The 288,358-nt window shown below is 38.5% G+C and overlaps 4 protein-coding genes across 6 annotated transcripts in view; all 4 read left to right on the forward strand.

The window, feature by feature from the left end:
• The first annotated feature begins 31,170 nt into the window (after positions 1 to 31,170).
• Positions 31,171 to 151,266, forward strand: VAT1L (vesicle amine transport 1 like). The gene is made up of 9 exons (XM_074203689.1): positions 31,171 to 31,823; positions 48,126 to 48,255; positions 49,787 to 50,002; positions 76,360 to 76,502; positions 83,243 to 83,346; positions 86,772 to 86,827; positions 91,017 to 91,211; positions 139,925 to 140,008; positions 148,264 to 151,266. The coding sequence occupies exons 1-9, from the start codon at positions 31,582 to 31,584 to the stop codon at positions 148,360 to 148,362; spliced, it is 1,269 nt and encodes a 422-aa protein (XP_074059790.1). The 5' UTR covers positions 31,171 to 31,581; the 3' UTR covers positions 148,363 to 151,266.
• A 54,997-nt stretch (positions 151,267 to 206,263) lies between these two features.
• Positions 206,264 to 212,350, forward strand: CLEC3A (C-type lectin domain family 3 member A). Its single transcript, XM_074223888.1, has 3 exons — positions 206,264 to 206,499; positions 209,625 to 209,708; positions 211,269 to 212,350. Exons 1-3 carry the CDS (start codon positions 206,391 to 206,393, stop codon positions 211,658 to 211,660), a joined length of 585 nt encoding a protein of 194 aa, XP_074079989.1. The 5' UTR covers positions 206,264 to 206,390; the 3' UTR covers positions 211,661 to 212,350.
• A 24,405-nt stretch (positions 212,351 to 236,755) lies between these two features.
• On the forward strand, positions 236,756 to 259,788 carry LOC141512576 (uncharacterized). The gene is made up of 3 exons (XM_074221663.1): positions 236,756 to 237,589; positions 256,754 to 256,949; positions 258,740 to 259,788. The coding sequence occupies exons 1-3, from the start codon at positions 236,756 to 236,758 to the stop codon at positions 258,916 to 258,918; spliced, it is 1,209 nt and encodes a 402-aa protein (XP_074077764.1). The 3' UTR covers positions 258,919 to 259,788.
• Positions 259,789 to 271,806: 12,018 nt separating this feature from the next.
• The window catches only part of WWOX (WW domain containing oxidoreductase), a 1,413,871-nt gene continuing 1,397,319 nt past the window's right edge, over positions 271,807 to 288,358 (forward strand). Inside the window, exon 1 of one of the 3 annotated variants that reach the window (XM_074203737.1) lies at positions 271,807 to 272,013. In XM_074203737.1, coding sequence (XP_074059838.1) covers positions 271,907 to 272,013 — 107 coding nt within the window. In that variant the 5' untranslated portion in view covers positions 271,807 to 271,906. The remainder of the gene's footprint in view (positions 272,014 to 288,358) is intronic. The other 2 variants (XM_074203727.1, XM_074203742.1) reach the window with 2 other exon arrangements.

Raw genomic sequence — 288,358 nt, forward strand, 5'->3', positions numbered from 1 at the left:
CTCCAGTCCACAATCTGTTTCCATGGTGATTTAGAGCTCAGAGGCACTGGAGGGTGGTGGTGGTGGGGGGAGGCTGAATAGAAAATGTGCAGCCTTTGTACTGAGGAGTTAAAGAAAGGAGGGAGGCCCCCAATGTGTCCTTCCTTCATTCAAGACCATGAGGTCCAAACCAATCAGCAGTGCCATGGGGCAGGCAAAGATCAACCACACAAATACAAGAGCATGTTGCATAGCCATCCTACGGTTCCCAGGAATGCAGGGCTGATTCAGTATTACAAAAACTATAAGTATAATTGACCATAACAAAAACAACAAAAATCAGGTGATTACAATAGATGCAAAACAAAATAAAACAACCATTCCTATTAGAAACACTGGGAAGCAATGGAATAAATGGGGTCTTTATTAAAATGATAAATAGTATCTATCTAAAACCAAGAGCATGCATTATCTGTAATGCAGATAAACTGGAAGTCTTCCCAATAAGATCAAGGGTGAAACAAGGATGTCCACTATCACCACTATTATTCTATGTTGTTAGCAAATGAGTGCAATGAGACAAGAAAAGAAGTTGGAATAATTAGAATAGACTGTGAAGATACAAAGTATGCTTAGAGAACCCTAGAGAGAATCAGCAAAACTAGTTGAAACAATTAACAACTTTAGCAGAGTTGCAGGATATAAAATAAACCTTCCTAAACCGCTAGGATTTCTAAATATTGCCAGACTGAAGAGTTAGAAAGAGAAATTCCATTGAAAATAACTGTAGGGGCAGCTAGGTGGCGCAGTGGATAAAGCATCGGCCCTGGAGTCAGGAGTACCTGAGTTCAAATCTGAGCTCAGACACTTAATAATTACCTAGCTGTGTGGCCTTGGGCAAGCCACTTAACCCCATTTGCCTTGCAAAAAAAAAAAAAACCTAAAAAGAAAAAAAGCAATAGAGTGGTGGAGCAGTTGAATAGATAACAAGCAGTAGCAAATGCTCGTAGTAATCTAGTATTTGATAAACCCAAAGTTTTGGGGGCAAGAACTTACCATTTGAAAAAAATTGCTGAAAAACTGGAAAGCAGCTTGACAGAAAGTAGGCATAGACCAACAACTCACATTGTAATACCAATGTTATAAAAGGCTCATGAATATTTAGTCCAGAGTGATTAAAATGGTTTTTTATTAAAATAGCTTAACAAAATTGGCATACCTCTTTCAAGGTGGGAGAGAGGGGCAAGGAATCACAGAAAGGAAGGTCTTTTATGCAGTTTGAAAGGCTTTGTTCCTGCCCTTTCATGCCAATCATAGACTGGGGTCACAATCTAATTGATACATTAGTCCCCATACATTTCCCCCACCCTGCTTATTATACTAATGAGCAAGAACAACTATCTCCTTGAGCATGTGCAAAGGAGAAGGTCAAGACCCCAGGTTAATTTAAAATAAGTGGGGCAGACCTGGCCTAATCTTAGTTTTTGATCAGATTGAGGCTACCTGCCCATAAGGCAACTATGGGCAGAGCCCAGTCTTTGTAAATGTAAACTAATGATTCTCCCTTCACATTCTTGTGGAACCCAAACATGCACATATTCCTCACAATTTCCCCTCTTTTCTTTTATAATAAGAATTTAGGGTTCCACACCTTATTAGTGATTTCTTTCTTAAATCACAGTCCTACTGATTTTTTCTTCCTCATTATCACAGACATGGACCAGTCCTATTTGTGTGGAAGCACATGCCAACTTTATGATGTCTTTTACTACTTTCCCATTGTCATCTATTTATAGGCAGCAACTTTATAAATTCAATTTACCACCAACTCCTTTTCCAACCAACAGATTGTCTAATACAAACTCTTTGTTGAATAGCTCTTTTTTGTTTTCATGGCTTAGCCAGCCAGCAAGTTCAGGGCCCTAGTTCTCTAATTGGTAATTGTTTCTACTACAGCTTGGAATCTAATCTGGATATTAAATTAGACTTCCATAGCCCTAACTCCCATCTTATGCCCAAGGAGCAGGCCCTTAAGTCTGGATAACAACTCCCTGACCAACTCTTGGCAAGGTATATGCAGTGATTATTACAATTTCCTTTTCCATAATGGATCCTGACAAGGGATCCAGGCACCATCATTACATGTCACATGAGCCTCAGTTCAACTATCTCTGTAAGTTGTAAAGTCCAGAATATGTGTACCCTACTTCTGGACACAAGTCCCCAGCCATTTCCTACTCCCCAGGAAAATATCTGGGCCAGACTAGTATAAACAATAGTCACCCTGAACTGACTCAGTCATATGCCGTTGGTGTTGCTGTCCTCTGGACCAGAATCCTGTTCCACAGTGAACTTCTGACCAGGAACTGAGAATCTAGGTGGACCCAGGGGGACTGGCACCCAAGGCCAATTCTTAAATTGCTGTGGACCACTGTAAGACCAACAGTTAGCCACACCAAAAGACTGGACAATGGCTTCTGTCAGCTAGATTCTCCTCCCACTATTGCTTATACCCCATTTTCTAAATAAGAGATAGGACTCTTCTTAGATATGAAATACAGACTCATATAGGATATAATCATGCTACCCAATAATCTCCCTCCTTTTCTCTCAATAGAGATTAAAAGTCCCTTGATCTAAAATAGTTGTTTTACCTAATTAGAATGTCCAATGAGTCTAATTCACTAAATTCCAATTATAGTCTTAATGGGGTCCCAATTAATGACTCCCCTACCTAAAGTTCTGAGTATCCTTCCTGGGTCCTTGCTAAAACAGAAATTCTAACTATGACTGACCCTACAGGCCTCATCTCCTACCCCTTATTCAAGGCTTCTGCTCTCAGACCCACATCCCTTTGTCTGAAATCATATCTACTCTATCTCTATATAAAGATGGTGTATCAGATTCCCCTTAACTAGAAAACCCTCCTAGCCTGTTGTATTTTTCAACAAATAAACACCTCCTTTGACCAGGAGATTGCCTATCATCTCCTAAATTCTCACATAACAATTAAGCTAAATATTGTCATAGAAAAATCTCAAATTATCTTTCTTGTGTTTATCTTTCTCATATTACATAGGTTCTTTCACTTCAAAGCAAACAACCACAGCTTTGGAATATATATGTGTGTGTATATATATATATATATATATATATATATATATATATATATATACCCAAAATATTCCCAATTCACATATATAGCTAGAAGCTTCTATATGATAAACTTGTTTAGCTACTAGCCATCCTTAACATAAAAATTTATATTTTTTTGTTTTTTCAAGGCAATAGGGTTAAGCAACTTGCCCTAGGTCACACAGCTAAATAATCATTAAGTGTATAAGGATGGATTTGAACTTGGGTCCTCCTGACTCCAGGACCAGTGCTCAATCCACTGCTCTACCTAGCTGCCCCCAACATACAAATTATTACTTTCAGAAACTTTAAAACAATTAGAACATCTTGGGTGACTTTAAATTTCCAATATGTGCTATTAATTCTAATATAACAAAACTGCAATAAGAAAAACAAATTGCTAGATTGTACAAAACAATCCTTCCATTATTAGAGTAAGCATGAACCCACAGATCTATCCCAAAAGGAGTCATAATTTTTGATATTTCCCTTATTGCCCTTCAAAGCAATCATATGTTAATTCCAAGCTTTAACATTACAGTATTTAAATAGCTTATATATTCACAAGAGATAACCAAATATTGTAAATATAATCTCTTTGAGTACAAAAGAATATGACAAAACTGATAAATGCATCTTAATTTATCAATAAATTATCTTACAATGGGACCACACAATTGCCAAAGTAAAACTAAAATTGTTATTTTTAGGCTTAACATTAAAATGAATTAGAGCTTTTCTCCAAAAGAAATCAATAAATATTCCTAAAATAATTATGTATTTTTCTTCTTAGTAACACAATGCCACTTTCCTTTAACTCAAAGGTGTTACAATAGAGTTTAAAATCCCAATCTAATTTAGCAATCTATGTTATTTAATTCCTCCCACGCTGTACAAATTTTGGCAGAATGTAACAACACTAATATCCCTCTTTTAAAACCCTCAGAGTGATTTTCAAAACTCCAGTAAAGAAAGGGGTCATTTAATCAGCACTTTTGGTCCATGTGGCCAGAGCTGAGACATTTATTAAACATGATTTACTTTCAACAAATGTGTCTCCAATCCCTGGATTTTATATTGTCTTCCTTTCCAATCACATATCATACCTGTGGCAGGTCTCTTTTCCTTTAAGGCTTAAGCACTCTAAGTCTCCTGCCCCCTCTCCTCTCTCCAAGGGTGGCCCACTCCTCAGCTGAACTCAGTTTAGAGTTCAAGTCTTGACAAGATGGCAGATGGGATCAAGACTACCACGTGTCCACCCCCCCACCCCACGGAGAAAACATGGGACAGTCACAAGAATAAGAAATCTTCCCTCTTATAACTTCTCAATCTATCCTTTAAAAGTTCTTAATCTTCTAAACTCTTCCAAACTACAGCTTGTTCTCTTTAAGAGTCCTTCTCCCCTTTCTTCCCAGTGTCCAGTGAGGGAGGGGCTGATCTCCACGAGGGGAACACTACAAACTTACTCCTTCCTCCTCCTCCTCCTCCCCCACCTTCTGAAACTCCTGGGACCAACTCCCAACTCCACAAGGAGTCCCCAGACCAAAAATAACTAACCCAGACCACTTACACAAGATGGGATATAGAACAAACACACCCCCCCATGGGAACATTCAATCTCACTCATACAGCACATTGCATCCAGTTGACTTCCTTCCTTCCATCTCCCTTGGCTTCCAACTACATACCACGTGGCTCCCTCACCCCCCAAGTCTGGAGGAAACCTTCCCCCTTTAGGATTTTGAGGGAATTCCTGGAAAGGGAGCCCAAATTCCCCACCCTCCCTCCTTTTGGGGTACCCTATTATCCTCTGACCTCTTCTTTGGGATAGATCTCCTAACTGGAGAACTTCTCAGCCAGCCAGGGTGGTGCTGGCCACCACCCCATCAACCCTGGAGATTGCTCCTACCTTGGTTCTTACCCCCAGATATTTTAATCACTCTTGGCTCCAAACTGGGGTCAATCTTCCTAGGAATCTCTGAGTTATTTCCCCAGAAAAGAAAATGGTCTTGAAATCAAGCTATTTGCACACTTTACTTTTTTGTGTTCTTCCTGGAAATTACCAGGAAAGATTTACATTAATATCTTTATTGAGCCACCAAATTGTTATAAAATGGCTTGTGAATATTTAGTCCAGAGTGATTAAAATGATTTTTATTAAGATATCTTAACAAAATGGCACACCTCTCTCAAGATGGAAGAGAAGGGTGAGCAATCACAAAAAGGAAGGTCTTTGTATGCAGTTTGAAAGGCTTTGTTCATACCCTTTCATGCCAATCATAGGCTGGTGTCACAATTAATATATTGGTCCTTATACATTTCCCCCACCCTGCTCATTATACTAATGAAGGTTCATGCATAATGTACTAATGAAGAACAGTTATCTCCTTGAGTTTGTGCAAAGAAGAAGGTCAAGGTTAATTTAAAATAGGTGGGGCAGACCTGGCCTAATCTCAGATTGAGGCTACTTGCCCATAAAGCAACTATATAGGCAGAGCCCAGTCTTTGTAATATAAATTTGACAATCCTTCCTTCACTTTCTTGTAGAACCCAAACATCCCCATATTCCTCACACCAAGATAAAGACAAATAGAGTACACAATTTAGATATAAAGAATGATATAAATAAATTAGAGGGACAAAGAAAATTTACCTGTCAGGTCTGTGGAGAAGTGAAGGATTTATGACTAAATGAGAGATAGGGAGGTCTGTGAGAAATAAAATAGATAATTTTGATTACATGAAATTAAAAAGCTTTTGAACAAACAAAACCAGTTTAGCCAAGATAAGAAGGAATGTAGAAAACAGGGGTAGGGAGGAATTTATAGCTGATAAATGTCTCTTTTTTTTCAAATATTATAGGAAACTGAGCCAAATTGATAAAAATAAGAGTCATTCCCTAAATGATAAATGGTCAAAGGATATGCAAAGGTAATCAGAAAGAGAAATCAAAGCTATCAATAATTACATGAAAAAATACTCTAAAACATTATTGATTAGAGAAATACAAATTGAAACAGCTCTGAAGAACCACCTCATATCTATGGGTTTGGCTGGCATGATAGAAAAGAAAAATGACAAATGCTGGAGGGAATCTGGAAAAACTGAGACACTAATGATTGAGCTGTGAATTGATTCAGCTATTCTGGAGAAAATTGTAGAATTATGCCCAAAGGTTTATTAAACTGCATAAATCCTTTGAGTTGGCAATATCACTACTAGGTCTATATCCTAAAGAGATCCATGGAAAAGGAAAATATCATGTACAAAAATGTTTATAGCAGCTCTTTTGTGATGGCAAAGATTGGGCATATCCATCAATTGTGGAATGATTGAATAAGTTGTGCTATGTAATTGTTATGGAATACTATTGTGCTAAGAAATTACAAGCAAGATGATTTTAGAAAAACATGAGAACTTATATGAACTGATGCAAAGTGAAGTAAGCAGAACCAGGAAAACACTACACACAGGAACAGGAACATTGTAAAGATGATCAATTGTGAAAGACTTTGTTGGTTGGTTCTGGTCCTTTGTTATCAAAATGACATCACTATGTTAGAGACAAATTACAGTGTATCTAATTTTGACTGATCAAACCAAAAGGAGTTCAGAATGCTCTACCATAGGTTGGGCACAAATAGTCCATGTGAACACCTAGGGTAGGTACTCTAAACTTATGGATGTCATGTTTCCTTTGAACTGCTTTGATTCTGCCTTGCTTATAGAACACAGCATCTTCACTGATGAGAGCATGCCATGCTTGGGTGGTTCTGTGCCAGTGTCTTCCATGCTGTACAATCAATTCTAAAGTTCTTCAATGAGACCATCAGGGTGTCTTGGTATCATTTCTTCTGACCCTTTTTGAGCATTTGCCCTTTGTGAGTTCTCCATAAAATAGTTTTGTTTTGTTTTGTTATTGGCAAGCATATATATATATGACATTCTAACAAACTGTCCAGCCCATCATAGTTGCATTCTCTGTAGTAATGTTGGAATGCTAGGCAGTTTAGCTCTAGAAAGGATCTCAGGGTCTGGTATCTTCTCCTGCTGGATGATCTTCAGAATCTTTCTAAGACAATTTAAAGGGAAGTCATTCAGTTTCCTGATATGGTGCTGGTAGGCTGTCCAGATTTCACAGGCATATAATAATGAGGTCAGCACAAGGCTCTGTAGAGCCTTAGATTTGTAGTCAGTCTAATATCTCTTCTCTCCCATTCTTTCTTTTTGGAGCCTCCCAAATACTGAGCTCTGGCCATACAAGTGTCAGCCTCATTATCAATGTGAACCTCCCTGGAAAGGACATTGTCAACATAAGTGAAATTGTCCACAGTACTCAAAACTTCTCCATTTGCTGTAATCAATAGTTCCACATATGGATGATGTGGTGCTGGCTGATAGAGCACCTGGGTTTTCTTGGTGTTAATTGTTAGACCAAAATTAGCACAAGCAGCAGAGAATCAATCCATACTTAGTTGCATCTCAGCCTCAGAGGCTGTATTGAGTGTATAATCATTTGCAAAAGAACATCATGCACCAGTACTCCCTCCACTTTGGTCTTGGCTTGTAGCCTTTTCAAGTTGAAGAATTTGCCATCAGCAGTAGCTGACCTTGAGGTCATGTTCATCCTCAATGAAGGCATGTAATAACATGGCTGAAAACATCATGCTAAAAAGTATGAGAGCAAAGACACCTCCTTGTTTTACTCCATTGGTGATTGGGAAATCTCCAGAGCATCATCCCCTATCCAGAACCTGGCATGGAACTTCTTTGGGTTAGCAAATTTTGACATCATTTTCCATAAAACCTCAAGACTAACAGTATCAAAGACCTTGGTCAGATCTACAAATGTTGTATACAGACCTCTGTTCTGTTTCTGGCATTTTCCCTGGAGTTGTTAGGCAGCAAACACCATTTCTGCTATTCCTGGACCCTTTCTGAAGCCTCACTGGCTCTCAGGAAGGTGACCAACTTCCAAGTGAAGGATCAGTCTATTGAGAAGGACTCTGGCAAGAATTTTATCAGCATGGGGCGGCTAGGTGGCGTAGTGGATAAAGCACTGGCCTTGGAGTCAGGAGTACCTGGATTCAAATCCCGTCTCAGACACTTAATAATTACCTAGCCGTGTGGCCTTGGGCACTTAATAATTACCTAGCCGTGTGGCCTTGGGCAAACCACTTAACCCCATTTGCCTTGCAAAAAAAACCTTAAAAAAAAAAAGAATCTTATCAGCAATGACTAAAAAAGAAATATTCCTTTGATTGTCATAGGACAATCTATTCCCTTTACCTTTATAGAGATGAGTAATGGAGACATTCTTGAATTCTTGGGGGATAACCTCTTCATTCCATATTACCTGGAAAATTTCAGTTTTTGGACAAGCAATGGAGCCCCCTATTTTGTAGATCTCAGCTGGAATATGATCAGCACCAGGTACTTTGCCACTTAAAAGGAGCCTAATGGCATTGAAAAACCTTTTCTTCAGTTGGAACTTCAGCTAGGGAACCATTGACTTCAAACTGAGGTGAATGGTCAATGGCTTCTGCAATGATTGATGATGGTCTGTTAAGAACACTAAGCCCATTTCTCTAGGATCATGTCCCTATCATTAATCAATGTGGATCCATCAGCTCTGAGTAGTTGAGATGCACTATATGTCTTTGGCCCATAAATAAGCTTCAGGGCATCATAAAAGCATTTTGGTTTGTTACTGTCTGCATAAAATTGAATTTCATCTGCCTTCTCACTGAGCCAAGAGTCCTGCATCTCTCTAAGCTTCACTTGGACTTTACTTTTAATGGAATTAAATGTTGCCTTCTTGGAAATGGATGAACTATCCTGCTGGTAAATCCTGTGGAGTTCTTGTTTTTCCTTTAACAATTTTTGTATTTCCCCCCATCATTTTCATCAAACCAATCTTGGTGTTTGAGAGTGTTCTGAGCCAAATGAGCAAATGCAGTGCTGTATACCAGATCTCTGAAAGCTGCCCACTCCTTTTCTATTCCACTATGTCTTGGTTAGGTTTTCCCTCTTAGATAGCAACAAACTGTTCCCAATCAGAGAGACACTCTAATCTCTTGACATTAATTCTTCTAGTATTCATTTTGCCTTGGGGTCACCACTTTGGCTGAATATGAATATTTAGCTTAGAGAAGATGAGTCTGTGATCAGTCTGTACCACCCATTGCCTTTATCACTCTCACATCCTGTCCATCTCTCCTCCTTACAATCACATAGTCTAATAGATGCCTATGTTTGCTGCAAGGGTGCATCTAGAAAGTTGTATTGCATTTAGGTAAATGGAAAACAGTGTTTGTGATGAGAAGGTCATGAGATGTACAAGTCTTCACTAGAAGGTGACCATTGCTTTTGCTGTTACCAACTCCATTCCTCCCAAGGACTCCCTGCCAGGTCTGGTAATCTGAGCCTACTCTAGCATTAAAGTCACCCAGAATTATAAGCTTGTCATCTTTTGGTACATGGAGGATAAGGTTCTCCAGCTTTTCATAAAATTTTTAACTTACTCAGTGTTTGCCATGGTGGGAACATAGGCACTGATGATGGTGGTATGACATTTTCTTGGAAGTAGTAATCTCATTGTCATGAGCCTGTCATTCACTCCATTTGGTAGGCATTCAAGAATGTTGACTAGATTAGTTTTGATTGCAAAATCTTTACAGCATTCCCTTTCACTTTGACCACTCCAGAAAAATGTGTATCTAGTTCTGATTTCAGGAAGCTGGCCTTCATTTGCCAGCTTTCACTCAGGGTTGCTATTTAGATACCATACCTACTAGGTTCTCTTGCAACAAGAGCTGTTCATCTTTCAGGTCTATTGGATCTTATATTGTCTATGAGTGCGTGCACATTCCATGAACCAATGGTGGGTGGAATCTTTGAAGAAGGTTTTGTAGATATTTTTTTTTTGTCTCAACTGCACTGTGGAATTTCCCATCTTCCAAGGTAATCAGACCAGCCTTAGGTAAGCAGACAAGCCACAGGGCTTTCAGAAATGGTTATGAGTGATATCTTTTGTTGTGTGCATAAATTGGATTTAAGTAAGGTAAGAGCTGCATGAAATCAAACCTCACTCTCTCTTACAAAGTCATCACAATCTGGCATAGCAAGACAGAGTCAAGACAACTGGTAATGGCTTTAGATACAGTAGATGACCTTAGTGTCTTCAATGTCTAACCAAGCTCTAAGGACTTCACAGCACCTGCATCAGCTGGTTCATGGCCATTGGAATGAATTGTTCTCCCCTACCCATTCCACCAGTGGAAGACTTCACATACTTGGGGTAAACATCCCCCACTACTCACTGAGTTTGAGACTCCCTCAGTTACCTTCAACATGATTTAGCCTACCTGCCAAAAGAGAGACTTAGATACTCTGATCAGTACAATGATCCAGGACAATTCCTGAAAGGCCCATGATGAAAAATGAGATCCACCTCCAGAAAGAGAACTGATGAACTCTGAGTGTAGATTATAGTATTAAGAGTTTTCTTTATTGATTTTTGCAACATAGCCAATATGTAAATTTATTTTGCATGACTTCACATGTAAAATGGGTGTCATATTGCTTGCCTTCTTACTAAGGGAGGATTTGGAGGAAGACAATTTGGAATTCAAATTGAATAGAAATGAATGTTAAGAATAAATCAATAAAATTTTAAAACAAAATTAAAAATACAGTCCTTAGGAGATTACAAATTAATGAAGGGGAAGAAAGAAACAGCACACAAAAGTAGAAAGTAGAGAAGTTGGGACACCAGGAAGTATCCAGAGCAGGGCATCTTATACAATGGAGTTGAAACTAGTCAGAGCAGCAAATATAAAGCAGAGAACATCTCCATTTCTCATTTCTGCCTCTGTAACATGAAGGGCAGTCAATGAAAAGACATAAATTCAGGAAATAGGGTGTTAATTGGGAGGAACAGCAAGCAGGACAGTGTAGCTGATTATAAAGTTCATGGAGGAGAAGAAAGTGAAATAACATTGGAAAGGTAGAAATGAACTATATAATAAAGAACATCAAATGCCAACTTGCACTAAAACTTTTGGGACACCTTATATTTGATTTTGGAGGTAATAGGCAGTCACTAGAGTTTATTGAGTATGGGTGTGACATAGTTAGATCTGCACTATTGGAAAATCACTTTGACAGCCAAATGGAAAATGGCTAAGAGTTAGAAGTTTGAGGAAAGATTTCATGTGTCTTAAACTGAATCTTGAAAGAACCTGGTGAATTCATGAGACAGATAGAGAGGGAATTACAGGCATGGAAGCTGTCCTCCAAATCAGTTTCTATGGTTTGGCTTCAAATTCCATTTCTCATATTTACTAGCTGTGTGACCCTGACTGATTTCTTTATTCTCTTTGAAATTTTTGCTCACTTTACATGGTTATTGTGGAATGACTGAACAAGTTGTGGTGTGTAATTGTTATGGAATACTATTGTGCTAAAAAATTTCAAGCAAGATGGTTTCAGAAAAACCTGAGAACTTTATATAAAGTGATGCAAAGTGAAGTAAGCTGACTTAGGAAAACACTGTACTGCAACATTGAAAAGATGGTCAGTTGTGAAAGACTTAGAACTCTGATCAATACAATCAATGATCCAAGACAATTCCTGAAGGACCTGTGATGAAAAATAATATCCGCCTCCAAAGGTTTGTTTCTAGTTCCTAATTCAGGTCCAAAATGCCAGTCCCCCAACCTTCTATTAGTTTCCAGCACTTTTTCAAAGATCCAATTATCATCGTCACGTCAAGAATTTATCAGCTGCCCTATTTTTGTCAGAGAGAGTCACTAATATGCTCTGCCTCTGTTTTAGATCTGTGATTTATTGCTTAAATACCTACTCTGGTTCCTCCTTTCATTCAGGTGGAATATATCTCATGCCTGTTTCTCACTCAGTGATCCCCACCTAAATGTTCTTTACTATACTTATACTATTCCTAGCTTTCCTCATATACTTTTATCATTTTAATTTACAGTACAGCACCACTATTTTCTCCTTTTGCCTATCCTGTTTCTTCTTAGTCTTGTTCCCCTTGTAAAGTCATATTTGAGATGTAGTCCCCCCTCAATTTTCAATGATAACTGTGAGCTGAAATTTGCTTGTGTTGGGATCACCCTTTTTCTTCTATTTCTTTATGCCTTTGTATATATTATGCATGGACAGTCTTCTTTCCACTCTACTATCTACAGTCTAAATCCTTTTCATCAGATTAGGAGCATAGTTAAAGCTGAAAGTGACCTTCAAGATCAACTAATTCAACCCCCCCTGTTTTCACAGATGAGATAGCTGAAGCCCAGAAAAATAAATTAACTTCTTGAAGTTCATCAAGTAACGTCAGGCAAAGGTAAGATTTGAAGCCAGGTCTTTGGACTCCAAAGTCCATATCCTTTCCAAGGGACCCATGAGCTGCACCCCTGATTTGGAGAAACCTCTTCTGAAGAGGGAAAACAGAGAGAGAACCAATCTTGAGATAGCCAAAGAGAAGCTGGTTGGGCAAATAGACCACAATTTCTGAGAAGAAAAACTAGATGGCATGGTGCATAGGTAGGGATTAGCTGAAGGTAGCAACAGAGTGGCAAGGAACAATCAAGCCAATCCAGGACTCTTAAAAACATAAGCCAGTAGGATTAGAGCAGCAGTATTCATGTAACAGGGCTTGGATAAGTAATGGAGCTCACCTGCTGTCTCTAGGGTTCCCCCCCCTTACTACCCTAGAGGGACCTCCCAGATGTGTAGATGGCCCTTTATTTTCAGTGCATATAAGGTTTAGGGCAGCTTTACCTTCCTTTTCCCCTTAGGGAGGATTACCATGTGCTTTCCCCAAGGGAGAAGGACCAATGATAATATTTGCCCCAGGGTATGTCCTCAAATTCCTGGTACACCTATGTTTTGGCTCCGTCTCCCTCTCTGTCTCTTTCTTTTAAAAGGCAAGTCCAAAGATACAGCTCGGAGATATGACTAGTCAAGACTAGAGTCAATCATCCTCAACTGTGATATTTATGGAAATATTTATATATTTTGCAGATAGACATCTTTCAGTGCCAGAACAAAAACCTTTGCCTTTATCTTTCCCTCAAACCCACCCCCTTCCCAATTTCTCCATTTCTATTCAGAACACCACCATTCTTCCAGACTCCCAAGTTCACAATTGTAGATTCATTTCCAACTCTTTACTCTCTCATTCTCCATATCCAGAGCAGTGGCAAATCTTGATTCTTCCTCAACAACATGTTTTGATTCTGTCCCTTTCTCTCCATTCACACTGTCTTTAATAGCCTTTCCTGGACAACAAAAATGTCTTCCCATTTGGTTTCCTTGCCTCAGTTTCTCCCACCTTCAGTTCATTCTCTAAAGAATTGTCATCATAATATTCTTAGATCACAAGTCTCACCACAACACTCTTCTACTCAAAAAACTCTACTGCTTCCCTGTTATTTCTGGAATAAAGCATTTTCATTTGCCATTTAAAGATCTTCATAATCTGACCCTGGCCTTCCTTTCCATGATTGCACTACATTTCGCTCCTTCATCCATAATTGCTGATGCCAAAGACAAATTCCCATTTCTGCACCTTTGCTCAGACTGTCCCTCCTACTTGGAAGTGCTCCCTCCTATACACACCTCCAAAATTCCTTTCTCTCTCTCCTCAAAACCTAGATCAAGTGCCATCAAGATAAGAGATGTCCTCACCACCTCCAGCCCCATTATTTATGCCTCTATTAATGCTTCTCAAATACTTTGTCTTTACTCTTTATAATACACACCTACAGATCAATCACAAGCCTCACATTTATGCATCATGAAAATATTATTCCAAGGAAGAATCATAAGGTGCTAGAAGTGGAAGGAACTTGAAACGGACTGTATCTTAATAGACAAAAAAAGTAGTTTTCCATGTGGCAGCAGTCTGTGTAAGGTCAGATCACTGACAAGTAGAGCAAGTCAAAACCGCAGCCAATTGAGAGGATAAAGATGGATAAAATATATTGTGGAACATACTGTTGGTTTCTAGTGTCTGAGGATGCCATCCTGATAGCAAGAGGTCTGGAATGATCATGGAGATTGAGATATTATTGCTTTCTTTATATAGTTCACTAAAATAGGACAGAGAAGGTAAATCCTCCTCACAGCCTGGCAGATTCCAAATTTCACATCTGGGCACTCAAGGGCAAGGACGAACTGCATCAAATCCTGGTACTAGACTAATTGTTAAGACAGGGCAGAGCAGATGTTGCTCCCAAACAGTTCTGAAGCCAGGGGTTTCCAAATTCCCTCTCCAAGAGGAGTTTTATCCTGTCTCTGCAAGGACCGGTGATGGAAAGGAGAGAACTAAATACTGATGTGGAAACCTTAATATTCAAAGAGGACACTACCTGCCTGAGGGTCTGGCATTGCTGTGATGAGGTCTCCAGCCAGGGTAGTAGATTGTACATCAAGAACTCTAAAACAAGTTCATTCCATCCTGGGGCTAGTGATTTGAAGTCCAGGGAGAAATACTAATATTAATAACTGAAGTTTATGCAGTGCTTCAAGGGTTGCAAAGTACTTAATATACAATATCCTATTAATGCTATGAGGTAACTATTATCCTCAGGTTACAGATGAAGAAACTGAGACCCCAGGAGATCTAGTGACTTGCCTTTTATCAAACAAGTGGGATTCAAACCCCGGTGTTTACATCTTCAAATGAACCACTTATCTTCTATGCCACTGCCTTGCAATCAGAAATGAATGGAGGGTTTCAAAGTGTTATAGTGAGTTAGTTCAGAATAGCAGTAGATTCCAGATTAGTAGATTTTGGTGGCCCAGAAACCAAGGAGGTTTGAATAACTAAACTTAGTCTATTAAGGTTAGAGGCCAGGAACACCCCACCACCACCACCACCACCACCCCCTCACCAGTCAAGAAATTGTCTTTCTGCTCTGGGATTCTAACTCCATGGTGATGGAAAGTGATAGTGTTAGCTGGGTGGCCTTGGGCAAGCCACTTAACCCTGTTTGCCTTGCAAAAAAACCTAAAAAAAAAGAAAAGAAAGTGATAGTGTTGTCACAGTGACTCAGAGCTGACTAGAATGTTCCTGGGGAAGGAGAGCTTAAAACTAAGTCTCTGGGGGAGGAGCCAATGAATCCACTCTTGCTGCTCATGGAACAGCAGATTTACCCTAGCTCCTAGCTAGGCAACAGCAGATGATGGATAGAAGCCAGAACTATTCATCTCTTATTCTGCTTCTTTTTTTCTCTGCCAAGGAGAATAATCTCTGGACTGTAAAGTACAGAACAAAAAATGACTAATACAGAGATGAAACCCAAGATATAAAAGAAAATAAGAGAATACCTAGCTGCCCTTGATCAGTTCAGTTCTCTAGACTCAGATTAGATCCCAGGGCACTAAAAGAACTAGTGGATGATACTATTAAGTCATTGTCATTGTTCTTTAAAAGATTGTGGAGAATGGGAAAACTATTACAAGACCGGTGAAAGGCAAATTTAAAAAAAAAGAGAGAGTAGAATCAGAAAAGGATTTGCTTTTGCATGACTTCAGTTCCTAGTAACATTCTAGAATGTAGCAAAAGGATATTAGCAAATATTTTGAAAAAGAAATAGTAATCAAAAAGAACCCCAAGATTTCATCAAGAATAGCTCATGCCAAGGTAACCTCATTTTTTTGGACAAGGTTACCTTTCTAATATATTAGAGGAAAGCTGTAAAATGGTTTACTCCTCCCCACCCAGAAATCTCTCTTGTTTTCCATGTGAACAAGTTGGATAGATTTGGGTCAAACAATAATATCATTCATTGAATTTAGAATTGTTTGAATCATAAGGAATAATAACAAGTTAATGTCAACCTAGAGGGAGGTCTCTAGTGGAATACCCCAAGTATGTATGCTTGACTCTAAGCTATATTAGTTTTATTAGTGACTTGGGTAAAGACATAGATGTCATACTTATCAAATTTTCAGATGACATAAATTTGGAAGTGATAAATAATACTCTGGTTGATGTAACTGGAATCTGAAAATACTTCATTAGGCTAGAACACTGGACCTAATCTATTAAAATGTAAAGGTTTACAATTGGATTCAAAAAGTCAACTTCACAGCAAAAGATGTGGTTAGGCTCCCTTCCTCCATCACATTGCCTTTACTTACAATATCAAATATAAGAGGTATGATATCACAGCCATAAATATTAATTTATCATCTATTGTGTGTAGATCATTATACTCAACCCTGGAATTATGGGAATAATATATAGTTATAGATATAGACACAAAGAGACTTTATGTTATGAAAATAACATTAATACTTTGAAAATTTCAAGGTCATGAACTTTAAAGGAAATTAAGGAAAGTTTTCTAGAGGAGATAGCTTTTAAAATGAACTTTAAAGGATGAGTAAGAATTCAACAGAAGTAGGTTTGAATGAGATACCACTTGGGAAAGGTACAAACAAATGTTTGGCAGGTGAGAAATTGCACCAAAACAATCCAAAGAGTTGCATGGTTAAACTGAACCTCAACTTCATGGAATAATATGACATCAGATAAAGATGAAAAAGTCAGGTATCACCAAATGGTAGAGGGTCTTAAATGACAAAGTTTTACCACTAACACATAAGGTCCCACATGGATACATGGCATGATTGAAGCTTTAACTAATAACAGTAATTAGAATGTATATAATACTTTAAAGTTTACAAGGTGTTTTATACATGTTTCCTTATGTGTTGATCACAACTGCATCATGTAGGTGTTCTTGTTATTCCCAGATTGCAGTTCAGGAAAATGAGGTTAAGAGATTTTAAATGATTTCTCCATAGTCACATAACTGTTAAGTGTTTGAGGTAGGACTCAAATTCATTTTTCATTTGCTACATTTTTTCTGATTCTATTAAGCTATACAGTTGCACCCCAATGTAGAGATCCAGTGCTAGAACAACTCTACAAATTCCACTTTGGAAAAAACCAAATTTCCTTTGAACAGATACTGTGATAGTTCCCTATTATTTAAGGCTATTCAAACAAGGGCAGCTAGGTGATACAAAGGATAAAGTGTCAGGCCTAAAGGCAAGAAGACCTGAGTTCAAATTTTACTAGCTATGTGACTCTAGGCAAGTCACTTGACCCTGTTTACTTTAATTTTCTCACCTGTAAAATGGTCTGGAGAAGGAAAGAACAAACCATTCCAATATCTTTACCAGGAAAACCCCAAATGGGGTTACAAAGAGTTGGAAATGACTAAATTGACTCAGTTGCAGCATTTAACCTCTTCCATTAAATCCATCTAGTTGGAAATGAGTTTCCCCTCAGGTCCCAGACTTGACATTTTCATCAGTTTATTTTTGTTCTTTCTGTACTTTCAGGTTATTTCTTGGGTCTTTTCCTACTCTTCTAGTTCAATTGCCACCATCGAGCAAGATTATCACCCTATGCTCCCTATTTTTGAAATGTTCTCTCTTCCCTCAGACTCACAAAATATCAGACTTGCAAGATCCCTTAAAGTTAATACAATCCATCTCTCTTCTTTTACAGAGGCAAAGTATTTAGATATAAAGAACAGAATGTATAAATAGAATTCTTTACTCCAAACTCTCTTTGACCCCTCAGGAGAGGAATGTGCTGGGATGTGAATATAAAACAGTTTCTAGTTTGTAGAAATAAGGAAGTCTCTATGTAGGAGAGTAGGAAGCAGAAATTGGCAAGAGCCCTGTTCAGACCACATCTGAAATATTGTGTTTAATTCTAAGCATCCCTGTTCAGGAAGAACATTAATTATCTCTCTTAAGAATATCCAGAGAAGGGTAATCAGGATAGTTAAATGGTGCAATGGATAGAGCTCAGGAGGACTTGATTTCAAATCCAGCCTCAGACACTTTATAGCTGTGTGACCTTGAGCAAGTCACTTAACCCTGATTGCCTCACATCCAGGACCATCTCCAGTCGTCCTGATTCATATCTAGCCATTGAACTCAAATGGCTCTAGAGGAGAAAGTGAGACCACTGACTTAGCATAGCAACCCCCCACTCAAATTTAATTCACATGCATGCCATAGTATCACTTCCCTAATGTCATAGTCTTCTTTAAGATTGAAGGCACAAACATCATCAACTAGAATAGTGAAGGGCCTTGGATCCATGTTTTTATGAGGATATGTTGAAGAAACCTGGTTATATTTAGCCTAGAGAAGAGAAGGCTTAGGAACAAATATGTCTGATATATTTAAGGATTTGAAAGTTGTGTGGAAGGAAGATAAAACTGGATCCACTTGGTTCCAGAAGGAAGAACCAGGAGCAATGGATGGGAGTTACAGAAAAGCAAACTGAGGATTGCTGTCATGAGAGAAACTCCTAATAATTAGAATTAAAGGAATGGGAAATTGAGGTTGCTTCAGGAAGTAGTGGGTTCTTAATCAGTGGAAGTCTTTGGATATGTTGTAGTGAGGATCCTCACTATGTGCTAGCTGGCCACTGAACTTTCTTCTCTCAAATTCTGTGTAATTTTGTGTCAGTGATCAACTCACTCTTTCTCTGCAAGTCCTACAGAAAAGTCAACATATAGCACCAAAACTTGAGCTTCCCTCATGTCTCAAGACAATCATCTGAGAATTCTTATGACTGAGACCAAAAAGTAAAAAATTACCAAAAATGATTCTAATTTAGAGGCTTCAAGTAATGTCAACATGCAATTATTTTTAAACCATATTTTCTTCCTGTATCTGACTTCTTGTGGGCAAGAAGTACAACTCTATTATTGCTTCTGTTCAGATTACCAGTAGGGCTACAGGAATTCTTTGCATCCTTTAAAATGCAACTCAATAGCCACCTCCTTTGAGAAACTTTCTCTGATCTTTCTTACAGAAATTATTTCCCTTTATTTCCCACATGACACTGGGCTCAAGAAGACCTGAGTTCAAAACAAGTCACTTAACTTCTGTCTCAGTTTTCTCCTATAAAATGAAAATAATAATAGCACCTACTTCCCAGAGTTGTAAGTATAATATGAGATAACATTTGGGTTCTTTTTACTTTATTTATTTATTTTTTCAATTACATGAAAAGGTAGATTTCAGCATTCATCCATTTACACCTTTATGAGTTATACATTTTCTACCACTATCCCTTCCCTCCTCACTCTCCATAACAGTGAACAATCTGGTAAAAGTTGTATATGTACAATTATGTTCAACATATTTTCAGATTATTTATGTTGTGAAAGAGGAATGAGAACTATGGAGGAGGGGCAGCTAGGTGACGCAGAGGTTAGAGCATTGACCCTAGAATCAGGTGGACTTGGGTTTAAATTGGGCCTCAGACATTTAATATTTACTTAGTTATGTGAACCTTAGTCAAGTCACTTAACCCCATTGCTTTGCAAAAATAAAAACAAAATGAAACAAAAAGAACTAAGGGGAAAAAACATGAGAAAGAAAAAATAAAAGAAATTTTTAAATTTTTGTATTATATAAATATTTTATTTGTTTTCCAATTACATTCAGTGGTAGTTTCTACCAATCATTTTTTTTGCAAGGTTTTGAGTTTTACAATTTCCCCCTTCCTCCTTTCCCTTTCCTCTACCTATAACAGAAGGCAATCTGATAAAGGCTTTACATTTGAATTCATGATAAGTATAGATGGAAATTGAACTTGTTGTGAGAGAAGAATCAGATCCAAAAGGAAGAAAGAAAACATTAGAGATAACAAAATTCCATATTACATGAGACAACTTTTAAAAATTGTAGATAATAAGCTTTAGTCTTCATTTAAACTCCACAGTTCCTTCTCTGTATACAGATGGTATTCTCTACCACAAGTCCCCTAAAAATTATCCCTGATTATTGCACTGATGGAGTGAGCAAGTCCATCATGGTTGATCATACCACAATTTGTTTAGCCATTCCCTGACTGATGGGCATTCACTTGATTTCCAATTCTTTGCTACCACAAACGGGAATATTTTTGTACATGTGGGGGTTTTACCCATTTTCATGATCTCTTCAGGATATAGACCTAATAGTGGTATTGCTGGATCTAAGGGTATGCACATTTTTATTGCCCTTTGGATATAATTCCAAATTGCTGCTTTAGTGTCCCAGATTTCCCACATTTCCTCCAAGTTCGATCATTATCCTTTCTGGTCATTTTGGTCAATCTGAGAGGTGTGAGGTGGTACCCCAAGGGTGCTTTAATTTGCATTTCTCTAACCAATAATGATTTAGAGCAATTTTCATATGACTATAGATCTCTTTGATTTATTCATCCAAAAATTGCCTTTGCATATCCTTTGACCATTTATCAATTGGGCAATGACTTGGGTTTTTTTTTAATATAAATTTGACTAAGTTATCTCTATATTTTAGAAATGAATTCTATGTCAGAAATACTAGTGGTAAAAAATTGTTTTTCAATTCATAAAAGAAAATTTTTAAAAGTGAACATAACATGGTTTGCTCTGCATTCAGACTCCATAATGGGTTTTTTTTTCCTGGAAGTGGATGTCATTTCCCATAACAGGTCTTTGATCACTGAATTGATGAGAGGACCTTCATCCATCACAGGTGATTCAATGAGACAATATTTGTAAAGCATTTTGAAAACCTTAAAGCATTATGAAAACCTTTTTAAAGCACTATGCTTAACTGCTAACTATCATTATTATTATTTGCCATTGTTTTGTGTCCATTTCTTATATTCTTATTAGAAGTATGAAGGCAGTAGCTATATCTTATTTAAATTTTGTATCTCCTCCTGTGTCTAGTATAGTGCTATTCACTTAGCAGTCATTTAATAGATGTTTGTCAAATGAGCAAATGAATGAAATATCCCTATCTTATGGAGGAGGAAAATGAAATATAGAAAAAGAAATCAATTACCCAACTGGCTGTGTAGCCTTGAGCAAGGCCCTTCCCTTTGGCATCAATAAAATCAATTTACTTTATAGTCATAACACAACATTTTATGGAGAAAGTAGGGTCCAGGGTGTTATGCTGTAAATTAAACTGACCTTATTGCTGTTTTAGGAACAGTTGAACTAAGAGAACTAAAGGAGGAGAGATGCCTGACAGGTTGAAAAAAGGAGCCAATTGGGACTCGGAGACTTGTGGTTTATTAGGCCTCCCTGTTGCATCTGAGACAAAATATGAAGGTTTCTCTTTGATATTTTAGGACTTTCACAATAAGACTTCAGCCTCTCCTTCCAGGCTAATTAGCCATTTCTTCCCAATCTCAGGGGTCCTTTTTCTAATCCTCATGAACAACATTCAGTCTTCTGTCCCCTCTGCATTCCATACCTGGAATATACTCCCTCCTTACAGGCTTTTTAGGATTTCTGGCTTCTATCAAAACTCTGCTCAAATTCCATCTCCTACGGGAAGCCAACCCTCCGAGGAAATTAATTTGTTTATATTTTGTATTTAATTTTCTTCATCTGTGTTGTTTCCTCCCAAAACAATGTATGCTCCTTAAGGGACAAGGACTGTTTCATCTTTTATCATTGTGCCTAACAGTGTCAAACACAATACTCAGTTTATAATATATATTCAATGAATGTTTATGGAATTGTTGAGTTGAATTTATTTCTGTTAAGAAATGGTATACTCCAAATGCAGAATCTTATATATTCTGTTGCAATAGATTTGTTGAGCAGTTTTGTTTAACTAATTTCCCCACCTTTTTCACAAGGGAGGTTACTATTGGTCAAAGGATTGTTGGAGAATGAATGCTGTATAAAAACAAAAGGCATCAATAAGGATTTTTTTAAAACAGATGATAAGTGTTACTGGATAGTAACACTATCCGGTGTTACTACTACTTTACATATGTGCAATTTGGGATTTATGGAAAACTTTCACTTTTTGTCATGTAATTTTGATTAGAAATGACCTGGTAGGTAGACAGGGTATAGTTATTCTGTTTTTCAAATGAGATATGAGTCTGACTTGGCCAGTTGCACCAAAAATAAGTGACAAAACTAGAATTCAGTCTCTCATAATACTCAAACTTAGCCCATGTTCATCTTTGCTATTCCATTTATAGCTTCATAAATATTAGTAACAGTTCCTCTCTAACTTTATCATTTTTGACGGAAAGAATAACCTCCCTTGCTCAAGCAGTACTGATTAAAGGGGGTGAATGATAGCTTGGGGTAAATCACAACCATTTAATTCCAGAGCTAACATAAGGGTGAACTATTTGATATAAGACTCACGAGAAATGATTAGTACCATAGCAACACAAGTTAAGAACTATTCCAGGATTTAACTTGTTAATCCTCTATAAAGTAAGAGAAGTAGTCTTGTCATTTATTTGTTCTCAAACTTTTACTGGCTCCTTATATAACTAACTAGCTTTATCGGATTTTTTTTCTAATAGTTAAGGCCTACTATAGGTTCAATATTATAATGAAAAGGGCACTGAATTTTGAATTAGAGAATCTCTATTCAAATCTTGGCTGTATCATTTACTCCTGGAATATCTTGGGAAAGTCTCTTCCTCTCTCTGCATCTTAGTTTGCACATTTGTAAAATCAGGATGTTAGTCTAGAGCCCATACTATCTGAAAATCTCATCTCTAAATCTAACTTTTTCCTACTATTGTCATATTGTATACATTAATCACCTCCTCAGATTTTATATTTTAGCCAAATTGAGGACCTGAGTATCAAATAGCAATTTTCTGGGGGCAATGCTTTGAAACAACTTCTTTAAGCTTGGAATTTCTGGGTATTTTTGTTCTTTTTATACCTTTTCAGTAAATATTCCTTAATAACATATATTTAGTTAAATGGTAGTGAAAACATTAATTAGTGACATTGGTCATATTTAGGAGATATCTATCCACCTATCCCCAATCTATCCAACCATTTATCCTTCTGTCTGTTCATTCATCTATCTATCTGTATCATTTCTTTTTTTTAAGGTTTTTTGCAAGGCAAATGGGGTTAAGTGACTTGCCCAAGGCCACACAGCTAGGTAATTATTAAGTGTCTGAGATAGGATTTGAACCCAGGTCCTCCTGACTCCAGGGCCGGTGCTTTATCCACTGCGCCACCTAGCCGCCCCTTATCTGTATCATTTCTGCAAGAAAGATGGAAGTGAGGGTAGAGAATGATGGAGGAATACACAAGTATGACCCAATCAGAGAGACTATTTGGCATGGTGAAAAGAGAATAGGATTTGGAGTCATAGGATCTGGGTTTGAATCCTGGGTCAGCCCTTTATCAATACCAGACCTTTGGCAAGGAACTTAATCTCTCTGGGTCTTAAATCCTTGAATGTAAAACGAGCGGGTTGGATTATAAAACCTTTGAGATTGCTTTTAAAACGAAATCTAGCAATCCTATAAGTTACTGCTAAAAGAAAAGATGACTCAGTCCTAGGAGAAGCCAATAAAGGAGTTCACAGGATTGGCCTTTTATCTTGCATTTAAAGACAAAGGAACTTCATTTTAAGAAATATGTGGTCATTTCCCATAGCAGGGTTTATAATACGGGCATTTGTGAAAAGATCACTATGGAAATAATTGTAGCTTATGGGTCAACATCTTTCACAAAGGTTTAAGACAGAAAAGTTATACAGATGTTCTATAAATTCTTCAAAAATAATACAGATTTGGGGCAGCTAGGTGGCGCAGTGGATAAAGCACCGGCCCTGGAGTCAGGAGGACCTGGGTTCAAATCCTATCTCAGACACTTAATAATTACCTAGCTGTGTGGCCTTGGGCAAGCCACTTAACCCCATCTGCCTTGCAAAAAAAAAACCAACCTAAAAAAAATAATAATACAGATTTGATAAGACTCTCCAAATAAAATCACATGTGTCTTTTTTGAGTTCTCCTGACCACTCCACCAGTTAATATAGAAAGTAAATGGGTCAATGGTTTGCAGGTAAAGATACTTTGTTACATCATAATGTTTGTGCTCAGTGGAAAATATAATATTTCATAAAATGTAACACCTGACCCAGCTTCTTTTCCACTTTAAATGACATTTTATTGTGATATGCTAATCAAGCTCAAAATGAAGATTTCTAGTGATGGTTTTGTGGCTGGATGTTGTTTTATAAGGGGTTCCAAAAACTGGGTTTTATTCCAAATTGGCAGACTGCTTGGAAAACAGAAAATTGCCCTTCCTAGGACCTTTCCAGTATATTTGCCCATCCAAGGCTTCCTAAACTTCTTCCTCTATGGCATTCCCTAGAGGGAATCACTGCAATAATAGTCTTATCTCAAGACATCCCGGAAAAATAGGAGAGAATAGGGAAAGGCAATGCAGGATAATAAAATGAGCACCGGAACCGAAGATCTAGAATGCCACTGCCCAGCAGCCCATTCCACCTGCACCCTTCACCTGAGATTTGTGAACATTCACCTTATCTTGTCTGGGTCCCTTTCTACTATGCCACTTCCCAAATCTCTATACTGACCCAGTGTGGCTCCTATCCTCTTTTCAGGTCTAGCTCTGAATACTGTATTAATTACTACTATTCCTTGAAAGAATGTATCAGTCAATTCCTTGGGACTGCTGCTTTTGTGTCTGGTCTTCCCCTCCTAGAATGTAAACTTTCTAGTGCAGAGACCACCTTGCTTGCTTGCATTTGTATCTACTACTTAACGTAGGATCTGGCCCACAGTAATACCAAATAAATGTTTGTTCATCCTTTATATATGCATATAAGTCATAATCATAGTAAGTATGTAAGCAGCTAGTATAACATAAAAGATAGGAAGAATGTAAAGGAGAACATGGAAATGACTTGCAAAACTGTCTCATAAATTAACTGAAGTTATATCCTAAGACTGTGTATTAAATTAGGAGAAGCAAGCTAGGCCTCAATAGAAGCCCTCAGTCTGTAAGCCTGAAAATCTCCAGGCATGGCTCAATGTTATGTAAATTATATAGTTATTCCTTCTTCATTATGACTTTCCCCATTGTGATTTTGATTTATGTTGTAGGTTAACATAAGAAATTAAATGGGAGGTTTTTTGGGGTGGAGTTTTGTGGAAGCTGCAGATAACAAAAACCAGCAGGCAACAGTTCAGAAATTCATAAATACATAAAATATATGTAGAGGATTATATATTTTATCTTTTAATACCATAATAATTCAGATGGTGGGTGGGGTGGGAGCTGTGCCCCTAACCCCTATATTGTAGAAGGAAGGGATGGCTATGTTTCATAAAAAATTACATAGATAAAATCTTAAGGTGGTGTGGATATAAAAACATGATCCCCAAACTGGGTCTCTTGAGTGCCTCTCTACCTGTTATGGGTCCATGATACCCAAGTCTAATAAGCAGTTTTATAAGTGATTTTTTTTGTTGTTCTTTCTCCCCTGTCTTTACCCCATGTTCCCTGCTTCCCTTGACTATCCCATTCTCAGATTGCATTGTTCCAGAGTAGTCAGCCTTTCTCCACCATCTCTCATTCCCTGCATCCCCCCAGCACTGGCCCTATTAAAGTGTGACTAATACATGTCTTGCTGCTACCAGCAGTGAGTATCTGAAGAATTTGGCATGTTTACCTTCACCCAGGGGGGACCCTTGGTGGTTCTCTTCCTTTAGGAAGGAACCAGGAGCACCAGCACTGAGATTAGTTGTTTGAAGTTGTAGCTACTGTGGATGAATCCTTAGGTAGAGTCCCCTCCCTCTTGGTGAGTCATAATAAAACAACATATTTTAACACTTGGTGACTATAATGCAAATGTACAAATAGAGGAGGAAAAAATAAAATATGATAAAACTCATGGTCTGAAAGTCAGAACATGAAGACTATATATAATTCCCATGTCTACAGAGTGTACTTTTTTTTTTTTTAACGTCAGGAGGCCTTACTTTAAATTATTAGCCAGCATAAGCCCCTTGCTATTACTCCACTGGCATAGCTATGTGCCCTTAAATCATTTCTTTCCTAAGACAAGGCTTTCCCCTCTCTGGTCCTCAGTCCATCAGCATCTTCAGACCTGTGCTTTGGAATGCTATTATTCTTTGATTATAAAAATGAAGAGAAATTTTTCCTAGAGCAAGGCCCTTAGACATAACAAGATAAGTTCTGGTACACCACATTCTAAAAGAGACAGGTGGAAAGGGAAGAGAGAGAACAGGGAGTCGAAAGTGCAGGAAAACAGACAATAGAAGGAGAATTTGAAGGAAAATGTAGGTGTTTAGAGAAGAGAAAACTTAGAACAACTGGTGCAGGTAAGGAAGGAGGAGGAATAGAGGAAGAGACAGAAGACAAGCATATGTTTGGGATTTAACAGGGAGGGACCTTGGTGATTAGTTAGTCAAACTCCCCTCATATATGGGGCAGCTCGGTGGTGAAGAGGGTAGAGCACCACTCTAGAGTAAGGAGAACCCAAGTTCAAATCCAGCCTTGACATTTATTAGCTATTTGACCCTGAACAAGGCATTTAACCATTTGCCTCAGTTCCTCATCTGTAAAGTGATTCTGGAAAGGGTTATCTGGATTGATTTACCTCAGTGGTCTCTTCCATAGGTCCAGAAATTCTAGATGTGAAGCAGGAAGCAACCCCAGAGGTCCTCTAGTCTACACCCTTCTTTCTTACAGAGCAGGAAGTTGGACTGATGATTGCTGAGGTCTCTTCTTGCTCAACAGCTACCAGTGAGAGAAAGTAGCTTGCCTAAGGTCATATATAGTCGTACCAACTGAAAGACAGCAGGGTGTGATGTTAGATCCCTAGGCTAGAGTCGAGAGGGATAGGGACTAGACCTCAAATTTCATTCACTGCACCATCAAAATTCTTGGGGAGGAATCCCTTTACTGAGGCAAATGATCCCCCCTTTTTTATAACTTAAGAGTCTCACAGAGCTGCCTGGGGTACCAAGAGATAAGTGATTTGTCTATAGTCTATAGTCTCATCACCATCTACTATTCTAGTGGATTTCAAAACCTTGAACCCAGGTCTTCCTGGTTCTTAGGTCATATACCTCTCCACATCTTAACAAAGTCCATCAGGAAAACTTGTATTCAAATCTCACCTCAGACATTTATTAGTAGTGTAACATCTAAGCCATCTGAGCCTCAAATTATCTGAAAAAAAAATGAGAATAATAATAATATTTCGGGCGGCTAGGTGGCGCAGTGGATAAAGCACCGTCCCTGGAGTCAGGAGTCCCTGGGTTCAAATCCGATCTCAGACACTTAATAGTTACCTAGCTGTGTGGCCTTGGGCAAGCCACTTAGCGCCATTTGCCTTGCAAAAACTTTAAAAAAAAGAGAGAGAATAATAATATTTCTCCACCTCATATGGTTTCTGTGTGTCTCGAATGAGATGATAGAGGCAAAGTGCTTTGCAAAGTTTAAAGAGCTACATAAATAAGTAGTAGTATTATTGTTATTATTAACTTGAACCCAGGGGACCTACCTATAGGTCCAGGACTCTTTTCTGCTCACACTGAACACCAGAGATAGTATGGAACTTAGGGGCCATTTTGATCTAATCCTCTTGATTCACAAAAGGGGAAACTGTGGCTTAGAGAGGATGAGAGGTTTGCTTCATTATAACACAAGTAAATGGCAGAGTCCTTAACTCAAACCCCAGGTCTCCTGGCCCAGTTTTCATTGACTAAATGTGTTTTTTAGAGCTTCCTAGCATAACCTCTCCAAAAGTGATGTGACTTTCAGAGTTCAGCACTCCTTTCTCCCCCCACCTACTGCATCTCATCTCCCCCACCTCCCCCCAACATCCCACCCCCAATAAGGAAGTAAAGACGACCAGGCCTTTTTAGTCCTGTGGCCTCACTCCTAGACCACCTACTTTCTCTCCCCATCCCTATGCTCCAAGTCTTTCTCAGCTCTGTGCCGTATATAATCAAGTAGAGGACCCTGAGAAGAAGGGACAGGCAAAGAGAGGTCTTAGTGAATGAAAAAGCCTATATTATATGCCACACATTGTTCTAAGTATTAGAATTAGGGATGCAAAACCAAATATTGCTCCTTTCTTCGAGAAATTTATATTCCAATAGAGGAATGTCACACATTTATGATATGAAATAATGCCCCACCCTGTTGCTTGGCAAGATATGGTACATTGTAATACTTCCACATTTTTAATGTATTGATGATTATCTTCTTTTTTCTTTGAAAAATGTTGTTAAAAGGATAGCTCTCTAGTTCGGAGAAAGAATACAATAGGAAATTTAGTCAAAGTAAAACAACTGATAGCAATTTAAAAAATGTTTAAAGGATTACCAAGACCTGAGTCTCCACCTTAAATTCCTCCTAATTTCATCAAGGCGCTGCTAACTTAAACCTGCATTCTGTCTCCTTCAGGCTTCTCTCCCCTCTGATTGGAGGGCTTTGGGGTGGGGGAACAAACTCCTTCAAATATCAGATATTGGACTGGCAGCCCCCTCCACTTAGCATCTGCTGCTCTACCTGATCTCAGTTCCCTGGAACAAGATGTCTCCAAGTCAGTTCCTCCCCAACCCCCCTATACTGCCTCTTTTTGTGTGTGGTCTTCCCCATTAGACTGTGAGCTCCTCGAGGGCAGGAAATGCCTTTCTTATTCTTATTTGTATTCCCAGTGCTTAGTTCCGAGCCTGGCCAGGAAGTGGTAATAAATGTTTATTGAATTAAAAATGTCAGACTCTTGTTTTGACAATTACTATTCCCTCCTTGGTTTGTTTCCAAGACTCTTACTTCTTCAATCATTCTCCACAGAGTCCCAGCTGAATACTTCCAAGTCCCACATAGAATGATAAATTTAGAGCTAAAAGGGACTATAGGCATCATCTATCTAGTAAGCTCTCTGAAGTTATAGATGAAAAAATTGAGGCATGAGGTTACTCAACCATTAAGGGACAGAGTTTGAACTCTGGTCCCACGATTCTAGAAGCAGTACAATATTTTCACTATATTATGCTATCTCACATACTTCTAAAGCATAGGTTTAAGAAAAATATAACACCCAAGAATCTTTCATGACTCTATTAACTGTAGAATAAATTATAATAGATTTATTCTGGCACTGAAGACTATGCAGAAGTTTCTCCAGACTCTCCCTCCCTTTCTAGCCTTTTCACATTACTGCCTTTCAAATACTCCCTATTTCAGTCAAACTGGATAGCTGGTTCTTCCCTATCTCCCGTTTCTGTGTTTTTTGAATATGTGGTTTCTCACATTTGTAAAACTGTCCCTTCTCACCTATGCAGAATCCCTAGTTTCCTTCAAACTACCAGACCCTACTTCTTACAGGATTCTTCCAGTCCCTTTCTCCTGAAATTCATTTGTATATAATTTGTAGCTGACTGGCAGTGAGTGAGACAGCTCTTAATAGAGGATTGGCCTTGCAATCAGAAAAAGCTCAATGCCAGTGCAGGATCTACCTCTCCAAAACTTGAGTAACAGAAAAGTTACCAGAGGAAGTTTCTACACTGAGATCAATGAAATCGCAGGACTGGACCCAGAAACTCTCCAGAGCTGCCCAGTCAAACTCCTCTGTGGAGAACATTCATGTGTACCCATGCTTTACCCCCCCCCCCATCTCTTTCCCAGAAAAACCTAAGCTCCAAGATTCAGCTCAAATATCCCGCCCCCTGCAGAAGGTCCTTCCCAGGCTTCCTGCCCTTTGCTCTGAGATTACCTTCCATTTACTCTGCGTCTATCTTGCATGTATATAGTTATTTACTTGTTGTACCTACCTACCTAAGCTCCTTGAGGGGGAGATCCATGTTACAAATGAAATCACCAAGCATATTTTTATTGGCAGGCACCTGCTGCGTTTAGAGAATCCAAAGAAAAGGTAAAACACGCAGACATTTATGTGCACATGAGAGGTACAGACTACTAGCACTGACATTGCCCTGCCTGCCTGTATTAAAGAAAGAACTATATTGGGGATCGAAATTCAGAATTGACCCTAACCATAGACCATCTCATGATCCATATTTTTAAAGTTGTCAAATCCCATTAACACACCCTTTCCTGTTGCATCTTTTTGGCTCCTTTGCTTCCCCTTGATGTCAGATTTTTCCTGTGATTTATGATAGAATTCCTGTACCATCCAGGAGGGACCAAGCTGGGACGAGCCAACTCCCAGGCTCCCCAGGGCAGGGCTCCGCTTTTACCTAAACTTTGCAGCCTCCCGAGGGGAGGTGTCTGCGCGCCGTAGACTCGGAATGAACTTTGAATGGAATCCGAAGGAATTGAATCTGAATAGGTTGTCAGTCTAAATCAGAGGAGCAAAGGGGCTGCCCAAGCCCAGGGAGTATGGGAACTGGAGTCGCCCCCCACCCAGGCGAATGGGAACTCGGTATCCGTGTATTTGCTGGTGGGTGGGTTGAGAGGTAGTCCGGGTTAGGTGACTTGGCCAGGTTCACGCGGCTTGGAAGCGTCCAGCGTCTGAGGTGTGATTTGAACTTGGGTCCTGCCACCTAGCCGCCTCTGGGTTTTAGGTGGCTACGAGATGTAATGTAACAGGTTTCTTCTAGAATCCTCTTTTGGGAAGGGCCTCCTGGACTTCCCTAGAACACCACAGGGCTCCATGACACCAGGAAGGGGCGGCAGCTCTGAGCCCCCCGTAAGTCTTTGCTTCTTGCGCTGCTCGGTCCCACTGGAACCGCCACGAGATGCCCATGTGTGGAGAGGCGCGGCGCGGGGAGGCTGTGCCACGCTCTGTGCAGCGGGCGCGGCGCGGGGAGGCTGTGCCACGCTCTGTGCAGCGGGCGCGGTGCGCGGGAGGCTGTGCCACGCTCTGTGAAGCGGGCGCGGCGCGGGAGGCTGTGCCACGCTCTGTGCAGCGGGCGCGGCGCGGGGAGGCTGTGCCACGCTCTGTGCAGCGGGCGCGGTGCGCGGGAGGCTGTGCCACGCTCTGTGAAGCGGGCGCGGCGCGGGAAGGCTGTGCCACGCTCTGTGCAGCGGGCGCGGTGCGCGGGAGGCTGTGCCACGCTCTGTGCAGCGGGCGCGGCGCGGGGAGGCTGTGCCACGCTCTGTGCAGCGGGCGCGGTGCGCGGGAGGCTGTGCCACGCTCTGTGCAGCGGGCGCGGTGCGCGGGAGGCTGTGGCACGCTCTGTGCAGCGGGCGCGGTGCGCGGGAGGCCGGGGGCCGCCGGGCGGGCCCGGGGCAGGGTGGCTCCCGGGCGGCCGCGCCTCCCCACTCCACGCCGGCCCCAGGCCCCCCCCCTCCCGGCCTCCCGGATCCTTGGGGCGCCCCGACCCCTCACCGCCCGGCTTCACGCGGGGGCCGGGCTTCGGGGAGGAGCGGCCCGCCCAGCCCGGAGGCTCCGCCCCGCGCCCCCCGCCGAGCCCCGCGGGGAGGAGGAGGAGGACGAGGCTGCGGGGCCGGGCCCCGGCGCCGTGACGCCCCGAGTGGGAGTGGGTGTGGGCGTGGGCTCGGCGCGGCCAGAGCGGCAGAGGCAGCGGCAGCGGCAGCCCGGCCGGGAGGAGGCGGCGGCGCATCCCCAGGGACCCCGCGCCCCGCGCCCCGCGCCATGGCCAAAGAAGGCGCCGAGAGAGCCGAGGAGACCGAGCAGATGATCGCCCAGGAGGCCGGGCCCGAGGCGGCCCGGGGCGCCGGCGGCGGCGGAGGAGCAGGCGGCCCGCGGGCGGCCGACGCCAAGGAGATGCGGGCCGTGCTGCTGGCCGGCTTCGGCGGGCTCAGCAAGCTGAGGGTCGGCCGCAGGCCCATGCCCGAGCCGCAGGAGGCCGAGCTCAAGATCCGCGTCAAAGCCTGGTCCAGTATCGCCCCCCGCCCCGCCCCGCCCCAGCCCGGCCCGGCTCCGCGGGAGCTGTCCCTGGGAAGGGCTGGGGCAGCGTGTGTGTGTGTGTGGGGGGGGGGGTGGAGTGTGTGTGCTGTGTGTGTAGTGTGTTGGGCGGTGTGTGTTGTGTGTGTGGAGCGTGTTGGGCGGTGTGTGTTGTGTGTGTGGAGCGTGTTGGGCGGTGTGTGTTGTGTGTGTGGAGCGTGTTGGGCGGCGTGTGTTGTGTGTGTGGAGCGTGTTGGGCGGCGTGTGTTGTGTGTGTGGAGCGTGTTGGGCGGTGTGTGTTGAGTGGTGTGTGTGCTGAGCGTGTGGGTTGAGGGTGTGGAGTGTGTGGAGTGCTGTGTGTGTGGAGTGGTGCGTGTAGTTTGGATGTGGGTGGAGTGTGCTGAGTGTATATGGAGTGGTGTCTGTGTGTGGAGTGTGTGTGTTGAGAATGTGTGTATGTGCCTGTTGAAAGTATGTGTGTCTGTTGAGAATGTGTGGTGTAGGGAGTGTGGATGTGCATGGTGTGTGTGTGTGGGGGGGTGCCTTGGCTTTCTCATCTGTCTTGAGTGTGTGTGTATTGTTTACCCGGGCTCCAGATCGGCACCAGCAAAAGCATAACCACAGAAAAAAGGAGAGGGAGTGTGTGTGTGTGTGTGTGTGTGTGTGTGTGTGTGTGTGTGTGTGTATGTGTGTGTGTGTATGTGTGTGCGCGTGTGTGCGTGTGCGCGCGCGCGCTGTATGGCAGGGGTGGGGGCACACCGAGAGGGAGCAACCACCTTTGTTTTTAACTTTGAAAGCACCTCTTCCCCCGCCCTTCTCCTGCCCTGGGGGGCGCCCTCCCCATTCGGGTGCCTGGAAGTGTGTGAGAAGATAGTGGGGGAGAGGTGGTGACTCCTCCAGCATTGCTCACCCACAAATCTCCTCGGCACCTCAGCCTTCTAAAAGCCTAGGGAAAGGATGAGAGGCAGAGGACTTGGTTTCAGATCCCGTTTCTGACAGCGGTCCTGTGAAAGTTCCTTCCCTTCTCTGGGTGCATTTCCTCTGCTATACAATGGGCAGAATAAAACTCACCTGGGGCTGAGCCTTGTAGGAGTTTGGGATGGGTTTTGGATTTTGTTAAAGAGGTAGATCCTGGAGAATTGCTGTGATTCTGGGGAGATTATTTAGGAGGGGTCTAAGGGGATTTGCCAAGAGAAACTACTGCCTAGGTCGTTCCGGAACGAAAAGGAGCCTGGTTTGACTGTGTATGTGTGATGTGATCACAGGGGAAGGGCAGAAGGGAGTAGAACCCATTTGTTGGACCTCTGTACTCTCCCGGTTTCCTTTCTGGTATGACCATAGTTGCAGTCCGTTGGGTGCTGTGCTGTAGATAGAGCAGCGAGTGCAAGATTGAGTCCATAGATCTCTATGGGATCTTGAGCAATTCATTTCTTTTGAACCTCAGTTTCTTTCTCTGTGAAATGAAGATAATAATCTGTGAAAGACCTTCCTGACACAGTGGTTGTTTCAAGTGCAATGTTGTAATCATTAAAAGCACTCAAGAAATAAGAGCTGCATTATTAGTTGTGTTGAAGCTTGCCTCCTAGCCAATGTCAGAGGCTCCAGCCTAGGGTCTTCCTCTCCCACTCCCTTGGCCACTCCCTAAAGCTGAAAATTATGGTAGCCCATTTGATAATGGATGAAATGGTCTCTTTTTATGACTTGGATTCTGTATTGATTTTTTTAAACATTTTCTGTTTTAATTACCCAAATGATTAATTTAAACCTTTTCTTCTGCTTTTATCTTTTTTCTCCCAAATTTTGAACCTTAATTTATCCAATTCAAAAAGTGCAGTTTCACCAAATATTTATTAAATATTTACTCTTTATTTACTGTCTTTGTGTTATCAAAATAAATGAATAAAATAGTTAACCCATCTCCATCCAATTGAGAGCCTGTGTGCTCCTCTAGCAAGGGAAGAAGGCTTGGGAAATCAAAGGAATTCAACTGACCAACATTCTGAGAAACTTTCCAGTTAACCAGGTGTCCTCTGCCCTATTATCATGCTTCCTTTAAGAGCCACTGTGATATGGAAGAGAGCATGTTGATCTTGGAGTCCTGACTCTGACACTAACTTGCTATATTTCATTGTACAAGTCATTTCACTTTTCTGAGCCTCAGTTTTCTCAACTATAAAATGGAACTAATAATTACACATTCATTAGTATAGGGGAAGGAAGTGTTTGTTTTAAAGTTGGGAGGACATAGATTAAAAATCTAAAAATCTAAAAATCCCAGCTCTTCCATTTAACCCCTGAGGGATCATAGGGGAGTTACAATATAGAGATACAGATGGGAACAAGAAGGGAAAAGGGGAGTATACATGGGCTTCAATTCTCAAATCATTAAAATGAGGCAGCTGCAGAACATGATCTCTGAGGTCCCTTCCAGCTCTCAAACTATGATTTATTTTGGTTTCTAGGGTCAGGGAGGAAGAATCATCTTACAAACCATAGAGGTATCAGACCATAGGACCCTTGTGTGGAAGGTAGTAAATTCAGGGAGGTTGTGATGGCCCTTAGTCACACAGTGTTAGGGGCAGAGATAAGACTCAAACCTTGATCTAATGATCTCTCTCCTGAGCCACGAATCCTCTTGAGGAGATGCTGTACCAAGCAGTAGGTATTCTAGAGTAAGGAATTGTGTTTATGAAGCTGAGCCCATAGGGTGGGGTGGGAGAGAAGGACGGGTGGGTGGCTTGTTTTCTAACTGCATAAACACTAAAGCCCTCTGCACTGGCAGGAAAAGAGATGTCAAAGCTAAGGACAAAAGATTGATTTTCAAAGCAGCCTATACTTAGACCAAACTACACACATACAGAGAGAAATGCATCTCTCTCTCTCTCTCTCTCTCTCTCTCTCTCTCCCCCCTTCCTCTCTATTATCCTTCCTCCCCTTCTTCCCCCATTCTACCCTGTTCTCCCCCATTTTTCTTTCTTCTTTTCCCCCCCTTCTCTATCTTCCCCCCCTTCCCTTTCTCTTTCCCTCTTCTTCCACTCCCTTTTCCTCTCCTCTCTTTGCTGGTCTCTCTCTCCCACTCCCTCTTTCTTTTTTCTCCCTTCCTGCTTCCTCTCTCTTACATATACACACAGGCCCCTTTATTTTTTTTTATTTTTTTAGGTTTTTGCAAGGCAAGTGGGGTTAAGTGGCTTGCCCAAGGCCACACAGCTAGGTAATTATTTAGTGTCTGAGACTGGATTTGAACCCAGGTACTCCTGACTCTAAGGCCAGTGCTTTATCCACTGTGCCACCTAGCCGCCCCGAGGCCCCTTTATTTTCAGTCCTTACAGGAGGTTATAAAACAGGTCAGGCCCCAGTGAAATAATTTGGGGAACAAAATTAGCGATGGGGACTGATTCTAGGTTTCTTCTGGTAGTAGCCTTGAGCAGTTTCACCCTGTGCAGAAAGCTCTGCCCTTTAGGGTGAGGATGACTCAGATTGGTTTGGTGTCTTTTTTAGCATCCTCTTCATCCCCTCCCAGCTTCCCTGGTTTCCTTAAGTCTCTGCTAAAGTCTTTTCTACAAGAAACCTTTCTGGATCCACGTTAATGCCTGTACCTTCCCTCTCTGATTATCTCCAAATGATCCTGCATATACATATATATATTCTTTGTATATAGTTTTTTGCCTGTTATCTCCTGCAACAGATGGTGAGCTCCTAAAAGTCCAGGGCCATTTTTGCCCTTCTTGATATCTCCAGCTCTTAACAGTGTTGGCATATAGACAGGCACTCCTAATAAATGCTTGTTGACTTTTAACATCTGAATGATCTCTCCTGAGAATGATCTGGATTCCATTATAAATGATCTGAGATCCAGAATAACTCGCTTCCATTAGAGTAGGGCTTTACAATTCTTAGGTTCAGTTCAGCAATTATGAAGCACGTCTTGGTGTAGGCTCTGTGCATAAGTTAAATGTTATATATATATATATATATATATATATGTAAATCTACAAAGTAATTGGTGGGATGTGGGTGGGCACTGCCACCGACATGAAAGGGATCAGGAAAGGCCTCCTGTTGGAAGATACTACTTGAACTGAGCCTTGAAAGAAGCTAAGAATTCCAAGAAGTAGATGTGAGGAAGAAACAAATTCCAAGTATAGGGATCAGTCCATGCAAAATCCCTGAAATTGGCAGTAGAATGGTGTTTATAGGGAACAACCTGTAGTCCAATGTGATTGGCACATAAAATTCATGAAGGGATGTTAACAACCCTGGGAAGATAGGTTGTAACCAAGGAGTTTGCATTTTATCCCAGAAGCAAGAGAGAACACTAGAAGCTGTTTTGAGTGAGGATGGGGACCTGATTAGTCCTGGGCTTTAGGAATATCAATTTTATCTCCATATGAAGGATGGATTAGAGAGATGAGAGACTTGAGGCAATGAGGCTTCAGAAGAGGCAGTTGTAATTGTGCAGGCAAAGGTGACCAAAGCCTTAATTAACTAGGCTTTGAGTGGCAAGAAGGGAGCAGATGGGTGTAGAATTGATAAAACTTGACCAAATGATGAGTGGTAAGAGAGATGGATGACACTAGGGTGGTGAACCTGACTGACTAGAAAAATGCTAGTCCCTGCTACTGAAACAGATGGAAAGAAGGAATACAAAGTTCATTATCTCATTTTGAGATGAGGACACTGAGGTTTCACTGAATTGACTTGTCCAGGGTCTCACAGTCAGCTAGTAAGTTAGAACTGAAATTTTAATTTGGATCTCTTAACTTCAGGTTCAGTGGTCTTTCTAGCAAACCAAAATCGGTGATAATTAACTCCGTAACATTTGGCATAGGATAAAATGGCAGAATAGCTTTCATATCCTACCCAGTTGACCCCCTTTATCTAGAATTTTGTCCATCTTGCACCAAAGTTCTATTACTATGCCACAAAGGGTAGGATTGGATCCTAGCTATTGGTTCAGATGCAGAATTATATTTTAAAATGGGTTCTTCATCTGCTTTTTTTATGGCCCCCTTTGGCAGTCAATCTGGTGGAAACCTCTGAATTCCTTTTCAGAATAAAGTTTTTAAATGTATAGCATAAAACATAATTACAAAGGAAATCAATTTTATAGAAAGGCAATTATTGACATTTTAAAAATGTTCACAGACCCCAGGTTTAGAAGCCCTGTTTTAAATGGTTATTAATGAGCATCATGTGGTTAAAACTGGTTCTTAGGGGCTCTGTTCTTAATTAGAAGTGAGTTTTGGTATTAAGTACAAGCAATAAAATTCTCATGTTACAGCTGACAACAGTAGAGCATCAGTCCTGAGGGATTGTGTCATTTATTTTTCTCCTACTGGTTTTAGTTTGTTGCACACATTAATCTGTTGAAAATAAATCTAGGACCCCCTCCAGCCAATATCTGTCTGTGGATTCTGAGTAATGGATGATATAAGACTTACTCTGAAATTAATATTAAGGCTATGCTAGAAGAACATCAGATTTCTGATGTCTTCATTTTCTGGGATTCAATGGCCCTTCTAGAGGCTAAGGAAGTAAGAGTAGATAAAAGCTGATGGAGATGTTGGTTAGACCTGAGTATTGGAGGACTTTGAATGTCAGGACCAAAAAATTTGATATTTTTATGCTTGCTCAATGGCAGGAAATTACTCTTTGAGAGAATCTAATTTTTGGAAATAATCTGAAATTATTGGGAGCAAAATCATGCAAAAAAAAGAGTTAGGAATCAGGATAGGGCATCTCATTTTTCAGCCTAAGTGAGGATGACCACAGCAATAAGACTCAGGGCTTTTGTTTTTGTACTGGATATAGTATGAAGGCAACCATCCTTATTTGCATATGTAAGTTTTGGTAGGGCTCAGAACTGTAAACAATTTGAGGAAGTTGTAGAGTGAGGATAATGAACACAGGCTACAACTCCCAAGTGTTATCTGAACTAGATTAAAATACAATTGGGAAATGTTGTTAAAAATAAATAAAAATACAATAGAACATAGATAATGTTAATGCATTTTTCTAAGTTAACATGTGACCTTCAGGGGGTTGGAGAACCCTGTCTCTACTTGAATTTGACATCCTTGTTGTAGAAAATTGTATTTTTGCTCAATGTAAGGAAAAATGTCCTAGCCGGTAAATCTGACCAAGAATGGAATGAGTTTCCTTGTTTTGGAGTGGTTTTACTGTCACTATAGATTTCCAGGAATTGAATGAACCTTTATTTGGGGAATAGTAGAGAGAATTCTTGGGTTGAACAGAAAAGATCTCTGAGGTTCAGTGAAGTTTTTTTTCACTTATGTGATCTAGCAATTACCAGTGATTTACTCAGGGTCATTGACTAGATCTCGGACTGGTACCCACTACTTCTGACTCTCAATAGAATGTTGTGTTGTTTTATTTTCCCTAAAACATATCAATTCCTACAATGAATTTGCCTTTCTAATGGTTCCTTGGGCATCCCCAATTCTTTGGATGTGTGGAAGCCCTGGAGGTCTTTTTTGTTTGTTTTTTTTGCATGGCAATAGGGTCAAGTGACTTGCCCACCGTCACACAGGTGTCAGGTTGGATTTGAACTCAGGTCCTCCTGAATCCAGGGCTGGTGCTCTATGTACTGCACCACCTAACCTCCCCAGCCCTAAAGATCTTTAAACAAACACAAGCCTAGTGCCCTAAATGCATTCCTCAACCCCTGCAATAGGCTGAAAAGTGAGATGCCCTATCCTGATTCCTAACTTTTTTTTGCATGGTTTTGCTATCAATAATTTTAGATTATTTCCAAAAACTAGATTCTCTCAAAGAGTAATTTCCTGCCATATGCACAAGAACAAATTCATATTTGAAGACTCCAAAAACACTGGATGATCATTTGTTGGAGATAGCATAGAGGCAATTTCTGTTTAGAAACAGATTGTAAAAGATGCCTCCTGAGGATCCAGCTCTGAGATTTTGGTGATGCGAAGAGGAGGTAGGGTGGGGATTCAATTCAACTCAATTCACTTAACATTTATTAAATACCTAGTAGGTAAAATCTGAGGCTATAAAGACAGAAATAATGGTGTCCTTGCTCTCAAGAATCTTACATTCTACTGGTGGAGCAACATTTACAGAGAAGTGAATACAAAATAAAGTAATACAAAATAAGTAATAAAAAGGTTTTTGTAGGAGGGGACACAACATTTCTGGGAACTAAGGATTTCAAGAAACAGAGGAAAGGTGACAGTGTTGGGGATTGAGGATAATTCTGAGATTATGAATTTGAGATTGGAAGGATTATAATGCCCTTGAAAGAAACAGGAAAGTTAGGAGGAAGGATGGGTTTAGGTGAAAAGATAATGAGTTAGAGTTAGACATGTTGAGTTATCTTACAGGCAGTTGGTAGTATGGGACTGGAGCCCAAGGGACAGATAAGGGGTAGATATATAGATTTGGATGTCCTGTCAAAGAGAATTAAGAAGGAAGTCAGGCAAGGAAGAGGAAAAAAGGAGAATTCTGGGTCTTAAAAATACAAGGAAGAGAGATTATCTAGAAGGTCAACAGTTTAAATCATTGCAGAAAAATAAAGAATGAAGAAGCCTGTGAAAAAGCCAATGGAGTAGCAATTAAAAACTCTTTCAAACTAATGGAGCAAGCAGTCTTAGACAGACTCCATTAAGAAATGGAGGCAACCAATATGAATTTTTTTTTTTTAGGAATTTTATTATGAAATGTAGGAGAGATAGATTCAATCTGGACATATTTTGTGGGGAAAAGGATGTCTGTATGTGTATGTATGTGTGAATATCAACATGAGAACATGATCAAAGGTAAACCCTGAGATAGGATCAAGGGCAGAAATACAAGGGGTTGACCTTGGTTAAAGGAATATAACCATAAATGTAGTTGATTATTTTAGTATTAAATGAAAACTGATACCTAGCATATTGGATGCTAGAATCAAGATACAAAAAAGATCTTAGGTTTAAATGTAAATTCCGTCACTTTAGTTCAAAAAATTTAGCTTCAGGAGTATAGGATTAATGAAAACATGGCTAAATAATAGTTCTTAAGAAAAAGATCTGGAGTTTTTAATGGCCTAGTGGTGTTTGGTTGCATTAATAGAAACATAGTGTCCAAAACAAAAAGATGATACTTCTACTGTTGTCTTGCCCTATCTTCTAGACCTGTAGTATTGGAGTCTATTCTGAATCTCACCTTTTATGAAAGATAGTGTCTAGTTTGGTTCATAGTGAGTTCATATAAGGGCAACATAAGAAAATCAGTAAACTGTTATGGGTTCATGCAATAGAAGCATGGAATAGATCTCAAAGGCTTCTAGTCTGTCCCTGTCTGAACAAGAATTTTCTCTACTGCACTTCTGACTGGTAGTCATCTAGCCTTCTTGGTAGTCTGTTGACATTTTAGACATCTCAAATTATCAAGACCTTTTTCCTTACTTCGCACCCAGTTGTACTTTTTTTTGCAACTTCTGCCCATTGCTTCTAGTTTTCCTTCGGTGACCCAAGCCTATTCTCCCTTCTGTGTGACATCCCTTTCAGTTCTTTAAAACTGTCTCATGTCTATCTTCATCCTCCAGAGTAAATATTCCCAAATCTTTCATCTTAGATTAGTAAAATGACCTTGTCATGATCTCAAGGTCCTTCACCATTTTCAAATTGCCATTCTCTGGCCATTCTCCAGTTTAATAATGAACTTTCTAAAATATTCCCAGAATTGAACACTCTACTCGGGATGTGATCTCACTGGGACAGAATGCTTTGTCACCTTCCTAGGGTAGGACATCATGATTCCCTTCTCTTGCAAATTGAGATTATTCTGAAGGATTATCCTCTTAAAGGATTTTGAACTAAAAGAAACTTTAGCAATCATCTGACTTAACGCTTTTGTTTTACAGATGAAGAAGCTGTTGCCCAAACAGGGGAATTGGTTTCCCTAAGGTCACACAGGCATTTAAAACTTAAAACCCAAAGACCTCTCACTTTAAATCTATTACTGTTTTCAGTGTACCATCTGAAGAAACCCTTAGTTCTGCATTAAATACCTACAGATGAGGTGAAGTCAATAATTTAGTGAACATTTTTTACTTCCCTTCAACTTATGTAGTTAAAACCCAGTGCCCTAGGTGCATTCCTCAACCCCTGTAATAATGCATAAGAAGAAATTCATATCTGAAGTCTCCAAAAACATGGCAGAATCAGGATGGAGTTACTGTCAAGTTTCAGAGTGTTAAGCATTCATTTGATGGATGGGGAGAAAATTATTGCTAAGATAGAGGTTGACTCATATCATAGTCTATTTTGGAAAGGAGGAGTAAGAAAAACTGATGATCAAATTGTCTTATTAATCATTTGTTGCTTGGTAAAAACTCAGTAGTTCATGATTTACTTGGCTTTTAATGACTGGGTCCCTCTCAAGACTCCTAAGGAGAAGAAAGGAAATGGGAGGATTGAGGTTAAGAATAGGGGCTCTTAGGGGCGGCTAGGTGGCACAGTAGATAGAGCACTGACCCTGGAGTCTGGAGTCTCTGAGTTCAAATCCAGCCTCAGACACTTAATAATTACCTAGCTGTGTGGCCTTGGGCAAGCCACTTAACCCCATTTGCCTTGCAAAAACCTAAAAAAAAAGAATAAGGGCCCTCTGGCAGGTTAGTGAAGCCCATGGACCCCTTCTCCGAATAATGTTTTTAAATGTCTTAATAAAACACATAGCTTACAAAGGAAACTAATTATATTGGAGTAGTTTCAAAGGCTATCAAAAGTATATTTTTTAAGGGCAGCTAGGTGGTGTAGTGTTTAGAACACCAGCCCTGGAGTCAGGAGGACCTGAGTTCAAATGTGGCCTCAAACACTTAATTGCCTGGCTGTGTGACCTTGGGCAAGTCACAATTGCCTTAAATTAAAAAAGTATATTTTTTAAAATCAAATTTATACACTCTAGGTTAAGAGCTCCTGAAATCAGGATGGGAAAATGGTTGATCAGCAAAGACATAACCAAAATATTTGAGTCCGAGTCCCAGATCTGATATTAATGAACTATGTGACCTTTGGCAATTCACTTATCCTCTCTAGACCTCGGTTTCTCTTCTATAAATGGAAAAATTACATGCATTCTCTATCTCACACTTGTGTTGAGGAAAGTATTGCATTATAAGAATTATTACTATTATTGGTGAAAGATTCTGTCCCATGGCTCATCAGTGTAATAGGGAGATCCAGTGAGAAAATCATAGAGGAGATTATGGTCAATTTGTGTGCATAGTGGCTAGTTTGATGGATTCACACAATCAGTATTTTCATGAAAGTTATGAAGGATTGTTTTTCATATCTTATATTTGAAAAGAAGCTCTTTTGCTTAACAGTAATACATTGTAACATCTTCTAGTTTGTAAAATGCATTCTTCACAATAGCCCTATTAGACATTAGGTTCAAATATTGTTGTTTCTAACTTCTGAATATGACCCGAGGCTTAGAGAGGAGAGTGAGCACCCAGCTAGACTACCGGGGAAAGTCCCTCTCTTGGTCTTAGTTGAAGAAATGAAGAGATTGGACTACCTGCACTATAAGGTTCATTCCAACTCTAAATTCTTTTTTTTTGTTTTGTTTTGTTTTTAGTTTTGGGGTTTTTTTTTTTGCAAGGCATTGGGGTTAAGTGGTTTGCCCGAGGCCACACAGCTAGGAAATTATTAAGTGTCTGAGGTCGGATTTGAACCCAGGTACTCCTGACTCCAGGGCCGGTGCTCTATCCACTGTGCCACCTAGCTGCCCCACCAACTCTAAATTCTAAATGCATGACTATTAAGTGTTATCAAAGAGACTTTAAACCACTATGCCACTATACTCCTTATTGTCATAATGTCTTGCCCACAGAGCTGATATAATCTGAAAGGTCATTTTCACATCTACAGTGTTGGCTTCTTAAATTCTCTTTTCTCTGGGGACAGCAATGACCCTTTCTGACTTCTTGGCATTTGTCAAAGAACAGAACTATCTGTTTGATTAGAAGCTAGAAAAAAGAAATCCTTAATAGAAGAGTGCATTAGGCATGTATCCTTATATATGTGTTCTCATCTAAAAAAGACATTGAAGCTGATATATTAAAACTGAGATGCAAGAAAAAAATCATGTTTGAAGATTCAGAAGATGAAAACAGACACTAGTAAATGGAAGTGTTACATCAAAGGGAAGTAGGCACTGTTCTAAAACATCGTTCAGCATTTCTTCAAGGGACCTGCCAATCCTGTAAAAAAAAAAAATTAGGAAACATCAGGTTTTTTTTTTCCTGTCTTCAAATACTTCACTTGAAAAAAGGTAATTCATGTCCTTTTTCGTTTAACATTGAGGCCATTACTAGGAAAAGGTCTATGCATAGGGACAAAAGATGCTCGGCTGCCATGTTGGGAGGAGTAGTGAAGGCAAGGATGCTACCACTGTTTATTTTTCAGTTTGGGTTTTTTTTAGGTTTTTGCAAGGCAAATGGGGTTAAGTGGCCACACAGCTAGGTAATTATTAAGTGTCTTGAGACCGGATTTGAACCCAGGTACTCCTGACTCCAATACCAGTGCTTTATCCACTACACCACCTAGTCGCCCCACTACTGTTTATTTTTATGGGACAAAAAGCAGTGTAATTTACAGTGCCAAGGGTGTCAGAAGACAGAATTAATTGGAAAAAAATACTGATATCAGGAGAGTCTGGAAGCAAAGTAGGAAGGCAAACAGGATAAGATGGGAGAGATAGAGTTATAGAAGTGATGAACATGAACTTGAAAAAACTTTGGGAGATTATTAATAGAGCATAAAAAAAGAATTGTATACTATGGTCCATGGGGTCACAAAAAGTCAGACGCCTGAACAACTACAAAAGAATCCATCAATGCTGGTGACTGGTGAAACCATTCACTGTGTTTCTGTGGGAAAAATGAGAAATCATTATCTGGGATTTTATTTTGTGGTCTCAGCCCATGGTGGTATTGGTTTACCATTTGTGTGAGCTATATGCCTCTCTAAAGGTTCTATCCATGGAATTAGAGTGATAGTGAGTGAACTTTGTCAGTGTGTTCCCCAGCAAAATGGTGGAGCCACTGCTCATTTTATCTGCTTGTAGGTTTCAGGAAGTTGCTGCATAAAGTCTCCAAGTTGGTTATAATTACTCAGAAAGATGTCTGTTATGGTAGAGTGGACCCACATTGGACTCTGTAGTTCATACCTAATTCAACACTCCTGAGTCACTGTCAGGGTACACTGTGATGATGCAGTAGTGTCCAGCAGTCCAATTTAAATTATATTTTCTGAGACAGACACCAGTCTGGTCTTTATCATTTAAAATAATCATGTGGCTTCATTCTTCACTTTGAATATATAAACTACCTTGGGCCCCTTTACAATGATCCAGAACTTTCAGTCCTTTAATTCTCTTCCAGTCATGCTTTATCTCATGTTCCTTAGCCTTTGGTTGGGACTGTACAAATTTATTGTGCTTCAAGGGGATCTATGATTTCAGTGATGATTCTCAAGCATTTTTGTCTTATAACCTCTTTATACTTTTAAAAATTATTGAGGGACTTTTAAAGAGCTTTTGCTTGCATAAATTAGGTCTATCAATATTTAAAGTATTAGAAATGAAAACATCTTAGTATTATTTTGAAAATAGCTTTGCACTTCCACACACCCCTAAAAATGGTGCCTCAGACCACACTTTGAGAACCAGTAGTCAAGGGACTTCTTATCAGATCTAGAAGGCACCTTAGAACACAGAATGTCAAAAATGAAAGAGGCATTAGAAAAAAGAACATCAGAGCTAGAAAACCACTTAGAATAGAAAATGTAAAAGCTGAGAAAGATCTTAGAATACATTGTTCATATTGAACAGAATCTTAGATCATAGAGTGTCAGAACTGGGAGGCCAAACCCTTTATTTTTATACATGAAGTGACTTACCTCAGGTCACATATACAGTCATTGACAAAGCTTTCTAATCAGAAATTCTTTTGAACTCTTTAAAAAAAATGATTTCCAGGGGTGGCTAGGTGGCTTAGTGGACAAAGCACCGGCCCTGGAGTCAGGAGTACCTGGGCTCAAATCCGGTCTCAGACACTTAATAATTACCGAGCTGTTTGGCCTTAGGCAAGCCACTTAACCCCATTTGCCTTGCAAAAACCTAAAAAAAAATGATTTCCCAGGTAGTACATGCATGGATCTTAAATTCAGAAGTGTCAAACATGCAGCTCACAAGTGCAGGAACCAAATTAAAAGTAATTCTCAAATATTTAACAAATAAAATTTCCTTACAATATAGAAAATTTTAATATATGATTTTCTAAGGCAATATGTGGTCCATAGGGATCCTTATGCCTGATTCAATGGCTCCATTTTTGTTTGTTTGATACTTCTGCTCAAACAATTATTTATCTTCTTCCTTATTAACAATTAATTGCTGCTGATTGCTGAAGTCTGGAATCCTCAGAATGAATCTTTTGTATAATTGGGACCACAAATTTTATTTACCTTTTGAAGACATGTCTTTGACTCTTTGAACACTGTTGTTGATCCTAACTTTATATCACATTATTCTATAGCCTACCCAGGGAAACTGTCTGTCTCTATCTCTGCCTGTCTCTCTTTGTGTTTCTGACCTTGCCTCCTGTCTCTCTCCCATCGTCTATTCATCACATCTGTGTTTGTGTGTGTGTGTGTGTGTGTGTGTGACTCTCTGGGTCTCTTTCTGTGTGTGTCTCTGTCTCATCTCTGTCCATCTGTCTGTCTCTGTGCATGTGTGTGTCTCTCTGTCTCTTTCTGTGTGTCTGTAACTCTCTCTCTATATGTGTCTCTGTGTGTTTGTGTCTATGTCTCTCTGTCTCTCCTTTTTTGTTGTTGTTCATCTGAGGTCTAAAAACAATTTTATTCAATATGCTAATCAGACAGAATAACTTTGTAATTTCATTCTCTTTACTCTCTGAGTTATTCAACCCATACTCCAACCTGAGATTTGAGATCTTCTCTTGCTATGAAGTTCCTGGCCCTGATGACTTGAATGTTAGATTTTCATCAGTTGGCAGGCTGGTGAAAAGGGCTCCCCAGACTAGGAGTCCAGAGACCTAGCTTTATTTCTACCTCTCCCTCTCATCTGGTTGCCTGGAGCTAGTTACTTTCCCTCTCCTGGCTTCTGCTTATTCATCTGTAAAATAAAAGGGTTGGTGTGATGACCTCTATAGCCATGTCTAGCTGTGAGGAAATGCTATGTTCTCTATATTCTAAGATTCCTGCCAGCTCTGACATTCTTTTACTTTGGTGACATTTATCAGTCACCTCACTCCTGTCCTCACATGGTGGTATCTGCATCTTCCCCTTCATTCAGTGGCCCTAGGAAGGACACTGTCCATAATGCAGAGCAAGGCCAAGGTCATAGCCTTTGGGACTGTTTCATAGGATTTAGCCCCCCAAAAGTTCATTTATTTGCACCTACTTCTGCTAAGGAAGAGGTATAGATATGTACATATAAGAAAGTATTTCTTAGGATGGTTCTCTCCCTCCCCTTCCCCTACTTCATCCTTCCTAGCCCACCAGAAAGTCCCAGATTTACAGAGCCAGAAGAGCTGGGAGGACATCAAGTTCATCTCCCTTATTATACAGATCAGGAGACTGAAATCCAGAAAGAGGTGAAACTACTTTCCTAAGTTTGCATAGAGACAAAGCCAGGCCTCTAGCCCAGGTCTTCAGATTTATAGACCCAACAGACTTTCCATTCCAATACATGCATACATCTTTCTTTCTGGCAAAAAGCTGCCATGGGGAGAGAAGTGCAGTAGCTGCCATGGGGTCTGTCCCTGTACTCTAGAGAGCAAGAGCAATTGGTTACACTTAGCCAGGATACTTAGGAGTATCAAGAATTGGACAGAGCAGGGCAGCTAGGTGACATGTGGATAGAGCATTGATCCCCTGGGGTCAGGAAGACCTGAGTTCAAATCCAGCCTCAGACACTTAATATTTACCTAGCTGTATGACCTTGGGCAAGTCACTTAATCCCATTGCCTTGCAAAAAAACAAAAGAAAACAGAATTGGACAGAGCACTGAGATTGGTGGTAGGTGGTGGATATGCTATCAGCCTTGGGCAGAGTCTATTGGGGCAGCATGCAAGCAATCAGTACCAAAATTGTTGGAAGTTTAGAGCTTAGAATCCCTTATTTAGACCCATTCAGGTCTTTGTGACAGTTTCTCAAAGCAGCAAGTCCATGCATCTTTTTTGTTGTTGCTTTTGTATGTCAGGCAGTACAATCTTTTAATCCCAGAAGACTTGGCTTTGATAGTCACTCACTGAGTGGCTTTGGACAAAGGCTTCCGAGCCTCAGTTTACTCCTTTGTAAAGGAGGGAGTATTGCTTCCTTCATAGGACCATTATGAGGATCAAATAAGATTGTGTGTTGAAAGTGCTTCCTCAACAAGGCGATGCTATGGAAAAGTCAGCTACCATTGTTGTTATTTAGGGTAGAATGAATAATCACTGTTCAGGATACAATTTCAATGTAGCATCATCAATGCTGGAAAGTGATTGAATTCATTCATTCCTTCAGCAAACTTTATATCCATCAACTCCAGAGTCTGGCATATCTTATAATGGCTTTTTAATAGGAATTAGAGTTTTTAAACCTGGGCAGTCAAGATGAAAAGGGTCAGGGCTTCATCAGGCCCTTCGGTTTGGTGTGTTGAGGCCCCATGACTTAGCTGAAGACACCTAAGGAAGCTTAGAGGCAAGGACAGCAGAGGGAGAACCCCCAAAGTCCCTCACAAGGTGCTAGGCCTAACCCCTTGGATCCTGATGGGGATGGAGAGGGAAGCAGGGGAACAGGGATGGTTGCAATCTAGAAAGCTTGATGGACTGAAAGATTTGGACAGGAAAATCACTTTCCTAGGCTACAATCCCTCTGCATGAAATGACCCTATCCTGTTATGCTTTTTGACGCCTTGCATCTGTATTTTTTGTATCTTCCCTTGATCAGGTTTTACCACTGCAAGTGTGTCTGCCTTTAGTCCCCTTCTAATCTGTTATGGACTAATCTAAAATAAGACTAAATCAGTAAAGTGAGGGCTGGGGAGGAATGTGGACTTTGTTGCAGTGGTGATGCCTGCTCTGATGCTATTTCCCATTCTGTCACATTGCTGGTATTCTGTCCAGATGAGACTGTCAAATAAATGCTGTCTTTTGGATGAATGCGTTCCTGTGCACATAAGAGAGCTCTTTTAAAGTTTCTTTTAGTCAGATTCTACCACACTGACTTGCTTTTTTCCTTTTTTACTCTTCACAGTGGTTTAAACTTTATTGATTTGATGGTGAGACAAGGAAATATTGACAACCCTCCCAAGACACCCTTGGTCCCTGGCTTTGAGTGCTCTGGGATTGTGGAAGCCCTTGGAGACAATGTGAAAGGCTATGAGGTAACCACATGGGTGATGGTTTCAAGAGCCTCCATTATCTGGAGTCACCTAATGAGAGGGAGGAGATATCAAAGGGACATGGATGAAAAAATGTGCACCAGGTCATAGGATCAAAGGTTTTAGGACAGGAAGGAAACTTAGAGATTGTCCAGATTAGGGGCTCTTAATCTTGTTTATGTCATGGAACCCTTGGGGGAAGTTTAATACTATTGTGAGTTGTAATCTACATTTATAATTGAAGGAAATGCCAAATTTCAGTTAAAGGTTAGTGAAAATAAACATCTCTTTCTAGTACAAGTTCCCAGATTTCCCCTCCTCCCCTTTCCACATGTGGACCCCAGGTAAGAACCCCCGAGTTAGACCATCCTCAGATTTTATGTATAGGTAAAATGAAGACTCAAGTGATGAAGTGAATTAATTAATTGACCATTAAATCATGATTCCAAATAAAATCTGAATAGTAATGTAAGGTTCTTCCCAGTATAAACTAGGTGTCAGAGTGTGAAATTGTGGGGAAGAGCAGAACGAGGTTCAAATCTTACTTCTGATACTTAGTACCTGTGTGAAGTTTGCTCATTTATAAAATGGGGCATAAGAATATTTGTAAGGCGTACTTCACAGGGTTGTAATGGGAATGGATAGAAGCACTTTTCAACCTAAAAAATTATGCTTATGTGTGTGTCAACACATATTTATACATCTATATATGCTAGCTATTGCCATCTAGCCATTTCAAAATCAATTTAAATACATTTTTGGATCTTGGAACAAGGAGCTAGCTTCCAGTTCCTCTACCTTTTCTATTTCTTCTCTCAGGGTCTCTCTCAGTTTCCCCTCCTATGAAATAAATAATAATAATAATAGATAATATTTATATAGTGCTTTATGATTTGAAAACAGTTTTACATATGTTATCTTGGACAACCTGGAATTCCACCATGGCTCCTGCCTCTTGATATTTGCCTGCTGTGTGACCTGTCCTAGACAGCTCTCATGGGAATGGAACTTGGTTAATCCATTCAGCTTGAGGCCTCTGCCCTGGAGGTGAGCTGTCCTAATTAGATGGTGAATGAAAAACTCACCTAACCCACTCTGCCTAGCTGTCTCCAGACCATACTTCACACCCCAATTCACCTGGGCCAACCACAAGAGAGAACATCTTACCAGTCATACCGGCCCCTTAGCCCCTTCACTGATTTCCAGTTTTTGCTGTGAGAAAAATTATTAGATTAATATTGCCACGTCATTCACATCACTTGTGATAGCCTGAACCAAGACTCTCTTTCTCTCCTATCAATATTATTGGGTAAGTCCTGTTTTTCCAACTTCAACATGAGAGTTGTGTCTTTCCAACTTGAAATCTTGTTCTCATCTATAAAAATTTGAATCCTAGAAGTTTCATGACTGCTATGTGGGGAGTGTCAGATGCCTTAGAACTGTAACAATTATTGTCTTCATTATGCAGCAGGGGAGAGCCAACGGGCCTCTTGGCTCCAGGGAGCCACTTCTTACCCTACATTGTTCCCCACAGATTGGAGACCGAGTCATGGCCTTTGTGAACTACAGTGCATGGGCGGAGGTTGTCTGCACACCAGTAGAGTTTGTCTACAGGATCCCAGATGACATGAGTTTCCCTGAGGCTGCTGCCTTCCCCATGAACTTTGTAACTGCCTACATGATGCTTTTTGAGGTTGCCAACCTGCGGGAAGGAATGTCAGTGCTGGTGCACTCTGCTGGAGGTGGTGTGGTGAGTAGATTTGTCATCTGGCCTCTGGGACTTGTCAGGGGAATCCTGGGGTGCTGGGGCCTTTTAAATCAAGGGGTCTAAGAACTGGATCCAGAGGTGGCCTCTCTGGCGGGGAGGGATTTGAGAGGTGGTTTCTCTCCGGTGTATTTTGGAGGTGGTCTCTTCATGTGAGAGGTTTCAGACTCTTTGGATGTGTGCACATCTCAGAATTTATGTCACTTTTGGTTTTGAATCTCAGTAATGATATCTGGTTCTATGGAAGCTCAGAGATTGTGTTTGAGTCTTAAAGGTAGTTTCTTGCAACAAAATCAATCAATTAATTGAAAACATCTGAAAATATGTGTAATGGTATTTCACTTGTGAACCTTTCATTTCTGTGAGGGAGTGAGATAGGACTGTCTTCTTTTATTCCTTCTTTGGAGCAGTGCTTGCTTTTTTGTGATTTTAAAATATTACCTATTGATTGTTTTGTAGTTTACATTGTTGTAGTCACCATATAATTTTATATATTTGTGTGTGTGTGTGTGTGTGTGCATATGTATGTTGTTTTCTTGGTTCTACTTCACTTTGCATCAGTTCATGTAAATCTTTCCAAATCTCTCTGTATTCATCATGTTCATGTACCACAATTTGTTTAGTCATTCCACAATCTGTGAACAATTATTTTGTCTTCAATTCTTTACCATTGCAAAAATGTGCTACAATCAATATTTTGGTGTATATGGAGACTTTCTTTTTCTCAAGGATCCTCCAGCAGTGGGATCCTAAAGTAAACTTCATGGACATTTTAATTTTCTTTCCATAAATTCAAATTGCTTTCCAAATGTTTGCACTTGTTTACAGCTCTACCAACAAAGCATTAGTATAGCTATTTGCCACCAGTGCCTCCAATATGAAATCTCATATCTATTATTATTTGTCAATTTGACCTCAACCAAACTGCTTCTTTCTTAGAGCAAGGTCTCACTTTCCTTATCTATAAAATTGGAATAGAAGTACTTGTACAAAAATGCTTTGTAAATGTTAAACTGCTCTTGGAACAAGCATTATTACCATTATTATTTCAAATAGGGAGTTAACTTAGAACTCATCTGTTTTTTGACTTGGGGAGGAGGGTTGAGCTAGAATTAGCAACTGTTGAAAAAAAAATGACAATGATGTAGCTCAAGAGATAAGATATATCCTATATGTGGCTGTCTTGAACAAAGTCATTTCCCAATAATGTCATTAATAGAGTATAACCAAAACCCCAGTAAAGCCACAAAACCCCAAGGTAATGCTTTTAAGTCATTACCCATTTATAACCTTGCTCTTGGAATTAAGTGCCTCTTGTAACTTCATTTCACCAATCAATTAACAGCCTATCCTCAGCTGAGGTGTTTCTTATTCCCTCTCCAGACTAGAAACTGAACAAAATCAAAAAATGACCTATTTAACCTAATTAAGACAGAGGATTCTTAATGAAGTTAAAGGAGAGCCTCTGATGTTCAAAGGACACCCAAATTTCTGTCAGGTTCCTGCCTAAGAAGGAGACAAGGGAGACCACTAGAAGAGTTCAATATAATTCTGGAGAAAACTTTAATGTAACTGAAAAGAGAAAAGGATAGGAAAATGTTAAAAGTACTTAACTAGTCATTTTGCATGGTTACACCCTACTAGATACTTAAGTCTTGGTTGTAGAATAGTTAGAATTGGAAGAGATAATAGAGCTTAAGATTGTTAGCTCTCTGGGAGATTTTAAAACAGAATATAGACTTGTCAGAACTGAGACAGAAATTAGGACAGAGATGGTCATACTATATATATAATATAAGTAGAAGATATGTCAGGGATTATGTGGCACAACTATCTTATTTTTCAGTTAAGTGATCTGGGGCCTAGGATTTGAATCTATGTCTTCTGTGAATCTCAATCTACTTTTTAGACATTTTATTTATTTATTTTATTTATCACTTCATGTAAAATTCATATATTTACCCACATGTTCAAATATAGTTCAGAAAATTATAACTAATGGTTGGATTTTTTATTTTAATCTGATTATTCTTTTGTTTGAATTATTTAATATCAATTTTATTTATTAATGACTGCAATGATAACAGTACATGGTACTTTCGAGTTTGCAAAGCATTTTGCACAATTTATCTCTTTTAATCATCACTACAACTTTATAAGGTATAGGTACTTTTGTTATTCCCATTTTATAGATGAGGTTGCCCGGGCTTGCAGAGCCAGTAAATGTCTTAGGGAAGATTTAACCTAAGATCTTCTTGATCCTTCTATTTAAATTACTTTAAAAGTTCCTGGCGGAACTGTATCATTAGTGTTAAACCTTACTTACCCAAACGTGTCTCTATTCTCTATCAGGACTAGAACATCATTCTTAGGTGATGTTTTTATATGTATATTTCAACAATTTTACAAAATCAAAATCTTTTGACTTTGGGATTAGTAAATTTTGAGAGATTAAATTTAAAAACTCGCAAATTTACCAAATTCTCCTTGAAAATAGGTTTTTTGCTTTATTTGTTTTTTTTTCCCCTTGGCCCTCTCCTGATTCACTTCCCTTGCGGTGACTCCTACCTTCACCTTTGGAGCAGAATTTTTTTTTTTTTAGCATTTTGCAAGGCAAATGGGGTTAAGTGGCTTGCCCAAGGCCACACAGCTAGGTAATTATTAAGTGTCTGAGACTGGATTTGAACCCAGGTACTCCTGACTCCAGGGCCGGTGCTTTATCCACTACGCCACCTAGCCGCCCCTTTGGACCAGAATTTAACATGCCCCTTGTGCACCTGTAGCACTGGCAGGAACACAAGCTGCTAAAATAAGATCCTTAGTCTTTTGTTCTTGGTGGTAGCACTCTGGTTTATTCGAATGGGACACCCTGGCACACCGCCTATTAGCTGCACTTATTCCTTTCAGTGGGGGTTCCTGAACAGGTCTTAATTGATTTATGTTGAGCTTCTTTGCTGCCTTTTCTCATGAATTGTCAAACCTTCTCTCCAGCTGCTTTTTGATGGGCAACTAGCACAATCCTGCCAAGCCCTAAAACAAATAGAGGCTGTTCCCAGAATTCAATTGCAAGCAAATTCCTTTCAAATTAATTCTAATTACCTCCTTTTTTTTCCCTTTCAGATATTCTCTGAATATTTCCTTTCTAAACTTGGAAGTTTAAGAAACTTTAGCTTGAAATAAGCAAAGCCTTCTAATAATTAGAACTATCTTAAAATGGAAAAGATTGGCTCTAGAAATGATGAGCTCCCTATCCCAATAGAGTTTCAGGCTTAATGATTGCTTCTTGGGGAAGCTTTATTTTTTGAGCTCTTGTCTAGGTCTTGGTCTCTGTAATTCATCTAGTCTAAGGCATTATTCTAAACTCTAAGGATAAAAAGACAAAAAGAAAGCAGTCTGTGCCCTTGAGAGGTTTACAATCTACTAGGAGACTGCAAGTGCAATTAAAGAGTATATCTAAGGTAATTTCAGGAGGCAGAAATTGCTAGCTCACGAGAGGATCAAAGAAGGCTTCAAACAGCAAGTGGTATCCGAGCTAACTCTTGAGGGAAGAAAGAAATCAGAGGGAGTTCATTCTAGAAAGGAAAGGATAACTTGCTCTGATAAAGTGAAGTGGGGCAGAGTTGGAAATGGAATGCTGTGTTTGGGAAATAATCAATGGTCCAATATGGCTGGATCACATAGATAATGTGAGTTATTTAATTTGAAATTACTTAGACCCCAGGTCTTTTTCCCCTATGAATATTTAATAAATAATGTCTTCCCTATTCGATATTTGTGTTTTCGGGCACACCGAATTAGTCCTAGAAATCTATTCCTGATGAGTATTCCTATGGCTTATAAGAAGTGGTCCATTTTACTGGAGATTCAGAAATGTTAGCATGCTTTCCAGTGCCCCCAGCCAAAGATATCTCTTAGAAGTACCATGTAGACTTGTCCTGGTCCAATATCAATTCTTTTAGCCTAAATCAAAGAGATGATTCCAGGCAGGGTTGAATGAAGAATCTTAGCCCTCCTCAAGCCTGCACACAAAAATGACAGTCCTGTTATGGTTGCTGAAAGGAAGAGATTTGGAAGAAGTTTAAATACCAGGGAGCTGATAGTAGAACTTCAACTCCCCAGCAGCATCTTCAGTACGAGAGATCTTTTGTTTGAAATTAGGACATGTATTTAGATGAATGATACTTGATTATTAAATTCTTTTCATTATGTGTGTTGCCTTTAGCACTGTAGTTCAAACCACTTAGAACTGAAAGCTCATGGAGGTATTCATTAAGATTATGGAAGAACGGGTCTGCTTCTGGGCTGCTTTGTCATCAGATGACTGCTTGATGAATAAACTATCTAAAGATTCACTTCAACCATCACCTCTTCCAAGATACCTCCCCTGGTTCCTGTAACTGCTGGTGCCATTCCCATGAAACGGGACCATGCTGATCAGGGGTTTACAACCAGGGGTGGGGAATTCAGAATGTATTCAGAGCCAGTTTTTAAGTTGAATCTGTATTCATTACATGTGCTCCCTCACTTTCTTCAGTTAACCAGTCGAAAAACATTAATTAAACATCTCTTATGTTCAAGTGCTGAGAATAGAGGAAAGAGTAAAAGACAATCTCTGTCCTCAGGGAGCTCATAGTTTGAAGAGGAAGACAGTGTATAACTATGTACAAACAAATTAGATGGTGGTTTCATTTGAAGCAGCCAACAGAGGAAAGATGCAGTCATCGGAACAATAACTTCAAACCTTAACTTTTAGTATTTGCTAGTTTCTAAAATATACATGCTCACACTGAAAATATAGCAATTAGCCCTCCTGAGTCAGTTGGAGTTGGCTCCAGAGCCTCATTTACTGTATCTGTTTTTATCTTGAATGTTCTGGTATATATGTGTTGTCTTCCCCATTAGAAATTCTGCTTCTGGAGGGCAGGGTCTGGTTTTCCTTTCTTTGGTATTCTGTGTTTGACAGTGCCTGGCTATCATAAGTCTTTTAATAAATACTTGTTGATGGATTTGCACATTATTACAGTAAGAAAACAGCAGTAAAGACCCATCTAAGAGAGAATAATAGAACAAAGCAAGGAGAGAGACCTTACATAGTAGAACTTCAATCCGGAATAGTTAACTGCCTTTGACTTCTCCACCTGGGATGCCCATCATCCTTGCTGTTACTCAAATGTGAGGCTCAGTCACTGCTTTGACCCCAGCCCAGAAACACTTTTTCTCCTTATGTCCACCACTCGGGGTCTTCCCTCTGAGACTGCCTCACTTTAGCCTGTAAATATCTTGTTTTCATGTTGTTTCCCCCAATAGACAGGGAACTCCTTGAAAGTTTTGGTTTTTGGTTTGGTTTTTTTTTGGGGGGGGTTGGGAGGAGTTTATATCCTCAGGGTTTAGTGCAGTGTCTGGCAAATAGTAGGACTTTAAAATGAGAGACCATTGACTAAAACACTATATTTAGTAATGTAGGCATGCATAAACAGCCCCCCCCATATATTTACAGCCTTATACTCGTCCCTAGTATTTATTTCTCTATTTCTGCCTTTCATAATTCCTGTCTTACTTTGGGATTTATAACTCATCGATGACCTTTTCTCTCTTCCAACTATTATGTTCCTTCACTCCTTTGATTTCCTTTTTTTGTTGTTGTTTAGTTGTTTTAGTTATTTCAATGTCTCATGATACCATATGGGATTTTCTTGGCAAAAATACTAGTGTGGTTTGCCTTTTTCCTCTCCAGCTCACTTTGCAGATGAGGAAACTGAAGCAAACAAGATTTAAGTGACTTTTCCCAGGGTCACACTGATAGTAAATGTCCTAAGTCAGATTTGAATTCTAGAAGATCAATCTTTCTGACTCTAAACTTCCCTCCCTTGTTCTTACTTATCTCTATATATTTTATACTCCTCCAGGAATATGTAAGCATTTGAAGTCAGGGACTGCTTTGGTTTTACTTTTTTATGTCTGTGCAGCACAATGCCTAGCATAGAATAGAAATAACTATGGAATTGAATGGAATGACTGAACTGGAAAGATTCTAAGAAAATAGTATGTCCAAGCTGGAAGAGAATTCATCTTACCAAGAAGAAAACTGAGACTCAGAGAGGAAGAAATAACACCTTCCCAGGATCATAAAAAGAGATAGTATATGGATTTGAATATATCAGGTAACCTTCAAATTTTGATGAATTAAATGCAATTAAAATCCATGAAACCATCTGTTTGTAGAGGTATTTGGTTGAAAGAAAAGTACATGATATATAGTTCAAGTGAAGTTAATATTTCTGTGGTGATCTAGAGTGTAATTCTTTAAAGGATTAATATACTGAATCAATCCCAGAAAGCTGTTCCTGATGAGTACTCCCGTGTTTTATAAGAAATGGTCCATTATATTGGTGATTCATGTAAAGTCATTAATACCCCCTAAATTTTATAAAGTTATAGGATTGTGAGATGTTAAGGGGCCTCCGAAGCAATCTAGTCCAATTTGTTCCTGAATAGGAATTTCTTCATTAGCCTGCCAGAGATTCAGTCATCCATTCTCTATTTGAAGATTTCCATTAAAGGGGAACTCACCATCCCATTTCACTTATGGACAGCTCAATAAGCAGAAGTGCTGCTTATATTGAACTGGAATCTTTCTCCTTCCATGTTCCACCCATCATCACTCTTAGTTTTTCCCTCTAGGGTGAAGTAAAACTGTTTGATAGCGCTTTAAATTCATGAAGACAGAGATCCTGTTCACTCTAAATCTTCTCTTCTCCAAGCCACACACCCCCAGTTCCTTCAGCATATCATAGTGTTCCACACTATTGATCTCCTTCTTGCAAGACCAGTTCTGGTCATGTCCTTTACTTGGTCTACTTTTCTTCTATTCATGTCCTCTAGGATTACATTAAAATTTTTGACTGTTGTATGACAGTATTGAGTTATTTAATTTAAAATCACTGAGACCCCAGGTTTTTTCTCAGCCAATAGTCAATAAACAATGTCTTCCCCATTCCATTTTTGAACATTAGATTTTTTAAAAACATTTTAAATCTTTTAAGAATTTTTTTCACCATTTTGCTTCCCAATAATTTCCCACACAAAAATTACACTCCATTATAAAAAAACAAAACAAAACTGAGAGAAGTGAATTGATTTACCCAGGACCACAAAGCTAGTAGGTATCTGAGGTTAGGATTCAAATTCAGATCATCCTAATTCCCAAATCCATCCACTTTCCATCTAGGTGCCTCTCAGAATTACCCCTATTAAAATATGATTGAGATCCTTGCCCACTACTTCTCACTAATCTATCCCATCTCTAGCAAGAAGGAAGTATGTTTCTTCATCCAAATGAGTATCTGTAGCCAAGAGTTGGGCATTGCTTTTAATCTGAATTCCATTGTCTTTTAATGTTTTTGTTATTTGCATTATCATTGTCTGTATTTTCCTTCTAATTCTACTTTCTTTATTCAGTGTCAGTTTACCCAAGTTTTGTATAAAGTACTACCCTTTCTGATGGGTATTTTTCTGTTTACTGAAAGGGGCAGAAAGGTAACATTTATGTGAGAAACACAGAGAAAAGTAGCTTGAGAAGAAATGTCCCCTGTTCTATAAGGACTTAATTGAAAGCATTTCCTCTCTGACAAGAGATACCCCCTGTCCTAGAAGGACTTAATTGAAAGCATTCCCTCTGTGACAGATGACTATAGGGCATTATTTCTCAGTAGGTAACATGGCTTTTTTTTAGGACATGGACATTTGTTGCTAGAAAACTGAATCAAAGAACTGTAGACAACTTGGAGAAATTATATAATGATTATTTCTTTCATATGTGACAAATCTGAATTTGGGATTTATCAACCTATAATGTTTCCCTCCAGGTCACTTAGCTTCCATGGATTTTAATGTCTCCATCTATTAAATAAAGGGCTTAAATTATGTGAACTTTGAAACTCCTTCCAGGTTTAGATCTGTGAAACTGTGGAGGTGGCTAGGTGGCTTAGTGGATAAAGCACTGGCCCTGGAGTCAGGAGTACCTGGGTTCAAATCCAGTCTCAGACACTTATTAATTACCTAGCAGTGTGGCCTTGGGCAAGCCACTTAACCCCTTTTGCCTTGCAAAAAAAAACTAAAAAAAAAAAAGAAACTGTGATCTTTTGATTTATAATTGTAATAATAGTTAGCATTTGTATAGGCTGGGCTTTAAAGTTTTGCAAAGCACTTCATAGATGTTATCTCATTACATCTTCATAATAATCCTGAAAGGTCAGTGCTAGTATTATCCACATTTTTAAAAATGAGGAAACTGAACCTGAGAGAAGTGAATTGACTTACCTGGATCACACAGCTAGTAGATATCTGAGTTGGAATTCAAATTCAGATCATCTTAATTCCAAGTCCATCTACTTTGCTATCTAGGTGCCTCTCAGAATTACCCTTATTAAATGTTTTATTGTTGGCACCTTCTGAGTGAATTTTTTTTTCCTGTTATTCCATGCATTGTCACCAAGCAAAACAGTATAGAGAGAGAAAAGAGAAGAGAGCTCTGAACAGAGCTTTCAGGAGACATTTGTGACTTAGATGAAGATCCTTCTTAAAGGAACTGATAAGTAGGGCAAGAATCAAGAGAGAGTAGAAGAGTGACATGAAGAATAAAAAGAGAGGAGTGAGTATCCAGAAGTGGACAATTAACCCTGGCAAAGGCTGCAGAGAGGACAAGAAATATGAGGATTGAGAAAAAAAACCATTTGATTTGGTGATTAAGAGATCATTTGTAACATTAGAGAGAACTGTTTCTGTTGACTGATGTTAAAAGCCAGACCACAGAGAATTAAGGAAAAGAGTAAAAGGAAAGCAAGTGGAAGAATCCATTGTAGATGCCCTTTTCCAGGAAATCATAGATGAGGAACAATAGTAGGATGAAAGGATCAAGTGAAGGTTTTTACAATAGGGAAGCAACCAGTAGACAAGGAGACATTGAAGGATGAGAGGAGGAATGCTAGCTGGAGAAAACAGGATGAAATGGAATCCTCTTTGCATGTAAAAGCTTTTGTCTTGGCAAGAACCACCTCTTCATGTGAGACGGGAATAAAGAAAGATCTCCAGGGAAGGTGTGTGAGAGGAGCAAGGAAAGAGATAGCAATGGTGGGAGGGGCAGCTTGGTGGCACAGTGGATAGAGCACAGGCCCTGGAGTCAGGAGGATCCCTATTCAAATGTGGCCTCAGACACTTAATAATTGCCTAGCTGTTCGACCTTGGGCAAGTCACTTAATTCCATTCCCTAGAATAAATAAAAAATAAATTTAAAGAAAGAGAGAGAGAGAGAGAGAGAGAGCAATGGAAGGTCTGTGAGGCAGGGGCAAAGAAAGAGATTACAGTGGAAGGTATGTGAGTGGTGTTCCTTGGGGGCAGGAGGGGAGAAGAGAGAACCAAATGTCCCCACTTCTGGCTCATCAGCCTGACCTTACCAAAATGTGCTTACATGAAGCCTGCCTGGTCAGCACCTCCATTCCTGGGCCCAGCAGCTGGGGACTGGAGGAATGAAAACTACTAAAAAATTAAACAGAATGAAACCTCTCTGTCACACCCCTCATTAATAATAGAGGGAACCATACATTAGTGTCATGGATTTAGGGAGATATTTACTGGGCTTGTGATGTAAAGAGTAATGAGCTATGTTTTAGTTGCTGACTGAGAAAATCAGCTCAGTTCCTTTTAAATGTCAGACTTTTCTAAGCATTTTAATTACACTGCTCTCTGCCCCACCCAAGTGACAGACAGACCTGCAGTCAAGTCAACCATTTATTTTTTCATTTTTAAAGACTATGAGAATCATGCTATTCCCTAGGCTTAAGAAAGTTTTCTGGACATATAGGGTATCTATAAAACCTTTATGGAATTTTACCTTGATTTTTCTTTTGTCCAAGGCTTTCAGTAATGATTATCTATAGGTTTACTTTCTTTTCACTTCTTGTTTTCTGTCTTACAGGTTTTTTTCTTTATAGAATGCCTCTCTTCCCCCATTGAAACCCCTTGTAACCAATTGCTAAGCAAAAACCATGAATATGGTAGCCTTCAGTGACATAAGCAACATTCTGCTCCCATAGCTGCCATCAGGAGGGAGGGATCTTTCATTATCTAATCTCCAGAATTATTATTGACTTTCAATTATTCTGCATCTGAATTCCTTTTAGTGATTTAAAAAAAAATTGTAGTTTTGTCTATTATTTTCCTAGTTCTGCTACTTTCCTCATCATCACCTCACAGAAATCTTTCTATGTTTCTTTGAATTCCTCATGGCCATAATTTCTTACTGGATGACAATCTTCTATTAAATTCCTATTCTGCAGTTTATTCCACCATTCTAGAGGTAGCTTGGTAGGAGGGGTAGAGTGCTGAACCTGGAATCAGGATGACTTATCTTCTTGAGTTCAAATCTGACCTCAGACCCTTATTAGCTGTGTGAACCTAGGCAAGTCACTTAATCCTGTTTGTCTCAGTTCCCCATCTGTAAAATGAGTAGGAAAGCAAATGGCAAAATATTTCAGTATCTTTGCCAGAAAAACCCTAATTGGAATCACAAAGAGCCAGACACAACTGAAACAACCCAATTGAGTGTGTGTGTGTGTGTGTGTGTGTGTGTGTACACTTGTATGCTGTAGGGAGAGAATGAGGTGGGGAAAACCATGAAAGACCTCATTTAAGATGTGAGCTTGGTCTGAGCCTTAAAGGAAACCAGGGATTCCAAAAAGTTAAGATGGGAAGGAAAAGAATTCTAGGCATGAGGGACAGTAAATACAAAGTCAACAGAGATGAGAGATGGAGCATCATATATGAGGAACAGCAGGTAAGGCCAGTATAACTGACTCATAAAATATGAGATGAAGGGTAAGATGTCAGAACACTCAAAAGATAGAAAGAGTCCAGGTTATAAAGTGCTTTAAATGCCAATGCTGTTTGTGTTGATTCTAAAAGCAATAGGGAACCATTTAAGTTTATTGAGTTGGGGGATAGCATGGACATACCAGCACTTTAAGAAAATTGGACTTGGGAGATTTTTGAGTCAGGGAAACCAATTTAGAGGCTAGTACAATAGCCCAAGTGAGAACTGATTAAGACCTAAACTCAGAGAGTGGTTGTATGATGGCAGAGAAAAACCCAAGGTGCAAAAGATGTTATGGAAATAGAAATAACAAGATTTGGCAACTGGTTTGATTTGATTTGAGGGCTAAATTGAAGATGACTAGAAACTGGAAGGATTATGATGCCCTAGGACAGAAATTGGGAAGTTTAAAAGTAAGATGGGTTTATTGGGAAATATGAGGGGTTTTTTTACTTGAAAATGCTGCATATATGTCACCTGTTATTAATTCTAAATTGTGCATTATATATTGAGCAACTTTTTTTTTTAGGGTTTTTTTTTTTTTGCAAGGCAAACAGGGTTAAGTGGCTTGCCCAAGGCCACATAGCTAGGTAATTATTAAGTGTCTGAGACTGGATTTGAACCCAGGTACTCCTGACTCCAGGGCCGGTGCTTTATCCACTACGCCACCTAGCTGCCCCTATATTGAGCAACTTTAATAATTTTCTTAGCATGTACTATGGCAGCAGAATGGAGTCTCTGTAGAGAAATTCCAAAGATCCTAGAAAATATTATGTCTGGCTCCAACCTGTTAAGATGACTGCTATAGAGACTGAACTTAGGGAGATGCATTCTACTTTGGCATCTTAATTCTTATGGAGTCTTTATTCAGTTTCTATTATTGACTTGCCTGCCTTCTTCCCACCAGAGGAAGACTTGGATCAATGAGGGGTAGCATAGTGTAGTAGAAAAAGCATTGGATTTGGAGTCAAAAGATTTGACTTGGATTCTCAACTCTACCAACTTGTTTTTTTAAAGAAAGATTTTATTTATTTTGAATTTTATCATTTTCCCTCTAATCTTGCTTTCCTCCCCCCCACCTCCCACAGAAGGCAGTCTGTTAGTCTTTACATTGTTTTCATGTGATACATTGATCTAAGTTGAATGTGATGACAGAGAAATGATATCCTTAAGGAAGAAACATAAAGTATAAGAGATAGCAAAATTACATGATAAGATAAGGTGTTCTTTTTTTAAATTAAAGATAATGGTCTTTGGTCTTTGTTCAAACTCCACAATTCTTTCTCTGGATACAGATGATATTCTCCATTGCAGATACCCCAGAATTGTGCCTGATTGTTGCACTGATGAAATGAGCAAGTCCATTAAGGTTTACCATCACCCTCATGTTACTGTTAGTTGTACAATGTTCTTCTGGTTCTTCTGACACTTTTTTAATCATGTTACCCGTGGGTAAACTAGTTATCTATGGATATCTCCCTTACATTAATGGGAACCCCTTGAGAGCAGCGACTAGTCCTTATTCATATTTTCATATTTGTCAGCTCTGAGCAGAGAATAGATGTTTAACAAATGTTTGTTCAACAGAATTGAACTGTTATAAACAAACTTCTAGTTTCCTTATATTAAAAAATCTTTGAGTTTCCCTTTCTGCATAATGTCATCAACTTTTAGACCCTATCATATTGTAAAGAAGGAATGTATTTATTCATACTTCAGCAAATGATGAGTCCTTTTCATAGACAAATACGATCTATGAATTTGAGATGGAACAGCTTCCTTTAAGCCTTTGAGAATGTAGATTATGCATTGAGTGGCTTAATTAGAGCATAAAATCTTGTTACAATTAAATCACAGAAATTTAGAGCCCCAAAGGACTTCAGAGGACATCTAGCCCAATTTAAGCATATAGTTCCCTCTACGGTAACCCCAGCAAATGATAATCTAACTTCTGCTTAGAGATTTACTGCTTTTTGGGGGGGCAGTCCAATTCACTTTGAAGTATCTCTGGTTATTAGAACTATATCTTTACATTAAGCCCTAATCTGCCTTTCTCCAATTGCTACTCATTGCCCATCAGAGCTAAAGCAGAAAAGTCTAATCCTTCTTCTGCAACAGTCCTTCAGTCTTTGAAGATAGCAGTCATTCCATCCCCAGATCTCCAGTATTCTCTTCTTTTGGCTAAGCCTTTCCAGTTTCTTCAGCTAGTCCTCACAGAGCATAGCAGCCTGTTTAGCTGTTTGAACTTCCTTTGAATGTGCACCATCTTGTACAATGTTTCTTCTGAAAGAGAAATAATCATAGCTCACATCTTTATAATGCTTTAACTTTTATGTTGTTCGGTCATTTTTCAATGTCTGACTCTTGTGACCACATTTGAGGCTTTCTTGACAAAGGTATTAGAGTGGCTTGCTATTTCCTTCTCTGGCTCATTTTACAGATGAGGAAACTGAGGCAAACAGGGTAAGTGGCTTGCTCAGAGTTATACAACTAAGTGTCTGAGAGCAGATTTGAATTCTATCTAGTTGTCTAGCTTACAAAACATTTTCATCAGGGCGGCTAGGTGGTGCAGTGGATGGAGCACCAGCCCTGGAGTCAGGAGTACCTGAGTTCAAGTCTGGCCTCAGACACTTAATAATTACCTAGCTGTGTGGCCTTGGGCAAGCCACTTAACCCCATTGTCTTACAAAAATAAAAAAAAACATTTTCATTATGACAATCCTTTGAGGTATATGATGCAAATATTATCACCATTTTATGGACTGATAGTCAAGGCAACAAGAATTTGTTAAATGTTTGCCATCTACCACACATTGTGCTAGTGTTCAGCACTGGGGGATCATAATAATGTTCTTCATTCTTGAAAAAGACCATGGCATCAGGGAGGCGATGTCATGGCATGCATGTGAATTGGATTTGAGTGAGTGAGGGCTATGCTAAGTCACCAGCCTCACTGTCTCCTCCACAGCCATCTGGGTCCAGTGGCCAAAGATGAATCAAGCCAACTGAAGTTGGTCCTGGATGTGAGGTAATCAGAGTTAAGTGACTTGCCCAAGGTCACACACCTAGTAAATGTCTGAGACTGGATTGGAACTCCCATCTTCCTGCCTCTGAGACCAATGCTCCATCCACTGCACCACCTAGCACTGGGATCACAAAGACAAAAAGCAGCCCCTGCTCTCAAGGAGCTCCCAGTCTAATGAGGGCGGAGAGAATCTTAGTAGGGAGGCACTGGCATTAAGGAAACCAGGAAAAAGCTCGTCTGGGCCCTGAGGGTAGTCCAGGGAAGCCAGACAATAGAAACTTACAGGGATGTAGTGGCCTCCCTAGGGTCACCCAGCAAGGAAAATTAGAATCAGGATTTAAATGCAGATTTTTCCAACTTCCTGGGTTAGACAACTTCTCTGTAGCTCTTACTCACTAGCTGAAGGAAGGAAATAAGCATTGCTCTATGGTCTGTTTTGTGACAGTCATTGTCCTAGTGCTTTTCAGATAGTGTTTCATCTGATCCTCACAAATAGAGAGATGCTATCATTCTCATTTTACATTTTAGGAAACTAAGGCAAATAGTTATGTGACTTATCTAGGGTCACACAATTAGTAAGTATCCAAGGTCTAATTTGAAATTGTGACTCCCTGGCTTATGGTTTAGAAATCTATCTTTCCCACCACCAAGTTATATTCTGTATAAGAAAGAATTTTTAAAAAGGGAGAAAATGTTCAACAGAATAACCAATATACCAACTAAATTTGACATTACAGGTCTTGTTCTACACCCATTTCTCCCACTTGTGCAAATAAGGGAGGAGATAAGTTTTTACAGTTTTTCTTTGGGGCCAAGTTTGGTAGTTAGAATTTTGCAGCATTCAATTTCCATTTATATTGTTGTAGCTAACATGTGTGTTTTCCTGGTTCTGCTTACTTTATTTTGTGGAAATTCTTGAGAACAGGAATTGTGTTTGTCATATCTCCAGTCCTTAAGACAGCATCTGGCACCTAGCAATTGCTCAGTAAATGTGTTTTCATTCATTACATTCACAACTTACTTAGCTATTCCCCAATCACTGGAAATGTATTTTGCTTCCAGATCTTTGCTACTGCAAAAAGTACTGCTCTGAGTATTTTGGTACATTTGGAACAGACAGTTCCTTTTAACATTGACCTTCCCTAAGTCATTTTCATACAAACTGCTTCCTGATCACACAAATAGTCAACAGTAAATAGTTTTAGTAGGAGTGTTGCTCAACAGGCAAACCCAGAAAGGGGAGTCAAAACCCAAGCTAATGTTTTGTACAATTTGGGATCCCCTATCACTGCAGAGATGGGGAACATTTTTTCTGCCAAGGGCCATTTGAGTATTTATAACATCATTCACAAACCACACAAAATTATCAACTTAAAAATTAGCCTGCTATATTTGATCAAACATTTAATTAATTCATCCCTAAAAATTTGACTAAATTTATTGAATTTTGAGTCCCACCTGCAATTACCATGGCAGCACCAGACCAAATGATTTTACAGGCTGTATATAGTCCATGAGCTGGCTGTTCCCTGCCCCTGATTTGGAGGTTTAGCTAGCTTTGTTAAATTAGTGTATTTTTTTTTTCTTGCTGGAGATACTGCAGTTGAAACTCTAACTTGGGGATGGGGAAGCAAAAAGAACAATTGATCATTACAAAACTCTGAAAAGTTCTGATGTGTAATCATCACAATATCCTCTGTAAATAAGAGCATCTGGAAGACCTTGCTCCATAGGAATCGCACTTCCATTTTGACTGTGTTGTACCTTTGCCATGACTTAGCAAGCATACATCTCCTGTTTTATGTTTTTCTTAAGTCATAATCAGAGGGTTAATGAAATAAATATTGCTTTTATGAAATCTTTCAAAGTACCATATTTATTGTTGACATATGTATGAAAAGCAACATGTTGGGAAAACCTGTAAGATTTGTTTTGCTCTAATGAATCACATAATTTTTAGTCATAATTTTATAGTCAAACGCAGAGGGATTTCATATTTTGTAAATACCTTGTAATCAAACCTTGTGTTTGTAAAAGATGTGGTCAACTTTGGAATATTAGATATGAAAGTCTTCCTATGCCTTTCTTATACCATGACCAAAGATATCATAGGTTGTGCTCATAAAATTTTTACTTACATGGGAAAGTAGGTATAAAAGTTAGCCATTAATATTTTCAGTCACATTTTTTGGGTGTAATAAAGCTTAGATTTTTTTCATACTTTTAGATTGTTCTCTTTCAGAAGTCTGGAAAGTACATCTCTCGATGCCTCAAATATTGTGTCACTTCTAGCATGAATTGCCTGTATCTAGTTTGGCTGTTTTCCCCATCTTTGCTTTCATATGTGTCCATTCCCTTACAAATTCTTGCTAACTTGACTCAGCCCATTGGTAACTGTAAAATTAGACTCTAAATTATGATGGGTCCATCATCCTTGATGTTCAAAAGAATTTCTTATAAAAATTTTTGCATATCTTTTTGTTGTTAATACTGCTTCCACTTTCATCTTGAAATGCCCTGGGCATGATTTTACTTACTTAGGTTTCTCAGTAAACTTTTATCAAACTTGTGACTCTACTATTCTATGAGGCAATACTTCCATCATATTTCTTTTATAAATGAGTTTATATTCTAAAACCAGTGTTACTCTTGGTTGCTATTAGCTCACCTTGGCAAGGATAGTATTTACTATTTGAACCATTCCTAGGATCTTTTGAATTCTTCAGTATTGCAACTGATTTGCAGCAGTAATTTAAAAAAAAATTTATAACTAGTATCAATTTCTGACCTCCAGTTAAATCATTTTTTTGTTTCAATAAGTTATTTACATAGGTCATAGTAGAGTTATATATTCTAATTACATAACTACTTCCCCCTTTTAATTTTTATTAATTTTGATCTTTAACAAGCCAGTGATATGATAGTGTATAGATGATTTAGTAATTATCCATACAAAAGTAATGTCATTTCTTGCCAGCTAAAATATAATTAATTTCATTTGTATGATTAGTCTTCACCATGTCTAGTGCCTCTTGAATTCTTTTTCAAAGACAAAAATCTTGATGTATGGACATGAAACATTTCTGTAGTATTTAGTTCTTTGCCTTTTCTCATTTCTGACTCCTAAACTATATTTTCCAACATTTTTTCCCAAACATTTTTATTGTCTCCTGCTCATGCTCATCTTTGCATTGAAATACCTGAGTAGGGGCAGCTAGGTGGTCAGTGCATAGAGCACTGGCCTTGGAGTCAGGAGGACCTGAGTTCAAATCTATCCTCAGACTTATTGCTTACTTAATAGTGTGAACTTGGACAAATCATTTAACCCTGTTGTCTTGCAAAAACCAAAAAAAAAAAAATAACAATATATCAAAGTATATGTTGCTTTAATTTGGAAGGTCTTTCCAAGTTTTTCTTTATTTTTCCTATGGCCTTATTTACTGCAGCTGGTGTTAAGTGTATTAGCTTATATCATCTCCCTTATTTGCCAATCTAAGAAAAACCTGTGATCCCCTTTTCCATTTTGCTCCAACTTATTTTATTTTCTGGTTTTGTTTATAGTGTCAAGTGTAGATCTACTTGTTGGTCCCTGGTCAGGGGTCTCACATTTAGAGTACCAATAACTAAAACAATTTTAAGAAATGGTCTCAAAGCTATGTTATTCTTAGCACCTCTTTTCCCTTTTCTGCCATGCTTCCACTGCTTCTGAAGAAGCAGAAGGGGGACTACAATTGCACCAAGAATTATTTTATATTTTTGTTTCACGTATTGCTATGAATAAGAAATTCATCTCTAAGTGGTCAGGATACTGGCAATGAGCCTCTCTCCATTCTTAGCTGGGCTGCTCCATGGGGAAAAAACACTCTAATTGAGTCAGTATGGTAGAATCTGCCAGAGTTTTCCCTCCCTTGACATAGCCTTTTAGGGTTTCATCTTTATACTATGATGAGGCATCAAAGTGGGACATGGCTAGTTAATAAAGGAATCACAAATGACCGACTGAATTATTGGATGTTCTTTTTTTTTCCAGATTGTCTAGACCCAAGCTCAATCTGTATTTCAGCCAACTGCTCTAATAACCCATATGCTCATGTTTACTTCTCTATGGATCCATATGGTTGTACAAGCTTTAAAAGTATAATATCTGATTCATAGACCATGGGGAATTCCAAATAAGGCAGCCAGTGACAGTGATAAAGAAATAAGATATTCCTCAGAGCCGTTCAAAATAATCCAAAGGATGGAACTTAAGTAAAAGTGGAAGGAGCAAGGGAATGAGGAGTCTGAGTTTCAGTAGAACTCTATCTCATCAGGTCATCCTGACCAAGTCATTTCCCCTCTAAGAGCCTCAGTTTCCTTATCAAATAAATTAAGATGAACGAACTAGGTAGTTTCTTATAGTTCTAATATTCAGTATTCTTTTAGCACCAACATTTTATGCTCTAACTTCCCTTCCAACTTCAATGGCATATGGTCCATTCTAGCTTCCAGTCCTTCCAGCTCTTAGAACTATTAATATATGATTCTTTAATGCATCTGCACACCCCCATGGTCAAGAGAATATGGAGGGAAAGAATGATGAAAGGGTTTTTTCTCCCCACTACTCAATGTAAACTATTCCCATCTCCTGAGCTTCAAATGAACAGTTAATCTCAATTTTTATATCAAAGGCATTTAAAATTTTTCAACAAAGACACCAGTGAGCACAAAGTATTTGCTTTTCAGAAATCAAGCAAAAACTCCAACAAAGAATTCATTAAGAAGACCAAAAATGTTAATATTTTAAGCCAAGACTGTGCTTGTTCTGTTCTGTAAAATTACCACATGGTTAGCAGTATGAATGTTCATTCCTGAGCTTTGTGTTAATAGAATCATACTCTTTAAGTGGGAAAGGACCTCAGGTCATTTCCAGGGTATTAGTTCCCCTCTAACAAGCACAACAGATAGGCTAATTGCCTTATGCTGTTGAATCATTTTCCATGACCTTTCCCTAGAAGGCCATATGGACACCCAGTCCCTTCCTGCTTCATTCATCCCATGATTCTTCTCAGAGAGGGGGGCATTTTTAGCCAACCCTTCTATGTAGGGTATACCCCTTCTTGAGACTTGCTTGTATTCAGATCTTAGTTTCTGACACTTCTTGCTGGCTGACCTTTGGCAAATCATTTGACTTTTACAGGTCTCAGTTTTCTTCTTTGTAAAATGGTGATGGTACTTGTCTTCATAAGATCTTTTTGAGGATCAAGTGAGATGAGGTCTATGTATGTCTGTGATGTGCTTTGCAAAATTTGAAACACTGTGTACCTGAGAACTGTTTTAAAAATTACTATCTTTTGACTCTCTTCACCTCATCTTTCAGTAAGCCCTCTACTATACTTTCCTAATTCAACATCTCCTTTAGGACTAGATGGAGATTTCACTGGCCTTAATAGCTCTTCTGAAATTACCAGCTTTCTATAAACTAGCAGTTCTCAGAGCCACCTCACTGGACCTGTTTTGCCTGGATCAGTCAACAGTGATTTATTAAGAGACTCCTATGTGCCAGGCTCAGTGATGCTTCATAGAAGACTTAGGGAGGGGGTATGATCCTATCTTCAAGTTTTGGGTGTCTGTTATGGGAAAGAATGGTAAACTTTTTCTGCTTACCTCTAGGGAACAAAACTGGAAGCAAGATATAGAAATTCAAGAGGGGCAGATGTAGGCTGTTGATAGAAAGGTCCAGCAACAGAATGAACCAATTTGAGAGGTTATTGGTGGAGTTCTAGGAGAGGTTCAATGACCACTTGTTAATCAGTTGTTTGGGATTCTTGCTTCAGATGAAGGTGGAATGAGATAGTCTCTTATGTTCCCTTGAATTCAGGAGCTATAATTCCATCAGTGATCATTTTTTATTTGTCTTTCTTGAAATTTATTTTTTAATCAGAAATTTTCCCAAGGCACCTCCTGTTTTGTCATACAGGATTTCCCCACTATCCAGTCCCTTCTTCATATCTGCCTTTGAAAATCTTTTCCTTACAGCCTAAGTGATATCAGTTTGTTTCCCAACCTGTAAGTCCAATATTTCTGTCACTTAGGCTCTGCAGTCCTGGGAAGCAATTTTAATAAGCCAAGCCATTTTGCTGCATTAGGAAAACTGTTTCCCATTATGACAAGAGCCATTTGGACAGAAAGAAAATTTGTATAAATAGGACCAAAGGATTTAGAGCTGGAAGGTTGCTTAGAAAGCATTTGGTCCAAAAATTGCCTTTTTTACCAAGGAGGGAACAGATGGTAGAGAAGATAAGATATTTATCTAAGTTTGCTAAGATGTGACATTTGAATCCAGGTCTTCTGAAAGTGAATCTACTTTGCTTTATTTTTTTGCCTTCTATTTGAAAAACAAAATTTTAGAAGTAGTAACCAATGCTAGAATTCTCAAAAATGGAGAAAAATGTGGATAAAGAAATCTAAGAATTCTTTTACACACAGATAGACACACAGACACATAGATGGACAGACAGAAGGAGACAGATAGACAGACTTAGTAGCTAAGAGACTTTAGAGTGCTAAAAACTGATTCCCTCTTAAGCCACATAAGTATTAACCTTGAAGGAAGTGATAGTTCTGTTTTAGTCGGTGGAAATAATGCTATACAAACAAACTTTATGCTGGACAAATTGGGGAGATGGTCAGGACTTATCATAGGAAATAGCAATTTACCTAGAACTTGAAAGAATCTAGGATAAGGCAGAGATTAAGGTGGGGATAGTATTCCAGGCATAAGAAACAATCAGTGAAAATGCTAAATCTGGAGATGGAATATTTGATTTGAGAAACAGCAAGGAAGCCAGTGTCACTAAACCACAGAGCATGCTGGAGGTGGGGAGTTCATAAGGCATAAAAAGACTTGAAAGACAGAAGGCTGTGAATGGTCTTAATTACCAAACAGAATTTTATATTTGATCCTAAAGGTGATAGGGAGCCACTTGAATATATGGAATGAGAAGTGATGTGGCCAGCTCTGTGTTTTAAGAAGATTAGACATTTGAGTAGAAGATAGAATGAAATGAAGAAATATCTGAGAGAAAAACCAACCAGCAGGCTAATGCAATAGGGCTTGTACCAGAGTGGCAGCAGCACCAGAGGAGAGGAGATATGTAGATAAAGATATGAATATTCATATAGATATGGGGGATGAAATGCTTCACAACTTTGCTGTATTTGGCACCAATCAGACACATATTCTTAAATTTTAAGAAAGATACTGAAAAGCAGGAGAATGTCCAGAAGATAGTGAACAGAATGATGAGAAAACTGGGAAACCATGTCTTGGGGGCATTGGTTGAAAGAATTGGGAAAGTTTTGACTAGAAAGGAGTAGAATTAGGTGAGACATGATTTATGTCTCCAAGTATCTTAAGGGTTATAATGTAAAAGAAGGGGTTATAATTGTTTAGTTTTGCCCCCAGAGGGTAAAAAAACTTAGAGCAGTAGATAAGTTTTGTGAAAATAGATTTTGAAATGATAAAAGACATTTGTAGAATTGTCCAATAATGGAGGAGAGCTCTTGAATTCCTATCACCAAAAGTTTTCCAATGGAGATTTTATGAATATTCATTGAAGATGTTTTGAAAAGGGTTCCTGCTTCAGATATGGAATGGGAGACATGCTCTGGAACACCCATTTCCTAGTTAATAATTTTTGACAAACACAAACGCAAAAAAGGCAGTGTGGTGTAGTGGATAGAGTTCAGGAAGATCAGTTTCAAGATCTGCTTTCAAGTCTCATCTCTAATACATACTGTTTGCATGATCTTGCCAGGACACTTAAACTCTCAGAAGCCCAGGTAACCTAAAACAGACTATATATTGCAGAATAGTTGCTGATCTGAATTGTCAAAGGGAGTTTCCTCACCAGAAGTTTCCTGTCCCAATGGAACCATAGTATGAGATTGTTTTAAAAAAAAACACAGAAATTACAATATGAAAGTAACATCAAAAAATCCAAGAGGTAATGTGAAAGATTGAGTAAGGGAGAGATCTTTTTCATCCAAGGCTAAGAGGAAGTTTGGTTTTTTGTTTGTTTGTTTTGTTTTGTTTTTTGCAAGGCAAATGGGGTTAAGTGGCTTGCCCAAGGCCACACAACTAGGTAACTATTAAGTGTCTGAGACTGGATTTGAACCCAGGTACTCCTGACTCCAGGGCCGGTGCTTTATCCACTACGCCACTTAGCCGTCCCCTAAGAGGAAGTTTGAATGAGAGGTGTGGCATTTGAAGTGATACTTTTAAGGAATTATTAAATAATTAAAATACATTTTTACTGATGCTTTTTGCCTTTATTTTATATTTATTTCTCAGTCTGATCCAGACTGAACCCTCCTTTGTGAGTTGTCCTTCAGTCTTGAAGACCATAACATTAGGAAAGTGATAGGAGTGATTAAAGTAAGAGGGTATTGTACAAATACACCATTTTCACTTCCAGTGGCTAGATAGAGTAAGATCAGTATGGACAATAATCAATGGGAGATGTAACCTTTTAGAATCAGGTTTTTAAGTATCCAACATAGAAATCTTATCTGATAATGTACAAAATATTCTATTCTTGTGGTTCCCATTACTCATTTATAAGGGAGGAATTACAATTTATCATCTCATCTCCTGGACTTTCATTGATTTTCTATTATTCAAAAGATCAGTTTCCTTTATATCACGTTCTTTCATTTATGTGCCTGTAGTCATTGTGTATATTTTTCTCTTGGTTCTTCTCATTTTTTGCTTTGCCTCTTTCATACAAATCTTGTATTTTTCTCTAAATTCCTTTTATTGACCATTTCTTTCAGAGTAGTAATATTCCATTTCATTCATGTACCATCATTTTTTTCAGCTATTCCCCAGGTAATGGGCAACTAATTTGTTTTTAGTTGTTACTACTGCAAAGAACTCTTAGGAACATTTTTGATATATATTGGACCTTTGTTTCCACCTTTTTGCATTGTTGAAGGATATATGTCCAGTCATATTGCTGGACCAAAGGTTATTGACAACTCAATCACTTTCCTTGTATTAAATCCAAATTGAAATCATAAACAGTGGAATTTCATCCCACCCATCCAGCTCCATTAGCAGTGTGTCAGCATACTACAGAGTATATTAATCAGAGCCAGGATAAAACTGTACACAATAGCTACAACACAAATGAATAAATAAAAAAGGAGACTGAGCAATGTGTAATCATAATCACAAAACTTGGTCCTGAAGAAGAAGGAAAGAAATGTATCTCCCTCCCTTCTCTGCAAAAGTGTAAGACTGTGATGTAGAATCTTGCTTATACTGCCAGGCTGACTTGCTATGTTGGTTTGTTTTGCTAAACCATCTTTCCTCTCTCTTTGATTCTTTTGGTGCAAGGGGTACTTCAATGAGTCGGAGAAATAGTAGGTATCTCTTTGGAAATGAAGATAACATAGAATAAGAAGGTAGAATAATCATCATTGTACATTTAATATTACAACTTATAGTTGACTGTTCTGTCTTTTTTTCATATTTTCCCAGTCTGTATTATATATGAGGTAAAGTTTGTTAATTATTTTGATTTTCATTTTCCTTACACCTAGTGATTTGGAGCTTGTTTTCATGTGGTCATTTATAGTTTGTAGATCTTCCTTTGAATATTGTTTGTTCATATCCTTTGACCACCATAGGATAATCAACAGCAGGTAGAGACAAGGGGAGCATTGCAGGTAATTGAGCAATAAACTATATACTGAGAACCAGGGGTATAAAAAAAGAGGCAAAAGAAAGTCCCTGCCTTCATGAACTTGTCATCTTTTAGAGAGGACAACATGCAATCAAATATATATACAGAAAAACAGGGAAATTACCTAGATTGGAATGATCAGGATGGAGGCAGGAAACTGTAGGACATGCATAAGAACAGCATGTAGTTCGGTATGGCTGGTGTTCCTTGCAGAAAGTGGGAGATGAGACTTAAAATGTAGGATGACACAAATTCATGTTCATAATTTTTTTATTTTAACTTTCAATTCAAAGTCAGGGGAAGACATATTAATGAAATTTTAATTAAGGGTCAGAAGTATCTCCTTTGCCAGCTTAATGCAGAATGTCAAATTTTGGAGGCAGCTTGGGCTGGTGGAAAGATCAGTGGAGCCATGAGTTTAATTTCCACCTGCATCTGCCTAATTGTATATAGCCTTGGGTGAGTCTTTCCTCAATCCAAGTTTGTTTTCTTAACTGTAAAATGAAAGGGCTGGAGAAAGTTTTACCCTCTGGGAAAAACTGAAAAGTCAAATCTCTTTTTCTTTTTACAACCTTTAAGAAACTTGGGGACAAAGATCACGTCTCATCTAATTCTTCTCCTTTTCAGGCTAAATTGTCCCAGTTCTTTCTAGCTCTGACATTTGGTGTTCAGAAAGCCTTTCCATATCTAACTTCCCTTATTGTATGTTCTAAGGTCCTCTTTCAATTCTAACATTCTGCTTTGATTTTCTAAGATTTTAACAGCAATGAGGAAATTGAATTTCCTATCTGATTTTGTCACTAATATGAAGATCTACAATTAATGCAATAAGCAAGAATTGTTTTCTGCAGTTCACTTTCAATGAAAATATTTCCTCTTTGATGTGACATAAGCTCCTAGACAGAAACAGTGAGAGTGTCGTTAAATGCATATCAGTACTAAGAAATTGAGTTTATAGGAACTTGTTCTTGATCTTACATGTTCTAAGTGTTATGTTTCTCAGGTAATTTAAATTTTTTAAAAATCTCATAATAAACTTTTCTTCATGTGCCTGTATTCCTTAGTAGTAGCTTGAATTCTAGTCACTAAAAACAGGTAATTAATATTAATTTAATTCAATAGATCATTATTAGTTCCTAATATGTGCAGAATATTGTGCTAGGTTTTATGGGAGATAGTTGACTGCAGACATGTTTTTACACAACTCGATCTATTAGGAGGATGTGAAACAGATCCAGATCATTCTAACATTCAGTTAACCCAGAAAAGAAGGACAAGCAAAATGCTGTTAAAAGATCTAGGAAAGGAAAGATAACTTCATCAGGAAAGTCTTCATGAAATCTTGGTGCTGACTTCTGAGCTAGACCTTCAAGGACAGTTAGAATGACAATAGGTAGAAATATGGGGAAGGAATAAATTTTAGTCATAGACATCAGAGTGAACAAAAGCACAGAGATTAAAAAATTAAGGTATGAGTCATGCAGTGACTACAATATTAAAAAAAATAACTGTGAAGACATTAAGAGCACTGATGAGATGATGGACTAGGGGTACAAAATGAGATACGGTCCAGGCATTGCTTTGATTTGCTTGACTATTTGTTATGAGATATGGGGGTGGGGTTCTTTTTTTCAGGGAGAGGTAATTGGGGAATATATGAAAGGATTGTTACAGTGCTATAAAAAAGAAAAGAGCATCAATTAAAATTTTTTACACAAACAGAAATGTATAAATGGCTGTTACAAAGATAAAGGGAGTAGCATTTTACTGTGTTAAATTTAACAAATATTTTTAAAAATATGTACATATGGGAGCAGCTAGGTGACTCAGTGGATAGAGCACTGGCCCTGGAGTCAGGAGGACTTGAGTTCAAATCCATCCTCAGCCACTTAATTGTCTAGCTGTGTGACCTTGGGCAAGTCACTTAACCCCATTGCCTTAAAAAAATAAAAATATGTACATACAGATTCACAAATATTCTTATTTGTCAGACTAGTAATTTTTTTAAAAAATAGGAAGTGTGAAGCATGACAGTAGTTAAGTTTGACTGAAACAGGGTCCTTAACCAGAGACCCACTGAGAAGGCGATTTTCAGACTTTGTTAGATTTCCTAAGGGATCCAAGACACAACAAAGGTGAAAAACTCCTGCAGTAGCATATCCCTTGATTGAAAGGAAAGAGTGTGAGCCAAGTTGGCAAAATACTTTGTAATCTGGTTTGACTAGAGTATGGGACACCTGAAGGTGATAGCTGTAAAATGGGGCTGGGAAAATTATAGATGGCTTTGAATGTCTCATAAGAAGTTTGGTTTTAGGGGCAGCTAGGTAGTACAGTGGATAGAGCACTGACCCTGGAGTCTGGAGTCTCTGAGTTCAAATCCAGCCTCAGACACTTAGTAATTACCTAGCTGTGTGGCCTTGAGCAAGCCACTTAACCCCATTTGCCTTGCAAAAACCTAAAAAAGAAAAAGAAGAAGAAATTTGTTTTTTATACAGAGGGAATTGGGAAGGCATTCAGTGGTTTGGTATCAGACAGTGATATGATCAGACTTGGGAATAAAAGGAAGATAAATACTTGTGGGCTTGATTTTTGTTAGCAAGGCAGTGTGTTAGATAAGCTGAAGGCTGGGAGAGCATGATGGCTCCAAGACCTGTGAAAGGTGGCAGTGGAGGCTGGCACTAACATGTTTCATACCTAATGTAATGTTTATCATTTTCAGGGCCAGGCTGTTGCTCAACTCTGCTCAACCATCCCCAGCGTCACAGTCTTTGGAACTGCTTCTTCCTTCAAGCATGAAGCCATCAAAGATTCAGTCACTCATCTGTTTGATAGAAATGCTGACTATGTTCAGGAGGTTAAAAGGTAGGATGTTAACTCCCAAGGTTGCCTGATGGTATCCATCTGGCCTATCTAATGTAACTATGAACATCACAGGAGATGACTCCAACTCAGGATATTTTGATCTTGTCTTTTAACTGTTTCAGGGATCACCTGCAATACATAATGCTTTGAGACCTCTTCTTGTCACGTCTCTCCTCCCAATCCATTCCACACACCATTGCTCCTTCGTTCTAAAATTCATCATTGGCTCTCCATTCTTGTTGAATAGATCTTCTTTCTGCAAACTGGCACTCAAGGCCTTTCACCATCTGATCCCATCCTGTCTCCCCAGTCTGACCTCACACTGATTACCTTTATATCCTTTAAACTTAGCTAAACAGAATGATTGTCCTTATCATGAACCATGCCCCAGTCTTTTTTATCTCTATGCTTTTGCCTCTACTCTTCCCTTAAGTCTGAAGGTCTTCTTAATTTCTACTCCCCCATATTTTTATCTGTTGTTGCTCCCCTTCTTTTCTTCAAATTCTAAGTTAAGTGCCACTTCTAAGAAGATATCCCTGATCCATTCATCTGTAAACTGGATCTCATAGCATTTTAACTCATGCAGTTATCATATCCTAAATTGGATCTCATAGCACTTTAATTCATGCAGTTATTATATCCTGATATGATTTATAATCACCTCTGTCAGGATATTAGAGGTATGGATGGTATTTCACTTATCTTTGTACTTTCCCTAGCTCTAAGCACAACCCTCAGCATATACTTGAGTATTTCAAAAGATCCTTGATTTTTCTTTGTGTCTGCATCCTTTGCTAGTGAAGATTATAGATAGTACAATCTAGACTCTAGGAGATAGTACTCATGATTTGCTATGATGAAAAATTCATCTTCTGGCCCCCCACTCACTGGTGATGAGTCTTTCTGCTCCTGGCTAGTCTGATCCTTGGACAAGGTGTCTCATTATCAGGACTAATACTCTACTGGTATAACCTTAAAAAAACAGGATCCCTTTCATACTATGAGAAGGAATCATAGGATGATTTTAGTGAAGCTCAATAAATTTTGGGTGAATGAGCCCTTAGGAAATTAACCCCATATTTAATTAGAATCTTCCAAGCTGTAGCTGATTAATGATAACAACTGATCGCATCTTCAGTTTTAAGCAGTGGAATGACATGATGAGGTCAGGGTTTAAGAATGATTAAACAAATATCTGGCAGTTTGTACAGGTTGGATGAAGAGTAGTCTGGGGTTAGGGAGGATTCCTGAAGTGGGGAAGCTCCAGAGAGGAGCCTGTTACAGGGACTTAGGTATGAAGAGATGAGGGCAGGGATCAGGGTGGGGATGGAGAAGAGGAAAAATTTATAAGGCTGGGAATGCCATGAATACAGAAAACAAAATAGAAAAGGGTCAAGATATTTGGGAATTGACTAATTGAATGAATGATAGTCATACTGACAGTCAGGAAAATGAAAGGAGAGCTCATTTGGGGAGGGGGGCAGTATGATGAGGTCAGTTTGGAACATGTTAAGTCTTAAGGAAACAGTGTGAGTTCCTTGCAGAACAAAATGAGATCCTGATTTCTTTGTCTCTGTATCTCTTCTAGACCTAACTAAACACTTTCTATGTTTAGTCTTTATAGGTGAATGAAATGACTATCAGCCTTTGTAGATTGAGGCCTGGAGCTCTGAGGGAGGTTGAGGCTGGAGGCTTCATGTTGGGGTCCCTCACACTAATCATCTTTGGATGATGGAGGAAGCCTTGAGCCTGGATGAGCTCACTGAGCAGAAAACCAGAGACTGAGATAGAGCTGAAAGACATAATGTAATGCAAAGAAATGAATTCCCTAGACAAGGGGCAGGAGTCTATTAGTGACAGTTTTACTGAAGAGTTCTAGAGAAGTTACAATCCGGGGAAATTTATAATAGAGTGTTTTCCAGAAATCTCAAACTAGTGGCAGTAAGACATTATAAAAATAAAAAGGGGAGAAAGGAGAAAGAGACTGAAGAAGAAAGGAGAAGGGAAGGAAAGAAAAAATAGGAAAGGGGGGAAGAGGAGAGAGAGTCTAAAGAAAAGAAGAGGAAAATACAAGACAAGAGGGAGCGGGAGAATAGGGGCAGGCAGAGAACTCTCCAACTTCTCAACATGGCACATCGAGGGTCATGTGTGTTTCACATCAGGGTTTTTGAGTGCCAGGGATCCCACTGCTGTTACATGGCAGAGGATGGATTTGAACCCAGGCCTTCGTGGCTCTGAAACTAGCTCCCTATTCCTATAGCTGCTCAACCAGTCAATGCTGGTGATAGACCAAAAAAAAAAAAAAACCAAAGAAATGTTGCACTTGAGAAACTTTCATTTTCCTGGAGGATACAACATTGATAAAAAAAAAAAATCTACAAAAAAAGATACAGAATGAACACAAAGAAACTTTAGCAGTTACTCAAGAACAGCTTCTTTGAAAAGGTAGCAGATGAGCCAGGAGAAGGACTCCCAAGAGATGAAGGAAGAGGAGATTGGAGAACATTCCAGTAATGGGGACAGGAAAGAAATTGAGCAGAGAGCTGTGTAAAGGCCTGCAAATGGGAGGTAGCTAATCCTATGTGGAGAACAGTGAATAGTCTGTTGCTAGAACCTGTGGGAGGGGAATAATGTGGGATCAACCAAATTGGGGAGAGCTTTAAAGGTCAAAGGGATTTTGTGTAGGGAGCCACTGAAGTCTCAAAAAAACAGTGTTAGGAATATCGATTTGGTAGCTGTGTAGAGGATGAATTGCAGAGAGGAGACCCTGGATGCAGGGAGACTAGCTAAAAGCTATTGCAATAAGCCAGGTGAAAAATGACCAGGGCATAAATTTGGGTGGTGTTTGTGTGAGTGGATACAAAGAGATGGATAAATGCAAACTATGTCGTGGAGGTAGAATCAGCCAGATCTAGCCAATGATTGGATGGGATGGAAGGAGGAATTTTTCTACCTGGAAAAGGATGATATCAGACATCTTCTAGGTCCAGCTGAGTTGGTTACCAAGGGAACATCGATTCTCTGCATTGGCTAAGTGGCTGTTGATATGAGACTGACTCCGTGCTTCCCATTCACAATTAGATGGTGTACAGCTCATGTTGATGAAAAGGTTTTTATCCTGAGAGGAAGGCTTCCAGGTGACTGGGGTGGGGGGCATGGAATACCAGCCAAAGTTGAGCCCACCAAACTCATAGATTAAACCCATCCAACTTGATGCTGAAATCAGACATATTTTGTACCCAAGAAGCTTATAACCTAGGTGAGATCAGTCTGGGGCATGTTAGACATAAACCTGAGGAGATAAGATGATGATAAGGAAGTGTCTGACATAACTATGAGAGAGCAGTGTAAGCAAGATCCTCAAGGAAGGTGCTCTTCTTTTGACTTTGAAGGAGGGGAATGATTTCAATAAAAGGAGAAGGGTGGGTGAGGAGACTATTGTTGGCATGGGGAAGGGTTCAAGCAAAGAGATAAAAAGGAGAGGAGCAAAGGTGAAGAATAGGCCAGTTGAGCTGGAATGTATGCTGTGGGGGCTCAGGGAGGGAGGGATGAGAATAAGACTTAGAGTGGAACCATAGTGTAAGAATAATTTCTCATCAAGGGGCTGCTTTTTCCAGTTGTCCCTATACTTGTCTCATTATTTCTTGAAGTTTGAGAAAGAAAAGACCATGAAATATTTCCCCAGGCTCAGCCACTAGATAATTACATTGTAGGAATGAAGGACACCCAGGTAGTCCTTGATTTGGGGGATTAGGAAATTGGAACTTTGACTGTACAAGGGGTTTCATTTCCAAGAAAGGCCCCCCACTGCTTAACACAACTGCTTAATTAAAGAGAGCTACTGTGTGTTTACAGCTGTGCTATTAGCTGAGATTGGGCATTTGGATATAGGGTGATATTTATAATAGACTCAAACAAATGGAATTTAGTTTTTGCCTTTTCAATAATTAGGCTGTAAGTAGAAGGTCTAATTATTGCTAAATATTTTGCAGCTTTAAAGTTTGTGCCTAAGGAAATACTGCTTTAGTAAAAACAAAAACCTGCCACTCATGGAATAGCAGAATCTCAGAGTTAGAAGGGACCCCAGAAAGCATCTAATCCAGCTCATAGCTGGAGCAGAAATCCCCTCTGAAGTTTTCCCCATATGTGGTTGCCTTGCTTCCATGTGAAGATCTCCAGTGATGGTATGTCCATTGCTTCTGGAGGTAGCCTATTCTATCCTCAGATCCCTTTAATTGCTAGGAAGCCTATTCCCTTGTCCCTTACTTCAAGCACAAAAAAAAAAGAGCACTGATTCTGGAGTCAGAGGACTTGGGTTCAAATTCTGCCTCTGATACACATTACCTGTGTGACCTTGGACAAGTCTCTTAACTTCCCATGGCCTCATTTTCCTCACCTGTAAAATGAAACTTCTGAGGTCTCTTCCATGTCTGGAGCTATGATTTTATGATAATTCTGCCTCTACAGTTTTCCCCTTTTGGCTCTAGATCTGCCTTCTAGACCTCATCTAAACAAGTCATTATGAAAGCTCCTTTGAATACAAGAAGATACCAGACAGAATACCCCATTTTCTTCCTGCTCTTCATTCTACTTCTAAATCTTACCTCCCTCTCTTCCTGTTTCTCCCTCAGCCCTTTCCCTCCATCCCTTCTTTCCCTTTTCCCATGCTCTCTCTCCTCCTCCTTCCACCCTGCCATGCCTGTGAGAAAAATGCAAAGGTGAAACACTGTGCAGGCAGCTGTGGACTCGTGCCATCTAGCTAAGACACTGATCTTGGCTCCCTTGCCCTGAATCAAGATTACAGAGTAGTAAGGGTTTAGAATATACACACACAAGTAGCCACCAAATATAGTAGGCAATCACTATAATACCTACGTATATATCAATGCAGGTACACACAGACCTGAAAAATAAATGAATTTTAAAATTGGAAGGGATGTTGGGGGTCATCTAGTCAGACACTGCTCCACCTCCCCAAATCATCATCCCTGACAAGTGATCATCCAGCCTTTGCTTGAACATCTCCAGTGAAGGAGAACTACTTACCTTGGGAGATAGGCCCTTCCTTTTGGATAGCTGTAATGGTTAGGAAGCTGTCAAGTTTAACTTTTCCTCTTCAATTTTCACCCATCACTCCTCATTCTGCCTTCAAATCAAAACAATTCCAATCCCCCTTAGCATGAAGCCTTCAGATAATTCTAAACAACCATCATGTCCCTCTGGGCAGCTAGATAGCATAGTGGTTAGAGTGATGGGCCTAGAGTCAGGAAGACTCATCTTCCAGGGTTCAAATCTGACCTCAGACATTAATAGTGGGCAAGTTACTTAACTCCCTTTGCTTCAGTTTCCTGATCTATAAAATGAGCTGGGAAGGAAATGGCAAATCACTCCAGTATCTTTGCCAAGAAAACCCCCAATGGGATCATGAAGGGTTGGACATGACTTAAAAATTACTGAACAGTAATCATGTCCTTCCAAGCCTTTTCTCTGTCAAGTTAACTGACTTTAATCCATTCCACCAGACATTATGTGGCATGTATTCAAGACCCTCTGCCATCCTGGACAGTCCTCCAGCTCATCAACTGCCTTCCTCAAATGTAGCATACAGGACAACATCCTATCCCAGTACTGTTTTCCTGAGCAAACTGCTCTCTCTCATTCCTTATTCCTGACCCTTATGTCTTGCCAAATGTTGGCAAAGATTGAATTAGCTTTCTTGACTGGCATATCACATCATTGACCCAAGAAGTTTACAAGTCACTAAAACCACTACCATTTTTCAAATGAAGAACTATCTAGTCAGACCATCCTAATCTCAAGCATGCAAAAACTTGGTTTTGTGTACATTTGCATTTATTGTTTTTGCATTTCTTTTTGGATCATAGAATTAGATCCTGAAGGAACCTTAGAGGCCATTAAGTCCAGCTCACTCATTTTATACGTGAGAAAACCGAGACTAAGAGAAGTTGTCACTCAGGTTTATACAGCTATTAAGTGACTAAGGCAGAATTAGAACTTTACTCTAAATCTAGTGTTCTCCACTGTACCAATTAACTGCCTTAACCATGTCCTCAAACAAAGGTTTATATTATTTCTGGGAGGCATAGACAATTTCACTATCCTGCAGGTCACACATTCCCTGGGTTTTTTCCTTTTTTTTTAGAAACTGGGAAAATATATATATATCCTTCTCAATAAGAAAAAGATTATTATCTACCAAAGAAAGTTGCAGTATACAGAATCATAGAATCAAAGGGTTAGGAGGTCATCTAGTCTAACCTAGAGCTTCAGAGACAAGGAGAGCATGATCTGGGAGAGATGAAAGATGGTGTAATTGTGAATGCAGATATCAGAGAGTAGATTTGTTTGGGGAAGGCGAGGCTCTTTTTTTGGTCTGAGTATAGAGTATATGGGAAATAGTTTGAAATAAGACTGGAAAGGGAAAATAGTGGCAGTTTGTGGAAGGCCTAAATTCCAGACCTTCCACTTTCTAGCTTGTCTAAATTATTCTATTTATTCTAATTATTCTATTTGCAATTGAGTTAGAACCTCAAATCTCCAGTTAGTCAACTAGAGATGACCAGAGAGGCAGCAAAATCAAATGCATGGAACTGGAGGTGGGGACAGCACAGCAAGAATCCTAGAGCTCTGATCTAGTAAAAATAAAAGGGAAGGTAAATGGGGATTATCTTCTCTTCTGTGATGCATATCTGTCTTGCATTTTGTTTCCTGCCATTTAGAATCTCTCCAGAAGGCGTAGATATTGTCTTGGACTGTCTGTGTGGAGAAAACACAGGAAAAGGCCTCAGTCTTCTCAAACCCCTGGGAACATACATTTTATATGGTGAGTAAGAAAGATGTAATGGAACCCATCCATGAGAAAGGGAATTCTGTTTTTTTTCTTTTTTTTTTTTTAGTTTGTGCAAGGCAGTGGGGTTAAGTGGCTTGCCCAAGGCACACAGCTAGGTAATTATTAAGTGTCTGAGGCTGGATTTGAACTCAGGTACTCCTGACTCCAAGGCCGGTGTTCGATCCACTGCGCCACCTAGCCGCCCCTGAAAGGGAATTCTTTATAAAATATCTTGAATAATCCAAGTGCCAAGTTCAGGGTTTAGTTTAATAAGGAGTAGGTACAAAAGGGAAAGAGAAAGGAATCAATAATTCCTTGGGATGCTCCAATTTCAGGTCAAGAAATAACAATGTTATAATTCCTATGACCCTTTAAAGTCAACAAAGTACTTTCCTTCCAACAACCTTGTTCAGTAGATTGGGAAGTTATTATTATCCTCAAACTAGAAAAAGCTTTCACATCTCCCATATGAAGTCCATCCTCTTTCCCACACCACTCTACCATTGTGTAACATATACTTTAAAAGGCGACTTTGCAAGAGGAGTACACAGCAAAACAATACAAAGCAAAAAATTCTTTGTCAGACTATGTGACCTGATTTTACAATAATTATTCACACAAAAAAGGACATCAATAAAACATTTTGTAATATGTAGAAAAAGACTGAAAAATATGGAAAGGGCCACAAAACACCTAACAGTTTTAATAATACCTTATTAAAATCTATGTACATATGTAGATATATATGCATATATGGGCCCTTTAAAAATAAGCTATATATTACAGAAGCCCACAGTTTCTTATGTAGGCTTCCTTGTTTATATGAACATATTTGTATTTCTTGATATTTGCAATAAAAAAAATTTGCAAAAAAAAGTCATGGTTTTCATAGGTGGACTGCTGTTCATATGGACAAATTCTAAGGGCATATAAATATGTTAATTTAACCTATTATTCCTAAAAGTTGACTATAAATAGCTTCAGGATCAAACAGCATGAAATGGTGGGAATGTGGTCTGGGAGGTTTAACAGAATTTCCATCCTGCCTTTGTCACTACATAAATTGTGTGACTGTGGGGGATCACACCCTTTCATCTCTGGGCTTCCCTTTCCTCTTCTCTAGGATCTAGGTTTAGATGAAGTCATCTCTGACACTCTTAATAGTTAATGAGTCTAATTCCCTTCCAGCTCAGACATTCTTTGACTTTACTTTGAGATTCATGTAAGGGAATTATTGGAGTGGAATTCTGAACTCTTAAATCTCATTTTTCAGTCCCCCTATCACCAAGATCCCAGAGATTGAGAAAAGGTGTGACCTCTCTGATGACAGTGACTTTAGATAGATTTGTTCCCCACTCCAAAGTCTGTAAGAGTCCTCAGAGATAGGCATGGCTGTGCCTGTAATACCAGCTACTGAGAAGGCTGTGTTTCTCTTCAGCTCAGGAGTTTTTTGGTGGGTTAAACTTTAGGTCTCTAAGTCCTGCATCAATATGGTGAGCTGTGCAAGAAGGAGTGAACTGGCTCAGGTAGGAAATGAAGCAGATGCCAGTCTGTAGTGGGTGGGACCCATGATTAACCCCTGTACTTCCAACCTGAGCAAGACTTTAAAAAAAAGAACTCATCAGCAGATGAGAGATTAAATGATTTCTGGACCCATATATGCTTTTCTTCTTTGTTCCTGAGTGTGTCACAGAAAAGGATTTCAGTGAGGCAATTAAATTGAAGGGCTTATATAAGTCAGCACAAATCACTTTTCAAAGGACTGTTTTTCAAAAATAACCAAAAAAGTTATGTGAAGTGAGTCACCTTTCATTCCAGGGAGATAATTGAAGAATTTTTTGGTTGTGTGTGTGTGTGTGTGTGTGTGTGTGTGTGTGCGCGCGCACCTGCATCTGCATGTACACCATTAGTCCCTTTGACAGTTTGGTGAACCCTAATTCAGAATCAGGTTTTTTAAAAAGTTGAAGGAAATTATAAATTTCAATGAAAGATCAATGAAAATAAACCAAAAAAAATCTAAAATGAATGTAATAAAATAATAAAGATCAAGCATGACTTGAATGAAAAGACATGAGAAAAAAAGCCTCAATTCACCCTTTTGTTAGAGGTAGGTGGGAGGTTCACAGTTGTTACCACATACATGTTTTTGAACTTTTCAGCATATTGATCAGTTGTACTGATTTTTTTTCCTTTTTTTTTTCTCTTTGTTATATGAATGGTTCTCTGGGAAGGGAAGGTGGAAGGGTGCTAGGGTTAATTATGATAATGTAAGAAACAGAAGACATTAAGTTAAAATAAAACCTTTTTTGGGGGGGCGGCTAGGTGGCATAGTGGATAAAGCACCAGCCCTAGAGTCAGGAGTACCTGGGTCCAAATCCTATCTCAGACACTTAGTAATTACCTAGCTGTATGGCCTTGGGCAAGCTGCTTAACCCCATTTGCCTTACAAAAACCTAAAAAAAATAAAAATAGAATAAAATAAAAATAAATAAAACCTTTTTTTTAAAGAATGCATCCTCCCCCTTTGAAAAAAGGACTAGCAAAAATGCAATCTTTTCCCCATCCAGGTTCATGGATGCACTAAAATCTAACTTTGAGTCAAGTGAAGGATATCTATAGACCCCAGGTTAAGCACTTCTGATCTAGATCATTAGAATTTACTAAGTGTTTTTCTTATTCTAACTCTGTGAGATAGGAAGTCAAGTCAGCAAGTATTTATTAAGCATCTATTGTATGCTATGTACATAAATTGGGAATGGTCTCACTTTAAGGTGGACTGGGAAGGGTTTCTTGCAGAAGGTGGGATTTTAGCTGAGACTTGAAGGAAGCCAGAAAGCCAACAGGTAGAGAAAGAGATTTCTAGGCAGGGTGGGACAACCACTGAAAATGTAGTGTCAAGAGACAGAGTGGCTTTTGTGAGCTATAGAAACTATCCCCATTTTACTGAGAAGCAATGAGAGGACATGAGGAGTGACTCTGCCTCAACCTCAACTAATCAGGATTAGGGCTGGGACCCAGCTAAGGACCCCAGATTGCATTCAGTGCCTTCAATGTGACTTCCAATTACTTCAATTCTTTTGCTTCTCTCAATTACCATCCCTTTTTTTCCCAAGTAACTTAGGAGTTACCCCAAGTTATCTGCCCAATGTAAAATTTTCAAATTCCTTTTAATTCTGAGCCCAAAATGATGACAGTCCTTATATTTAGGGCAAATACCAAAGCTTTTGTTTCCCAAAGAATTTGTTTCCTAGGACCTGAAACTGGAAGGGGTCCTAGAAATCATCCAGGCTGATAGATGAGGAAACTGAGGCAAAGGCAGGAGAAACAAGCTTTTCAGCTCCATATCCAGTATTCTTTTTACCCCATCACCATGCCATCTTTCTTCTCAGTGGCTCATGTCCCTTGTCCTTTCTTCACAGGGTCATCAAATACTGTGACGGGGGAGACCAAGAGTTTCTTCAGCTTTGCAAAATCAGTGAGTATTTGCAAACATCTAACATACAGCCCACTTTCACATATGGAGGTACCTTTCTAGCCATCTGGAGATCTGCAGGCCACAAGAGGAACCAAAGGCCAATTAGCAAAAGGATGGTCAAAAAATACTCTGGTTACAAGGCCATTTACTCTGAAATGTCAGAGAGGAGACTAGGGTATGGGGAGTCTAAGGATGAGCAGAGGACCCTATGTGGAGAAATGCATGCTTGAATCCACATTTGGACGGGCAGAGGGCGGTGATAGGATCAGAAACTGGGAGGGGAATAAAGGCAGCAAACATTTATTAAGTGCTTACAGTGCACTTTACAAATATTCCCTCTTTGGAATCTTCATTTTGTAGATAAGGAAACTAAGGCAGACAGAGCTTAATTGACAGGCACGAGGCCCTTATTACGTGTCTGACTTCTTTAAAGAATAGTAACTAAAAATTATACAGTGCTTATTGTGCCAGATGCTCTGGTAATTGTGTAATGATTGTTATCTCATTTGATCTTCACAATAATTATGGAAGGAAGGAGCTAGTATTACCCCCAATTTATAGATGGAGAAACTGAGGCAAACAGAAGTTAGGTGACTTAGTCAAGGTCACACAGCTGGTCAGTGTCTGAGGCTGGCTTTGAGATCTTTCTGATTCTAGGCTAAGCACAAATTGGCACAGCAAATAGAATGCTAGGAGAAGTCATAGATGTGCTGCTAGAAGGTTGTATAGATGTATATGGGTTGGGTACACTGTCCATTTCTTCTGAAGTTAATTCATTCTAGCAAAGGGTTTGATTCTACCTCCTTGGTAGAATGAGGCCACATTTTTAAAAGCCTGGAGGAACAGAACACGGACCATGAAATTGAATTTGCTAGCACCAGTTTTCTTCTGGTGTGGTAGGTGGGGGAAAAAATGCAAGAAATGTTCAATTTAATTTAAGCAAAGATTGCTTGTGTATTGAGCTTGTTGCTATGTATCAAGAACATTTATAAAATTTGAATATTCTAACTAGAATCTGAAGCCATTTGGTGTCTCAGAGGGCATTTTGTCCAAGCTATATCTGAACCTGGAATCTTTTCTAGAACATTCCCCAGAAGTAGTTATTCAACCTTAGACCTTCTGTGATGGGAATAGCATTACCTCCAAGGCTCATCCCATTGCAGATAGCTGTAATTATTAGCAATTTCTCTTCCTACTGAAATCTGTGACCCTGTAATTTTCACTCACTGCTCCTAGCTCTTATCAGGAGCCAAAATGAAGTAGTCTCATCTGTCAGTAATGCCAGTTTTTCAAACAATAGACAATGGTTAACATATCTCCAGCTAATTCAACAGGCATCTGTTATTAAGTACTTAGGACTATATCCTAGGCAGCTAGGTGGCACAGTGGATAGAATGCTGGGCTTGGAACCAGGTGGACTCTTCATGATTTCAAATCTAGTCTCAGACACATAACTAGTTTGATGTTTCAGTTTCTTCATCTGTAAAATGAGCTGGAGAAGGAAATGACAAATCACCCCAGTATTTTTGCCAAGAAAACCTCAAAATATGGTTACAAAGGGTTGGACTTGAATGAAAAAGAATCAACAACACTACAACATCTAAGGCATTGGGTCTTCCCTTCTGTAGGAAGCTTGGTGGCAGAGTAGATAAAACACTGGACCTGAACTCAGGAAAACAACCTATTTGACTCTGGGAAAGTCACTGGATTTCTGCCTCACTTTCTCCAACTGTAACATGAGGAAAATAATAGCACCTTGCAGGGTTATTATGAGGAACAGATGAGATCACATTTGTAAAGTGCTTAGTAGAAACTTAATAAATGTTGGTACCCTTCTCTAAAACTTCTTCCAAGTTCCTTCCACTGAACCTTTTACCAAGCCACCATCTCCAGTATTCTTTGGATGAGCTCTAGCTCATGTTTCTCTTGTCCTTCAAAGCCAAACAGAATTCTCACCAAAGCAGAATAACAGGACAGTAGTTTTCCTCCTTCCACAGTTCTGCTAGGAGGTTCCTCATTAGGAGCCTTGTTTGTTTGTGTCACTAAAGGTTATTAATTAAATTCATTAAGTAATTGTCCTGTTCAGAAGGATTAGATGGGCTCTGTTTGGCCTTAAGGAGAAGGTAGAAGTCACCATGAGACACCTTTTAGTTCAGTGTGAGGAAGAACTGATCATTAGAGCTGTCCAGTCCTGCCTGCCTGAAGAGGCAATGGGGTTTTGGCACTGGGATGTCTTTAGGAGAGCCTGGGCACTATTCACAGGAGACGTGGTAGAAGAAATTCCATCTTCAGTGCCCCTTAGCTGTCCTCACATTTCTGTCCCCTTTAGGGTTCAGAGATTCTCTATGTGTCAACTGGCTTGATATAGAATATAGTCTAACTGGGGAAGCTAGGTATGCACTGACCCTGGAGTCAGGAGGACCTGAATTCAAATCTGGTCTCAGACACTTAATAATTATATAGCTGCGTGATCTTGGACAAAGTCACTTAATCCCATTGCCTAGCAAAAAATAAAAAAATAAAAGAAATATGGCCTATCCATTGCTGGGAAGGCTGTAATTTTCCTAATGTCATTCCATTATGTCATTTTGCTCAGAAATGCAGTTAGCCTGTAGTTTCAGTAAGTAAGAATCAATTCATATTGACTTGGATGTTTAAACTCAAAGCTTGTCAGAGTCAAGGCTCCCTAGAGAAGAGAGAACATAGGATGTTGTAGCAGAAGGAAGCAAAACATTCTTTGATCTTTCCAACAACACTGGGAGATGTAGGTACTTTGATGATCCACTGTGCCATTAATGCTGGATCTGGAGTCAGGAAGATCTGGATTCAACTCCAGCCTCAGATACTGACTAGTTCTGTTTTCCTGGGCAAGTAGTTAGCACAGACTCTATTTCCTTTCTGATCTGTAAAATGGAGATCACCATAGCAGCTTCCTCCCAGGGCTGTTGTGAGGATCAGCACTAAACAAAGAATGTCAAGATTGGAAGGGAGCCTTAGCGTCTAACTAGTCCAGTGTTCTCCTTTTGTGAAGGAAGAGCCTGGATTCTTCCAGTTCCAAAATTCCATGGGTCTTTGGTACCACCATCTCCTCTGTTCAGTATCTCCTAATTGAAACTGCTTTTTGTAATCTTCTTTGCCCTTCTGAGATAAACATTAAAGCTTCCTTTTCCTTTGAGCTTTAATATCTGGGAGGAGAATTATTTCATTCTAAAAAAAAAAAATCAAAAGACAAGATGCCTCTGTGAGCATTTCTCTTGATGGCTGGTTTCAGAACAAGAATAGCTATTTTTATGTTGCTGTAATTAACTCAATGCTGACAGATTGCTGTGGGTAAGCAAATTGGTCCCAAATTATATTCACTTGTACAAAGTGTTTTCCCTTTTCTCCCCTAAATACAGGCTCCCATAAGCACAATGTTAACACAATAATTGTATTGTGTACATGTTTGACTGAAACATTCAGAAAAACAAGGGCTCCTGTTGAAAACTGCATATGGTGTGAAGACTAGGACTGAGTCCTTTTGGCAGCAGCAGCAGCAGCAGCAGCAGGCTAAATAACCAGCCATGCCAGGGCAGTATGTGCTTCTGGATGGGCTTCAAGCATGATAGAGCGTAGAGAACTCTGGAAGTGAGGGCAGAGAATCAAATCCACTTTCTGCCACTTTCTAGCTCTTGACCTTACGTGACTCATTGATCAATTAGTTTCCACATCTCTAATATGAGTTGGTTTGTTGAATGAATGATTTCTAAAGACTTTCATATCCTATTAATTAAGGGACAGATGAGAGTTCCATAGAGACCTATACTTGAATAAAGGTGCAAGGATGGAATATGGCCTCCCACTGCATCTTAGGGCTAGAAAGGCCTTTAGAATATAGCATGTTAAGTCTAGAAGACAACTTAGAGTTCTTCTTCAATTTGCCCATTTTTCAAAAATGGAAACTGATTCCCAGAAGGGAACATGCTTTGCCTAACATCTCACAGCACTCTATACTCTTTAAAGCAACATATAAATGTCAGTAATATTGTTATCATTATTTTTATTATTGAGGTTATAAAGGATTATATCTCAAGTGGCCAAAGTTCTAGATTCTGGTGGCATGCTCTCTTCCACTCACAAGGTCACAGAGCTTGGACTGGCTTTTTTTCCTCCCCATTTCTTCTAATACTCTTGTCACTTCTATCCCCAGTGGTGGCAGGTGGAGAAGGTGAACCCTATCAAGCTGTATGAGGAGAACAAAGTCATTGCTGGATTTTCGCTCCTCAATCTCCTTTTCAAACAGGGCCGAGGAGGCCTGATTAAAGGCATAATGGACAAACTCATAGCCCTGTACAACGAGAAGAAGATCAAACCCATGGTTGACTCATTATGGGCTCTGGAAGAAGTAAGTCTCTTTAATTTCTGATAATTAACACTGATATTTTAGTATGGTATTTGAAAGAAGACCTGTGATCTCCTTTCCTAGTTTTTTAGGATTCCTTTTAGCCAACAGTACAATATAGTGCAAAGAATCCAGGATTTGGAGTTGGGGGGAATTGGATTCAAATCTCAGGTCTGCCATTTGCTATCTTTATGACCTTAGATAAGTCACTCAGTGTCTTTAACCCTCAGAAAAATGATTAAAATACATAACTATTCTCAGCACATGGTCTGGAGACCTTGATGAGTTCCAAAGACCCTCTCTGAGGTTCTTGGGGTCAAAACTATTTTCATAATAATACCAAGATGTTTTAATTGATAATCTAGTAGATACCTAATAGAGCCCACATAAACAAAAGCTCTGTCCTCAGTCCTTTTTAAGCATATAAAGGAATCCTGATGCCAAAAAAGTTTGAGAATTGCTAAATTATAGATTTCTAAGGTTTCTTCCAGCTCTAAATTGAAATCCTGTGAATTGTTAGTTCTTATATGACAATCAATCCTGTTTTCAAGTCCTGCCTCGATCACTTACTTGGAATGTGATTTTGAGCAAATCTCATCTCTTCAATCCTGTGTCTTCATTTATAAAATGGTGGGCAGGGAAGCTGGATGGAAGGTGGCTAATACTGAATTTACTTTTCTCCTGGCTGTGGGTCGTGGTGAAAGAATTTTGTTACCTGAAAGCACCAAGGGATGTGAGTTCCGAATATCTTTTGGATAAGATAAATATGTGATTTCTATAAAAATGAAAAATCTGCATTCATAGGTTGGCACTGATACAACTTATTAAGAAGAGAAACTTTGGTCACACAAACTATTTACAAATAATGGTCTTTTTTTATTTGGGCCTAATAAATACTGCCGGATAAGAACATTTTGATAGCCAAAGAAGAACAAAAAGAAGATATTCTATGCAACTCCGAATTTCATTATGTCTTGTTTGTTTGTTTGTGTCTATTAAATTGAATATCATAGTACCACAACTGCCCTGCTTGCCTGGGCCCCCTTTGAACTTAAGGAAATAATTTCTAGACATAATTGACCCAATTTTCTTCTCTGTCTCCAACATGTAGCTCGTTGTGTTGATCAATTGTTGAGGTGAGAGACCATCTAGCATAGCTCCCTTCTTTTGTAAAGGAAGAACCTAAAGCTCAGAGATGTCAAAAACTTGCCCAGGGTCACACAACCCATAAGTGGTACAGCCAGGACTGGGACCAGCTCTTCTTTTGATTTCAAGCCCATTGGTTTTTTCTCTACAGCAAAAGTCCTTGACTGTGAATCTTGAAGGAAGAGAAAGGTCTAGGGTCAGTGAGAATGCATAGAGTGAGATCCACTTGAATGAGATAAATATTAAGTTCAGGGCAGGAAGGGGTGGGAAATAAGCCAAAAATGTCATGATTCCACACAGTGGATTGTGGTGGACCCTTGAGACAGGGAGAGGGACAGTCCTGGGCCAGATGTGTCCCAGCTGTATCTTTGACAGAAATGGTGTCACCAAAATGAACCAAACCCACCAGCGTAGTGAACAATGCATTACTGCCAAAGCATAAAAATATCACTGAGCACATGTGTGACTAGAAAGGAAGTATAGGGCATGGCATAATGGGCAGAGGGCTCTGAGCCAGACCTGTAGCCCTCAGGTGCTGGAATGACCAGGGGAAGGCCTCTGTGTGCTGGGGGGCACAAGAAGGTTAAATTAGACACAGCCTCTGCCCCTGGGGAGTTCATAACTAGTGCAGCAAGCCTGGAGTCAGAAGGACCTTAGTCCGATGGCAGCATCAGACATTGGCTAGCCCTGTGACCCTGAGCAAGTCAGGTAACCTCTGGTTTACTCAATTTCCTCTTCTGTAAAATGGAGTAATAACAGCTGATTCTCAGCATTGTTGTGAGGATCAAGTGTAATCACTGTGGAACACATTAGCACAGGGCCTGATCTGTAGTAATAGCTGGTGTTGTTGATCCTTTGTTCTCAAAGAAGACCATGACGTCAGGGAAGTGATGCCATGACATGCATGTGAATTAGATTTGAGTGAGCGGATGCTGTTAAGTCATCAGCCTTACTCTCTCTTCTGGAGCCATCTGGATCCAGTGGTCAGATATGGAGCAGGACGACTGGATACAGCCCTAGATACAGTGGAAGACCTTGGCCTTTTAAAGCTAAGGTCTTTCCCAGGTCACAGTTAGTTTTGAAGATGGTTCCTAGGAAGTAGGCAGTGCTGGGGGCTTATAAAGACCACCAGGGGTTTGTTTGTTAATGAAAACCAAGAACTCTGACCAAGGAGAGTAAGGCATAAACTTTAATCTACCATTTACTGCAAAGGGTTATGAGAAGCAACTAAATAAAGAAGTTGAATGTTTTAAGAAAAATAGTAAAGTTAAGAAAAGAAGGGAAGACAGCTGCAAGGGCATACTTGCACTGTGTTAGTAAGGCAGCCTGGCAGAGAGAATGGGTATAGCTTATAAAGGAGCCTAGCAAGCTGGCCCTACGAGGAGCGGCCAAAGGAGGTACAAAGAGTGACCAGCACCCGAACATGACTAGTGTCAGACACACACCTTGGTGAGGGGAGCTGGGCATGTGGTCTGTCCTAGGAGAAGGGTCAGGGAGGAGTTGGGGGGGGGCAGGAAGGTTGAGGTTGTTCTTATTATTTCAGTGGATTTACATCTCAGAAGGGGCTGAGGTGCTGGATAACAATGGGAAGGAAATCAGAGGCCCACAGGATATGCCAGGTGAGCACTTCTTCTGGGGACATACCAGGGGGTGTCTCTGTTAACAAGGTATACGTGACTGGTGTCAGACCTACAGCTTGGCCCCCCACCAGGGCCCTGCTGAATGGGGGTCTGCAAGGCCAATTCAGAAGGGAAACAATTCTAACAATTCAGACAGAGATGGATTATAACGTTTGTCTGGATTACAATATTAATCACTAATACAGGAAGGGAAAAGATTATGATATTTCTCTCTGCTTCAGATGGAGGCAGCACTCATTTAGTCATTAAGGTTAGGTAAGAGAAAAATGAGGCAAAGAGGCCTAGAATGACCATTCAGCAAAAAAAAGAAGAGGGGGGGGAATAGTTGGGAGGGTAAGATCCTCAGGGTATCTCAGTGATTAAGAGAGGTGAGAAAGAAAAAGAGCCTGGAGCCTCTTTTGCATAATCAAAAAAAAAAATGGATCTGGAAGGGGAAGACCTCAGGGCTTCTGGCTAAAACAGAAATGATTGCTGTTTGAATTCATTCTGAACCAATCAGGACCCAAACGATTGTCAAGTGGTTTAACCTGAGACCCTCTGTTGACCAGTCAAGGACAGCCTGAGTGATTTGGGGCCTGTAAACCCCAAGAAATCTTATTAGGCCTTTGGGCAGAATACCCAGGATCACAAAGCTAAGTATTTTTTAAGCATTTGAATCCAGATCTGAACCTAGATCCTCCTAATTCCACTGCTACCTAACTACCTCTCAAAGCTATTAATTCTTATTATTTTTAATATAGGGACAAAATGTTAAATACTGATGATATGGAATAATTCATCAATGTATCAAAGAACTGCAAGCCCAGTGCCATGTCAAGTCTGAAGGGTATCTTTTTCCTAAACCAGCTGAGAGAAGGGATCATGGGGAGGAATTCTGAAACAGGTAGTAATAGAATTGGGTTGGAAAGAATTGGCAAGAACTCAACAGGTGGCAAGGGGAAGTTGGCATGTTTCAAAAATTTGTAGGCATCCAGTTTTGTCAATGTGTGAAACTTCTGTGTAAGCAATCCTTCTTGATTTAGAGAGTAGCCCTTACAACTTGGGAGATGTTTAACAAAAACCGAGGTTAAGTGGCCTCTCCAGTGACATTGTCAGAGGTTAGATTTGATTAATTAAGCTAATTATCAGAAGGATGTGGCAGCCTGTCTTTCTACCTCTAAGTCTAGGTTCTTATTTCTTACACTTGCAGAGCAAAAGCAGTGATGGAAGATCTTCAGGCAGATTGAGGGAACATGTTGGTCAGAAGGTAGAATATGAGAATGGAATTTTATGGAAAGGGACTGAAAAAAAGTTTCCAGAATGTGGGGGTTCTGGCTACTCAGCAAAGGATTTCAAACTTTATTCAGTAGACAAGAAAGAGCTATTGAATGATTTTGAGTAAAGAAGGCAGAAGCATGTGTACATGCAAGCAGAAAGAAGATGAATTCATCTTTAATGAAAGATGAAAGGGACATTAAGGAATGTGGGGAGGGGAGAGAGAATACATCCTTCATCTGTAGAAGGAATGTCACACAAAGGAAATCCTGAAGCCCCTGGAGGAATAGTACTCTAAAATGATTCACTATTTCCTACTTAATGAAAAAGACTGACCTAAGTCTAAGAATCAGAGGAGATAACATGGTATGGTGGATAGAGAAGAAAATCTGGAATCAGAAAGACCTGGGTTCAAATCCTATTCCAGATACTTACTGTGTGACTTTGGACAAGCCAGTTAATCTCAGCCTCATTTCACTTAGTAAAATAACAGCCATATTAGACCCTCACTGACAAGGTTGCTATAGAAATCAAATGAAATATTGTTTGGAATGTACTTTGAAAATTATAAAATGCTATAAAATGTTGGCTATTATTATTTAAAAGAGAAATTCTTAATTAACAGCAACATTGCAGAAGGATTAGTCTTCCAGCATCAGGGTTAATGGCAGCATCCACACCTTTTTCTGCTAACAGATATTTCTAAAGCCAAATGGCAGTGACCTCTTTATTTTATAGTAATATGGGCAAATATCCATTCAAGGTTGCAGTTGGATCAGACTTAGTAATTTGTTCTGGGCCAGACGCAGTGAGTCATCGAGCCCACATGATTTCCTAGTGCCAGAAGACAGTTTGCAGTACTTAGTACTTGCTTGCTAACTGCTGAAGGAAAATGATAATGATTTTCGCCCTTAAGAAATTGCTTTGGGAGCCAACTTTATAACTTAATGCAAGAAATAGAAATCCCTGAGAGATTGAAAGAAAAACGTCTCTACTTTACTTGGGTTCTAACTAGTTATGATAATAATATCATTCACCATTAGAGATTCTTTTCAGCTATTAATCTCCATGTTTATTATGAATTGTAGGGACTAGTCATGCAAAACACAAATTTTCTGACTCCATATCTGAAGATCCCAACTTGGCTTTCTTGTTTTTTCTTTCATTCACCCCCTCTTCCTAACTAACTATAAACTCCATGAGAGGACACAAATCTTTTTATAACTTTGTGTTTCCCAAGTGCCAAATTTGGAGACAAATAGGACTGTTAAGACTGTACAGTGTTGCATGGCTGGGTGGTGCAGTAGATAAAGCACTGGCCCTGGAGTCAGGAGTACCTGAGTTCAAATCCGGCCTCAGACACTTAATAATTACCTAGCTGTGTGGCCTTGGGCAAGCCACTTAACCCTATTGACTTGCAAAAAAAAAAAAAAAGATTGTACAGTGTACTTACCCAAGTACTTGAAAAAGACATGATAGAGGTCTTCCAAGATCTGAACATACGTCATATAGAGGAAGGCTCACACTTGTTCTCCTTGATCCCAAAAGTTCAGTGTGAAATGGGAGGAGCTTGCTGGTCAGGTGCCCCCCACCCTTTCCAGTGATCCATTTGAGACTTGTGCTAATGATTACTTTTTTCATAATTGAGATGAAGATATAACGGCATACTTTTTAGGTTTGTTAATGACACAAAGCTAGAAGGTCTAACAACTTCTTTGGATGACAGAATCAGAATCTATTAAGTCTAAAAAGACTGGCCTGATCCAATAAGAGATATTAAACATAATTAAATGTAAAGTCCTGTACTTGGGTTTTAAAAAAATCAACTTTATAAATACAAAATGGGGGAGTTCTGTTTAGAACACAGTTCAAATGGAAAGAATATTAGGGATTAGTCAGTCAACCAGTCAGTTGTTCAATGAGGTTTTATTCAGTGATTACTATGAGTTGGAGACCTTGTTTAGTGGATATTGATAATAATAATAATAATAATAATAATAATAATGATAGCTAACATTCATTTAGTACCTCCTATGAGCCAAGCTCTGTGCTAAGTGTTTGCCAACATTATCTCATTTGAGTCTAGCAGCAACCTTGTAAAGGTGTTATAATTATCCCCATTTTTACAGATGAGGAAACTGAGGCAAAGAGAGGTGAAGTGATCTTTTTCCCAGGTTCACACAGCAACTAAGTGTCTGAGACTGGGTTTGAACCCAGAACTTCCTTACTCTAGTCTAGGCATGCTATTTACCCTGCCATCTTGTAGCTCCTATACATTCAGTATGAGTTAACTGTGATTAAAGTACAAAAAAATGGATGTAATCTTAGGACAAAGATACTATGCAGAATATGTGAGGCAATAATCCCTTTGTATTTTTGATTAGTTGAACTCTATCTGGGTGGTTATGCTCATTTTGGTGTGGTATATTTTAGAAATCAGAAAGGTTCCAGTGTAGGATGAGAAGTCTTGAGACCTTGCCATATGCCAATCTGTTGAATCAACTAGGAATACTCACCCTGTAAAATAGATTTGAATGAGGTTTGGGGTGGGAGGAAAAAACATGATAATTATCTTCAATTATTTGAAGGGCTTTCATATGGAACAGGAGTTAAATATGTGCTCCCAAACACTCCTAAGGCAAAATTAGGAGTAAATAATAGAAGCTGCTCAGAGGTAGATTTAGGCTTCATGTGAAGATAAATTGTCTCACAATTAGTTTCCCAAAAGTAGGTAGAAGAGATTGGATCAGATTGGATTGGGAAAATTGTAGAGAGAGCATTTTGTAAGTACTTAGTGGGACCAGATAATCTGAGGTCACTCATGGCTCTAATAATTCTGTGGTTCTTTGATTCAAGTCTAGATGGATCAAGGTAACCATAAATCTCCTAACAGCTAAGAAACTGTTTCAGCTCTGTGTTTAAGAACCTAGCTGTTACTGGATCATAATTAAAATACTCCATTTATTAATCCATTTAATGATATTGGCTGTGATGTTTGGACTTATATGGTCCAGATCGAATCCTGCTACACTTACATGTACTCATCAACACTTTGTAAAATTCTAGTGGGCAAATGATATATGAAAAATTTATCAGTCCATTATCAAGCATTTATTTAGCACCTACTTCAATATTAGGCACTGTATTAGGAATACAAATACAAAAATGAGAAAAATATCTCCTTTCAGAGAATGTATATTCTACTGGGATATATGTCAACAACCATAAGCAAAATAAGTACACAAGACCAATAACTGGAAGCAACTAGCAAGGCCTTTTGAAGGCAGGGTCTTTCAGCTGAGCTTTGAAGGGTACGACGGATTCCTAGGGCTGGAATTGAGGAGGAAGAGCATTCTCAGCCTAGGAACAGTCTGTCCAAATGCCCAGAGACAGGAGATGGGTAGAGCAGGGAGGCCAAGTTGGCTAGAACACAAAGTACATGAGGGGGAGCAATGTGTCATCAGCCTGGATAAGCAGACTGGAGCCAAACTAGGAAGAGCTTTCAATGCCAAACAGGGCAGTTTCTATTTTATTCTAAAGAAAATAAGAAGTCACGGACACTTTTTTAATTAAAGGAGTGACATCAACAGACCTGTACTAAAGTTAATATCAATTTGGCAACTATGGGTAATGTAGATTGGAAGAAGCTAGCTGGAAGAAATCCAAGTGCAAACTTTAATTGTCCAAGTGATTGAGAATGAGGACTTGAACTAGGGAGAAGGGAAGAGATGTTGAGGAGGGTTGATTGATGAGATGTGACAAATGAATAGCTGTGAGGGGGAAGTGAATGAGAGCAAGAGTTGAGGATGATTCCAAGGATTTGCTTCTGGGTGACTGAAGAGCAGCATAGCTCTTTACAGAAATAGGGAAGTTAAAAAGAAGACTAGGTTAGAGGAAAAGATAATGAGTTCTTTTTGTACCTGTTGAGTTTGAGCAACATTTAGGTTGAGGTGAAGGGTACAAACAGAAGAGTTATAGGATCATTTTATCCTCTAAGGAAGAAAAAAGGATGAGAAATGATGCTGAGGAAATTTGAAGGTTAGACTGAAAAGTCTCAGCATCTGATTATTGTTTTCTGTGAATTATGAGGAGAGGTCCTCCAATGAGAGGAAGTCCCTGGGATTAGAATGGTATAGGTGGCTCAAGAAGAAAAGGTTTGGGACAGTCTCTGTGAGATGAAGTGAAGAATAAAAGGTTTGGCTTACAGCAATGAGAGCCCAGGTGAAATCAGGTAAGATAAATTTTCAGCAGATCCAGTCAGCATGGTTGTAGGTCTCTTTCAGTAGAATTTAGTAGCACAAAAACAGCAATGGAGAGAATAGATGGAAAATGATCCAGAGCTGGGACTGAGAAAAGGATGAGTGCCAGCAGTTTTAACTGAACAATGAAGCAAGGGGAAGCAAGGGGTTGAAGAGTTGAGTATCATCCAACTGGCTACTAAAGGACTTTTGAAGAGAAGAAAATGAGATCAAAGCATGTTTGGTGTCCTGGGAAAGCAGAGAGGAATGGAATGTCTTCAGTCAATCAACTTTTATTAATGACCTTCCCTGCTGAGTACTAGAGGTACAAATATGAAAACAGATAGTCTCTTCCTTCAAGATGCTTATACTCTAGTAAGAGAAGGGGGCACAGAAAAGAAAATTAAAAAGCCAGGGACAGGGAAGAAGAAGGTATAGGTTGGTGTGGAGAGGTACATTGTGAAACCAGTCCCAGGAGAAATGAAATGTCTGAACTGAACTCATGGAATTTATAGCATCACCTTCAATCAGAAGGGCAGAGGCTACTCTGTCAGGATGATAAGGTTTGCCCAATACCTGGGACTTGGCAAATTTGTCTGTTAAAAAAGTCTCAAGATCCTTTAACCAGGGGATAACTGATTTGAGGTTGCAATGAAGATGTAGAAAGAAGTTAGAAGGGGTAAGGCATAGAAAAGACATGAGGGTGTAGTCTGAAGAATTTCAAAAATCATAGATTGTGGGGGTAGAACATTTGTGGGTGAGCAATGATAAGATTAAGGATATGGCCATCCCTTTCTGAGACTGAGGTAGAGTAAGGGTTGAAATCAAGTTAAAAAAGGAGGTTGAACCTATCCAGGTTAATTGAAGGGACATTAGCATTTAACTTGGAAGTCCCCACATTTATGTTCCCAGGAGTACCTACTAAATATTCACTAAGCAATCAACTTTCATTAAATAAAACATTAAAATCAAAAACCTTCTGTTTACAGAGAATTATATAAAGTTTATATGGGAATTATATAAAGTTTAGATAAGATCTGGTCCTTCTGTCCAGGCCCTTACTATCTAGTTGGGAAGGTATATCAGAAATGATAATTCAAGTTGGAATATAAGTTTATGAATGCTTTGCTCACAGTAGATATTTCGTATTTGTTAAATGGTTATTTTAAACTAATAAATGAAGAATATAGGCTGCAATGAGAATAGGTGAGAAAGAAGTAACCTCCAGCCTGCCTGGCTGAAAGTTAGATAAAGCTTCTTGAGGAAAATGACATTGGAATTAGGCCTTTATGGATAGGTAGGATCTTAGTATGTGGAGATATTGGGGGGGGGGGGGGAGGCTAACATAAGAAAACTGAGCAAATTTGCTCGACAGGGCAGAATCTAGGACATTTATCAGGTAGTTAAGTGTTTGTGTTTTGGTGGGGGAGGGAGGAGGGATTGGCTTTCATTTTTGTATTTGTTTGTTTGGTTTTGCAGGTTCGAGTTATTTCAAGGGAGCTTCCCAGCCCATTTGAAAGTGTTTTTGCTCCATTGGCCATCAAATTTAACATAGAAATGTTTCCTTGGCTTTTGATTATCAAACCTCAGTGCTTACAGAAGCAATGCCATGCTGCAATGTATTACCCCTGTGATACTTAGTGCTAAATGTCTTCCTGCCATTTACCCCTCTCCACTAATACTGTGAATGAGTCTTGCTCCTTCAGGGCCAGAGTTCTAGACAATTAAGATGACTCTTATATACTGTGTGTCTGAAAGGGCAGATAGATGACTGTTCATCTGTGTATATCTCTTTGTATGGCTGCAAGAATCTGGAGGGAAGTCAATGGTGATTGGTATCCACTGAGAAGAGATGAATTCAAGAAAATACATTAGTTTTTGTTTGAGCATGGGATTGTGATCCCACTTCCCCCTTCTAATTGAATAATTATACCCAGGAAATGATTTGATCACAAATCACAATAAGTTTTGAGACAAGTAGCTAGCAGGATTGATCCTTAGCTTTGTACTGTTGATAAGTTTTGTCAGTGACTTGGATACAGGGATAGATAGTTTGATTTCAATATTTATAGATGATAAGAAAGTAAGAGAGATTTGACTAATTCATTGAACACCATAACTAGGATCCAAAACATCTTTGACCAGATAGAATGAACTGAAGGTATCTAGGTGAGGGATAGGTGAATATTTGTCAGTTATGTTCTAGAAGGATTCTTGGTTGGACTAGACAGCTCTGAGGTCTCACTCAATTCTGAGTCTCTGAATTTAAGATTTGGCATTTTCACCTCCTTAGTCAATTTCTTTTAAACCTTTTTTGGGGGGAGGAGAAGAGGTATGCTTTGATTCCAAGGAGTTTTCAAAAGTCCTAACCTTATGTGGTACTCTGCTCCTGCACTTACCAAGGTAAAAAAGGCCAGGAGGGGTCCAAGGAAAACTCAGTTTTGAAGGAATAATATTATTTCTCCATCTACTATGGTCTCTCTCTCTCTCTCTCTCTCTCTCTCTCTCTCTCTCTCTCTGTGTGTATGTCAAGTCTGTCTCTGTCTCTGTCTCTTTCTCTTTGTCTGTCTCTGTCTCTCTGCCCGTGTCTCTCTGTTTCTGTCTGTCTGTGTCTCTCTCTCTCTTTCTCTCTCTCTCTCTCTCTCTCTCTCTCACACACACACACACACACACACACACACACACACACACATATTATGGGAGCATTTCATTATCTCTCCAAGCATTCAGTGTAAAAGCAGCCCTTGTTCTGGGGAGTCGTGGTCTCTGAGTGGCTCATCAGATTTCCAAAGCAGGTTGATGAGCACTGGGCCAGACAGATTTATTTTTTTCTGCCAAGCACTTCTCTTAGAGAACTGTGAACTGAAGGATGAATGCATGTTCCTGCTGAAGAGAAGGCCCACACTTGTTGTCAAGCCTGTCACTTGGCTGAAAAGAATCCAGAAGCTGGCATTCTTTTCAAGCCAAGTGAGAGGTGGATTGACATTGCTATTTGCCGCATTTTAAATGACATCACAGTGAGCCTAGCTATAATTATTTTCTTCCAAAGTCAAGATGCTAATGCTTGCATAAGTTTGAAGGATTACTTTTTTAAAAACATGGTGTGTGTATGTGATTTGGGCAGGAGACCCAGAGTTAGCCCTCTGCTCCAGCATTAGGAAAAGCCCAGTTCTGAGAGGCAAAGGACCTGGCTTTTCATCCTTGTTCTGCTCCTTGTTCCCTGGGTCATGTAGGACAGGTCACATCACCTCCGGGCTTGTTCTCTCATCTATAAAGCAAGAAAGGCTAGACTGGATAATCTCTTAAGTCTTGTTCCAGTTCTAAAACTATGATTATGTTTTCTGTTGATTTCTCTGACTTCTGGACCACCTCTACCCAGCCCTCCAGGTAAATCAGCAAGTATTTATTGAATTTCAACTGTGCCATTCATTTCTAGAATGTTTGAGCTTGGAAGGGCCTTAAAGAGACCATAGATTCATGAATGGGAAACTGAGACCCAGAAAAAGAAAGTGGTAGGTTTTGTTTTTTCCAAGACAGCATAGTCACTAATAACCTAATAGGTATGTATGGAGCACGGTAATGTTTGCAAAGGGCTCTCCACATATTCTTTTAACTGATCCTTAAAACCCTAGGAGATAGGTTGTTTTTGTTATTATTCCTCTTTTTACAGATGAAGAAACTAAGACCAGAGATGTGGGGTAATAAGTATCAGAGGTGAGAATTAAACCCAACTCCTTAGCTTCTTTACTGTCATTTCTGATTGATCCCCCCTGCCTCGGGTCTTTCCTTAACTCTGCTTTCAAAGTTAGTTTCCTCAGGTTCAGACCTGGTCACATCACTTCACTCCTCAGCAAACTTTAGATGTCCATTGCTGACTCTAGGGGAAAAGATGAAGTGCTGGTTGGGTCCTCTCCTACCTGTCCAGCCTCCTTACACATTATTCCCTTTCTTATACTTTTCAGTGCAGCTGTATGGATAGATCAGCTTGGGAGTGCCATAATGCAGAGTACCAAACTCATCTTTCTCAAGTCAAATCAGACTTGAGACACTTAATAGCTGTGTGAACTTGGGCAAGTCACTTTACTCTATCCTGTAAAAGAAAAAGGAAAAGACAAGTCATTCTATCGTCTTAGGCAGTAAAACCTCAAATGAAGTCACAAAGAGTCAGACCCAATTGAAACAACTGAATAGCAACAGCTATATGGGCCCACTTGCTAACTCCTGCCTCCCTCTTAGCCTGAAATGCTCTGTCTCTTCCCTCCCTCCCCATATCTTCTTTGAAGTCGCAGTTCAAAGACCTCCTTCTCCAGGAGAACTTAATACATCTCTTCTTCCTCCTTGGTTGCTGGTGCCTTCCCTTTCAAGGCTACCTTTCATTTACTCTTTATAGCTTGTATGTTTAGTTTATTTAGTTTCCTTAATCTGAATAGGAGAGCAGGGTCTGTCTATTGCCTTTCTTTGTATTCCTGGCATTTAGTACCAGGTCTAGTATACAGCTGATGCCTAATGAATGCCTGTTGCCTGACTAACTCTTACACAACTAGCCCTGCTACATTAATGCTGATCTTTGGCATTAAATTCTTGCCATACTTTTTCTTTTTTAAAAAATGTATTGTATTTTTAAATTTTTCTGCCAGCCATATGCGAAAGCAAATTTCAACATTTACTTCCAAAACCTTGAGTTCCAAATTTTCTCTCTTCCTCCCACCCTACCCCCCCATATGTTAAAAATGTGTAAGTAAACATAACCCCACAAACACACAAAGAAAAAAAAATCATGAAAAATAATGTGGGGGGAAAAAAAGAATGCTTTAGTCTTATTCAGACATCATTCTTTATCATGAGTCCATCAGAGAAATTGCTTCAATATTTTTTCCACAGTCATTATTACTAGCTGTATTTCCCTCCTTCCTATTCCCTCCACTTATTCTATTCTCTCTCTCTCCTTCCACCCTATCCCTCCTCAAAAGTGTGTTGTATCTAATCTCTCCCACTCTTCTATCACCTACAACCCCTTCCCCTTCTCCTATTCCCTTTCTCCCATCCCTTTCCTCTCCTGTTTTCCCTTAGGGTAAGATAGATTTCTATAACCCTATTCAATGTGTATATTATTCCCTCTCTCAGCCACTTCTGATGAGAGTAAGGCTCACTCACTCCCCCTCATCTTCCCCCTTCTACTCCACTGTAAAAGCTTTTACTTGCTTCTTTTATGTGAAATAACTTATCCCATTTTACCTTTCCTTTCCCTTTCTCTCAACACTTTCCTTCCCTCCCATTAATTCTACCTTTTTAAAATATTATTCCTTCAAATTCAACTCTCTCCTGTGCCATATATATATATATATATATATATATATATATGTATACATACTCATTCTAACTGTCCTAATAAATGAGAAGATTCATATGAGTTATCAGTATTATTTTCCCATATACAAATATAAGCAGTTCAACATCAAGTCCCTCATGATTTGCCTTTCCCATCCACCCTCTCTATGCTTCTCCTAGACCTGTTCATGAAGATCAACCTTTCTGTTCAGCTCTTGTTGTTTCAACAAGAAAATTTGAAAGTCCCCTATTTCATTGAATGTCTGTTTTTTCCCTGAAAGAGTGTTTAGTTTTTCTGAATAGTTAATTCTTGGTTGTAATCCAATCTCTTTTGCCTTCTGGAATATCATATTCCAAGCCTATGAACCCTTAATGTATAAGCTGCTAAATAAATCCTGTGTTCTCCTGACTGTAGCTGCATAATATTTGAATTGTTTCTTTCTGGTTGCTTGTAATATTTTCTCTTTGACTTGGGAGTTCTGGAATTTGTAATATTCCTGGCAGTTTTCATTTTGGTACATCTTTTGGGAGGTGATTGGTGGAATCTTTGAATTTATTTTTTATCCTCTGCTTCTAGGTTATCAGAGCAGTTTTCCTGGAGAAGAAGTTCTTGAAATATAACATCTAGGCTGTTATTTTGGTCATGATTTTCAGGTTCACTAATTATTAAATCATCTCTTCTTTCCAGGTCAGTTGTTTTTCCAATAAAGTATTTCACATTTTCTTTGAGTTTTTCATTCTTTTGGTTTTGTTTTATTGTTTCTTGATTTCTCACAGTCATTAGCTTCCCTCAGCTCCATTCTAAATTCCAAGAAATTATTTTCTTCAGAGAGCTTTTGTATCTCCATCTGGTCAATTCTACTTTTTTAAGGCATTCTTCTCCTCTTCACCTTTTGGACTACTTTTTTCATTTCATCAAACTGGTTTTTAAGATATTATTTTCTTCAGTATTTTTTGGTATCTCCTTCACCAAGTTGTTGACTTGGTTTTTCGTGATTTTCCCAATTCACTTTTCAATTTCTCTTCCCAATTTTTCCTCTTCCTTCCTTGACTTTCAAAATCTTTATTGAGTTCTACCATAGCTTGAGATCAGTTCAGTTTTCTTGAAGGCTTTAGTTGTAGAAACTTTGACTTTATTATCTTATGAGTGTGTATTTTGAGCCTCCATAGGACCAAAGTAATTGTCTATGATCATTTTTTTACTTCTGTTGTTTGCTCATTTCCCAAGTCTGTGACTTGAGTTTAACTCATTGTTAAGATGGGTCCCTGCTTGGAGGGTAGAGGATGCACTGTCCCAGGTTTTGAGGGTTTTTGCAACTGTTTTCAAGGACACCCCCCCCTCAGGGACTTAGAATTTCTCACTTCCTCCAAAGTCTTATGAAAGACTATGACTGCTCTCCTGGCCTATGCTCTGCTATGTGGGCATATCTGTGGGTTTGTTCTGCCCTGGAACCATGAGGAGGATCCTGGCTCTGCCTCAGGCAGTAAGCTGTATTGTGTCTCTGCTCCTTTTATGGGCAAAGTCACAGAGTCCTGCCTGAGGGATAGCAAAGAGACCTCTGCAGTCTCCCCCCAACTCCCTTACCACCTGTGAACTGAGCACTATAGAAGCTGCAGCTGGGTGGCTCCCCAGGCCTGCTCCTGATCCCCTGGAGCCGGATCTGTGCTTAAGCTTGCACCAGACTGGGCTGTACTCTCGCTCTGGTACAACAGAATTTTCCTGCTGAGTTTCCCTCCCAATTATCTTTGGCAATCCCTGGGCTGAGAGGTCCGGAAACCACCCTGCTGCCATGGACCCAGGCACCCCCAGGGATTCAGGAGCCCCCGTGATCTGTTCCTGGATGACTGGAGCTGGTTCACTCCAGTGCTGCACAGCAGGGCCTTTTCTAACAGACCCATCCCGTGGATCTTCCAAGCTGTCTTGGGCTGGACAATTTTTGTGGGTTCTGCCACTCTAGAATTTAGTTAGAAATTATTTAAAGGTATTTGGAATTGTTTGGGGGGAAACTCTGGCCAGGCCCTGCCTTTATTCCACCATCTTGGCTCTAACTCCAGTTCTTGCTGTCCTTAAACCCTAACTGAAATTTTTTACCTCTTTTAGGAAACTTTTCTCATTAACCTTAATTAGCAGCAACCTTTGCTTATCATAACCCTCTCAGATCCTATAATTCATTTGCCTGCAATACTTGGTATTATCCTTAGCTATAACATTCCACCAGATTAAGTTCCAGGAGAGCAAGATTGGTGTCTCATCTAAATGTTGTATCCACACCCCTTCCCCCCAAGATAATACTCAATAAACAGAAATTTGTCTCCATTTCAAAGTGAGGTGATTTGCCTGATGTCTTCCATCTGGTAAATGAACTAAAGCCAGGAGAAAAACTCCGTTTCTCTGATTCCAAATCCACTGTTCTTTCTTCTTTTTCATGTAATCTCCTTGCCTGGCCTATCCAACCCAAACTCCCCCCATAGAATATTAGGGAACAAATAAGGTCCCAGAAATCCCGTCACAGTAAGCGATTCCCTATAGTTATAACAAGACACAGAAAGTCACTAGTCATGTAGTCAAATCACATACTTCACATCAATTAGAAAATACATACACCTGATAATTTGACTGAACTTTTTGCTCTTCAGCCAGTTGTATGGGCATTATGGAGCCTTGGCTGATATGTGGGTCTCAATGTGGAAGGAGGCTGGGCTAATAATGGTCTCTATGCAATGGTCAAAAGAACTCTCCTTTCTCCTCCCAGCTTAAGACTGGAGTTCTTATGTGCCTGCCACTGCACATGGGCAGTGGAAACCTATGATCTTCAGATTGATCTTATTCTAGAAGGAAAGAAAAGCAGTGACTCCTCAGGTTACACAAAGGAAGTTAATGGAACCGGGGTCAGACCTGGGATGTATGTGAGATGTGGTGGTGGTCAGTAGACCCCAGCCTGACCAGTAGGGAGGACTCGGAGAATCCCAGAATTGGAAGGGACTCTCATAGGTTGTCTGATCCAGTTGAAGAGGCTGACCACTTCTACAACAATCCAGCCAAGTGGGAGCTCTCCAGTGAAAGGGAACTCACTACTTGCCCACATAAGCCATTTTACCTTTGGATACCTCTCATCATGAAGCAGTCCTGCCCTAGTTCTGTCCTTTAAGGCCAAGTAAAACAGTGTTCTTCTGCATGACAACCCTTCATCAGGACCTCCAATGGCAACAGAAAGTTTTTTAGGAAAGACTAAAGTGGGCAAGAAAAGGAAGTGGGGTTTGACACAATGCATAGCTAGAGATGATCATGGACTGTGTCAACAGAACCCCTTCCCATTATGACCAAGCTCAAAAATTAACAAGGAGTGAGATTATAAATTACTTGAGGACAAGCCTCTTAACTTAATTCACTTTGTATTTCCCTTCATACTGAGCACCAGGCTCCATAGGTACAGGACTTTTATCACAATGAGAAGCAGACAGGAATGGGAATCCAGAGACCTGGACTCAATGTCTGTCTCTGACCATTTATTATCGATTGACCCTGGGCTGGCATCATGTCACCTCTGTCTGTTCCACCTTCCTCATCTGGAGAAGGGGGGAGTAAAATAATGACCCTACCTACCTTAAAGTATTATTGTAAAGTAATCTCTATGCACTAGAGAAATGTGAGTTTAGAGAATTTCCAAGGGAATTTGAAATAGTTGATGGGATAGTAGATAGAGACTGGACCTGAGCATTTCTTAATTGGGTGACTGAGCAAGTCATTTCACCTCTGTCTGTCTCAGTTTTGCTCCACTGTAAAATGGGGATCATAATAACACCTGCTTTCCAGGGTTGTGAGGATCAAATAAGCTAATATTTATAAAATATTTTGCAAAGCTACAATAGTTTCATATAATAGCTACATAAATGCTAGCTATGATTTTTGTTATTGTCCTTGGTTTTTTTTTTAATTTTATTTAAGGCAATGGGTTTAAGTGACTTGACCAGGGTCATACAGCTAGGCAATTGTTAAGTATCTGAGGTCAGATCTGAACTCAGGTCCTCCTGACTCCAGGGCCGGTGCTCTCTATCCACTCTGCCACCTAGCTACCCTTGTTATTGTCTTTGAATGAATGACTAGGAAAATCAGTGAGCTCAGACAGGTCCACCCAACATTTTTGGTTATAAAAGGTAAATTCTATAAAGCCAGACTCTCAGGCTCCATCATATGACAACCTATTGGAAAAATCCATCTTCAATTTTAGGTCCCTGAGGGAGAATAAAGAGTAGCCATGTTGAGGTCAAGAGAATGAGAAAAATTGGGGGCAGCTAGGTGGTGCAGTGGATAGAGCACTGGCCCTGGAGGTAGGAAGACCTGAGTTCAAATACAGCCTCAGACATTCAATAATTATCTAGTTGTGTGATCTTGGGCAAGTCACTTAATCCCACTGCCTTGCAAAAGAAAGAAGGAAGGAAAGAAAGAGAAAAAAGTTTATTCCTTTTCCCTTGGAATGGAATACTGAAGATTGGAAGTTCAAGTTTAGCTGGGCCACTAATATACTGTGTAATCTGCAAGTCAGCTCTGCCTCTCTAATCCTCTGTCTTTTCACCTTTCAAATGAAGGTGTTGGCCTGGGGCTAGATGGTCTCTAAAGCCTCTTGCCCATCCTGCGACCTGCCATTCCTTCCAGCTCTAGCAGATGGACATTCTCAACCTCCCATGGCTGTTTTCTGGTTCCCTTTGCAGCACATGTGTTTGGGTTTGTACAACTTCTGTTCCCAGAAGGTGTTTCATGAAAACAATGTCTGTAGCTATTAGGGATGTGAGGAAAGCTTGGGCTGTGTGTGTTCTTATCATTCAGTACAGCTGACTTGAAGCATATGCTGGTAATTGCATTTAGCTCAAGTCTCAGCTGTGCCATCTTTCTGTTTGCTAAACTCTCAGCTCTTTTGCAGGAGTGATATTTAAAAGGGCCATGTTTTGTTTTATACATGCAGTGAGCAGCTTGTTGGGGAAGCCAGAGAAGGGACTTGTATTTAGAACCAGAGCCTTGGTTCTTGGTTGAAAAGAGCCTCAAAGGACAACTTGTCTGACAGAGTGGTTATCCCATCTGCAGCATCTATGATGACCTCTCATGCAGACTTCTAGCAGTCAATCAGCAAGCATTGATGGAGCATTGGTGGATGCTAGGAAGTATGGCAAGCCTGGGTGTGACACAGAGGCAGAGAGCCAAGAACCCCTGCCCACTGGGAACTGGCATTCTTTCAGGGGAGACTATGTTCATTAAAAGTATATTCTAGTTGTTTATAAAATAAATTCAAGATAATGTAGAGCTAGGCTCTAGTAACTAAGGGCCCCAGGGAAGAAAGACCCCATGTAGATTGTGGTGGGGCTTTAGTTGAACTTCAAAAGAAATGAAAGATTCTAAGAGGTGAAGATTAGGAGGAGGTCTGAAAGCTTCTACATGTCTCCACATGGAGGGTTATGTTAGCTGGACCAGAGAGTATCTGAAAGAGATGAATGTATAATTAAGTGGTATCCTTTGAAAATAAGTTGGAGCCAGACTGCAAGGAAACAGATTGGATGCATAGGGTAAGGGAAAATGAATTGTCTAAGATGATGTCAAGGCTACTGGTCTTCACTGAAAACCAATAGTAATGGGAATTCATTACTTCTTGAATCAATTTGGGGTTAGTGGACTTTTCAGATTTTTGCAAGGCAAATGGAGTTAAGTGGCTTGCCCAAGGCCACACAGCTAGGTAATTTATTAAGTGTCTGAGGTCGGATTTGAACTCAGGTACTACTGACTCCAGGGTCACCTAGCCACCCCAGTTAGTGGACTTTTGATTGTTGGGAAGTTCTTGCTTATTTTGAGCTAAAATCTGTTCAAACCTTTCTTTCCCCCTCTCCCCACACTTCTTCTACCGCTCTGGTTCTGTTTTGAAATTCAGTAGTGAAGTAGAACAAGACTAACCTTTATCTTCAGGAGAACTGCTCAGATACATGAAGTAGTCATCCTGTTCCTCCTGTTTTTTTTCTTCCTCAGGTTAAATATCCCCAGTTCTGATCCTTATGTGTCAGAACTTGGGGTCTCCTCCCCACTCTGATTATCCTTAGTCCCTTTACCTTGGAGATTAGATGTTAATAGTCTTCCAGTCCAAATCCTTTCTTTTACAAATGCTAGAATGGTTTTTACAAAGGCTAGAAAGGAGAAGGATCTTCCCCAAAGTCAAGAAGCTATTAAATGACAGAGCAGGGACTCAAAGTCAGCCCTTCTGGGTTTGTTGAAGCAACTTAGCGGTTTGGAGAGAGAGAGAGAGAGAGAGAGAGAGAGAGAGAGAGAGAGAGAGAGAGAGAGTGCTGGAGTCAGGAGATCCTGAGTTCAAATCTGGCCTCAGACACTTAGTGGTGAACCCAAGCAAATAACTTAATCTCTTCCTGCCTCAGTTTCCTCTACTGTATAATGAGGATAATAGCACTTACCTTCCAGGGTTGTTGTAAAGATCAAATGAGATACTTTTGTGTAAAGTACTTAGCACAGGACCCAGTGTATAAAAGGTACCATATAAAGGCTTTATTCCCTTCCTTTTCCTCTTCTGGCTCCATTCCATTATGTTCTTTGCATTGCCACACTCTCTATTGACATGATATACAGAATAATAAGTTCTAGGAAAAAAGTCAAAGATTTTCACTTGGCTTTGAGGACCTTAGAGACTGTATATATGAACCCCTGAACCTGTGCCATCTCACTGAGACACTGGCACCAACAAGAAGGCAGAGACAATGGCCCAGATTAAAAATTAAAGGCACTAGGGGTGGCTAGGTGGTGCAGTGGATAGAGCACCAGCCCTGGAGTCAGGAGGACCTGAATTCAATTCTGGCCTCAGTCATTTAATAATTACCTAGATGTGTGGTCTTGAGCAAGTCACTTAACCCCATTGCCTTGCAAAAACCTAAAAAAAAAAAGAAAAGAATTAAAGGCACTGAATCAAAAACCTTTCTGAACAATCTTATTTTGTATATCCCAGAAATAAAATTTTTGACAGATAGAGCTTATCATTGTTTTTCTCAAGGCTGTCTGAGCTTAATGGTTTTGTCTCCAATTTATGTGTTAATTCTTCAGAGTGAGGACCATGGCTTGATTCCCTCTCTTAATCACATTGGCCAGAAGCACGGCAGCAGGAAGGGGACTGACACTGAGTGGGCTTGGAAAAAAGGCATCTCTGCTTCAGTGAATCATTGCTTTCAGAAATTGTACTTGATTATTCATCCCCCAGTCCTTGAAGAAGCATGCTATGGATGAGAAACAGAGAGGAATAATTTCATTCTTCAAGCCATAACCAATTACATTTCAGGACTTCACAATAGCCATGATTTCATCTGTGTGGGCACCCCCTCCACCTACATTTATCCTGGACCCTCTGTACATTCATAGGTTGTTTTTATGAGTTATTTTGCAAAGTCATGAAATGAATCCTCTTGAATAATCTCCCTGTATTGAGAAAGGTTGATCTCAGGTTACACACAGGCTCTTTGGACTTATAGTAGGAACTAGTTCTCCTAAAAGGAACTTATTTTCCTTTGTCATTACCTTCTCTTAAAGGCCAAAGATCAGTCAGGTAACAAATATTTATTAAGCTTTTGTTATGTGCCAGAGACTATGCTAGGTCATGATAATACAAAGTAAGATAAAAACACAATCTTTGTCCTCAAGAAGCTCATACTCTAATAGTGGAGTAATTATCTATAAGACACATACAGTGCAAATGGGAGGTAATCTTGGAAGGAAGGTACCAGGTGGGAGGTGTGTAAAGAGGTAGATTTGGGATGGCCCCTCTGTAGAAGTGGGATTTGAGATAAATCTTGAATCAGGAAAGCCAGGAGACAGAGGCGAAAAGGGAGGAACATTCCATGTACAAGGGTCAACCAGCGAAATGTAGGGAGTTGGGAGATAGAGCATCTTGGGCAAGCAAGTTGACTGGTATCCTTGGATCATGGAGGATATGAAGGTGAGTTAAGTGTCAGAAGACTGGAAAGTAGAAAGGGACTGTATTTAAATGTAAAAGCATTTTATGGTTAATCCTGAAAGTAATAGGGAGTCACTGGATTTTACTGGGATGGAGGGGCAAGAGAGCAACAGTGGCAACAATGATGTGGTCAAACCTATACTTTAGGAAAAAATAATTGGTAGCTAAGTAAAGGATGGATTCAAATGAAGAGAGACCTAAGACAAGTAGACCCATCAGAGACCCAGCTGAACCAGGTTTATGGCTGTGTGAATGAAGAGGAGAATGGAATATGAAAGATGTGAAGGTAGAAAGGCAGCAGATTGGTTATATGGAGTGAGCATGAGAGGGAAGTGGTGTCCTTGAAAGTCATAAGAAAGTTGAAAAGAGAATTCATTCTGTTTTGTAAATGTTGAGTTTGAAATGCCTGTGGAATATCCTGTGATCCAATTCCTTCCTGACAGCCTCTGTTCCTCTGCTGGTTTGGACTCTGGTGATTCCTGACCACTTCTCCAACATCCCATCTAGATCTAGTCCAGCTTATGTTCCATCCTAGAATTTGACAACTGATGTTTAGAATGTCACATCTGTCCAGGCTCCCAAGTTCATCACCTTGGGATTATCCTCAAGTCCTCATTCTTCTTTATGCTACATATACAATGTGACAATTTTTGTCATTTCTACTTCCACATCTCTTATATCTGATCCCTTCTTTCCTCATATAACCAACACCTTAGTTCAGGTATTTATCCCCTTTCATCTGGAGTACCGTGGTAACCTTCTCATTGGTCTCTCTCCTCTTCAGTCCTTCCTCCAGATAACTGACAAGGAGATTTTCCTTAATCACAGATCTCACCATATCATTGAATGGCCTCCAGTATTTTTTTTTTTTTTTTGCTACTTAAAGCCCTTCCTAACCTGGCCTCAGCCTAGTTCCCAGCTTCACTATACATTATTCCCCTTCCTCTACTTTATGGTCCCATTCAACTGAAATTCTTGTTTTCCTCCTGTATAACACTCCATCTTCTGTCTCCATCTCATCCCCCACATCTGGAATTCATTTCCACTTTTCCTTTCCATCTTAGAATCCCTTTCTCCCATCAAGATTCAGTTTGAGGACCACTATGTAAAATTTACTCCCCTCTAGTCCCAGTTGCCTCTCTTCTGCACCTGCTTCATGTTTATTTGGGGCATGTATTCTGTATCTACTTACATTAATAGATATCTTCTTTCCCATTAGAATGTCAGATTCCTTGAGCAGGGATTTTTTCATTTTTTATTTACCTCCCCAGAGCCTGGTACAAACATCTGACACCTGGTTGGCTCTTAATAAATGCTTGTGGATTAATTGGTAGATCCTAGGATTAGAGTTAGAAGAACTGGCCATAGTTTCTTATCTAGGCAGGGAGAGAGAGATCAAGGGATCAGTCAGAAAAGAATCATAGAAAAGAATGCATCCTATGATGAATTCTTTGCATAGAAGGAAATCCTGTCACACTAATCCTATTAGATACAGATAATGATTTCTCTTTTATAAGCAAGATCAATTTGACAGACATTTAATAAGTGCCAGCTACATACGGAGGGCCTGTCTTAGAGTATTTCATTATTTTATATATAATTAGTCTTGTTTGAATCTCACAGTACAAGGTAAAACATAAGGAATTTGGGCATAATCTTCTCTTTGTAGAGGAAGAACCTGAAGCTCAACATGGCAGGTGACTATCAGAATCAAGATTATAAAATCATGAATTATATGTTTCTTGAGAATGGATACTATCTTTATTGTTAATTTGTTTTTGTATTTCCAAAGACTAGCACCGTGTCTGGCACATAGAAGCACTAATGTTTATAAACTGATTGCTCCTAGACAATGTTCTGGGGCATATAGGGAAAGGGTTGGTTCAGATGTACCTACTCTCTCTGGTGTATTCCACTTGTGAACAGAAACTCCAATGCATTCACCCAATAAAAGTCTCTACACCTGCTGCCTCTACCACCACTCCCTTTCCCTCATCCCAAACTTGATGTTCTGATCATTGTCCAAACTTTTAGTTCCCCCATCAGGTTTCTGATTTCCCATATGGCTATTTGGTCCCCTGGCATCCAATAAATAGATTTAATAATCCATTTATCTTTTATATACCTCACCCAGTAACTATAAGTTGCAAACTACCCCCAGTAATTTGTTTCTGTATCTTTCTGGGGATCTTTTCATTTGTTCTATAGGGAAATTCTTCTGAAGGGATTTTTATACATACTCTACTTTCTAACAAGCTCTAGAACCATAAACATCCACTTGTCAGTCTTTATCATGGTCCAACATCCCACTCATAGCTAAGCAGTTAACTAGCATTCATTAAGCACCTACTGTATGCTAGGGATTGTGCATAAAACATCATCTTATGAAGTTGAATCTTACTACTTGGACTTCCATAGATACTTTCTCATTGACCAACTGTATATAAATGCAACTGAAATTGTTCTTGGTCTTATGATCCATTCCTCATACACATTCTTATCCAAGATAGCTTCCTCTTTGCTCTCAAAGCAGCCTATACTTTGTAGGCAAGGCATTATTTTATATTACTTTGTTTTATTAGGGTTTTTGTTGAAGCTAATCAGCTTGACCAAAATGAAAAATGTAGTCTGTCTCTTTTCTCACTGATATTGTGTTTAAAGAATATTTTATTATCAGAAAAACAAAATTGAAGAGTGAGTGATTGGAAAGTATTTGTTTTACATCATTCAATCAGAGATAAATAATAATTCAGAGAGGCTTAAATGGTTTGTATTTTTATATAATAACAGTCTATGTGACAAAGATCTGAAGACTTTAATGAACTCTAAACTTAGTTGAATCAGCTTCGTTGAAAAGTTAATCTCATTTTATCCTGGATTAAAATGGCGACAGAGTCCAGAACTGAGAAAACAACAGTCTCATTGTTCTCTGCTCTGAGCAGATCATAAGTGGGGTGCTCCATTCATTTCTCTTCCATTTCAGGAAGAACATAAACTATCTATCTAGAGTACATTGAGAGGAAGGCAGTCAGGATGATGGGATGACGGACAAGGGAAAGAAGTTGAAGAAATTTGAGCATGCTCAGCCTAGAAAAGAACCAAGGGACATGACAACTAGCTCAAGAGGTGGCCTGTGAATTAGTATTGGACCTTAGAGGATAGGACTAAATCTGGGGTGGAAGTTGCAAAGGAACACATTTACGCTTTCTATCAGAAAAAACTTGCTAAGATTAGAACCTGTCCAATAATAGAATATGCTTTCTTGGTAAATAGAGAGCTGCCCTCACTGAAGGTCTTCAAGTTAAAATTGTATGATCATTAGTGGAGATTATTGTAAGGCAAAGGTTCTTAATCTTTTTTGTGTGATAGATGGATAGTCTGATGAAATCTAAGAAGCCCTTCTTGGGATAATGATTTTAAATGAATAGCACAAATTGCATAGGTTTACAAAGAAACAAAAGATTACTAAAAATTAAACTATAATTTTCTCCCATCCAAGTTCATATCTGAAAGTTATCCATAAGCCTCATGTTACTAATCTCTGATATAAGGAGAATTTTTATTCACATATCGTTTAGACTAATCACCCCTGGGGTTCCTTCCAGTTCTGAGATTTCACAATTTGGAATATCAAAAAATAGTTATGACAATAGCTTTATGATGTTCCAAGATAGCAACAACAATAATATAATATACTAAAATTTATGTAATACTTACTATGTGACAAGCAGTATATATTTAACATATTATGGACATTATTTCACTTGATCTTCACAGCAACCCTGAGAAGTAGGTGCCATTATTATCTCTAGTTTACAAAGAAACTGAGGCAAAGAACAGTTAAGTGACTTGCTCAAGCTCACACAGCAAGTATCTGAGGTGAACTCCAGTCCCAGTGCTCTATCTACTGAACCACCTAGCTGCTCCTAAGAGCTGGAATTTTCCAGCTGAACTGATGTACTCTGAAAATGCTTCCTTTATGTCACTGGTTCTATGGATGGATGACTATGTCGTCTTTTTTATGTGGAGAATTCCATTCTTTCCCCCTGCTTAGTTGATTGAGAGAAAGTTTTCAGTATTTAAATTTGCACAGTTAGGGGTCTTTGTAAGGGAGGGGGAGAAGCAACTTAGTGTAAAAATTGGAAGGGGGTCAGCTGGATGGTGCAGGAAGACTCGTCTTTCTAATTCAAATCCAGACTTCCTAGCTGTGTTACCCTAGGCAAGTCACTAGCTGTGACTCTTATTTCTTCATTTGTAAAATAAGCTGCAGAAGGATATGATAAACTATTCCAGTCTCTACCAAGACAACTCCAGACACAACGGAAATGACTAAACAACAACAACAAAAAATGAGACAAGAGGTTTTCTGTCATTGTGAATAGCCTTGGAAGCACAGATTTGAACCCTACCTCTGACAATTGCTAGCTGTGTATCAACCTCTCAGAGCGCCCTATACCTCTCTAAGTTATAAATCATATATAGTCTGTGTCTGGTAGAGAAAATTCCTGTACTGACTAAATCAGAGGTCTTTAACATAGAGGTAAGAGTTTATGAGCTCCGGTTTTTTTGTTTGTTTGCTTCAGTTTTATATGTTTTGAGGGCATGTTTTAAAAGCTATAAATTATTTTATTCATGGAAATTAGTACTATTGGTATCATTATTAACATTATTGTAAAGGAATCTTTCCCTTGAGCTTATTTTCAGAATTGAGGATTCATATTGTTCTTGGGAGTAATGAGGTTATTGAATAGATCTGGTAAACTGACCTTTAAGTCTCCTGTAAATAGTGGTACTTTAAGCATCTCTGAGACCAGAGATACAGTTCCTTGCTAGAAACAACCTCCAGCTGCTGTAGCATTGGTCACACAAAGCCCCTCTGTCTTAGGAGTTGTGCTGTGGACAAATGAGTCCCTTCATGTTTTGCTTCCCTCCCTTTCCTTCTAAATCAGCATCTACCTTCTGGAATGGCAATATTTGGGGTTGGAGAAGTTGGCTTGGATTCTTGGTTCTGCTGCTTAGAGCCTGGGTGACCTTGGGCAAATTATTCTTCAGATTTCTCACCTGAAAACTGAAAGGAACAGTCTAGATGTGTGAAGTGGTATGGTCCCTTTTGTTGCTTAATCCTATTATCCCACGGATTTTTAGCTGAGCTTTGGGATCTATATAGCACAACAATCTCCTTTTTTAGTAATTGCCACATGTCCCACCTCTTTTGTGTCCTATAATTTCCTGGGCTTATGAATGTCTTGACCATGTACCCCAATAAGTCATGAATCACACCCCTTCTCATCTTTCCCAGGCTTCTGCATCTTCTATATTTTTAAAATTGACAAAAAATAAAATCCCTACAGGCTGCAAGATGACCGATGAAATTTAATAGAGTTAAATATAAAGTCCTACACTTAGGATGGAAAAAATTAACTTCATTATTAAAGACTGAGGGAGGTATGATTTGCTCCTTTTTAGTCATGATTCAGTCATGTCTAACTCTTCAAGATGCCATTTGGGGATTTTCTTGGCAAAGATACTAGAGTGGTTCACCATGTCCTTCTCCAGCTCATCTTACAAATGATGAAACTGAGGTTAACTTGCCCAGGTTCACACAGCTAGTAAGTGTCTGAAGCTGGATTTGAACTCAGATCCGTCTGCCTCTAGTCGTGGCATTCTGAGTCAGTCAGTATACTGACTTCTTATGCTAGATACTGCTTATTCCTGGAAATTAAAAAAAAAAGGGCAAAAATATGGCCCCCACCCTCAAAAGAGGCCACATCACATCTAACGGAGGAGATGACAGGCAAAAATAAATAAATAATGTGTGTACAAGCCCTATACAGTGTAGGTGGAAGACAATGGGAATCACATTTCAGGGAGGATTTTTTCACAAGGGAGAGAATGACCAGAGTAGCGTGCCCAGCTTGGTAAGGAGGCTGAAAACCATAAGATATGAGTCTTGGCTAAAAGAACTGAGGGTATTTTTGGTTTTGTTTTCTGTAGAACATAAGAGAACACAATGACCTTCTTCAAAGTGCAAAGGATTGCCATAGGAAAGGGAAATTGTATTTATTCTGCTTCACCCCCAGAGTGTGTGGAAATTACAGAGGCAGATTTTGATTTAGGGAAAAAAACCCTAACCATGAGCACTTGTAGACAGAGAGGCCTCCAGAGGCAGGTTTTTAAACGAAGATTGGGGAGCCATTTGTCAGGGACAGACTGAATAGATATCCCTGAGGTCCCTTCTGACCTTGAGATTCCAATAGTCTGTGTTCTATTGAAAGTGGAAAATTGCCTTAATGTCTATTGAAAGTGGAAAATTGCCTTAATGTATCAGGGCAATTAATTTCTCTTGAAGCCTGCACTGTTTATCGAGTTTGGGCAGTGTAATGGAGCAAGAAGAACCTGTCCTGGGAGCAGAGTGTAGGAATATGTATTTTTTTCTCAACTTCCTGCTATCAGTATGACCTTGGGAAGCAGCCTTCTCCTTCCATTGCCTCAGTTTGCTCCTCTGCAAAATAAGAGTTGTCCTAAATAATCTTTTAAGGTTCATTCCAGTCCTAAATCCAATGGCATCCTATTTCCAAGCTAGGGATATAACTCCTACTTTGGACATCTGGTATCTACCCTGTGGCCAGGAATGAGAAGAATTGGCCCAGCCTAGTGTGTGGAATTCTTCTGAACCTGGCTTACTAGACAGTTTTGGGTTTTTGGTTTGTTTTTTTTTTTGAAAGGAAACAAGTCAATACTTTGCAGTGGAAATTTTCAGCAATCATCCCTGCTAAGTGACCCTACTTGTGACCTCTTTGAAGACTTTAGCAAAATAACTTTGGATCAACCCCATCCACCTTCATTCTCAGAAGTTTTGCCTCGTAGTGTGGTTCACAAAAACTTCAAACCCCCTTCTGTTGGGTGGCAAACAGAGAACTCCCACTGAGGAACTCAAGGAAATTTGCATTCAGCCAGGAGCCAGAAACTGGCATTTAGAAGGCAATCCTGGAGCACCAGGGGCAGGTGAGCAGGTATATAGTTTAAAAGCCTGGACTTGTAATGTCTGAATCTCTACACATGCATGTGTCACTAAACTATATCACAAGATTCATAACTGGAAAAAATTGTCATATTTGGTTAAACTCCATTTAATAAATAAGGAAACAGATGCAGGAGGTCAAAGCACTTGCCCACAGGCACATAGCCAGTAACAACGGGGATTTGAACCCCAGTCTCTTAACCTCGTAAGTCCAATCATATCACATTGCCTTCTTAAAATGCTCAGAGGTTCAGCTTGGTGGGTTTTTTGGTTTAATTAAATTTCTTTTTATTGGACACTTACTCTATAGAAAGCACTGCTAGAGATACAAAGAGAAAAAGTAAAGACAGCCTCTTCTAATAAAGAAAAACAGCCCAGAGAGGAATCTGCAGCTGCCAGTGGTCCTTAAGTTGCAGAGATAAAGTAATGCATCTTCATTAATGTCATTTCCATTCATTCCCTGTCCTTTTCTGACATCGAACCACTTGACAGTCCCAAAGGCTTTCTTCTCAGGGTCTTCAGTCACAATGGTTGCTGAGGATGCTGGGACTGCAGACCCCACCAAGGCAGTTGCTAGGGGACACGTCCACAAGGGTTCCTTCCCTGAATGCTGTCAGAGCTTTCATGTGCTCTTTCCCAAAAAGAAAACCATATCGTTCATAGGTAAACTAGAGATGCAATACCTCTAGCCATCTGCAGCTAAAGCTGAGGATTCAAAGAAGCCTGCTGCATGAGCATCATCTCTACTCCCAGCTAACAAATAATGTCTTTGTGGAGATGCACTGAGACTCGGAGGGTGCTTCTGTCCTGCCAGTAATCTCCATGAGATGGTGTTTGCTTTGCTGCTTCTTGGGGTACTCCAAAGCCTTCTGCAGAAGCCAGCAGAGGGCATCAGAGTGCTGGTTGAGTGGTCCCACCCTGTGATCAGAAGGCAAGGAGTACAGGTAGCTAGGGTAATGCCAGACCCTCCAGAAAACAAAAGTATCCTCATGTGAATAAAGGAAGGCAAAGAGAAGTTCAAGTAGATATGACCCAATGTCAAGGTAGATGGCATCAGTGTGAATGGCAAGTAAATGGGACATGGAAGGAGATGCCAAGAGGTTAGAGTTGGCATTTATCCCATATATATACCTCAAGGAAGGTAAATTATAGTCACAAAAGTCACCTTGCACTGGTGATCATTGAAAATGCATGCATTGTTTGTAGAGCTATAGGAGTTACTGTATCTTATATGTGTTTGGAATGTTAGTTCCTGAGAGCAGAAACTATCTTGATTTTGTATTTGAATCCCAAGAACTTAACTGTGTTCAGCTAATAGTAAGTAAGCCCTTAATACAGCCTTTCTAATTCATTGATCATAAAGGTAGATTGATTGAATGAATTTCCACTGCAAAGTATGACTTGTTCCCTTTCAAAAATCTGCAGCTGCAGATTCCTCTCTGGGTTGTTTTCTTTATTAGAAGAGGCTGGCTTTACTTTTTCTCTTTGTATCTCTAGCAGTGCTTTCTATAGAGTAAGTGTCTAATAAAAAGAAATTTAATTAAACCAAAGATGGGTTAGAGGGCTTTTACACAGCTTTTGGCCTATAAGAAGTCCTGGATTCTGTTCCTTAACTCACCCAGTGTGTCATTTTTGTGTGGGTATTTGCAAACTCCAGATGTGGGAATCAACCAATCCTATCTGTGTTTTCTGGGAGAGTGGAAATATCTGGATTTTATTTCTCTCTGTCCATCTGTGGGGTACAAATTAACTGAAATGTCTGTGTGGGCCAGTGGAGTCACGAGAATCTTTTGGAAATAGATCAGAGAATTCACTTCAAGAATTTGACATAAGGATAAATAGCTAGATTTTGCAATCTAATTTTTTTAACTGTGAACTCTTCCTCAGGTATATACATACACATAAATATCTCCACCCATATACAAGTGTGTTTATATACGCATACACAAATTTATATGTTTACATGTGTGTTAGATATAGAATAATAGCAAGGAAGAGACCACTATAACTGACATCAAGATCTATCTAAAGGAGAGGGAGGAGGTAGGCAATAAATAGCATAAAATATGAGAGTTTCAGTTGATGTTCCCAGGATCAAGATACTAAAAAGAGTATTATACAGGAAAGACTGTTGGACTGGAAGTAAATAACTCTAGTTCAGATGCTATCTCTGCCTTTAGTAGACAATTCACTCCCTTCTCTGGGTCTCATATTTTTAAATTTGTAAAATGAGGGAGTTTAATAGGTGGTTCTCAAAATCTTGTCAAGGATACTTTCAGGAAATCCTTGAGTTCCAATCTATTTTCACAATACAAAGATTTTTAATTTCTAAGGTAAATATCAGCTGTTATTAAAGCTCTTCGGGGTGTTCTCAATCTTTTTTTTTCCTTTTAAAATTTTTTTATTTTTTTCCAACTACACATAAAAAAATTTAACATGGTTTTTTAAATTTTTGAATTCCAAATTTGCTCCCTTTCTCATCTTCTCTCTTCTACCTCATAGATATAGGCTATACATGTGCAGTCAGGTAAAACATTTCCATATTAGTGTACAAGCCATCCTTTGACTGTTCTTTTCTTTTTCTTCTGGTTGTAAATGTTATTTTATTTTTTCCAGTTACATGCAAAGATAATTTTCAACATTCATCTTTTTTGTAAGGTTTTTAGTTCCACATTTTTCTCCCTCTCTCTTTCCCCCTCCACAACAGTAATTGGATATGGGTTTTACGCTTAAAGTAATGCTTAACATATTTCCATATTAGTCTTGTGTGAAAGAATAATCAGAACTAAAGAACTCAAGGGGGAAAAAAGTCATGAGAAAGGGAAAAACATAAATTTTAAAAAGTGAAGGTAGTATACTTTGATCTGCATTCAGACACTATAGTTTTTTCTATGGCTATGGATGACAATTTCCTTCACAAATCTTTTAAAATTTTCCTTATTGAATTGCTGAGAGAAACTAAGTCCATCATACGGTTCTCAAATCATTTTTCAGAACATTTTTTGAGACCAAGATAATCTCTGCACCAGATGATCTTGGCAATTCCTGCTACCTTTAAGAATACTATTCTGTACTATGATTTGCTCATTTTGCTCAACTACGCACTAGATACAAATTTGAGTCATTGTTGACCACAGGAGCAAATGTGAGAAAGACTTTTAGAAAGGGACCTTCAAGTGGACAGTCCTGCATGAATTGGAGGGAAAGAGGCTGGGAGGTAGGAAGCAAAACTGTTAATCAAGTTGTGTGTTGGGGTTCCTGGAAGAGACTAAAAGGTATCAAGCAACAAATCAATTTAAAAAAAACACTTCTGAACACTTAGAGCTATCCCAAAGTAGACTGGATTCCAGAGAGAGAGAATTCTCCCTCAGTGATATTCTTCAAGCAGAAGTTGGAAAACTAGTTATCAGAGATTTTATAGAGTAAATTCTGCTCAGAAACAGGTTGACCTCTGAGGTCCCTTCCAAACGTGAGTTTCTGGGGTTCAGTAATTGGTCCGAGGCTGGATTTCATAACCTTTCACTTACTTGCATCCTCTTGAGGGAATCTTTTCCCAAGAAGGACAAATGAGACCAGTCAGAGACCTGTGAACAAAACAGCAACCTTAAGGTAAATCAATAAACATTATTAAGTGTCTCCTAGGCACTTGGTATAATATAAGCAAATGAAGGAAATGGTCCCTGCTTCCACAGAAAAGAGCTCCTGACATAGGGTGTTAGAATTTAGAACTGGCAAGGACCTTAATATAGGTGTTCACAGCTTTCTAAGAATGGGGAGAAGAGATACAAAAGGAAATTTAGATGATAAAAAAAACAAAAGGTATCAATGTTTATTTTTTTTTAAATAAAAATAATTTTAAAATAAAAAACTATCTAGTTTGATTCTCTGATTTCAGAAGATGAAATGATGAAGGTCTTGGGAGGTCAAGAGCTTTGTCCAAGGTCACACAGTTAGTAAAGAGCAGAACCGGAACCTTGGCTGGGCTTCTCTGCCTCAACTCAGCACTGTTTCCATTCCTGCAGGACACTGCCAGGGGAATGTGACAGGCAGCAGAAATTGCTGGAAAAATCTTCTTCCTGTCCTTTGACATTTTTTCCTATCTTGAGTCTTTTTTGAATTTTGCTGTCATGGCAACTCATCCTCAAGGGTAATAGATCTTCCTTTGTACTGAAAAACCATTTCCTAGCAGACAGGTAGGCATGCAGGGGGCTTGGGCTAGAGACCAACAGGCAAAGAGAGATTAACTGTTCCTCACTTTGTGCCCAGTTCAGTTCAGCAAACATTTATTATGCATTTATTATATGCAGAGTTTTTTGATAGATAAAAAACCTTAAATAAAACTTAGGTCCTATACTCAGAAATGGATCATTCAATCCTCATGCATCATGAAGTGCTTGCTGTATATCCAGCGTCTATAAGACAATGACAAAAATGAGACAGTGACTTCCCTCAAGGAGATTACATTCTATCAGGGAAAGTATATCTACAAATATAGACACACACATAGATGTGTGTGTGTGTGTGTGTGTGTGTGTGTGTACATAGGGATATAAACATATATAATATGATTAGAGAGATAGATCAAGAGAATGTTCCAAATTAATACAACATAAAAAATTTAAAAAAAAAAACAAATCAAGTACTATATAATTTGGTGGGTTGCTCTACCAACCCAGAGAGTTGGGAAAGACATTTTGTTGGAGCGAACACTTCAACTGAGGCCTGAAGGGGAGAGATGGGTTCTAAGAGGCAAAAACTCTAAACATGGAGGAAAATCTGCACCATGTCATAGGGACAAAAGAGGGAATGGCATGCACATTTTGCATGTGAAGAGGGAGCCACTGAAGTTGCTTGAGCCGGTGAGTTGACTAGATCTTTGCTTTAAGAATATCACTTTTGGGGGCAGCTAGGTGGCATAGTGGATAAAGCACCGGCCCTGGAGTCAGTAGTACCTGAGTTCAAATGTGGCCTCAGACACTTTAATAATCACCTAGCTGTGTGGCCTTGGGCAAGCCACTTAACCCCATTTGCCTTGCAAAATCCTAAAAAAAAAAATCACTTTGGGGGAGCTATATGAAAGATAAAGGGGAGAGGGGCTACTGCCATAAATTAGGCAAAAAGTGATAAAAAATCTGAGCTAGGATATTTGAATCACCAATGACAAGAGGGACTTGTATAAGGGAGATGTTGTGGAAGTAGGATTGACACTAATTATCAACTGATTAAATGTAGGAAATGGTTAGAGGAATGGTGGTCCCTTTACAGAAATAAGGAGTTTAGGATGAAAGATGGGCTTGAATCTAAGATATGCAATGAAATCATCAAAATCAAAAGAGGTTCCAAGACAGAGTCCTAGGATATGCCTTTATGTATGAGAGGTGGAACATGGATGTGACAGTCGGATAAGAGGAAAACTGGCATGGCATGTGAAAATGCAGAGAAGAGAGATTATTCAGAAAGAAGAGGTGTTTGGTAGTATCAAATGATAGAGAGAAATCATTAAGAATTATGACTGAACAATTCAGTGAAAAGAATACTTGGAATCTGGATTCAAATCCTCCATCTCATACTTATTCCCCTTATATGACCTTGGGTGAGTAACCTCCCTGGGTCTCAGATTCTTCATTTCTAAAATTACTGGGTTGGTTTAGATGGCCTTTGGGTTCCTTCCTAACTCTTCATTTATGATCCTATGTTGCTGACCTTGGAGAGAGAAGTTATTAAATAGTTGGGGTAGAAGCCTGGCAAGAGTTGAGAAGTGAGTAAAAGGTATAACAGCTGAGACAACAACTGCAGAAAATATTTCTAGAAGCTTGGTTCTGAAAGGAAGAAAAGATGTAGGATGAAAACTTGAAGGGTTTAACAGTTATAGAAAAATTTTTAAAGGAAAGGGAAGATCTAGGTTTATTTGTAGTTAGAAGAAAAGAAGCCTTTAGACATGAAGACACTGAAAATTAAGGAGAGGGAGGGAATGATAGAAAAAGATCCTGGAGGAGATGGGGTTGGGGGAAAGGAGGATGGAAATCAAGGGACCAGATAGCAGGTGAGTATTGGCAAAAAGGGGACCCCTTCTTCCTCAGAGATTAGTTCAGAGGAAAGAACACTTGGGAACTAGGAAAAGATGGAATTCCCAACAAACTGTCTTGAGATAAAATATTAATAATAACTGAAACCTCGTACTTTCTGGTTTACCAAATGCCTTCCTCTCAACAACCCTCTATTAGGTTGTATGACTCTAAATATCCCTATTTTAGCAATGAGAAATTTCAAGGGTCTTAAGTCCCTTGTCCATGAGGTAGAATCCCAGCCCAGGTGATCTGACCACAAGGTCAGTGCACACAGCTCTACTTCCCTGGATCCACCACTTGTGTTTGCAGGGAGGCCCTTTGTAAGAATCAAAAGACCATTGATCTTTAGTGGCAAAGGACCTTGGTTATCATTCAGCCCACACCCCTCATCTAGCAGGTTAGAAACCACAGCCAGAGAAGCCCAAGATGACAAAGGCAGCAAGTGTCCGAGTCTCATCTTTTGAATTCAGTCTTCTGATTCCAAATCTATACTCTCCAATGTACCACACTGCCTTCAAGATTTGAAGGCAGACAGGTGAGATGGTGAATAGGAAAACCTGAGTTCAAATCCAGCCTCAGACACTTTCTTTCTGGGTGACAAATCCTGCCTGTTTCCTCAGCTGTAAAATGGGAACTAAATTATAACATTTCCTTCCCAAATGAGATAATCGTAAAGTTTTAACAGAGTACTTGAAGTATATTAGGTACCATGTAAGTATTAGCTTTTGCTTTGTTATTACTGTTATTATTTTTTTTTTAGGTTTTTGCAAGGCAAATGGGGTTAAGTAGCTTGCCCAAGGCCACACAGCTAGGTAATTATTGTTTGAGACCGGATTTGAACCCAGGTACTCCTGACTTCAAGGCCAGCACTTTATCCATTATACCACCTAGCCACCCCTTATTAACTGTTATTATTAAGAAATGTCAAGAGGTAATCAGAATGTGTACATTGCAATTCTGTTGATCACTTATCTGCTAATTCAGAAGGTGTGATGTTTCTTTGACCTCCCAGAAAGAAACTCTTCATTTCTTCATGCTGAGGGACTCTTTGGAACTCTCCGAGTGGCATGAGGCACATGTGAACCTTGCCTGGTTCCAACCTGCTCCTGCCCCAATAAATGATGTGGATAAGTAATATAATAATTAGTTCATTTCCACTTTATTAGGAGTCAGTGGCCAAGTTCAAGACCTGGCAACATCACATAGTTCCTGCCTACTCCATCCAGTCAGGGATAAGATAGGCATAGCTAAAGGATCAAAGAAAGCTAGGAGGAAGAAGTCAAATTTGCATTTTAAATGAAGGTAGGAATTCCAGAACTAAAGATGAGAAGGGCATTATAGGCCCAGGGAACACCATGAACATAAACACGGAGGAGAGAACAAGGGGTGCTCAGGACACAGTTTGACTTATACTACTTGGTAGGAATGATATGATAGGAGATTGGAGATGAAATAGAGCCTTGTGGGTGTGCAGAACCTTGAATGCTCAGGAGATTTAACTTTACCCAAGTGGCAATAGGGAGCCACTGAGGATGTTTGAACCTAGGTGTGAGGACTAGATCTATTCAGAAATGTCAGGAGGGGGAAGCTAGGCAGTACAGTGGATAGAACACTGACCCTGGAATCAAGAGGCCTGAGTTCAAATCCGGCCTTGGACACTTAATAATTGCCTAGCAGTGCGACCTTGGTTGGGCAAGTCACTTAATCCAATTGTCTTAAAAAAATAAATTAAAAAAAATTATCCAGAAATGTGAGGAGGAGAGAGTGGACTGGGAAGGAAGTTGATACAATAGGCCAGGCAATAGAGGCAAAAGAGAGGAGAGAATAGCAACTAGAAATTTTTCAGAGGTAAACTTTAGGACAGAAAAAAATTTGAATTTAACCTGGGGATTCTTTCTGAGTCTCCTTTTTTCCCTCTATGAAAGAGGACTAATAATCCCTGCACTGCTTCCTTCCTAGAGTTATAATTAGCTCAAATGAGCTCTGGACAAGAAGCATGTTGACCCTGTAAATTGCTATACAAATACAAGCCACTGTTCCTTTCTTAATTTCCTGTGGAAATTTGAACGTGACCACTCTGACCGATTGTTGGTTTAAGCTGAGACCTGTCCTTGGCTTCTGCCCCATTCACTTTTGCAGGTGATTATCCTACGTCAGTCTCCAGTCCTTTTTTTTTGCGTTGCCAGAGTAACCTTCCTATTCTACCTCAAGCCTGTAGCATGACCCATCTGTCGCCATGGAGATTGGGTCTGCATGTAAGATGTTGCTTATTCCCCTGCCAGCTCCTCTGGGCCCCTGAATGGAGACAGTTAGGGACAGTTAATTAAGGGTGAAAAAATATTCTGAGACTTCTTTTATATACTAGATGGAATTTTAAGTAATTGGATGCTTACGCAGAAGGCAAATATGAATTCTATTTCCTCTTCAGTTGCTCACAGAGAGAAGGGGGAAGGTAACTGAGCATCTCTGTACCTGAAAAGCTTGTCTCTGGTCACTGCTTTTTTCAGTAAATGTTCATTAAGTACCCACTATGTGCATTATATTAGACTTATTTCTAAGGGAGAGTAGAAGCACCCATGGACTTAGGAATCAAGTCCTGCATGTGTTGACACATTCATTCAATATTCAGTGCTTTTATTAAGGATTAGATGGTGCAAAACACTATGATCCAAATCCTAACTCTGGTACTATTTTTGTGACCCTAGAAAAGTCACTTCACCTCCCTAGGGAGTTTCCTTGCTTATAAAATGTTGGATTTGATGACTTCCAAATGTCTGATCCTGTGATTCCTTACATTTCTCTAATATTTGTGATCCTTGCAGGGCAGTAACTTGTATGACCCAGGATCTGATAGATGTTCAGTGAATGAATGAATTTTATAAGCTCTTTTTATGATTATCAGTGAATTGGAGGAAACATTAACTAAATTTGGTTGTGAGAATCCATTTGTATTTGTATTTTGTTCCAATTCAGTAGTTTTAAGCATAGCCTTTGTTCTTATTTGAATTAATTCACTGGTGGTTGTGAGAATTTGGAATTTGTTTTTTAAATCCTTTCCTTCTGTTTGAAATTCAATTTAGAAAAATGATACTTCAAGTAGTTAGTTTGGGATTAAGCAAATCAAGACCATCTCTGCCCCCTCTATGGTGTGGGTTTGGTGTGCTTTGCTAGTAATAAATGAAATGATCAAATTCTGTGGAATATCAGTTCAGTATGAATCAGCAGAGTGATCTGGCAACCAAAAGTGCTAATTTAATCTTGGATTGCTTTAGTGGAAAGAAGATAACTGAGACTCGATCAATCAGCAAGCATTTGTTAAACAAACCATGTGCCTATTACCTAGGCACTAATTCTAGACCCAGAGACACAAAAACAAATGTGAACTAGGCCTTGGTCACCAGGAGCTCACATCCAAGGGGGAAGAGGGGCTAGGAGCTAATATTCACAGATCAAAAACTACAGGGGATCTACAAACAAAGGACCAGTGATTGCAAATACTGGAAAAACTCTTGAACACCATGGCACAGATTCAGCTTTCACGGGATCTCAGTGTTCCAAGAGGCAGAGGCAAGGAGGGAAAGTCTCCTGGGCATGGGGGTTGGGTCAGTTGGCATAGAAGTACAGTTCATGAGGAGCAGAAACATGGAATCTTCTTGGAAAGACACTCATGGGGGCAGCTAGGTGACACAGTGGATAGAGCACCTGCCCTGGAGTCAGGAGGACCTGAGTTCAAATTTGACTTCAAACACTTAATAATTGCCCTGATGTGTGACCTTGGACAAGTCATTTAACCCCATTGCCTTAAATAAGTAAAATTTAAAAAAAAAAAAGACATACTCAAGCCAGACTGTAAGGAACTTCAAATGTCCCAGGAATTCATCTAATTGTCTGACACTACTAAGTAGAGGAATGCCGAGGTCAGACCTGAGTTAGGAATATCACTTTCTCAACTGTCTAGAACATAAACAAGATTGGAGAGAGACTAGATGTAGGGAAACCAATATGATAATTGTCTCTGGGAAGCCATGAAGGCCTGGACTAGGGTGGTTGTGTTTAAAGACAGAGGAGACATAGATGTTGAGGTAGAATCTATACAACTTGGCATCTGACCGCATGTGGAGGAAAACTGAAGAGTCAGGGATGATTTCCAGGTTGGGAACTTGGATGAGTGAATGTTGCACTGGTCAGTGCTCAGGTTGGCTCTGTCTGAAGCACCTTGTATCTTAGGAAGGCTATCTGGTGGAATGCATGGGGAGAAAAGGCAACGGTGGACTGGACAACTACCATAGGAGGACCACTTAAAGGAATTTGGGATATTTAGCCAGGATGAGAGATATAGGAGGGATATGATCTTTGTTTTTAGGTATTTAAAAGGGCATTATGAAGACAACTTGACCCACAGAAAGCAGACCCAGGAATTTCCATCTCATACATCCTTTTATTCACATTGTCTCTCCCTTCAGAATATGAGCTCCTTGTAGACAAGGGATTTTGTCTTTGAATTGTTAACTGACATGGGTGCTGAAAGTTTAGCATTTTGTAAATGCTTATTGACTTAATTAACCACAGAAAAATGTCAGGAAGATTTTGCTTTGATGCAAGAAAAAAATTTCCTAGTAATTTGAATCATACAAAGTAGAACAGGCTGTTTTTATGAAATAGCATTTCTTTATGGTTGTGGGTATGTAAACAGATTCTGGAACTCTTGTGAAGGATATTGGAGAGAGCATTTTTGCTTAGGTAGGGATTAAGCTAGGTGTCTTCTTTGTCCCTTCAAGTTGTTAGCTTGTGGAATTTGGTGATGAACTAAATTACCATCCACACCTGATTTGAGTAATGGTTTTAGTTCAGATCAAATCTCTGTTGGCCACAAAAACAAAAAAACAAAGAAAAAACATAATCTCAAGATTCAGTGATTGCTGTGTGTGTCATAACATGGCTTTGGTCAAGGAAAGCCACCCCAACAGAACAGTCTTGTACTATAAATGTTCCACTGGACTCCCTCTTTTCTTTCCCCTTCCCAGTCATATGTGTCCCAGAAAATTTCTTAGCTGTAGGATTTTAAATTTACCTCTCTACAACTTGAATCCATAATTTATAGATCTAAGCCTGGAGGCCTCTTGACAGCTCCTTAAACTTGAAGAAAACTGTCATACCCCTTCTCCCCACCCTCAACCTTTTCTTCTTCAGCTTAAACATCTGCAATCCATTGGCCTTCACCATCCTGGTAGCACTTCTCTGGTGGCTTTCTAACTTATCAATATCCTTCCTTACCTTCTGTAAAATGAGGGAGATTGAGCTAGATGATCTTGATAGTTCCTTCCAGCTTTAATACTTTGTGATTCTCTAATATGAAAAAAATGATTTTAGTGGATCTGCTTCTTAATTATAGCATTACTCATTTCTGAATTTTAAAAGTCTTATATTTATCATTTAAATAGTATATGATACATAGGATAATTGGTTATGTTTATATTTAGGATGAATTGTGCCATTTCTTATCAGAAGGCTATTGTTTTGCTTATGAAGCCATGTCATTGATACCCTAATTACTATGCCCTTCAGACCCTTCAAAAGCAAATTGAATGTTATTAAAGATTGATGAAAGCCTCAGCAAAGATCAAACAGCTTTAAGTCTCATTATCCTAGTGTGGGGGACCTGACCAATTTGTCTTTAGAAGTAAATACCAAATAGTGAATGTTGGTTAACATATTGATGTTTTAATGTTGCCTTTGGGTTTATTAATTAAAAATAGCTCTCATTTCTTTACAATTTACAGTTTACAGAGCACTTTCTTCACTGTAGGGCATAATTATTATTATGACTATGTCAGAACAACTGAGATGACAGAAAGGCATAATGATGCTGGGCAGACTTTGAAAACATGGGGTCCCAAGTAATAGACTGACAGATAAGTAACAGACTTAGAGATCATCTTCTATTTCCCCCCACTTTTTTAAAAAATATAGATGAGGCTCACTGGATTATCTAATGTCCAACAGCTGGACTGGGACTGGAAGCCAGGCCTTCTAACTCTCAGCCATGATTCTTCATATCCTGCCATTTTCTGTCCTCTGACACCTCATTTCTCCTCAGGGTACATGAGTCTGCTTGAGTCCAGAATTTCTAAGGAAATAAATGTTTAATTGAAATATTTATTGTTGAATTAAGCCAGGATTTCAGTCCAGGGTTCCAGTTCATCATTCTTTGCGCTTTAATACATTGCTACTCTCCTAGAATCCAGGCTAGATACTAGGTTAGAGCCAGAAAGAAACATAAAATTAACAACAAAAGTAATAATAATAGCTAATATTTATAGAGCACGTACTGTGTTGGACCCTCTAAGAGTTTTACAATTATTATCTCATTTGATCCTCTGGGAGGGAAGTACTGTTATTATCCCCATTTTCCTGCTAAAGAAACAGAGGCAAACAGAAGTGAAAAGACTTGCTCAGGGTTACACAGCTAAGAAGTGTCTTGATTTGAACTCGGGTCTTTCTCAACAATATCATAACCCAGGAGTTCCAAACAGAAAGGGGTATCCCATTAAAAACAGCTACAAATTGTTGGTCGTTTTTATAAGGCATGTAAAAAAGCAATATAGATGCAATTAAAAATCATTCCTTAAATAGAGAACAACATAAATAACCAAAGGGAAAGTCAATAATCAAGGTTGAACTATGTCAATACAATAAGACTCATTTCCTATTTTTATGTCACACCAATCAACCTGCCAAGAGGGATACTTTACAGAACTAGACAGAATATTAATAAAATTCAGTTGGAATTTTGAAAAACAAAAAAATGAAGGGGGGAATCAAACGCCTAGATCTCAAATTATACTCACAACAGTAATCATACAAATTATTTGGCACTTGTAAAGCAATAGGAAAGAAAATCAGTAGAACAGTCTAGGTTAGGAAGAAACTATCTGTTCTTGGTACCATGGGAGTGCCAGTGCTGGTGAGAAGATGCCCTGTTCCAGTCACTCAACATGTCTCTGACTTCTCCAAACCAGTATTGCATCCCTAATTCAATCAACAGTCAATCAATTTGAAGAATGAGTCCCACCAAAGTCAGGAGCATAAATCCTATTGAGACACCATCATACACATTGAACCTCAGGCTCACCTGGCAGCATTCCAGCTCTGACAGATGAAAAAGTGTTGACTATGGGCCAGGACCCTGTCTCTCCTGCCAGAATCCCTTAGGCAAAGTGTGGAGAAGGTATCACCAGAAAGATTGGGTGTATGGGAATGAATTGTTTTGGCCAAAGCAAGTCCTGAAGACTAAAGCCTGGAGGGATTGAGACACAAGATGGTAAGAGTACCACACTGTTAAAACTGTAGACCTTGTGGAATACTCAAGTATCCATATGATATGGCAACCATCCACCATAACCCTGGATGAAAGCCTTCTATGAATCCCAGAAGTTCTACTTCCAAAGGAGGAAGAGTCACACCTGACTTAAGGAAAGAAATGCCAACTCTCTCACTGTGTAACTTGGGACAAGTACACTTCCACTCTCTAGACCTCAGTTTTCTCAACTGTAAAATTAGGGTTGGATGAAATTCTTTCCTTCTGGCCCACTGGAGGCCATCCTGATCAGACCACATCTGGAATGTTACATTCAATGTTGGGGTTACGTTTTAAGAAGGATATTACCAAAGAGGCAGCACCTCTGCAGTCAGACACTTGGGACCCTTTGGGCTGCACACCTGGGGTGAAGTGTTCACCCTCCCCAGCTGTGAAAGGAGAGAATGAAACTAGGCTGCCTTGAGAGCTGGTTCATTCTCTTCCCCTGATTCTGTGAACATGGATGGTGACAGAGGCTACCACAAAAGGAGGGGTTGAAGGAACATGAAATGTTGAACCCGAAAGAAGAGGAATCAGCAAGCATTGATTGAGCTCCTACTGTCTGCCAGCCACAGTCCTAAAGACTGGGGGATACAGTCCCTGCCCTCAAGAAGCTCACCATCTATTAGGAGAGACAACATGCAAGCAAGCAACTGGGTACAAAATTAAGGGGCATCAAGAAAAATTTGAAGAAGGGGGGCAGCTAGGTGGCACAGTGGATAAAGCACTGGCCCTGGAGTCAGGAGTACCTTGGTTCAAATCCGGCCTCAGACACTTAGTAATTACCTAGCTGTGTGACCTTGGGCAAGCCACTTAACCCCATTTGCCTTGAAAAAAAAACCTAAAAAAAAACCTTGAAGAAGATGAGATTTTAGCTGGTGCTTGACAAAAGACAGGGAAGCAGGAGGCAAAGACAGGAAAGAGGATCTAGGCACGAGGGTCAGCCAGTGAAAATGCACAATTGCAAGATGGAGTTTCTTTTATGAGACAAAGCATGGAAGTCAGTGTCATCGAATTAACAGAATTTGGAGATGGGGGAAGATAAAGAAGAAATTATACAAAAACTAGAAAGGTAGGAAGGGCTAGTGTATGAAGGGCTTTATACTCCAAATTAGGGGGGGCTTTAAATTTGATCCTAGAGGTAATGGGAGCTCCTGGTGGGGGTGGGAGGACATTATTTGTTCATTGGGAATATCAATATGACAATTGATTAGAGGATGGACTGAAATGAGAGAGAGACCTGAGGCAAGAGTCCAAAGCAGAAGGCTATTTTAATAGTCCAGGTGTGAAGTACTAATTGCCTCCAAAAGGGTAGTGGCAATATCAAAGGAGAGAAGAGGATATATGTGAGACATATTGCAAAGGTATAATCAGTGGAATTTGGCAACTTGCATATGGTGGTGAGATTGAATCCTAAGGACTTGAGGTTGACTCCTAGGTTGGCTGAGCCTGGATGACCATATCTTCACGAGAAGATATGGAGGCAGGGGCGGCTAGTGGCACAGTGGATAGAGCACTGGCCCTAGAGTCAGGAGGACCTGAGTTCAAATCCAGTCTCAGACACTTAATAATTACCTAGCCGTGTGGCCTTGGACAAGCCACTTAACTCCATTGCCTTGCAAAAACCTAAAAAAAAAAGATATTAAGGCAAAGGGGAGCAAGACCTCTCCTCAGGATTTAAAAAAAGAGATTTTTTCAGAGAAGCAGAATGGACATATAGGACAAGAGCTAGCAAAGTGAGGGTTATGAAGAATGAGGAAGAAATGGACATCTTTGTAGACAGCAGAGAAAGAGCCAGGAGATAAGGAGAAATTGAAGATTAGAGAGAGAAGGGACAAAAGGGCACAATCTGTCAGAGATGACAGGAAGGGATAGCATGTGCATGTAGAGGGGTTTGCCTTGGCAAGGAGAAAGAGATGTAGAAAATCAATGTTAGCTGGAGTTATTGGAAAAACCTGAAAGAGTTCTTTTCACTGTTCAAAATTGCTTCATTTCTGTGATCTGATTTCTTCAGGTGAAAAGATGGGTTTTAAGTATTTATCATTTATATAACAGTTTATAAATTGAATAGAGGAGACTTTTAGAGCTTGGTTGAGGTGATGAGGACAGCATTTAAAGTCTCCAGGCATTCTCAGGTTCAGGGAAAGAAGACACATACTTTGATGTGAGCTAAGAATGGCTCCCAGAGAAATTGGCCTTAACAGCGAAGACTCATTATGAAATAGGGAATGATAACTCTTCATTAAAAAATGAAACCTGGGGTGCCTAATGCAAATTCTTACTCAGCTTCCATGTTGACTTGTGCCCTGTAAGAATGTTTAATCAAATTGTGACAAGAGAAAACTCAATAAAAAATGTATTTCCTGTGTTGGGAGCTGAGAGAGCTACACCCAATATATATACCCAACATGAAACTCTGACCCTCTGCAGTATCTACAATCCTGCTCGCAGTCCTTTCTCGCAGTTGCTGGAGTTTCCCACTCTTCCAGAGAAATTCTTTAGCCAATTCTGGCTCTTAATAGCATCAGCCATTTTATCCATTCATCACCTAGAGCTTGTGAGCCAGGAATCTGGTATTGGCACTAGTTCTGAGTTAGGCAAGAGAAAGAGAATATTAGTATCAGTTTGCATAGAGAAAAGAGATCAGTCTGATGGAATGGGGAAGCTTATTGGATCTGGGGTCAGAAGACCAGGGTCTACCCTGGCTTTCCTTTCCTGCCTGGGCCTCACAGGATATGAACCTTAGAGAGCAATAGAAAGAGTTTTTTATCAGTTTTCTGAGATCTCCTAGGAAAATCTCTCATCAAAATGACCTCTTGCTGGGCTGATCCATTGATTGTATCATATTTCTTCTTCTTCTTCTTCTCTCTCTCTCTCTCTCTCTCTCTATGGTTAGAATCATATAACTCATATTTTTATAGTCTTTAAAGTTTACAGAGTGGCTTTCTCTAATAACTTTGTGATGCAGTAAATAAAAATATTAGCATCCCTTTTGCACAGGAGGAAATTGTAAGCTGAGATTTGGAAAATGACCTACCCAATGTCATTCTTCCAGTTAGTATCCAAGGTAAGCTTGGAATCTAGTACTCCTCACTCCAAATACAAATATACTCCAAATACCACATGACTTCATATCAGAGCTACTGTTCATCCAGTTGTTCATAATTGGTTTGTTGACTTTTAATATACAACAAATCTCTAATGGTCACTGACCGCATAAGAAACATTTTTGCTCATGTATGTCCAGACTATTGAAGAAGAAAATGGCAAACCATTCCAATATCTTTGCCAAGGAGTGCTATGGTCTTTGACATCACAGAGAATCTGACATGTCGTTGAGCAACAATGACAAATGTCCAGCTTGTGTGTCCAAATCCAGGTAGCACAGTAAACATTTCATCTAAGTTCCAACTAGCTGCAGGTTGTTTTGTTTTGGATATACCTATAAGAACCAGATGCAAATAGACATCAAATCAGTTTTATTGGATGACCAGGCACTTGTCCATTTTCCTCACTGTTGATCAGTAAATACTTTTAAATGGCTGATTTTATGATCTAAATGGCCACACTGGAAAGTAAAAGATGATGCCATATGCAAAAGTTACATATCTGAAGCAAGATTTATTGGAATGATATTTTGGGATAATAGTCACTGATCTTTGGTCTCTCAACGAGATACAGGAACATAGTTGCTAGAACCCCCTTGCACCCCATCATCCCAAACATTTTCAGTAGTGGGCTGGTTCTTCTAGGCTTGCCCTATGTCTAATGCTCATCCCACTGATATAAATGAGTTGTTTCCTGGGGATAAACAGACACAAGGGAACAGTAGCCCAAAAGGGAAAATTCCCAGCACTCCTATAACTAGGAGAGGTCACTTTTCTCTTCTGTGTGCTATGAAACTTTTGTCATTTTTCGCAGTTTCCAAGATTTAGTCTCTATGGAGATCAGGAAGTCAGAAACCAACCTTCAGTTTTACTTTATAGTTAACTCTTTGTTTTCATAGACCTTGGGCCTGAGCTCTTCCTACTGTCCCAGAGAAATTGAGAGCCTTAGGAAGGCTGTTGTATTTTGGACATAATTTGTGAAAGTGAGACCTTACTTAGTCATAGGTTAATAAAAAATAGAAGACCATTAAGGTATTTTTAGAAAGCAAAGTTCATGATACATACTTCTAGCAATAGGCAACTAAGTAGTATAGTAGGTAATGCACTGGATCTGGACTTAGGAAGACCTAAGTTTAAATCCAGCCTCAGCACTAGTGTAACCCTGAGTAAATCATTTAACCTCTGTCAACCTCAGTTTCTTCATCTATAAAATTGGGGAAAAACTGCAAAAAGTGGTTATAAGATATGGAAAATGTTTTACAAACTGTAAATTGCTACATAAATGCTAGATGTTAGAGACAGAGGTAGAGAAGTATATTTTTGTATTCTAATATAAATAGCTTTACAATGAAAATCACACAGATGTCAGGGCATGTAGTTCTCCACAGAGCATTGACCCCTGGAACAGTACTTAGGGAACATGTTTCTCTACTTTAACAATCAATGGTTGAACTTTATTCTCAAAGAAGACAACCTCCAACATCAGGGAGGTGATGCAAGTGAATTGGATTTGAGTGAGGGGCTGCTATGTTAAGTCTCTAGCCTCACTTTCTCCTCTAGTCATCTGGATCCCATGGCCAGATGCAAAGATAGCCCTAGATAGGAGGCAATCAGGGTTAAGTGACTTGCCCAAGGTCACACAGCTAGTGAGTATCAAGTGTCTGAGGCTGGATTCGAACTCCCATCATCCTGACTTCAGTTCTCTATTCACTGTATCACCTAGCTGCCCTGGGTTAAATGATGGAAATATAATTGATTACATAAAAACAAGACTGTCTCTGACCCCAAAGAGCTTGTTTACATGTCAACAGGGGAAGATAACACACATTGGAGGTGGGGGAGGAAGGTGACCAGAGAAGAGTGTCTTGGCCCAGGAAGTCAGCCATAGAGTAGTTGGCTGGCACTTTATTGATATTAAATTATTAGGTAAATGTTTACCTCCAGTCAGCAAGCACTTATTTGTGTCAGATACTCTGCTTGAATATTCTCTAATTTCATCCTCACAATAACCCTGAGAGGGAAGTGCTATTATTATTCTCATTTTACAGTTGAGTAGAGAGAGGCAGACAGCCCTTATGTGATTTGCCCAAGGTCACACTGTTAGGAAGTATCTGAGGTCAGATTTGAACTCCTGGCCCCAGGCTCAGTGTTCTGACCATTGAGTCATCTAGTACTCAGTGGGGTTTAGGAATAAAACAACTTCTAGCCTAATCAACACTGCTTGGAGACAGGCAACACTAGTTTTGATTTACAGAAGCCAGACTAAAACAATTATGCATATTTATTTGCTAAGTACCTCTCTTTTGTTCTAAATAAGGAAAAGCAATCTTTAGACTTCCAAATAGAATTTATCTATATCTTTGGGGGTGGAGGAGAGGAGGAATTGATTTTCTTTATTTTTTTTAAGGTTTTTGCAAGGCAAATGGGGTTAAGTGGCTTGCCCAAGGCCACACAGCTAGGTAATTATTAAGTGTCTTGATTTGAACCCAGGTACTCCTTACTCCAGGGCTGTTGCTTCATCTACTGTGCCGCCTAGCTGCCCCTTGATTTTCTTTAAATGATTGTCTGAGACAAGGAAAAAAAGCACCAAGAGTTTAATATAGCAAAGAGAAGAAGATTGTGATTTTTTTTTCTTTTATCAAATGTTTCAGTGGTTAATTGAAGAAAACAGGATGTGGTCAATCATTTGTCAATCAATTGTCAATCATATGCTTTTTACTTTTTACTTTTAAAAGAAGAGATGCTTATAACCTGGAAGGGATTTTCTTTTATTTGCAGTTGCTTGTGAAATCTCTCCTAGAGGAAAGTTAATAAAAGATACCTCCCCAAATACTCTTTCAGTTACACTGTTAGAATTTCTATTCATTATTCTCATTCCTAACAAATTAGCTTAATATGGGGCTGGGGCCAGGTAGGAGGGACTATATGGGGGAAAGGGTAAAAAAGACCTACCTATAGCTTCAAGTAGAAGAAAACAGGTAAACCAGGAAGGGCAGAGGGATGTCTTCTCATATCTTTCAGAAGTGCCTCTGAGTTCTTTCATCACAGTCACCTGAGTAAGAAAAATGCAACAAGTGGGGGATCATAAATCATTGGATTTGGAGTCTGAGACCTCACTTGGTTATAGTCATTTCAATTCTTCTTATGCAGTTATCCTGTTCTGAAGATATTATATTAATCTGTGTCCTGCCTTCTGGAAACTTATTCCTTACTGTTGTGTATTAAAGTTAACTGTGTCTCAACTCCCCCTATCCTCATCTGTGATCCTTGAGCACAGAGGTACTGTCTTAGCTACTTTTTGCTTTGCACCTAGTAGATGCTCAATTAGCCTTCTTTGAATTAAAATAAATTAAATTATTCTAGCCCCTTCCTAGACTGTTTGATATGCTTTATTCATCTCTACATCCACTCATGCTCAACCAAGATACTAAGTCCAGTGTTCTGTATACTGAACAATCACTAAACAGATGCTTGGTGATGCATTAATGTATCATTTCCAATCCCTTCTTTCTTTGGGTTATGATTCATGTTTCATGACCATTTCTTTCTGTCCATTTGTCTCACAGGTGAAGGAGGCCATGCAGAGAATCCATGACAGGGGCAACATAGGAAAATTAATACTGGATGTAGAAAAGGCCCCAACTCCCTTGGTGAGTATGGAGCACTATGTATGCAAACATAAGATATGGGCAAATTCTACTTGCTCATGTCCTTTGATTAATAGGTCTGGAGATTTAAGCTATCTGCAATATGTTTCTATCCCTTTCTCCAAACTCTGGCCTTTAGCAATGTCATGAATGTTGCCTCAGACAAACTGAGACCTGAGAAAGACTTAAACTCAAAAAGGCCATCCCCCACCTCATCCTGGGCCATTGTCCTAACCTGTGTCTTGCTGCTGGACTCTGATGACTCTGGAAGAGAGTGGGGCTGTTGACTTTGCAGAACTCTCCTTCACTTAAATCCAATTCACTTGCAAGTCAAGATCTCACCTACTGATGTCATTGGTCCTATGTCAGTGAGCAGTTCTCATGGTCTTAGTTTCCTCATCTGTAAAATAAGGATATTACTGACTGCATAGAGTTGGTGTGAACTTCAATTAGTATAATAATCAAAATACTATGCCAGTTTTTAAAGTTCTATCTAAATGTCAACTGACATTCTTATTATCACTCTTCTCTTGCCTCCATCAAAAGGCTACCCTTCCTCATTTCCATATTAAGAATAAATTTCTATGTCAGTGGATCACAAACTCAGCTGTCTAGTGCCTTCCCTCTGATGTTATCTCATATTTGTCTTGCAGAGATCTCATTGGCATCCTATCTCTCCCATTAGACTGTAAGTTCTTGAAAGCAAGGGTTGGTATTTGCCTGTCTTTGTATCCCCCCAACCCTTAACACAGTGCTCAGCATATAGTAGGCTCTCATTAAATACCTGTTGACTAGAACTGGCAGTGACCTTGTACGTCATCTAGTCAAGCCCTTTTCTTTTTACCAGAGTGTGAGTGACTTGCCCAAAGTCACTCAAGTATTAACGCCAGAAGCAAGCTTTATTCTCAGGCTCCCTCTAGTTCCAAAACCAGAGCTGTTCCCAGTGCCCCATCATAGCTCTTCTTTAAGTTTTCCAAAGCTCTTTTCTTCCACTGGGGTTAGTTGTTCCATTAGGTGAGTTGTCCTACAAAGACCAATCCCACTGTACATTTAAGAAAATGAGGTGCAAGTGAAGTGACTTGGTCAGAGTCACACTTTCTAGGTTCATTGCTTTTTCTTTATGATGCACTATAGTCCATGCTGGATAGGACAGTAAAGGCAAGATCCCTGCCCTCAAGAAGTCTGCCAGTCTTTGAGCCCAGCCATTATCGGTCTCCTGGGGATGCTGTCACCCAACCTGTGGCTTCAACATAAATCTTTTTATTGTCCTTTCTGGACAATGCTCCCACCAGCCTTCTGTCCCCAGAGGCTCATCCTCCTTTGGTTGACCTCTCTGTTATGCTCTCATCATAAAATTGTGTATATTGTAAGCTCCTCACATGTAATGGGTGCTTATAAGGGTCTGTTGTAAAAAGGAATGAATGAGTGATTGAACAATGAATGTGGAACCTTAGTGGAGATCATTCAAGATCAATGGGTAGCCTTTATTCCAAGGCCTTCCATGAGCCATAGATTGTTTTTCTTTCCTTTCTGGGTAAAGGCTGCCAAATTCTATAACTTACAAACAAAATGAGCATCTGCCTCCAAGTGGTTGCTATTGAATTTCTGTATTGTTTGTACTAAATGTCTATAATCAAGGTAAAACTGTCTCATTGATTTCTATTCATTTGATAGGAAGCAAACAGTTTCAGGGAGCCCCACCAGATCTTGAAGCATTCTCAGAAATTTTACTGCCCTTAAGTTATGAAATTGAGGAGCGGCAACCGAGTGCAATGGAGAGGAAACTGTGTTGGCTATGAGGAATCTAGGTTTTAAGGCTCTGTCTTGCCATCAACTCACTGTGTAACCTTAAGAAATGACTCCCTGAGTCTCAGACTACAAAATGAGGAGACTGAAGATTATCCTTCTAGATTTAATATTTAATGATTTTTAATCAGTGCCAAGATACCTAATCAATTACTATTGATAGAAACAACTAACTTTACTTTTGTAGTTCCTCATTTCTGTGTAAAAGGTTTCTTAAATTATTGAAGTTTGGGTTCCATAGCATCCTAGAGTTGGAAGGAATTCCCAAGAGTGTTAATATAATGCTTCACAATAGATGGAGCTCCTTTACATCTCCAACATGTCTATTGTCTTAGGAGGCAGCCTATTCCATTTCTGTCCAGCGCCAGGGATTAGGAAGTTCTTCCCTATCTGCCTTTCCATAACCTCCCCTCCATTGCTCCAAGTTCTGCCTTTGGGGCCAAGCAGATTACTAATCTAATTACTAATCTAATCTCTCTTGCACATGGCCACGTGCCCCAAAGTCATCTCTCTAAAGTGTCATCATTTCTTTAATTAGCCCACACCTAGCTTGCCCTCACCAAGCAGATTACTCTTCTCTGAACTCACTCCAGTTTGTTAATATTCTTCTTAAAATATTAGAACTAGAACTAGATAGCTGATGTGGCTCAATCAGGACAGAATACAATGGGATTATTCCTCATCCAACTCTGAACACAATGCATGCCTACATAAAGTCCAAGATCACATCAGCTTTAGCTATTTTGACTCTTGCATTGTCCATTTGATTCCACTTGAGCTTGGAATCTACTTCAATTCCCAAAGTTTCTTGCTTGAACACTTTTGTGCCAATATTTTATAGCCATCTTTGGTTTCATACCTTTATTTTTCTTTTGTATCCCTTACAAAAGAGCTATAATAGATAGCATTTATATATTTCACTTTAAGGTTTGAAAAGCTTTATGTTTGTACTTTCATTTGATCCTCACAAAAAAGTCTGTGAATTAAGTTCTATTGTTTTCTCCATTTTAACAGATGAAGAAACCAAGACTTGCTTGGTCACATAGCTAGCTAAGTATCTGAGGGAGTTTGAAATTGGCAAATTGGAAAACTCTTTATGAAGATTTCTTGGTTCCCTTTTCTTCTTTTTTTTTTTAGACATTTTCAAGGCAATGGGGTTAAGTGGCTTGCCCAAGGCCACACAGCTAGGTAATTATTGTGTCTGAGGTCAAATTTGAACCCAGGTACTCCTGACTCCAAGGCTGGTGCTCTGTTCACTGCACCACCTAGGCACCCCCCTTTTCTTCTTTATCATCAGAATTTCTTTTTTGTGAAACACTCATGTCTGTTGAGCTGACTTCTGTTCTGAGACTAAGGTCTTTCCTTTACTCCCTGAAGTGACTGAAATCTACTTATCTAAATTCCATGATAAGCATAAGGTAATGTCTTATGTTTCCCTCCTTCTAGATCACAAACAACTTTAGGATGATGGGATTACTGCCTTCCCAAGACTGACACAACCTCACCATTAATTTCTCCTTGCTCTCTGAAGCACATCGAGAATAATAGTTGCCCTCATTGCTTCTAATACTTTTTGAAAGATGAAAATTATCAGCAAGGCAGATGAAGAATTTCTCAATCTGCTTTTGTCAGAAAGTCGGCTCCACTGTTGTTTTTGTTTTTTGCCTCTGTGTGATCTGCATTAGGAATTGGTTATCCATCCATCTTCTCCTTTGGGTCCACTGGTCTCAATTGTGTTACTATCACAACATTGGATCTATTTCTCCTTCCTTTTCTCATCATCCAAATCCTCTCTACCAGGCTTCCTCCAAGTCCTAGGGTCTTTAAATACCTCCCATCTACAAGCATATAGATAGCTTCTCAGGCAGCACTATGCCCCCTCCTCTCCCATCCATATCCACATACTTTCCAGTCTTCTTGCCCCTCGCACGCCTCCCCCATCTCCCCTTCTGACACAGTGACACTGAGCTCTTTAATGCTTCTCTCGGTAGACCCTTTCGCCAACTCCAGGTCCCCTTGCCTGGGTCCTTCAGACATCAGGGAATGTTTCCACTTCTGCAGCTCATCCTGATCCTCCTCTCTTGATTCCCTCCATTTCATCTTGGGCAGATCTTGTTTGTCTCTGCCTCCCCCCCCCCCCCCCCCCATTTGACTGGGAGCTTCATGAGGACTGGGATGATCTTTTGCTTTTCTGTGGTACCCCAGGACCTGAGACATAATGTTTAATAAATGTTAGCAACTGACTACTATCTTCTTGAATAAACTGGCCACATTTCAGTTATGAATCCCATTCTACTAAGTGTCTGTACTGCCTGAACCTCCCAGTGTTCAAGCCACACATTCATTTATCTATCCCACATGACCTGCACATTATACAGAATCATCTCAGGGCACAAGTACCATGTCTGTTCCCTCTTCTGCACTGTCTTCCCTTGGGGATTCCTGAACATTGTTCTTCAAAATCTTCCCAGGCTTCTCCTAACACATGCCATGGTCCCTTAGCTTTGGAGTTGGAGATGCACAGTGAACAGAGGACAGAGCTTGGAGTCAAGAAACCTGCCTCATAACAACCACATGACATGATGTTGGCCAAATCACCCTTCCTCTCTGAATTAGAGTTTGAATTTGTGACCAAAAATTTTTGCTTTACCTCCCTTAAGAGTTGTGAGGGGGTGACTAGGTGGCGCAGTGGATAAAGCACTAGCCTTGGAGTCAGGAGTACCTGGGTTCAAATCCAGTCTCAGACACTTAATAATTACCTAGCTGTGTGGCCTTGGGCAAGCCACTTAACCCCATTGCCTTGCAAAAAATCTAAAAAAAAAAAAAAAAAAGAGCTGTGAGGGAAAGCCCTTGTTGAACTGGAAAGTGCCAGAGGTGGGCACACCAGTTGGTGACTACTTGTTCTGACTCTTCCTTCCCAGTAATCTATGAGAGGAGAGAGGAAAGAGAAAGTCTAAGTCCCTCAGACTCACGACAAGGAACAGAATGTTGGAGAGGGGAGATGCTTAGGGAAGAGCCCTGGAAGACCCTAACCTCAGCCTGTAGAGAAAACCCCAGGCCTGGCTTAGCCTTTGTGGTTCTTACCTTAAGCTTCTTCATGAGGGTCATAGGAAACATGGCTATTGGCAGTTTAGTTTGTGGCCCAAAGAAGAAACATGATTTATCCAAGGATCCAAAGTTGTTGTTCCTCTGATTCCCAACTCTTTCAAACCCATACCCAAAATGAGATGTGCCACAGGCTTAGTGAGGAAGAAGAGACAGAGGGAAGGAGTGGTGTCAGACCATATCACATTTCATTCCAGAGCTAGGGTTAGGATATCAGTGAACATTTGTTTATGGCCCAAGCTAAGTGCTGGGAGTTCAAAGAAAGGCAAAAGCCAGTCCCCACCCTCAAGGAGCTCATGAATTAAAACAAGCAAACCACCATGTTCAAATAAACTAGATACAGGATGAACTGAAAATAGAGAGAAGGCCCAAGTGCTGACCAGGGCCTTTAAAATGTAGACTGTCAGAATTGAACAGCACCTTATGTCAGACCTGGAGAGAACCTTAAAGAATTCTCATCCTCAGAGGCATCCACTCCAAAATATCCCCCCCCCCCCCCAAGTAGCTAGTCAGCTCCCATCTGAACACCACCAGTGGTGGAGACTTTACCACCTTATTGGCCACAGATCATCTGTTTAAACATTACCTTTGCTGTTCAGAGACTATTGGATCTGGAATAGAAAGAGAAGCAGCCAGCTAGGGAGAATGTGTCCTGACCACATTGCCATCTTCAGGGTCTGGATAGGCAGAAAATCCCATGGCTATTGAAAGTGACCCTCAGATAACTGAATCTAGATGTGTTCATTAATCTATGACCCAACAAACATTAAGTAAGCATTTCCTCTATGCCCAGCCAGCACTATCCTAGGTCTAATAGATTTTATAGAAGTTTGAGTGTGTCATGGCGCCCAAGCAATGGGCTGGGAAGCAAAAGCCCTAGATTTGAGTCTCCTACTTTATCACCAACTGGGGAGATTAATTGATGATAGATTGATTGGGGAATTTAGTGGAAAGAGTTTAGATTAATCCCCTAAGTAGAATAATAGACTGCTAATCAGAGGTCTGGATTTGGATCCCAGTTTAGCTGCTCACTTGCTATGTGACTTCTAACAAGTCCTTACCCTTAAAGTTCTTATACAGCCCTAAAACATGTTTTCTATGAACCCATTTTATAGGTGACAATTCTGAGGTTCAAAAAAGCTGTTTGCCTATGCTTAAACAGCTGATAACAGTCAAGGTCAACCTTAAACATGACATCCCAAAAGTGTTAGTGTAGTTTTAAGCTTTAAAATAGGTCATTGCACCATTCTGGAAAGCAATTTGGAATTATGCCCAATGGACAATCAAGCTGTGCATTCTCTTTGATTCAGTAATATACTACTAGTTGTATATATATCCCAAAGATATAATAGAGGAAAAAGGGTCTCCATGTACAAAGATATGTATTGAAGCTGTTTATGTGGTAGCAAAGTTTTGGAAAATGAGAGTATGCTCATCAATTGGGGAATGGCTGAAAAAATTGAGATATGTGGTTGACGTGGAATACTACTGTGATTAGTGGGTGAATTTCAGAAAAACTTGGAAATACTTAGATGAACTGCTGCAAAGTAAAGTGAGCAGAACCCAGAACATGGTACACAGTAACAGCAACATGGTCTGATGATCAAGTATGATTGACTTGACTCTTCTCAGTAATTTCCCTTTTGTTCTGTTTTTTTCTTTTACTACATGACTAATGTAGAAAGATGTTTAAATAATTACATAAGTATAACCTATATCAGATTGCATATCATCTTAAGCGGGGAGAGAAGGAGAGAGAAAATTTAGAACTCAACATTTTATTTAAAAAAATGAATGTTGAAAACTATCTTTATAATTGGAAAAAATAAAATACTATTGAAAGTGACCTTCAGATAACTGAATCTGGATGTATTCATTGCAATATAGGATGCACTGGGAGTACCCTGTATTGATTAGTCTCTGGAAGCAGGACTGTGAACAAGGAGACAAATTTTTACTCAATGTAAAGTCAAATGTCCTAACTATTTGAACTGGCTCAAAGGAAGGGGCTGCTTTGGGAACCTGACATTGGAGGTTTTTCAAGCTGAGACTGAATGACCACTTGCAGAAGGTGATGAAGAGGGATCTCCCTGTATCTCTCGACTACTGGTCCAGATCTGGACCTATCCCAGCCTCAGAACACCTAGATGATTCAGGGGAAGGCTATAGAAGAAGTAGGGTTTATGGTGAAAAGGAAGAATTCTGATTCAGATGTGTCTGTCTAGTTTTCCCTCTCTAATATAGGCAAAGACCTTGGGATTGGTCAGTGAAAAACCCCACAGCATAAACATGATGGGAAAATGGGTGTTAGGCAAGAGGTGGCTCAGACTTTGCATGTCTAAAGCAGAACTCATTGTCTTTCCCCTTAAATCTTACCATCTTCTAAATTTTTTCTATTTCTAGGGCTCCACCTGGCTCACAAACACACTTCAACCCTGACACCTCCCTCATACTCACCCCTCACAGTCAGTTGCCAAGTATTGTCATTTCTTCCCTCCCTGCACCTCTTGTCTTCATGCCCTTCTCTCCACTCACAGCCACCCTGCCCAGACCATTCCAGTGGTGTTCCTCAGCCCTCTTCCCAACACAGCCCCTCTCCCCTCAGCTCCCAAAGCAATCTTCCTAAAGTGCAAGTCCAGGGGTAGCTAGGTGGCACAATGGGTAGGGAATCTAGAATCAGGAGGACCTGGGTTCAAATCTGGCTTCAGACACTTAATACTTAGCTATGTGACCTTGGTCAAATCGCTTACCCTCATTGCCTTGCCAAAAAAACAAACCAAAATTAAAAAAAAAAAGTTTTATTTAAAAAAAAATTTAAATAAAATGCAAGTCAAATTGCACCATCCTTCTACTGAGGGTCCTGGGTCTCCCTAAGACTTCCAGGATCAACTTGAGATCTGCAGGTTGACTTTTAAAGTTCTTCCTCCCTGTCTACCTGTCAATTCTTCTTTCCCTTGACTCTTCTGTGCAGCTACATGATCCAGCAACCCCAGGCCTCCTACTGTGCCTCATCTTTTATCTGGCTGTCTTCTCTCCTTCTTTCCCTCTATCTACAGGGTTCCTCAGTTCTGATCTCCCTTTCCACCTACCCTCATGCCAGGGTCTCCCTTGAGATTGCCTCCATCTACTCCCTGGTGTGCACTGTAGCTGCTTCCAGGTTATCTTCCCCCATTGGACTGTAAGCCTCCAGAGAATAGGCATGGTGTCCTGCCTTTCTTTGTATAGAAAGTGCTTATGTGCTTACTGACTAGCTTAGGAGAGAGCCAGAGACCACCTCTACCAGCTGGGCTGGACCCAAGAAGCCAGGGATATCACCCCCCCCAAACCATTTATTTTTCTGATTGCAGATGGCCAATGACAGCACTGAGACGAGTGAGGCTGGAGAAGAGGAGGAGGACCACGAGGGAGATGGAGACAACAAGGAGCGGATGCCCTTCATCCAGTAACGGTCCCACGCCCGGCAAAAGGATGGGAGCCGTGGCTGGAGGAAGGGAACTGGACCGGGGAAATCGATTCTGTGCGCCAGTGAACAAACGCCGTAGTGCCGTGTGTGTTGTGTTTGTCTGCAGTCCGCTGAGCTATCAAGCTGTTGATCGTTGTTTTTTGAACTTCAGTGCCCACCCCGCCCTGCTCAGTATCGCATCTTGGCATTGGTGTGACATGCCATCCCTCTTCCCTGTGTGAGCGTGGTCCACCTCTCATGGTTCCCTCTTGGTATTCCTAGAACAGCCTTGTAAATTAGGTCAAGCCCACAGGCCCAACACCTAAAAGATATTTCTGCTTCAGGAAGGGATTGGATTCCAGGATCCCTTCCAGCTCTTAAGACTATAGGATTCTTGGCTGGGCAGTGAACATGGTAGAGTACGAAGAAAAGGTGACGTATTTGATCAAGACTTGGAATCCTTCAGACCAGTCCTGCTGCTCACTGCCCCTAGTCATGTCATTGTTCTGACTTTAGGATGTGTAGACCAGATTGGCTCAAATAAAGAAGGCCAAAAACAAGATTCATGGTTTACTTTCATGGCAATGTCCCACCACTACCCCTTTATCCAACTCCTGGGCCTCTTTCTTATATTTATTGTCATTTCACAGTTCTCGTTTTTGAAATCTCCCCCAATTCTTTGTGGATCTTTCCAGGAAGTAAGGAAAAGGTCTGTAATCTGTGAGTTTTCAGGAAAGACAGTGTAAATGGCATTGTTTGGGAAAACAGGAGGTAGCAGTGTGACTGGTGTTTTCTGAAAGTACCTTTCATCTCCAACAACATTTTTAATCTGTGAAACTATGTCACAGAGTGTGACAGGTGGGAAGCCCAAATTAATTCCTGAGAGGCTGCCATTATACTAGGATTTTTGCACATTAGCCATCAGAAGGCCAAACTGAGCTGTATTTAAACCACTTTCAGTATTGATCCCCTAAGGACCAGAAGCTTGCAGATCTTATGTGAAAAAGTCAGTGGGCATCTTTCCTTGTCCAGAACTTGTGCCAACCATAAATATTTGTTGACGATCCAAAAGATTAATTTCCATTGGTTAAAGCCAACACAAAAGGAACTGGATTTTTTTTTTTTGATATACAGTGTTTCCAGAGAGCCCTTCTTGAATTCTACAGTATTTCAAACAATCTGCCATTTTATCAGTATGGGTGCTTCCTTCACTTATGTAGATCTCAGTCCCTCCCTGCCTTAGTAGATGTTCTTTACAAGTGACTATGGCCAAAAATATTCATCCCATGATGACCAACCCTCTGGTGATGAGCCTTCCCAAACACCCAGCTAGGCTGGTTCCTAGGTGACAGACACAAAGTCTGGCATTGGAAACAAATAGCTGGAATGACCTAAATCCCTTTGAAATCAGCAACCAATCATCTGTATACCTTTGAGAATATTAAACATGATTTTTCCTTACCCTTTTGTAAGAAACAGCTAACACAGCTACCTCCCAAGGATGGGTAGAATACCCAGGCCTTAGACAGAAGACTTCAGATAAATTATCTCCACTAAGTGGCTTCACAGACAGGCTCTCTTCACCATGGGCAAACATATGATCCCCCCCCCCCCCGACCTCCAAAAAATATATAGGAAACAAGAAGAGGCTGGTATGACCTGATGCCCCAGTTCACCTTCTATTCCTGTGGGAAATGGAAGGATCCTGGGGTCCCATTTCTCTCACAAACTGAAAACCTTAGTGCTCCCCCACAACTCCAGGAAAGTCAGGATGAATGTTTTCCCCACTAAAGTGATAGGAATAAAGGAGTCTGTCATAAATTGTTTACACATTTCCTAAGATGCCCTCGTTTCTTCTCCATTGATGTAGCATATTGGAAACCTCAGAAATTGTGCTCCTTTGGCAGCATTAGGCATTGGGTAGGGCAGCCATGAAGATGCCACATTGTGCCAAACCTAAGTTAGAAATGAGTTTCCCTCAGTTGTGTATGTAACATAAGTAATATTATACATTTAGGGGAGGGGAGGAAGGAAATACCCTTTGTTGTTTACCAAAAGGTAATTTTCCATGAAAGATAAAACATTTCCTAGTTATTGCTGACAGAATTTTCTCTTTTTCATGATATATTCTATTCCAGTGCCATTTAGAGATAGGTGGTGTACTGTAGGGTAACTCAACAGTGACAATTGTTGTCAGGTTTTAGTGTGGGCTTTGTCCCATCCTGTAGTTGTGTCTTGCTGCTTTGTCTTACCTCTCCTAGAAATCCATCCAACAGGGAGGCAGAGCTCTCGACTTCGTCTGAGAGGTACCAGCTGGAGTGGGTCAGATGGTAGCAGGGTGGTCCAATTGAGATGGCAAGGGGAAAGTCCTGGAGCTCAGCTCTGTTGAGAAATGAAATGATCTTTGGGTTCTCCTCCCATGTTCTCCAGCTCTTCCCGGTGTTGTAAAATGGAACCAGGGCACCCATCTACCATCATGCCAATCAAAGACAGGAAGGCCAGTGCTACCCCACCCCAGACACTACCTGTAGGTACCAAAGGCATAGGCACCAACAGTGATGCCAGTGGGAACCACGTGTGAACGGGACACCCGAGGAAAGCTGTCATAACCAGTTCAGAGCTGATCCCAGGGGCTGGAGGGACACGGAGGGAGGGAATGGGGAAAAGAAGTATGAGCTCTACCATGGTTGCTGTTTGTATTACCCTCTTTCCAGTCAAATGATTGTTTTCCTGGAGCAAAGGAAAGTCTTGATTTGCCTTAAGGAACTGTGAAGGCCTCTTTGGAACTCAAACCTGATTGGAGTAATTTGAAATATTGTTTAATTGTCCCTGTTGCTTTAGAGCTTTGGTTATATTGTGCCTACAAAGCAAGTTATGTTTACATTAAAATATGAATAAACTATCATGCATAGCATTAACCCCTGCCTGGCTGTCACTGGTTGAACATAAGAAGCATCTCAAATGAACTGCTGCACAGGGCAAGGTAGGGTCCCAGGAAGCTACTGAAATGAATTTCCTACACTCTTTTGTGAGAATAACCATTATACTCAAATCATTTTACAAATCTGAACTTATAAAACAAAACAAAATCAGAATCATGAAATTCCACTTTATCCATTTCAACAAACAAATATGAAAAACATCACACAGTGCAAGATTTAAATAGATATTTATTCCATAAATTCTGCCTTCATTAGTTTACAAACTAAAAAAATCAAGAGCACAAATAAATATGGCACAAGGGAAAGGAGATATTAAGTATTTGTTATATGCAAAGCCCCCTCCTATGCTGAGGATACAAATACAAATGTAAGACAGCCCCCTCCCTCCAGAATCTCTCTTTCCAACTGGCAACACAACACAAGACTATAAATCCCTAAATCTGCATATCAACAAAAGCAACTCTGGCTTTTTCTGGAAATGGTTCCTGAGACAAAAACCTTTTCTTATCAACATCCATCCAACCAATGCAATTTTTTTCCTCTTAATTTTTTTAAAACTGTATCTTTTATCTTTACATCACTTTCATTTCCAAGCATTTCCCTCACTCCTCCCTATCCAAAGAAGCAAGAAATCCAAAGCAAAACTAATCAGTGCAGCTATAGCTATGATGTCCCTCATCTTCTGTTTGGGGCCATAGTCTGTTATTTTTCATGCATTTCTTTCCTCCAGAGGCAGATAAGAATTCATATTCCTGTGGTGAATTGTTTAGCAAGTACTTTTCATCAAAACCACCTATGAGGTAATAGTTTTCATAAAAGTTAGAGCACTGGACCTGGAATCAGAAAGCCCGAGTACAAATCCTTGATCAGAAACTAGCCAACTATGTGACTCAGTGCCAATCATTTAACTTTGGTTAGCTTCATTGTCCTTATCTATAAAATGGGAGGAACACTTATATCCCAGAATTATTGTGAAGATCCATCAAATGAGTTAGTGTCTGGAAAGTGCTTTACAAACCTTAATTTTTATTGTTCATTTGTGTCCAACTCTTCCCCATTTGGATACTGGATACTGGATACTGGAGTGATTTGGCATTTCCTTCTCCAGCTCATTTTACAGAGGAGGTAACTGAGGCAAACAGGGTGAAGTGTTTTGCCCTGTGTCACACAGTAAATGTCTGAGGCCAGATTTGAACTCAGGAAGATGAAACTGGAAAATGAACATAGGAAAATTCCTGATTCCAGACCTGGTGTTCTATCCATTGCACCATCTAGCACAGTGCTCCTTTCCCTACAAACCTTAAAAGTGCTATAGAAATCTTAGTTGTTGCTATTATTATTTTAAAGAGGAGAAAAAATGAGACTTTAAAAAGTGATTTGTCTAAATTGCCATACCCAGGAAATGGTAGGCCAAGGACTTGAACCACCACATGCTTCTAATGGAAGAATTAATTCAATCTGTAAATAACAGATGTGGAACTGGAGGGGCCCTTTGTGGTCAGCTAGTCATACGATCACAGATGATGGATCAAGACTTAGAAAGGACTTCAGAAGTCATCAAGTCCAATTATCTCATTTTTACAGATGTATCATCTGAGGTCAAAGAATTTGACCTTAATCCACAAGTATTTGTACAGTTTCTACTATCTGGCAGGCACTAGGCTACAGCAATGGTTTGAAGTAAAAAAAAAAAAAATGAAACTACATCTCCTCGTGAGAAGCTTCATTCTGAGGGACTTGCCCAGGATCACACAAACAGGAAGAGTCAGCTGAGATCTGAGTTCAGACCCTGATTCTACTGTGCGGCGGTGCTGCTCTTTGGAAGCTCAGAAAGGAATGCACTGATATTTCTCCTTCAGGCACCATGGTAAGTTTAACACAGTGGCGTTATTTATCAGGAAAGCAAAATTCTTCCACTTCTGGCAACTACAATGAGTCAGCTATGGGTTTGGTCTTTTCATGTTAAAGTGCAAATTTAATAAATCACTTCTCTTCCAACATGGTGAGGACTTCCACAGTGTTGCCGAGAACCCAAGCCTATTTACTAATAAATGGCAAGCTTCCTGGGACCCCTTGTAATATAATGAAGAATTCTAGTTTTGTGGTCAAAGTACCTGTACCCAAACTCTGGGTCTGCCATGTTCCTCCCATCATTTATGAGCTTGCATGTTTAAAAAAAAATCATTCTCTTTAATAAACATATATCCAGATATCCCTGGGTAAAAGTAGTCTTCAAGATAGTTGAAAGACTGTTCAAAAAAGTAAAAGCTATAGCCAAGGAAATTAAAAGCAGTGAGCAAGGAGGTTCCCTGGGATCTCAGGAACTTGCTCGCTCTTCTTCCCTCCAAGTCCTCAAATCCACTTTTATGTTCTTCCCCAAAGGCCCCACAGTTGGATTCTAGGTCTTTCCAACTAGAAGCAAGTTAATTTATGCTGTCCCCAAAAAATGCCTTCTTGATTCTCTCTTCCCAATATTTCCAGCTGCTGTTGTAGGGGTATTAGGTTAGCTCCCACCTCCCTAGTTCCATCAGGATCCTAGCCCACAACTTATGTCATCTTGGACAAGTCACTTAACTTCTCTGGCTTCATTTGCAAAATGAGGACAATGTACTGGATAATCTCTCAGTTCCTTCTTCTACCTCTAAATATATGATTCTGTGATTTACAATATGATTCAGTTTGAGAAACAATGAAAAATAGTCATCTTTTGAGGGACATATGAACGTCTTAAAGTGAGGCAAATTCATTTTCTCAAAGACTAATAATAAATCACTACTTATACTGCTAATCTATAAAAATATTGGTTATGACCTCCCAAAAATTTTCCCCAAACTCATTTTTTTAAATTGGGCAAAGTGCTCATCAAAATAAAAATTTGCTCAATCTTTAGTGCATTTTTATTATTTATTTCTTTCTCAAAGAGACAGATACACAAACAGTTGCAACTGATTTGGAGGCAGTGTGATAAAGTGAAAAGAAGACTTATCCCAGGGCAGCTAGGTAGCACAGTGGATAAAGCACCAGTCCTGGAGTCAGGAGTACCTGGTTTCAAATCCAATCTCAGACACTTAAAATTATCTAGCTGTGTGGCCTTGGGCAAGCCACTTAACCCCATTTGCCTTAGGAAAAAAACAAACAAAAAAGACTCATCCTGAAATGAAAGTACTGGGTTCAAACCCCACCTCTGATGTTTGCTGCCTAAAAGTCACTTAGAAAGTCATTTCACCCTTTTTGGACCTTCTGTAATATTAGAAAATTGGATTAGTTGGTCCTCAACGTTCCTTCCAGAGGCTTATGATCTTATGATTGATATATATTTATCATAGTATATATATCTACCAGGATCCCTTTCACATAAACTAGGCTAGATTTCCACTTAAAAATCAGAGGAGGGGCAGCTAGGTGGTGCAGTGGATAGAGTACTGGCCCTGGAGTCAGGAGTACCTGAGTTCAACTCTGGCCTCAGACACTTAGTAATTACCTAGCTGTGTGGCCCTGGGCAAGCCACTTAACCCCATTTGCCTTGCAAAAAACCTAAAAAAAAAAAATCAGAGGAAACTGTCCTTGGAATTTGATTGACTCAAGGAACTAGGGCTCAAGAGGTGGAGATGGCTTCTCAGGTCCCCTTAAGGCATAAAAAGCTCCTTTCATAAGGAATCAAGACCTCTCAGGTCTCTATTGATTGAAAGAAGTCAACTCCCCTAAATCAATCCAGTCAAAGTCAATCCATAGTTTTGCCTAAAATGCCTTCTACTGTATCTCTGCCATATTGGCTGGCCTAGTTTTCCCTTAAAAGGTATGCGTAGGACTTGAATGTTATATTGGAATAGGGGTGCAGTCTTCTACCAAATTTGATGAATGTCCCACTGCCATGTAGATCAACATACCCTTCTGACTAGCAACATTTTTATGGAGACAAGGAGGATGGGATCTATTTGAACCAATGTTGTGCTCTTAATAAGTATCCTTTATGTGCCGGACTCAATTTTATTTAATGCTGGATGATATACGAGTATCTCATTTTTCTTGATCCCAAATCCAAAGGACCAACCCAGTCTAAGTCAAGTCTGAGTCATTTGCCATTTGTCAGCTGGCTTAGGCTGGAATGACTTCATGGTTGTCATGGTTGGATTGGACAAAATTGATGCACAGGATTAAGATGTCAAGATATGGCAGTATGGCACCTGTGGTCAGGGGTCTTCTAGAAACACTAGAAATTTTCTTTCAATTCCCACTTGCTCTTTTAACGCCCTCAATTCCCTCGGAAGTCAAAGCAACCCAAATCCTCTGAGTAAAACCTAGCCAATGTAAGTTTCAAGATAATAGCCAAGATCTCATTTTTTAAGACTCTGCTGTGTATGCTGGGTTTGTGTTCCCCTAAATGGCAGTGAAGTAATCCCTGATATTTGATTGGAAGAGCGATTCAGCCATCAGACTTGATGGATGCCCCACTGTTCTGTAAGTCAATGAATCCTCCTGCTGAGATACTGAATCAGTGCTCTATCCTTACTGAGGATACTTTCCATGCTATTTATAAGCGAACCATGTAGGAGTATCTCATTTATGAACCTGAAACACTGGACCAGTTTGAGTCAGGGTTGGTCCCCAACACACAGGATCTTAATAGGTTTTTAAAGCTGAATAGGACTTTGGAAATCACCTAGCTCAACTAATAAACTAATTTTTTTTCAATTAACAGACATTTACTTTCTCTCCTTTACACTTCCCCCCTCAATGAAAATGAAAACAGAAAAGAAAAAACTAATAACAAAGATGCATAAGCAAGCAAAACAAATCCCTACATTGGCTACATCCAGAGAAATATATGTCTTACTCTACATCTTGAATCCATCAACTTTCTGTCAAAAGGCTTATCTATAGGGGCGGCTAGGTGGCGCAGTGGATAAAGCACCAGCCCTGGAGTCAGGAGTACCCGGGTTCAAATCTGGTCTCAGACACTTAATAATTACCTAGCTGTGTGGCCTTGGGCAAGCCACTTAACCCCATTGACCTTGCAAAAAAAGCAAAAAACCAAAAGGCTTATCTATTAATGTTGCAGGTGAGGAAACTAGGATCCATGAATTGTGGTCATGCAGGTAGTATAAGTAAGAGAGTCGGCTCTAGGACCCAGGTCTTCTGACTCCAAATCCTTTGCATATGACATTATACTGCAACTGTTCCTTGTAGGAATTTGTTTTAAGAAAATAATAATTCCTTTGAAATGTTAGAGGATCAATAGGTTAGGAGTTAATGTGTCATTCATTCCAATAAAATATCATTTTTCCTCTTAAAATTAGTGTAGCACGATCCACATGGATTTTGAACTAGATCTTTAAGAGTTTTAAGCCTTCATTTGCCTAGAATAGGACCTGGCTGAGGATGTTACTTAGCATGGTGTGGAGGAAAGACCTGGAGTTGGGTCGGTTGGGGGTGGTCTTGGCTTTACTGCTTATGAACTTGGTAATCCGGGCCTCTTCAGGTCCCCCTCATCTGTAAAACAAAAGGCAGGTCTACATGGATCTCCAAGGTCCCTTTCAGCTCTTTGATTCAACCCTGGGGATTAAGAGGATGAACAGGGTTGTAGGCAGCTCCCCTCCTTTTTCATAAAGGATAGATTGCCCAGGGACTAACATTTAGCTTCCTGATTGGTGTGAGGTGATGTCTGGTCTCCAAGCAATAAGCAAACTCCTGTTAGCAGCCAAGCAAAGCTGTTTGAAAATGTGCTTTATGAATTATTCAAGTTAGGTCTCAAAGGATTGTAGCCAGACAGGCACAGACTTAACAAATGCATACACATGCAAATGCACACCCACACGCACACCCACACTCACGTACATGCATGCATGCACACTTTCTTTTTATATGAGGAGAGATCTCCAGGGTATTGATTAAATATTTGCTTAGTCTTGGGACAAACATTTATTGAGTACCTACTATGTGCAAAACCCAATACTTGGTATTATAGGAGAGACAAAAGAACAATCTTACCATGTGAGGCTAAGGAAATAATTTCCTTCTCTTTTGGCCTCAATTCGTGCCTCTGTAATATAAGAGATTCAGACTAGATGACCTCAAAGTCCCTCCCACCTATGATATTTTATGTTATATGTTCTAAGATCCCTTGGAGACTTAACATTTTATGTTTTGTCTGAAAGTCCAGCTCAGTAACTAAGCTAAAGTTCATTATTCCAACATTTAATCTTCTAAAGTCCACTGGCCCTGGAGTCAGCAGGACCTGGATCCAAATTGGGGCTCAGGTACTTACTAGCTGTGTGACCTGGGTAAGTCACTTAAGCTCAATTATCTCCAAAAAAAAGCTACAAATATATCTCCCATCCCCCCCCCCATTAAGTCCTTTCAAGTTCTGTTATCTTGTTCTACATTCAAAGGTCCTTTCTAGTTCTGATATTTTTTTTTATAGACTTTTCCAATGATATTATATACTTTAAGGTCTCTTGAAATTCTGATAATATTTATTATATTATTCTGAAAGTCTAAGGCCCCTGGTCTCAAGGAATTTACAAGCTAGTAGGAGAAATTAGTTAAGAAATCTCACAAAACAATGTGAATATGTTGAAAGTTCACATGAAGGGGAGAGCTCAAGATAGAGGGTTCAAGGAAGGCTTCATTCACTGAAGACTGGCTCCTGAACTGAAGAGAAAGAATGTCAGTAGCTAGACATCAGTGGGAGAACAAGGAAGGAGTTAATTCTAAACATTAGGAAAGCAAATAGTATGTCCAACAGCATGGAAGTATGAAACCGCAGGACCAGATCCAGTTTGGCTACAAGTTATTCTGTATGAAAGGAAGGACAGAGGATGAAATAAGGTTGAAAAGGTAGATTTAACTTGGGTTACAAAAGAGATTGACTGCTAGGACAGTTTGGACTTCATGTTGTTAGGCAAAAGGAAGGAACTAAAGATGTTGCTGAGAGAAAGGATGTAATTAGACCTATGCATTAGAGAGGTTCTATAGACAGTTTTGAGGAAGTTGAATTGAAGAGAGATTGAAAATGGGAAAACCAGTTAGGAGTCTATTATGATGGTTCAGGCAAGAGATAATGAAATTCTAATAATAGAAAGGAAGGGATAAATACAGGAGATATTGAGAATATAGAATCAGTATGACTTTGGAACTTATTTGATGAGGAAAGGGAAGGCAAAGAAAGAGGAAGATGGAAAGATGGTAAGTTTCCTACCTGAGTAATTGAGAATGATGGGGACAATAACAGGAAATTAGGAAGAGAGTAAATGTGTATGTAGAACACAAAGAGAGACAGTGGATTACCTTTACTCTGTATTCAGGTAGTCTTTTTTTTTAAGGTTTTTTTTGCAAGGCAAATGGAGTTAAGTGGCTTGCCCAAGGTCACACAGCTAGGTAATTATTAAGTGTTTAAGAAGGGATTTGAACCCAGGTACTCCTGACTCCAGGGCCGGTGTGTTTTATCCACTGTGCCTAGCTGCCCCAGTGCCACCTAGCCGCCCCTCAGGTAGTCTTCTGCAGAAGTTGATCTGGGCCACATAAATCAGGTAGAGTTTGGTTTCCCATTCCTTATTGTGACAGTGATCATCTGAGGAACCAACTGGAGAAGTGGGAGCACCTTCCTCCTATAAGGAAGTAACTCCTCCTAGCTCAGCTGAAGCCACAAGTTGGAAGTATAGAGGAGTTCCTCAATCGTGTAGCAATTGTCAGCAACTATGACACTTGACCACCTCCATGAATTTGGCAGTTTATCAAAGAATTAAATTAAACATGGTGCTAACCTCCACAGTTTGTCCTAAAAAGGAACAAATAAATGTCAGCCTCTAGAGTTTGGTCTCAAGAAAGAGCAAATGGAATTAGGTTAAAATACATATTTATTAAAATTTTTCTAAGCTTGATGATTATGCAAGCATGCATGGGTAACTCAACTAGGAAAAAACCAGACCCCAAAATGGAGTTTTGGAGAGGAATTTACATAATTCTACTATCAGGAGGCAGAATCTGTAAATGCTGCTTCTGGCTTGTCAAAGGGAGTAGCCCTCAATTCAGGATGGAGCTGCTAGAGGTTGTGGGTTCCTTATCAAAACGTACCCCCTCCCAACTCAAGACATTTGTGCCTTATCATTTATGCTAAGACCTCCACAAAGCTTGTGAACCTTCCCTCTTCAGGATGTTGTGACCCAATGACTCAGTGACCATTGATACAATGGGGAAATTCATATTTGTTATTGTGTGACATCCAACACACCAGAGTCACAAGACTGAGCAATTGGCCATGAGACCCCAAGATTATACATTAGTAAGAGACTGTAGTTCCCACAAGACCACCAGACAAAGAACTAATAAGAGTAATAACACAAAGATATCACCAGAATATTTTGACATATCTGCAGTATCCAAGTTGTGTGTTTCCCCTATGCATGTGTTCTTAGTCACAAGCATTCTTAATCAAAATGGTCCCTTCCACCTTGGTTATATACATTGGTAAATAGATCCATTCTTCCCACTAATGGTCTGTGTATTGATGGCAAGGTATGATCAAAGGTTAACCATTTTATTGTTGGGTTTTTTCCAATGTTTTTAATTCAGTGTGTTTGCTTTTAACTAATTTTAGGCTGATTCAACAGCTCATCCTCCACCCTGCCTCTTAGCTCAGTTCCACTTGATGCTTGCAAACTTGATGACTTGAATTATTAAAAGATTGGCCTGAGGGTCGAGAAGGTTGTTTTCCAGTTCTGCAGGGTGCTTCCTTCAGATCCTGATCATGAAGGGAAGGTGAGTTTTATATCCTTTTAATTCTTATATGATGTGTTGTTTCACTTCAATGATTAAAGTAGTGTTCACTGGATTTTTATAGTACCTATTGCATTTTAAATATTAAAATTTGATCCTGCTAATCTAAGTAAAATTTAGCCTTAATAACCAATAAAAGATAAAAACATAGGTGGAGGCTCATGTGCTATGGTATTGAATTAATGCAGACTTGAAGGGATTGTTGAGGAAATCCACCTTGCAAATTAGAGCCCCCAGTTGTTAAAAAAGAGTAATTCTTCACTTGTGAGTGGCATTGCTATTGTTTTAGAGAATAATGAGGGTTATTCTGAGGAAGGAACTTTAGAAGCTGGAGCTTAGGGTCAGCCATGTATAAAATATGTCCATTGAGGAGCTTGGTACAACAATCTAAAAGTACTCAAAGACTAGTTCAATACCTTGTTTCTTCTCTTGATGTCGAATCACTGCAGTCACACATCATCTTTCATTTATTCCCTCAGATTTTCTTTTGACCTTTGTTGTAATGTGGCTTTTGTCATAGACATTGCTTTACCATCTCTAGCCTTCTTCCCAGTTATTGGCCTGGACAAGTTTGTTGCTTCCGGACTTACTAGTTTCAACCCTCTACGCCCAGGTTCCACAGAACCCATTTATTCCAGCTATTTTTTGTTATGGGTCTCAGCTCTGAGCAGGGACTGAATTTATCAAGCCCTTACTGTGTATCCTTGTGCTTAGAGCTAGGCTAAGAGCTAGGGATACTAGTATTTGCTCTCAAGGAACTTACACCTCTAATGGGGAAAGCCAAGACATAAAAGGACACTGGATACCTTTCATGATAAAGGTAAAATTAGTTGTATGTATTTTATATTATTCATTGAAGAATATAATGTATAATAGATACTTCATTGAAGAACTCTAATGGCTAATGGAGGCAACTCTAGATTCTTCAAAGCTGTACCAGCAGAGGCAGGTCTCTGACTGTAATGTAATGTAATGGCTTCAAATGTGGGCCCTACAATGAACAGTGGGGTTGCAGTCTGAATTTCAAAGAGGTTCTTTACCAGGTTGACCAACAGGCAATGAAATTATTAGCTACTCTAGAAGTCTCTATCAAGTTGTAGAGAAATTGTAACCTGTATCATCTGAGGGAGAACCTGCATGGATGAAATTATAGGTCTCCGATGTGTTTTTTCTGTCACACAGCAGAGTAGATATAGGAGAAGCATAAACAGAACCTCCATATGACCATAGGTAAAAGGCAGACCTAGAAACGGCCTCCTAGATTCAGGGGTTGTCTGTATCTAATATCTATCTATTCCAACATTTCCATCCCATCCAAACAGTTTCCCATAAAGACCTACAAAAGGGGAAATTATTTTTGCTAGTGATCATGTAACATTTGGGTGACCACCCTTCCCATCTCCCATACCCTACCCATATATCATCACTACTGTGTTTGTTGTGTGTGAGTCATCCTAAGCTGTAACCCTCCAGAGATAATATTTTCCCAAGAATTGAAGGTCCCTTTGCCTAACAATCCTATGTGAATGTGCTATCTTCCTTCCTTCCTTTCTCCTCTTTCTCCTTCCTTTCTTTTTCCTTCTTTCCTCCCCCTGTTCCTTCCTCCTTTCCTTCAATCCTTCTTTGTTTTCTTCTTTACTTCCTCTCTCCCTCCTCTTTCCTTCTTTCCTTCCTTCCTTTCCTTTCCTTCCATCTTTCCTTCCTTCATTCCCTTTTCCTTCTCTCTCCTTCTACTCCTTCCTCTCTTATCTCCCTTTTGCTTCCTCTCTCCCTTCCTTCAGAAGCAGCTAGGTGGCACAAGGGATAGATTGCTGCATCTAGAGTTAAGAAGACTCCTGTTCAAATGCTACTTCAGACACTTATAATTATATGATGTTGAATAAGTCACTTAACCTCTGTATGCCTCAGTTTCCTCCATTGTCTCATCATAGGGAGGATAAAATGAAATAATATTTGTTAAACACTTAACCAAAAGCCCAGCCTATAACAGGCACTGAATAAATGCTTGTGTCTACCTTCTTCCCTCTTCCCTTCCTTTCTATCTTCTTTCACTTTCCTTTTCTGCCCTTTGCTCTATTCTTTCCTTTTCCTCCTCCTTCCCCCAACTTTCCCTTCAGCCCGCTGCCTACAAAAGGAACTGAGTATTTGTGACTGACCGGGCTGTGACCACATCAGAAACCACAGAGGGTCAGTGCCAATGGCATCGACTTTAAATAACTACAATCTTTTGACTTTGAAAAAGATTGGGACTTTTAAAGAGACCTTCATTCTTTAAATGCAAATGTTCAAACCAGATCTGAAAGAAATAGTTATTCAACACCTTGACTTCTATGTCCTTGTCTCTTTTAATCAAGATTATTTTCTCTGTTTTGACCTGTTTTGCCAAGATCTTGATATATCCCCAAAGCTTTCTTTGGTTGTGTTAAAATTTCAGTCTCTGGAGGAGAAAGTGAGGCTGGTAACTTAGCACAGCACCCTCTCACTCAAATCCAATTCATATGCATGTCATAGCATCACTTCCCTAACGTCATGGTCTTCTTTGAGAACAAAGAAAAATCATAACAATAATGGTGTTTGAGTTTGAGCTGGACATCAAAGTCTGGAACACAAGTTGTGAGATCTTGAGCAAATCATTCATCTTTTCTGATCCTGATACAGCTTTCTTTGGTTGTTTTTTTTTTTTGCATAGTTCATGGGAATTTTTCAGAGCTTTACTTCCTGAAATGTCATTATGATCCAATAGTAAACCATGATTATTCTCTCCAAGGATGGTTGGTGTTGTTTCTCACTCCTCCTGACCTTATTTGGAGGTTTTCTTGGCAAAAATACTGGAATGGTTTGCCATTTTTCTTCTCCAGTTCATTTTACAATTGAGGAAAGTGAGGCAAACAAGGTTAAGTGACTTGCCCAAGGTCACACAGTTACTAAGTGTCCAAGGCTAGATTTAAACTCAGGAAGATTTAGTCTTCCTGAATCAAAGTCCAGTATTTTATTCACTGAGTTACCTAGCAGCTAGGTGATGCAACCTGGAGTTAGGAGGAACTGAGTTCAATCTGCCTTCAGATGCTAGACATTTACTAGTTCCATGACCTTGAGCAAGTCACTTAACCCTGATTGCTTCACATCCAGAGCTGTCTCCAGTCTTCCTGATACATATCTGACCCCTGGAACCAGATGGTTTAATAGAAGAAAGAAGAGGGACAGCTCAGTGGCACAGAGGGTAGTGCACTGGCCCTGGAGTCAGGAGGACCTGAGTTCAAATTCTGCTTCAGACACTTAATAATTACCTAGCTTGTGTGATCTTGGGCAAGTCACTCTATTGCCTTTCCAAAAAAAACAGGAGAAAGAAGAGAAAGAGGACTTTGAACAGCCCCTCCTCATTCAAATCCAATTCATATTCATGTCATGGCATCACTTCCCTGATATCATGGTCTTCTTCAAGAATGAAGGACAAACAACACCAATAATAAGAACAGTTTGAGCCAGATGTCAAGGTCTGTAGCACATTGGTTGTAGGATCCTGAGCAAATCACTCATCTTTTCTGAATCTCAGGCTCCTGGATCATAAAAAAAGACCCTAGAGTTATCTACTTTATCAGGTTACTGTCTGACTACAAGCAAGTCATTTATTTATTCACTTTCAGCCTCTACATCCTCAACTGTAAGCAGAAAGACAAATGCTCTTAGCCTACCTCTTTATCTTGGACAGTGATGGGGGAACAGAACAGAGGTGAGGGAGAAGGTTTTAAAATGTCACTGACAAGATTCCTCATTCCAGAGAAAATTCTAGGAGTCATAGGCCCTATAAAGACATTATTTCCCCTAGAAATCCTTGGGGTTATTCAATCCTGGATTGAACAAGTTAGAAGACATATAATAGGGTACCTCCCTGGGATAAAGGGGAGAAGAGGTCTCCAGGTGGCCAGACTTCCTCCCAGTTCAGTAAGAGTTAAATGTAACTCATTTCAGAGAGTTCCCAGCATCCTCCCAGCAAGTAGCTGAGTCGCTATGGCAACCACCAATGGCCTGATGAGGATAGGATGGGCAGAGGATGAGGTAATGGCCTCCTCCCCATTACACACTCAAAGGTGCCTTGCCATGGGTGTGGGGCATTGCATCTACTGGGGGAGGCTATATGTAATGCTATAGGTGAAAGAGTATTGGACTGGCAATCAGGAGAGGGAGAGAAGGAAGGAATACCAGACCATAGTCAATAAATGGTCGCTATGTCAAGCATACTATTTAAACTATAGTGATATAAAGTGAGACAAAAATAGTACCTACTTTTAAGGAGTATGTCCTCCAAGGAGGTAAATTATTGTGAGGGTGGGATCACATTAAATTAAAAATTCTCCAAATAAGGTCTATATTTTTATCCCCATTTTCAGATGTGGAAATTGAGGCTGAGAGAAATTAAATGACTTGCCCTGGGTCATACAGCTAGTAAGTGTCTAAATCATATTTGATCCTAGGTTTTGTGACTCCAGGGGTGTGCTGATAAAAGTTTAAAACCAGTTCTCTGGGGGAGGGGCAAGTGAGGAAGGGGCAGCCACCAGGATGTACACATGACACAAGTTTAACTTTCATTGTTAATATTTTCTCCATCTCTTTTTAAAGTCTACACAATTATCAAAACAATGATTCAAATCTTAATATGTAACATTTGCCTATTTCCAAGGTGTATACGCTCACCCTGAAAATTTAACAACCAGCTTTCCAGAGCCCATCCAGGTTCATCACTGTTCATCCTTGACTTTTTTTCAAGAGAGGAAGAGGAGAAGAAATGGGAACTCTTCCTCTGGTATAAAAAGCAGGTTTCCCCCTAAGTTTCAGTTCTCATCTAGAAAAGCCAGTTTTTACCATTTACAATTCTCTAAAAGATGTCTAATATTGGCAAAGAGCTCCAGAAAGATTTCTTATCACTTCCTATGGATGACTAAATTAAACCATCTACCCTTATCCTACCCTCTCATTTTACATAGCAGGAAAGGGAGGCTTTGAGTTGAAGAAGTGACTTAACCAAGGTCATACATGCAAACTAGGTGATTTTAGAGATCCAGACCTAAATACTAAACTTCAGGGTTCTTACAATTATTTTTAGCTCAATATGTGTAAATAATGTGACAAAGTAGCCCCCCAAAACTAAACAATCTTAGCATGAACAAAGACATAGTATCCAGGATGGTTCAAATCTGCCCTCAGACACTGTGTGAACTTAACCTTATTGCCTCAGTTTCCTCATCTGTAAAATGAGCTGGAGAAGGAAATGGCAAACTAGTCCAGTGTCTTTACCAAGAAAACTCTAACTAGGGTCACCAAGAGTCAGACAAGACTGAAAATGACTTAACAACAACAAATCAGGAAGAGAGAGGTAATTGGTCCTAATGCTTCCATCCCTGAACTCCACATGGGGAGTTCTTTGTCCTTTTCTGGGTATCATATTTTAGGAAAGACAATGATGATGTGAATGAATGAAGAAATGAATGAAAAGAATTGCTAGCACCAGGTATAGAAATAAGCAGGAAGATGGGGAAGGTGTGAGGGGTTTGGGGAGGATGCTATAGAAGGATCCAGATGTAGAAACTGAAAGCATTTAACCTGAAAAAGTCTGAGGGACACTAGAAAGGACGTTTGAGTATGGGAAGCTGTCATCCCTAAGAGGAATTTGAAGTTCTATTTTCACAGAGCAGAATGACAAGTAAGAGAAGCAACCCCTGGGCAGATTTATGCTGATTATAAGGGAAAACTTCCTAACTACAGAGCTATCCAAAGTGGGATTGGGGTGAGGGCGGGGGGAGCTCAGGAAGCAATGGATTTCCTGTCCCTGGAAGACTCCAAGCAAAGGTAAGATGACCTTTTGACAGGCATGGGGATGGATGGTCTCTGAAAAGAAAATCTGTGAAACTGTGAGGATGAATATGAAGAAGCTCGTTCATCTTAATGTTCCTTATCTGACAGGTAGGAACTGAGCTTGTTCCTGGTTTCAATTGCTAGGTTGGGGACAGAGGTAGACGTTTTGTCTCTCTCATCAATCTTGGTGACGTCAGACTGCTTCTGGAGACCCAAGAACCATCTGGCTGGCACACCGGGGCTATTTCTCTCATCTGTGGGTGGGGGGAGAGGGAAAATAAGGAGGAGGAGGAAGGCATTTAAAACCTGTTGGTAGGGAAGAAGTTAATAAAGTAATTGAAGAAATGTCCCTCCCACCCCGACTCTGACCAGCAGCCTTGGGTGCACTGTGGACTTCAGTCTATACTGGCTGGGCACAATCTTTCTGCCATCTAGTGGCCTTTGAAAAATCTCTTCAAAATCTTCTCTTCAGCACAGTCCTATGTATCTCTACCTTTAGCTCATGTTGTTTGTGAGACTGAGGTTAGAAAGTTGTTATCAATAGGGGTGCATAGAGAATAATAATGCAATCGGATCTCACATTCTTTTTTTTAATTCTTTTTTTTCCTCTCCCAGTTCTCCAATCTCTCACATTCTTTTAGAACTTTGACTTCCAAACCTCTTTCCTCTAACAAATTGAGGTAGATAGTTCAGGTATCACTATGTGCATTTTACAGATGAGGAAACTCAAGAAAGGGAAGTGATTTTTCCAGTCATATGAGTATTTAGCGGTAGAAGCAGCCCTGGAATCCCATTTTTTCTGATTCCAAATCTCTCATTAATGTCATTTCCATTTCTATATTCTTTTATTTCTGCAAAGGCTTTCCTTCTTGTGACAGCATTCTTATCCCCATTTCTTAAATGAGAATACAGAGACTTAAACAAAGTAATTTGCCAAAAATGACTTGGCTAGCCAGGAACAAAGCCAATACTGTCAGATTTATATCTCAGAGGATGCTAGACCTTAAAGGGACCTCAGAAAATCCTGATCCAAAATACATCTGAAGAGAAATCTACTTTCTCGCCTTTTCTACATGTGGTTAGCAAGTCTCTTTTTGAGAAATGTGACACTCACTACTTCCCCAGGCAGCTCAGTGTACAGATTGTTAATAAACTTTTCTTAAATTTCTGAAATTCCCTGTCTTGGCTTCTAATCTGCCCTCATCAGTCAAGAACTGCCATATTCCCTGTTAGTAGATATAGAGAGCCCTGGACTATATTTGAATTAGTTGTGCCACCCTGGGTACAAGTCACTTAAACTCTGCCTTATTTTGCTCATCTATAAAGTGGGGATAATATTAATACCTACCTCTCAGGTTGTTGTAAAGATAAAATGGATATTTGTAAAGTGTTCTACATATCTTAAAGTGATGTATAAAATTGGTATCTAGACCAGGGCTCTTATTCCTGTAGGAGGCTACCATAACTTGTCAGTGCTATGTGTCCATTTTGAATGTTATTTTATTTTATTTTTTCCAATTATATAAAAAGACAGTTTTTAACATTCCTCTTTTTGCAAGTTTGAGTTCCATATTTTTCTTTCTCCCTCTGTTCCTTCCCCCTCTCCCCATGAGAGTGATATAGATTATACATATACAATCATATTTAGCATATTTCCATTCATGTTGTGAAAGAAAAATTAGAACTAAAGGGGGGGCAATGGCCTTGGAGTCAGGAGTACCTGGGTTCAAATCCGATCTCAGACACTGAATAATTACCTAGCTGTGTGGCCTTGGGCAAGCCACTTAACCCCATTTGCCTTGCAAAAACTTAAAAATCAAAACAAACAAACAAAAAAGAACTAAAGGGGAAAAACCATAAGAAAGAAAAAATATAAATCAAGTTTTAAAAAGTGAGAATGGTATGCTTTGATCTGAGTTCAGACTCCCTAACTTTTTTTCTCTGACTGTGAATGGCCATTTCCATCAAAAGTCTTTTTGAATTGTCCTTGGTCACTGACCTAACTGCTGAGAGGAGCTAAGTTCATCATAGTTGATCATCATATAACATTGCTATTAATGTGCACGATGTTCTCCTGGCTCTGCTTACTTTTATTGTGTTCTTCTCAAACTGAAAAATAACCTTCAGCTTCTCTATTAGAAATAACCTTTAGTTTTTGTTATTCTTTCTTCTCTATCTTCTTACACCAAAGTAGTTGAAGACAATTCAATACAGATGTTCAAGATTTTTTCTAGGTACCTATATGTATAAAAATATTTATAGCACTTTTAGTGATGGCAAAAAATTGGAAATTGAGGAACTGTCTATGAATTAGGGAATGGCTGAACAAGGTGTATATGATTGTGATGAAAAATTACTGTACTATAAGAAATGATAAAGAGGATGCTCTCTGGAAAGACTTACATGAACTGCCAGAGGGTGAAATGAGCAGAACCAGGAGAACAGTATACAGTAACAGCTATGTTGTTTGATGATCTAACTTAGTTGTTCTCAGGAATACAATGATCCAAGATGATTCTGAAGATCTTAGGATAAACATTCTATCCCTCTCCAGAGAAAGAACTGATGGAGTCTGAATGCAGATTGAAGCATACTTTTCCTTTATTTTATTTTTCTTGGAGTTTTTTTTTTGGGGGGGGGTCTGATTTCTTTCACAACCTGCCCAATATGGAAATAAGTTTTACATGCTTGCATATGTTATTCTATATCAAATTGCTTACTTTCTCAATAAGGAGGGGAGGGGAGTGAGGGGGGAAGAGAATTCAGAACACAAACATTTTTCTAAGTATGTTAACAATTGTTTTTGTACGTAATTAGGGAAAATAAAATTTTTTAAAAAAGGGAATTCTTTGCTAAGAGTAAACATACAATCAAGTCTCAACTCTCATGGAGACTAGATTGAAGTGTATAGAAAAAAAGTGTAGTCTTTTATGGAACACCCAAAAAACCTCCCAACACGCAGTCCCTCAATCCTCAGAGTTAGGAACTGGATTCCAAGGAGGATGAGCTCCCTTTTGCTGTTGGATTTCTCTATCCCTCTCCCTTCTCGTATTTCCTTTTGTCACCCTACCTCATATCCCAATGGTAGGATGAAATACAATACAAAGGATGTTGACTGCTATTTACCAGTTCTACCTTTTAAATTTATTAGCTGCTGCACAATCATGAGCAAGTCATTTCCCCTCTCTCTCTTTGACTTCCCCATCTATTCAATAGTGTCTAATAAATGCTTACTTCCTTCATTCCTTCTACACTCAAGTCAAACTCTTTTGTCTTAAAAGGCAAATAATCCTTGCCTTACCCACATTAGGCAAAAATTGTATAAGGAATGGAATACAGAACTTGGAGTCAGAAAGTCCTGGGTTCAAATGATGCCTCTGTCACTTAAAAGCTGAAAACCTTAGCTAAGTCACCTAAATTTTCTGAGCCTTCATTTCCTCATTGGTAAAATCAGAGGGTGACCTAGATGTCCTCTAAACTCACTTCCAGCTCTAAATCTATAAAGCTATGAATTCTTTAATTTCTAATCATCTTTTAAGGCAAAAGTGTTTGACTTGAATGTGGGAAGGAAGGAAGCAAGCATTTATTAGGTGCCTACTTTATACCAGACTGTGCAAAGCACTTGACAAATGGTCTCACATTTGATCCTCACAACAACCCATGGGGATTGCTACTGATCTTATCCCCATTTTGCATTTGAAGAAACTGAGGCAGACAGAGGTTATGACTTTGTCCAGGGTCAGAGAACTAGTGTCTGAGACCAGACTTCAATTCAATTCTTCTTGACTCTGGACCCAGTTCACTTAAGATGGGATTCACTCTTACAATGCAACAATGAAAATTTAGAGAAAGAACAAACCAGAGGGAAATGAGACTGAGAAGTTAGGGAGGTACCCTAAACCTAATGCACTTCTAATACTTCCTTCAGGGAGACTTTTCTGATCTCTCTGGAAAGAAAGTGCCTATTTCATTGCAGTATACTTTGTTTTAGCTCTTTGGCATCTATATCAGGGGAGCTAGATAGTGCAGTGTATAGAACACAACCCTGAAGTCAGGAGAACCTGAGTTCAAATCCAACCTCAGATCCTTACTAGTTGCATGACCCTGGGCAAGTCACTTAACCCTGTTTGTCTCAGTTTCCTCATGAGTTAAAAAGGAAATGGCAAATCACTCCAGTATCTTTCCCCAAGAAAACCCCAAATGGGGTGACATAGAATCAGACATAACTGAACCACCACAATATATGTATATCTATATATATCTCATGTAATGTTGTGTTATAATTATCTCTTTGTGTCTTATTCCTCTCTCTAAACTGAACTTTATGTCAGAAAGGAAGGTCATAGATCTTCCTAACACAGAATTCAGATGTATGCAAAGTAGACATTTAATGAATATTTATTCTTATAGTTTGAATTGAAATGATAACATGAATCAATATTTTTCATAGAGACTTGACAAAAGTGATCAGCCAGCAACATGCATAATATCTCATCTTTACTGGAGACAACTGATCTTGGATAAGAAAGTATAACTAGCCTATACACCACATTTGCTTTCTTATTCCCACCCAAAGTGCCCTGGAGGTCAAAGACAGCAGAGTAAAATAGTGGAAATGTTGGACTTAGAGCCAGGAATTCCAGCTCCATTATGATGTGACCTTAAGCAAATCATTTCCTCTCTCTTTTCTGTAAAATGAAAAGGTTGAACTGGATCTCCCAAATCTCAGTCAGTTCTAATATTCTGTATTTGGAGAACACTTCCAAGCCTAAAGTTCAGTTCTTAAAGGTCTTCACAGATTCACTAGCTGACCTTGGGGACTTATGTCAAGTGACTGCCAAGAAGTAGGGATCATTAGGAGTAGTATCTTCATAGAAAATTAAGCCCTATTTGTTCTCAGTTCCTAATCTCTTCTGCTCCCACTTTCCTACTCTATTTTTAATAAATATTCCATTTCTCCCTCTTCTGGAGTTCACTGACACCAGTCTTTCTCTTGAAGACACCCTCTTTTGACACCCTCTTTAAGACTAGATAGTCCTCTTTAAGTGGCGCAGTCAGGAAGTCTCATCTTCCTAAATTCAAATCCAGACTCACTAGCTGTGTTGCCTTGGGTAAATCACTTAATCCTTCATTGCCTCAGTTTCCTCATCAAATAGGCTGGAAAAAGAAATGGCAAACCACTTCATTATCTTTACCAAGAAAACCCCAAGTGGGGTGACCAAGAATCAGATGCCACTGAAACCATTAAACAACTGAGCAACATTTCTGTAAACTCATAGTGTTAGAGGGTAGAAACTGCTTTCCACAGATCCTTTTAGGTCATCCCTCTGCCATCATCACTCAGCAACCTGCTTTGCTCCTTTCAGGTTCATTCTACATGATCCAGTTCCTACAGACCTCCAGGTCACTCTTCCTTCCCACTAAATTCAATACCGTACTCCTGGTCTTTTTTGTCCTCACCCCACCCAGGCTTCCTCCCAGTTCTTCAATCTCCTCACCTCCCATGACCTTGGGTTCTAAACTTTCTTACACACCTGACCCTCATTCAACTGAATTTGCATCAGGTGCTAAAATTCCTATTTACAACTCCCATCAGAGGTTCTCAACATCCTTGTAGCCAAGGTCTCTCTTAAGATAGGATTCACTCTTACCATAATTTAAACTTGTTTATTCAAACTGATATATCTAAGCTTCAGATTCAGTGTTTAAAACCTGGGGGGTGGGGGTGGAAACAAACAGGATAACTGAAAAGCAGAAGGCTTGTTTTCCCCAAAATACTGCAATGAATTTAAAATTGGCAAAGAGCTACTTACTGGGAGGAAGCATTTCACAACACCTATCTATCTATGACTTGATTTCAGCTGGAGATCATTTGCAGAACAAATGATAGCCATTCAATCAGCTCATTTTGATGGACACATTTTAGGCATCTGCTCTGTTTATGGGGAGGGGAGAGAGGAATCATTGGATGTGGGAGTGGGAATAGTGACTAAGTATATGCAAAATTTAGATAAGACCTTCTCCCGCAGGATTAAAGGGATCAATGGATCACTGCAATAGAAGACCCTCCTAGTTCCACAGTGCTGTTTTCCATTCATTTTGATTACTGTGTTCTGTATCTCCATGGTCCTGGACATGGCAAAGTGCCTCAGGTGTTTTCTCAGGTGCCTGAAAGTTCCAATTTCAGGCCTGAAGAAAACAGAAAGAAAACTATATACACAATATTAGATGATAACAACCCATGGGATATAGAATATTAGGCAACAACCCTGTACTAAGTTAAGAGGAAAAAACCAGAGTGTTTGACTATGAATACCAGCTGTTCCTCTTGCTCCTCTATCATTTTAGGTAGGTCATTTCACTTTTCTCAACCTCAGTATCCTCATATGTAAAATAAGGGGGTTAGATAAAATTACATCTAAGGTACTTTCCATTATCTTAGAATCCTGGCTCTAACACTTACTATGTGACGGTGAGTAATAAATCATATTATCTCTCTGGGACTCATCTTTCTTATATGGAGATAAATATATGATCTAGTCTAGAGGGTTATTATAACAAAAGTTTTATAAATCTTAAAAGATTATTCAATTCAAGAAAAATTATTAAGGATCTAGGTACTGGGGGGCAGCCAGGTGGTACAGTAGAGCATTGGCCCTGGAGTCATGAGGATCCCAGTTCAAATCCAGCCCCAGACACTTAATGGTTACCTAGCTTGTGTGACCTTGAACAAGTCACTTAACCCCATTGCCTTGCAAAAGGAAAAAAGTATATGTTGTTCAATTTCAATCTATGTTTAACATGCTTACACATGTAAAGCCTATATCAGATTGCTTTCGGGAGGGAGGGAGAAAAATTGTAAAATTCAAAACCTTGCAAAAAATTGATTGGTAGAAACTACTATTGTATGTAGTTGGAAAAAACAAATTGTATATATGTATATGTATATAAAAGAATCTATTGTGTATTAAGCATGATACTAGCAGCCAAAGATGATGTTGTTCATGTCCATCTTTGGGGGGGTTTCTCAGCAAAGATACTGGAGTAGTTTGCCTTTGCCTTCTCTGACTCATTTTACAGAGGAGGAAACTGAAGCAAACAGAGTGAAGTGACTTCACCAAAGTCACACAGCCTGCACTTGACTGAGCCTGGATTCAAAATCAGAAAAATAAATCTTCCTGTATTCAAGCACCCAGTGCTCTTTCCATGATGACATCAAGTTGATCAAAGGAACCAAAGATTACAAAGATAAAACCAAAATAGTGCTTGCCCTCCTACAGCTTATATTCTACTGGAAATTCTGAAGATGAAAGTAAATACAAAGGAATATGAGGGAGGAGAATAGTAACCATTGGGAGATATGGGAAGGTGGTACCTAAACAGATTTTGAAATAAGATAAGGTTTCTTCAAGGCCTGATATATTCCAGGTATGGATGATTGCCTGTATGAAAGCAGTTGTTTTTTTAGATTTTTGCAAGGCAAATGGAATTAAGTGGCTTGCCCAAGGCCACAAACTCAGGAAAGAATGTAAGCATTTCCTTACAGCAATGAGGACCCCATTAAGCTAGGATTTAAGTAGCAGGCATAGCTGTAGTATTCTAGAAGCATTCAACAGCTAGGGGAAAGAACAGGAAAATATGACTAAGAAGCAAAGTATTCAAAAATAGAAGACAATACATGATCATATAATTTAACTATGAAGCAAGACTGAAGGGAGAATCATGGAGCTATAGTGCTGGTATGTAAATAGGGAAGGATAGAAGGAATGTAGCTCCCAGTTAGGGTAGAGGCTTCTATGGAGGAGAAATGAAGCAGAAAGAAATAGAACTATTGTTCATGATCAGAGGAAAGAATTTCAGAGTTCAATGTTATAAAAGTAGCAGAGTTTAGGATGATGCTGAAGTCTAAAATATGATGACCCTTTTGAAGATATAAATCATGGAAGTTGAGTCAGTTGATATAAGCTCTTTGAAGTCTAGAACTCTCATTTTTATCTTTGTCCTTCCACCAATGTTTGTTCACATGCAATGCTAAATAGATGCCTGAATTTGGAGGCCAAGGTGTTTAAAGATGAGACATTAATGGATATATTAAATTCCTCATGTATGAGAGTAGAAGTGTGGCAGAAAGGAAGATGAGATTCAGGGATAGAATACCTTGAAAGGGACCAGGATACCTCCAACATTAATCAACTGTGTGATTATAGACAAGTCATTTAACCTCTTGGGACCTCAGTTTCCTCATTTGGACAAAAGAAGAATTCTTGCACTCTCTTCCTTATAGGGTTATTGTGAAGAAAACTTTTTTTGCAAACTTTAATTGTAAATTATTGTCATTGAGAAAAATGAAAAAAAAAACCATGACCTATACACCAACTGAAGCAAGTAATTAGGAAATGGACTGGATGATATAAATGAATGGAATAAATCTTCAAGGGAAAAGAGGTTGTATAGTGATGCAAGAGAAAGGAGAATGGGAAAGTGGCAATGGGGAACAAGGAGTATGCCAACTCTTCATCCTGGTCCCATGGTGGAAACCAAGAGACAAGAGGCAACCAATATTACAAAAGGGTCAATAAAGATAAAGATGCACAAAACTGGAAGACTGAAAGAGTAGAAGAGATATAGGATGTAGAGTTGATGATAGAATAGGTTTTCCAGAGGGCACAGTGAAAACAGGGTTCAAAAAAGAATAGGGACTAGGGATAGCTGGGCTGAGTTGAATAGAGGTAAGAAAGAGAAGAAACAATAGTGGAAAAACAAAAAAAAATTCTAGATTGAGAGTCTACATGAACCACTGTCAACCTATTGATCTCATTTTAGTATTAAAGTTCTCTTCATACCCCATGTATTAGGCTTTAGCTTATAATAATTTTTTTTTGTTTTTTGCAAGGCAATGGGGCTAAGTGACTTGCCCAAGGCCACATAGCTAGGTAATTATTAAGTGTTTGAGGTAGGATTTGAACTCAGGTACTCCTGACTCCAGGGCCAGTGCTCTATCCACTGTGCCACCTAGCTGCCCCTAACTTGTAATAATTGATCATCTTTTAATCATCTTTGATCTAAAAGAAAAATTACAGCTGGGGAAAAAGAATAAGACAATTCTAACTTTTTACAAGTGCTTCTATATGAGTAAAGTTCTCAGAATAATTTGTATACTTTCAATGACATATATGAAAATGTAGACTAATTGTAAATAATGTTTAAGGAGCAGGTTAACTGGCCTTGTATCATTGTCAACATTTAGTAATAATCTGAACACACAGCTTTGAATTCATAACACATGAAAAATGCCTTATCTTTCTAGATGTCCTATGAGGAACTATCTCTGGGGTACAGCGAATAATGTTGGCAGCTGGAAGTCTGTAAAATACTCAAAGATAATTTTCAAATAATTTACTTTTAACTTGCCTTTCCCTTTCTATCCTTTTATTTATGTCATTCCCACTCAAATCAGGAGAAGAAAAACAGGGCAATATTAATTCTACTATGACAACCACTCCCTCTTTTCTGCTCTCCCTCTTAACTCCATCTTCCAACATAAAATTTTGGTACATTACTACATTTTCCCTATTTATGTATTCTCTTGGAAAGTACTATTGGTATCCTAATTTATCCTTTACAAAAATGTCTTTTGATGTGAACCCTGGGTTTGTGAAAGATACGCTAATGGTGATCTGTTAGGTTCTACCATGTTGAAAGTGCTCCAAGTGTATTCCTAGAAATAGACTTGTCTGCCCCCTCCCCCCAGAACAAAATACAGAGAAGCTCTGAGGTAGGTCCAAGACTTGTTGTTATGGTATTTAGACATGGCAAGTCATATAATGAAGTTCAGAAGTTTAGAAGAGCCCATTCTGATACCTGGGAAAGATTTTAGCCTAAAAAGACCAAGGTCTCCTGTTGCCTCCAGGGTCATCTCTAGTCATCCTGACCTATACCTAGTGCCCAGATGGCTCTAGAGGAGAAAGTGAGGCTGGTTTTTTTGCACAGTCCTCCCTTACTTATGTGATTCACTCACAAGTTATGGAATTACCTTCCTGATGTCATGGGCCTCTTCAAGAATGAAGGACAAACAACAATGGGTTACAGAAGGACAGGCAAAGAGGCGATAAAGTACAGAGCCATTGCAGTTGAGTTGAGTAGGGGCTAGAATGAAAAGTCAAAACTATGGAATGCTGGAGAAACACAGCATCTTACGAAGTACATAAGAAGTCACTAAATATTTTTGTTCAGGGAAATGACATGGTCAGTGAGTGCAATGCATAAGGGAGATTAACCTGGCAGCATTTGAGGGATGGTTTGGAAAGGGAGCTACTGGAGGCAGACAGGCTACCACATGCTCAGCAAGGACAAGACATTCATTGTTTTTATCCAAAATGGAAAGAGACTTTCCTTGAAGCTAAGCCTCCAGAGGCTCACAGCCAGTACTCATGAAGGATTTTCCCTCTTCTGGACTGTACTTTCTCTGTGTAGAAAAAGGATAAATAGTGCCTAACTTGTAGTTTGGTTATTCACCACAGAAGAAACCCAGCCAGCCTCAAAATAAATTTGAAAGAAACAGACCCAGAAATAGCATGCTAACTAAATGTTTGACTTCCTGAATAACATTAGTTCAACTCTTTGTTGGAAAACTTGGGAAAGAGAAAGCTCTTAGATAAATCTTGGAGAAGAGCTGAAAGAAAACATTATCACTACATCTAAAGGGAAGGTAGCTAGATGACGCAAAGGATAGAGAGTGGAGCCTGGAGCCAGAAAAACCTGAGTTCAAATCTGTCCTCAGATACTTAGCTGTGTGATGCTGGTCTAGTCACTTAACCCCTTTTACCTCTGTTTCCTCATCTGTAAAGTAAGCTGGAGAAGGAAATGGCATTCAAAAAGATAAAAAATAAAAACAAAAACCAACAACAATGGACTAGACATTACTCTCAGAGTTGGGGATAGAAAGAAAGGCAAAAAAGTAACCACAAGGAGCTCCCTAGTGAAGGACATAACATGAAAACAACTGTGTACAAACAGAATGCATAAAGCATATATAATAGACAAAATAACTTATTCACTCAAAGTTATTCTTAAAACAGCATTGCTGATACTTCATACAATGTTTTCTTGGTTCTGCTCTTATGCTTTTTTAAAATCATTGAGCTAATCATTTCTTATGGAACAGTAGTATTCTATCACAATCATATATGTTCAGCCATAAAGGACATATGAAGAAAGATACTCTCTGTATCCAGAGAAATAATTGATAAATAGAAGTGTATATATTATAATTTTACATAAATATACCGATTTGTGTCTAAAGGTGGTAATCTCTAGGGTGGGAGAGGAGAAAGGAAAGAAAAAGGAGAAAAAAGAAATTTGCATAATTTTGTTGTATCTTTAAAAGGAATAGCTAAGTGTACATGAGGTTTGCAGTTTCACAATCATCCTTTTTATTGTACTGTTATGAAAATGATTTTTTATTCCATAAATTAAAATAAAAATTTAAAAATGTATATAGCATAAACTGGAGACCATCTCATAGGGAAGACACACAGATAAGAAAGACCAGAACAAATTTTATGCAGAAGGTGCAACTTTAGTTGAGATTTGAAGGAAACCAGAATTAATCTGTCCCCATAGGGCAGACCTAGGAGAAAAGGGTATAATTTGTTGAAAAGTAGATTATAAAGGGGCAGCTAGGTGGTGTAGTGGATAAAGCACCGGCCCTGGGTCAGGAGTACCTGGGTTCAAATCCGGTCTCAGACACTTAATAATTACCTAGCTGTGTGGCCTTGGGCAAGCCACTTAATCCCATTTGCCTTGCAAAAAAAAAAAAGAAAAGTAGATTATATTTCTATATAAGGAAACTTCCTAGGAATTAGAGCTCCACTAAAGTAGAATGAGCAGATTCTTAAGGAAGTGGCATCCATATTGGATGACAAATGGTAGTAATATTAGAGGAGATTCTTGCTGAATATAGGTGCTGGATCATCAGATGACCACTGGGCTTGTTCCAAGCCCTGAGTTTCATAATTAACTCACACTTCTAAAGTACTTTCCTCATAATCATCATGTGAGGTAAGTGAGGGTCAATTATATCATTTCCATTTTTACAAATAAATAAAAGTGACTCCACAGATTCATAATTTGAGAGTTGAAAAGGAACTTTTAAGCCATTTGGTTCAACCTGCACCTAAAGGATTATTTCTTCTACAATATTGTTCCATGATTAGCCTTCCAACTTCTTGTTGAAGACCTTCTATGAAGACAGACATTTTGTCTACCATGATATCCCATCTTACTTTTGGATACCTTTAATTTTAGGAATTTTTTTCTGCTCCCCTTTACAGTTTCTTTTTTTTTTAGATTTTTGGCAAGGCAAATGGGGTTAAGTGGCTTGCCCAAGGCCACACAGCTAGGTAATTATTAAATGTCTGAGACCGGATTTGAACCCAGGTACTCCTGACTCCAGGGCTGGTGCTTTATCCACTGCACCACCTAGCCGCCCTCCCGTTACAGTTTCTATCTAAGACACTCTTCCTTAGGGCCTTCCCTTAGCCAATTATTCAAATTTATCATCTATACAACTTGTTTTTATGTGATTATTTGCCATTTGTTGACTCCCCATTAGACTCTGAGCTCCTTGAGAGCAGGTGCTATCTTTTACCATTTTTGTATCTTCTGTGCTTTCCACAGGACCTAGTTTATAAGTAGGCTTTTAATAAATGTTAATTAACTGATTGGTCTTTCTTGTACTATTTGGAATAAAGCAGAACAAATCTAATCCTTAATAGTCATCACATCCTTGGAAATAGTTATGATAGCTTACTAAGTCTAGAGTTTTTAGTCTTTTTTATGTCAGAAACCCCTCTAAGCATCTGATGAAGCCTAAGAACTACTAAGAATAATGTTTTTAATAACTGAAATTAATACTAAATTTCAATTAGAGGTTGGTGAAAATAAAAAATGTTACCTTTTTTTTTCTCCATCCAAATTCACATCCTGCCTGACATTTATTTACTGAGGAGAATCTGTGGCTCTTAGTTTAAGAACTCTCAACCTAAATCATTTTTTTTCTCCAACCTAAACATTCCTAGTTTCTTCAACCAATTTTCATATGGAATTGCTACTAGTCCTCTTTCCATATTGGTCAGCTTCTTCTGGATGAACTGTTAAATCAATCAAATAATCAAAAAAACACTTATTCAATTCCTACTATTTGCCAGTTACTATTCTTCATGGGACAACCAGGAGGCCAACATCCTTCCTATGGCGTGGCTTTCTAAATTGAATATACAAGTCCAAATATATTCCGATGGAGGAAGGACTGTTACTTCCTTCCTTTTGGACCCTATGCCTCATTAAATATAGTCTAAGAAAGTATTAACTTTGTTTTCACTGGCTATTCCCCATACTTTGAATTCTTTCCCTGCTCATCTCTACTTCCTGACTTCCCTGACATCCTTCAGGTCCTAGCTAAAATCTCACTTTCTACAAGAAATCTTTTCTCAAACCCTCTTAATGACAGTACTTTCCTTCTATTGATTATCTCCATTGACTATATACATATATATATATATATATTCAATTGATAAATTATAGGTATGAGTGTGCATATATATATATGTCCTATATATCTCTATATATTCAATTTATATCTCTTGTTTGTACAACTTGTTTGCATATTGTCTACTTCATTGGATGGCTAACTCCTTGAGCGCAGGGACTGCTTTGAACCTTTTTTTTTGAATACCCAGTCTTTAGCAAAATTCTTGGCACATGCTTTTGCCTTGATTTGACCTGGCTGGACTACTATGCCATACTGTTGACCTAGCTGGGCTTCTAGCTGCCAGACTTATTCACCACACCTTAATTGTCTTCTCACCCTGGAACATTCCTATATCATACCAGCCCCCTTCTCCAATTGATGAGTTCTTTCTACGATTCCCATTTTGAGAAACATCTCTGGCCATCATGCTTCATTCCCTTCCTGGACACCATCACCATGCCATTCCCTCCCACTTTTCCTATTCTAGTTCCTCTTTCCATTTGCTTTCATGAGGTGATTTCCCCCATTAGAATGTAAACTCCTTGTGAATATGGACTGTGTTGCTTTTTTGCATAGATATATATATATCTCCAGGGCTTATTATATCATAAGCACTTAGTAAATGTTTGTACCTATTTCCTGCTTGGCTACTTATTTACCTATATTAAACTTTCAGACCACCAGAACTTCCCACAATATTTTCACAAAAACAACTTCTTGACTTGAACCAGGTCTCCCAACTTAACTGGTTTCTCAAAGAGGACCGAAATCACATCATTATATTGGGGTTGCATCTGACTGTAGCTAATAAGACCCAAATGAGTACAGAAAGCACTGCCACAGGATGGACACACATAGTCTACATGAATAATTGAACTGGAGAAGTCTCTAAATTTGCAAATCCCATGTTTCTTTTGAGCTACTGCAATTCTGCTTGGTTCATAGAGCATAGGACCTTCTTTGATGTGGTCAATTATTTACCTTCTAAGATAGTATTTTTGATCCTCTGCCAGTGTCTCCTATGTCTTCCATGAATTCCACAGTTCTTCAGAGAGACTTTAAGAATATCCTTGTATGACTTCTGATCTCCATGTGAGCTCTTGCCTTGAATGAGTTCTCCATAAAATAGTCTCTTAGGTAAACATATATTTGGCATTCTAATAATACACCAGCCCCTCAGAGATGCATTCTCTACAGAAAAGTTTGAATGCTAGCTCTGAACTTGAGAAAGGACCTTAGTGTCCAGTACCTTATCTTGTCAGATGATCTTCAGAATCTTCTTAAGGTCATTCAAATGGGTGCAATTTAGTTTGCTGGCTGGAATGGCACAGGTAGACTATCCAAGTTTCACAACATATAACAATGAGGTCAGCATAAGGGCTCTATAGACCTTCAGTTTGGTAGTCAATCTAATACCTCTTCTCTCCCACACTTTCTTTTGGAGCCTCCCAAATACTGAGCTAGATCTAGCAATGCATGTATCAACCCCATCATTTATGAGTATATCCCCCAGAAAGTACACTACCAAGGTAGGAGAACTTATCAACAGCATTCAAAATTTCTCCATTTGCTTATTACTGTTAGTTCCACATATGGAAGGTATGATTCTGGCTGGTAGAGAACCTCTGTTTTCTTGGTGTTGATCGTTAGGCCAAAATTAGCACAAGTAGCAAAGAAATGACCCATATTTTGAAGCAACTCAACCACAGAGGCTTCATTGAGTGCACAATCATCGTTAAAGAGTCACATATCAATTCTTCCTCCATTTTAGTCTTGGCTTATAGCATTTTCAAGTTAAATAATTTAGCAACAGGGCAATAACTGATCTTGATTTCTCCTTTTTGTTCTCTTTGAAGGTTTCTGACAACATTGTTAAAAATATCATGCCAAAAAGCATGGGAAAAAATAGAAATAAAAAGCATGGGAGCAAGCACAAAACTCATCACTCATTATCCATGTAATGGAAAGAATCCTGAGTTTAGAGTCAAAGAAGTCTAAGTTTCAACCCCAACTCTGATTTCACTATCTGTGTAATGAGGAACTTCCCTTTTCCATAAATAAAGGGAGTTATAATGAAGGATCTCTAGGGGTCCTTTCTATTCTATGAATTCAGATCTAATGTTCTTCCCACTACCCTAGGCTCCCTCACAGAATCTGATTACATGTTTCTAAACTTTGTGGTAGATAGATTGGTTGATCTTTAACTTAAAGCCACAAGGGTCTTAGATAATGACTATGCAACACTCAATGTTTTTGGCCAAGGACAAGTGGCATAAAAGCTACTAATAAACTCCTGGGAGAGCCAGAAAGAGGGAATAGGTCCCAGAAATGAGGTCACACCTGGATGAGAAACTCACTGAGGATGAAAAGGAGCTTGGAAACAGGGATATTGGCTTATACTCAGGCAGACTGGGATGAGATGAAATGATGTAATGTCTTAGAAAAAGAAGTCTGCTAACTATGAACCACTGAACTTGAATTTGATTTCTGGCAAAATAATAGACTGTATTGTTAAAAATATGACTCATGAGCTTTTCCAGGATCATAGTCAGTGTCAGATCTAGTACTAGAACCTAGATCTTCTGGTCTAGTTGAATTTCTACTACATCACTTTTGACAAATGGTCGCAACATTTCTGGCAAGACTGTACTTGAAGCTAGGTAGAACCTTTCTTAGCTTGAACCCTATGGCATAGCCTTTGAGAACTCAGGGTCACCTCCATGTCACATTGGCAAAGGACCCTGTGAAGGCTTTCCTGATGTCTAGGTTGCTAGACCTAACTTATATGTCCTTATTGGTGGAGATGTATCTGATGGATAGAAAACTGATGGATAGATGGATGGATGGATGGAAAGATAGCTAGATAGCCAGATGGATGGATGAATAGAAGGATGGATGGATGATGGATGGATGGATGGATAGATAGATAGATAGATAGATAGATAGATAGATAGATGCGTGGATAAATGGAAAGATAGCTAGATGGATGGAATAGATGGATGAATGGATATATGGAATTTTTATAAAGTATTTACTGTATGTCAGGCACTGGGCTAATCCCAGTGACATAAATATAAACACAAAGAAAGATAAGGAGCTTGTTTTCTCATAGAAAACAACTTATAAAAGGGAGCTGAATGAGTTGAGAGGAAAGGTTGCCTAAGTGAAGTTACATCGACAAGGAAACACTAGGGGATCATGGCCTTAACCCTTTGGAGTACAGCCTCCTTGTAGTCAGGGATTACTTGGTTGCTTTTTCCTTTGTGACCCCAGTGCCTAACATATAACTTCTCACATAGTAAACATTTAATTAATTTTTTTATTGTAATTATTTTATTGAATTGTATTAACATGTAGAAAAGGAAGCAATGATCACAAAGAATCTACCTCTCTCTTTTTTTGGTTTTGTTTAAATAACAGAGTTACTGGGCTGGTAGATCTGAGGAATGATGTAGAGCTAGTTTATCTAGATTTTAGCAAAGCATCTAATAGGAACTTCTTATGTTCTTTATGCAACCTGGTTGAGAGTACACATTGTGCTAGGAATAACAGATAGCGCTCCTCCTCCACTCCTTCATGACATTGTTTTTCTTTTCAGTTTCCTTATTGAAAGCTTTCCATTCCTCCTATGATGCTTTGAAATAATGAAATGGTTTAAATGGGACACAAATTAGTAATAATAGTCAGCAAGCATCCATTAAGCACTTAGAATGCATCAAACACTTTACTAAACTGTTATGATCCAAAAAAAAAAAGCACAAAAAACAATTCCTGTCCCTTAAGGTGTTTATGTTCTAAAATGGGGAGACAGCATTAAGTAATTAGGAATGAGAGACAGAAAGATACAGACAGACAGACAGACGCACACAAAGAGAGGGACAGAAAGAGACAGAGATGGAGATGGAGACAGAGATGAGGACAACCAGCAGGACAACCTGGTCTCAGACATTTCCTAGCTGTGTGGGCACTTAACCTCAGTTTGCTTTAATATACTGGAGAAGGAAATGGCAAACCACTTCACTATCTTTGCAAAGAAAACCCTATAGACATTATGGTCCATGGGGTCATGAAGAGTCGATCATGACTCAACAACGATATATGTGTGTATAGGTATGGGTGTGTGTGTGTGTGTGTGTGTGTGTGTGTGTGTGTGTGTGTGTGTGTGTATAAATATATATAAAAATATATAATATATACATATATTATATATGCATAAGTATATGTGGATGTTTACCTTGTATTTATGTTTCTTCAGGTATAGTTATGTATATGCATAGGATTTGTATGTGCATATTCATATAGATATATGTGTTTATTCACACCGAATAGATAGAAGGTAATTTCAGAAGAGAACACACAAGAACTAGTGGACCTGGGAAAGGTTTCCTACAAAAGACAAGACATGAGCTGCATTTTGAAGCAAGACAGGGAAGGGAGGAGGCAGAAAAGAGGAGGAAGAATATTGAGGGCAGATAAGAAGAAAGGACCAGAAATGGGAGCTGGAGAGTCATGTATGATGAAGAGCAAGCAGATAAAGTTGCATCATGGAATTTGTAGAAGGGAATGAAGAATAAAAATCCAGGAAAAATGGAAGAGATCAGGTTATAAAGAGCTTTCAGTGACAAATGGGGACTTGATATTCATCCTAAAGCTAATAAGCAGCCACTGGAATCTATTAAAGAGGAGTACAATATAACCTCTGCTCCAGAAGCATGACTTAAGCAGATCAGCCAGGTGACTAGTTTAATTACTTGCATTTATTTAGCACTCCAAACAGTGGATGGAAAGCTGGGTCTAGAGACAGGAATTCATGAGTTCAAATCCAGCCTCAGATACTTACTTGTTATATGACTCTGGACAAGTTACTCACTGCTGTTTGCCTCAGATTCCTCAATTGTAAAATGAAGATAATTACCTCCCAGAGTTGTTGGAAAGATCAAATGAGACAAATTTGTAAAGTGTACCTTATCACAGTGCTTATTCCCTTTCCCTTCTCCTACTTTAAGGTTTGCAAAGTACTTTCCAAATATTGCTTCATTTTATCTTCACAAAAACTCTGGGAGGTATATTCTATAATCCCCATTTTACAGATGAGGAAACTGAGATAGAGTTTATGAGACTTGCTCCAAGTCATATATTTAGTAAATGTGTGTGGCCTAAATTTGGACTCAAGTTTTCCTGAGCCATCTAACTGTGCTAGTCAACAAGTATTTTCTTAAATGCTTACTATATGCCAGACAGTTAGGTGGCATAGTCCATAGAGTGCCAAGCCTAGAGTCATAAAAATGAGTTCAAATCCAGCCTCAGACAGTTACTAAGCCTGTGATCCTGGGCAAGTCTCTCTTAATCCTGTTTGCTTTGATTTCCCCCATCTTTAAAATGAGCTGGAGAAGGAAATGGCAAACCATTCCAGTAACTTTGCCAAGAAAACCCATTGGGGTCTCAAAGAATTGGACATGACTGAAGCAAGTAACAACAAATGTGTCTGACAATGTTCTATGTGCTATAGATACCAAAAAAAAAAGGAGTAAAAGCATGATCTATGACCTCAAGCAGCTGACATTCTTTTTCTTTTTTCTTTTTTAGGTTTTTGCAAGGCAAGGGGGTTAAGTGGCTTGGCCAAGGCCACACAGCTAGGTAATTATTAAGTGTCTGAGACCAGATTTGAACCCAGGTACTCCTGACTCCAGGGCCAGTGCTTTATCCACTGTGCCACCTAGCCACCCCTTAGCAGCTGACATTCTAATGGGGGAGACAACACGTATAAATTATGTACAAGCCCAACACATATAGTGTAACTGGAAGATAATCACAGAGGGGAGGCACAGCTGAATGGAGGATGGATTGTGAGGAAATGGTAATAAAGGCAATCCCAGAACATACTTACTCCTTCCCCACAAAATAATATCCCTCTTCCTTTTCTTCCCAGAAGACTGAAATGAGCGCCTCTAAATGACAGAAGGGGTGAGGTGGTGGTGGGATAGTAATGAGATTTTTTTCATGCTGGGAATCTTGCCTTGGTAGTGCTACTTTAAAACTGGTCAAAATTATCTGTGGCTATATTACTTGGTTCCAGGCTTACCCTGCCTTGGGTGGTTCCTATTTCTCTCCCATTTAACAAACCAACCAGCTTTTGTCTCCTTCTTCATTTTTAGGAACTACAGCAGATATTTCTATCAAACATCCAATCTCTTGGCAGAAAATAAACATTGTCCTCTGGACATTTTGCTCCACTGAGTGGAAGATAGAGAGCTACTCTCCCTATATCAATTGCTAAAAAATCTTTTGCTATTCTTGCAAGAGAAAGTCTCTGCTTACCCATTATGTAATGAGAGGGCACTGGTTCAGTATCCAAAAGGCAGAATACTATCTCTGTCCCACCAGCTCTCCAGAGCATCCAGAGGTACCCAGGGATGTTTTTTCCGTACTACCTTTGCTTTGAACCTCCAGAGACTGTGCTCCTCCCCCCAACCAGGGACCAGTTCCACCCAACATCAGTAATTTTTTAAAATAGTAATTCACTTCAAAGAAATAGCAATAACAAACATGCAAACATTACTTTCTTGCCCAACATCTCAGAGGATATTTTCCCTATACCACCTTGAACTATGAAGAAGTAGGCTTGCAACTTAGCTCAGTTTCAACATTGCACGGGTCCTACCACTTTCTTTTCCAAGGGTGGCATTGCTGTTGGACAAGTCCTCATTCCAACTCTTGCCACACTGGGGTTCTGAAGGTTGACCTCAAAGATTGTTCCCTATTTCTTAGGGCATTGATGGTAGGCCGGCACAAAAACCTGACCTGAACTCTGCCTACACATATTCCTGTGGCACACTCTCCTGAACTTTCAAAACTCCCAGTGTCAGAGACTCCATCCCCCTCAGGTAGAACAGGAAAAAAAAACAAACAAAAAGGTTAAGGAACAGACCCATGTCTCAGTGCCATTTAGTCTCAGAGACCAATGTATCTATCCTATAGCATGTTACCTCGTGGAATATAATGAGTGAATCACTGAATAAAATGAAGAGAGATGGCCAACATTCACCCATCAAGAACACTTAACCATGCAACCAATCAAAAATGGTTACTTCTGGGGGAGCAGCTAGGTAGCCCAGTGGATAGAGCACCAGCCCTTAAATCAGGAGGACCTGAATTCAAATCTGACCTCAAACACTTAATAATTACCTCATTGTGTGACCCTGGGCAAGTCACTCAACTGCATTGCCTTGCAAAAAACCAAAAAAAAATGGTTACTTCTAATCAGAGAGACTGGAATCAACCAAAGGATGATCACACATGTTCAAGGTTCCTTCTGAGGCATGCATCCCTTTAATTCACAAACAGTGCCACCATGAACACCCCAGAAGCAGGATCCCAGCCCCCCTTCATGTACAAAACTAGACCAGTCAAGCAAGACAATAGGAATTGCACATAAACCAGTCAAGGGAGTTGAGGAGAGTCACAAATTGGATGTGCATTCTGAGGAATCACTAATGACAATTATTCTGATAATCACATCTTTCTCTTTTTGTTTGTTTTTTGCAAGGCAATGGAGTTAAGTAACTTGTTCAAGGTCATACTGGTAACTATTAAGTGTCTGAGGCTGAATTTGAACTCAGGTCTCCTGATTCTGGGGCAGGTGCTCTATCCACTGCTCCGCCTAGCTGCCCCAATCTCATCTTTTTAAGGCACTCTAAATTGTACAAAGTGCTTTTTTCATGTGAAACTTGTGCCAATAATTCTCAAATTATTAAAATATAAAGTCTGCACATAGACCATTAGATCTTCCCCCAAATCCTTTCAGTTCAGGACCCCTCACATGCACAGATTCAAAGACAGATTTGGATGCTTTAAATCTTCACAGACGACAAAAGCTATGCTTTTCTCACGCCTGTAAGAAAACAATTTCTTATTGCATTAATTACTCATGAAGTGCAATGCAATATGTGTTGCTTTACTTGATCCACCAGTCAAATGACCTCCTCCTATTCTCCCTGACACAAACTTGAAATAACTTTCTTAAAAATCTGCAATATTCCCAGTGGCCACCAAGTGGCACTTAGCCTGCAGATGCCAAGGCTGCTCCTCCTACTGCCGAGTCCAGGGCTTCAGTAGACGTGCCACTGGTTTGGTTCAGTACCTAATGGTACAATATGGATTTAATCTAGAGTATGTAATAGAATATTGTTCATTATATTAAAATGTAAAATCTTTACTTAGACCATTTGACCTCACCCAATCAGTCCTTTTCTCAATTCAGAAACACATCTTTCACAAATTTGAAAAATGACTATTGTGATACCAAGTTTATTTTATATTGTGTAGAGTGAAAGGAAATGGAAGTGTGCTTCTAAGTATTTAACAACCAGCTCCTAGAGGGGTGGGGAGTTTTAGAGATTAACTACATTATTAACATTCTCTATCTTTTTCTTAAGTCTAGACAATAAAACAATAAACCAATCCTTAGTTTATATATAAATACTTGAATTGAAATGCAATTAGTTCTCTTAAGCCAGTCTGAATTGGTTCCAGCTCACTTTGAGAAATAGATTAAATGCTCCTATCTAGAGATATTCTCCTTTAGCCATTTCCTTAACCTCCTCCAAATTGCCTTCCCAGGTCTTTGTGTGTGACCAAGGAGAGTTTCTGAACCAGTCTTATCCAGGTTTTGAGGAAGGAGTATTTGTACCACATCTCAGGATCCTAGGAAAAAGGAAAAGTGATGTGGGGGGGAGGGAAGGAGAGGGAACAAGTATTTATTAAACTATTTGTCCTTGGTTCACTCGAAGATATGCAATATTCATGCAAGTGAATTGGATTTGAGTGAGGGGAGGCTGTGCTAATACCTAGCCTCACCTTTTTCCTTCAGAGTCATCCAGGTCCAATGGTCAGCGATGAATCAGGATGAATAGAGATGGCTCTGGATGCCAAGGCAATCGAGGTTAAATGACTTGCTCAAGATCACACAGCTCATCTTGGCTTCAAGGCTGGTGCTCTATCCACTGTACCACCTAACCCTATACCAAATGCTTTACAAATATTATCTTATTTGATCTTTAAAACATCTCTGGAAGACAGACACTATTTTGTCCCCATTTTATAGTTGAAGCAGATAGAGGCTAACTTACCCAGGGTCACCCAGTTAGGAAGCATCTGATGCCAGATTTGAGCTCAGGTCTTCCTCATTCAAGGTCTGGTGCTCTATCCACTATGCCACCACTCTCCCCATAACTAACCTACCCAGATGGAATTTCAAAAGTTGACAGAATCAGCAACTGAGAATCCTCTTTCCCCAAGATTACTATTGCCGTCTCTGCCTCACTATTAGATTCTGTTCATTTTTCTTATTAAGTACTGTGACTTCACTGACTGTGATCTGGGCAAAAATGGACCATGGCTGTCTTCCTGGCCACTACACATTCCAATTTAAGGACAAGAGAGAGAAGAAAGGAATCTAAACTGGATCCCCTTGCATCCAGATCACATTGCCCTCATGGAACTTCCTATCCTTTACAAATATGGGTTCACTGAGAGCCCCAGTAAGGGGGGAGCACTTCCTCTCTTGTGTCAGGATCAGCAGACATCCCAACCCTCACCAGACGGGTTTCTCTGAACATCATCTCCCCAGACCAAGGAAAAATAATAATTGAAATACATAAAAAAGTCCCATCAGAAAGCCATGCCTACTTACAACAGCACCAGGAAGCGGTTGGTATAGGTATTTTTGTCTCTCTGTTGGGGGAGAAATTGGTGTTGCCAACAAAGATTGAGAGTTCTTGTGAAAGTGAGGAATTTACAACTAGCCCTGGAGTTGAAATAGCTCAAGATTTTTATTTCACAAACCTGCAAAGTTCACAGATTAAAAACTTTTTTAACTGAGGCTACTTGTAAGCTGCTTGAAGACAGGATGAATTACAAGGTCCGGGTGAAAGAAGCCGTCAGAACTGGTTGTACTGAGACTCGAATGAGTCTCAGAGAGCAGAGGCTTAAGGATAGGCTGAGTAACAAAGTTTTAGGTGAGACTTCCAGAAAGTAAAGGAGAAAGGAAAAACAGTCAGAAGAATTGATTGGTCTAGAATCAAGAGTCTTGACTGCATGGAGAAGAAGCCATAATTCTCTAGCCATCTAGGTCTGGAGCAGTGGTTCTAGCTTAGAGAAAGTGCCCATCCTGCAAAGAAGAGAGGAAGAAAAAAGATCTTCCTGGACCTCTTACTTAAAAGCATTTCCCCAGTGGGTTGGACAAGGGTAGTGCTTGGAGAGTGGTTTAGCACCTGGCTCCAATACATAGGTCCAGGGGTGGCCCTCCAAGGAATGACCTAAGACACTGCACATGGGTGACCATCTATGCACCAGTCTTTCCTGTCCCAAAGGGCCTAACCTTTAAGTCCAATATAAGTCATTTCCTATATCCTGCATCATCTCCATGAATAAGGAAATTGAATTTCAGAAAGGAAAACTTGACTTACCTAGGGTCACACAGTTAATAAAATGATAGGGCTTTGATTTGAACCAAATTTTGCTCAGTCAGTGAGGATTTATTAGATGCACATTGTGTGTCTGACATAGTGATAAGTGTGGAAGATAAAAAGAAATGGGAAAGAAAAGCCAAACACAGTCCTTGTTTTTCAAGAAATTCATGTTCATGTTTGGGGAGACAAAGTGAAGCAGCTAAGCATCTATGGGTAGTTAGATGGCCCAGTGGATAGATCTGGGCCTAGAGTCAGGAAGACTCCTCTGCTTAATGTGTGGTCCTGGGTAAGTTACTTAACTGTTTGCCTCAGTTTCCTCATCTGTAAAATCAAGTGGAGAGGTAAATAGGAAACCGCTCCAATATCTTTGCCAAGAAAACCCAAATGGGGTCACCAAGTCGAACTCAGGACTGAACAATAACATATATAAATATACAAAGCTATGTGTACATTTGCTTACAAATATACACAGAAACATGCATACATACAGGGTAAATCAGAAATTATCTCAGAGGGAGAGGACTAAAAGTATGTGAGACTAAGACAGGTCTCCTACAGAAGATAGGATTCTTCTAATGTTCATCCATTATCTTTAATCTTAGTAACTAGTGGTGATTAGTAAATAATGTTATTTTGGAGCTACTATATATATATATATATATATATATTCTCTCCAGGCAGGCTCCTACCTCATCTATCCCATGCTCTAGGCATCCTGCTTTTTCCATCCTCAGGATAACAAACAGCCACAAGGTAGTAAGTTCTTTCAAAGGAGCTAAGACAGACTTGTTTGTCTAAATTTGAGCTTCTGAGGAAACTTTATGTAAACTTTAATAGTCACTCGTGGAATAACATGTTGACTGCCCAGTTGGGCCAAGGACAAAGTGGTATAAACAGATACCTATGAACCAAAGCCCTCATGTAATGCCAATCCAGCAAGACATTATTCAGCCCAGAGTAATGTTTGTTCAGTGGCTATAAATGTGCTCCTCATCTTTAAAGGAACCATTCAACCACCCATCTAAATTTCTATCCTGAACTCAGCTGCTTAGCCAGAAAGTGAGTGACGTTATCTTTCTTCACAATCACTTAGTATTCTATACCAAGAAATGAAGACAGTGGGTGATAGTGTTCTTGGTTCTGCATTCAGAGGACCAAAACCTGGCACAGCTACCCTTTCCTCTGAGATTCTCTTTCATTTACACTATTGCCTATAGGGTATGTGCATTTGTATCTCTGCATCATTAGACTATGAGTTTCTTGAGGGTAAAGATGACGATTGTGCTTTTCTTTTTATCCCCAACACTAAGCATTTTTCCTAGCTCATAGTAGGTTATTAATAAATACTTGCTGACCAACTGACTTCCCCCTCTAGATCTTTTTCATCCTCTATAAATTAACAAGATTGGGCTATATGATCTTACATACTCATCTAGCTTTAGATCCTATGATTTATGCTGTCATTCTCACCCCACCCACAGAAGCAGCCCTGACCTTGTGTCCATAGCTGTTTGGACACTTATAGTCTGATGATGACAATGATAATATTTGTGCCTCATTCTCTTTACACACACACACACACACACACACACACACACACACACACATATATATATTTAGGTTTTTTGCAAGGCAAATGGGGTTAAGTGGCTTGCCCAAGGCCACACAGCTAGGTCATTATTGTCTGAGACTGGATTTGAACCCAGGACTCTAGGGCTGGTGCTTTATCCACTGTGCCACCTAGCCACCCCTATCCCTCATTCTCAAAGAAGATCATGACACCAGGGAGGTGATGCTATTATAAGCAAGTGAATTGGATTTGAGTGAGGGGGTGCTGTGTCAGCCTTACTTTCTCCTCTGGATTCATCTGGGTCCAGTGGCCAGATATGAATCAGGTTGACTGGAGATGACCCTGAATGTGAGGCAATCAAGGTGAGTGACTTGACAAAGGTCATATAGTATCACATGTTTGATGTCAGATTTGAACTCAGGTCCTCTTGACTCCAGGACTGGTACTCTATCCACTGCACCACCTAGCTGCCTAGGTCAAGCTTTTCCTCATTATCAGGGCTAGCAGGTGTTCTTTCTTTACAAATCAAATGGTATCCATATTACAACAACAAAAAGAGAAGTGGGAGAGGAAAATTTAATCTTGTCTTCCCTGAAGATATGCAGATAGAAACTATTTTACAAATAGAAAAGGGAAGTTAAACTTCTTGCCCAAATACCAACCTCTTAGTATGTACAACCCACCATGTGTTTGAGAGGAACCTTTTTCCACTGGCAGCAAAGCTTAAACTTTCTGTGTCTTCAGAAGAGCCTTGCTTTGTTCTTTCGTTTCTATATTTCCATCTGGCAAGATGATTCTTTTATTTGTAGCATCCAAAGAGACCATGTGGTAATAGTTCTTCTTCTCCAACATCACAGACTATTTGACCCTGAGGAGCAGGGCTTACTTCAGTTTTGATTTATTCTTTTTCATTCTAAGAAACGGAAGTAGAGTTTCAAACCTTGAGGGTTTCAAAGATCTGGAGCATGACCCCAAGAAATCTGGCAGTCTTGGAATCCAGGTCAAGTATTTTAGCCAGCCCATCACCTTTGCCCTGAGGAACATACAGAGATCATCTGAAATTACCTTGGGACTCCAGCCTAGTAGAAACCAACCGCAGTGCTCTTTGGACATGAACTTGATGGGATAAATGCTATATAGGAACAACTTAATGGAGCTTAAGCCCTGCCTTTCCCCAAGATTGCAAAGCAGGGATTATACCTTCTAGGTTTTGAGAAAAATGTATTTTTGTCCTGGCTATATCTTGGGACTAAATATTCTTTTGTCAAAGCTATACAATGTTAAATGGTTAAATAGGATTGGGTGCTAGTCGCTGGATCCTAAAAATGGGAGAACATAGCTAATGAGAACTCAGGTCAATGATAGAGAAAAGAGGCATCCCAACCACATCAGGATACCTGAGAACCCTAAAGGGGAGATATAACAAGGGTTGTTTCTCAGAAAGAGAGAGCAAGATCCAGAACATACATATTATAATAAGAAAAGGCTAGGTCTTAGCAATTTTAAGGATCAAAAAGAGGTCTTTATATTTCATACTCAAGGTAATAGGGAATCATTGGAATTTAATAAATAAATGAAATAGACCTTTGCTAAAAATCACTTTGACATCTAAATGAAGAATGGATTGAAGTGAGGAAAAAATTGAGGAAAGTAGGTCAATTAGAAAACTGTTGCTATAGGGGGCAGCGCAGTGAATAGAGCACTGGCCTTGGAGTCAGGAGTACCTGCATTCAAATCTGACCTCAGACACTTAATAATTACCCAGCTGTGTGGCCTTGGGCAAGCCACTTAACCCCATTCGTTGCCTTGAAAAATCTAAAAAAACAAAAAGAAAACAAAACAAAAAAAACTATTGCTATAGTCTAAGATGTAATTAGGACCTGAATTAGAGTATAGACTGTAGGAAATGGAATATAATAGAAATATAAAGGTATAAACAAGATTTTGAAATGGATTGGCTATATTAGTTAAGTGAATGGGGAATTGAAGATGATACTTGTTATGAGCCTGGATGACTAAAACTATAATGATGCCTTCAACTGCAACAATAGAGAGGTTCAGAAGACATGGGAGTTTGAGGGAGGAAATATGATGAGTTTTGTTTTGGACAAATTGAGTTTAAGATCCATATGGATGTCCATTTTGAGATATTCAAAAGATACTTGGAAACACAAGATGTTCAGGAGAGATAGTATGACTGGATAGATAGATAGATAGATAGATAGATAGATAGATAGATAGATAGATCTGGAAATAATCTGTCTAGATATAATTGGATCTCTTGGAGGTCACCAGTACTTGGTACTGGTACATAATGGCTGTTCCTTGAATGGGATATAGCATTCTCAGAATTTTGCTTCTGTTACTGCTAATTCTATGGTTTAGCCAACCAAGTGGGATATGCTAGGCATAGTTATGACCAGAGTGGGTGATCAATAGAGTTCTGAACTCTTTCCTCAAGAGTCAATCTGATTCTTCCTTAAAGCTCAGCCAAGCTTCTGTTGATTACCAAAAAGAAAAAAGAATTCAAGACCCTAGGGAACATCTATTGTTAGTGGATATGGAATAGAAGGACAATAAAAAAGAGACATTGAAGAACAATGAAATAGAAGGAAAACCAATAGAGAAAAATATCAAGAAAACCCAGAGAGGAAAAGAGAGTGACCAACTGTCAAAAGTTGATGATGGGGCAGCTAGATGGCAGAGTGGACAGAGCACCAGCCTTGAAGTCAGGAGGACCTGAGACACTTAAAATTACCTAGATGTGTGACCTTGGGCAAGTCACTTAACCCCATTACCTTGCAAAAAAAACAAAAAAGTTACTGAGAAGTAAAGAAGATTGAAAAATTGAAAAAAGGTCATTAGATTTAGCAATTAAAATCACTGATAATTTTGGAGAAGGAAATATCAATTGAATGATGAAGTCAGAAGTCAGATTTCAAAGATGTAACCTTCTCAAGAAGTTTAGCTGTGAAGGGTAAAATGAAATAGAGCCAACAGGGATGGTATGTCTAAATAAGGGATTTTTTTTTAAAGGATGAAGTGGATCTGAGTGTGTAGGAACAAGGGAAAAAGTCAATAGATTGGGAGAAATTAAAGATAAGATGCAGAGGGAACAAAATGCTAGAAAAGGTAGGAGAGAAAGATGCACATTTGGCAAGTTGAAGGATCACCTTTTCACTTAAGAAAGGAGTGAAGGAGAACAAATCTGAGTGATGTGAGCTGAGGAAATGGATGAGCCAGGCATGTATGGGAAAGAGAGAGTGGGGAAAGACCACCAAAGCCATTTGGGGCCTAGAGTGAAAGGTCTTTCCTCTTTATCATTCATCCTTCACCCCCATGCCAGATTGGTATAGAGTTCTGATCACATCCCCTGCTGAAGAATTTTAAATGCTTCACCATTGCTTATAGTATGAATCTAATAATTTTGAGATTGGCATTCAAAATCCTCCTCCATCTTGTCCAAACTTATCCTCACCACTGCTGATGCACTATTTAATCTCTACTATATCCTCTCCCTTGGTGAAGGGTGATTTGCTGTGGAGGAGAGAGAACATTTAGGAAAGGATCATACAGAAGGAAAGTTACCACTAAAAATTAAAGGAAGCTGTAATTCAGAGAGATGGACACCGACACTAAAATTATATTTTAATTTTAAGGGTTAATGCCCAGATTTGATAAGAATTGGTTCCAAATTGTTTTGGGGGTTTGTAGGGAAGGCATTTGGGAGAGTAAGATGTCATAGGCCTATATCTTTGTAGCTTGTAGAGAATTATGAGTTGACAAGAATTGTAAGTTTTGTGAACCTACCTCAAATGAAGAGGCAGAGTCAACCAGAGGCTTGATGAGCAAAGATCACGATTTGAACTGCAGTATTAAAGAGACTAACACTTTAGTAAATAAACTTTAGATGTTCAAACAGTCAACCTCATAGGGTTCCATGTATATTTATTCTCTGGTCTAGAAAGAGCTACCTAACCATCATTCTCAGGCTGGCAGCTAATCTTTCCATTTATCTCATCCCCTACCTCTCCATGCTCCACAGATACTCTGGTACAATTTCAGCTCAACTATTCTATTTTTACTTGTTCTATTCCCAATGTGAACTTGTCTTCTTTGGCCCCAGGCAGAGATCCCCTTTTTCAAGTGTACTTGATACTGGTACATAATGGCCGTTCCTTGAATGGGATATAGCATTCTCAGAATTCTGCTTCTGTTACTGCTAATTCTATGGCTTAGCCAACCAAGTGGGATATGCTAGGCATAGTTATGACCAGAGTGGGTGATCAATAGAGTTCTGAACTCTTTCCTCAAGAGCCATAATCTGATTCTGCCTCAAAGTTCAGTCAAGCTTCATTGATCAACATGCACTTGGGATCATCAGCTCATGTGATTAATAAGGGGTTTAAAGATCTTCCAGCCCAATGCCTTCACTTTATCTCTCTTGATATCTGATAGTATAATAGCAGCTCCTCCTTTCTTGTATTCATCTGATAAACAGTACATTTTGTTCTAATTATCATAATAATTGTATGTATATTTGCTTTTCAGATTTATCTCTTGAATATATTTACCTTTTTATCTTTTGTGCTTTAGCTTCTGCAATAAGTTTGAAATCCCATTTTAAATAATTTCAATGACATTTCTTTTGTAGACCATATCCCCTCCCTTTCCCCCTCTTTTTTTTTTTTTTTTGCTTCTTGCTTTTAGAAATATAATATCAATATATGAAGGGAGAAAATGTCAGCTAGAAATAGTATTGTGTGATAGAAATACACTATATTCAAAATCATGAGACCTGGTCCTACCCCTACCAATGTCTCCATTATTAAAATCATTTTCCCATCTCCTCCTGCTATTCTGGGTGTTAACTAGTCTTGTAAACTCATCCAGCCTTTCTTCAGGGGTGAAATGCTGTTCAGGATGGCACAGACCTTTCCATCTTTTATTCTCCTGATTCTTTTAGTTCTGTTTCAATTTTAGCTCCTTTAGTGCACTTTGCTTCTTTATAATATCTCTTTGTTTTTTCTTTTATACTATAAATATATTTTTAAGACAAATTTTAAATTAGATGTATTTCAATGAAAGAATTTATATATCATTTAGTCTTTTCTTGATACTGACAGAACTTTCTTGTGCTTCTACTGTTTGGGGTGTTTAGAAGTCAATTAATTTGCTCTCCTCTAGATTTTTTTTGTTTTGTTTATGAAGGAATGCCTCTCTTTTGTTAAATATCCATCTTCTTTCAATGATAGTTAAGTTTGCTCAATATGCTGTTTGATTTATGGTTTGAATCCCTTGCTTTTCAGGAATATATTATTCTCTTTCCTTCCATTGTTTTTCCTGAATGTGGATAATCCTGTTGTTTATTGTCTATATTCTAAACATAGAGATGGATAGATAAATAGATAGATAGATAGATAGATAGATAGATAGACAGATAGATGATAGATAGATAGATAATGTTTATCCTTCATTTTCAAAGACCATAACATCAGGGAAGTAAAGCCATGACAAGCATGTGAATTGGATTTGAGTGAGGGGCTACTGTGTTAAGTCACCAGACTTATTTTCTTCTCCAGAACCATCTGGGTCCAGTGACAAGAAAGGAATCAGGACAACTGGAGATGGTACTAGAAGCATGGCAATCAAGCCTAAGTGACTTGCCCAAGGTCACACAGCTAGTAAGTGACAAATGTCTGAGGCCACATTCAAACTCCTGTCCTTCTGAATCCAAGGCCAATGCTCTATCCACTGTGCCACCTAGCTGCCATAGATAGATAGATAGATAGATAGATAGATAGATAGATAGACAGATAGATAGACAGACAGACAGATAGATAGACAGACAGACAGGCAGACAGGCAGACAGGCAGGTAGATTTAGATATAGTTTTCTTTTATTGGCTAAGCAAAATCAATGTCTATCACCTCCTGTGGGGTGGGGGAAGGGCAGGAGATTTATACAGTCATTACTATGATTCCTAATGCCAGACTCTTGAGTCTTAAGTCTATTAGCTTGCTTATGCTCAATCAATCCATAAACATTTATTAAGAGCCTGTGCTCTTTATTAACAGGCACTGTGTTAAACTCTGGGGATTAAAAAAAAGTGAGACAAAAGACAGTACTTGCCCTCAAAGACCTTACAATCTAATATTAATTGTGACAGGTGTATAAAGTTGGATGGGATACTATGTATTTATATTGTTCCATGTTGATTCTTTAGGTTTTTGCATTGTACACTAGGGTTTTGTGTTCTATTTTTGTAGATTCAACTATTAATTATTCTATATCTGGTATATAATTCTTTGTTTTGAAGTTTAGGTTTTGGAGAATTTCTTAGAAAATAACTACATTGCAAGAAATTTTGATACATTCACTTTATAGATGATGAACTCAGGATCCAGAAAGGGAAAGTGACTTGCCCATTTTTTTAGTGTCTATCTTGTTTATCTTTGTGTAATAGTCGGGGGAGAGAAAGAGGGAGTTTTGCAGAACACATACCTCTGATCAACTCATTTCCTCAAAGTCTAGTTAATGAAATAAAATATAGTAAAAGACAATAGAGACAACAAGCAGAGACAACAAGTTGTTATGGTCTTTTAAAAAAAGTATAAAGAAGGGTTTTTTAATTTAATTTTTTTAAAATTTAAAAATTTTATTTGTTTTTCTAACTACATGTAATGATAGTTTTTGCTAATAATTTTTGGCAAGATTTTGAGTTTTACATTTTTTCCTCCCTCCTTTCCCTGCCCTCCTGCCCTCCTGCCCCCACCCCCACCCCTCCACCCCATTCAGAAAGCAATTTTATACATGCTCTACATAGATAAGGATCATATTTTTTTTAAGACTGTGAGCTCACAAAATACCTCAAAATTGGGAATAGTAATTTCCCTAGGAACTTAACTTGTAGTGTTTGAATGTGACTTGGGAGAATACTGGGTGAGGTATATTTGAGATGCCCTACACGTTTTAGGGGGGCAGCTAGGTGGTGCAGTGGATAAAGCACCAGCCATGGAGTCAGGAAAATATGAGTTCAGATCCATCCTCAGACACTTACTAGCTGTGTGACCCTGGGCAAATCACTTAACCTCTATTTGCCTCAGTTCTTCATTTGTAAAATGGGGACACACAAGAAAAGGAAATGACAAACCACTCCATTATCTTTGTCAAGAAAACCCCAAGGTCCATGAGCCCACATAGAATCAGACCTGACTGAATAACATTTTCAAAGACACACTGGAGAAATTTTCCCTCCAGGATTCTTTTAATTGCATGACCTAAAAGCAACCAGATTCACTGGGAAAAACAAACAAACAAACAAACTTGTTTGCCCTTTTATTTTAGATTAGGATTGGATAGTTCATTTTTTTCAATGGGTTTCCTTCACAAATCAATCAAGTTTCTTTATGATAATTTTTTACATATTTGAATGTTTATATACTGATATCTGTAATATTACTGTGCCCATTATAAGTATGGAAGCTTAAATGAGCAATATGGATATTGCTTTCTCAGAATATTGTTGCCTAGAAATTCACTTTGAACACATTGCAAGTGCTCATCCATACAGTATAAAAAAATTTTACTTTTGAGCAGATGTAAGAATTTTACCTTATTTTGGCATGAAATCCTTATAGACTGAAAGTCCATAGAATAAGGTTTTCCTAATAGAAAATCAATGTGTTGTTCAGTTATTTTAATTGTATCCAATTTTCCATGAACCCATTTGGGATTTTCTTGGCAAGGATACTGGAGTGGTTTACTCTTTCCCTCTCCAAGTCTTTTTTACAGCTGAGAAAACTGAGACAAATAGAATTAAGTGACTCTCCCATGGTCACAAAGTTAGTAAATGTGAAGTCAGATTTAAAATCAAGAAGTGAGTCTTGGGATAAGTAGGTGGTGCAGTGGACAGAACACTGGCCCTGAGTCAGGAGGAACTGAGTTCAAATCCTACCTCAGACACTTAATAATTATCTAGCAGTGTGACCTTGGGCAAGTCACTTAACCCCATTACCTAGCAAAAACCCCCAAAAAAGAAAAGAAAAAAGAAATGAGTCTTCCCAACTTCAGGATCAATACTGTATCTACTTCGCCACTTAGCTGTCCATAAAAAAAATCAAAGTAATCAAACACAAGTAGTTATCCCTTTTTTGGAGCCTCACATCTCCTTGAAGATTTTCTGAGTTTATTTTTTTGATAGACAAGTTTATGAATTATCCTGTTTTATATAGCCCAGGGTGGTTTGCCTTTACCAAGAATTAGCACAATTGTTCTCAGACTTAATTTTGGTTTGGTTTTCTTACTAAGACTTAAAAGGCCAAGCCCACAGAGAGTTGGAGTTGAACATTTCATCAGTTTAACTACTGCCCTGCTGGTAATGATCTAGCCTGGCCTGTTACCATGATGAATTTGAAGGAAGATGGGTGTAGTTTTTTTTTTTTTAATACAAATTACTAACCTTTAAATCTTGGGAATTATATCCTTTTATCCTTTTTTAATTTACAAAGTATTTTTATTATATTTTATGGTCCACAAGCATTCTGCTCCCAAGCCTAAATCATTGGACTGGCCTAGGGTAAGTCTGAAGCAGATTGTCAATAGAAAAAGACTGGGAAATCACTAAGAAAAGTTGAGGCTGAGAAAAACCGGCATTTCATGCATGCAAACAGGAGTTAAGACCTATAACTCAATCTTTGAGCACCATCTTGTTGCCTTATCAAATATAACAATTCACCAGACCTAGGGGCTCTCACCACTAATGTCTAGTGGAATACCTAGAACTTTTACTGCCATCTGGTGTCCTAATAAGATACAACAGCCTGAGTTTCCTAGGGGTTCTCTTGTAGGTGACAAAGTGAAGTAACAAAATCGTTAGCAAATCTAGATGTTGTCATCCCTGACTATACCTGCCATTCTTCTGTCATTGATGCTATATCCTCCTTAACTATTTTGTTTGACCTCGCCTTGGAGGAATAAAGCCATTTTTGGTACTATTGTTATGAAACAATGCTTTTCTAGTTGGTGAGAATCTCTATATCTAGCTATCCCTAGATCCTCAAATATACTTTGCACCAGCCATCTTCCTGCCTCATTACTGTAGAAGTGCCATTTCCTCACCTCCTTACTCCCCACCTTTCCATCTGTTGTTCAAGGAACAGTAACCAAATTAACACTTTCTCCCATCACTTTATTGATAAGTCACTTTACTGCTCTATGATTCTATTCATAATTGTGACTTCCCAGACTTTTCCTAGCTCACACTTCCCTTTATGTGTTACCTTACTCTATTAAAATGTTAACTCCTTCACTTTCAGAGAAACCTAGGAAGACTTGTAGGATTTGGTGCAGAATGAAGCAATCAGGAAAACAATTTATACCATAACAGCAACCTTATAAAAATGAACAATTTTGAAAACTTTAAGAATTCTGATCAATGTAATGACCAGTTATGATTCCAGAGGACAGTTGATGAAGAATACTACCCACATGCTAATGGAGAATTGATAGATTAAACTTGTAGAACTAGATACATTTTTGGACATGGTCAATACAGAAATTTGTTTTGCTTGACTATACATAGTTGTTACTGGGCTTTTGCTTTTCTTGTAGGGTTAGGAAAAGAAAAAATAACATGTTTGTTCATTTTAAATTTTAAATCAAATTTGAAAAATTATAATAAAACTATAAGCTCCCAGAAGGCAAGAGCTAACTCTTGTATTTGTCCTCATCATTTAACTTAGTACATAATGTCTTGAATTTTAATACCCTAAAAAAGGGGCATTTTCATACATTTATCAGAACTAAAAAAGATGTTATATGAAACCATGAATTTTTATTAATTTTCTTCTAATTATTTCATTGAAATAATTTGTTTTATTTGCTTATTTTTGTCTCTTGCCTCATTTCTTCTAAATTTAATGTCATCATTGACATAATACATCGTTATAAAAAATCTTGCATTTGTTATAAGATTTATCTCTCTTTTTTGGGAGGGGAACCTAGAATTTATAATAATTTATTATAGTGATAGGGGCTTCTTTGGTTTAATGATTTTTCCAACTTTAGTATCTGATTGGGAACTTTGGGTCCAGGCCAGGTTCTACTTTCTACTGTATTTTTGGGTGAAGGAGTATCTGTGACAAACCTTTTTTCTTTTTAAGCCACTTTGATAACTCTCTATTCCCTCAAATTTTTCATGACATTGATCTCCTTGTTTTCCTTCTACCTGTCTAGTCACTTAGCCTTTTTCATGGATCAGTATCCATGATCCATCCTAAGTTTCCCAGGGTGGTTCTCCTATCTTATAACTATTTATCTTGCTAACCCTATCAGATCCTATGGCTTCAATTATTATTTCTATATAAATGAATCACAACTTAATAATAAGTGGAATAATATAGCTATATATATATAATTTTAAGATTTGCAAAGCACTTTATAAGTTTTTTCTCATTTTGGTCTCATAACAACACTGGGAGGTAGGATCTATTCTTATCTCCATTTTATGGATGAAAAAAATTAAGGCAGAAAAGAGATAAGTGATTTCCCAGTCATACAGCTATTAAATAATACCCAAGACTAGATTTGAACTTAGGTCTTCTTAATTCCAGATCTAGCATCCTATCCACTATACCACCTAGCTATCTCATCTTTATATCTAATCCTCATCTTTCCCCCAAATTCCAGTTTCACATTACCAATTGTTTGTTAGACATCTCCACCTATTTGTCTCATACATTTTTCAAACTCATCATGCACATCACTCATATTTTTCTCTAAATCTTTCTACTCTACTAATTTTTCTATTTCAGTTTAATATACCATAATTTTTCTAGACATCCAGGTTTACAATCCAGAATCATCCTCTATTCTTCCATCTTTTTTATCCCGCATAACCAACTAGTTGCCAAATCTTGTCAATTCTACCTCCACAATATCTTGCATTTGTTCCCTTTCTCCATTTATATACCTATTGTCCCTGTTCAGGTCATTGTCACCTCTCACTTGGAATGCTTAAATAGCTTCCTAATTGGTATCCCTTCCTCTAGTGTCTTCTCTCTCCAATCCATCTTCCACATAGCTACTGAAAAAAAAACCGCACAACTTTGAATGATGTAATTATGATCTTGTCATTTCCCCACTTAAAAGTTTTTAGTGCCTCTTTGTTAAATATAGGAAAGGAAATAAACTCCTATATTTTATACATAAAGCTACAATTTTGGATTCAGATAATTTTTCCAGAGGTACTTCACATTACTGACTAAATGAGTTCCATGTTTTAGTCCACTGGCCTATTTAACATTCTCCTAAATGATATTCCCTCTCTCATACACATGGCATTGCCTAGGCATTCCTTCCTTACTTTACACTCTTTAAATCCCTAGTTTCCCTCAAGGTTCAGCCCAGATTCTGCCCCAATGAGAATCCTAATCTCCTTGTACTTTGCATGTGTTTTGCATTCACTTGCTGGTGTATACGTCGTGTATACATTGTAACTCCAGTACTTAATAGTGCCTTGGATATGGTAGGCATTTAATAAATGCTTATTGAAGGTCAATTAGAGATCCTCTAATTCAATTCCTTCCTGCTTAATTATCATGGAGGAAAAGACAGTGAGGAAAAATGACATGTCTAAGGTCACAGTGCTGTGGTTAGTGTCCAATCCAGAACATGAGCCCTAAGCTCCAAGCTCCTATTCTGGAATTTTTTCCTTTATTCCAACCTCCCTTCTATTCCTGTATTTTGGGAAAAAACAGACCCAAAGACTGTCTCTAGTATGTTTACTGAGTAATGGTGGTGGTGAAGAATTTCAAAAGGAGAAAGGAAACATTGTCTCAAAGAGGTCACATTTGAATGCAACTCAGATTCAAAAGAAAGCCAACCTTTTCCATGACATGAAATCACCAGAATTTTCCCATGAAGGGATTTTAAGAGATGTAGTAAAAACATCTGCTGAATCAAAGAGAAGAATTTAATCCAAAGACAACATTGGATCCATTCCCAAATTTACATCAATGTCCATTTTTACTACCTAAAATCAAGGTATCCTAGATTGGAAAATGCCTCAGAGATCATCTAGTCTAATCTGAGTTAGATTTTCCTCCAAAGTCCATGAGAATAATTGATTGGTCAACTATTCTAAACTTGAATACTGAGAGTGATGGTGAACTCACTATGTTGTCAACACTTCAATAGTTCTTAGATCTTGTAGATTTAGGCACATCATTATTATTTTAACATATTTATATATTCTATATTAATGATATATAATAAATAATAAAAATCTAACAAATATATATTAAATAAATTATATTGGTATATTATATTTATATATTTCAGTACATTATTATTCTCCCTAATAGCTTAGGTTGCACCCCATGGAGGTCTTCACATTCTCTACACTGGTGGCCATGTCCTCCTACAAATTTTCCAAAAGGGATCCATCCAATATGCCTCTTCCAGATCTCTCTACAGAGTACATTATCTTTACATCTTTTATATTTCACTATCACTACATGACTAGCATACCTCCCCTGCTAATTATACATCCCTACTTTATTTTTTCCTTTTTATCATTTATCTTTAATAGTTCTTACGTAGTTGATAGGCTACTCATTCACCACACATTTCTCTACTGTTGCCCTTTGGATAACTAACAGCTTTAACCATGGTGTTCTTTGCTTGACAGACAAATGAAAACACTTGAAGAATACTGGTTTTGAAAAGATGGAAGTTTGTTTCAGGAAGGAATAGTGAAGAATCCAAATGTAAAAAGAATTTCTTATAGACAGGAAGGTTAAGGATGACATTAATCTGATTGCATCAGCCCTAGAAAATTGAAGACCTTCCTAAATAAGTTTCATTATTCACTTCATAATTCATAATTCACTTTAAAAAGTGAATTAACTGTATCTGCACAGGAAAAAATAAATGGATGACAAATGAGTATTGTCTTACTTATGATATGAAGGAGGACCCAAGGAATTGGTCCAACAGTTTATATCATCTCTCTCTCTCTCTCTCTCTCTCTCTCTCTCTCTCTCTTTTTAGGTTTTTGCAAGGCAATGGGGTTAAATGGCTTGCCCAAGGCCACAGGGCTAGGTAATTATTAAGTGTCTGAGACGGGATTTGAACCCAGGTATTCCTGGCTCCAGGGCCAGTGCTTTATCCACTGGGCCACCTAACTGCCCCAGTTTATATCTCTTAAGATATAATCTATGAAGGTACATTGAACTGGGTCCAGAATAAAATTTAATAGGAGAAAAAGAGAGTGCTATTTTACCCTTGGTAATTTGAACATTCTTTTTAACTCAAAATGTATTAATGTTTATAAATTTGAAAACTTTAAAATGTTATATAAATGCTAAATATTATCACAACTATCTCACTTCATCATAATGATTATTAAAAGAAAATTTCTTGGAAAACTTTATCTGTAAACATTTAAGTCAATATTTTCCCTGGGGATGAGATAATGGCTTTTTAGGAGAAAATCAAGTTAAAGTTATCTGGCTGTAATGTATCCTTTCTCCAAAGCTTCCCCATGATTTCTAGGATAAGCAGGGAGAATTGCCTAATCCAGCATATCCAAGTATCTATTATGTGCAAAATCATCTATGTACCAGCCAACTTTTTTTTTTAGGTTTTTTTTTTTGCAAGGCAAACAGGATTAAGTGGCTTGCCCAAGGCCACACGGCTAGGTAATTATTAAGTGTCTGAGACGGGATTTGAACCCAGGTACTCCTGACTCCAGGGCCGGTGCTTTATCCACTATGCCACCTAGCCGCCCCTACCAGCCAACTTTTTCTATGACTTATATAGGACTTTTGGAAAATGGAAAGAAGGATGAAGTAGGGCAGGCAACTTGGTTCATTGGGGGAAAACTCCACTGAATTTGGACTTAGGAAACTTGGGTTCACATATCCAAACATACTCTACTTACAACTGTGTGACCTTTCATATCTTCCATTTAAGAAGGGGTAGTAGCTAGGTGGCCCAGTGGATAGAGCACCGGCCTGGAGTCAGGAGTACCTGAGTTCAGTTCCAGCCTCTGACACTTAATAATTACCTAACATTAGGCAAACCACTTAACCCCATTGCCTTGCAAAAAAAAAAAATAGTATTCCTTTTATATATTATCTTCTCTAATTAGAATGTAAGGTCTTTGTGGGTGAGACAGTTTCTTTTTACTTCTATTTGTATTCCCAATCTTAGCATAGCATCTAGGCAACATTAAGCTCTTAATAAATGTTTGTTGATTGACTTAAGTAAACTCTTAAGATCCCTTTGAGCTGTAATTGTATTTTTTTTTCAATAAATAGAGGCTTATATACTGATGACCATGTATATGGTATGTAGTAGGAAGGATACTGGATTAGAAAGACCCAGAGAGTATACACTTATGATGCAAGACAATTCATTTTATAACTTTGGGTCTTAATTTTCTGTACATGCAAACTAAAGAAACTAATATTTGTATTGCTTGGAGTGCCTTTTAAATAAGAGCTATTTTCTGATTATCTCTGAGTACCATTAGTTTCAGATGCTTAAAATCTGATACTTAAAAAAAATAGACTTCCCAAATAAAACAGAATTCTAGGGGATATGCAAGTAATGGAGGGAAAAAGCAGTCAAATGTGATGTACCAGGGATAGAAATCATCTGTCAAAATGCAAATTAGTCAAGAAATGTGGCCAAAATGAAGCTTTTTTAACCTGAGGAGGGAGAACAAGGAACCACCTTATACTCCAGCCAACAGAAGCAGTTTGACTAGTTTCTTGAGCAAGGAGAAGAGCCAGCTTTCCCAAGTTCATTTTTATAAAGCCCAAGACGATTTAGCTGTACCATTTGCTCCTAATTGCTCTTGAATCTCCTGATATTTCTTGGAAAGAAATGGCCCATAATGGACTTGGGATCTTCATCCTCATCATTATTTTACTCCTTGACCAAAGCCAACCTGCCAAATTAAGAGCTAGAAAGCACAGCAAACGTAGAGTAAAAGGTAACCTTTTTTCCTTTATATATTAAGAGGTTCATGAAATTATAAGTGCTAGAAGGGAGCTTAGAACATAGCATAAATCTACCAATGCTGATATCATTCTACATTCTGAGACTCTTTCCAGCTCAGATATTCACTACTTTGTTTTTGTTTGTTTATTTTTTTCTTTTAAGAAATATTCCAACGTGGGGGGGGGGGAGGATTATCAAAGATTCAAGTCAAAGGAAAGGATCAAAATTCCTCTATATTCCTTTCTGTAATTCTCCAATCTTTAGGGAATTACTAGGGAAAGGTGATTCTGATATTTCCTTTCAATTTTCCTTCATTACTAACTGACTGAGAATTGAATATTTTATGAATAATCAAAACATAGAAACAAGAATAAGATGAGTATTCACATATTGCACTATATAAATGTTGCGTCGAGAAGTTGTCATCTATGTTTTTCTTTTCCATTATTATACAGATTCTTTTCCCAATTCTCTACTATTTGGGCCTGAGTGTTTGTAGGTGGTTGTTGTTTTTTTCTGGGCATTTTCATATTTGTTAGTACAATTTCCTAAAGTCCAATTCCAACCCCTCTTGGTCAGAGAATGCAAAAAGGAGACTGGACTGAAAGGGAAGGGGAGAAAAAAAAGAATGAATGCAGAGAGAAATGGATGATGTGGCAAGTTTTTATAACCACCATTTTGTCCTTCTTAAAAGACCTTTGCAAAATGGTGTCTGCTACTAATGTCTAACATCTAAGACAACAGGAGTATCTGTTAATGAATGTGTATTTGTTAATCATATCTCTTTGTGTGACCAAGGCAGATAATTATTTTTGTCCCTGACTTTTCATGGGCACATCTCAAGATTCAGTCCTCCCCTCCCCCCCAAAAAAATGATTTTTTTTTGCAGCCTTTCAACATTAGACTGAAGAAACCAAGACTCCCAAATGGGATTTTTTGGGGGGGGAAAAATCATAATTAGCTAGTACAGAGGAGGCTTTGTGGGAAACCTGAGAGGTGAAAAATGCCCCTGCCTAAGACTCAGCTCTAGAAAAAAGGTCACTAGGATTCCTTAAGCTTTATTCCTCATGAATCCAAAACCATAGAATATTAGAGTTAGTTCATCTTTGAACATACAACAGAGCACATGAGGGACTAAGTAGAAAGAGAATTTCAATGGGAGAAAGACTGCTTCAAGTCTTGGCTCTGCCATAACTTAGCTGTGTGACCTTGGGCAAATTGCTCTCTGATTGTTAGGTTTCTCACTTGTAAAATGAAGTTTGGAAAAAAAGCATCTCTTAGGTAGTTTCCAGCTTAAACAGTGTATGAAAGTATATCAGAATTGGAAGGGTAACTAATGGAGTTGTAAGGGACATTAGATTATATAACAGACTGTTAAATATGGTTAGAAACAGAACAAAAACATAAAATGTCAGAAGTGAAGGGATATTTTGGAGCATTTAATTTAACTGTATATTTTACAAATGGAGAATCTAAGACTTGGAGAGATGAAAGAACTTGCCCATAATAATCACTGAATTTCATGCCAGAGTTTAGAGTTGCCACAGAAATGCCCTCTCCCTCAAATACCACCTTCTACATGAAACTTTTACCAATTCCCTCAACAACTAGTGTCTGCTCTTTCTTATAATAAACTACTTTGTTTTTGTTTTGATTCTTTTTTATGTTATTCATACATATATATCAATTCAAAGTTATATTTTATTTATATGTACTATAATTTAAGTCATAAATTAAAATATAATGATATATGTAATGCATGTTTGCATGTATACACACACACAAACACACACACACACACACATACACACACACATATATATACATATATATATATATATATATATATATATATATATATATACCCTTGTCTCCCTTGTTATATTGGAAGTTCTTAGTCATTAAGTATTGTTTCATTCATTGTATTTATATCCTCAGTGCCTACCACAGTAGCAGGCACGAAAGGAGATGGCTAGGTGATAGAGTAGATAGAGTCCTGGACTTAGAGACAGAAAGAAAGGAATTCAAATCTGGATTCAGACACCTAACTGTATCATCCTAGGCAGATCACTTAACCTCTGTCTGACTCAGTTTCTTCATTTGTAAAACAGGAGGTTAATAATACCTCCCAGGATTTTTGTCAGGAAAAAGATAATATTTGTAAAGCGCATTGCAAACCTTAAAACTCTGAATAAATGCTAACTATTGAAGACTTGTCAGTTGAATGACAGTAATACTCTCATTGCCTATTTCAAAGTATTGTGAATTCATAAATCTTTCATCACCACAGAAATGGGAGTAAATAGTATCATTATTATAGGTGATGCTCATATAGATTAGCTGCAACTGGGCTTTGAACCTTCTGATAGTCAGAACAGAGAACTCAACTTTGTTATATTCTTCAGTATACAGAATAACGTTCTGTACACAGTGGGTGTTTAATAATTATTGTAATGGATTTAACCCTATTCTAAAATCAGCTTCAGGTCATGAGTAATCCATTCAATAAAAAATGAGGTACCCCAACACTAATCATTAAAAAATAATAACAATAATAGATCTGAGCTAAACAGGCAAAAAGCAAAACATTTAATAAGAGAACTTGTTTGAATTCTAGTTCTGCTGTTTACTTGTTATGGAACATTGAGGAAATATTTTCCTTTCTCTGTCTCTCATTTTCTTGAAGGTGGACTAAATGGTCTATGTGATCACTTACAGCTCTAAATCATACAATCTAAGGATTATATAGCATTCTCCATACATCATTATCATTTACTCTTTACAACTACCTGAATAGGTAGATCGTTCAAATATTATTTTTTTTACAAAGGAGGAATCTAAAAATGATGGGAGAGATAGCAACCCTATGAAGGAGGTATTTTTGTTCCCATTTTAAAGAAGAGGAAACTAAAGCTCAGTGAGAAAAAGTGACTGTCCCAAGATCATACAACATTGCTCTAAGTAAATACATCAAAGAAACTTTCTAATAGTCATTTGCTTGTGGGTCATATGAATCAGGGCATTTTCTTTCATGACTGCCTGTTGGTATCTGTTCAACAAAATTACTTTTCAACATTCTTGTCTTGGTTTCTTATGTCTTTCTCATGTGGACAAAAGAAAAGGATGGTGACCTAAAAACTCAGGTGGAAAAGCTCTGGAGAGAAGTAAATGCCTTGAAGGAAATGCAAGCTCTGCAGACTGGTAAGAAAATATGGCAAGGATGCTTTATTGATGTCATTGAAGATCTGGGATCAAAGGATCACAAAATGACAGAACCAGAAAGGTCTTAGAAATCAATCAGTTCCACGACCTTCATTTCACAGAACTATCTTCTTTTTCTTATTTATATCTCCAGTGCTCAGCACAGTGACTGGCTCATAGTAGGCACTTAAGAAGTATTTAATCAACTTAAGTGATGACCACAGAGGACAAAACTATAGGTAAAAGCTAAGAAGTATGGTTCACAAGGATACTAAGTAGAGATCTCTGATTCAAATCTAATGATTTTTCTAATATACCACAATAAATGAGAAGAGAGCCTCCAACAAATAAATTGCTATACAATTGTCATCATTCAACACCAACAAGAAATAAATCTTTAAAAGCAAAGGAAGTTGGTTCACACCTAGGGAATAAAATAGGCTTTTTTAACTCGTCTACCATGGGCTAGGTAGGCACTGACTATACTAAGCACTTTACAATTATTATTTCATCAGATTCTCATAACAATCTTAGGAAGTAGGAACTATTTTATACCCATTGTACAATTGAAGAAACAAGGCAGCTCAAGAAAAATGGAGTGATGAATCTTGACAGAGCAGTAGGAGATGCATATATGAATTTGACATTCCCTTCCTCTTGGACACAAAGCTTCCTGGCAGAATGTGATATTGACCCTTCCCATTGGTAGATGATACTCATCCTTAAGATTCAGAAAGGCAAGAATGGAAATCCAGATAGGATCATATAATGAGAAACTGTTTGAGGTCAAATTTGAATTTAAGTTTTCTTGATTTCAATTTTAATTAAAACTGATTATAATCAGTTTTTCCCCCCTCTACTTTGGGACCCGGCCTAAGATTCAGTCCCATAATCCTCCAAATAACTTGCTGGGAGTTATTCTTAGGTAGTAAGACCCTTTCCATCTACTTAGTTTATAAAATCACATTTGTTATCTCACTGGAGTCTCATATCAGATGCATGAATAAGGCAGAATATGTATTACTAGTCCCATTTGCCAAATGACAAAGAAGGTGACTTAGCTCTCAGTTAATTAGAATAACTACTATAACTGAAAATTAGCTGTCCTGGCTCTTAGTTGAGCACCAAGTCCATTATGCAAGGTGATTTCCTGATGGTCTTCAGATTGATTTTTTAAAGGAATAGGTAAAAAAAGTCAAAATAATGAAATAAACTAATGGAGAAAAATACATTTATTAAGTTACTATGCATATAGTAGATTCATCAGGCCTTACCAAGATGGAAAGTCTTTGAGTATGAGCCTGGCATCATACTTTTATGTTTTTTATCCAAGAAATGAATGAATGAAAGTCATTTAATAATATTTTTTGTGTCTAAGTACTGCATTAAATATTGGGGACTTAAATATGTGCATAAAGAACTTTTTTTCTAATGGAGCAAGGATTCTTATCTTGGGGTCCATGAACTTATCTTAAATTATAGTTTGATAACTATATTCAGTATAATTGATTTCTATTGTAATGTCACTTTAGGCATTTAAAATCATTATTCTTTTTATAGTTTGCCTTCGAGGCATGAAAGTTCACAAAAAATGCTACCTGTCATCTGATGTCTCCAAGCACTTTCATGAGGCAAATGAGGACTGCATTTCCAAAGGTGGGACCCTGGTCATTCCCAGGAACAGCGATGAAACCAATGCCCTTCGAGACTATGGGAAAAAGAGTCTGCCAGGTGTTAATGATTTTTGGCTGGGGATTAATGACATGGTAAATGAAGGCAAATTTGTTGATGTCAATGGTATTGCCATTACCTTCCTCAACTGGGATCGTGCACAACCCAATGGAGGGAAGAGGGAAAATTGTGCCTTGTTCTCCCAGGCAGCTCAAGGAAAGTGGAGTGATGAGTCTTGCAGAAGTAGCAAGAGATACATATGTGAATTCGTCATTCCCTAGAGGGTTCCTCTTGAACACAAAGCTTCCAGGCAGAATGTGATATTGACCCTTCCTATTGGTAGATGCTGCTCATCCATAAGATTCAGAAAGGCAAGAATGGAAATCCAGACAGTCATGTGTGGTTAGAACAAAATGGTTGGCTTGTCCAATCGACAGCATGTTATATGTATGGCTGTGTGATCTTGGAAATGTCTATCCTGCAACATGCACATTATTAAAAAATCTTCCTATTGGGACTCACCTTGTCAAATATTTCAGCCACTGGCTGCTGCAGTAACATTGAAAAAAATGAGTTTTAAGTCAAATATTTTAATGATTATTATGTAATGAAGGAAATCTGCCAGTTTCCATCAGAGGTTGATCAAACTTATTGAGTGATGTCATGGCAATTTGAGAGATAAGATTTCTAATCATTTAGGAATGAAGAGAATTTGAGCAACTTAAGAAAGCTATCTAGAAATTATCCATTCTGACGGAATCATGGAAAAAATGGCTTTGGAATTGGTGAAACTGAGTTTGAATTCTAGTTTTAATACTTGTATGCTTTATTACCGTGTCCAAATTACTATAGCTCAGTTCTCTCATTATGGGGTTAGTAAAGTTGTACTGTCTACTTCATAAGATGAGGGAAGTGCTTTGTCACCTTAGAACAGTCTAAAAAATAAATTATTATTAACTAGTACTTGTCAGCCTTCACTATTTCTTGCCTGTCTTGAAATTAAAATCCATATATCTTTTTTTTTTAGATTTTTACAAGGCAAATGGGGTTAAGTGGCCTGCCCAAGGCCACACAGCTAGTGTCTGAGACCAGATTTGAACCCAGGTACTCCTGACTCCAAGGCTGGTGCTTTATCCACTACGCCACCTAGCCGCCCCCAAAATCCATATATCTTTACAATTCAGAAAGTTTGACTGAATAATATCCTTTCATTTTGTAGAAGAATTTGAGATTCAGAGAAGGGAATTGACTTGTCCAAGGTCATACAGGCATCAGTAAGTTTAAGACCTTTTGAATTGTAATCTATTGACTCCAAGTTCAGTGCCCTTTCTCCTACACCAAATTTAGACAATTTTCCGATATTAAGTATTAAGCTATTGAAAAACTAAATTAGTTTTACTCCTAAATAAGAAATTGAAATCCTAACTATATTGCCAAGTTGCCAAGTCATATTAACCTGATGATCATGATTTCACCTCTCAGACTCTAAATTTCTTCATTTGTAATATGGAAATGCTTATATTTGTACCCTTTACTTCACAGAAGGACAGAAACTGGAAGATTGTGGGAACCTCCTTGTTTATTGCTATTCCCTTTAGTAGAACTTCCAAATCTTTAAGTATTTTAAGCTTGAAAAAAACATTTTCCTCATAATAATCTTGGGGTTTAGAGAGTACAAATATTATTACCTTATTTTAAAGGTGAGGAAAATAAGGCCTAGAAAGAGAAAGTGATTTGCCCAATTAGATGATGGCATTAAGATTGAAACTTAGATTCCCCTGAAACTAAATTCCACAATCTCTTTGCTATATTAGACAGCTTCCTTGTGGTGGTGGTGAGGTCACATCCATCTAAGAAGGATACAAATCTCACTAGACAAGGTAATGACTATCACCCCTCTAGACAATGCTTGCTTCCCTGGTATTTTTCAGTTGCTGTTTGTTCTTCATGTTCTTCATTCTTTTTTTTTTTTTTTTTTAGTTTTTGTAAGGCAAATGGGGTTAAGTAGCTTACCCAAGGCCACACAGCTAGGTAATTATTAAGTGTTGGAGGCCGGATTTGAACTCAGGTACTCCTGACTTCAGGGCCCGTACTCTATCCACTGCACCACCTAGATGCCCCCTTGTTCTTCATTCTTGAAAAGGACTATGACATCAGGGATATGATGTCATGACATGCAGGTGAATTAGATGAAAGTGAGGAAAGGCAAAGTCACCAGCCTTACTTTCTCCTCTGGAGTCATCTAGATCTAGTGTCTAGATATGGATGAGGATGACTGAAGATGGCCCTGGATGCAATGGGAATACAACCTCTTTTTCAGTAAGTAATTGCAGACACTAGATCAGAATGTGGACAAGATAAATTTAGTGGGTTTTATTTGATAACCACTCTAGAGACAACATCTCAACATCTCTCTCATACTTTTGATTGCAATCAAGGAAAACATGACAAATCACAGAAAGCAAAAAAGGGAAAAATAACTCTGCCATTTTATTAACAAATTATAAGATGAATCAGGATCTGTGGAATGAGGGAAAAATCTATTCCATTGATTTATTTATGACCATTTAATCAAATTTCTATGATACTTGAAAATTTACAAGAGTTTTCCTATAAAGTAGATAATTTAAGGAATATTGTTTCAGGGCCTTGCAGATGGTAGGTGTTAATTAAAAATTTTAATTAAATGATCACTATTTTGTAGCTCATAGGATTTTAGTGAGAGTTCTATAGCTAGTACCTAATAAATTCAGAATTCAAATTCAGATCTTCTGATTCCAAAACTAATGTACTTTTCATTATGCTATAATAGATGCACTAAAGATTAGAGAGGTGATATCAGGGGTGTTTTGGTGAAGGCATAACAGTTGATTCTGAACTGAAAATTCATCAATTCTCTTAAAACATACAAGTTAGCTTCAGCATATCGTGGGGGGAAATGAGAAGTCAGTGTTCTTAGTGCCAAAAAAGTGTTAGAAACAGAATTTTATAGGATCATAAAATAAAGGTTAGAGGGGACCTGAAAGAACAACAAACCTACTCCCTCATTTTATAGGAGAAAAAACTAACATCCAGGGAAATGAATTAATTCATCCAAGGTTCTACAGACAGTAAGTGGCAGAGCCAGGATTAGGATCCTAGCCCTTTGACTCTAAATTTTTCTATTTTCACTGTATCAAGTGATCTCTATTTGAATCTGTATCTGATGACCCTTCTATCTGAACCCATCTCCTGATTCTGAGCTCACAATTCTCTCTTCTGGACCATGGTTAGCTTCAGACATTTACCAGGCACTTGAGCTATTTGTGCCTGACCAATCAATTAGATTGCTCAGCCACAGTTGAACATCTTGTACTTTGACCTCAATGTCATGAAATCATTGTCCTCTTCAAGTATGAAGGATGAACAACAACAATGAGATAGGAAGAAAGGAGATTACTATCTATCTATCTATCTATCTATCTATCTATCTATCTATCTATCTTCTATCTGACTGTCCATCTGTATATCTGTCTATATATCCATATCTCTTTCTGTATCCATTCATCTTATCTATTCCTATTTTATAGTCATTCTGTTCTTAAGGTTCATGTCCACCCATTATTCACTTATGAAGGATTCAAGACTCAAATAGATTAAAAACTTGTCTAGGAAGTATCTCTTCGTACTCTTTGTAATATTGAATTTTCCCAAACTCTAAGCAATAGACCTGGGGGCGGGGTGGACATTCAAACCGTTGACTTAATTCAATTTCCCAAACATTTATTAAGTATCTATTGTGTTAAATATACTATGATCTGACTCCACTACTTTGCAGAAGCTAAAAATGAGAGAAGAAATGACTTGCCCCAAATAATTCAGTGTTAGAGTGTAGATTTGAACCTAGGTCTTTTGACAAGAAGTCCTGGGGTGGGGGGTTGCATTATACCACATTGCCTTTTTTAATTATTTTCACATTCATATTCAAAGCTTTCATTGCTAATCAAAATTCCATCAATCAGCAGAATCAATGTTCTCACACTTGATTTCCATCTCTGTTTAAACACCCAGACTCAAACATTTGCTATCCAATTTGTACATCAGACAGTTCATCTGCTGTCTATTTTTGCCACATGGATTATAGATCATATATTTAGTTAGGAGGTACCTTTTGAAAGTCTTTAAGTCTAACCTCTTCATTTTATAAATGAGAACACAGAGGGACAGAGGATTAATGACTTACCCAAGGTTACACAGTAAGAATCTGAAGTAGGATCTAGATTTAGGCTTTCTTGACTTTAGATCAAGTGCACTACTCTTTATACCACACTGTCTCTATTGGGGTACAAAAATTACTTCCATAGTGATATTCACATTCATATCTCTCACTGCTCATCTCAAATTCATTGAGCATAAGAAACAATGATCTCTGCACCCAAAAAGTTACTGCCCAGTTTATAGGTCAGACAGCCCAGCCCCTCTGTTGTCTTTCATTTTTACAATATGGCCCAAGATTCCATCCCTTGAGAAGATGATTGTTTTTCATTTTGGACATATTCCTCAAATTGTTTCTCCAAAATCATTTTAGAGCTCAAATCATCAACTATATTTCTATTTTAAAAATATAATAATTTTCTTAATCTATAGAAGCAGATACAAAACATATCTTAAATGGCTTCACTTAAGGATAACTTTTGGGGCAGCTAGGTGGTACAGTGGATAGAGCACCTTAATAGGCATGTTACTTTACTCCATTGCCTTGCAAAAAAAAGAAACTAAAAAAAAGATAACTTTCTCTCATCATATCACTCATGCAATATTGCACATCAATATATTCTGAAGACACCATTTTAGCCTACGTCTTCTTTTCACAATGTACTTCAAATTGAGTTTCTTGGTTATAGATCTTTTTTACTGTCTAATGAGGACTGAAGGCTCTTCAACCAATTACTGTTGCTCATCCCTATGTGAAAACTATATTCTCTGCCATGTTTGATAATATCAGAGACATTCAAACCTGCAGACACCAGCTAGAACTTGCCCAGACCAGACTGCTGAGCTGGATCACCAAAGGAATAAAGCATTGCAGGACTGATGCCTTCAAAAAAGGTTAAACTATAGCAACTACCACTTCTGAAATGCTTTAAGATTTGTAAGTCCTTTTTCTCACAATATCCCTGGGTGGGGAATAGGGGTTGTCACATGATTATAATCCCTATTTTTACAAGTGAGCAAATGGAGACTCAAAGAGTCATAAAAGTCATAAGCTTTAAATCTGAAATTCAAAATCAAGTTCAGTGCTCTTTCAACTATATCATGTTGCTTATAAGTACCATTGCAACAGAGATTACTTTTCATTGGTAGTGCCAATCTAACAAGGGCCATATAGGACCTCACTAAATAAATGTGTCACTTTTACTTATGATCATGCCATTCTTGGTTAAGCATCTGTCAATGTTGGGGGGTGAGGAGTGGGAAGATCTAAAACAGTAATTAAATCAAGGCAAACCCAGGAGGGAACAGGAAACACCTAAGATAAATAGTTTAGAGAAGATGGTGAAAGGTAGAAGGATGTGATTAAACATTTCTATAAAAGATTTTAAGAAAATTAAAGGAATAAATTACAAATAATTAAAGCAATCTGATTAAAACAACCCCCAGGTTCTCTTCACACCTATTAGATTAGAAGAAAAGAATAATTGAAAATGTTGGGAGAACTTTTGGGAAACCAGCATGGTTGGTGGAGTTGTGAATTGACCAAATTGGAAAGTAATTTGGAACAAGTCCCCAAAAGTTTTGCCTATTCTTTAATGACTCAGAAATATTACTACTAGGACTATTTCTTTCTTTCTTTTATTGTTTTTTGAATTTTACAGTATCTTCCCCAATCTCGCTTCCCTCCCTCCCACCCCCCCCACAGAAGGCAGTCTGATAGTCTTTACATTGTTTCCATGATATATATTGATCAAAATGGAATGTGTTGAGAGAGAAATCATATCCTTAAGGAAAAAATAAAATATCAGTGATAGCAAAATTACATAATAACTTTTTTGAAAAATATATTAAAGGTAATAGTCTTTGGTCTTTGTTTAAACTCTACAGTTTTTTTCCTGCATACAGATGGTATTCTCCATTGCAGATAGCACAAAATTGTCCCTAATTATTTCACTGAAAGAATGAGCAAGTCCATTGAAATTGCTCATCACCCCCATGTTGCTGTTTTGGTGTACAGTATTCTTCTGGTTCTGCTCATCTCACTCTGCATCAGGTCATGCAAATCCTTCCAGGTTTCTCTGAATTCCCATCCCTCCTGATTTCTAATAGAACAATAGTGTTCCATAACGTACATATACCACAATTTGTTCAGCCATTCCCCAATTGATGGACATTTACTCAATTTACAATTCTTTGCCACCACAAACAGAACTGCTAGGAATATTTTTGTACAAGTGATGTTTTTACCCTTTTTCATGGTCTCTTCAGGGTATAGACTCAGTAGTGGTATTGCTGGATCAAAGGGTATGCACATTTTTACTTTCCTTTGGGCATAATTCCACATTGCTCTCCAGAAAGGTTGGATGAGTTCACAGCTTCATCAGCAATGAATTAGTGTCCCAAATTTCCCACATCCCTTCCAACATTGAACATTATCCTTTCTGGTCATATTGGCCAGTCTGAGAGGTGGTACTTCAGAGATGTTTTAATTTGCATTTCTCTAATCAGTAATGATTTAAAGCAATTTTTCATGTGATTATGATTTCCTCATCTGTAAATTGCCTCTGTATATCCTTTGACCATTTGTCAATTGGGAAATAGGTTGGTTTTTTTTTTATAAATTTGATTCATTTCTCTAAATATTTTAGAATACTAGGCATAGATTGTTAGAAAACCTAGATATGATAGACTCATGGAGGAAACTGAATGGGGATAGAAAGGAACATACCTTTTTTTCTGCAGTACATGGCACTTATACAAAAATTGACCATGTACTAGGGCATTAAAAACCTAATGATCAATGGCAGAAAGGCAGAAATAATGAATGCAATAAACATCATATACAATATTGGGCCAGGGAGATATAGACCCAATTTTTTTTTTTAGGTTTTTGCAAGGCAAATGGGGTTAAGTGGCTTGCCCAAGGCCACATAGCTAGGTAATTATTAAGTGTCTGCCGGATTTGAACCCAGGTACTCCTGACTCCAAGGCCAGTGCTTTATCCACTACACCACCTAGCCGCCTCTAGACCCAAAATTAATTGGAAACTAAATAACCTCATTTTAAAAACTGAGTGGATCAAATGACAAATTATAGAAAGAATTAATTATTTCATCCTAGATAATGACAAGAATGAAACAACATACCAAAACCTAGGGGATTCATTCAAGGTGGCTATCAGGGGATATATTATATCTTTAAATGCTTACATGAATAAATTAGAGAAAGAGGAAATTAATGAACTAAATATGCAACTAAAAAAGTTGGAGAAAGAACAAATTAAAAACCCCCAATTAAATACCAAATTAGAAATTCTAAAAATTAAAGGAGAAATTAATAAAATCAAAAGCAAGAAAACTATTGAGCTAATAAACACCAAGAGCTGGTTTTATGGGGGAAAAAAACAATAAAACTGATAAACCTCTGGTCAATTTGATTAAAAAAAGAAAGAAGAAAACCAAATTGCTAGTATCATAAATGAAAAAAAAGGTGAACTCACCGCCAATGAGGAGGAAATTAAAATAATAATTCAGAATTATTTTGCACAACTTTATGCCAATAAATTTGACAACCTAAATGAAATGGATGGATATTTACAAAAATATAAGTTGCCCAGGTTAAATGAAGAAGAAATTAAATACCTAAACAACTCTATCTCAGAAAAAGAAATTCAACAAGTCATTATTGAACTCCCTAAGAAAAAATCTTCAGGGCCAGATGGATTCACAAGTGAATTCTATCAATCATTTAAGGAACAATTGATTCCAATTCTATATAAACTCTTTGGAAAAATAGGTGAAGATGGAACTCAGCCTAAGTCTTTCTATGACACCAATATGGTGCTGATATCTAAACCAGGAAGAGTTAAAACAGAAAAAGAAAATTATAGGCTTATCTCCCTGATGAATATAGATGCAAAAATCTTAAATAAAATCTTAGCAAAATGATTACCGCAAGTTATCACTAGGATAATACACCAAGACCAAGTAGGATTTATCCAAGGTATGCAGGATTGGTTCAATATTAGGAAAATTGTTAGTATAATTAATTATATCAACAACAAACATATCAGAAATCATATGATTATATCAATAGATGCTGAAAAAGCTTTTGACAAAATACAGTACCCATTCCTACTAAAAACACTAGAGAGTGTGGGAATAAATGGATTGTTCCTTAGAATAATAAGCAGTATCTATCTGAAACCATAAACAAGCATTATATGCAACTGGGATAGGCTAGAGGCATTCCCAATAAGATCAGGGGTGAGAAACAAGGATGGCCATTCTCATCACTACTATTCATTTTAGAATTGAGGAAATTGAAATAAACAGAAGGCAAGTGATTTGCCCAAAGTCACACAGTCAGTATCTAAGGTTGAATTTGAACTCAGGTTTTCTGGGTTCCAGGGACAGTTAGGTGGCACAGTGGATAGAGTTCTAAACTTGGAGTCAGGAAAAATCATCTTCCAGTTCACATATGGTGGTTTGGACTGGATGTTTCTTTCAAAACTGATAGTCTCTGATTCAGAAATAACACATTCACTGAAGCTACTTCCCCAACCCACTTTTGTATTGTCAGGTTGTGTACCTATAGAGCTGCTATATTTTCCTTCAGGACTCAGGAATAGTCCTGAAGAGTTTGGTGATGTCTTTCTAAATCTATATCTCACCAATCCTGAGTGGTGTACCTATGAGACCCCCATGATTATCAGTGGTTGGTTACCAATTAACCAGTTAGACTTAGCTCTTAGAAATAGATATTCATTAAAATGGTATAGTTGGTACAAACTAACACCCCATTCACCACAAATAGTGTGTAACACACTTGCCCACCAGTACATATAGAGGCCAGAGAAAAGGGAGCTCAAGCTCAGAGGATCCATGTGACAAAGAGCTAACTTACAGCTTCTGGAAGTCCTTTTGTGGTAATCCTCAAAACATTCCCTTATGTAGAATACAGTTTTTCTTCAGGTCCAGTCTATCCTCAGCTCTTGATGCAACCACTACCACCAGTCACTGCTGTACAGGGGGTCACTACTAGGACTTCACTGAAAAGGTTCAAATCTTCAAATACTCTAAAAGTTACCAGGTTCTTCTCTTGTCAAAGGAAGGGGGAGCTCTTTCTTTGCTCCATAAGATTCACTTACAGAGTACTGGCTAGAAGATTCTACCATTAAATCACTAGACAACTGAATTCTTTATTTTAAGCTAGAGATTTAATAACAATTAACCAATAGATCAACATTTATTTATTTTTTGTTGTTGCATTTTATTTTTTCCAATTATATGTAAAGATAGCTTCAACATTCATTTTCCAAATTTTTCTCTTTCCCTCTCCCCATTCAATCTGATATGGGTTGTATATGTACAATCATGTCAAACATTTCTTCATAATGTTGTTATTATTGTTTGTCCTTCATCCTTGAAGAAGACCATGACATCAGGAAGGAGATGCCATGACATACAAATGAACTGGATATTTGTGAGGGGGTGCTAACTCACCAGCCTCACTCTTTCCTCAGAGTCATCTTGGGTTGAGTGGCCAGATAGGAATGAGCACGACTGGAGATGGACCTGGATGCAAGACAATCAGGGTTAAGTGACTTGCCCAAAGTCACATAGCTAATATGTGGCAAGTGTCAGGTTAGACTCAAACTCCCATCGACCTGACTCCAAGGCCAGTACTCTATCCACTGCATCACATCTTTGCCCCTATTTCTTCATATTTTTCATGCTGTAAAAGAAGAATCAGAATAATAGATTGAATTCTTGATTCCAAACTATCTTGTTGACTACAGGGCATGACTAAACCCCTCAATCATTCCAAATATATCTCTTATGGGGAATCATTTCACTTCCAAGGACATCTAAATTGATCAAGGATTTTCTGCACTTTGACCAAAGCCTATGATGTTATGTCAATTGATGTCTGCCTTGTTCACAAATAGTTTGTGTGACTGATTGTTCTCATCTGGCAAAAGTATTAAGACTGGCTTCTATTTGAGTTGAGTGGATTGTCAAAACTGATTTACTAACAATCAATGCCCATTCTTATGCTGAGGTTCTCAGAAAATACATTAGGGATTTAGAGCTTTGGTTGGTTCTTGTCCTTCGTTATCAAATAAGACCAAAAACACCAATATGTTTGAGACAAATTACAGTATCTTAAAGCTTTAAGGGACTTTAGAAGATGTCTCATTAATAAGGAAATGTCTTATTAATAACGAAATTGAGACCTAGGATTGTCAAGGGACTTTTATAAAGTGACACAAATAATGAATAGCAGAAGTTTCTCTTGAACCCAGGCAGGTGTTTTTAGTTCCAAGTCCCATAGATTAAATTAATGGAGGAGTCCAGCATGAGAAAACTCCTCTCTCCTTTTCATAGTCCAGAGAATGGAGTGATTATAGGATATGTTCTTTGGGATATTCTTGGAGAATTAAAACTCATATATACATAAGTTTGTGTTCTTTCTTTGCCTAGTAAGAATAAACTGGATTTCTGGATGAGCGTTCAAATCAATTAAACATGACAACAACCAAGATATGACCTGAGCACTTCATATATGATGCAAACTAATTAGGTCTGTCCCTTTCACCCAAAGTCATAAGAATAGTTACTAGAGATTTCCAAAGAGATTTATTCATGAATTTAATCTCTAAATAAAATTCTACTAATCTTTGTTTATGTTTATATGATCTAACATTGGTGCAATTTTAAGAGGTGGCATATCTCTTTTGCTAATTCAATATAATACTTCAGAGCAAATAAGGTGACTAAAATATCCCTACCTTATGACCCAGAGATTCTGCTATTAGGCATATACCCTAAGGATGTCATACATAATTCCTGCTTTTAGACCAGCCCTGACAGCCTTTATCCAGGCAAGCAATTCCTATGGAGAGAGGATAGGTCATTCATATCAATTGTCAACTAACTTTTACACACAGGACAGACAAGTCAACCTAGATAAAATATTAATTCATCATAAAGGAGAAACAGGAGGCACTTACGTATCAGGTACCCCCACTACCTTAATCACCATCTCCCCTTGCCCTTAATGGAGAAAAGCCAGGACTTAAGAGTCCTGAGAATAATGTCTTTCAATGACATTAAAGATGTATTAATATATGCTTTATCACTGCACTATTAGAATCAAGGGACTTTTCTATATGACTTGTAGCTGAAATCTTTCATGTGTTGTCTTCCCCATTGGAATGTAAGATTCTTGAGAGCAAGGAATGTCTTACTCTTCTTTTTTCATTTTCAACATTTAGCACAATATTTTATACATAATAAATAATTAATAACTATTTCATTCATATTCCATAATAAAATATGTCATTATTTCAAATTTATAAGATATTAAAATTTAAATTATATCCCTCACCTCAGGTCACTTTATACTATCCAAAAAGCTTAGGAATCATGACAAGGATTATAAGACGAACATGAACCTGATTGAAGGTGAGCCAAAATTCTACACATTTAATAAGTTTTCTTTTGGTGTCCTTATATGCCAAAATATTTATAGCAGCACTTTTTTGTGGTAGTAAAAAAAAATAAAAAGCAAAGTAGATGCCTATCAATTGGAGAATGGCCAAATAAATTGTTAAATATGTTTAACATTTATGTAATGGAACACTACTAAGAAACAACAACAAGCATATTGACTACAGAGAAGCATGGGGAGACTTACATGAGCTAATAAAAAAGTGAAGTGAACAAAGTCAGGAAATCAAGGTACCCAATGATTACAGTGAAGTAAATGGGAAGGACAACTACAGAACAACTGAATCTGAGTTTTGTGAATTAGAAAGAGCAAGAGATATGAGAAGATACTAACCCCAGAAAAAAAGCAGAACTAGGAGAACATTGTATACCTTAATGGCAACATCGTGCCATCATCAACTATGATAGATTTAGCTCTTCTCTGCCATATAGCAAATAAAATTCTAAAAGATCTGTGATGGAAAATGCCATCCACATCTAGAGAAACTACAGAATCTGAATGCAGATCAAAGTATACTATTTTTACCTTTCAAAATTTGTTTTTTGTTTTTTTCCCCCCTCTTGTAGTTTCTCTCCCCTCCCCCATTCTGATTCTTCTTTTGCAACTCAACAAATATGGAGATATGTGTAACACAATTGTATACGTATGACCTATATCAGATTACTAGCTATGCTGGGGGGGGGGGGGGGAAGAAGGGTGGAAAGGAGAAAACTTCACAGAAATAAATGTTGAAAGCTATCTTTAGGGCAGCTAGGTGGCGCGGTGAATAGAGCACCGGCCCTGGAGTCAGGAGTACCTGGGTTCAAATCCGACCTCAGACACTTAATAATTACCTAGCTGTGTGGCCTTGGGCAAGCCACTTAACCCCATTGCCTTGCAAAAAAAAAAAAAGCTATCTTTAAATGAAATTGAAAAAAGAAATAAAAAGAAAAAAGAAACAAAACAAATATAAAAGGGAAAAAAGCACAACTCAAATAAGAAGGAAATGCCAACTCTGGATCTTTTGTAGAAGCTGAGGTTCAAAAAAGTGAAACACCACATATGAAATCAATTTTTTTTCATTGTTCCAATCGGTTTTGCTGGGTTTTTTCTTTTTTTTCTTTTTTAAAAAAATTCTTTGCTTTAAGAGATAGCCTTCTAGAAGGAGGGAGATAAAGGTACAGCTGAGGGAATATAGGTATTGTAAAAATAAAATATATAAATAAAACTTTATTTATTCATCTATTTTTTAATTTTTTGAGTTCCTAATTTTCTCCTTCCTTCCAACCCTTATCCCACCCTTTGAGAAAGTAAGCTATATAATATCAAATATATATGTGAAGTCAAGCAGAACATATTTCCATATTAGTCAAGAAGGAAGAAAGGAAGGAAGGAGGGAGGGTAGGAAGGAAGGAAGGAAGGAAGGAAGGAAGGAAGGAAGGAAGGAAGGAAGGAAGGAAGGTAAGAAGGAAGAGAGGGAGGGAGGAAGGAGGAGGGAGGAAGTGAGAGAGGGAAGGAGGTAAGGAGGGAGGGAGGAAGAAAGAAGTTATACTTCTATGTGTACTCAGAATTCATCAGTTTTTTCTCTGGAGGTGGATAGCATTTCTCATCCTGAATCCTTTGAAACTGTCTTGGATTACTGTATTTATTGGGGTAACTAAGTCTACATAGTTAAATATTGCTATTACCTTATACAATGTTCTCCTGGTCCTGCTTACTCTACTTTAATCAATTTATATGTCTTCCCAGGTTTTTCTGAACATATTTTCATCATCATTTCTTATAGCAGAATAGTATTCCGTCACATTAATATACATTAATATAGTCATTCCTCAATTTTTTTTGTTTTTTTTTTTTAGTTTTTGCAAGGCAATGGGGTTAAGTGGCTTGCCCAGGGCTACACAGCTAGGTAATTATGTGTCTGAGGTCTGATCTGAACTCAGGTACTCCTGACTCCAGGGCCAGTGCTCTATCCACTGCGCCACCTAGCTGCCCCTGAGTCATTCCTCAATTGGTGGAATATATCCTCAACTTCCAATTCTTTGCCTGCACAAAAAGAGCTACCATACATGTAGTGGTATTGCTAGGACAAAATGTGTGCACAATTTTGAGCATAATTCCAAATTGTTCCCCAGAATGATTAGACCAGTTCTCCAATAGGGCATTAGTGTACTTATTTTTCAATAAAATCTATTTTTTTTTGCAAGGCAATGGGGTTAAGTGATTTGTCCAAAGTCACACAGCTAGGTAATAATTTAAGTGTCTGAGAATGAATTTGAACTCAGACCCTCCTGACTTCAGGGCCAGTGCTCTATCCAGTGCACCATTTAGTTGCCCCTAAAATCTGTTTTTTAAAGGGAAAAAACCATACTGTGTGTGCCAACCTGTGGTCAGATTGTATAAAGCCAAACTTTTGGGAGCAATTACATACACAGCTTCATTTCTCCATATCAGACAATCAAAAGTTGATAGTAAGGCCAAATATCTATGTGACAGACCTGGTCAAATGAACCCAGTCCTTGTAAACATACAGAAAATGCAAAACTGGTATCACTTCCATGTGAACTTTGGAGCTTATGCAGATATTCTATAATTGATTCACATCATCATCACAGTGAAGAGGTCCAAAAAGTAGAAGTTACTTTCTTTACTTTCTTAAGTCACAAAATTAATGGTGTTTGTTTACATTTTGGGAGCATTTTAAGTTCTACAAAATAATCTTACATCAACCTGTGAATTAGGCAATGCAAATATTTTACAGAAGAAATAATTGAATCTTAGAGAAGCTAAGGAACTGGCTCTAAATAACAGAACTAAAGAAAATCATAACCAAATCTTAGGACTCCAAATCCAATGCTCTCCCTTCTATCTTGCCCTAACAGGCAAACCATAGCTCAAGTCTCAGAAATTAGGGACACTCACATCATGCTGATCAAATAAGATAATATCTGTAAAATACCCGGCACAATGCCTGAGCCATAATATGTGTTTCATAGATGTTCCTCATTTCCTTTCTTCCTTATTAAGTGTTCAGAGAAATGTCCCTTTCATTATTATTGGGGATGACTACCATCAGAAAGTATCTGTTGGTTGCATTGACAGGTATTATGATTTTGTGTACATATTTGAGTTCTGTCTCAGTTTCTAGACTAAAAAAAAAAGTCCAGTCCTAAAATAGCTACCCCCATGAGACTAGGTAATACAACTACTTCAGCAAACAAAACACTTTTAAACATACTATTCCTTCTTTCCATCCTCCAGCATCAATTCATAGGAAAGAAGAAAGTTTCCTGTCACCAAAGAATAAGCACTGATCACACTCCCATCCACCTTAGTTGATGCAGTCACAGAGAGCCTAGAATTTAATCACAGGACTGTCAAGAACATCAATGAGTTGGCTAATGGATAAAGTTCTTGACTTTGAGTCATGAAAGCTCCAGTTCAAGTCCGACTTATTGAACTGAAACTATGTGACCTAGGCAAATAACTAAATCTCAGTCTGCCTCAATTTTCCCATCTATAAAATGGGGATAAAAATAGTCCCTACTTCCTAGGATTAAGGATAAAAATAGATAATATTTATAAATTATTTGGTGAACTTAAAATGCTACATAAATGCTAGATACAATAATTATAATTACTATTATTATGATAATTTTTATAAACTTTTTTATAAATATACATTTTTATAAATATATAAATTTTTATAAACTTTTCACAAATTTTAAATGCCATGTGAATACTAGTAACAATTGTAATTACTATTATAATAAATTTATAAAACCTTTTGTAAATTTTAAATGACATATAAATGCTAGTAATTATAATAATTACTATTATAATACTAAATGCTATATAAATGCTAGTAACAACAATAATAATTTCTATTAAGTCTCATAATCTTAGAAAAGTCATTTTTCCTTCTCTGACCTTAGTTTCCTCATCAGAAAAATAGGGATGATCACAATAGCATTTCCTACTCGCAGGATTTTTGAGGAAAGTTTTTTGATGGAAAAGCACCTGCTTTGAGCCTTGAAGTATGCTAGAGGTTCCAAAAGTCAATGGGGATAGCTTGTGCAATGTAAGTATGAGACAGATGTTATGGCAAGGAACATCAAGTATGCTAGTTTTGCTGAAACTTAAAGTGTGCAGTGGGAATAATAGGCAATCAAGTCGTAAAGGTAAATTAAAGCCAAATTGTAAAGTGCTTCAAATACTAAACAGGGAAATTTGTATTTTTTTTAGAAGCAATAGGAAACCACTGAAGCTTCTTGAGCAAAGGAGTGACAGGGTCAGATCTGTAATTTAGGAATATAAATTTGTAAGCTATATGGAGTATAGATGTGAACAGATAAAGGCTAGAAGCAGGAAAACTTATTTGGAGGTTATTGCAATAATATGTGAGAGATGATGAAGACCTCAATTAGTGGTTAGAAGGAGTCTGATGCAAAGAATATCATGGGATGACTTTGACAAGATCTGGCAACTAATTAGCCATGGAGAGGGGGAGGTAAAAGAGAAGAAATAGTTTTAAAATGATGCTAGAGTTGCTGAACTATGTTACAGAAAGAAGAGTGAGAAATTAGGAGGAAGAATAGGTTTAGGAAAATTTTATGATTTCCATTTTGGAAGTTTGTGTTCATTTTTTCTCATGGTTACTGAGTATCTTTTTGAGGAAAGTGTCTTATTTTTGAATGGGAATGTTTTATAGCTATTGTTTTAATAATTGACATAATATAGCATGTTGTTTTATACCAATATTAGTAACTGCCTTTGCTTTGAGTTAAATGTATCTACTAGTTAACAATTTAAGGGTAAACTCACTAGTAGATACTCCTGAGCTATGGTTTTCGGACTTTGGATCCACCCAGTATTCTTGGAATCTATAAGAGTAATTATCCTCCTGCAGACCTAACCTGCAAATCTGTGAGTACCAGGTTGTGGAAACAATACAGAGCAGGTGTATGATAGCTATTGCAATAAACAAAGAGAATGAAATAAATATTAAAAAATCAGCAGAGGTTATAAAATCACCTCTGTTTTTCAATGATAGGATTAGAATCAGTGAACAACTGAAATTCTTAGTAACTATTGCAAACTTTCAAGATAATAATAATAATGATACTAAAAAACCGGGCTGATAGATGGCCTCATGAATTGAGTCCCAGGTCTGGAGTCAGGAAAGCTCATTTTCCTGGGTTCAAATCTAACCTTAGAAACTTACTAGTTGTATAACCTTAGTTAAATCACTTAATCCTATTTGCCTTATTTTCCTCATCTGTAAAATGAACTGGAGAAGGAAATGGCAAATCACTCCAGTATCTCTGCTAAGAAAACCCCAGATAAGGTCAAAATCTGAACACAACAATAAAAACAATAAAAGCTAGCATTTATATAGTACATTAATGTTTAGAAAACATTTACAATTATTATCCAATTTGGTCCTCATATCAACATTGGGAAATAGATGCTATTATTATCTCCATTTTACAGATGAGGAAACTTAAGCAAAGAATGGTTAAGTGATTTACCCAAGGTCATTCATATATCAAGTGTCTGAGACAGGATTTTAACTCTGGTCCTTTTGACTCTAAATTGATCTCTCTGTGTTCTGCACCACCTGGGTACCTCAAAATAGGTAAAATAAATTCACAAAAATCACAAGCATATCTATACAGTATTAACAAAAAAGGGGGGAAATGTAATAAATGAAATTCAAATCATAATACCTACAAAATATCAAAATCTCTGGGAAGTAATCTATGAAAACACAAATTAGGTTTATAGAAAATACAACTGTAGAACACTTATGACAGAAATAAAGGAAGACAATGATTAGATATATATATATATTCCCTTTCATGGTTGAGCTATTTCCAATACTAATAAAATCACTATAGCACCTATATTTACAGATTTAGCACTATTGTAATCAAATCATTAAGGGAATACTTTATAAAACAAGACAAAAAAAGCAAGGTTCATTCGTGAGAACAAAAGATCTAGAATCTCAAGGAAAATAATCAGAAAAAATACAAATAAAATGGAATATAATTTCACAACTTCAACAAATATTCATCCAAACTATAAGTACTGGTTTAAAACCAGAAAGCAGATCAGGAAAAATAGTAACAAACAAGGGATTTGGTATAATGTTGCTGTAGTTCTTGCTACTAGGAAAATTGAGACTGGTGGGAGTTATGGGACTTATGAAACTAAAGTCAGTCTGATGTCTGCCTTAAGTCTTACACCAATATGGTGAACCACAGAAAGGGAGGGGGCCAGCCCATCTAAGGAGAGGTGAATTGGTCCAAGTTGGAAAAGTGGATTAAAGTCTCTGTGCTGATAAACAGTGTGATTAGGTCCTTGAGTTGCTATTGTACTTCCAACCTGGGAGAGATAGAAGACCTACTCTCACAAAAGGAGGAGGAGGAGGAAGAGGAACAGGAAGAGGAGAAGAATGAGGAGGTGGAAGAGGAGAAGGAGAAGGAGAAGGAGGAAATGAAGGAGGAGAAGGAGGAGGGGGAAGAGAAAGAGGAGGAGGAGAAGGGATTGACTAATGAAACCAATAGTCCAGTTTTTGATAATCTAAGAAAATTAATTGCTAGGGAGAAAGAAACCCCTTTTTCATAAAAACTGCCAAGCTAAATAAAAAGTCATTTGTCAGAAAATAGGATTGTACCATACATCATAAAAGGTTCAAAACAAAAATACATTCTGAGTGTAAAAGATCACACTATTAAAAATATTATAAGAGAATGAGAACAGTTATCTTTCAAAAACATGGCTAGGCCTTTCTGGAGAGCAATTTGGAATTATGCCCAAAGGGCAATAAAAATGTGCATACCCTTTGATTCAACAATACCACTATTGGGTCTATACCCTGAAGAGATCATGAAAAAGGATAAAAGCATCACTTGTACAAAAATATTCATAGCAGCTCTGTGGTGGCAAAGAACTGGAAATTGAAGTGAATATCCATCAATTGGGGAATGACTGAACAAATTATGATATATATATATATATATATATATATATATATATATATATATGTTATGGAACACTATTGTTCTATTAGAAACCAGGAGGGATGAGAATTCACAGAAACCTGTGAAGGATTTGCATGAACTGATGCTGAGCAAGATGAGCAAAACCAAAACATTGGTATACCCTAAACCCAACATAGGGGTGATGATCAATCTTAATAGACTTGTTCATTTCATCAGTGCAACCATCAGGGACAATATTAGGGAATCTGTGATGGAGAATACCATATGTATCCAAAGAAAGAATTGTGTATTTTAAACGAAGACCAAAGACTATTACCTTTAATTTTAAAAAAAGTTAACTTATTATGTAATTTTATTATCTCTCATATTTTATTTTTTCTTAAGGATATGATTTCTCTCTCAGCACATCCAATTTTGATCAATGTATAGCATGGAAACAAGTTAAAGACTATCAGATTGCCTTCTGTGGGGGGTGGGTGAGGGAAATGAGATTGGTAGAAAAATCATAAAATTCAAAAAACAGTAAAAAAAAAAAGAAAGAGAAGGAAAGAGAAAAAAAACCTATGGCTAAAGAGAAAGACTTCTTAACCAAAGACAGAATGGGAAGAGGAACTATAAAGCTTTCCTACTTGTATCTCCAGGGATTAGTAATATTTTTTTTTTAGGTTTTTGCAAGGCAAATGGGGTTAAGTGGCTTGTCCAAGGCCACGCAGCTAGGTAATTATTATTAAGTATCTGAGGTCAGATTTGAACCTAGGTACTTCTGACTCCAAGGTCAGTACTCTATCCACTGCGCCACCTAGCTGCCCCAATTAGTAATATTCGAAGCATTTAATAAATGCTTTTCCATTCCATTCAATAAAATAGACAATTTTTATCATAGTAAAAGAAAAACTTTCCCACCAATATAATCAACAAAGACAGGATTAGAAGATAAATAGGAGAGTGAGACAAATGAAAGTCTATATCTGAAATGTGTAGAAAATTGACACAACATTATAAGAGCTATACCCTAATAGATAAATAATTAAGGGATAATCACCCATTTTAAAAGAAGATTAACAAATTGTAAATAATTACATGAAAATCACATGAAAATATGTTCCAAATTACTAATTGTAAAGAAAATGAATATTTAAAATTAGTGAAGTTTTCACCTCATTCATGCCAATTGTCAAAAATTAAAAAGAACTACAACAGTTAATGTTGAAGTGGCTAAGGAGTTTGTGCTGGTGGTGAAGTTGTGAAGTGATCCAAATGTTCTCTTCGAGAATTCTTTCTGGTCATCTCATGGTTAGATATTTAAAAAGTTACCAAATTGTTCATTCTCTTTGACAAAGCAATCTCAATAGGAATCAAACGTAGAAACAAATGTCAAATATAAGGGAAAATATTCATAGTTTTGTGGAAGCAAAATGCTGAAATAAAGTGCTGCATGAATAGAGGAATGGCTGAAAATAATAGAGCATATAAATATAATAGAATATTTTCATGCAATAAGAACTGGTGAATATGAAGACCAGAGAAATATGGGAAGGCTTCTATAAACTGTTGATGTTGAAAAATATGGTAGATTAGAAAGAATGAAAGATTTTGAATTCAGGAAGCATAGATTCAAATCCTAATCTTTCTGTCTATTGGATTTTGGACAAGTCACTTAACCTTAATTTGCTCATTTGTAAAATGAGAGGGTTGAAACAGATTACCTCTAAATTCTCATCCTATAATCCTATAGTCTTTGAAATAAGCAAAATTAAGAGAGTAATATGTATGATATGGACAAAAATATAAATTAAAAATCATGGAAAGGAATTAGAGCTCTTAGTAATGAGGAAAAGTCGGTGAAGGTACCAGAGAAGAGGGAACAAAATATATCTCCTTCCTTGTGGCAGGAAGGTTGGGGAATACTAGGACAGATTTTTGTATGCATTGCCCGACAAAATTTCAGCATCAAGTATTTCAGTTTAATTGTTTCTCTTTGTACAAGGGAGAGTTTGATTTGGGAGTTGGGGATGGACCATGTGTGTGATATTGAAACAAAACATCAATAAAAACCTAATTGTAGAAAAAAGAAAAGAACATATCTACTTCACATTTCTATTTCACAAGTGGGTACACTCTCTCAAGTAAATATACTATCAAAGTGATATCCATGATATACACATATACGTATGAATAGTGTATTTGCATGTTGGAAGCAAACATTTCTGTTTGCTGTCCTTTAATGATATCTTCCCACTTTTTCCTAAAGCTCTTTTCGCACATCATATTTCTGATATCCCCTGGATATCAGATCTAGCTTCAATCCTTACTTATTAGCTAGGTAACCCTTAACTCTGCCTCAATTCCTCACTAACATACACCCTACATTAATATAACACCCTAATTCACAGGACTGATGTAAGATCAAATGAAATAACATATGTAAATAACTTTGCAAGACTTGAGTGCTAGTTATTATTTTTTGTTATTATGATAAGGGCAGGCTGATAGAAGTATGAAAGATTTAGAAATATAACTTGTGAGAAATCACCAGGCTCAGCTAATGGAATTTCCCTAGGAAAATTTTAGCTCTCTCATATAGGGCTAGAAATTTCAAGATCCCCTCCGGTGTGCTATACAAATAAATTTGAATTCTGGGAAGATGGTGGAGTAGGTCAGAAATTTCCAGATGCTCCAGATTTCCTCCACAAACAGACAATATCATGAAATGAATATGGAGCAGTAAAAATAAGGGGGTGGGGGAAAGCAGTTGTTTTTAAAAGGACAATTTAAGAAGACCTCAGAGAATCTGGGCAAATTCCTCTGAATCAACAGTAACAGTGGACCTTGAGGAAAGCAGACAAGGTCTCTAGAAATTTCACCTCGGTAAATTTTATCTCATGGCCTCAAGAACTTTCATTTAAGGAATGACAGACACATTGAGAGAAGACTGAAGGACCTTCCTACTGTTTCCAGAAGTTAGACCTTGTGGTGCTGACCAGATATGATCCTGGGCTATGGCTGTGGGCCTGTTGGAATGAGCACAAGGCACTGCAGGGAACTAGACCATTTTCAGGACAGCATGACTGAGGCTTAGGAGAGAAAGAGATTGAGCTTCCAGACAGAATTCAGAAAAATAACAGTTTGAAGGACCTGAGGTCTAGGACATTACCCACAATTTGGGATTAAAACTTGATTATAATACTATTAAATTGCTAAAAATAAAAGTCAAGTTAAAAATAAAAAGGAGTAAGCAAGAGGAAAAGGACCTTTGAAAGCTACTTGATATTAAAGAAGATTTAGATTCATATTCAGAAGAAGTTAATAAGTTAAAAATGCCATTCCTACCCTTAAGAGTAATATCAAATGATCACAAGCACAAAAAACAAATATTGGAATAAATTAAAAAGGAATTCAATTTTTTTAAAAAAAAGAATGATGAAGAATTAGAAATAAATAAAACAATTTAAGAAAATTATGAAAAAGAAAACTAACCAATTAGAAAAAAGATGCAAAATTATAAGAAAATAACTCTTTGAAAAATAGAATCAAATAAAATCAAATGACACCTTATTTTAAGACACCTAGAAAAAATAGAAGAGAATCTGAAATATATCTTTTGGAAAACAATTGACCTGGAGAACAGATTGAGGAGAGATAATATAAGTAGGGTGCTTTACCCTTGTTTCAAGGGTGAAGCAAAAATGATTATTTTCCTCATTACTATTTGATATGATACAAATGCTAGCTAAAACAATAAAACAAGGAAAAACTAAAGAAATAATCACAAGCAAAGAGGAAAGAGAATTGTCACTTTGTAATTGATTGTTTACTCAGAAAAATCTAAAAATTAGTTGAAATAATTAGAAATTATTTCTTCAGCAATGTTACGGTATATAAAATAAAGCCACATAAATCAGCAGCATTTCTGCATAATATCAACAAAACCCAGAAGAAAAAGGTGGAAAGAGAAATTTTACTTAAAATAATCACAGGATGTATAAAATATCTTGAAATCTTTATCCACCAAAACACACATATATCCACTAAGATACAACTACAAAACCCTCTTTACAGACATACAGACTTGAATAATTAATGAAAATTACTTATAAGTAGGCTCAGGCACTATAATTAAAATAATAATACTACCTAATTTATTTCCTTATTCAGTACTATACCAAACAAATAATCATAGGATTGCCTTAAATAGATAGGGAAAAAAATTAAGAAATTTTATCTGAAGGAACAAAAGGTCAAATATTTCAAAGGAAATAAAAATGCAAGAAGAAAGGGAGCAAATTGTACAGATTTTAAATTATGCTACAAAGCAGTAGTCATCAAAATGATTTGGGCATTGATTTAAAAAATAGAGCTCTATCAATAGAACAAGTTATATGCATAACAAAGTTTTACAAATTAACCTAATAAGGTGTAGGTTTTGATAAAATGAAAGATTATAGAAACTAGGATAAGGATTCACCATTTGACAAAGACTGGTAGAAAAACTACAAAGAAAGTTGGGAAAAATTAGAACAGAATCTAGACCAATTACCTCACACTATAGTCAAGATAACTGCATACATGACTTAGATATGAAATTAAAGGACCAAAGAAAATTTTCTTTTGAATGTCTGAATAGTGGGAACATTTATGACCATATAAAGGATATATTTTAAAGGTTTAGAGCTTTCTTTTTTTTCTTTATCAGTGGAAGGAGTCTATACCCTGAAGAGATCATGAAAAAGGATAAAAATATTACTTATACAAAAATATTCATAGCAGTCCTGTTTGTGGTAGCAAAGAATTGGAATTGAGTGAATGTTGATCAATTGGGGAATGGCCAAACAAATTGTGGTATATGTATGTTATTGAACACTAGTGTTCTATTAGAAACCAAGAGGGATAGGATTTTAGAGAAGTCTGGAAAGAATGAAATAAACTGATGTTGAGTGAGATGAGCAGAACCAGAAGAACAATGTGTACCCTAACAGCAACATGGGAGTGATGATCAACCTTAATGAACTTGCTCATTCCATCATTGCAATAATCAGGGACAATTTTAGAGTACCTGATATTGAAAATACCATCTGTATCCAGAGAAAGAACTGTGGAGTTTAAACAAAGACCAAAGTCTATTACCTTCAATTTTTTTAAAGTGTCTTATGTACTATGTAATTTTGTTATTTCTAATATTTTATTTTCTCTTCAATGATATGATTTCTCTCTCAACACATTCAATTTTGATCAACATATAGCATGGAAACAATGTAAAGATGATCAGATTGCCTTCTATGGGGGGATGGGGGAGGGAAGGGAGGGTGGGGGAAAAATTGTAAAATTCAAAACCTTACAAAAAATGATAGGCTGAAACTACTATTGTATATACTTGGAAACAAATAACATATTAAAAATTTAAAAATTAAAGATAATAAAGTAAAAATTAAACAATTTAAAAAATTTAATGTAGAACTTTCCTAAAAAAATCAGTGGAAGGGGAGGTGAGAGGGTGATCAAATAAATACCTATTAATTTAAAAAACATTTAAAGCTCTATAGAGATGTAATTTATTATCATTAAATATTATTATTATTTGACTTAGGAGGATGGGTATCTAAGTCACTCAGATGGAAATCTGAGACTCAACTTTGTTACTAAATACTCTCCTGCACAGAGATTGTGCAACAGGTTTGCATTGAGTGGAGATAGTATTTCACATCAGGATATTAGTTGGCTTCTGAAGGGATCCCTTCTGACAACACTCACTGGGCTGACTTTGCTCTCTCAGGAGTGCAGTGGGGGGGGAAAAAAGGATAATGACTGGTTTTTCCATAAAATTATTGAGACTGAAAGCGTTCATCAGCCCCTCCCCCTAATTTTATACATAGGAAAACTGAGACCCAGAAAAAGGAAAGGTCTGGAAAAGAGTAATCATTCATTCCTACCTAAAGCATTTATGCCAACTAAGTTAGGCGTTGAATGTGCAAAGAACAAAATGAATGAATCCCTCTCTTCGAAGAGTTGACTTTATTAGAGGGAGATGAATTTATATTTGTGTGTGTGTATATATATATATATATATATATATATATGTATATATGTGTTATATTGTATGTATGTACATTTATATATTTGTATTGCGTATGTATAGCCTTTCTTTTCCCTGGAAGAAATGAGAATTACAATTTAGACTAGAGTGACCACAGTGAGAGACCTGATGAATAGAATGAGTCACCGACTTTTAGACCTTGGAAAATTTAGACTGTGATCCTTAGAATATAATCTCTCAGAGGGAGAGGAATTACAAAACAAAGCGCACAGAGTGTCAGAACTGGAAGAAATCCTAGGAGAGAGAGAATATAAGATTCTGTAAATACCTAATCCAGGAGGAGGAAGGGAAGCAGTAAGAGGAGGCATAGGGAAAGGAGGTGGAGATGTGGGAGGAGGAACAGGAGGAGGAGCCACCAGCAGCGGAGGCGAGTGGAAGGTGGGTGCTGCGCTGAGCAGAGAAGCTGGGATCAAGGCTGCCTCAGCCTAAGCAGGTCGGGAGAGAAGGAAGGCTTGAGGCCGCAGTTGAAGTAGGGCAGGAAAGAGAAGGGAGCTGGGGCCCGGACTGAGTGTGCACGGCTGCATCTGAAGATGGAGGTCATGGGCGGACAGGCCCCTGCTGGGGCAGGAGGTCTGGCAGCCGTAAACATGGGGCCCGAAGCCCTCATCCTAGCTGTGGCAGTGGCTGGGGCTGGAGGAGGGCCGTCCCCTACGACTGCGGGGAGCGGATCGAACCCAGAGACCGATACATGGACGTGGACTTGGACATGGAAGGGGGAGTGGTCAGGGCAGGACATAGCACTAGGCCCCACGTTGGCGGCTCTGTTGCTACTGTACGCTGCGTTGTGGGCTAGTGTGGTAGAGCTGAGATGGAGGGTCCTGGACCTGGCTCAGCAGCAGGAAGAAGAGCCGGAGCCGGAGGCAGGGGCAGAGGACAGGGCAGACACAAGGAGAGAAACAGAGGCAGGGGCAGAAGCAAAGCAGGTGCCGGAGCGGGAGCCTGAGCAGGCGCCCGAGCTCCAACAGAAGCCAGAAGCCGCGCCCGAGGTGGCAGCGGAGGCAGAGGCCGGGGCAGAGCTGGAGGAGCCGCGGGCACCTTCGGGTGCCTGGGCCCCAAAGGGATCTGCATCTTTATGCGAGATCGGGCCCTGGACCCAGGTGCCCCTGCTGGGCATGGGCGCCCGCCCTGGGGGACTCGCAGGGGTAGTGGTTGCTGTCCGCTCGGGGCTGGTGCTGAAGCTGACGACGTTGAATGCCAGAGCCAGGGCTTTGCTACTGCCCGGCTCACAACAAGCGAGCCTAGACCAGGGCGGCACCCGCCGCCTGCGTCCTCTGGGAGTAGATGTGCTTGGCACGGACAACCGCGGGAACAATGGTCGCTTCTTCCCCAGGCTTGGGGCCTTCCAGGAGCAACTGCTTCACCTACTGGAGCAGGAGGCCTGGCGAGCAAGAACCAACATCCTCGTCTTCTTGGACGCCAAGGTGAGGCTATCAGTTGGGTGGGCCAATTTCTGGGGCTGTCTTAGCCATCCCTCAAGTGCTCCTAGGATCCTATAACTAATAAATCCTCACTACCACAAGGCTGACATCGGTATCTGCCTGATGCAAAGATGAGGATGGTCAGGACAAAATTAAGTTGGGGAAGTACAGGAGGAGAGACTGTCTTTAAATCCCTCAAAATAGTAGATATTATCCCCTGACCTTCTTATCTTCCTGGACACCAAAATGAGGGAACCGGCATTGAAGATCAGTGACCTGAGGGATCTGGATGTGAGCCATTCATAGAGACAGTCATCCATGCTTCCTACTCATGCCCCACCCCCTCACTGCAGAGGGTAGGATGGAGAGATTTGCATGGAATCCTAAGATTTATTTGTTAGACACTCACAAAATGGACCATAAAACATTTTGAATTTTTATGTCAGTCTACTATATTTGATTTTCACAACAACTAGTATAGATTATACAAGTATTATCCCCATTTTATAGAGCCTTAGATTAATTAAATAACTCCCTCACAGAGGCAATGATAGATGATAAATGGCCCCCAAAGCCCTCCCACTCCATATTGACCCTTTTCAGGGAGATGACATCATCTGCATTATTTTATTGTAATAAGCCCTACTAGGGGCCCCCAAATCATTTTATGAAATTTGGAAATACTTTTTATTCTTATTTGGCTTTGCTTTCATTAGTATTTGCCTTCATGGGATTTTTTCCTCTAACATCCCTAGCTTATATCAGGCTCCATATTTCATAAATGAAAACTCCCCAAATTTAAATCCCAACCCTCCTTTGAAGGAGGGAAAATGAAACATCCCCCCCCTCAATTCTAACTCAATTTACACAATAAAAAGGGAAATGATGTCCACAGAGAAATTATTTTTTTGACATACTATACTGGTGAGCTTCAATCTCCTTTCTTCCTCCAAAAAAAAACACCTGGCTTTTACAAAACTTGAGTGTAATTTGTTATCATCCATATTACTAAAAAAACAAGCATAGTGAAAATGAATAAAATGTTTATTTGAAATGTAAGAAACAGAAAAAAAGCTTTCATCATAACTTTTTATGGAGTAATTTTGGGAAGAACTTGTCAGAGCTTGTTTTCTTCTGGTAGATTATTTGAAAATTCAAATCAACTCCTTAACATGATAAAGTCTCAGAGAAGAAATTTTGTGTCATTTTTTAGTGTATACTTGTAATTTTTTTCACCAAATCCTTCAAAAATTTTCTAAGCATTTACTAAATGGCAAGCCTTATGGTTGGTGATGTTGATAGAAAAATTAAAATCAACAGAGTCCTTGATCTAAAGATGATTATATTATAATTATCCTTCCAGATATATGTAATGATATATTAACATTTTATAATGTTAATTATAGTTTATTTTGTGTAGTGCTTTATAGCCATCATCTTATTTAATTTTCACAGCAATCTTTTGAGGTTATGGTATATTAACCCCATTTTACAAAAGGGGAGAAAGATTTAAAGATGTCAAATCATTTGCCTATGGTCATACAATTGGTAAATGGCAGAGCACGAAATGAACACAGATTTTTTAATGTAAAATTCTCTTTCCATTGATACCATAGCTGCCTACCATTTTCAGAGTGAAGATTATGTTCAGGAACCTATTTTATTCAGGATAATATATATTAGGGAATTGTTGAGCTTTAGTTTATTTTAATCACAATATATATTTTTCCTTGGACACATAGTTAATCTAGTATGGTTATGATTGAGTCAGTGAGTAAGGTTAGTGAATAGACATTATTTCTTTTCTAAACAGAAACATTTAGTTTAGAAAAGGCTTACTAAGGAATTTGATAGCTGTCTTCAAATATTTGAAGGATTGTCATGAAGAAGGGATTGGATTGGTTCTGCTCAGTCCTAGAGGACAGAAACTAAGATGAAAGATTAGAAGATAGCATGGCATATTGAAAGAAAATCACTGTATTTTGAATGAGGACTTGAGTTCAAATCTTACTCTTATTTTTACTATTTGCATAATTTTGGGCCAGTAAACTCTCTCTAGATTTTACCTTTCTTACTGTAAAGTGAAGAGGCTAGATGAAATCAAACCTTTGAACTCAAATTCTATGACTTGCTATGAAAAGTTGAAAGAAGGTAGACTATGGCTTGATGTAGGCATAATTTTAATGATAGAGCTTTCCAAACATGATTGGAAAAGAATAGGTTCCAGCTACCTAGAGGTCTTCAAGTGCAAAATGGATAGACACTTGTCAGTGGTGTTCTAAAAAGGATTTCTTAACCCAGAATTCTAGAGTGGTGAAGCATTCACTGGCATTAAGTAAAATAATTATATTTATTAACACAAAATAAGCCTTACAACTTTTAACATTTTAAAAAATTCTTTCTAATATGCAATATATCCTCTTTTTGCTGGAGTTACTTGTCTTACATGATTCAGCTTTGAAGTTCACAAGATGTTGACACAAATTTGTTCTTTTTTATCATGACACTGAATTTCTATCATATTTGATATTTCATTTAGATGAACCATCCATTTCTCTGTACCTAGCCTTAATTCTTTCCACAAATTTTTAATGAGACTTCAATCAAGTTCTTATGCTATTGATACATGGTTATCTCTACCTCCTTAACCTTTTGTGACATGTTCAAAGGTAAAAGGCAAATATAGCATATAGTATTCCATTTTCATTTGCAAATTTCAGATTCCAAAATATTTCTGTTTTTTTTATAAATTACATTTGGAAACATGGTATAGTGTTTAGAAAGTCAGAGTCAGCACTTAAAAAGCCTAGGTTTAAGTCTCACCTCTGACACATACTGGTTTATGACTCTAGGCAAGGAAGTCACTTAATCTTTCAGTGATGTAGGCAAGACTCATTGCCCCCCCCCCCCAAGAAACCTGGCCAATCTGCTTGGGGAATTTGGGGTTTAGGGAATTTCTCAACAGGAGTTCTGTCAATTAAATCATGAATCAGGTTCCTATTCCCATCATCCTCTACAATTACAGACCTAGTAAAATTCTTTAAATCTTCCAAAAAAAAATTTTGGAGGGTGAATGTTTTAGTGTCTAGTAAAGATGTCCAGATCTTGCAGGGTCATTTATACTTCTTTTTTTTTAAAGATTTTATTTTAAGCTTTACAATTTTTCCCCTAATCTTACTTCCCTCCCCTCAACCCCCACAGAAGGCAATTTGTCAGTCTTTACATTGCTTCCATGGTATACGTTGATCCAAATTGAATGTAATGAGAGAGAAATCATATCCTTAAGGAAGGAACATAAAGTAAAAGAGATAACAAGATCGGACAATAAGATATCAGTTTTTCCCCCCTAAATTAAAGGTGATAGTCCTTGATCTTTGTTCAAACTCCACAGTTCTTTGTCTGGTTACAGATGGTATTCTCCATCACAGATAACCCAAAATTGTTCCTGACTGTTGCACTGATGGAATGAGCAAGTCCATCAAGGTTGATCATCACCCTCATGTTGCTGTTAGGATGTACAATGTTTTTCTGGTTCTGCTCATCTCACTCAGCATCAGTTCATGCAAATCCCTCCAGGCTTCCCTGAAATCCTGTCCCTCCTGGTTTCTAATAGAACAATAGTGTTCCATGACATACATATACCATTCCCCAATTGAAGGACATTTACTTGATTTCCAGTTCTTTGCCACCAGAAACAGGGCTGCTATTGGATATTTTTGTACAAGTGATGTTTTTACCCCTTTTCATCATCTCTTCAGGGTATAGTCCCAGTAGTGGTATTGCTGGGTCAAAGTGTATGCACATTTTTGTTGCCCTTTGGGCATAGTTCCAGAATGCTTTCCAGAAAGGTTGGATGAGTTCACAGCTCCACCAACAATGTATTAGTGTCCCAGATTTCCCATAACTCTTCCAACATTGAACATTGTCCTTTCTGGTCATATTGGCCAGCATTTAGACTTCTTCTGACAAAGATTTTGTTACTTTTTTGGATGAAAAAAGTGAATTTTAAAGTTACCTTTCTCCAAGCTTCAGTACTCCAGTCTTTGTTTTGTTTAGTCTGAGACATGTATGTTTTCTTCAAAAGAATTATTAGGTAGTACAGTGGAAAGAGCACCAGCCCTGGAATCAGGAGGACCTGGGTTCCAAACCAGATACTTAATAATTACCTAGCCATGTGACCTTGGACAAGTCACTTAACCCCATTGCCTTGCAAAAAAAAAAGAATACTGGGGAAGCTAGGTGGCCCAGTGGATAAAGCATTGACCCTGGCATCAGGAGAACTTGAGTTCAAAATCCATCCTCAGACACAATAGTTGCCTAGCTGTGTGACCATGGGCAAGTTACTTAACCCCATTGCCTTAAATAAAAATTTAAAAATTAAAAAGAAGAATAACTGCCTTTTTTAAAGCTACTCTTCTCACTGTTCTAAGTTCAGGAAGTCTATGCTACACTGTGGAAGAATGTATAAAAATCCCTGCAGGTCTGTTCTAATTTTATGGAGATTAATTAGGCTGTTTTGCTGCAATAACTTGTTAATTTGAGGCTTTCAAATCTCACTGTTTTTGTAATTTTGTACAATTAATCCTATTTAATTGAAGACTTAATGATCCTATATAGTGCCAATTTCCCCATATAGTGCCAATAGCCACTACCATTAGCAGTTACTGAAATGGACTCTTTAAAAGCCAGAGCTTTTGTACATTCCTTGGAGCAATATATAGTTAATGAACATAAAATTTAATAGAACACTCACAAGAAAAGACAACAATGAAACATATAATATTTATTTTTATGCCATTGCACTATCATGCTTTCCTTACTTATCTGGTCATACTTTTTTAGGCTTCTTTGTTGGGTCATCATCTATGTTGAACCCATTTGCAAGATTACTCCCTTAAGCTCATTCTTTGGTCCTTGTCTTTCTCAGTTCCCTCTTGGTAAATTCATCATCTTCCAAAAGTCCAATTATCATCTCTATGCAGATGACTACTATATCTATACACCTAATACTCATCTCTCTCCTGAGTTCCTGTCCTTGAAGTAACTACCTGCTGAATATCTCCACTTTGGTATCCCAAAACACATCCAAAACAGATCTCATCTTTTTCCTTTTTTCCTAACTTCCCTAATTTCATTGAAAGCATATCCTTCTAGTCACCCAAGCTTAAAATCCAAGTCATCCTTGACTACTCACTCTCAATCATGCATCTCCCTCCTTGCTCATATGTATTCAGTTGCCAAAACCTATGAATTCTGACAATATAATAACTCTCGTGTGTATTTTAACTCCACTCATATAGCTATCAATCTAGTTCAGACCTTCATCACCTCTCACTTGGATTATTACAATGATCTACTAATTTATCTTCCAATCTTCAGGTTGTTCCTGCTCAGATCCATTCTTCATACTGCACTCAGAGTGATGCTGTTAAAGGACAGTTTTGATCATGTCACTTACCTGCTCAAGCAGTTTCATTATCTCCCTCTTTCCTTTAGTTTAAAAGATCAATTTTCACAATGTGGTTTTTGTTTCCACTCTAATTGGACTTTCCCAAATTCTTTCCACTATACTTCTCTTCCATTGGTTTTAGATGGTCAGTATGTCAATATACATTTATTAAACACCTATGTGACCACAGCGTCAGTCATTGTGCTAAGCACTGGGTATATGATGATGATGTTTGTCCTTCATTCTCAAAGAAGACCATGACATTGAGGAATTGATATCATGACAAGCACATGAATTGGAACTTGAGTGAAGGGGGTGCCATGCTAAATCATCAGCCTCAATTTCTCCTACAGAGCCATCTGGATCCAGTGACCAGATATGATCAGGAAATGGCCCTGGATGTGAGGTCATTTGAATTAAATGACTTACCCAAGGTCACTCAACTAGTAAATGTCAAGTATCTGACTTCAGATTCTAACTCCTGGCCTCCTGACTCCAAGGCCAGTGCACCACCTAGCTGCCCCTGAGTACATAAAAAGAGATTTTTTAAAAAATCCAGTCTTCCAGGAGCTCAAATCTAATGGGGAAGACTACAAACAAACAAATACATACAAACAAGCTATATTGAGCATAAATATGAAATATTGATTTGTAAAAGACTTCCTGTAGAAGACAGAATTTTGATTGAGACTAAAGAGGAGGCTAGTAGGTATCAGGATATAAGGAGAAACAGCTTCCAGTTATGAATGACAGAGAAAATACCCAGAATCAGTAGATGGAGCATCTTATCCATGAAACATCAAGGAAGGTCATGTCACTGGATTGAAATGTGGCAATAAGTAAGGTGTACAAAGGTATACAAAGGTGTACAAAGCCTAGAAAGGTAGAAGTCTGAAGTGGAAGATTTTATATTTGTTCCTAGAGGCATTAGGAGGCCATTAAAATTTATAGCGCACTGGTGTGGAGGAAGTGGGGCGAAGGTAACAGGATCAACCTACTTTGGTAGTTGAATGGAGACGGATCAAAAATGGGGAGATAACTTGAGGCAGGCAGACCTACCAGCAGGCTATTGCAGTAATCCAAGTGTGAGATCATGAGGGATTGCATTAGAATAAAGGCAATGTCAGAGGACAGAAGAAACTGTATTTGAGAGATGTTGCAAAGGTGAAAGTCTTCATAATAGATTGGATATGGCAGGTGACAGTGAGGAGTTAAGGATGATATTTGGGAGTCTGAAGGAGCAGGAGGAAGGTTTTGAGTTTAAGATGTTAAGATGTCCACTGTACAGACAGTGGCTTTTGCATTTTTATTAATTATTAATTATTAATTAATTTATTAATTTTTATTTTTATTAATACTCCACTGAAACTCCACTCTGTTATTTACTCTATTATGTTGAATAGATTACATCTTCCTAGAGCCAGATTCTAATAACCCAGCAAGTCTGACTAATATTTATGGATTCAAATTTGTCTTTCTGTGTGAATCTCTCTTATTAATATATTTAACACTCATATTTTCTTTGAATCTCATTAGCAAAAGTAGTTCTTGCACTGATGGAAATTGTAACCCTTCTACACCCTCTCATCTTTTTCAATTCAGCTATATTTGCCTATGAAGTCTCCATAGGGTATTTTCCCAATATACTGGAGGTATTCTTTGGATTTATTTTAGAAATAATTTGTGAATTACAATTTAGCATTGAGGAAGACCAGTTGCTATCCCACATTCTTGCTATATTAATACCAAGTCTCCTTTTCCAGATAATGGAATTATCATATTCCTTCATAATGTCTTTAGTCATATCCTTTTTTGAAATCATTTTTAACATCTTTCTATAGATGACTTACACCCATCTTCACTTACATGCATCTTCTCTTTGTTCTTCGAGGTATCTACAATTGTGATTTCATCACTGTGATATATTATTTGTAAACATAGAGCATCACTAGGAGATTTCTATTCAAGAGGTGAACTTTTGTGTTGACAGGCATATTAGCCTATTGAAATATTTTTGATTCTAATACACATACAAATTCACAGACACATTGACACAGATGCAGATACAGTAAGGTGTTTTGTTCTTAGACTGTTTCCTCATTAAAGTAAATAAATCATTTTTATCAGATAGATTTGATGATGGTTAAAGGCTAAGCAGCTCAATGTGACAACTTGCAACTGATCACCATCTTCAATTAATCATTATGTTAAATATCCATAGAATTTGGTTCCAGGGCATTTTTTAATGAGAGATCTTTTGGACTGTAAGAAGGGAGCAGCAAATAATAAATTAGGCAGCAAAATAACTACTCTAGTATGATTGGTAAATAAATCAACTATTTTATTTTTTTTATTCTGAACCTAAAAATGCCAAAGAAAATGGACATCTTCATACACGTAGCAGAACAGAAAAAGAGAACAGTATAAAAAATTGTGAATCTCAGTTATATACAACTTGCTATTCTTTTAAAATATATAATAAATTCAATGTCATTTTCAAAGCTATTCTGTTGCCTTGGATTCTTTCCACATTTGCTTCAGTTCTCTTGTGTATCAAAAAAAAAAAGGTTTAAATGGACCTTTTTGCTTTTCTTTTTTTTCCTCTTACTACTCCAGGCCATTCCCTCTCTCTCCAACTGTTACTTCAATTAAAGAAAAGAAAAATATGAAATAAATATGCATAATCAATACAAGTATTTCATACATTTTCCATGTATAAAAATAAATAATTTCTCATAGCAAAATACATTGCATTCATATATCATATTTATTCAGCCAGTCCCCAATTGATGGAAACCCCTTAATTCCTATTCCTTATTACAGCTGCTATAAGTATTTTTGGACATAAGGAGTCTTTTCCCTGTTTCTTTTTTCTTTTGTTTTTCATTTTTTTTTGTGGGTATCACCCTAGTACTATACCAAAGGGTATATACAATTTAGTGACTTTTGGAATATCATTTCAAATTGCTTTTTCAGAATGGCAGAATGAATTCACAGTTCTACCAATATATGATATCACCCAATAACGTGTCTGTCTCTTTGTCCTATAACCCTCCAAGAACTACCATTTTTCCTTTTCTGTCATCTTTACCCATTTTATGAGTTTGAAGTAGAACATTACAGTTGCTTTAATTTACATTTCTCTAGTTATTACTGCTTTGTAGTAATTTTTTAATATGACTATATTAGAATGTAAATAATTCATTATCATATAGTCTGAGAATCAATTGGCCATTCTTGATTTTGTGCTGGCTTGTGAAAATTTCTTTGGTTTATTTTGTGGCAGATTGAGTATCTAAGCTAAAATCCCTCTTAAGAAGCTTATGGAATTTTTGAGAGCACAAATATAAGAAGCTAAATTTCAGAATTTGATTTGAGAAATGCCATAGTCATTTAGTCATATAATGATCATGGAACTCTGATAGATTTTCAGGGGAAAGTAAGTTCTAAATGTTATTTGATTTATACTCAAGGATTACACATCTATGGGATCGATATCTAGCCCCAAAGAGATTCTGTGAGCTTGGGTTTCAGGCACTGATATTTGAGATGAAGAATTATTTTTTTAAATTTTTTTTTAGGTTTTTGCAAGGCAAATGGGGTTAAGTGGCTTGCCCAAGGCCACACAGCTAGGTAATTATTGTGTCTGAGGTTGGATTTGAACTCAGATACTCCTGACTCCAGGGCTGGTGCTCTATCCACTGCACCACTTAGCTGCCCCCAAGAATTATTTTTTTAATAACAGTTCATCAAAGGAAGGTGGCAATGCATTTATTGTACCTAACAATTTGTATGGAACATCTTAATCCAAAATTTTAAAACCAACAAACTGTTAGTTCATTAAAGAATAGCTTTATTTGCTACAGCTATGATTTACATCTTAAAAATGAAATTATCATAGTCATTTAGAGCTGAAAGGATCTTAGAAAGTAACATTGTATAATTAAGAGAATACTGTATTTATAAACAGAAGATCTAAGTTTGAATCCTAGCTCTATTGCATCCTGAGTAAATCCTTTTGTTTTACTGGGTCTTGGTTTCGTTGTCAATAAAATGAGGCAGTTGAATAAGATAGCCTCCCTCCAACACATCCATACTTTAAGAGATTTGGAGAATGGCATTGATACAAGAGAGGTGGAGAAATTATTCAATATTATTGCTGCTGTCAGTCTCTCCTTAACACCTTCATGTTTTCAAGAAATCTCCTCCCCAATTTCTTAGATGTAATTAGAAGCAAATCTCTTCCTCTTACTTCCCTTCTCTTAAACAAGCAAGACAAAAAAGACTTAAAATAAACTACTAGATAATTCTGAGAATAGATGCCAACTTGTTCAGAGATTAGAGGCATATTAGTTACAAAGTATATAATTTTGTTGTTTTGATGAAAGACAATTGCTGACGAAAGAACAAAGCATTTGAACCCAGGAAATCCTGGTTCAAGTTTTAATTTCCCCTTTACAGTCATGTAACCGAAGAATCTAAATGTTAAAAGAAACCTCACAGGCTGTATGTACACCAACCTTTGTCTGACTAGCAAGCCTTTCTACAACATAGCTAACAAAAGGCCATCTCCAGAAGAGACCTCCTCTCAGGGTAGCTCATTTCACTTTTATATCATTCTGATGACCATAAGGAGTTTCTACTCACTGATCTCAGTCATCCCATATAAGTCCATGGAAAACATAAATATTGCTCTTTCATAATTTTCCAATTCTCTAAGATATATTCCTTCAACAAATTGAAAACAGATATCGAGTTAGCCCTGAGTCTTCTCTTCTCCAAGTTAACATTTCTGTTTTCTCAGCTTCTCTTTATATGGAATTATCTCAGTCATTTATCATCATGGTTGCCTTTGGATACTCTACATCTTATCAATGTCCTACCTAAAATGTGGTAGCCTGAAGCAAGATTAACACTTTGTGTCTGATTGGGGCAAATAAAGTGGAATTTTCATCTTCATTACGGACATTAAATCTTTCTTTACTGAGATCACATTGACTTTTTGGATGCCTTAGTGATACCATTGACTCAATTGGAGTTTGTAGACCACTAAAACTCACAAATATTTCTCAAACATCTATCTGGTCACACCTCTGTGACATGAGATTAGTTTTTTTAATCCATGTCTAAGATTTCACATTTATCTCTATATTCAATTTGGTCCAATGTTTTAGATTAAAAAAGATTCTTTTGGGTCCTATCTGTAGAAGTCATTGTTTCTAGCATAGCATTTTCTGCATATTTAATAATACCATCATAGATGCCTTCATTCAAGTCTCTATAATAAAATAATGAATCATACAAAACCAAAGACAGATCATATGACTCCATTAACTTTTGCCTTCCAAATTGCCATTAATAACTAGGATCTAGTAATTCAGGAAGTTTCAAATCCACTAATTCTACTAACATCTAGCCCTCATTTCTCCATGTTGTTCACAAGAATGCCAGGAGATAACTTGTCAAATACCTTGCTAAAATCAAGGTAAAAGATATCTATCTGTGTAATTTGTTTGTTATACCCTCATGAGAACTGATCATTAAATTTTTTCAGTGTGAACTAAAAATTTAGGAAATCAGCAAATGTTACAAATCAGGACTAGGCTTATTATTCTGTTTATTTTCCAGACCTAAGAAAGTAATGGAGAAGATGCTAATAAAATAAAGCCAATTGCTAAAAAATTTACTAGCTTACCTCTGAATAGCGTATTCCTTATCCACCAGTCTAGTAAAACTGCCAGAAAAGGAAATGAGATTAGTCTAGAATATGATTTATTCTAAATCAAACTATTTGTCTCTCTATGATGACTGTTTTCTTTTTAAGACATTCATTAGTTCCATATGTCAAATAAGGCATTGTAGAACTTTTCCAGGAATGGTAGTGACTCAGTAATCATATTTTTCCAGTTCCTTCAAACTTTTCATATGATGAGTGACATGATCTAATTTAAAGTGGAGTAAGGAGAAACTTTCATTTAAATCTGTGCCTGATACTATCTGTATGACTATGAGAAAATCACTTAATTTTTTATCTTTAATTTTTTTCATCTGTAAAGAGTAGATAACACCCTTAGTAGTTTCCTCATAGACCTGTAGTCATGATCAAATGATATCTGTGTGGAACACTTTGCAACCGTTAAAATGTCACATAAATTGAAGTTGCTATTACTGGGGGATATAGTTCAAATGGGTCTATTGACTTTAGCTCTTCAAAGCACTCTCTTCCTATATTAATGCATTTATTGAATTCAACTCCATGACAACTATTTTTTGTTCTGTTCTTTCCACTCCAATAAACAATTCTTCTTGACAAAGAAAATAGATATAAAAATATAAGTTGAAAGTTCTTTTTCTTAGCTGTGATTTCTTTAAGTGTCACATCATGAGGCTCTTATCTATGATAGTGTTCATAAAACAGAATTCAGAAACTACTCAGTATATCCAAAATGGCATTTAAATTTTTATGTTAAGCCATATCTGAAGAAGTGAATGATGGATATGTTAAAAGTTATGTTAAAGTTATTCAAATAAAGTATAACTCCTTATCCTGGCATTCAAAGCCTTCCATATTCTGAGGCAAACTGACTCTCCAGTCTTTTGTCAATTGACTCACTTTCATGCATTCCATCTACAATTTTAACCAAACTAAATTTCCTACTTGACTGGAACTTTACTTCTATAGGACCATGGGCAAATCATTTACCTTCTCTAATTTCCTCCCTAAATTCCTCAATTGTAAAATTAAGAGATTAGTTAGACAGTTCTAAGGTACCTTCTATCGTTAAATTGCTAAGGAAAAAGCAGTTTGTTTATATGAGAAGTATTCTTTAGGTAAACCTTGGTCCTATAAAGTCTATTTATCAAAAGGGATTGATATCCCTAGCACAGAGAAAAGACAGAAAAATTTTTGTGTATGATTTGAAGTAGTTGGCCTCTGAGGTGCCATCCATATTTTAAAAACAAATTCTGTGATGTTTTTCCTGACTTTATTACTTCCTACATTTAGTACCAATTACCCCCAATCATTGATTCAGTGATAACTAGATGACATAGCTAGGAGGAAAGAAGCAACCACATGAATGGAATTTTTATATCCTAATGAGATTTTTTTAAAGGCCATCTTTGCAACCAGTAGAGGTATAAAGTGTTTGGGATAAGATGAAATGGTCCCTTCAACTGATTTCTACCAGCTATCAGAGCAGCATAGAAAGCTGTGAGTTTTGCTAGTCAGGAATGGCAACTCCCAGATAGATGATGGGGACTGAAACCTCAAACGGAGTTCTCCATCAGCTATCTGAACAGTGCAGAAGTTGGAAATTACAGAATAATTAATGAAGAGCAATTCCCAGAGTATTTGATAAAGCTGTTGCATCAAACATGGTTTCCATATTTCTCTTTATATTGAATAATGTTTCAATTTTCCAGTTCAGGGGACAGCTAGGTAGCACAGTGGATAGAGCACCAGCCCTGGAGTTAGGAGTAACTGAGCTCAAATCCAGCCCCAGACACTTAATTGCCTAGCTATGTGACCTTGGGCAAGTCACTTCTCACCATTGCAATAAATAAAATTTTTTTTAAATTTTCCAGTTCTTTGTAGGATCAGATAGATCATCTTTTTTTTTACTCTACTAGAATGCAGTAGCCTATTATCTATAGGAATTAGGAAGATTTTTAAAAAAGAAGTAAAATCAAACATTGATTAGGTATTGAGGCCATTCTTAAGACTTAACTTGACCCAGAAAAAAGTCAGGGACTTTCTTAAGTACAAAACAGTCAGGAAGAGATCTAGACCTTCATTCAGGTAAGCAACATCATGAATTTGAAAAGAGGGAAAGAATTTTCCAGCAATTTAAGGCATATGAAGCAAAAAAGTAATAAACAGATTAACAAAAAACCAGCAACAACCAAAAAGGTATGTAAGTTGAAAAAAAGTAATCTTAAGGAATTTTCTTTTTCTTCTAATTTTTTTTTCCATTGTCACATTCTCCATGGGAAAAACAATGCTTAAAAGCATTTACAAGTTTCTCTTGGGAATCAACATATGAATGCTTATCTAGATATGGTGTCAGAAAGAACTGCACAAAGACTATTAAAGAAAAAAGACCTCAACTTACATACTATCCTATTATACAAATACATAAAAAAATGGGCATCCTCTAGCAAGCAATGTCAGCTTATTGACATTCACAGAGAAAAGATGATACTTAGTTACAAAAATCCTAAATAGTAAATATTCCTGTAAATATTATGGAAAATGGACACAGAACTACAAACCAGACATTATGAAAATATATTTTAAGCAGTTGAAGTTTTGTTTGGGTCATCATAGTATCTGTGGACTAGTGCTTTTAACTTTTGATGTCACCTTCCTTTATTAATGAAATCTCTTGCCATCCTCCTTTTAGGTTGTCATTGGATACTTGACTTCCTGAGCCAGTTGCCTCTTTGTCCTTCCTCATTCCAAATTCTACGGGTCTCTAGTCATAAACTTGACTGGTCCTTCTCATTCAATCCAACCAACACTTCATGCATTTACTGTTTGTAGAAAATTTAGCTACAAGATGGTCTTTGTCGTTATTATTTCTTCAATCTAATACAGTGATATTTTGAGCAGGACATGACTCAGGCTAATCGCCTGGCAGGTTATATTCAGTATTAGAATGAATAAGACATTCATGAGTTGTGTAACAGTTAACAGAGAATTACTTAAGTATAGCCAGAGAATAAGTATATACATTGAGGATATACTGAATTGAACCAGCTAAATAAAACTCTGCTGTCCCTGACTTGCCCTGTGGTAGTCCAACACTTCTTACTCATTCAAACAGCTTTCCCCATGATTTAAGGGGGGAAAAAAGGTCATCAGACAATATACATGGGAGTCTGTTTACCAAGACAGACTCAGAAACTTTTTGAAAACAATTTTAAAACACTTCTCACACAAATTAAATCAGATTTAAATAACTGGGTAAATATCAACTGCTCATGGATAGGCAGAACTAATATAATAAAAATGACAGTTCTACCAAGACTAAACTACCTGTTTAGTGCCCTACCAATCAAAATTCCAAAAAATTACTTTAATGAGATAGAAAAAGTTGTAAGTAAATTCATATGGAGAAATAAAAAGTCAAGAATTTCCAGGAATTTAATGGAAAAAAAAAGTGCAAAAGAAGGGGGCTTAGCCCTACCTGATCTAAAATTATATTATAAAGCACTAGTCATCAAAACTTTGGTATTGACTAAGAAATAGAGTGGTGGATCAGTGAAATAGATTAGGTGCAACAGCAGGAAACAATTATAGTAATCTGCTGTTTGATAAACCCAAAGAGTCCAGCTATTGGGATAAAAATTCTCTCTTTAATAAAAACTGCTGGGAAAATTGGAAGTTAGTATGGAAGAAACTTAGATTAGACCAACACCTCACACTCTTTACCAAGATAAGATCCAAATGGTTACAGGATTTAGACATAAAAAACAATACTATAAGCAAATTTGAAGATCAAGGACTAGTTTACCTGTCAGATCTATGGAAAGGGGAGTAGTTTATGACTAAGGAAGAAATGAAGACCATCACCAAAAACAAACTAGATGATTTTGATTACATTAAATTAAAAAGCTTTTGCACTGGGGCAGCTAGGTGGTATAGTGGATAAAGCACCAGCCTTGGAGTCAGGAGTACCTGGGTTCAAATCCGGTCTCAGACACTTAATAATTACCTAGCTATGTGGCCTTGGGCAAGCCACTTAACCCCATTTGCCTAGCAAAAAAACCTAAATTAAAAAAAAGCTTTTGCACAGTTAAACCACTGTAACCAAGATCAAAAGAAATATAGTAAATTGGGAAACAATCTTTACAACTAATGATTCTGACAAAGGACTCATTTCTAAAATATACAGAGAACTGGGGTGGCTAGGTGGTGCAGGTGATAGAGCACTGGCCCTGGAGTCAGGAGTACCTGAGTTCAAATTCAGCCTCAGACACTTAAAAATCACCTAGCTGTGTGGCCTTGGGCAAGCCACTTAACCCCAATTGCCTTGCAAAAAAAAAAAAAACCCTAAAAAAATTAAAATAAAATAAAATATACAGAGGAGGTCTGGATCTCTTCCTGACTGTTTTGTACTTGGGGTAAGGAAGTCCCTGATTTCATTCTAGGTCAAGTTAAGACTTAAGAAACATCTCACTACCTAATTAAGAAAAATGAGCCCAAATTGCAAGGGGAAGGAGGGTAGGATATTATGATATTGCTCCAACCAGAGGGAATAAGATATATGCAGAGATATTTGTAATATTAAATAATATATCTAAAAGGTATTTGATCATTTGCCTTATATATATTAAATCTATACATACATATGGGTATGTGCGTGTGTGTATTCAAGACCTTAAAGATTTTTTTGTTAACGAGAAAACTATCATAGGCAGAGGGTGTAATATTTAGAACCATGAGACTATCAGACCTAGAAAGGGAATTCAGGAGCCCCCGATCCAACACTCTCATTTTATAGATGAGAAAACTTGAGACCAAAGGAGAAGAATTTTGAATATTTTCTTTATTGCTTAAAATGTGGCAATTAGTTTTTGTCTATTGATCGAAGAAATGACAAACTCCAATATACTGTCATATTATTTTTGAATAGAATGTAGCAAAGGTCAGGTTAGTGTGATACAGTGATGGAATTCAGCAGGTACTTATATTAAGAGGAACAACATTGCTGTCACTGTGGAGGGAGAAGATGCACATCTGCTCAACTTTGATACTGGCAGAACCAATACCTAATTATATGTTGAGTAGTTGTTAAAAAGGCCCTTGTAATCAGGGTTCTCTCTAAGATTGACAGCTGGGCCTATGTGGAAATCACAAATTTATTCTTTCTTAATGTTCATCTGCACAACAATATTTTCTAAGAGCCTGTAATAATGTCCATTCTGTCCATAGGTGAAAAAAATTGATGGAAGTATGTTTGTAATATTTATCTATTTATTAAGACTCATTATACCTTTGATTAAATACTACATTTTAATTCCCTTGTTTTTGTTACTTTAGTAAACAAACATATAAAGTAAAAAGAAAAAGTGCCAAACAACCAGAGGGTGACAAGCTGTCCTTTTTTTCCATTTTATATTACTTCTAAAATTCCCCCAAGATGTTATGAGTACACTGGTGTTCCCAGTAAAATCAAAAGGAAGCTGAGACACAATGAACCAATAGAAATATAGATTTCAAGGGTTCTCTTATAGTCCATTTTGAATGTCATGGAAGTAGAAGAAAAAAAGAGTTAAATAGGTAGAATGAGTTTTGGTTCTGCATATGTTCCAACATTGACTGCTATGTTTACATAGCTGCTTTTGCTTCATAAGATATACTTGCTTACTGTGAGTAATATAACATAATCTAGTTTCATGTGCCACTTTTATTGTTCTTATTTGAGTATTAAAGGCATCAAGTATTAAACTATCTATTGGTATATCTTTTTTGTAGATAAAATAGTCATTAGGTCAAAGAAATGGTTGTTAATTTATTTGAATTCCACCACTGGTGTGAAATCTCACGATTAATAATAATTATAGCAATAATAATCATAATTGACTTACATAGTGCTTTAAGGCTTACAAATTATTTTATATAAATTATTTAATGTGTTCTTCATAGCAGCCCTAGAAAATAAGTGCTGTATCATCTCCATTTTACAGGTGAGGCAACTGAGGTTCAAGTAAATTGAATGACTCATTCATGGTCACAGAACTAGTAAGTGTCAGAGATGGTATTCAAATCCAAATTTTCCTGACTCCAGGTCCTGTGTTCTGTCCACTATTCTATGTTATCTCTACAAAGCAGTAACTAATATTTTGTTTGATTTGGTTTTTTTAATAACAAAATCTTACCTGAATGTGTTTTACCCTGTTGGGGTTTTTCTTAGTTTTTTTTTTTTTTTGCAAGGCAAATTGGGTTAAGTGGCTTGCCCAAGGCCACACAGCTAGGTAATTATTAAGTGCCTGAGATCAGATTTGAACTCAGGTACTGCTGACTCCAGGCCTGGTGCTCTATCCACTGCGCCACCTAGCTGCCCCCGTTTTACCATGTTTTGAAAACGGTCAAAGCACTTTTCTATCAGTTTTGGCAACTATTTCAGGTCCTTTGACTATTCCACAGCTGACTTTGGTTCATTCCCTGCCCATATAGAGAGGGATGTGGATCAAATGAGAAGGGAACTAGGATCACTAGTTATATAGTTAATATATAGGTATTCTAAAAAGGACCCATAACTCCTTTTACTTTTTCCATGTGAATATGATGCAGGGAGTTATAAGAATATGATAATAGGGAGTTATGGACATAGGAGATTTGTATTTGGAAATAGATTTTGTAGTATTTTAAATTTTGTAAAAATGTTATATGCTCCCATGATATAAATTAACTCCTATTGTTCCACTGTTAAATGTAAATTCATAATGTCTACTCACGCTCACCCCCAAACTTCCAGTCTTTTAATCTAGTTTCAGTCACATGGGGGGGGGAGGGATTTCGCCTTTGCCCACAATCCCTTGACCCTTCTGTACCCAGAGAATGGGCAAGACTATAAAAAGCTGGACTGGAATCCCCAAGCAGCATGCAGACTCCTGAATCTTGACCCAGTCAGCTCTCCCTGGCTCTCCCTGACACTCTCTCTATGTCTCTCTGTCTCACTCTGTCTCTCAGTCTCTAACTCTCTCTCTCTGTCTCTCTCTGTCTCTCTCTCTGTCTCTTTCTCTCTCTCTCTGTCTCTGTCTCTGCCTTACTCTCTCTCAAACAAACCTCACCTAGTCTTTTGGTATTCTGAGTAGTTTACAAAGTGCTTGCTGCTTCTCCAGGGGGAGAAAAGATTTTAATCTGTAACTTTGCAGGCTTGCATAATAAATTCTGAGCAATTTTAAAGTCCCAGGGCTGTGTGTGGATTCTTTCACCATTCAAGACCTCTCAACTTAAATTGGTGGCACCAACCCCCCAGCAACAAATCCTTCAATCTCCTCCATATAATCCTGACAAGATCCCTAAGGTCCAATGGTTAACATGCAAAATGCACCTAGCTTCTAGATTTGGGAGCTGGCTTCTGGGGAGAAATATTTTTCCAGCCCTAATTCAGGGTTGAGATCCAGAAATAAGTAATTACATGGGGCAGCTAGGTGGTACAGTGGATAGAGCACCGGCCTTGAGTCAGGAAGACCTGAGTTCAAATCCAGCCTCAGACACTGAATAATTGCCTAGCTGTGTGACCTTGGGCAAGTCACTTGACCCCATTGCCCCTTAAATAAAATTCTTAAAAAAAATAAGTAATTACATTTCAGTGGAAAAAATACTGAATTTGGAGTCTGAGAATACCTTTCTAAGACTGTGCACTATAAACCTGTGACTATGATAAGGGAATCTCATTTTTTGTTTTATTAATTATTAGCTTTGTAACCTTGGGTCAAGTAATTTCTTCTCTCTCTCTCTCCAAACTCCAAAATATAAAAAAGAGATTAATAAACCCTGTCTTGCCTCCAATATAAGATTGGTGTGAGGCTCAAATGAGATGATGAACATAAAATATGTTTGTATGTGAAAATTTCATATCTTATCTATATCTATTTATATCTATATCTATCTATATCTATCTATCTATCTATCTATCTATCTATCTATCTATGAATGTGAGACTTAATCACCAAGTTTTATCTCCATTGTTCTACTCTTTCAGTTAATGAAGAAAATCTACCATCAGTTTTTCAATGACTACAAAATGGATGGAGACCCAAAAATGAGTGGTCTGTCACTCCAGCAGCTCCTTGAGATCTTGCTGTCTTGTAAGAAGATCACAACTACTTACATTAAGAGGAACAACATTGCTGTCACTGTGGAGGGAGAAGATCCACATTTGCTCAGCTTTGGTACTGGTGAGATGCTAGCCTTCCATGAAGTTTCAAAATATATATATATATATATATATATCCAAGTTACTTATAATCAGAGAAGGGTTGTATGTCAGAGTTGGAAACATCCTTAAAGGATATCAAGGTCAACCTTAAGGTGAAGAAGAGTAACAGAGGGGTACCAATATCTTCATTTTATAGATAAGGAAACTTGGCCCTAAAAAGTTAGGGTGCTTGCCCAAGGTCATAATGATAGTGAAGGTCAGAGATCAGTCAGTCAGTAAACATTTATTAAGTATCCATTATATTCCAGGCACTGTATTATGGGAGGAAGGTCTAAAACAAAGCAAAAGCTGTCCCTACCCTCAAAGAATTTACAATCTAATGGAATTTGAACCACGGTCCTCTGACTCAAACTCTATTCTATTGGACAGTGCTGAATCACCCTTACAACTCAAAGAGTTGTCCTTGATCTCCTTTAGGGATGGAGAATTTTATACCTTCCAAGGAAGACCATCCCACAGAATTGACAGCAAGGAAGATTTTTCTTGGTAAAACTATTCTTTAGCAATGAAAGTACCTCAGATCATCAAATTTCCAAAATCTAAGGATTTAGAGTTAGAATATATCTTAGGGGTCTAATCGAACTCCTTCCTATAAAAAATAAGGAATATAAGCCCCCAAATGGTCATACCACTTGAGGATTCAAGGTCAGCTTGAGACTATTGGGGTAAATGACTTGCCCTAGGGTCAAACAGATAGTAAATTTCTGAGGCTGAATTTGATCTCAGGTCCAGTGCTCTATCCACTGTACCACCTAGAAAATACTTATTTAGTAAAAAGAAGAATCAGTATTCAAATCCAGATTTTCTGTCTTGAAATTCATTGATTTTCTGTTCCACCAAGCTGTTTTTCCCTCTCAGACTTGACATTTCCAATTTTTTCAAACAATACTCACATGGCCTAGTCTTTTGACATGCCACCCATTCCCATGCCTATTTTATTTAGTTGTCCTCCTTTGAACATCTCAGATTGTTTTCAGTGTTCCTCCTGAAAATGAGAACTGAACACAGTACTTCAGCTACCATGTTCCTTGTGTTAAGCAGCTAGATGATGCCAGTGGATGGTGTGTTGCCCCTAAAGTCAGGAGGAACTGAATTCTAATCCAGCCTCAGACACTTACTAGCTATGTGAACCTGGGCAGGTCACAAACCTGATTGCTTTTCACCCAGGGTCATCTCCAATCATTCATTCATATCTGATCACTGGACACAAATGGCCCCAGAGGAAAAAGTAAGGCTGGTGACTTTAACACAGCACCTCCTTACTCAAATCCAATTTATGTGCAGGTCATAGCATCATTTCCCTGATTTTCTCCCCTTGTGTTGGACAGTATAACTCTGGGAGAAAAAAAAATTGGAGAGATAATTTTTAAAACCATTTTGCTTGGGGGCAAGGTGGGACAGGGAGGGGGGAAGGATCATGAGGAGGGTCATGAGGAGAAAGACTCATGGAGATAATAACTTCAATAGTTTGTGTAGTACTATAGAGTTTATAATGTACTTTCCCCAAGATGATCCCATGAGGGAAGTAGTGTATGCAGCTTATCACTATTTCACAGAAAAGGGGCAAAAAATCTCAGAAAGAGGAAGGATCTTGTAGTCAGAGTCTGCTTTCTTTACTCTCATATGCACAGTATATTTCAATTTCAAAGTAAAATCTAGATTGTACTTCAGATGTGAATTTATCTTGATCTAACAATAAAATTCTAACTACCACTTATAATTTTCTATTTGAATCTGAATTCTTTTCAGGGTCTGGTGAGAATCTTCGACCAAGGGGCCTGGAATCAAATGAAGAATTAGCCACCAACATGACAACACTTGGGGATCATAGAGATGTTTTTCAGTCTTTATCAGCTAATACTAAACAGTCCAGAGAAATTGTTGAAGAATTTAAAAGTGATGGGCTACTTTGTGCTCACTTTGAGTAAACAAGAGCAAAGAGAGAATAGGTTTTCCAGAATAGGTAGACCTATCTTGTCATGATATTCTTGCAGAGCCTCCAAAGTTAGTCAAAATAATCTTAGTGAGCAAATGACATCATCCTGGATCCATATCTTTAAATGCAGGCCAAAAATTTTTTTAAAGGGATGTAAAATATAAGATTTCATTGAGCTGTCAAATTCACACACTGGAAAAAAGATACACACATATCACTGTTATGCTTCGTATTCACTGGGTTACCTAGGATAAAAAAATGCAGTTATTGATCCCTTAGGATTTTTATGAGAAAGTGAGGTACTAGGGTTCTGGACTCCTCATGCTTGTAAAGGTATATATACTCTTGGGATGTCAGAGTAATAAGGGTCATTGTCTTAGACCATAGAAAATAGAGCATGAGAACTAGGAGGAACCTCAGAACATAGTACAAATTGTGGCATTTCCGAGGGATCTTAAGAGAGGTTCTATCAGACAAGTCTTCAGTTAGCTTTAGTGTCTCTCTTCAAATATGTGCCAAAATAAGGAATGAAGATTGTACTTGTATGTCGATTCCCTTCATTAATGCACTATGAATCATCCTATTAGAGATATGTTGATTGTATGTGATCCTATAATGTCCATCTCTAATATATAGTTATTTAAGTGATATTATTGTTTCTTATAAAGTATATGAATATTGTTGGTCTTTTTTGTATTGTATTAATGCATAAGTTAAATAAATATATGAAAAAGTACTTATGAAATTGGTGGAAAATTCTCTTGAAAATGATATGAAAGGGGAGGCTAGGTGGCTCTGTGGATAGAGCACCAGCCCTGGAGTCAGGAGTACCTGGGTTCAAATCCAGTCTCAGACACTTAATAATTACCTAGCTGTATGGCCTTGGGTAAGCCACTTAACCCCATTTGCCTTGTAAAAAACCTTAAAAAAAATAAAATGATATGAAAGAAATGAAAAATAATATTTACTTAGATACTTACTAGACTGGGAGCTCCCTGAAAGGATAGACCATCTTATCTAAATTTTTGTTCATTCTAGAACCCCACCCCTATTATATATATATATATATATATATATATATATATATATATATATATATATATATATAGCACCAAAGCAATAATATATAGCTTAAAGATTGATTGAAAGGATTAGACACAGACAGCTAAGCCATATGATTCAAGTGCAAAGACAAAGGTTCTCTGGCCATAGGAGTTGTAGTAATCCTTTATTTCTGCAGTGCACCAATGACCTATGAGAAAAAAGGTTACCTAGAGTTTGACTTTAACAAAAGACAGAAGGGTAAGTGGTTAGTTGGTACAGTGGATGGAGCACTGGCCCTAGAGTCAGGAGGACTTGACCTCAGACACTTAATAACCACCTAGCTGTGTGACCTTGGGCAAGTCACTTAACCCCATTGCCTTGAAAAAGACAAAGTGAAAACACATGTGTATTTTTTCATTATGCCTGTGAACATTCATGCATAATTGGGAGCTCAGTAGAGGCTTTGGGGAGAATATAGTTATACAGTGGCACAGTCAGAAGGTAGGGTCTTCAGATGAAGAAAATTTGCCCATCAAAGAAGTTCCCAGATATATTTTCAGTCATGTCCACCAAGGGCAGAAGGATCATTATCAATAATCCCATTGACTTCAGAAAAGGTCTCTCTCTTACTTTGGACTAGATGCTCTAACAGATATGCTAAATGATCCTTTCAAACTAGAAAGGTTATCTTGATCTTATACTTTTATAACTGGTAATGTACTTAAGAAAGGTTCTCTAGAGACAGTTTGCCTTTTTAAATTGATCTGATTAAAAGGCTTACTTCCTGGTAAACTTCCAACCACTTGAGTTACAGAAATATAATTTAAATATACATATATATCTATTCATGGAAGAATTCATATATGTATTTATATATATTAATTATATGAATGTATTCATATATATGTATATATTATATGTATGTATGTGGGCAAAATTCATTGTTCATACATCACAGGTTGATGTCTTGACTTGTGTGGTTTGGATATAAGTGAAGCAGAATTGCACAAAGTTGTCAGTTCCATTTCTCTTCCAGAATAATTGAAATCTAGTGACAAGACAAAAGTTAGGATGACTAACAATGGCCTTGTGGATGAACTTGGCATCTTCAATTTCTGATCAAGCTCCAAGCACTCTTCAGCACCTGCTTCAGTTGTTTTATGAACATCAGAACAAAATATTCTTATCAATTCATAGAGCCAAAGCCTGGCATAGATACCACCTAACTCACCAATTTGTTTGCGGTTGTTAGTTACTCTCAACCTAGTTTAGCTTGTCTGCCAAGACAGCTCTAGTAGGGTGTGACCACTTTTCATATTTCAGTTTCTTGACGCTATAGGGGAGAATTGGGTAAAGGTGGACATGGAAGGTAGGTGAGTAACCTTGAAATGATCTTGATAAACCACATCAGTCCTCCTGGAACAACCATACAACCCAGGTGATGGGAGTAGTTTTCAGGATATGGAGATGTTTCAATAGTGTAAATTGATGAGATTTAATCTTTTAGGTTAAACAAATTTCTGTAGAACTTGAGTGAGGGGTGGAGATTTTGTTGTTCTTGAGTCATTTCAGTTTTGTACAACTTTCAGTGCCCCATTTGGGGTTTTCTTGGCTGATATCAACCTCAAAACACTTCTTGTGTGACCCTGAGTAAGTCATTTCACCTTGTTTATCTGTTCATCTGTAAAAGGAGCTGAAGAAGGAAATGGCAAACCACTCCAGTATCTGCCAAGAAAATTATAAGTGATGTCATGAAGAATCAGATACAATTGAAAAATGTCTGAACAACAACAGATTTTACACACGAGGAAATAGAGACCTTGCTTTTTTACTTGCCTGAAGTCATTAATTACTAAGTGATAGAAATTCTCAAACCTTCATTAAGAATACACCCATCAGGGCAGCTAGGTACCACAGTGGATAAAGTGCTGGACCTGGAGTCAGGAAGACCTGAGTTTAGATCTAGCTTAGACACTCACTGGCTCTGTGACTGTGGGCAAGTCATTTAATCTCTCTTAAAATTTGGGAAGGGAGAGAAAAAAGAATGCAGTCATGTATGTTGGAAATTTTTTTCTAGTTCTGTTAACAACTCAAGGGTATCAGTGTATAACAGAAGGTGAATTTGTCTCTAGGGACACACTCAGATCTCTCCTAGAAATTTCCAGAGACTCCAGGGACATGGTGATTCAGCATTTGAACATGGTGGAGATGACTAACTTGTGGTTGCTTCTAGCACTAAAGAACAAGAGTATTTTGAAATTGCAAATCAATCCTCCTCTTGGCTTCTGTGCCAGAGGAGTCAGTGACTCTGTGGACCTTCCAAGAGAAGTTTCCATCTCTACTCCTTTGCTTTGACTCTCCCATATGGTTAATACTATGATCTGTCTTTAGATTTTCCAAGATGGGTATGGGGGAATAGATTATGATATTTCCCTCTACCCTATTATAACTCCTACATGGAGCATGTGGATCACTTGGATGAGTTTGCCTCTGGAACTTTACTGTCTTCTTTGATTTGTTTCCTTTTCTGAGTAGGTTATTAAACATCATTTTCAAAGTGGACTTATCCAAGTCAGGAAATCTCTTAAGCTCAAGAGATCTAGAAGTCCTGTGTTCCATAGGAGAAAAATCCCTAGCAAATGCTCCAATATTCTTAAAGTAAGATAATTATCAAACAATCAACAAACACCTACAATGCAGAACCAAGTGCAGAGAACAAAAAAAAAATCCCTCTTCTCAAGGAACATACATTCTAATGTGTTGATGGAGAAGGAGACAATAGATAGATAGATGGATAGATAGATAGATAGAGTAGGAAGATATTAAATGGAGTTTTTTGCAAAGTAGTTAAATATAGGGCAGTTTGGGAAGGAGAAAACAAGCATCTGGGGAATTAGGAAAGGCTTCATGAAGAAGACAAAGGTTGAATTATTCTTAAAGTATTGGTTTAAACATGACTTATTTTACTAGAAGACAGAGGCTTGTAGTTGCATTGTACAGAGCAAGTAGAATATAAAATGCCTAGCCAACAGTCCTACAAACTCCTTTATATTATATTTTAGGAAGTTTATGTTACCAGTCTCCAAGAGATTTTAACAACTAATAAGTTACAAAATCAAGTTTTAAGTAGTTCTATTAAAATGCCTTGTGTGAGTCTTTAATATTCAGCATTTTTTAGGTGTAGAAATAAATTATTTGTCCAATAGTTGATTTATGTTGTACTTCAAGTATCTTATTAGTCTGTTATTTGGGTAGATGTAGATATGAGCCTTAATCCTAAATTCTAAACAATTTGTCCTCAAGGCACCAGGATGGAGGGTTTAATGAAATGGAACATAGAATAAAGGAGTTTAACACCCTCCCCATCTTCTTATTCTAGATCTGGTTCCCAAAGAACCAAAACTTGACAGATTATATGAGTGGGTGTTATTATATGAGTGGAATTATATGATAAAGTGGTCTCTTAGGGAGAGGAGGTAGGTGCACTTTTTTTTAGTTGAGCTATATTTTCCTCTAGAAATAGCCAGGATAATGGCATTTATGGTGATTTCTTTTTACAGAGCAGACCAGAGAACCTGTGACAAACCCATTGCTTCTTTCCCTCCTTCATTCCAATTATGTAGGTAAAATTATTATCTCTTCCCTTAAGCCAAAAATAATCAATACATTTGATTTTACTTCTAATGCTTTTTAGCATTGTTTTCATTTCATATTGTAAACATTGTGTTTATTGTTGCAACACTAAAATCTATTGGCTATCCAATATTTGGTTTGGGGCATTTTAAATTCATGCTGTATTATATTGATCATTTCTCATTTTTCTGCCTTCACTCTATCAGCTTGGATCTACCCCCAATTTCTCACTTTTTTAATTGAAATTTGGACAGTCTACCCACTTCCATATCAATACTATGGGGGGAGGTACATGGGTCATGATTGTTCTTTTAGTAGTTCTTCAAATCCTCTATTTTAAAAAGATTTTTCTCAGACCAACTTTTTAAAGGTTAGGAATCATGAAGGTGAAGTGTGTGTGTGCGCGCACGCGCATGTGCACTCCTTGCTTCTCCATGGATGCATCCAACATTCCATTCATGTTTTGAGATCCACTATTCAATAATTTTAATTCTATAATTCATGTATATTCTTCTTTAAAATTTAATTCAAAATTTTCATTAAACAAAAATCTGTTTTCTTTTAGCTCTATCCCCACATTGAGAAATGGATCCCCATATTATCCATGTTCAGAAAAAACATGTCTTAATCTCTATCCTATATATATCCTGTATCCGATATATGTCTGTATCCTATATAATCATTTTGTTCTGTGATATTTTCTATCCATAGTTTGGTTATGAATTCTTCTCCTTTAGATATGAAAGATGGTATTTCCTCTTGTTCCTCCAAATTGTTGATGATGTTGCATCTTACATCTTGTTCTCTATCATTGATAGCATAAGGTTGATCAATCAGTATGAATTTAATGTGTGCTAGGCACCTTTTTACATGCTAGGAATACAGAAGCAAAAATGAAAAGCCCCTACTCACAAGGAGAGTGTATTCTACAGAGACAAAAATGTACATAAATATGCAAAAAATACATATGTAATCGGCCTTTTTGTTTTCCTTTCGTTCTAGATGTTGTGGAGTAGAAATGACAAGAGATGGCAATTAATTGAATCTGTGGGTTAAGAGGGAATGAAGTGTCTAAGATAATGCTTGGACTGTAAGCATTGAAGTCTTGCAACAGAGAGAGAATGAAGAAAGAGTAATATCATAAAAACCTAGAAAGGAGAAAATATCTAGCAGGAAAGGGATAGTCAACATTGTCAAAAATCAAAGAGAGATCAAAAAAGAATAAAGATTGGGAAAAGGTCAATTAAGACAATCACTGGTTAACTTTTGAAGCTGAGTACAGGTGGAAAGCACCAGGGTCATTTGACCACTATCTATACTAGAACTCAAATCTAAGTTTGCTCAGTCAATTCTTCTCTTTCTACCCTAATCCTACCTTTTTTTTTTTAGGTTTTTGCAAGGCAAATGGAGTTAAGTGGCTTGCCCAAGGCCACACAGCTAGGTTAACTATTAAGTGTCTGAGACTGGATTTGAACCCAGGTACTCCTGACTCCAAGGCCAGTGCTTTATCCACTAGGACACCTAGCCGCCCCAATCCTACCTTTCTACTCAAATCCACAAAATCATTCCCCAATTAATCCCTCTATGAGGTGAATTAAAAAATATTTAATTCAAACATGGTGTTAACCTCCAGAATTTGTCCTAATAAGGGACAAATATTAGCCTACAGAGTTCGGTACTGAAAGAGAACAAACAGAATTAGGTTAACATACATGTTTTATATTAACATTTTAGCTTGCTGATCATGCAGGCACGTGTGGGGGGCCTGGCTAGAAAACCATCCAAAATGAAGTTTTGGAGAGAGAGAGCCTTGGAGAGATTTCACTATCTGAAAAAAAGCTGCCTCTAGAGTCATTCAAGGGAACAGTCCTCAAGTCAGGAAGATATCACACATTCCATTAAAAGAGTGTCTTATCAGTTATACTAATGACCTCCACAAAGTATGGTGAATCTTCCCCCTCCAGATGCTGGTGCCCTGGTCACCTAGTGACCTTTAATAATGAGGAGTTTCATATTTGTTATTAGAAGTCAAACCACTAACTGCCATTATGTTCATCTGGAGGATTCTAGGGTGAGCTTTAATAACTATAAGAAATAGAATTTTAGGGTTTGTGATTATTTTTATGAATTATTACTTGGGCAAGTTCTATTCAGCAGGAGTTATTAGTCTAGATGTGAAGCTCATGTTAATTTCCATGCCTGCATCATAACTTCCAAGAAGAAAAGAAAAATAAAAAAATGTGACAAATCCAAGGAAAACTGATCTACAAAAATATAATCTTATAATCATGGGCATACAGAGCCACCTGGTGCTCAGTGCAATAAATGCACCTCAATAGAATTCTCTTCCCACAATCAAGGTGATCTACTGATTTACAGAGAAAAGTTCTAAGACCTTCAGTTCCAGTAAATTTAAAATACACCTTTCCTCTTACCACCTTCAAGAACACAAAATTGTTAATACCATAAAAACATGAAATCTCAGTTAAAAAGTAGCTTATTCACCTGTATCTGCAAAAAATTCTGCTCTACAATGGCCCTGAAGGAGGGGTTATTCATTGAGTATCATGTGGCATAAGCCTAGATCTAGGTTCTGTTGACTTTCATGAGTCTGGCCTTAATAATTGAGTAGGGCTAAACTGAGTGAAGTCTCTCTCATGGATTCAATGAGTCTTCCTTTTTTCCAAAGTCAAGGTCAGCAAGAGTTGCAGTTTCTACTTCCCCAAGGTCAGGTGGCAACAAAGACTATACAGCACAGTGCTGATTGACCCCTACATATGAAAGGATACAGAATTATCTTTCTTTGATAGGGTAAAACTGAATCTGAATAATTATGCAACAGGACTTGAAAATGCTTTGTGTTGACTGGCTAGATACTTGCAGAAAGATTGTGAACCTTGCTTTCTAGCCAATAGTTAGCCTGCCAAGGACTGCATTAGGGACTAGGATAAAAGCATGTAAAAAATACATATGTAATAGACCTTTTTGTTTTCTTTTCATCCTCAAAAACCCAGATGTGGAGGTAGAAATGACAAGAGCCCATTACATATTTATTTTTTGCATGCTTCGGCACTTTGCATTCCTCCTAGATCTGTGACTCATGTTAGGGATCTTGAAAAGAATAAATAAACTCCTTTTTACTTCTCCAGTCCAGGTCTTCTGTTTATTCTGTTTAAGGAGAACCAACACATGGTAACACATGGTTCTGATCCCACACAGCATTAAATAACAAGCTTCAGAGTTTGTCCTAATAAGGAACAAAAGGAATTAGGCTAATATATGTTAGTCTATAGAGTGGATCTTAAGAAAGAACAAAAGGAATTAGGTTAACATATCCCTTTATTAGGGTCTCTAAAGCTTGTGGTCATGCATGCATGGGACCTTAGGAACTGGATCCAAAGTGGAATTTTTGGAGAAACACATTTAGAGTCTTAACTCAGAAGGCGGGATCTGATGAAGCTGTTCCCACTCTATTCCATCAAGGAAGTGCCCCTCCACTAAGGTTGTGTCACATTAGTTCTTTAGGGGAGTGGGGAAAGTTGCTATCAGAAATTCCATAAGGTCAGGAGTGCCCCCCCTCAATTCAGAACCTTTATATCTTTTTGGTTATGCTTAAGACCTCCACAAAGCATTGGAATCTTCACCATCCTGAGACTATTGATACACTGGGAAGATTCATATTTGTTAAAAGCTAACAAAATTCATATTTGTTTAGACATCATTGTCAGTTCTTAAGAACCTAGCAAAACATTTTCTTCCCCAACCCAGCCCTTTTTTTGAAATTTTTCTCCAACTATGGTTCCTCCACTTCCAAGTCTGTTGGCAATATACTCGTGGTCATAGGGTCTCACCCATTATTCTTTCTGGGCCACCCAGACTAAGTTTAATCAAATGACAACCAATAAATAAGCATTTATTATGCACTTACTGGTTGGTAGAGATTGGGTTTAATTCCCATTTCCATTTGTTTATAGACCTTTAAGGTTTATAAAGTACTTTCTTCCTAACATATGCTTTCTTTTACTTAATGCAAATGCAGAGTTATGGATCACTTTTTTTTAGGTTTTTTTTTCAAACAATGGGGTTAAGTGGCTTGCCCAAGGCCACACAGCTAGGTGATTAAGTGTCTGAGGTCCGATTTGAACTCAGGTACTCCTGAGTCCAGGGCCGGTGCTCTATCTACTGCGCCACCTAGCCACCTCTATAGATCACTCTTAACTAGTGTCTGATCCTGTTCAGTAATGTTGATTAGATATCATGAATCATATGATCATTCCTGCCTCCTTTGTGTACTATCCATGGGATAACTGCCTAGATTTATCTGAATCTCAGAGAACATTATCCTATAGTGAGTGGTATCAGTCTTCTCATTAGTCTAGGGGTTTTTTAACATGTGGCTTTACCCAGATCTTATTTTAGCTCATACTTGTTTAGGAAACTTTTTCTCTTTATCCCATTCCTGCCATTTATGTTATTCAAACTTCTTAGCATAGTTAGAAAATACATATTAAAGGAATAGATAAACAGTAATAAAATGGCTACTTCTCCAATTCCCACTAGCATGGTATCTCTCATTGATTGGCTAACAATAGGTCACTGGCCAAGCCCCACTTGGTCCCTATTTCTTCAGTGTAAATGCAAGTAATTGTTTCTGTTTTGACCAGAATCTCAGAGGATCTTCCCCTTCAATTTTTATTATTTATTACCATTTTAAAGAGGGTATTCTTTACTTCATTTCTTTCTTACCCAGTCTTAAATCACTGAATAAGTATGGCCTTAGTCAAACTGAAGCTTAAAAAGACCAAGGTCTCCCACTGAATCCAAGGCCAATTTCAGTTGTCCTGGTCCATATCTGATCACTGGACCCAGATGGTACCTGAAAAGAAATTTTAGATCAGAAACATTAGATTTTGCTTAAATCTAATTCACTTGCATATCATAGCATCACATCCCTGATGTCATGATCCTCTTTGAGAATGAAGAACAAACAGCAGCAATGTAGAAGACAGTGGATGACTGCTACTTTCACCCCGAGGGGGTGCATTTCTTATGACCTCCTATCCATATGCTTCTCAGTCATAATAGGCTTTATTTAATTAGCTTTTAATAAAGGGCATTTACTAGGTAGAATAGTAGAAATCATTTCCCCAAACTGGAAGCATATTCTCCTCTTGCAATCTCCCTGAGGCAGATTGGTGAGTTCTTCACAAAAAACCCCCCCAAAAAACGAACCCTTCAAGGATGCCCATTAATCCCCCCTTTCCCTGAAGCCCATGCCTGTATTCACTAGCAAATACAATTAGCTCTTAGAGAAAGTGTAGCCGCTGATTTGTTTTTTGAGTTCCAGTTCTGCTGTGATGAATCGAGATTTGGACTCAGAAATGCAGGTTTTGGAAAGAAAATAGAGATTTATTAGAGGAAGTTACAGCATATTAAGAAAGTAATGGAAAAGTTAAAAAGAGTTTAAAGAGACCACATGGATTGCTGATTGAATTGGCCAGGCCAGTTGGCCAGGGACAAGAGATTGGAAAGTAAAAGAGAACAAAACCCCTCCCTGGATCTCCTTAAATTCTCTCCCAGAGTCCATGAGAGGGGATAGTGACCTGGGAATGACCAAGTCCCTCATTGTTTATTTTACCTTTTGAGGGTTCTCTTTTAGGTAGTCTTCCAGGGTCTGTGCTTCCTGGTTGCCCCCCCAGAAAACAATGCAATCCAAGTCAGGCTGAAGGTCAGGCCCTCAGGTGTGGAAGGACAAGGAAGATACTCTTTACAATGCAAACAAAGTTTGCCTCCAACTGATTTCACCACTCCCATGCCCAGGTTTCTCTGCAACAAAAGTATTTAGTAAGACATCATACAGGACAGGAAAGAATTCAGAATTTTCACCTACTATGTACTACACAGTGGTAAGGACAGATAGTATTTACTGATATTATTTCATTCCATCCTGTCAATAGTCCTGTGAGTGGCTGTTGTTATTATTCCTGTTTCAAAAATGGATGAAACTAAGGCAAACAGATATTATATTTTTCATGATTTCCACCTTTCTCTTTAACTCAACTGTTTCTAGATAATTAATCACCCAGATATGTGACTAATTTTATTTGTTCAACAATGGCCAAGTTCGCACTAATTCCACCAGAGAAAAATAAGTCATATTAATGCAGGGGAAAGATGAAGATAATTGTGAATGTAGAATTTGGGTGGAGATGTACATTGACTACCACCTATTCTTGAGATGTAAATTGATTAGAAGTAGAGGATTATGATTGTAACAGAAACAATATGTAATCTTAAAGGCTGCTTGGGTGGATAACCCCCATTCTTGATCACTGATTGTTTAGTGTAAAATTTGGCTTCACCCTCTACCTAATTCCTGGTCCAGTATGTGAAAAGGGAGTTCACCTTTTGGGCTCTGGAAGAGAGGCAAGACATAAAAACCTGGATTGGACTCCAGCTCTGGGTGGCCAGTCTTCTCTGACCCTGTGGCCCAGCCAATGCTGCTTGGCTGTTCTTTATCTCTATCTCTATCTCCCTCTCCCTTCCTATGTCTTGTAACTCATTTAATAAACTTTTGTTTTATTTCTACCCTTGCTTTCCTGAGTCTGAATGATTCCTCACAGGCAGAACCCAACTCAAGTAGCAGTGACTACAATATTTATACAATGTTAAATGCAATGTTCTGGTTCTGCTCACTTCATTTTATATCAGCTCATTTAAGTCCTTCTAGGTTTAATCTGAAAGCATTATGATCATTATAATTTGTTCAACTATTTCCCAATTGATGGGCTTTCCCTCAATTTTCAATTCTTTTTTCTTAGGCGCTTTTTTTTTTTGCAAGGCAATGGGGTTAAGTGGCTTACCCAAGGCCACACAGCTAGGTAATTATTAAGTGTCTGAGGTCACATTTGAACTCAGGTACTCCTGAGTCCATGGCCCGTGCTCTATCCACTGTACAATTTCTAATTCTTTAAAAAAAACTTTTTTGGGGTGGCTAGGTGGAGCAGTGGATAAAGCACGGGCCCTGGAGTCAGGAGGTACCTGGGTTCAAATCCGGTCTCAGACACTTAATAATTACCTAGCTGTGTGGCCTTGGGCAAGCCACTTAACCCCATTTGCCTTGCAAAAACCTAAAAAAAAAATTTTTTTTATGCATTTAGGGCAATGGGGTTAAAGTGACTCGTCCAAGGTCACACAGCTAGGCAATTATAGTGTTTGGAGGTCACATTTGAACTCAGGTTCTCCTGAGTCCAGGGTCAGTGCTCCATCCACTGTGCCCGCAGCTGCTCCAATCTCCAATTCTTTAAACAAACATGAGCTGCCTTCATGAGTACCACCAGAATGTTATCTTCTGTGAAGGTTTCCTGGGTGAGGTGGGATGAGGGCCAGGGTCACAGTGGCCTTGTGGAATAATGAGGGTCCTGGGGCTCAAGGAGCAAGATTTGAACCCTGAGATACTTATTTTCCTTGTGAATCGGGCAACATCTCTGTAGCTGTTTTCTCATTTTTACACTTTTTTTTTTGCAAGGCAATGGGGTTAAGTGGCTCGTCCAAGGCAATACAGTTAGGTAATTACAAAGTGTCTGAGGCCAGATTTGAACTCAAATCCTCCTGAGTCCAGCTGCCCCTTTTCTCATCTTTTAAATGCTGTGCAACAACCAGTCTCCACTAAAAAGGTACCCATTGCACACTTTTAAGTTGAATCTTTAATCACTGACCTCTTCTCATTATTTTTTCGAGCCTGCTGGGCAGCTTTCGTCCACTCCCAAGCTGCGAGGAGCTCCCCAGGACAGCGGGTCAAAGTTCACCCGAAAGGGCTCGGGAATCTCGGACAGGAAGTGGCCTAGGACTACATTTCCCAGCAGGCTTGGCGCGCAGGAGCCGTCTCCATTCCAACTCCTCGGGCGCCGCCCGGCTTCCAGGTCCAGCTCCCAGGAGTTCCAGTCGGCTAGGCGAGGACGAATAAAACCTTCGTTGTTATTTGTGATGTGTGGCTTGTTCTTTCGCGGCCGCCGCGTCTCCCTCACCCGCGCCCAGACTGGGCTCAGCCGGCGGTGCGGCGTCGCGCATGCCCAGTTGCGCCGGGGCGGGCGGGCCGCGCCGAGGGAAGCCGGGAAATAGGAGCGCGCGAGCGCGAGGGGAGCCGAGAGGAGCCGAGCGCAGCCGAGCGCAGCCGAGCGGAGCCGAGCGCAGCCGAGCCGAGCCGAGCCGAGCCGAGCCGGCGTCGGGCGCGCGGTCCCCGGCTTGTGCTCAGCGCCGGGCGGCCAGCAGTGTGCCGGCGCGCGGCGCTCCTCGCTCCCGCCATGGCTGCCTTACGCTACGCGGGCCTGGACGACACGGACAGCGAGGACGAGCTGCCGCCGGGCTGGGAGGAGCGGACCACCAAGGACGGCTGGGTGTACTTCGCCAAGTAAGGGGCCGCGACCTCCGAGGCCGCCCTCCCCTCCCCTTCCTCGGACGCCGGGGCGCGCCGCCCCGGGACCCGCGCTCGTGCGCGCGGACACGCCTTCCCGGCCGGGCCCGCCCCACGTGCGCGCGGCCCCCAGGTGCGGCGGCGCTCCCCGGCGCCGCGCGCGGCTCCGCCCCGAGCCTGTGATTGGGCGACGCCGCGCAGCCCCGCCCCCTGCGCCCATTCACAGAAACCGACCCCTGCCCGTCCGTTTAGTCCGCACACCGACGCCGCCCACAGCCCGAGGCCCGAGGCCCCACGCTGCCCCGCACGGCCTCTTGTACAGATGAGGACACTGAGGCAGAGTGGCCAAGTGAGGGATCTGAGACTCACAATAACGGGCTGGGACCACCAGTATTATTATTCTCATTTTACTGATGAGGAAACTGAGGCAGAGTGGCCAAGTGAGGGATCTGAGACTCACAATAACGGGCTGGGACCACCAGTATTATTATTCTCATTTTACTGATGGGGAAACTGAGGCAGAGTGGCCAAGTGAGGGATCTGAGACTCACAATAACTGGGGCTGGGACCACCAGTATTATTATTCTCATTTTACTGATGAGGAAACTGAGGCAGAGTGGCCAAGTGAGGGATCTGAGACTCACAATAACTGGGGCTGGGACCACCAGTATTATTATTCTCTGAGGCAGAGTGGCCAAGTGAGCGGTCTGAGACTCACAATAACTGGGGCTGGGACCACCAGTATTATTATTCTCATTTTACTGATGAGGAAACTGAGGCAGAGTGACTGAGGGACCGATCTGAGACTCACAATGGCCGGGGCTGGGACCACCAGTATTATTATTCTCATTTTACTGATGGGGAAACTGAGGCAGAGTGGCCAAGTGAGGGATCTGAGACTCACAATAACGGGCTGGGACCACCAGTATTATTATTCTCATTTTACTGATGAGGAAACTGAGGCAGAGTGGCCAAGTGAGCGGTCTGAGACTCACAATAACTGAGGCTGGGACCACCAGTGTTATTATTCTCATTTTACTGATGGGGAAACTGAGACAGAGTGGCCAAGTGAGGGATCTGAGACTCACAATAACGGGCTGGGACCACCAGTATTATTATTCTCATTTTACTGATGGGGAAACTGAGGCAGAGTGGCCAAGTGAGCGGTCTGAGACTCACAATAACTGGGGCTGGGACCCCCAGTATTATTATTCTCATTTTACTGATGGGGAAACTGAGGCAGAGTGGCCAAGTGAGGGATCTGAGACTCACAATAACTGGGGCTGGGACCACCAGTATTATTATTCTCATTGTACTGATGAGGAAACTGAGGCAGAGTGGCCAAGTGAGGGATCTGAGACTCACAATAACGGGCTGGGACCACCAGTATTATTATTCTCATTGTACTGATGAGGAAACTGAGGCAGAGTGGCCAAGTGAGCGATCTGAGACTCACAATAACTGGGGCTGGGACCACCAGTATTATTATTCTCATTTTACTGATGGGGAAACTGAGGCAGAGTGGCCAAGTGAGGGATCTGAGACCCACAATAACTGGGGCTGGGACCACCAGTATTATTATTCTCATTTTACTGATGGGGAAACTGAGGCAGAGTGGCCAAGTGAGGGATCTGAGACTCACAATGGCCGGGGCTGGGACCACCATTATTATTATTCTCATTTTACTGATGAGGAAACTGAGGCAGAGTGGCCAAGTGAGGGATCTGAGACTCACAATAACTGGGGCTGGGACTACCAGTATTATTATTCTCTGAGGCAGAGTGGCCAAGTGAGCGGTCTGAGACTCACAATAACTGGGGCTGGGACCACCATTATTAGACTGAGGGACCGATCTGAGACTCACAATGGCCGGGGCTGGGACCACCAGTATTATTATTCTCATTTTACTGATGGGGAAACTGAGGCAGAGTGGCCAAGTGAGGGATCTGAGACTCACAATAATGGGCTGGGACCACCAGTATTATTATTCTCATTTTACTGATGAGGAAACTGAGGCAGAGTGGCCAAGTGAGCAGTCTGAGACTCACAATAACTGAGGCTGGGACCACCAGTATTATTATTCTCATTTTACTGATGGGGAAACTGAGACAGAGTGGCCAAGTGAGGGATCTGAGACTCACAATAACGGGCTGGGACCACCAGTATTATTATTCTCATTTTACTGATGGGGAAACTGAGGCAGAGTGGCCAAGTGAGCGGTCTGAGACTCACAATAACTGGGGCTGGGACCACCAGTATTATTATTCTCATTTTACTGATGAGGAAACTGAGGCAGAGTGGCCAAGTGAGCGATCTGAGACTCACAATAACTGGGGCTGGGACCACCAGTATTATTATTCTCTGAGGCAGAGTGGCCAAGTGAGCGGTCTGAGACTCACAATGGCCGGGGCTGGGACCACCAGTATTATTATTCTCATTTTACTGATGAGGAAACTGAGGCAGAGTGGCCAAGTGAGCGGTCTGAGACTCACAATAACTGGGGCTGGGACCACCAGTATTATTATTCTCATTTTACTGATGAGGAAACTGAGGCAGAGTGACTGAGGGACCGATCTGAGACTCACAATGGCCGGGGCTGGGACCACCAGTATTATTATTCTCATTTTACTGATGAGGAAACTGAGGCAGAGTGCCTAAGTGAGCGGTCTGACACTCACAATAACTGGGGCTGGGACCACCAGTATTATTATTCTCATTTTACTGATGAGGAAATTGAGGCAGAGTGGCTAAGTGAGCGATCTGAGACTCACAATAATGGGCTGGGACCACCAGTATTATTATTCTCGTTTTACTGATGAGGAAACTGAGGCAGAGTGGCCAAGTGAGGGATCTGAGACTCACAATAACTGGGGCTGGGACCACCAGTATTATTATTCTCATTTTACTGATGAGGAAATTGAGGCAGAGTGACTGAGGGACCGATCTGAGACTCACAATGGCCGGGGCTGGGACCACCAGTATTATTATTCTCATTTTACTGATGGGGAAACTGAGGCAGAGTGGCCAAGTGTCCGATCTGAGACTCACAATAACTGAGGCTGGGACCACCAGCGTCATTATTCTCATTTTACTGATGAGGAAACTGAGGCAGAGTGTCCAAGTGACCAATCTGAGACTCACAATAACTGAGGCTGGGACCACCAGCGTCATTATTCTCATTTTAATGATAAGGAAACTGAGGCAGAGTGACTAAGTGACTTGCCCAGGATCATTCAGCTAGTTAGTGTCCAGAGGCCAGATTTGAACATCTTTTCTTTACTCTAGGCCCAGTGCTGTCTCCATTGAGCCATCTACTTTGTGTTGGAAGAGATACAAAGATGAATTCAGATGTGGTCTTAAAAAGGATCTTATTAGTCAAACCAAATTGTCACAATCATACTGTCACATAGCACCATAGAATCATAGAACTTTTTCACAGTTGGGAAATGACTTGCCCAAGGTCACAGTGGTTAGCAAATGGCAGAGCTAGGACTCTTAAGTTAGTCCTCTTTCCTGGTTTCCATACTGATATCAGACACCTACATCTCCAAAATGCTTTCCCACCCCATTTTTTTTTTTTAGGTTTTTGCAAGGCAGATGGGGTTAAGAGGCTTGCCCAAGGCCACACAGCTAGGTAATTATTAAGTGTCTGAGACCAGATTTGAACCTAGGTACTCCTGACTCCAGGGCCACTGCTTTATCCACTGCGTCACCTAGCCGCCCCCTCCACCCCATTTTCTTGAACCCAATTACTTGGTGTAGAAGGAATGGAAAAACCTTATAATTGTGAAAATGGATTTTCAGAGATTCCTGCCTTTCCCTTTTCCAAGGGCAACTTCTTCCTTTTGCCAGTACTGTTGTGCCCTTCCCATATTTAGAGAGAATTTCTTCTCTGAAAGTGTTGTTGGAAGTGTGGTTTCTCTGGAATTGATGAGGAAACAGGCTGCCCTTTGTGCCACTTCGGCTTTGGATGAACTGACTTCACATCTAGGGGATATCTCCCCATCTTTCTGTTTCTCAGAGGATGCTGTCCAGTAGTGGTTGGGAGGAATTCTTGATATAATTTTTAAAAATCCCTTATTCACAGCAATATTTTCTGTCCGTGATTTGGGACTCCTAGTGTGAATACTTTTCCTCCACCCTATTAATTTATCTTGGAAGAATGTTGCAGATTCTGTTCCCTCAAATCCTCTAAAAGTTTTATTTGTTACCCTTTTATGATATTTTATTTTTAGTTTTTTGGGAAGCATTTGGAGTTAATTGACTTGCTCTGAGTCACACAGCTAGTAAGTGTAAACTCAGGGCCCATACTTTATCCAGTGCAGCAGCTAGCTGTCCCTTCATCTTTTTATTTTAATGAAAATCATATGTCTAGGAATGCAACCTGAAATTTACTTGAATTAGGGAACTCCCAGATGATGTAATGTGTACTGATGAAGATAGGCTAAAGTGGGACAACTTGCTTGGGTCATGAAGCCAGTAGTGTCAGAGGTGAAATTTTAATCCTGTTCTGTGACCCTGCTGCTCTCTATACTGCCTTTCAACCTAAAAAAAGTCAGGAGATGATAAAATGACAGCTTTACAGGACCTCAGAGGTCATCCTAGTCTAATCCTTTCATTTTACAGATTAAAAAAAAAAAGGGCACAGAGATTGTGAATTGTTCAAGATTAGACAGGTAGTGATTAGTAGGGCAGAATTTTAAATCCATATTTAAATCTGGAACCCTTTCCATTGAACCCACAGTGCTACCACAGTTTATTTTTTTTTTAAGTAGTAAAAAGGCATTATTTTAACAAATCATCTAGTAATTCCCTAAACTTTTATAGGATAAGTTTTAGAGAGCAGTATTATTCAGACTTTTATAAAGGAATAAGAAACCTTGATAACACTCTGTGCTTGGTAGTGGCTACATTCAACCTAACAAATGGAGTAACTTTTGTTTTTGGAACATGTTATTTGAGAACCTCCAGCTTTTGGCATAAAAAGAACAAAAGAGAAACTGAAATAAATTTTTTTTTTGTTTTTGTAAAACCTCGTTGAACAGAAAATAGATCATTAGAATGTGTGTTTACAAATATAGATTTCCCCAAAGTATTATATTTAAAGTGAAACATTGTATCCTAAATAGAGAAAAGGTAAAGTTAACAAATCTCTCCTGATTCTATCTTCAGAACCAGATTTAAATTGTAATGAAGTTCTTTGTACCATTCAGTTAAAAAAAATTGTGTTTCTGAAGACTTTCTTCTGCAAGGCTAAATGAACAGGTCTGTCATTTTTATTTATCTCTAAAACATCTCAGGGAGTTAGCAACTCTTAGACTCTGTGATGTTGGGACTTGGACGTACCATAATAAATGGTAGTAGTATAACTCACATTTATATAATACTTTATTATTTAGAAAGTGCTTCTTCTACAACAGGATTTTTCTTTTTTGTATTATGGATCCCATTGCCAATTGGGAGAAGTGTGTGGATTCCTCAGAACAGTGCTTTTAAATTAATAAAAGGATTGCAAACCAAATCATTTATGTTAAGTACAATTATCAAAATATTTTAAAAAGCAACTTCACATATAAATCTCATCTTAAAGAATCTCTGATTTGTGACATTTCAGCTTTTTATTACCTAATAACTGTAACCATAGGCAAGTCACTTAACTGCTTATGAAATGTCAGATGAGTTTCCTCATCTGAAACATGAAGGGATTGGATTAGTTGATCTTTAACATCATTTCAGTTTCTGAATCTATGAAACTTTAACAATCTTGCAAGCTAAATAATGCAAAATATTATTAACCACATTTAACAGAAGAGGAAAAAAGTTTATCAGGTTCAGTGATTTCCCTTGGACTCACAAGGCTAGTAAGTGGCCAAGTCAAACTTGAACCCAAGTCTTCTGATTCCTGTTCTTTAACTTTTCTCCCATATACTAGCCTTCTGTCAGTAGTGTGGAAAGTGCATTGGCTACACTGTTGAAGGATCTGGATTCAAATCTTTGTCACCACTAGTGTTATTTTAAGTGATAATTTGGTCTCCCAGAGCCTCTGTTTCTCTGTGTGTAAAAAGAAGGAGATTGGGGCAGCTTGGTGGCACACCAACCCTGGAGTCAGGACCTGAGTTCAAATCCGACTCAGACACTTAATAATTACTTAGCTGTGTGACCTTGGACAAGTCACTTCACCCCATTGCCTTGCAAAAGGCCAGAAAAAAAAAGAGATTTAACTAAATGATCTCTGAGATGCCTTCCAGATTTGAGATACATTGTTCTTATGATTTGGATTAGCTTGGAGGTTCAGTAGATGTATGACTTTGCAGAAATAATTCATTTAATTGACTACATTTTCCTCATCTGTAAAGTGAGAGTAATAGCACATAACTAACTACCTGATTGTGAGATTCAAACGATATAATTTATGTAAATTTTTTATCACAGAAAATGATGTTGAAATCATAATTAATTTTGGACTTTGTAGATTTTTTATAACTATTTTAATTTTTACAATTAAAATTAATATTTTTCTATTTACATATTAAAAACATTTTGTAGGTTATTTTGTATATATATATATATATCTATATTTTGTCCCAAGTCTATTTTTTTCCTACTCTACATGTTTTTAGTAGTATGAAATTAATTTTGATAATAGCCTAGTAAAACCACAGGTAGGTAAATCTGTTCCTAGAATAAATATAAATAGGTAAAACTAACTGCAAACAATTATAGTTTAATTATCTGTTATTTTTGGAGTATCTATGCTGCTGCTCCTTCCTATTTGTTGGTTATATTACTATATTACTATTTCCATTTTACAGTGCAAGAATGGAAATGTCTACTTAACCATGGCTTTAATAGTTTGATTTTATAGGGGTTCTTATGCAATTAGCAATTTAATTTTGACATGACAGCATGCACTGATGGAGAACTTTGCTTACCAGAAGAGAATACAAATGAAATAACTATGAGTCAAGGTAAACTAAATCATACACTGAGTAATTTTAGCTCATATTCATGTGAGAAAAATTATTCCTCCTTGAAAGTAGAAAGCTAAATATATATATATTTTTAAATTTTCAAATACTAACAGAGGCAGAAAACTGTGAATACATTTTCTTGTAGAATATTTGCTAGGAAATAGAATAGGGTATTCTTCCTTGAACTTCCCCTTCTTTTCCCTGTTTAATAACTTTTACCTTGAAATAGCAAGTTACTATCTTCCATTAAAAACAAAATAAAATGTCTTAAAATCTTAGTACTTTAAAAAAAATTATTTAAGGCAACAGGATTAAGTGACTTGCCCAAAGTCACACAGCAAGGCAGCTATTAAATGTCTAAGGTTGGATTTGAACTTAAGTTCTCCTGATACTAGAGTCAGTGCTCTATCCATTTTGCCACCTAACTGCCCCTTATTTTTGTACTTTTTTTTTTTTTAAGGTTTTTGCAAGGCAATGGGGTTAAGTGGCTTGCCCAAGGCCACACAGCTAGGTAATTATTAAGTGCCTGAGATCGGATTTGAACTCAGGTACTCCTGACTCCAAGCCTGGTGCTCTATCTACTGTGCCACCTATCCAACCCCATCTTGGTACTTTTTAATGATGATTGGATAGGATTCATTAATCTTCATCAGTTACTTGAGACTCTGCCCTACCATTTTAGTGGTGACCTTTGTATTTTCATTTCCTATGATAAAATGTTATTTCTAGTATAGTTATCAGGATATCATCATGATTTTTCCATTTGCTCCATTAAGAGTTACTGCTTAGTGAAATTATAACTTGCAAAAGACTGGCTTTCTTAGGATAGTATTACATTGAAAAATTAGCATTAAACATTATCTTGAATTATGCCAACTTAACACTAAGGAAAACTTAAAGGAACTTTTCATTTTTGTAGACAATTCGTTTTGATAATTCGGTAAACCACTGGGGCGGCTAGGTGGCGCAGTGGATAGAGCACCGGTCCTGGAGTCAGGAGTACCTGAGTTCAAATCCGGCCTCAGACACTTAATAATTACCTAGCTGTGTGGCCTTGGGCAAGCCATTTAACCCCATTGCCTTGGAAAACCCTAAAAAAAAAAAAAAACCCAATGAAAATAAACCACCACGAATTCTTACTGTCATATTGGTTCATTTGCTACCCATGTATGCCTTCTCATTTTTTTCTTCTTCATGCCCCATAGATCCTCCATGGAGGATTATTCTAATGTGGTATTAGTACTTTCTGTAGTTCTTTTTATATTTCATGGGTACCATTGTAGCACTTAAGCTCTTTGTTTGCTATTCCTTATTCTCACTCTATGATCAACCTTTTTAACTCCACATAATATAGTGATACTTTTTTTAACTTTCTTTTTTCTTTTTTCTTTTTTTTTAATTTATTTTTATTAGAGATGTTATTTGAGTTTTACAATTTCCCCCCCAATCTTACTTCCCTCCCCCAACCCCCCCTCGGAAAGCAATGTCAGTCTTTACTTTGTTTTCATGTTGTACCTTGATCCAAATTGGGTGTGCTGAGAGAGAAATCATATCCTTAAAGAAGAGACAAGGAGTCTAAGAGGTAACAAGATCAGACAATAAGATATCTGTTTTTTTTTCCAAATTAAAGGGAATAGTTTTTGAACTTTGTTCAAACTCCACAGCTCCTTATCTGGATACAGATGGCACTCTCCTTTGCAGACAGCCCAAAATTGTCCCTGATTGTTGCACTGATGGAATGAGCGAGTCCTTCAAGGTTGATCATCACCCTCATATTGCTGTTAGGGTGTACGGTGTTCTTCTGCTTCTGCCCATCTCACTCAGCATCAGTTCATGCAAATCCCTCCAGGCTTCCCTGAATTCCCATCCCTCCTGGTTTCTAATATGACGTACATATACCACAGTTTGCTAAGCCATTCCCCAGTTGAAGGACATTTACTTGATTTCCAATTCTTTGCCACCACAAATAGGGCTGCTATAAATATTTTTGTTCAAGTGATATTTTTACCCTTTTTCATCATATTAGTGATACTTTCTATACCACTTTTTGCCAGTAGCTCTTCATTGGGAAAAATGCTGCAATCCACTTGTGCCTGACAACACACTTTGGGTCATTTACAACTTTGATTCTTTGGAGAATGAGATGTTCCAGGCATCACTGAAAGAACATTTATGTGAAAAAGATGTATTTTTAAGATGAAAATTAGTTGCAAATCATTGTAAGACTGTACTATTTTCTTTTTTGTTTTCTTCTTCCTATTTTGTTTTAAGCTCAATTCATTATCCATTTGCGGTTCCTGTTCACATTTATAAACTGATGTGCTACTAACTTAATGAGCTAATCATTTACTTGAATATCATAGACTGGCTAAACAATGGGAACTTTTTATTTAGTTAGTTTATTAGGTTAAACTCTTGTGTAAGCTTTGTCAAGATTCTATATTGTTCTAGGTCTTGGGACATAAGCACAATATTATTCACAAACAGGAATGTCTAGGAAGTCTTTATTTATTTATTTTTTTATTTTTTGCAAGGCATTGGGGTTAAGTGGCTTGCCCAAGGCCACACAGCTAGGTAATTATTACGTGTCTGAGACTGGATTTGAGCCCAGGTACTCCTGACTCCAGGGCCGGTGCTCTATCCACTGCTCTAGAAGTCTTCTTAACCTGAGATCTTATGGACCCCAAGGGACATATTTAAGTCTCTGGACTTGGATGGCAAAAAAAAATTTGCATCTTTAATTTTACTGACCACCAACTGGACTTTATAATTTCCTTCAATTATATATTTAAAAAAAAAGTGAAGATTCCGAGGTCTTCTCATGTTTTCATTACACAAAAAAGGTTAAGAACACCTGATCTAGGGGATCTCACCATCTGTAGGGGATTTCTCTTCCATATGACTGCTCTTTAGGTCAGCCTGGTTGACAATGGTAAATGCCTTTTGCCTTCATATATTTATATACTTTGCTTTATGGTAACAAAGAGTCATTAGTTATCTCTGGTTGCATTTATTAAAGAATCTTGTGAGATGAACCATATACATCAGAGATTTCTTGTTGGAGGAGAGCCTTTAAGGGTGTTTTTTATTCTACTGATTCAAATACTTTTTTTTTAAAAAAAATTTTTTTCAAGGCAAAAGTGGCTTGTCCAAGGCCAAACAGGTAGTTATTAAGTGTCTGAGGCTGGATTTGAACTCAGGTCCTCCTGACTCCAAGGCCTGTGCTCTATCCACTGTGCCACCTAGTCGCCCCTCAAATACTTTTTGTTGTTTTAGGATTTTGTATCTTTTATATCTTTCAGTCAGTTATGGGAATGAAAAAATATTGTCTCTTAAAGAAAAGTGTGCAAACCTTCCATTTTCCTTCTCATATTTTCATCAAAGATGAATTAGATTTGTGATTCTAAGAAAAATTTGAGATTGAGAAAGTGGGCATAATGCTATCTTGATTACCATATTTTGGGTAAAAACATTTTTTTCATTTTTACATCCTCTTTTCCTTAGTTAGCTTGTAAAATGATTCCTCAGTATTTTATTTTATTTTATTTTTTTAGGATTTTGCAAGGCAAATGGGGTTAAGTAGCTTGCCCAAGGCCACACAGCTAGGTAATTATTAAGTGTCTGAGGCCAGATTTGAACTTAGATACTCCTGACTCCAGGGCCAGTGCTCTACGCTGCACCACCTAGCTGCCCCGATCCCTCAGTATTTTAAAGCCTGTATTACCTCCAAAATATATTTCTTTGTTGTGTACTTGGTTTAGGTTCAGTCTTTCTTCCCAATCTCATTTCCATAAGTCTCTTGTATAGAACATTTTGGACTGGGATGTTGTTAGGGTCTAATTGTGGGGTGTTCTATCATCAATGGTGATGGAAATAGTTTAATTACAGAAATACTGACAAACTTAGGTCATTTTCTGTATTGATTGTCTTGGCAGTATTATCTTTGACTTATTTTTGGATGATATAATTTTTTTTAACTTTTACTTTATTTATTTTGAATTTTACAATTTTCCCCCTAATCTTGCTTCCCTTCCCCCCACCCCCCCACAGAAGGCAGTCTTTTAGTCTTTACATTGTTTCCATGGCATGCATTGATCTAAGTTGAATGTGATGAGGGAGAAATCATATCCTTAAGGAGGAAAAATAAAGTATAAGAGATAGCAAAATTACATAGTAAGATAATGATCTTTTTCTTTTTTTTTTTTACATTAAAGGTAATGGTCTTTGGTCTTTGTTAAAACTCCACAATTCTTTATCTGGATACAGACGGTATTCTACATCGCAGATACCTCAAAATTTTCCCTAATTGTTGCACTTATGAAATGAGCAAGTCCATCAAGGTTGATCATTGCCCCCATGCTGCTGTTAGGGTGTATGGTGTTTTTCTGGTTCTGCTCATCTCACTCAGCATCAGTTCATGCAAATCCCTCCAGGTTTCCCTGAAATCCCATCCCTCCTGGTTTCTAATAGAACAATAGTGTTCCATGACATACTTATACCACAGTTTGCTAAGCCATTCCCCAGTTGAAGGACATTTACTTGATTTCCAATTCTTTGCCACCACAGACAGGGCTGCTATGAATATTTTTGTACAAGTGATATTTTTACCCTTTTTCATTATCTCTTCAGGGTATAGACCAAGGAGTGGTATGCTGGATCAAAGGGTATGCACATTTTTGTTGCCCTTTGGGCATAGTTCCAAATTGCTCTCCAGAAAGGTTGGATGAGTTCACAGCTCCACCAACAATGTATTAGTGTCCCAGATGTCCCACATCCCTTCCAACAATGATCATTGTCCTTTCTGGTTATATTGGCCAGTGGGATGGTATAATTTACTTGGGTTTCATTTTAAGCTTTTGGAAGACTTGCTTCCCCCTCCCCCCACAGACTGATTTTTGCTACTTTTTGGTTCATGTTTTGTAATCGTTCACAAGTCTGTAGTGTTTCACAAATGAGATTGCATTCTAAACCTAGTCTGTTCTTGGCTTGCTTCTTTTTCTTCTTGCCAAGGAGATAAACTCTAGTGATTTCTTAGTTCTTCTAACATTCATTTTGTTGTGGTTATTCTTCACTTATTAAAATTTTGCAAGAAATGGTGATAATTTTTAGTGTTTATTTTACAGTACTTTCTATTTTTGAGGGGAAAGAGCATCTTATGATTTATAAGAACAAATCAGGTTGATGCTGTTGCAATTATGCATGTTATCTTGTATTTATCATTTATTCTATATTGATACTGATTTTGACTTTTGATCCAATTACTTAGTAGTTTGCTGTATACCAAGGGTTTATTCTTATGACTTCCAAATCATTAACTAGTTGTTTTCTCTCTATTAAGATTTGACCTTTTGGGGGCAGCTAGGAGGCGCAGTGGATAGAGCACCTGTCTTGGACTCAGGAGTACCTGAGTTCAAATCCGGTCTCACACACTTAATAATTACCTAACTGCGTGGCCTTGGGCAAGCCACTTAACCCCATTGCTTAGCAAAAACCCCCCACCAAAACAAAAAAACCAAACAAACCTAAAAAAAAAAGATTTGACCTTTTTCATTTTTTGGTGATGCTCTTTGGTGTTCATGAAGTCTAAGTCCCTTAACTATCCTTGGGAGTTGATTGTTCTTGCTGTTCACATTTTTAATGGTCTTATTCTAGCTTTCTGTTCAGATAGGGTAAATTACAAGTATCATAGATACAAAGTTCAAACAGATGCTTATCAAAATAAAAGATTCAGTGACCATGGAGATTATACTTAAAGCCACTCTTGTACCAGGTGAGGGAAGTGAAGAGGTTATGTCTTGTGTTGTCTAGGCTCACTGCTTCCTCTTCCCATTAACTCTCCTCACTTTTTTACATTTGGACTTCTTTTAAAAGAATACATTTTTTAATTATTATGATTTTCTACCATCTCCCTCCTTCTCTGTCCTCCTAAAGAACTATGTTCTTCTTTGAGCATGAAGGGCAATGACCCAGAGAACTATTCCTTAGAACATAGAATTCTTAAATAGAAAGAGAGAGAAAAGAAAGAAAGAAGAAAGAAGATAAAAATCAGCAAAAGTTATCAGAACTTCAAATAAAACCCCACTCTGACAATATGTGCAGTGTTCCACACCTATGGAACCCTTCCTTTACTCCTCCCTTATTCTTCCATGCAAAAAAGTTGGAAGAAGTTGCTTCTTATATCTTTTCTTTGGTACCAGTCTTATTCTAAAACCAACATTGACCGTTTTTATATTTTGTCATCTTTTTCAATTTGACAGACATGGGGCAAGACTTCAATACTGTCTTGTTATATATTTGTCTAATTAGTGATTTGGAGCATTCTTTCAAATAGTTGTTAATAACTTGAAATTCTTTTGAGAACTTTGTTTATATCTTTTGATCACTTTTCTATTAAGGAGTGGCTTTTGGTAATTTGCATTTTTGTTAGTTATCTCTATATTTTAAATACCAAAACTTTATCTGAGAATACTGATCTATTTTTTCCAGTAGATTATTTCTCTTCTTTTCACAAATGTATTCATTTCAGCTAACTGGTGAGGTGATTAGAGCACTAGCCCTGGACTCAGGAGGACATGAGTTCAAATTTGGCCTCAGATACTTCGCTTTTATTTGCTATGTCATCTTGGGCAAGTTACTTAACCCTGGTTGCCTTGCATCCAGGGCCATCTTTCATATTTCATCTCTAGACCCATATGACTCTGATCTAGGCTGGTGATTTAACACAGCACCCTCTCATTTAAATCCAGTGGCATCACCTCCCTGATGTCATGATCTTCAAGAAAAGATAAACATCATTTTCATTAGTGCAAAAGCTTTACCATTTCATATAATCAGACTTATCTCTTTTAAGTTTGAATTCTCTTCCTCTCCTACTATAGGTGTGAAAGGTATATATGATCTGCTCTTCTTCTAAGGCTTTTAAGATATAATTTTAATATTAAGGTATTATATTTCACTCTAAACTTCTTGTGTGTGGCTAAGCTTAATTTCCAGACTACTTTCCAATTTTCTCAGCAGTTCTTATCAAATAGTTATCAAAATTTCATAAATGATTTATGTTTGAGTTTGTTAAATACTGGATTATTGACTTCACCACAGATCTCTTAATTGCCAAATATGATGATTCCCCCCCCCCCCAATCCTAAACCTCTCATCCTGTCTGTTGCATTTGTTGACCACCTTCTTCCCCTGGATGTGTTCTCTAATCTGTGTTTTTGTGACATTACTTTCTTGTAGTTTGCCTCTTAATTGTTTGACTGTTGGTTCTCAGTCAGTATCTTTTGCTGGCTCAGAATCCACATCACTATCACTTAAATGGATATTCCTCAAGATTTGGTACTGTACCTTCTTATTCCTCTTTACTTTTGTTTTGATAACCATATCCAGATCCCATTGTTTTAAATTTCATCTCTATGCAGGTAACTCCCAGAACACTATTCAGCACCAGTCTTTTTCCTTAGGTTTAGTCTAATCACCAGTTTCCTAATGGATATTTTAAACTGGATTACCCAGATATATTGCAAACTCAATTTGTTTTAGATTGAATTCATTATCTTTCCTCTTAAAATCTCCCCTCTTCCAAACTTTCCTATTTCTTTTATAAGCACCACCATGCTTCCAATATTTAAGGTTTGTCATCTCAGCCTTATCTTGAATTCCTTACTCTCCCTTCACCCCACATATATCACAGCAATCTCCCATTTTCCCTGCTTCAGGTCTTTCCCCACTTTAATCAATCCTACATCTTGGTGCAAATTCAGTTTTCCTAAGTTCAAATCTTTCTGATCATGTGGTTCCTCTCCAGTGGTTTCTTTTTGTTTCTAGGATAAAATATAAATTCTATTTAACTTTAATGCTTTTTTTTTTAAGGTTTTTTTTGCAAGGCAAATGGGGTTAAGTGGCTTGCCCAAGGCCACACAGCTAGGTAATTATTAAGTGTCTGAGACCGGATTTGAACCCAGGTACTCCTGACTCCAGGGCCGTTGCTTTATCCACTGCGCCACCTAGCTGCCCCAATTCTATTTAACTTTTACAGCCCAGCCCAACTTAACCCTATTCTGTCTTTTCAGACTTATTGGACTTTAGAGTCAATCTATACTAGTCATGCAACCAAACTGTTTTCTTTCTGTTCTTTATTTAGGACACTGCATTATTTCATTTCTATGCCTTTGTGCAGATATTCTCCATATCTATGATGAGCTCCTTCCGTATATCTCTCGCCTTGAGTCCCTCTTTTCCTTTTTGATACAGCTCAAGCACTATTATCTTTTAAAATTACCTCAATTGCTACTAATACCTCAAACTCTATTGTATTTAATACTTTGTAATTGTGCTTATTAAGGGCACCTAGGTGGGGAAGTGGATAGTGTTGAACCTAGAATGAAGAGGACTTATCTTCTTGAGTTCAAATCTGGCCTCAAATACATATCCTCTGTGTGATCCAGGGCAAATTCCTTACCTCTGTGTAAATGAGCTGAAGAAGAAATTGGCAGACCACTGTATTCTTACCAAAAAGCTCCAAATGGACTCATGATGAGTCAGACACAACTGAAATGATTGAACAGCAACAAAATTGTATTTATTAGCTTTATATTTATACTGTATATATTTTTACATGAATTTGTCTCATTAGAATGTAAGGTCATTGCAAGTAGATATTGTATCATTCTTTGCATTTGAATCCCCAATGGCTGGCATATTTTAGGTAATTAATAAATATTTGTTCATTTGTTGACTTTCTGAGGTAACGTATAGCAAGCTGAAAAACTAAGAAGTGAATCTTGTTTTTCCAATCCCAAATCCACTGTTCTTTCCTCTCTCTCAGTGTATGAGTTTGAAATAATGTCTTCCTAGTTTCTGACCTCTTTTTCCTTGGTTGGTTGGTTGTTGTCCTGCATTATCAAAGAAGACCAAAACGACATCACTGCGTGAGACAAATTACAGTGTCTCTGATCAGCTATGGCTGATCAGACCAATTACCCATATTTTTCTCCCAAACAGTTTATCATTTCTACCCTTCCCCCAACCAAGTTTATTGATTCCCATTCTGCTTTAAACTGTTTTTCCTTGAGACTAGAATGTATTCTTTCATTATCTGCTTATAGTAAAGTGACATTTTTGTTTACTATTTCTAGTTTCATAAAGGGATGGTCAGCTCTCTACTTACATATTATAAAGTATTATTTGCAACTGATTAGAAAAATTTTGTCTGGCAGTGGACTCTGATCATAGTTTCAAGATGAGTTTACCTATACCAAGATAAGATCCAAATGGATACAGGATTTAGACATTAAAAAATCCAATATTATAAGCAAACTAGAAGATCAAGGAGTAGCTTACCTGTCAGATCTATGGAAAAGGAAACAGTTTAT

The sequence above is a fragment of the Macrotis lagotis genome, chromosome 1, assembly GCF_037893015.1.
Source record: "Macrotis lagotis isolate mMagLag1 chromosome 1, bilby.v1.9.chrom.fasta, whole genome shotgun sequence".
Taxonomy (NCBI): Eukaryota; Metazoa; Chordata; class Mammalia; order Peramelemorphia; family Peramelidae; genus Macrotis; species Macrotis lagotis.

Excerpts from the sequence above, each read along its gene's own strand:
- VAT1L (XM_074203689.1), top strand. The coding sequence starts at position 31,582 with ATGGCCAAAGAAGGCGCCGAGAGAGCCGAGGAGACCGAGCAGATGATC. Across the intron at positions 48,256-49,786 it reads ACAATGTGAAAGGCTATGAG|ATTGGAGACCGAGTCATGGC; the intron begins GTAACCACATGG and ends TGTTCCCCACAG. Across the intron at positions 83,347-86,771 it reads GGGAACATACATTTTATATG|GGTCATCAAATACTGTGACG; the intron begins GTGAGTAAGAAA and ends CTTTCTTCACAG.
- CLEC3A (XM_074223888.1), top strand. The coding sequence starts at position 206,391 with ATGGCCCATAATGGACTTGGGATCTTCATCCTCATCATTATTTTACTC. Across the intron at positions 206,500-209,624 it reads CAGCAAACGTAGAGTAAAAG|AAAAGGATGGTGACCTAAAA; the intron begins GTAACCTTTTTT and ends TGTGGACAAAAG. Across the intron at positions 209,709-211,268 it reads AATGCAAGCTCTGCAGACTG|TTTGCCTTCGAGGCATGAAA; the intron begins GTAAGAAAATAT and ends TTCTTTTTATAG.
- LOC141512576 (XM_074221663.1), top strand. The coding sequence starts at position 236,756 with ATGGGGCCCGAAGCCCTCATCCTAGCTGTGGCAGTGGCTGGGGCTGGA. Across the intron at positions 237,590-256,753 it reads TCGTCTTCTTGGACGCCAAG|TTAATGAAGAAAATCTACCA; the intron begins GTGAGGCTATCA and ends CTACTCTTTCAG. Across the intron at positions 256,950-258,739 it reads TTTGCTCAGCTTTGGTACTG|GGTCTGGTGAGAATCTTCGA; the intron begins GTGAGATGCTAG and ends AATTCTTTTCAG.